Source organism: Scomber scombrus, chromosome 10 (genome assembly GCF_963691925.1).
Source record: "Scomber scombrus chromosome 10, fScoSco1.1, whole genome shotgun sequence".
Classification (NCBI taxonomy): domain Eukaryota; kingdom Metazoa; phylum Chordata; class Actinopteri; order Scombriformes; family Scombridae; genus Scomber; species Scomber scombrus.
In genome coordinates this window covers 7,289,237-7,577,594 of record NC_084979.1, presented here as the reverse complement: position 1 = coordinate 7,577,594, position 288,358 = coordinate 7,289,237, and the positions used below count along the sequence as shown (strand labels likewise).

Sequence of the window (288,358 nt, the reverse complement as noted above, 5' to 3'; positions counted from 1 at the left end):
CTCACTGTATGTACAGTATGCGGCTGGATGGAGCTATGCAGCAAGCACTGTGACGCATTAATGTCCACGGTAGCAGTCTTCCCCTGGTTAAAATTGATTTCATACCAGAAGTGAGTCCCTTAGTTCCTTTACAAGGCAACAATGACTGAGGTCAAAATCCAAATTGTTTGACAAGAGGAAGCGTCTCCATAACAAACATTCATTCAAATTTAAGAAATGTTTCAAATGAATTATTTACAAATGTTCAATTTCATATTTTAAATTGGGTTGCAGTGAAATATGGAATATATTGTAAGTACATGTCAAACTCCAGCTAGAATATATTGCTGCCTTTGTTTTATATAAATTGCAAATTCAGATTTCAGTTTGGTTTAGGCATTAATGAGGACAATAACATTTTAAATGGAAATGAATGTGACTATTATCTGAGGACATGATCAGAGAATTAGCCCCAAAGAATGGACATTGATGTATTTTATGATTCTCTGTAACAGAAAAGCACAACTGCACATCTCAAGATAGCTAGTGCAAGTGTTCATTTTAGGAAGGGTGGGACTGGACTGAAAGCTTTGACTTAGCTTCATACCTGGTGAATGAGATTCTTTCTGCTGAGAAACCGTTGTCTGTGTTTTTCTGTGGAATGCTGTCTGTTGTCTCAGTTATGCACACACACCTTTAATCTTATCATTGGGAAATCTATAATAATGCAGACAGCAAATGTGTAATGTCTTACCATAGAGTGAAGTTTGTGTAATGCAACACTGGTCTATATTACAGAATTTTGTATATAGCTTTATGCTTCAAAGATTTATGCAATTAAAAAAAGACTTGGAGGATTCTTCTGAAATAAAATACAAAACCAGCTCATGATTTTCATAAAACTTTAATTCAATTGTTTCATTCAATACCATTAACAAAAGTACATAAGAACCTCTGTATGTGGTTCAACTGAAACCCAGTGATCCAAAGTTGAAATTAATTTAGTCTGTAATGTAATGTGCAGAGGCATAACACCGACATGTCTCCAAAGCACAACAATTGATATCCTGATTCTTGCTTTTTTCTTTTTCCTTTTCTTTTTTTAAACTGAATTTATAATACTCTCACCCTTTTTTAAGTTAAATTTGTTTTGTTATATCTGAACTTTGAACTTTCACTAAGAAAAAAAAAGCACACATTACATACAGTATAGTTCAACCCACAGGTTTGGGATGCATATCAGTATTATTTCTACTAGAAAAGAAAGCCACCCTAAGATTGTTCTGAATATTTTGGCGGTTGGCTGGGAACAGAGGATACTTTTTTTTCCTTTTTTTTTTCTTTTTTTCTCCATTTCATTTTGCTTGTTGTTTTTAGGCACCTTATTCTTACTTAATTCAATATTAGCAGATTGAGTTTCAAGGGAAAAAAGCAAAAATGTGCAAGAAAAAGAAAAAAAACAGTATAAAAGAACTGCAGATATAAGATGCCACAAGGAATTCTGCACCTGGGAGACATTGCTTTAGTGGAGCATGTGAATACCAAAAAGGTATCTAAAGGCTCCAGATTGTTGAATTTAAATCCCATTAGATTAACTACTTCGACATTCACATACATCACACGCACATTCGCACCATGCTTTCACTTAAGCTCTTCAGTAAAGCATTTTAAAACTGCTCAAAAAACCGAGCAGAGAAGAATCCTCAGTTTAAGCTCGCACATATGAGAAATAGGATCCTCCTTATGGAGGGAACTTTGCTTTGCTTTATGTGTTTTGTAGGAAAGCATACAGTAGTGGAAACTTGACATTGAAGCCATTTTAAGTTTCCATGGGTAAGGAGCAAAAATATACGAAAAAAAAAAATGGAGCGGATGCTCAAAGACCATGCCAACAGTCACGTTCATTCATCCAGGCAAACTACTAGACAAAGAACAGGTGCAGAATTCCAGACAAAGCAAAAATAAAAAGATAGGGACATAGACAGTCACACAATCATCACTCTGATTTAGAGAGACAAGGCCCTCAGAAACAAATACCTCCATTACACACTATAATCACTTCTAGGATACATCACACACGCACACACTCTGATATCCCATGTACGCTGCAGTGTGGAACTCTGTATCAAGTACATCATACATGGGAGGCAGGGAACTATGGAATGAAGTTCCCTCGCAGGTATCGATGGGGACAAAGATTACACATGCCATTTGCTGTATGTGTGCGTATGTTTTGTGTATGAGTTGTGTGTACAAGCATGTGACAAATCAAATTCCCTTGTCCCCTGCTGTTGCCCTTTGAGACAGCGTCCCACCAACACCGAACAGGGCAGGCTCTATATTGCTCAGTCAATGACACCAGGCTGGCGAGTCTTGCGCTCCACATTGAAGCCCTGTAATAGACAGGATGTATTTAATTAAGGTTTAGGATGACATATCATGCTAATCTCAGTTCAACAGTATTTTAATAATGATAATTTTAAACTATCATTTTAATGGTGAAGTTTCAGGAACAGAAACTTTCATTATCTGTATTTAATTCACTGAATATACAAGATTTCCAGTATATCTACAAATATAAATTAATATATATAATTTCAATTCCAATTTACAATATTTAGAATTATCTAAATTGTTGTAATATTTGGCTCAACTGCCCACCTCAAAGTATTTGAATTCAAATATGTATTCAAGCGTTTTTTCATTAGCAAAATTAGCTACTTCCAAAGTACAGAATGTGAAAAAAAAAGCTTGTTTGTACCTTTGAATTGTCAGGACCACGGGGCTGTCTTACAATGACCAGGCGAGGAGCACTGGCATCGTCAAGGGTAATGCTCTTCAGTCTGTTCACTAGGCGGTCAGGACGCGGAGTCACCACTGGTTTTGGCCCCTCACTGTAAATTTAAATGCGCATTCAAAATCACCATTGGAGATTAAACTTGTTGGCTACATACGGTATGTTTAACTTTCTAAACCAGTTTAACTCAAATCTAAACCAGGCACTCAACCATGCATACAGTCTTCTGAGTGTTTACCTGACTCTGCGTACGTTGCAGGCACTACATTTTCCTGTGCGTTGATTGAGGACAACTGAGAACTCCACCTCATCCCCGGTCTGGAGCTCCAGGCCATCCTGTACTTCTTTTACATGGAAGAAAAGCTTCTTGCTCTCACCCACTTCATATGTGATGAAGCCAAACTGTGGACAACAAGAAAAAAAACTAATTCAGGACCCTCAATGAGCAGCACTTTATTCCAGTGTAAACCTGTGCTATAATAACCATACTTCAACACTCATACATGTGATTTAGAAAGGGGTGATTCAGATGAATAAACAATAAGAATAACTACTAAATCACTACCTGGTCTTTGACACACTCCACCATGGCTCTACGCTGGGGGACCACATTACACGCCATCTTCTGTCCAGTCTGAGTTACTGTGCAAATCTGGAACTTGACAAGCTCTCCTTTCTGAAGACAATCAGCCTTGTTTGCCATGCCCATGATTCCAAAGGGATAATTCTGGCCTTTAGTTCCACCTGAAACAACCAAGAAGGGAGGAGGAATGATTTCACGGGAAAATTAAGGTTATAAGAAACAGTTAGTGTACTAGTCCCATCATAGGTTGACACCAACCTTCCTCTGAGGTTTCAATAAGCCCTTGGTATTCTGTCTGGGACGGGTCCACACTGCGTAAGGGACGGATGACTTTCCCCATCATCACTGTTACACTAACATCATCACCGATGCCATTCACTGAAAAGAGGATTTCACACTTATTTGTAAGCATTCAAAGCAACACTTCCATGTCAACAAACATAACAAATATGAAACATGTCAGTGAAACAGCTGAAAATAAACTATCCCTACCTGCAGCCACTTTGGTAACCTTTTCAGCACTGACTTTGTTTCCTTTTCCCTTAGAGAGAGTGTACTCCACTGTGTCACCAAGCTCCAAGTTATCCAAGTCTCCACACATTTCACTGAGGAGTAAACAGAGACATAGTGAGACTGAGCTGTCAATCAGCTACTACTTTAATTAAAAAAAAAAAAAAAATATTGGAACCTAAACCTCTACCTGTAGTGAAAGAAAATCTCCTGGTCATGATTTGCTGTCTCGATGAAGCCAAAGTTGTCCTTCAGTGTGGCAACAAATCCGTGCAGTCTCTTGGCATTGGAAGCATTTCGGTTCAGGACCCTGATGGAGACTGCACTCTGCTGGCCTGTTCTCTTCACTTCATTGATGGAGAACTCCACCTAGAGGGCAAATATATTAAAAGAGTCACACACACAGACAAAACAAACTACAGGATGTCAAGTTTTGAAGTAACTATAAATCAAAGCTGCAAACAGATAAGATGGACTGTATAAGCAGCCTATATTTGTTCTTTTAATAAAGGGTTTACATATTGTTGACCCTCTGCAGCATCTTTATCAAATTCGCAAGCACAATTACTGAATGTTGAATCAGTCCGTAGATACCTTGTCTCCAGCCTGTGGGTGACATCCTCCCTCCAGATCCTTGGTATGGTATTGCACAGTGAGCTTCACTCCACAGTCTTCATATGCAATCACTCCTTCCTCAGATTCCTACAGAGAGTGGAACAAATCAAACACATTACCTTCCATTAATGAGCAACAGCACTTAATGCAGCTGACCCCAGACAAGGTATAAACCCTGCTGAAAGTTTCTCAGCTACAATCAGTCCCTACTTTGGCTGAAGGTCTCTTCAATGCTACACCCACTTTTCAATAAAACTGATGTAAGCTAACTATGCCTCACGTAAAAAAAAAAAAAAAAGTTTAAAAGATTCAATCAGATCAGATGATTTTAGAGTATGTAGTATATTAGAAGATGGTGTGCAGATAGACTACACAAGCGTATGCAAGACACCAGAGTGTGCAATGCATCATTCTGTAGCAGCCTAGTTGGTTAGCATTAGTAGTCTACTGCAACAGCTCTGAGTTACAGCCTACAATGCAGGGCTGCATAATTACCCACCACTATTGTAGTTTCAACTGGAACAATTCTACAATACTATGATTTAGTCAGAATTTCTTGAACCATCACAATTTACTGGTATCATGGCCACAGAAAATGGCATGGCTTGATCACAGAAGAGAGATTTCATACTTTGTTATAACTTTCAGCAATCCAGATGACATTGCTGGCACTTCATATAGTTTATCTCACATGCCAAAAAAGGCAATTCAGTAATGAGACCACAGGGAAACATTTACTAAATTACTAAACAAAAAAAAGGTGCTGTTTAACCATTTAAGGTAGGATGGAAATTATTGTAATATATTGCTCAAGACACTTATGCTGTTCCCAAAAACCATACAAGCATTCGGGACTACTGTTTCATCATTAATTGTGCAGCCCTACATATAGCTGAATCAGCGATACAATGTTCCGAGTCCATCTTCCTCAGAGTTAATTGGTGATCAAATACCATGCCGTTGACAATGGTAAAAAAGAGGCAGTTGGTGGGGTAAAGTGGGGTCAAGTGGGGTCAGGGGCCTGCAAAAGACTAACCTTTTCTACAACTTTCCCCTTGAAAGACAGGAGAAACAGACACCCATTAGACAAGTCTCATCAACATTACACTTATGAATACAGTATTCTTACTCTGTATCATTTGTTAGTTGCTGACTTTTAGATTCACGTCTAAAAGTTGTTAGGTCTAAGAATTAAATAATTACTTCTTAGACTGTATGTTAGTGAAATGTATAGACTATTGGTATGAATTTATGTAATCTAGAATAGGTGCTTCTTCATCATTTATTTGAGACTTTATTCGTGTTGCTTCATGCAGAAGGTCTCGGTCCTACCTTGTCTTTTTTCTAACCAACAAGGAGCATGAACAGGAAGGTCATTGGAGAAGAAAGCAAAGAGGAACATTAGAACTAAAACAAAAATTGGGTGGAGGGGTAGATAAAGTGGGCTGGGGGTTGACTATGAGACTGTTGGTTCTGAATGCACTGGGGGCAGAATTTATGTACCTGTGGTACCTTCTCCTTGTTCTTGTTGGGACTGGCATTTTTGGCGGTGGCTGACATAATTTCCTTCTCCACCGTACCAACAAAGCGCTGCTCAGACTGGGTATGGAAGGACACAGTGCCTTTGGGCAGCTTCTTGATGCGCACTGCGTGGTTCCTCTGAGCTGACAGCATATCCTGGCAAGAACAAGACATTTACTTTAGTTTGTTATTCCTAAATCGTAACAACGTGTAACAACTCAGAATACATAGTTTTTGTGAAAATCTTATAAACAGGATTTACAGGCACAACAGTGAACTCCACTTCATCTGAGATGTGCAGTTGGCTCTCCTCCAGGACTTCACTGAAGTGAAAGAACATCCTAGCATCCCGATCCACACATTTAATGAAGCCAAAGCCATCACGTATAGCTGCAATCACCCCCTAGAATAAGATTAGGCGGCACGAGATTACAGTCTGTGATTGGAGTGGGTGTCCACATTAATTAAACTTAAGTGAATTCCTATAGTCAGTCATCTCTCCCATGATGCATTACGTAACAAAACTGACCACGTCAATCGTGATTCCACACTGTTCTGTATTCCTCACCATTTCACGTGTCTCCTTGGTGAAGTTGAAGGTGTCTGGAAGGATGTCTATGTTGGTCGCCCTCTCCAGCTTGTCTCTACGGTCGGTGGAGATGTTGAACTGTATGTGGTCCCCTTCCAAAAGGGTCACCTTGGATTTGGTGTCCTTTTCCCCAAATGGCAGTTCCTTGTCAGTGAAACCGATCCTGGCACTGATGCGACCTGGAAGAGGGTCATTCTGTGGGGGCAGAAAGTTGGTGAGTAACAGATCCAAAGGCATCAAACGTGTGGGAATTCAACTTGCCAGACTAGTAATCTACTTGCCTGGTTTTTGGTGGAAACCTTGGGAATAACCTTGGCGACTGTGCCTTCAAACTGCTCAATGCTAATATCCTCAAAGATGACTGTTCCTTGGGGGAGCAGTCTCACATCTGTGGCTACTTCTTTACCCTGAGGCCACAAGAACACACAGTAAACAGTTTTGTTATGGGGGAGTTCAGTCAGCTAATTAAAGAGTTATACAAGTCAAGGATGATTGGTCCATATTTGCAATGCTTGAAGACACCTACATTTCTGTCTTTAATAGTGAACTCGACATCATCTCCAGCCTGCAGAGCCTCCAGATCACCCTTGAACTCACTGTAGTGAAAAAAGATCTCCTTCACCACGTCAGCCCTCTCAATGAATCCAAATGCCTCCTGAAAGACAACACCAGGTACAACAGAACAGGTACATCAACTAACCATCCAAAAATCAGAGACCTAAGTTGAGTCTTAAACAAATGAGATACAAGTTTAGACATGATGTAGCTTTATTACAAACACTTACCTTTGTAGCACACACCACACCCTGGCACCTCATTTGCTTTTTCTTCACCAGTTGAATATTACGAGCACTGACTGCTCCAGTACTGGAACACAGGAGAGATAAATGTAGAGCGCAACCTGGGAATTGTTTAAATAACAGTGGTGTGTGTAAAGTGTGTAAAGACTCACTGCTTGTTGGTATCCATATAAAAGCTGACTTTATCACCGGTGTCCAGGTGGATGTTACCCTCCACGTCGTCAGGAGTGTAGGTAAGGTAGAACACTTCCTGTGGAAAGTCACAGGACTGTCAAGCTTTATTTTAAAAAGTTGTAGGACAGAATTGTTAACCCTAAAAACTATTTCATTTTCAAGATTAACGAGAACATTAAAGAATGTATATAAATGAAGGACAGACAGTCATGTGATGTGGAAGATTAAGCTGTCAAATGTTGTAGCTGGATTGAACACATGCAAAGTTTGAGCTCTAGACTGCATGATTGTATACTATTGACATACATCATAAATCATAATGTGGAAAACAGATGTAAGTACACATTTGTCAAACCCAAGCTGAGGATGGAACAAATGAGTGTTGTCTGTACATTCTGGAGGAGCGGAGTGCAAAGATGTTGACATTTTGTATGTCATTGTTCAAGCATGTTGTAATTCAGCATTCGTCTCTTACCCCATTTCTTTCATAGCAAACACTGCCGGTGGGCACCTGGCCAGGAGCAGACTTTCCATCCAAGTGCACTGGAATTGCTGAGACAACCTGCAGAAAAGGAGGAAATGGCAAGGGAAAGAGGTTAACATGCTGCTTCACCAAACATAGCCAACTTACAACACAACTGGACATGTAATGGATGAAATGGCAGAATTTCGGAATGTCACAGTGACAAGTATATCAAGTTTTAAAGATATGGAGCAGGTGGGAAGCGGTCAGGTTTGCATGAGCATGATCATACTTCAGAGAAAATGTGTATACACAGTCAGGCTGCTTAACAGTCTCTAGTGTGTTCCCCAGATCAAGATCTTCAGGGAATGAATCTGCGGCTTCATGGAGCAAGTAACGTAAAAAGACAAGCGGCATCACTTGAATGTTATGAACTGCACGCCTTTCCCTGCTGAGCTCAGCTTAATAATGAAGCACTTCACTGACTCTTTACGCCAGTGTAGATCGGTAGATTTGTTTTAGTTTGCGAGAGTGACCATGTGAGCTATACTAGTTGCTGTGAGCATTTACAGATAAATTAAAAGGAATTACATTGACCGTATTTGTTCAGCAGACATTCAATACCTCCAGCAAACATGCATTTTAGCGACAAAAAGCCAATTTAGAATTTAAATGCATTGCGAAGCTTGATGGGGGAAAAAGAGCTGCTTTTTTTTTAACTTAAATACATGATTAGGGGGGGGAGGGTCAAATTTTGTGTGCTTTACATGATTTACATCCAATGCCCAAAAACACAATGGGCCATACAAATGTTACGTTGACAGACAATGACAGAACCAAAAATAAAATGGTGTTCCTTAACTGGATGAATATAACCATGCAGCACAGTAAAGGGATAGGCGTGCAGGTCTGGCCCCACCTGGCCCGAGATGCGCTCCTCTGGCAGCACCTCTGGCTTTATCTTAAGCAGCTTCACTGCTATGGGCTTGCCAGTGCGCCTGTCAGAGGATACCTCAAACTCTACATCATCTGAGGAGAGAGAAGCAGAGGGAGACCAAACATTTAGAAAACTTCAAAGTACACAGGGGGCATGTTAAGTTGAGATAATGAAGCTCAAGTATTTTCCTTTTCTGCAAAAAGAATTTACGTTACGTTAAGTATCTATGATTCATTCACTAGTTCAAGGGATCTCACCTCCTATTTTAAGCTCCTGCAGGTTACCATTGTACTGGGAGCAGTGGAAGAAGAGACGAGCCTGGCGTTCGGAGCACTGGATGAAACCGTAAGAAGTTAGAAGCTTCTCCACCACGCCTGTCTCTCTGATGCCAGGCCCTGTGCCGTTGGCGTACGCAGTGTGCCCATTGTTATGGAGCATGCCTGGGTCAAAACTCATCTGGGGGGGAGGGGGGAAGAGGACAAGCAATTGTTAAAAATACAATCAGTTAGTGGGTCAAAATGTTGCAGACAATTAATAAAACAACAACAAAAAGGCCACAGTTTAATGCAGTGTTTGATGCCAACCTTAACAAAAAAAAACACTTCATAACATGCAAATATAGCACACTTCAGAGGAAGTGGGGAGAAAAAGGCAAAAGTAAAGCTAGATTAGAGCTTTCTGGGGCTATCTGGCCATCGACAGCGGGGAAGCACATCATTGATAATGCCTTGACAGAATTTCAGGTTGATTCATACCGTTCACTGGAAAAAAAAACAAAAAACAACGACATTTCCTGGCTTCTTTCCAAGTATCATGCACTAAAAGCTACAATTCACTGTTTTAGTCCCAAATCATCAAACACTCGCAAAAAAACCTGCAGTCATTACATGCAATTCTGGTTTAAGAGATGTTAAACGTTCAAGAACTCTTCACCTGTCTTTACAAACCAACCAACCTGCACTTATACTGGAAAACCAATAAAAACGTTGACTTATCAAAATCTGCAACGACACCTAGGTTAAACTCATTTTCCACACAACTACACACCATGCTGTTAGCAACAACAACAAAAAGTCACATAACAGCAGCTCGTGGGGCTGCTAAGTCAGTGTGGGCACCACCAAACATGCCCTCTTACTGATCTCTGATATAAGGGAGTCCGCTTGTGTTTTTTACTTCCTGGGTGCGGATGGCAAGAGACGGAGGAGGAGCGGGGAATAGGCATGGGACCGGTAGAGGTAGAGGGGGCAGAGCCAGTGTTGCGAGGCACTGGCGGTTCAGAAGAGCCTCTTTCCATTTCTGACACTGAGGATAGGACTTGGATATGCTGTTGGGAGGAGGCAACAGCTTTGAAAAGGAGTACAGTCACATTCATTAAGCTTTAGTTTTGTCTTTTTAAATTGGTCGGTTATCCAGATTTTTGAATGGTTGCTACCAAAGCCTGCTGTGATCCAGCAATAGAGTATAAAAACTGTACCCTCTATTTGACTTTGCTAATCTGCCCATATTTCATATTGACACCCAGTGTTTACCCATGAACAAATGTTTCCGAGGCCTACCATACACACTTCACAATTTCAGAGCAGAATACTCCATAATGCTCCTGTGGACAAAGTTTCTAATTTTCTAGCTCAGCACAACCACCACCAATACTCAATCATTACAGAGATCCTGAAACCAACATACCAAGCAGAAAAAACCACAAGGCAACTCAGTAACAATGGGTATGGCTACTGTGATAATCTCACATTTACAGCATCAATCAATCGCACAGATAAGCGTTAAAAAAATACTAGTGCACAGAGGAGAAGGCAGACTAAAAACTAAAAAAAGATTAAAACGTCTTTGTGCAGCCAGTTCAGGTGAAGTGGGGTTTAAATGCAGTGTCACAAATGTTACTAAAGGTCAAGTAAAATAAAAACTACTACTAAAAAAAAAAGAAAAAAAAAAGATGGAGAATCAGAAAATGCGAATGATAGGTCAAACAGCGGCGCATCTACAGTGGACAGAGAGTTGGTGATGGGTTATGGGGTTATGAGGGGGAGGGGGGGTCCCAGAGCAGCCTCTTCTGTAAGGCCCTGCACTGCACTATATCAATGAGCTACTCTAACAAGACATTTAACGTGTAGGTCTTGGTTACATGTGCAGTAATTACTCTGAAACATTTGTGTTTTCATCATCAGTGAGCAACTAGTATGCAGTTTAGGTTGTATTTGTGTTGCCTTGACTTTAAGTTATGTACCAGCATTAATGTAGCCCAACATGATTTGCCCGTGTCATGGCCGACTAAGATACCACTGGATTATTGTTAAAAAAAATGGGAGGGGATATTTAAAAAAAAAAGGTACTTCAAGGAATTGTGTAAGTCCCAACTAATTTCTGCAGTTCCATTAGTAGAGCACCCCTCACCCTGCAACAATGTACCTGAGCAGAGGCTAGTCTCGGGAGCCCGAAAAGGGATGAAAGAGGTTAGGCCATTCACAGCAGAGAGATGCAGGGCAAGGTGGGTGGATGGGTGTTCGATGGGGGGTGGGGGTGGGGCACGTAGAAAAGAGGTGGGAAGGTGGAACTTACGGAACGGCCATATGGCGACAGGCTGAGTCCGACAGGGGATGTGCTGCTCAGGTCAGCGCTAACAAACGCGGTGGGTGGCGACGCAGGCAAGGTAAACTCAACAAAGCCTTTCCAGGGGCTGCCCATATTTTCCCATAAACTCGGACCAAACTTGCTTGAGCACTTGCTGAACTTGATTATTTGATTAAATTTTTTTTTTTTTTTTTTTTTTTGGACTGTTAAACTATTTTTTATGCAACCACCCAATGATACACCTCTGGATGTCTGCAAGGGTGAAGAGAGGAAAAAACATAACGGGTAAGGCAGATAGGTCAGCCAGTGTGCCAAGTGTCACAAACAAAGGAAAAGGGCTGTGGGCTTTATCCCCCAGGGAGGGAGCTGAAAAGGTTAAATAAAATAAATAAATAAAAAACTCAGGGAGAATATGACTTTAAAAAAAAACGATAAAGGTGTGGGCTTGGTGTGGGTATGCAATCAAATCTATCTCAAACTAAATTGAATGACCATTTTAACTGTTTGGAGTTGGTGGCGGTTCAGTTTGACGAATTCCAAGCTGATTTATGTGAAGTTTAAAAATTTAAAAAAAAAGGTATCTTTAACAAACGGCAATGTAAAGGTCACTGACATGACAAAATCAAATCTTAAACTTGGCATCAATTATCGCACTCATTCCACATTATTAAGTGGATAATCACGTGCTAAGAACAATGAACATACAAGATTCATATCTACCCGAGCATTGCAGCAGCTGATTTCAATAATATTCCTGATGTTTGAAGGCATGCTAATCAGTGAAATCAGCTGCCGCAAAACAACAATCACTGATTGATGAGGCCACAAAATCCAGACAATGTTTCAATACGAGCCATTTTAAAAATGGTAGAGCATGTTGGATGATTTTTTTAGAAATCAAAACGAGGAGGACACTGTTATTTGTTTTCAGTGATTAAAAGAAAACCTCTGCATCGCTGCCCAAAATCTGCTCAGCTGGCCAAACTGAATCAGAATTTAGTCCTCCATAATCTGTGTTTGTACATCTGGAAATTAGGGCCAAGTGAAACTGGCCAATAACAGATCTTCAATTGAATCTGAATTACAATATTTGATGGTGATATATGCGAATTCTTAAACTTTTTGCAGGGAGAAAAAAAACATTCAACATATTGGGGGACGTAAATCATTCAAAATAGGACAAAAATCATATGTGACTAAATTAAAAACTCCAAAAGACATTAATATGTTGACATTAACATGAAAGGTCTCATGTTATGAAGGGACGGACTGAGACCCACCTTTAATAGTCGTCTTGAATCTTGTGGTTCTCAGGATCTCGATCACTATGCAGTTCCTGCAGATCTCTTCACGCATACAGTTGAACACACACACACACACACACACGTTACAAGTTTCTGGCACAAGTTCTAGATGGTTGCATAAAGCAAAAAAGGGGGAGAAATCTAGCGCAAAAAGGCAAAGCAGGTGCAATAACACTGCTTAGAAAAAATACAATGAAAACAGTGGGAGAGTAGAAGGGGGATAAGATGGGGGTACTATGGGGGGGAAAAAAAACTAGCAGACAGCAGCCCACTCCACACCCCGGTGGTGAGACGGTGGTGTGGTGAGGATGAGGAGGGCTAGGAGCAGCGTTGGGACGTGTGCTTTGTCAAAGCTGTTGAGTAGGCACAAACTTCTGGTTTCAGATCAGCTATTGTCTTCTCAAAATATGCTTGGGCATTGGATTGCTTCTCTTCTGCGTGTTTCAATTGGGCTGATGTGTCTTCTTTGGCCGTTTCAGGATGAAGTGATCCTTTTTTTTTTCCCACGTGTCTTCGGTGTTGCAACTTTGCTTGTTTTGGGAGGTTTCTCTTCAGTTTCTTTGTTATGATCTGAACTTGAAGCAGTTGCGGATGGTACAAAAATTCAGTTCCGTTTCACTTCATACTGTTGAGAGAAAGTAGATTTGGTTAGCTAAGCAGAACTGATCACTTTGATTTCAACTTTTGAGGATCAACAACAACTTTACAGATTAAACCTTTAGATTTAACACAAAACTCAAGAAGCCCAAAGTGAGTGCAGTGAGGCAGAGAAATTGAATTACACCATCAACTGATGAGAATTTCACATTCTCTGTCACATGAAAAACAGAAACACCACTGAGGACCAATGACCTTAAGTCTTTCTGAGAACATTAGATTCTTTGCCCCCAGACTCACAAGTATAAAAATAGGGTTTCCTCAGATGCCTCTGGATACAGCCCACAATGCCAGGCAGCTGACTAGATGCAGCAGGCAAGAGCTGTGGATCAACAAGTCCTTGTGCATACCTTCACTTCAGGCCATGATATTTATGGCACCGTTTCTGACTAGGGCCCTCTGTTTTGTCATTCATCTGTTTTACACATTTACTGTAGACATGTAGTGTGCGGGTGAGGCCTAACTAGTAAACAAAACTCAAACTCTCCATCAGTAGGTTAGAGCAGAGTGTTGTTGACCAAAATACAATGCTTTGAAAACAAGTACAGTGAGCCAAACAGGGACACATGATATCTATTCTGCTGTAGCTGTGTTGCAATGACTTCCAGTATGTGTGCTTCCAGGAAGATTAAAATATAATGTTGTGAAAATGCTCAAATGGGGTTCCTTGAAACAGAGAGGGGGTGCTGTTCTAGAATGGGCCTTCTTGGTATTAATATCCGAATGGCAAATCCAGATTAACCAACAAACACAGTTGCGTTTTGTTTTCATTTGATAACACTGGGATAAATAGTAGACCCGCAGGAACTAAAGCTGTACATCCCAGTGGTAGTAGAAACAAAGAGGTCAGTTGTCGCCAGATGGATTGTGGGTTAAAGGTTATGAGCAGTGAAAAGACACGACTCCTCTGTGAAAACAACCTGGGAGGCCATGGGTTTTTCTGCTCCCCTTTTTTAGCTGTTGGTGACGCAGAAAAGTGGAGGAAAAAAGCCGTCCACCCACTAAAACACCAGCGCCGATTGGTCGTTTCAACACTTCCTGATGAGTATTTAACTACAGTTTATCCCGGTAATCATTAAACAACAAACCATAGACGCTAAAACACGTTGCCCCAGTTACGACCAAATGGCTAAAAAAACGCAGGAAAAGGGTCTTCTCCACGACGGTGCCACTCCTCGTCTGGGCCCGAACAACAACCACTCTGACAGGAGTCACCATGTGACTTCCCAGCAGTCCGCCATCCTCAGCTGGAGCTGCTAACACGGCCTGATCCACATCCAACACGTTGCGGCATGCCCCGCTATCGAAAACGTCACATCTAAGCTAGCCAGCTCATTTCTAAAAACACGTCCAACTCTTCAAATCAGTAACGCAACAATTTAAGGTGGTTAACATGTCGCTTTTAACGGGTCTCACGATCACAACAGCCCAGTTGAGCATGAATTTAAGCATAAAACGGGTTGTCTTGATGACCTTGTGTGAGCAAACAGAAGCACACAGATTAGCATCTCGCTAACGCTGTTGGTCGTAAACAGCCACGGTACCTGCGGGCGTTACCGACGGGTCTATGGAAATGAATTCACTGCGACAATGTCATTACGACACGGGTTAGCTCAGATTAGCACACAGTACGCTTTTAAATATTTGGTCGTTATGGTTAATGACAGATATGAGGGTTTTGAGTGATCAGAAACTTCACAGAAAGTACTCCGATCGCCATCTACGGCGACACACAAAGATCCATCCACTGCACGTTACATGGTTCATCCTTTAATATGTACACGTTAGCGAGTATGTCTGCCCCCCTCCACGCAATGGAAGAGTAATGATGTTTAGTTAAAGTGTGTAGGGCCGATTATTAGACATGCATGTTTGACACAGCAGCGGAGTTTGGAAAACGTGGATATGAAAGTGGCTAGCCGACGGTACGACCACACCTTAAAAACACACTTTATTACACGAAGTGTGTACACGTGCAGACAACCAAGGTCTTAATAAAACTTTCAGCCATCCTCTAGTCTGTCCTCTTTGTACACAGATAACGGGAAAATATCGTTACCGGTGCTAACGGCACGAGGACGGGACAACAAAGAAGCTGCCACAACACAAGCTGGAGTTCAATTCTACCTAATTACTGCATGTCTCACTAAACATTTTAACACGACAATGTTGTACAAGTGCCGACTCTTGAGGTACATTTTGGGGTACTGGAATTAATACGTGTTTAATTCTACCGTTCTCGATGCTAAGCGGCTAACTTCCAGTGTGCTATGATTTACGGTGAGGAGAAACACGGCTGCCCGCACTAAGGCCCGAGCTCTGCGTACGACTAAAACGCTCAATAACGTTTATTTTTCAAATCCAACTGTACAAGGAAGAGAAAATGTCTATGCACATCCCAAAAATAGTTTAAATGATTCAATAAATGGGTATATTTATGAAAAAACTCACCCCAACAGCTTTCAGCACTGTCACCAGCGCCGCTAGAAGCAGCACGGCACATTACGTAGTGATTAACAGGCGGCTATCGCGATATTTGGCAACGTTAGGATGACCAGAGAGCCTAAGAGCAGAGAGTGACCCCGCCGCACAGGTGAAGATGAGTAGTCTCAATCATCAATTGGTGTACAGTGTGAGTACACAATAATGGTAATAGTTTCATCTATCTCCTGGGCTCGAAAGGAGACATATAAAAGTCACACAGTCGTGTCACTGATAATATAGCAGTGTGCATTTGTATTTAAGCAGTTTCAGACTACTGGACGTTTATCTCAAGATTCAGTTTCAATTCAATTCAACACGCTGCATTGGCATGGCATTTGAGACGTGTACGCCAAATATATGATCAGGTTAGTATTGATCCTCCTACTGATAATAACACAGAGATGTTAAAATTAAATAAAGAAATGTTAATAAATACAAGGCAGCCGCTGGTCTATAATTCAGTGGTTCAATCTTCATAGATAGATAGATAGATAGATAGATAGATAGATAGATAGATAGATAGATAGATAGATAGATAGATAGATAGATAGATAGATAGATAGATAGGTAGATAGATACTTATTACTCATTATTATTACTCAAAAGTTGAATAAAACATAGCCTATGTATAGCTATAAATAATGAAAAACTACTCGATGTTTTCTTTTTGTTTGGTCGGGCTCCACTTATATAGACACACTCTCTTGATATTGATCATTACTGTCGCTGTCATGCAAAACCTAGTTTGTTCAAAATGTAATTTGAGGTTTCCAAGAAAATCAAATGTCATGATTGACAGTTTCATCTGTGTAAGTGCAAGTGACTATTCAGCAGGCCACAATGCACTGAGGTTAGTTTGTTTCATCTGGTGTGCGGGCAAATTGATCACTAACCAAAAGCCCTGTGGGGAAACCAAAAGAAAGAAGGTTAAAAAGGAAGAAAAAGAGCCGGCTGCTATAAAAATGTTCCACGAATAAAGTCGTATTTGCAGTAAGGAGGCTTTCAGCGCTCTCTTTGATGTATCGAGTCTGAGTTTGTGAAGAAGCTGGACTCTGAGCACCTGATCTTGCAAAATAAAAGGCAAGGAGGAAGAACCTCTAATAGTAAGAACTATTATTCTGTCTGTGTATGTAGTAGTATTATCTGTTGTGATTGGGTGATCGGAAAAAAAGTATGGGGATACTAATCCAGCCTTTAACTAAAAGATATAACACCAAAAAAAGAAGAAGAACCGGTTTTATTGTCAATGCTGGTAAATGGAAAAGTCACTTTGTATTAGCCTATTTACTTATTCTCTGCATCCTGCTGTGTGTGTTTTTATCATAAGATATCCACTGCTGCAGGACGCATTGCTGACAGTCTATAATACAGTAAGTGGAAGATCACTCTGCACATCTTTGCTCTCTCCTTGTTTTGTAGATACGTCTACTACAGTATACTGCTGAATCAGGCTGTATTGTGAGGAAGAAATACCACAATTGATGAGTAGGCCTACATTAATGCAAAACCACTGCAATGAAAGAAAAACTAATTGAAAAAAACTAATATGAATTCAATTTATGTAAAATTTAATTAAACACTCTCACACGCTGCTTGCGTCATTGATGATCAAACCGAGGCTATATAGGTCAGCAGAACATTCTGATTGCTCTCTTTGCATCTGAACTTGGACACGAGTTGACCTTGTTGCAAAGCTTGGAAAACGCTGGAAAGTGATCTCTTGGAGGACTTAAGCGCTGAAAGGAGTTCAAAAGCTGAAAAGCTGATCTCTTTGGACACAACTTGGACAAACTACTTGGATCTCTGAACTTGACTGAACAAGTTGGAAATGGCCTTAGTTGGAGTCTCCATCCGTGGTCCATCTCGTGGGGACGCCCACGAGATGGACCACGGCCTGGCAGGTAAGATCAATTTAAAATTCATATTTTACTCTTTGATTTATTCATTATTTATCTCCAAAAATGCTTTGGAGGCAATCTTAAAGTAACAATGAATGTGAGTTTTGTAGTTTAAAGGAGGATAGTTCACATTATGTAATTGGGCCTATATTGGAAAAACACACATTTAGTGAAAACAGACAGTTATTCGACGATTTCTCCGTGTAAAATAATTATTTGTTGGAAAAAATGCATGAAATTTCCCGGGAAAGGTGTGGAATGTGTTAACAATCCATGTAGTGATTTGAAACACTGTTATTTTGGTTTCAATGCATCAATTTGTCCAAAATGTGCATTGAAATTATGGAAAAAAGATGGCGACCGGGCCAAATTTCATAAAATGCCAAAAATAAGTTTTTCTTGCTCACCATGGAGACGATGGAACTGTGAGCTCGTGACGCCAGAACGCCAGGCCGTACAGGTGTAAACACACCTGGACCCAGTTCTTCTAATGATAAACTCTGAGCTGATAGTTTTGTTTGTTGAAGCTTAGTTGGCTTAACATGTATCCACAGCTAAAGAATTGAGTCCTTTAAATTTCAAAGTTGAGGGGTTTATGTTGTTATTTTATTTCTTTGCTGGTTCTCCTGGTTCGGCATGCGCAGTGATGTAGTTGAATACACATGAAATGAATTCACGCATCTTATTGCGTATTTATACTTATTACAATATGATATTTATTGCGAGTGTTATGTCACTGATGTCCCTTAAATGTTCTGCTGGGGCAAAATAAGTAGTTTTATCCAATGCACGTGCATAAGAGTCAGTTATTGGCCTATATTGATCCGTTTTTCTCTTGATCCGTGTCTGAAGCAGTAGTTCATTCTCCACCTTGATCGCGTACCTCTCCGTTTTCTCATTAATCCCGCTATCCCATGTTCCCTTTGCTTCAAAAAAAAGATGGATAGACCCGCACGTAAAAGCGCAAGGCGCACAGGGAGCTCCTAGTGCCCTCATTAGCTAGCTATAGAGCATTGTTCATGTGCGCCTTATAATTACAATAACAGTGAGAAACAGTGTTGCTACATGATTACATTCATGGGTGTTTTTTTTACTGTGGCTTTATGAAGAGTATTTAACATCTGCCTTGATTTTTGTCGAGTCATCACATACTGCAGTATTATCTCTTACATTAAATATTGTATCATTGTTACAAACTTTGGATTGACTGAAATGTTTACCAAAGTTCCTCATCACAGAGCTTAGTCAGAATGGTGCAAACCTTCATTCACTTTGCAGTCAACAATTTGATAATTAGTGATTGATCCGTAATACCATGATAATTAAAATGATAATTACATGAGTCAAGAAGTCAATGGGATATACTTCAATTCAGAGTTTAATTTACTTATGAAACCATGTGGCCCAACTTTCAGTGTCTTTTTACATCCAGAACATATTCACATGAGGTTTGATGATATGTCCAGTGAAGTAATACTTGCTTTATGTTTGTATTTTTTCTGATTTAACTTTATTTTTTTGTTATTTTGTCCCAAACATTTTATGTTATGTTTCATTGATAGACATGCCTCAGACTTTAAATCAGGTTCTCATGTGATGTATCTCTTTTCCACTCAGGCACCCCTATTCGACTGTTCATCATTGAGCGTCCTGCAGAAGACGGCCTCCCAGAAGTCATCAGGATCGTGGACCATGATGACGACATCGTGCTCCCGGACTACGTCTCTTCTGATGAGGAGGACGGGGAGGTTGAGGTAGGTATTGCTATTCCTCTTCTTTCCTCTGACGAAGAAGAAGACATGGAAGTGGACGACCGTCTGAGTGTGGCCAGTGAGGAAGAGGAGGATGAAGACGACATTGACATCGAGAACTGGACCAGCGAGGATTCCGGATATGAGAGTCTCCTCGAGGACGAAGAGGATTCAGAGGATGAGGACTTCAGACCTCGCTCTCCTCTCGTCCAGCAGCTCCCACCTGAGGAGTTTTGGCAGGGTTGGAGAGAAGACTACCCTCCTCTTCTTGCTGGTCCCCCAGTCGTTGGTCCTCCGATTGCTGGTCCTCCGGTTGCTGGTCCTCCAGTTGCTGGTCCTCTGGAGCCTGACGAGTGTGCTCCTTCCACCTCCGGCCTCAGCTCGTCCACCAAGAGGAGCAGAGAAGACACCCACTTGGAGGAGGTGACTGCTAAGCGGCCGAGGTGGAACTCTGAGGAAGTCCCTGATGACTCAGCTCCCTCAACCAGCACCTCTTACAGCAGTGGCAGGGATGAGAGCTACCTGGACTCAGAACCTTCGACCTCCTCTGGCCTGAGAAACCGAGGATTCTGGGACAGTCCTTTTGGGATCCCGTGGAGGGCTGATGACAGCGACTTTGATTAGGACTGCCAGCCCTGAACACAGGAAACAGGACCAGAAACCAGAAATACTTTGCATCTGGCAGAGCCGTCGATGCCCAGTCTTAGTGTCTGGAGAGGCTGGAAACATCATCCTGTACCAGGATGCTTTTAATTTACTTATACAATTTTTTATTCCTTTAATAATAATTAATATGACACTTAAGTATACTGCACTTATACAGCACTTTCATCCAAAGCACTTTACAATGCTGCTAACTCTCAGTACCTCATTCATACACACACGCTGATGGCAGCAAGCTACCATGTGAGGCACTGGAATAACATCTGACTCAGTGTCTTTCCCAAAGACGTCCACATTTGGACAGGAGGAGTCGGGGATCGAACCAACAACCTTGCAGTTTGCAGATGATCACTCAAAACTCTTGAGCCACCGATGGAGCCAACAGCTGATCGGTATCTTTTCCTCTTTAGCAAGAGGACAAACAGACTGTCCCGGGTATGTCGTGTCTTTGCTGATGTTGCTGATGTTCCTCTGTGGCACACAGAGCATCCAGGTCCAAGAGCACAGCTCCCACGATCCTCTGTGCTCTCTTTACCACCCGGGCCAAGTCTTTGCTTTTCTGTGCCGTGCAGCTGGCATAGCACACTGTTGACAGAGGATTTCTGTTGTGCCTCTTTAAAAGTTGAATAGCAGCTGAGAGAGGAGACCAGCTCGTTTAGGTTTACTGAGGAAGAAAAGTCTTTGTTGTGTTTTCTTTACGAGGTGGGAGGTGTTTTTGGACTATGTGAATTCTGGATTCCCAGATGCCCTTGATGTGAGCGAGTATAATCCTCTCAAAGCACTTTATAATAACCTGGGTCATGGTACAATGGTGGTGAATTTAAGGCAAGTAGGGACTACAGTTTATTGTAAGGAAAGGTTGAAGATGTTGGTGAACACCCCCGTTAGTTGGTAACGCATGACTTCAGTGTGCGGCTCGACATCATGTCTGGTCCTGCTGCTTTGGAGATACTGATTCTCCTCAGAGTGGATTTCACCTGATGGGGCTGTCAGAAAAGTGCATCTTCCTTCTTGTGCAGGATCATTTGGGCCTTCACTGTTCTAAGTGCAAAAATCTGGTTAAGGGTTTCGGGAAGTGTGATGTCACGACAGACGTGTGGGGTGCTGCACTTGTAATCCGTTATGGTTTTAATACCTCTCCACACGCTCTGGGGGTTGTCGTTGTGTATAAAGTGCCTCTAATGTCCTCCTTCAAGTCCATCCGGGCATTTTTGTTGGCCAGTATGTCACCTGACCTGAACGCAGCAGACTGCATGTTCCTGTCCAGCCACAGCTTCTGGTTCAGAAATACCTTGATGGTCTCTTTGGTGCTTGGACTCTGCGGGAGATTTTGAATCGAAGGACTTCAGCACTAAAGCAGAGAGGGAGAAGATATTTAAAAAGACAGCTGCAATATGATCGATGACCAGTTACTGTGAACAACTGAACCTTAATTGATCCCCCAGAAATGACAGCAAGGAAATTATGAATGAGCCGTGAGAGAGATCAGAATGACCGAGGGATGAGAAATAAAACTGTAGACGTGAACCTGCAAAAAGATCCTGACTGAACTTTTTGCTGAGCTTCATAAGTGAATGTAGACCAGGACGGCTGAAGTGGATCTCTCTAAGTCTGCTCCCTATGCAAACTCTTCACTGTGTGCTTCCAGAGCAGTCCTGCAGTAGTGAGGCGGCTTCCTCACTCCAGACTTGGACACATTTGACGGCTGGTCTTGTTCTGCAGATTAGAAGTTTGTAGGATGGAGTCATTACCAGTGAGATATGGTTTGATGTGGAGATGGAGCAGATTTACATTCTCCCAGGATGTTGATGTAAATTCTGTGATTCACGAGCAAGGACCACACCATCAACAAGATGCGTTTTAATGAGTTTTTTTAACAAGATGACAAGGGATGTTCTTCTTCTTGCTTGGATGCGATGTGGAGGATCCTCTGCAGCGCCTGGGCAGTGACAAACCCCCTTTGCAGTGATGACTAACTACTGTAGATTATTAAATTAATACACAGAAACTCTGTAAACATTTTTAAAATGTCTGTTTCGTATCGCCTATTTAATAATTCAAAGATCATTTAATTTTTATTCAAGTTATTTTTTCAAACTGAGCTTTAGGTTTCTACAAAAGAGGTAAGTTAATAATTAATGTCAATATTAACAACATTAAATGTCCTGCAGGTTTTAATATCACTTACTGGTTATCCAAAGATGATTTATTTCATGTTTATAGATTTGATTTTAGTGATTACTCACACTTGTATTTTGATTTCTTTTTAAAGAAGAGGACGAGGACCGTCCCGACCTGACCTGCACAGAGGAAGTTTTCATTCTTTTCTTCTTCTGTGCTGGTGGGATTGGGAAGCTCCTTACACGCACGCACGCAAACACACAGACACGCAGGTATTTTTCTCTAGCTGGATGGTTACACAAGTCAAACGTAAGTTAAAACTGACAACATGTCCTGCAGGATTCATTTTTACTTATTTGAAAATTCAGCGAGTATACAGTACCAGTCAAAAGTTTGGACACACTTTCCCATTCACATCAATGAGAAAATGTGTCCAAACTTTTGACTGGTACTGTTTATCTTATTGACTCTCGTACTTCTAATTTTTTCCTAAAAATCCCTCTGTGTACAATAACACTCAGGAGGACAGGGACCATCCCAACCCAACCTGCACAGAGGAAACTGTCACCATTTGCTTCTTCTGTGTTAGTGGATTTAGGAAGCTCCTCACTCACACAGTTTAAAGTATTAAGTTTAAATTGAAAGTATTTAAAGTTTAACTATGTCAAATGCAATACAGCATGTTAATGTATTTTTATCTCCTGAGTCGTACCATCAATGTAAAACATTTAAAACAAACTTTCTAAATATTTCTTTATAATCTATTTTTTTATGTCATTTTGAATACTTTGGTAAAAATACAGTAAGTATAATGTGTAATTTGAATAATACTACATGTTGATATTACAAATGTTGTAATACTGATCAGGGTATGAACTTTGTCCATATTACCAACACATATTTCTACCCTTAATACATATATTTGGGGCTGTGTCAATTTTACTGTATTTTTACCATTATTTTTTTTTTGTTATTTCACCATTTTTATTTATTAATTAAATTATTTATTTATTTTAATTTTGATTTATTTTTCCTTTTAGTGAAATTTGAAATTTGTATTATTGCAATATTTGTACATTTTCTATATATATCTGTTTTGTAAGTGTATATTATTTTCAATAAAGTAAACATGTGATCAGAAAAATGGTTATTACTGTTAATAAATCAAACATTCACTCCCATTGTTCATATATGTCACTGTTTTATAATTTGACTGGTTTGTTGTTGAATTAAATAATCACATCTGAAATGGTAATGTATTGTGTCACATTCTCTACCCTCATTGATGTTAAAGTTACAAAAAGCTTCTTAAATACTGAATCAACTGCAGGTGTCATCATATTTGTTTGGGTCTGTTTCAACAAGCAGGTTTATGACCACAGGCCACCATTTGATGATATTGCTGTTGTCATTGTGTTAATTATGGATGGAATTATACTAGTGAAAACAAACAATTCCCCTTTTTGCTGTGGAGCCCCGGGAACCCCCTCAAGAAACCCTGGGTGTCCCCAGACCCATACAAAACATATACAAGACATAATTCTATGCCCCACTAGGTGTCACTGTTGTTGTGGGAAGACATATTTAAAAGCCAACACTGCACTGTCACTGAACCATTGACAGTGACTGTTCTCCTCCTACAGTAAAGTCTCTGAGGCCACACGTTGCAGTCTGAGGGTGTTTCAAGAATGGAGTCCATCGGAGGGGAAATGTCATTTGAGGCCATAATGCCTCTCAAGTCGTATTCTTCAAGACTTTACGCATTTACCCTGTAAAAGAAGTGTCGGGAATGTTGAGGCTGAATAAAAACCATGCCTTTGTTTTCTATTCCTATAGTAAACCAATATTTCATTTGTTTTTTTCACAGTGTTCATTCAATTTTATTTTGGTTAGATATGCAAAACATTATAGGAAAATGGGTACTAATGAATAGATTGATGCTATATTTTGTGTTCAGTGGGTTGGATAGCAATATATCACCTATGTAATTCACCTTCACACACATACATACATATATGACGTTTATTTGTATAGGACCTTTCACAGATACAACATCACAAAGTGCTTTACATAATGAAAAATACATTATTAAAGTCAATATTAGTTAAAAGTTAAAATCACAACAACAACAAACAAATGAGGACAGAGACATAAACAAATATGAAAATGTACAGAAGAGGACGTGCAAAAGTAAAAATGCAATAAATAAAGTGGAGCTACTATTTAGACAGGCTAACCAAAAGCCTGTCTGAATAAAAATGTTTTCAACTGCTTCATAAAAGTGTCACAGGAGTCTAGGGATATGGGGAGAGCATCCTATAACTTGGGTGCAACAGCTTGAAAAGCACAGTCACCTCGAGTTTTGTTGTGGGTGTGAGGGACAGCCAGTATAGGGAGTTCAGGAGGGAGAGGTCAGCAATATACTGGGGTGTTTGACTGTGCAAGGCGCTATAAGTTAGCACCAGTATTTTAAAGACCAAGTTTAATTAGGAAGGAACGGATAAAATTGGCATGTGATCGCTTGTTATTTCTAGTTAAAAGCAAAGCTGCTGCATTTAGGATGTTTTGGAGGCATTTCAGAGACCTTTGATTTATACAGGTAGAAAGAGCATTACAATCATTTACATAAGAAAAAATAATCCATCCCAGCCTTAGTCACCACATATTTTAATTTTGTAATGCTACTCAATTGTAAAATACATGAGTGCATAAACTGGCTGACAGGATTATCCAAAGACATTGACTGGTCAAAGGAGGCACATAAATTTCGAAGGTTATGCTGAATACAAACATTTAATAACCTCATATACTGCTTATTTGCATTTAACTAGAGGCAGTTGTCAGCCATCCAAATATTGATGGATACCAAACATTAATTTAAAATGGACTTTTGGTTACTTTCACAAGGTTTAAAAAGCAATACAATTGAGTATCATCGGTATAAAAATGATAAGAGATGCAGCTAAAATGGTTAAAAATCTATCCAAGAGGTACGAAGAGAACAATGTAACTCCCAGGACAGAGGCCTGTGGTAGACTACACTCCATGACAGAGACGCTGTGTCTGACATGAACTGACCAACAGACACCGAAAAGCTCTTATCAGTAAGATAAGATGAGAACCAATCAAAGGCAGACCCAGAAATACCCAGCTGGTTTAGCCTGTTTAGTAGAATACCATGATCAATGGCATCAATAGCAGAGCTGAGATCAAGTAACACCAGTAATGATCATCTGCAGCCATCATAATGTCAGAAAGTTTAATGTTGTGCAACAATTTAGTAATGTCCTCCAAGGAACTAGGAAAAACAAGGGGGAAATAGAAAGAAAGGAGTTTATTGTTTGTGGAGCAGGATACACCAATGGTATGTTAGTTTGATGATGGGAGAATATTTGGTCAGATGTCACTAACTTTATCCATAAAAAGGTAAGAAAGTTAGTGCAATCAGTGTTAGAGAAGAAATTAAATAAAGGAAGATTGAAGGGCAGAGCACCAAAGGTCTGACAAACAATTACAGGTTCAAATGTTCTTATTTAAATATTTAAACGAATCAGGTTTAATATCCAGAGTGTAACTTCTTTAACAAGTTATATTGTCGTTTGAAGCTTGATGTTACAAACCCGATCCAGTAGGTGGCAGCATGCACCCTTAAAGTTGTTTTTTATTCCGCCAGTAAACCAAAGAAGACGGAGAGATAAAGGAAGTGACGTTATCTTTCTCCCTAGTACGGAAACGGCTGACTTGACAACAAAACATAGTGGTTAGTTTTTCATTCGTATTTATATATACTATATTCATACTGTCCACCGAAAGCTATTTCCACATACCCGTAACGTTAACAGTTTGCACTCGTTTCTGTAAATGCATTGGAGCTGTTGCGGCTAACTAACACTAAGTTAGCCTGCGGGGTCATTTTTTACCCCATTGGTAGTGTGAAGTACCTTGTTTAAGTCTCGTCCAGTTGTCAGCTCTCTAGTAAATGGCCTGCACTTTAGAAAAAGTGTTGGGCGATGCTCGGACTCTTCTCGAGAGGTTGAAAGAGCACGACACGGCCGCCGAGGGACTGATAGAGCAGTCCGGGGCCCTCAGCCAGAGAGTTCAGGGCATGAAAGAGGTTGGAAATGCCCTTCCAGACAAGGTAAGGACAACAACGTCAACAACACGTCAAACCAGTCCTGTGACAGTGTTTCTCCACATTAATTCACTCTCAGGGGCCGAGTGAATCAAAGTAGAGAGTGTATTGAAATAAAAGTGCTACCTGCAGCAGGGTCAGTTTAGTTCCCAGTTTACCTGCAGATTTTGTTTTTATCATGTTCAAAATGACTCCTGCAGGTGTTTTGTAGATCTGTATATTTGAGGTAACTGCAACAATGTTAAATTCACTGATTTTTTTAATGGAGTTTGGCATGACGTTCTTTCACTAATAGTCATGGAGCGAAAATGTATTGTGTGTTTATTATTATTATCATTATTATTATATATCGCTTTATAATGATTAGAGCCAGACTATTTTAGTCGGCCGATATTGGCCTATCACAGATATATCAGTATCAGTATATATATTGTCCAATATGTACCAATATTTTTTAAAGCTATAAAGGCAGCATTTAATGTATGTTTGATTCATTTTCTTACGTCATGTTAAATATATATGTACACGTTTTTTTCTGTTATTTAGTTAGTTATAGTTATTTATAATTATTAAATACCCAGTGTAATTTACTGTTCTCAGTGTCTGATAACTACATTTAAGGGATCAATGCAAAAAAAGTAAATATGTATGTATTCTTTATGTATAAAATTATCTGCTGACATATTAATATCTGAATTTTTTCTACCTCTTAATATCGGTATCGGATTAGATGTTCTGAATATCATGGAAACATTCCCATGTAGTTAATAGGTTTTTGCAGTTGACCGTTCGATGCTGAGATTTTACATCAAAAAGTACTTTTAAAACTAACATAATATCTTTTTAAAATTGATTCTTTTTCAAATCAATCAATGGCTCTGTACCATCACACTCATTGCATCATAGTATCATTATTCTGCATTTGATGTAGGGTTTGAAATGCATATTCTCATACACTTGATTCTTTATCCTTTATTTCATCTGCCTGTACTTCTTTCAGCACATAGAAGATGCTTCAGAGCTTCAGGAGCTGACCAAATACAAGCCTCATGTCCTTCTGACTCAGGAAAACACTCAAATAAAGGAACTACAGCGGGAAAATAAAGGTTAAAAAAAACCCTCTATTCACACTATTCTTTATGTAATATAATGGTAGTGTTTTATATGTGTGGCAATCCTCTGATGTGTCTTCATGACTTTTTCTACAGAACTATGGTTGTCTCTTGAAGAACACCAGTACGCTCTAGAGTTGATTATGGGTCGGTACCGCAAGCAGATGCTCCAGCTGATGATGGCGAAAAAAGAGCTCGACACCAAACCTGTGCTCAGCCTCCACGAGGACCACGCCAAAGTACGGCGGCTTTCTTTTCATGTGTACAATAAGATTTCACAGTGATAGCTTTAGAGCTGAAAAATCCATTCATTTTGGGATTTTGAGAATTTTTTTTGTCTAACTTTTATCCAGGAAGTGCAGAGCCAGGTGGAGCGGATATGTGAGATGGGCCAGGTGATGAGAAGAGCCGTGCAGGTGGATGATCAGCACTACTGCTCTGTTAGAGAGAGGCTCGCTCAACTGGAGGTGAGCAAGAACATACCGTCTGTTCAAATTAAATACTGTGTGTGTAGTTAGGGTATCTATATGTGGTAATATATGTATAGAGGGTGATATACTGTAATTGAATAGTACATGTGTTACAAAACAAACATATATTCTAACTGACCTCTGGTGATATCTAGAAAATAAAGATAGTTTTAGTTTCATTCGCCCAGGTATGTTGATATACAATACAATCACAGTGAATGGAATTTCATTTGTGGATGTTGCAGCATTGGAAAAAAATTCTTTGGTACAGAGCCCCCCCTTGGGTCACATAGGAGAAAAAAACCTTGATGCGTAAATCTGTGTGGACTAATTTCTATACCATACCCTTGGGTTCACAATCCGTGTGCATGGATTACATCTTTAGTGAATGGACCTGCCTTACATGGACTGTGGGGACCAGATAGATACCTCTAAAGGTACAGTAAGTGACAAAATGATAAATTAATTTTTTTTTAAATTCAATCTGCTGTCCTGTTCAGATTGAGAACAAGGAGCTGCGAGACCTCCTGACCATCAGCAAAAGCTCTGTGAAGACAGCAAGAGAGGAAACCAACCAGCTAACAGAAGCAGCAGCAGCAGCAGCAGCAGCAGCACAAGAACAGAGCCCTCAGTCAGAGTCGGAGTGAACAGCAGCCTCAGTGTGAACTGTGGTTCAGGGCAACAAAACGTCTTTCAAGACCAGCAGACAGGGTTGAGGGTGTCTTCACATGGGTTCACCATGTAATTTTTTTTTTTTTTAAACATAAGCTGGAATTCAGTCAAACCACAGCATATTTTTTGGTAGTGAAGGTCACTTAAACACAATAACAGAAGCGTTAACCAGCAGGTATATTTGGATGGTAGCTGTTGTATATTTTCATATGTACAGTATGTGTATTGTCACTGCAGTCATGTTTGTGTGAATTTCAAATAAATGTAATAAGATATTTCATTGGGAGCAAAGACATGCCAATACTGCGGTAAAGGCAGTAAAAGCAAAGGGGCTTTTATTTGTTTTTGGCCAAAGATACATTTACTCTTCAAGGACACAGTTTCTACCTCTTTGGTGCCCCTTTGCTGTTCACAAACACACACACACAAACACACACACACACACTTACAGTATGTTAAAACTGCTCATAACCACCCCTGCTATGAGTTCACTTGAAGTCTATTAAGCAGCTAGCTCGTAGGTTGCATCATTTTAAGCGTTTGTGCTTGATAATCACTCTGCCAACAAGACGACTCTTGGCTGTTTCACACAGTTTGCCTGCTGAAGAGTGGTGGTGGATCATTTGTATGTGATTATCTATCATTATATCAATTTGATACGTTTGTCTGTCTGTTCGTAGAATTCATATATGACACGATTTCCATGTTTAGTACTTTGTGTGTAATGGACACCAGTTTTCTAGTTTCAGATTTATGTGCAGAGTAATTGAGTGTCCCAGTTGATGGCACATGTTTATTTTATGGTAACAGTTTCAGAATTTGCCAAGTTTTTGTGTGATGGATATCAAAATGTTTGGGCACTGTATGTTGTCAGAAATTGTACATTGTCATCTCAGGAAATCAGTGTTATTAAGGTGAACATGCTGTAATGACTTCATATAAGTGTAATGATTTGTGTCAAACGAAAATTTCATTCAGAAAGTTTAAAATAAATTTGCAATAAACAGTTGTGCATCTGTGTATGTTTTTTTTCTTCCTGTGGTAACATACAGTATATATGACGAATTACATATCGGGCTATTCTATTCTTGAACGCACGATGGCGACATTGAGTGGTTTAGGATTGAATTCATCGCGAGGTTTGTGAGACTGATAATCAATGCTGCGTTCAAGTGAAAAGGCCCGCACAGAATTTCAACTAATTAAGCGCTTTTACGGATATAGATACCTTTATCCATATAATTTGGTTACAAATTTTCATTTTTCAAACTGTGGGCTTTAGCAAACCTCCTGCTCTCTGTCATTTTGTACTTCTTCTGCGTTTTAGACGAAACCACTCTATTCTTTCCGACAGTCCATGAAGGCATCAGCAGAGCTGAATTTGACACTTCTAGCTGTGCTTCAAGCTAATGTTCAGCATGTCTGAGAAGGAACTGGGGAAAAAGTGGGACCGATGCCTGGCAGACGGTGCCATTAAATTCGGTAAATATCCCAAAGTCTTCTGCGTGTAGTGACATTATAATATCCAAGAACAAGGGCAACAAAAGCACAATATTATACTGTAGTGAAGAGCTGTCATTGACTGGGTGAGAGGCTAACTAGCTAGCCATAAAGGGCTCGTAAAGGACAACTCAGTGACCAGACAGATATCCATGACTTAATCATTTTGAATTGGTATAATTAGGGTTCATTCTGCAGTGTCATTAAGAAAAAGGGGAATGTTGATACATTTGCCGTAAAGATGCGCATTTTTAACGCTATTTGCGTACCCCTTAGATTTCTGTATTGGAAAGAGGCTAAGGGGGAATCGAATCACCATTATGAAAATGTTAATATAGATATTTTCTTTGTTTATCGATAAATACAAAATTAATGGACACTAAGTAAGACTTATTACGAGACAGCAATGCCCACTCCTTAATTCGGCATACTAAAATTACCGATAAGCATCTACTTTAAAACCATGTAAGCTTTATATTGTCTCGGCTGAAACACCCAGATAGAAGTGATATAGGAAGGGTAAAGTTGAGTTAATTTATTAAAATAAAGAATTACTTAATGAATCACTGGTATTATAGAACCATGTATTCTGTTATACCTAAAAAAAAATCCAGTCATGTACGTACTGCCGATAAATTGAGAACTGTAAAATTGACAGATATTTGAATGGAGTTTGGTGTGGTGTCATTGAGTGGAAAGAGTGACTGGCAGATGTTATATTAAGGGAGTTAGTGTATTAATATAACAGATATTCTTTGGAACAGTTAAAGGAAAAAACTACTGTGCTTTCCACCACATTCATACCACCTTATGTAGGGCCCGACCGATACTGGATTTTTGGTGCCGATGCTGATACCGATAATAGGGAGTAAAAAAACCCAATATCAATATTTTTGGCAGATAATCTTGTATACAGAACATATATGTAAATGCATTTTTGTAATGATACTTCACATGTGGTTATCAAACATTTGCGGCAAATGGAGGCTATGTAAAGGATGCATACTTTACAGTTTAATAATAACTATTGTATAAAATGACAGCAGTGCATTCAAATAGAAAACATATCTGGGAATTTAATAATTATAAAGAATTACAAATAAATAAACACAACAAAAAATGTATGTATATATTGAACATGAATTAAGAAAAATAATCAAATATACATACAATTCTGCCTATATAACTTTAAAAATATACATATGTACATATATGTATATGTACATATACATCAATACTGATATATCTGTGATAGGCCAATAATATCGGCTGACTGATATACCAGTTTGGCTCTAACTGTATGAGTGAGTGTACAAGTTAAAGTTAGTGTGAAAGTTTAATGTTGTGTATTAGACAGTTATGAGTTCCTATTCCTAAGCAACAAAAAAAGGTTAATCTCTGTTTAGCTATCTCCCAATTACATATAACATGAAAAATGTATAAAACATGATATAAATGTACATTATATGAGTCACTGAAAGAACGAGACTGACAATTATCAATGTTATGCACATACACATTGTATAAATAGAAATAAAGCAACAGCTGGATACCAGTACATTGTCGTTTATGTCTTTCTAAATGTTTTTTCTCTTTTTTTCTTCTTTTTTTTTTCAGGCACTGGACTCGGGTTAGGAATCGTTTTTTCTGTTCTGTTCTTCAAAAGTAAGTAGTTTCTTTGGATTTGCTTCTTTACTGCATCTTGAATCTTTAATTTAGCTCCTTGAGCAGAGCAAGGAGTGATGTGCCACCCCATCATGTACAAGTAATTGTCTGTCAGTTACTCCTAGCAGCTAAAAAGCATTTTCTACAATGCAACAGTAGCTGTATTTTCCAACATACATTATTGTATGTGAAATTTGAATTTGGGTCTGTTTGGTGGTTTTGTTGTGGAGAAGACCAAAAAGTGAGAAAAAAAGAAGTAAAAGACTAGAGTGTGATATGTTGTTAACCACACTGTGATGTTGTGCATGAGAAGAGATAAAGTATCTGTTCCATTTGTAGGGCACACATGGCCGATTTCCTTCGGCTCAGGAGCAGGACTTGGCATGGCATATGCCAACTGTCAGAATGACCTGAAGTCACATTATTTTCTGCACAGAGGCGAAAAGGTTAGAACTGAAATCATTCCTTATTCTCAAAACATAAGTCAAAACAACAATCCTGTGTCACTGTCAATGTAAATCTGGAGTTATGTAACTGATTTTCACTTTCTTCTACAGGAACAATAGCTACAAGTCATCGAGGGACTGTCTTATTCATTTTTGGGATATTTTTGTTTTGTTTTGTCTGTGGAAGAGTCACCATTTGCACTGTTCTGCAGTTAGATTTTTGTCTCCCTGTTGGACGATCCTTCCCTAGAATGACTCTGTATAAGTTGTATGTGCCTAATCAGGACAGTCTGTGTTTATTTAATAAAATTATCATTACAAAAATATGAAACTGATTTCATATGTTTGATTATTTTTTAGCTCAGGTGCCTTTTTAAAGGATGAAAACCATGTAAAACCATTTTTAAACGTTTAGTAAAAAACAACAACCCTAGAGTAATGTAATAAATCATAACAGCTACTGTTGATTATGCTTCATATAATTAACACTCCAAATGTAATGGTGGTAATTTGAGTCAAGTGTTAATGTAGCTTTGAATAGGTGGGTCTTCAGTTTATTTCTGAATGTGAGTGGGAGTGATTTTTCTGAAACGTGTCGGGGAGGTGGTGGCTGCAATCAAAACGCTGTCCCATAAGGCAGTGGGCTGGGTGTGGGTGAAAGGGGGTCAGAGGTTTGGCAGCCAGTCTGATGTGGCAGATGACAGGGGAACAGTAGTGATGGATGAGATTAGTCATCTCTGAGGCGGCATGAAAAATAAGAGCTTTGCATATTATGTTTGGCATTTGTCACGGCTGTTGACATGCTGAAGTGTAAAGGATTTAACACACAAAAGCTATTGTCTTTTATGCCATTTGGTATTCGACTGCTCTGGTAGGGAAGTAATATCATCACGCCTTCTTGTTATTTGGGCTGAATAATTTAGGAGTGCCTTTGGTCATTAATGGTAAATGTATGAGTCACTGAAAAATATTTCATGAACTTTAATTCTAATCTATTATTGACCAAGCATTTACACCTATTCAAATCTCAAATCATACCTTTAGTATCATCATCATTTTTCATGTTTTACTGTTTTAAAACAACACACATTGATCGCAGCAAAAAAGATTGATATCTAAATGTCCACAGTTGGTATAAAAAAAAGAAAGAAAGAAAGAAAAAGGAGCTTCTAACATTCTTATATTTAATCTCTACTGCAGTCAGTTCTCCCCAAAAACACATCTTACATTTCCAATACTGCCTGTCTCTTTTTTTAATCATAGGGAAATTTTCACAAAGCAACAGAAGACAGTATTCAACTGGTTTTACAGGCAGAGTACTGTCGTTGTACCCATGACGAGTGAACTGGACTTCATGTATAATGTTGTTGGAGTGCTCCTTTAATATTCCCTTAACAACAACACACCTAAATCCATTGGTGCAGCCAAGTGTTTCTGAAGTCACAGGTGTGACACCAATTAGAGCTTAAATACATCTGTCGAATTCAACAAATAAAAACAAAAAAACAGATATGCAAATGTATTGAATCGGGAAGGAATTCAAGAATATTTCCAAGGACCTGTCATAATTAAAGCTTAATTAATTCCAGCGTAATTCAACCTTTGAAATCATTAGAACATGAAAAAAAAACCTAAGCTGATATATTCTTTTAATAGCTACTGAATCTGGTGACTACTGCTTTTAAAATATATGAAATATGTCTAAATATAAGTTCTTATATTATTATTGCACATTATACAAATGTGCAATTTCAGAGAAATCTCTTCCACTTCAAAAGTTTGGACATAGTTTGTCTTTATTCACAGGTACTGTAGATCTAACAATCACATAAAATCCTTATAATTATTCATTAAAAAAATGCCATAAAAGTTGCACCTAAGTAGTTAAAAACACCATGACCAAACATGGAAAAAGACCACCCACACCAGTGCCTATGATGTTGAATTAGCATTTCTTGGCTGTGATTGTGCATGGTTATGCATTAAGAGCTCAATGCTTTGACACGCTCCTTCTCAGAAGCTGTGCGCTCTGGCTGGGAGGCGCGCTGGAGTGGCCGACACAGGGATTAACAGGAGCGGGGGATATAAAGGCAGCATCACAAGGACCATAGTACCTGTACACCACTCTTGAATAGAGCCTTGCTTACAAATGACAGCTGCACGATTTTTCTGCTCCCCTTCGCTATTTCCCAGAATAAAAGGATTTGTGAAAGGCAGCCGAGCACCAGCACAGCAAAGGACGTGTGGAAGCTGTGCAATTATACTTCTGTGAGGTGAGATATAATTCTGAGAATTGGTCCTTGTTGTGTTCAACTTCAGTATTTCTTCTCACCAACACTGCTCTTATATGACTAGTCGAGGCTTATCTGTCTGTGTGCCCTCCTACAGTGATCATCATTGTGACATGCAGCTTCAAAACCCTCTGGCAGGCATCGAATGGCTCACTCTGGCTCTTAGCTGTGGATGAGGCAGGGACGTGCCAGCCGGGATGGAGAGATGAACTGCAACTGTTGGCAATTTTGATCAGTGTACTGGTGGCAGCGGGATTAATCACAGAGCACCAGGATGAATTCTTGCCAAAGGAAGATGGAGATATTTACCAGTGGAGCACAGTCCAGTCAGCCCTAACAGGGATACCTCGGTGGCTTGTCCTTGAAGTGAGAACGTTGGCGGCACAGGCGAACTGGTCAAGGTCTGTAATATTAACTGGTGTCTGAAGAGGAACCTCAGGAGCTGCTATATTGATTGTTGCCAACCACCGCCATGGCTGATTCTCACTTGTCTGGCTACGTGGGAAGCTACAACAGCAGCTCTCCCACCACCAGCGCTTGGAACATTACTGGCAGTGGTCCGTGGTTGCTGGCCTTTATGCTGACTGTCATCATCCTCATGACAGTCTGTGGCAACATGTTACTCATTGCTTTGGTGTTCGCCCATCGCTCTTTGCGGTGCACCTCCAACTGCTTCTTGGTGTCTCTGTTCCTGTCTGACCTAATGGTGGCACTGGTGGTCATGCCCCCAGCCATGCTCAATGTGCTGTGTGGTGCCTGGGTGCTGTGGCCAGCCTTTTGCCCGGTCTGGCTATGCTTTGATGTCATGTGCTGTAGTGCATCCATTCTCAACCTCTGTGTGATCAGCCTGGACCGTTACCTCTTCATCATCTCACCACTGCGCTACAAGCAGAGGATGACTCCACCTCGGGCATTGCTCCTGGTTGGAGCTGCTTGGGGGTTGGCAGCACTGGCCTCTTTCCTGCCCATTGAGATGAATTGGCACAGCCTAGGTCTAGGGAGTGGACACTCATCGGTTCCTGGGGTCAGCAGTTCCAATATCAGCTCCTACTCTGACACACTGTACCCAGCATCCTACTTTCAGCTTTCACCATCTGGAGGTCTTTCCTTCCAGTGTCGCCTGCGGGTCACCCTGCCCTTTGCTCTAGTGGCATCTGTACTCACATTCTTTTTGCCCTCCAGCGCCATTTGCTTCACTTACTGTCGGATTCTTCTGGCAGCACATAGACAGGCGAAGAGGGTCGCAGCACTGAGCCACCCACCACACCCACATCCTTCTCTTGGGGAACCTTCCCGGCCTCCTTCAACTGGGGGTGCAGCAGGGCAAGCTCACCAGGACGGAGATGACTGCAGTCACCAGGAGCCTCCCGTTTCACAAAATGTACCGGTAAGGCAGAGAGACCAAACAATAAATAATAAAAGTGTATGAGTGCCAGTCATATAGGTTTCCTACCCGAGACACTGAATGAACTAGTGGACAATGTCTACATAAAATGCCTGAATCAGTGATTCTAAAATAGTAGACTGCCCTTTAAGCATAGCACTAATTCACGAGAGTAGGAGTTTAAAAGGTTAATTATGTGAGTGGAAAAGATGGCACAGAGCACAAAATAATAACCAAATTATAGTTACTCATCTATTGTAAGAGTTGTCAAGCTTGACTTTTTCTGGACATATTAAAATTTTGACATTATACTGCTCATACCTGCTACTCCTAAATTCATCATCATCATCATCATCATCTAAGTGCTGCAATTATGAACCTTGAGGTGGTTACTGTTAGTATTAATGGCCACTGTTTGCCTCACACATGAACAGCTGCAAAAATGCTGTTAGAAAGCATTTTAGAAAGATCAATTTGCATTTTTTAAAAGTTAATTCCTGTAAAATGATCATGTTTTTCCTGTCAAGCTTGGAGGAAAATCAGACAGCCATTTTCTGCAATTAGAAAGATACACAAACTATATACAGCTTCTTGACCAACCCATGAGTTAAGCAATGAACATTACCAGAGTGGAGGCTTATGGCTTTTCCACTGACACTTTAGGGCAAAGAGCTCGTGATGATGTCAAAGGCTGATGTTATAATACAGTAGATGCCATTGAACATGAACCCATAGAGAGCAAAGGAAAGAGGTGTAAAACCTGTCAAGAAATAATGGTGAGAAAAGCAGAGAGAGTCAGATGTGCTGCACGCATGCACACACACACACACACACACACACACACACACATCCCCACACACACACACACACACACACACACACACACACACACACACACACACACACACACACACACACACACACACACACACACACACACACACACACACACACACAACAATCGGCTTAAAACAACATAAAATCTGGTGAATTGAATAACCTTTTCTATTTTCCCTAACCCTAACCCTAACCCTAAGTAGCTTTGAATTTAAAAAAAATCTATCTCATAGCATATAGCATAGCAACATTTACCATAAAAATGAAACAGGGTTTCTTTTTTACTATGAATATTTGAAATGGAAAAGAAAAAATAATTAAAATATTGTTTTATTCATATTTAAAGGAATGTTTGACATTTTGCGGTATATACTTATTGACTTATTTGCCTAATTAAATCAGAAGATAACACTCTGATGCATGTTTGTACGCTAAAATATGGAGCTAAAGCCAGCTGGCGATATAAGCTTAGCGTAGTTTAGCATACAAACTGGACACAGGTGAGCCAAATTCGCCTACTAGCACCTCTAACACTCACTAATGAACACATGAATACACATTAACACATCTAATTTTTACCAACAGAAAGTGTAAATGCTAAAAGTTTGGTTTCACAGCCAAGAAATTGTTCCAGGATGTAAAACCATACATACTTTTTTGTTTTTACATCAATTGTACAGAATAAACCAGATATAATTAGTGAGCTTTAGAGGTGCTTACAAATAGGTATAAAAAACAACAACTTTCAAGACATCCAGGCTAGTTATTTCCCCCCGTTTCCAGTATTTATGCCAAGCTACGCTAAACGCTAGCTGGCTCCAGCTCTGTATTTAGTGTACAAGCATCAGAGTGCTATCTTCTGATTGAACTCTCAATTAGCAATGAAATGTATCCCCCAAAATGTCAAACTAATGGCTTTGAGATTTTGTGCTAAACTAAGCTAATCAACTGCTAGCTCTAATTTGACATTTAGCAGCGATGGTATTGATCTTCTCATCGAACTTGTATACTAATATGAAGCTTCAGACATCCAAATAAGCCAAATAAATAGATGTTAGTCTTTTTTAAGTGCCAAAGTCAAATTTGACAAAAATGTGATACTAAAAGACTGTAAATGTTGCAGATATCCACTTGATATGACTAACTCACAGACAGGTTAGAGTGATTTATATTGTATCTATAATTCTGGGTTTTACTCTTTCACTCTGTTGTCCACAGCCGTCAGTGAACAGTGAGCGTCGTCTGGCTCACAGGCAGGGTCGGAGGGCACTGAAGGCCAGTCTGACCCTAGGAGTCCTCTTGGGACTCTTCTTCAGTGCTTGGCTGCCCTTTTTCATCACCAACATGGCTCAGGTCAGTAAAGGTACTGTAGATATGGTGTAACACATAAGTGTAGTGAAGAGGAATTATGCTTATATCATGGTCACATGAGCTGCAAGGGGCTTTATCCAGGTTGCCTTCACCTTTAGAAGACACTCATGTCAGTGTGCTTTCTTTCTTGCATCAACCACTTTACTTACCATTTTAAAAGTCTGATATTGATTGTCTTTTGTTTGTTTTTGAAACACTTCTTATTTAATTTATTCCAGTGATTCAGAAGTCAGCCCAGTTTTCTCACAAATTTATACGGGTGGTGGGCACTGAAAGAGTGTGAAATAAATGCAAAAGAAAGAGGGAAAAAAACACTTGGATACTGATCTATTTTTGTATTGGCCAGCTTTGGCGTCACAGACTTGCCAAGCTATCAAACAAGGAAATAGACTGGCATTTCAGTGTAGTGCAACTGACTCATTCCAAAACTAAGAAAACAACACACCGAAGTGCCATTAATAATTGGTGTTCTTTTTGAATTGTTGTTTTTGATTCAATTAGACTGAATGCACACACTCATTACCCAGCAAACAAACAGTGGAGGCAATGAAAAACCTCGGCCAGAGTAAATTAATGTAAAAAAAACTGCTTAATCTAAATTGGTAATGACACTTGTCCTGTTTTTCAAGGTTTCAATGATCCAGTCATTTTGATTTCCCATCTGTGCCCTCTCGCTTCTCCCCTGCATGACATAGCAGAGAGCAGCACAGAGACTCGACTGTGTCTGTGTTCTCCTTTCTTTTAACACTCAATGTGGTGTGTGAAACGCACCCCTCCTTTCTGTCCTATTCCCACCGCCTCCCTGTCTCATCTTCATAGTATTGGAAGCTCTCCTCTAACAGCTGTCTCCTCCTTCACTGTTTCTCTCTAGCCTTAATGGTTATGTTCCAGATCACTGTTTTTACAAGTCTAATTTTCCCTATTCAGAGATAATTAGATGTTTTATGTTAAAAACAAGTTGTCAGCTTATGTGATTAGTGAGAAAGTTCATGTTTTTTAAATAAAATTATTTCACAACTCTCTAGTACTGTACTTCAGATCTATAGGATCCCAGAAGGCACAGGGAAGCTAAATAAGTAAATACATGCAGAGAGGAATACATAAATTGATGAACAATAAGAAATAAATAAGGCATAATGTCCGTATTTATTTCCCCAACTGTGCCAAAAAGGGACCTGGCAAGTAAATATATGAAAATATGTGCACTATAAATTTAAAATAAATGAATAGAAATATTGCCAAAAAAGGATGGGGAAAAAATGATTGGGTAATAAAATATATGAATATATGAATGTATTTATTTATTTATGAGTTGTACCGTCCGTAAATCTAAATGTGAATGAACACTATCAATTTAAACCAAATGAATAATTTTCCAAAAAGGACAATAAATGTAGGCTATAAATAAAGTTATGTCGAGGTCAAAACATGGTGTTTCCGTCACAAGGCTGCAAGCCATTTGGTCTCCTAATTCAGTTGTTCTTTGTACCTCAAGTGTTGCTGGAGCTGATTTTTGCATATTTCAAATAGCACATTATTTTATTCAATGCTTACTAATTTGCAGTTTTCTTCCTTCTTGCCTTTTTTTATTTATTGCATTGCTACATTTCATGGCATGTTACCACCACTGCCAATTAGTGGAATAGTGTGAAATATGCACATGCAGGAAATGTAGGGGCGAAGTGGCACTTGTAAAAACTCAGGTGCGCTACTGGTGGTCGAAAACTCCACAGGGTGCCTTTAAGATGACATTTCTTCCAAATTTGACCCTTTATATACATTTGATGTCTTATTGCTTGTCATTTTTTCCACCGTCTTCATTCAGGCAGTGTGCGAGTGCGTCCCCCCTGCTCTCTTCGACGCCATCACCTGGCTGGGCTACTGCAACAGCACAATGAACCCCATCATTTACCCGTTGTTCATGAGAGACTTCAAGCAAGCTTTCGGAAAGCTGTTGCCCTGCTGTTCCTCACGGTCGCCCAGACGACCCTCACCGGCGCTTTCCCTCTCTCTCCGCAACTCAGGAGATCCGAACCTATCCAGCGACCCCACCTCCCCTCTGGCCTCCGACCCCACCCACCCCCCAGCTACCGCCACTGATGCTGTCAACCTGTTGGATGCAGAGCATGCTGGGATCGAGTTGCCTCTGCTTCTGCCCAATCAGGTGGACACACTGGATTGATTTTGCGGGCTGGAGCAGTCAGCTTGTGTGTTGTAATTGTGTCTGAATTTAAAGGTAAGGCTTTAAAGGTAAGGATTTAAAGACTGAAAATGAAAAGATGAGATAAGAGGTGCAGTCTTAAGAAAAATAAAATGAGACAAATACCAATGTTAAGAAATATTTAAAATCAATTGTTTATAGTCACTGCAAAATGTCTTTGAGAAGACACATTCAGATGCAAGTTCAGCAATCGCATTCTGGTTCTATGTCGACTTTTGGGTGTCTCCTTCAGATTATGAAATGTGACTGGAAAAATGACATAGGCGCAATACTGATAGTCAGACTATTTCCAATTACCAGTGCCCTTATACATGAACTGTATAAAAAGCAGTGCTTCACATTGGTATGAATGGAAAAGAGCAAAGAAAGGCCTTGAAGAAGACTGTCACATTCACTGAATTGCCCTCGGCCTTATGGAAATCGAATTACTGTGATAATATCCATAGCAACCAGGCCAACGGATGAAAATTAGAAGGAAATGAACATGAGATACTGCAGTTTTTACTGCACCCTCTAAAACTTGAAAATACCAGTAATATTCACAGTTACTTGATCTGACGGAGTTTAGAAAATAAATTATGACAGTATTTACAGTATGTAAAAAAAAAAAAAATCTACTTCATTCACAAAACTAAATTGTTATGACATTAACAATTAGTCTAAAACACTGAATGGTTAAACAGAGCAGTTCATTTAGGGGCATCTTACATTGACTCTTCAGCAGTTTCTGGCATGTCAGTATGTTGAGAATGAGATTCATATTTTCTCCAACAAAGCTTGGACGCTAAAAAAAAAAAAAAAAAAAACTTGAGATGAGTTTACAGAGAAGCAGCTGGTCCTGTAAAATGCTCCTTACAAGTTTGGCCGCCTTTGTTCGTGTGTGTGCTCTGTAGTCCAGTGTGTGTCTTCCCAGCTCCATGATATGTGTTCATTATCTGGATCTGCCTCCTCAGCATTGTCACACTGGGCATTAAAAGCAGATGCTGTGTCATGATTACAGGCATTCTCCTCTGAAGTAAGTGGTAAATTGTTCCTGGCTCTGATCTGACACTCTGACTCTGGATCATTCAGCGAATCCAGCAGATCAGAAATATCAGGGATGTCCCAACCATCTCCCGTCTCTGCTTTCTCTACTGCCTCTTCCACGTCTCCACCTTCAGCTGTACAAGCATCAGCCTCCTCAGCTGGGTTTTGTGTCTCATTCACTTGTTGCTCATCGGGCGTTTGGTCGGGGATGTCCGCTGTCCCCTCTGTAACTGCCACAGAGTTAGGAAGAGCAGAGGAGCCTCCTGGGACTTCTTTGGTGGGAACTCCTACTGCCACCAGAATGGTGTCCATCTGACGCATGTAGTCCAAGTGACCTTTCACCTGAGAAGCAGAAACATTGTTTTAATGTCCCTGACTTAAAAAAAGAATACATATCTCTTTGTAAATGACAGTGTATAATTTTCACTTTTTTAAAGAAAGGTTTATTACTTTGTAAAAATGTGTTCTGTTACTATGTTTTTGTACAAAGAGTTTTCCTCTTCCCAGGTATGTACTGTAAGGAGCTTCAGACATGTCAAGTATCTTTTTATTTTTTAAATGTTCATTTGGGTGAAAGTTTAAACCTGTGATGATTTACTTGGTTCAACAAAACAGCCACAATGATAAGCACTGATGTTAAGTTTCTTGTGGGACCATCTTAATTTAAAGAGAGACACAAAGGCATTGCTGTGACCTGAAACTGAAACCAGCAGGGGCCTTATTTTTTTCTTCTTTCAATTTCATTTAAATAACACTACTGTCTCTTTTAATGTGATAATTACATACTGTATTTAATAATATTGCATTACACTAATTACATCTCATTGTAACATTCATTGTTACAGTTATCAACATTTGTATTTATTTTCAGTTGAAATTAATTCATTTGTATTAATCACTAAAAGTCTCTAGCAAGCTGTTGAAAGCTGCAATAATCAATATTTTTATATTAACAATGGATCAAATGACAATTTGTAATGTGAAAGGCGTTGTACATGGTGACAAAATCATGGCGAATCATCACATGCCTCTGAAGTTCCTCTCAGCTCTAAAGTGCGTTTTAGTGTCTTTCAGCCCATCGTTTAGGTTTTTACAGCCTGTGACTTTACTATTTTGATTCAGTATTGCTACTCTCATTAACCTTATTTTCAAAAGCAGTGGACAGTTGTTGAAAGAAACTGCTAAACCGACTTTACATTGCCTACCCAATACCAAACAGCAGATGCACAGTTAGCAATAAGTGAACATACTGGTAGAGCAGTTATGTAGCAGCTAAAGAGCCAGATACAGTATTTCACTCAGGAGTTGGTGGAGAATAAAACAGAGCTACACAGAGAATGATTACTGGACTTAATTCGACCAGATGGCCAGACACAATGCAAAGTGCAAATTAATGCTCATGTTGCTGCAAGTCTGCTGAATGTGTAAATATGCCTGTGTTTGCTAGCATGTTTCACATAACAACTTTATAGTATATCAGCAATGTGTTTACAGCCTATTTTGCAGCCCCAAGTGGCCAAAAAAGTATTTATTAGAGGCACAGTAAGCTCCATAAAGAAGATAGACATTGCAAACTGTAACGATCAAAACATAAGCCACTGATTTCACATAGATCATTTCAACTATGGACCGTAGCATGTTTCTAATTCTTAAAATCTAAAAAAGCATACAGCACCAGTCAAAGGTTTGGACACACTTTCCCAATCAAGGGGAGGGGAAAGTGTATACTGTACACTGACTTTAGTGGCTCTAATATAAACAAAAAGCTCTGACTCACCACGGATGAGAGATCCACATTGATTATGCGTCCATCCTGGTCGTTGATTGGCTGTAGCCCAGCAACAGACAGTTGTGCAGCTGAGCTTCGGTACAAGAACCCCAGGAGCCAGTCCCCCCTGATAGGTGGAGAGTTCAGAAAGTCATTTATTCGTGTAAAACCTAATTGAAATTCCTGCTGTCAAAGTCAGTGGTTCCAAATCCCCTAGAGCTGCAACAGTGGACCTCAAATATACAGTGACCAAACAATGAATAAATCAAAACTATAAAACATCTGTCAAATGTAAACATGGATTACCTGCAGTACCCGTTTACTATTTTTCCAGACACTACCCTGGATATTCTCTCCCAGGCCTTCTCAGAACCATCCACAGGGGCCCCCAAGAGGAACACGTCCTCCACTACTCCTTCACCACCTAAAGAATCACAACAACACAAATAAAATTATTATGTTATTTTATTACATTTTCAAATGTAGGATGTACAAAAATCTGCATAATGTTAGTTAAGAATGACTTCATAGAAAATGTTCTGTGGAATAAAAAAGTCTTAATTATTCAAAACTATTCCCTCATCCACAGCTACCAAGGGATGCCATATACAGAGCATTGTGAAAAATCTAAATATATTTAATACACAGGAATGTCATAATATTGTTCATACCTTGGTCATTGGCAAGCTCCTCTAGACAGTAGTAGATAACTCTGGCCCCAAGACTGAAACCTATAAGACTGACAGGCCGCTTCCCCTTCAAATACAGAAACAAACAGTAAAGTAAAATTCCACTTTAAAGCAGCAGTTCATTGTCACCCCACCCCACCCACCCCCCAATTATGTAGTAGGAATCAATACATTAGTATATTAAAGTGTATATTAACAGAGGTAAGAAGCAGCATGCTACCTGCTGTCTGCTTCGTAAAACCTGTGCCAGGTGTTTTCCCACCTCAGCTGAGCGGTTCAGACAAACACACCAGGGATGATCGATGACGCTGGCTGCTGCCAGCAGAGAGGCAGGCCACGTCAGAGCCGTCACAATGCCTGGACAGTGTGATGGTGTAAAATACATTAATGCACGACCAAGAAAAGGGCGATAAAACAAAAGCACAATGGCTGAATATGGTATTTGTTAAAAAAAACCTGTAATTTACATAACATGAACTATCTTAACAGGCAAGCACCAGTATGAGTTTTGGTTCCAGAGGTTTTGCTCAACAATAGCATCGACTTTTCCAAATACACAAATCCAAAACAAAAAATATGCTACGACAAGCACAACCACTCCTGAAGCTTATTACAAATATGCTTTGAGTATGCTTGGACCATCCCACTACCTGAGAGCACTGTGTACTTGAGGGCTTCCTGGGCAACCATGCTGACTAAGCCATCCAACAGAGAGGCCAAGGCTGAGCCCAGATCCCTGAGGAAACGGGACTCCCACACCAGGCAGTACTGCTCCCCGCACTCGCCCAGGCTGCACCACGGGGCCTGGAACGAACCTGGAAGACAGCAGTTGTTTTTTTATGTAGTAGGTAGTTCAGTGCGGTTGAGGAAACGACTAAGCACCACTTGTAAATGAAGTGCTTTTGGGTCATTGTATTTGAAGGGCGTACTAAGCCTGTAACTGAACATATGTTTTAGTGGAGAGAAAGAGCTACAGCCTTTTATGTACGAGCAAAACTGAAGTGGTGTGTTTGCATAATCTTCAGGGAACACAGAATAGATTTAGAACATTACGTCCAGAGCTTTGCTGGGTGTTAAATACATTTTAGTTGTTTTTATTCAATGTACAATCAAGTATGAGCAATCACAACACTTACACATAAGCAGGCAAGGATACTGAATAAAAAAGATCACAGCATATTTGTTGGGCTGGTTATATTTGGTGGATTTTTATCCACTTTGTTTAGGTGATGTTGTCATGCATGGTGCATGATGTTACGATGCACTGTCCTGTAATATGTCCTCAATATTCTGACTTCTTTTCCACCTGTAGTTTGTTTTAAAAAAGCACTGCCTGGATGTTACTCTTTTCTATGACTGATTGCTAAGTCTAACTGACTAACTGAGTTGTAATGTTACAAGAATTTATATTTTGCACATACGTATTTATGAAAGTTGGGGGGGCAAACTGGTTTTAGGATGTGGCTATGACTGTGTCCTGATAATTGTATTGTTGCAACTTTGCACACATTTGTGAATTATCATGATTAGGTGGGGTGGAATATTGGGATGAAAATGTTTATAAAATTTTACGAACTGGTGTTTTGTTCTCCATTTACATTGAATTCTGTCATTTATTTATTTATTGTTCCACCTACATGCCCAAGGACTATGGGCAGAAAATAGCAATTTTACTAAAAACCTGGTGTAATGCATCTCTCTCCTTGTTTTATATAGGCTTAATGTTTTATTGTGCTCTGTACCTGACTAAATAAAATCAAAATAACAAATTACAATAAAGTCTTCATTTTAAGAAAAAATATGTAATATGCAAATGTAATCTATTCAACCTACTCTAACATATATGTTTATATATGTGTTAAATATTACAGGATTCTGCTTATATTATGACTTAATTCTTGTCTCATCTCAGTTTCTCTCTAACAGCAGCCCCAGTAAATACCACTTTTTCAGTGGTCTGGCCCTAACCTTCCTCTCTTTCCCCACCTGGTGAATAAAACTGAAAAGGACTGTGTTTCATTCAGTGTTCAGTAAAGCTGAATGATGAAGGCTAAAGTATCATAATAAGGGCAGCTGCATTTCTTTGCTCTGATTTCCTCACACTATTATACTATTATCACTGCTAGTACTAATACTAAGATTAATACTCACTGTATTTACCGCTGCAGAGCCAACCTGTCACTGCTATGGTCAGGTGAAGATGCTTCCCAGAGTTCAGCGGCCGGAATTCAAATTCCTCTATCGCCCCAACGCACTTATTCATCTTATAACCTGGAGAGACAAAGTGTGAAAGGGAAAGAAAGTTAGTAAAGTAAAATACTTTAAAAAAGAAAAGTGAGAAAAGCTATTGAATGGATATGGAAATTACATAAGCACGCATTTATCAGGTTAAGTCAAAAGTCTACAAATGTTAATTTCTTTCTGCGCACATCCAATGTCATCCAGTGCTCTCACCAGTCAATCCAGCCCCTGCAGCTCCAAACAGGGAGGCAATGATTGCAATGCCAGTGGCTGAGCCCAGAGCAGCAGCCCCTCCGGCCCCAAGCACAGCCCCAGCCCCTGCTGCCACCAAGGGCGCTGCCAGCCCACCTGTCACACCTGGCAACGAGTCAGTACAGAAAAAACCAAGTCTGTCGATGCATTTTGAAGAAAAGTGATGCATATACAAGGAACAATTCAACTCTTTAAAATGGTGCACTATCCTGGTCTTAACACTCTGTGGTAATTTAACTATCAGTCTTATCATTTAAAGCCTATCTGTCCACTAAAGTAACTGGGTGTTTCATATGTGCATCTGAAGTTATCAAAAGCAGGAATAATCACCGATCACTGTTCCTCCACCCACAGTGGCTAGTCCAATGAGGAGGTAGCGGCGTAACTTTCGCCCTCTTTCTTTCCTCCGCCGCCGAGAGGACTCCTCCCTAATGCAAGCAGAGTCAGACAGATAAGAGAGTGAGCTGCAACAGTTGAAATATTCATTGGCTCCAAGAATATAAATGTGAAATGACTCCTTGTGAATCTAATGTGACATCTTGAAAATAATAATCTGGTTGTTTAAGCCACACAATTACAGTAACATTATCTTTTTTTAATAAGTGTGACTGTCATGGGCACTATTAGTGTTTTTTAAATAGTCTGACACACACAGGATTCAGCAAAAAAAGACGGAAAATATCATCTTAAAAAAAGCAAAACAATTGAAATGTCCAATTATTACTAATGTAAAGGCCTCTCTATAAATGAACCTACTGACTCACATCTACCATCCATCCTTCTATACCACCATCCTTTCATAACTTACTCGCTCTCCTCTCCTTTTTCCCTCAGCCGCTCTCCCAGCGTTTCCTCAAACTCCTCCAGCTGCTGTTGAGAGACTCGCAGCAGATAGCTGACATGACGGATGAGAACCCTCGCTCTGGCATCATATTGGCCTGACAGGACAAGAAAGGTTTAAAGTAACAGGTTTATGTGAATGTACACAGACACCTGACTTTTAAAGTAGCAGTCAATAAAGGATTCTTACCGTCTTTGACAGAAAAGGACACCAGATCCTGTAATATGAAACATGAGCAGGTCAGGAGAGGTGTGTTTGTAAAAATCCAGACACAAAACAAGAGCTTTATGATTTCATTTCTATTCTGTGACTTCCCACAAGATGATGTTTAACCTCATCTCGTGTTCTGTTAGAGAGACAAACACCTGCATGATGGGGATGGCTCCTCCAGCTAGCAGTGGTTCAGCCAGTAGGGTGGAGAGGAATGTGTCGGAGCCCTCGAAGCCCAGGCCTGACAGGAAAGCCCCCATGACAGGCATCACTGACTCATCCAGGTCCAGCCAGCGGACCAAGCCCTGCAGGTACTGATCCCTGAACGTACTGAGAAACACACAATCCCTCATCTTTTCAAGTCGAATAACAGTTCAGTTAAAACACTTCTATTTACAATTTAGCTAGTTCAATTTTATTAATCTAAATGTTTATTCTAAAATGGAAAGAGCAGCTTTTTGAAATGTGCATTTTTTTTACTTTAAAAAGGAGGCTAGTCCACACGCATACAGGTTCAAACTCAATACTGCTGCTCTTTTTTTTGTCCAGCAGTTCCTGCATACATACATCTCACCCACTTGATGTATTGTTTGTTGATGGTCACATTTACAAGTCCAAATAAGATTTGGTCGTGTTTACCAATACATAATAGGAACACCTGTGTAATATTATGCAATCCAAGTCAACAGCTCTGCCATAAATTCTACATTTATGGACATTTTCAGTTTTTGTTGAGATTGTCAGAAAGGTAATAATTCAACTTTATGTTTATTGTTGAGGTTGTAGTGGGTGCTGGCATTACATTGAATATTCATAACATTTTGCCACCCCCTCATGTATGTTAATGGTGTTGTATTGGACTGCATTACATTGCACAGGTGTTTCTTATTAAGCGATTGTTGAGTGAATAAGCACTTGTCGAAAGGGTGTATTCAGAAGCAGTTTTTTTTACTGTTTAACTGTTGAAATATCGTAGGTGTGATAATTAATTCACACCAAACAAATAATCATAACTTATGAGTCATCATCCGTCCCTTGGGTGATATGTTAGGTGGAGTTAGAGGAGGGTTTTTAGCTCACAATGATTGCATTGATATATCACACACACCAAATATCATGATGACATTATCTCCCCTTGACCCTGTTACCTGTTTTCAGGCCCTGTAAACAAATGGCTCAAAGAGACGCCACACAGTGCAGCATAAGCAAACCGCCCCTGTTCAGTCAGCTGTCTGCTGATAATTTCCTGTGGGTTTTGGTCACATGGTACATCTTGTGTTGTTTCTGTCCCCCCTGGGTCTGAAGTTGTAAATAGACAAAGGTTAATTATTAACCTAAAGCAGTTTCAAGAGCCACATGTAAGATAATATACATGTGACACATTTACACATAATAAAGACACATCATGATCATGCATAAAAACATTGTGCTTTTGTTTTTAATGCTATTTTGGTGGATTTGCCTACATGCCGAATTGACCAGAAAACCCTTATTATTAATGTTAGGTCCTGTGTCATGTCCCATAAAGTGTGTTAATGATACCTACACAGCTGTACACTGGTTTTTAACTGTAGTTTGGTGTTTGGCAATAGTCTATAACAGCAACAAGAAACTGGGTTAGAGTCTAACTTTGTCCTTCTCATCATCTCTCTGATGAACTGACCTGAATTCAACATTAAAAAAAGGCTGATAAAAATGTGAGACAAATGCTAAATGTTCCTTAAGCTATAATACAAACTTAAAAGTAGTTCATGTATATAACACAGTGTTTAGCTGCTTCGCTTGTTTGGGTGACGTGCTATCTTAGCCGTTTTCTAGCTAGCGGCTCAAGTCGTTATTTATAAATAACTTCGTTATTTTAATAAAATACTCTACTACTGCTTTAGGTAAATTAATAAATACATTATATGTGGTACCTGGGGTAAAGTCAGAGTCCGTACTTCTGTGTTTTTCCTCCATGTCCACAAATAGGCTATAGACGGAACTCTGTAGACTGAACTTTTGCTGCCTTCAAGTGTTCCTCCTGAGCTCTGACATCTGATAATTACACATGTTGCCTGTACGACATTCACACGTTCAAACGCCTTTGATGGCAAATATTTATACAAAAAAACAATGCAACGAAAACTTATTGTGGATGTGTAAATGTTAGATGTCAACCGGCACAGAGCTGCGTTGTACTGGATTCATAAAACGAAAAGGAAAGGGCACATTAAAACATGTTTAATGAGATGATTGATTTGTATTGCTTTGGAAAGATGTTGTATGTATCGCTGTTTCCATTACCAAATAAGTCTAAAAATCTGCTTTCCATGTAAGTGATAAAAATATTTTTGAGTAGTTTACGCGGTTGTTAAGATTATAACATTGAAATTTACGACTGTCCTGAAGTAATCATGTCTTTGCAACTTTTGAGTGACGTAACTTCCACGTATGTGACTCAGAGCTCTGTTCACGACTGCAAGGTTTGGGGAGTTTTTGTTAGAGAAAATGGTCATGAATGAGGCACAATTAAAAATGTAGCCTAGGAATGAGCAATTATGTGTCATGGGAGGTTGAAAGAACCGCTGATTAGCTTTTTTTTTCATACAGATTGGAGGAAATAACCAATGAAATCCCCTCAGTGACTCAAGATCTTAAATCAGAGCTAGTACAACTGCTGGCCAGTAGGTGTTAGTGTAACATTGATTTTTAATCCTTTTGCACAGTTGCAACCCTGATTATAACAATACATTAAATTACCTGGACAATGCAGTGATTAATCTTTTGGAAATCCATTACACTCTGAAAAGTATGGAAGATTACAAAGGCCTAAACCAAAAATGTCTTATTTTTATGCAGCCTATGCATTTAGTTTCATAATATACTCTTAAATGAATTAGTTGGACAATGCTGTGCTGACCCTTTTTAAAATCTAATTTATTCTGAAAAGTATGGATGATTTAAAAAGTTTAAATAAAAAAGGTTTTATTTTTATGTAGCCTATGCATTTAGTGTCATAATAAAATAGAAAAACATGTTTAAAGGACAATGTTTTGTCTTAAATTAATTGTTTTTCGTGGTGACAAGAATTTTCCATGCCACTTTTAAAATCAAATCACAACACAGAAAACAATGAGAGGATGATATTGCATTTCACTGGTGTCTAGCAGAGAACAGCTTTAGTCTGCCAATAAGCATTAGGAATTTAAAATCTTCCATGGTTATGTCTTAATACCCTGCCTAATTAAGTAATAAAGCAATAATGTATTGTTTTGTAATTTGTTTGCCTTCTGTTCACGCATATTTCAATTTGTTCTGACTCGTTGTTCCAGAGTCCATCGATGACTGTTGTTCTCTCTGTGTCTCTGCCACCAGTAAAATGCTTTCTCTCAGATGCTCGGATACATGAGAAGGAGGACAGTTGCCTGCCAACCCCTCAAGAAAACAGCTTCACTCAAGGGACACAGTCCAAGGAAGCACATTGGAATCATTTGATGAGGTGTGGCCTTTGGCTAAGGATGCAACAGAAAATACCATTGTTCAGTGGTGCGTGGATTTTAATTTTACCATTGCCACAGGCATAAAGATAGAAGAGCAAGAGATACTTACAATAGAGAACCAGTGAATATGAAATGACTGGTATTTAATGTGATTCTCTGTTTATCTTGTTTATGTGCAAGGGCATTATGAGCTATGAGATATCCAGTAGCATACTCTATTATATAGTATAGTATAGTAAGCTAAAGCACAATATGTGTAGTATAATTATTACAGTATAGTAAAGTTTTTACAGTGTATGTATTGTATACATTGTATCTAATGTTTGGACACACTTTCTCATTGGTATGTTCAAACTTTTGTATAGTATAGTATAGTATAGTATAGTATAGTATAGTATAGTATAGTATAGTATAGTTTGTGTGATTGATTAATTGTTTATTTAAGTTTACAAGACAATAAACAATAATAACCAGGAGAACAACTCATGACGTGCAGATCCATAGATTCAAAAAGGGAACATTTTGAAGCATTCAGTTATGATGGAGGAAATGTCCCGTCCAATCATCCCTTATAAATCTCTTCAAAACAAAGATCTCCATATTAAAAGCCAACAAATGAATAAGGATTTTTCAATTGGATCCTTCAAACAAACAAAAAAAATCCTTAGGTCACTGTAGAAAAGGAAATGAAATACAAAATGATATTCATCATGGACACCAAGATCACAAAACACACATAAATGTTGCTCTTCCGGAATACCTTCATATCTGTCTACTGCAACTGCCAACAGTAAAGTACCAGTTCTTAAGTGAGCACAGTATAGTATAGTATAGTATAGTATAGTATAGTATAGTATAGTATAGTATAGTATAGTATTGTATTGTATTGTATAGCACAGCATAGTACAGGATGGTCAAGTATAGGACAATACAATTTTACAGTAAAATTAAATGTCAGAATTAAAATAGAGTATGAGAATATGATTAAACATGAGTGGGGTTTCCTATTTGCATTTTTAATGAAGTTTGATTTGATGCATGTCAATGAGTCCAAGAGCCACTGTACCTCAGCTAGTATGTGACTATCATTTGATCATGCTCTGTCCTCGGGTCAATTTTGACAGGCGTTAACTCAAAAATCTCAAAAATGAAGTATAGTTTCATTTAAAAGAGGCCTGTTAACCATCATTTACAAATAATATGTGTAAAACCCTGGGGTAATAAGTTGGAATGAAGTAATAATAGTAGTAATAAAAGTAATAATTTATGCTTTATAAACAGTCAAACCATTGACCCGGGTGGACAAAAGTTGCACGGACGACGGGAAGACAACAGGAGGGTTTAAAATATTACTTTATTTACTAAAGCAGTGCACATCACGTCTTCATATTTTTTTAAATACACTTTGATCTCTGTACTGTTGATCTCTGACTCTCTCTTGGGTCTTTTCAGACTGTTGGCTGCTCTTTTCCCACTCCCTTCCCATCTGCTTTGTCAGCTCCCATTCACTGTATATACTTGGCTCAGCTCTCATATTTTCCAGTCTCAGTTCTGTGCAATGACAGGAGACAAGGGCAAACTCCGGAAAAATGTGTAAGTGAGGGCGGATTAAACGTCCATCAGGTCTTTGTCGCGGTTAATTTGGGAAAATAATATCCTGGCCTTGTAGGGGAAATCTCCAAACCTACGTGTGCTGCATTTGTTTTGAAGGCATCCTGTTTATACTGCTTACTGAAAAGCCTCTAGTGTGTCATAAACAAGTCTTTTAATGTGTTTTGATTTGGAATCTCCTTCTTCTTCTATTGTATAAAATATTATTTATACATTCAACACAAGTACATTTAACTAATCATTGATGATATAGCGATGACAGTCATTGAGAGAGGAAACAAGCTCTCCTTCTGTTCCTTGCATAAAATTCAGGCCATGTATTTGTTCATTTCTTCTGTTACCAGTGTGTTGGATTTAGCTTTTATAGCTCTGGGGAAACAGTTCAAATGAATAAATCCCTTGTCCTGCAAATTTTAAATGTCAAACCACCATGTGTAGAGGTGTGTTTTAAAAATCTGCACTTAACAGCTCCAAAGGAAATATCAAAAAAACGATTACATTTTTATGCCATCAGAATAATTTCACAGTTAGTCTGATCACATGGAATTCTACACATAGTGGATCATATTTTTTTAAATTCATACTTTGAACCCCCTTTTATTTTTTACCGCTTGTCATCATCGAGCCATAAGAGATGGATGATGGATGTGAAAACCGAATCATTTTCAAATCCTTAAGTTGCTCATGTGATTTACTTCTTCTATCTCTGTGTTATTTTGATCAGTCATGGTTTCAAACATTTCACTTTTTCAGTTGACTGCAAAAATACACACTGCTGATGTGAAAGGTGAAAAACATACATCTCCTACATGTCCAAACATGTCAGTAATTAGAGAAACAGATGAGTATTATCTATCCAGTTTGTAGTAGGAGTTTGGATGCTGTGGAACATGCCAACACACTAATTAGCACTAAACACAAAGTACAGCTGAGGTTGATCCACAAGTAATAAGCCACAAACCAAAATATTGGACAAATTAAAGCTCAGACATGGTGACGGCACAAGATGAAAAGTTACGGTTATCATAATTCTTCCTGAGGGACAGTTTTATGGCAATGCATCTAACAGTTATTGAAGCATTTCACTTAGAACCACAAATGTTGGCCTCAGGGTGGCATTCATAGAAAATGCATTGGATCATAATGTCATTAAGTCATGCATCGCCTTGGAACCATGAACCTTGTAGATGTTGAGATGAAACTTACCTGCTGGTGACACTAAAAGGAAAGTCAGGGTATCACTGAAGTTGTTGGCATTCATCCTCTGGGGACCAGGAAGGTCTGCATCAAATTTCATATCAATCCACTGAATGTTTGTTCAGATATCTAACTAAAACCCCAAAATGTCAACCTCATGGTAATGCTAGAGGAAAATTCAGGGGATTACTGAACTTGATTAGATCTATCCTCTGGGGACCATGAATGTCTGGACATAGTTTCTCAGAAACTCATCCAATAGTTGTTTACACATTTCTGTCCAGACTAAAATGCTGAACTGATCAACAGACTTGTTATTGCTATCCACAATGGCACTACAGTGGCAAATAAAAAAACAGGGGTTAGAGATTGTTAAACAGCTTATGTGAATCTTTGACAATTTTAAGTGCACACTACTGTCTCACAACCTGTTGGTACTGCGTTCAACTACAGAAGCTTTATCAATGTTTCCATAAGAAGAAGCTGAACTCTTTGACCCAACCATCAGCCTCCATGTCTCAACCATAACCTATCAATCTCCCCTGGGCTAAAACTCTTCTCTCTTGTACTTGAGCTATGTCATACAATCTGCCTGTGTGTGCGTGTGTGTGTGTGGTGTGTGCTCAGTCTTACAATGGATTACTCATTGAAAAACAGATAGGCAGACAGGCAGACAGGCAGAGCTCAAGCAGACAAGTTCAAACACAACACACCCCCAATCTCCCCCATACCATATCACTAACAGACAATGTCAGGCTTCTTCTCCTTTCCTTTCTGTCACCTTGACGGGACAGGCCCGACAGGAGGGGAACTGAGTGAAACCAAGACAGTGTGGACTGTATAACCTTGAGGGCGCTTTGGAGGTGTGTTTCTACATAAAGAAAGAGCAGGAAGTAGGGAACAGATAACAGAGAAACGCTGAAACTTTAAGCGTGTGTACAACACGCCTGGAAGTGAAAGGCGAGGACTTAAGTGGCGAGGCAGCGGATGAGGATGACAGGTGCTTGTGTTAACAGGCAGGATGGGCTGAACAGCACAGCAAGGTTGTCATCTTTCTGTCATTAAAGGACCAGGGGGATGTGCATCACACCTGGTGAGGTGTTTGAGTAAAGGTCTGCACCGCAGTGTTTCAACCTCAACGTTATTCCTGGTCTGATACGTCTGCAACCCAAGTATCAAAAGCATGATTTGACCAGGTGTAGAGATTGTGGCTTTTGAACAAGATATGAATCTTTGTGAACATTCTCTTTTTTATTTGTGCACTCTTTTAGAGTGAGCAGAGAGGGGGGGGGGGTGTTCCTACTGATAGCTTTGATAGGTTGCCAGGTCTTTCCCCAACACAACCTGTCCTGACAAATTCCACTGCAGATGCATTGGTAATTACACCACATCCCTGCTTCTTTAAACTTTCAGACATACCACAAAAGTGACTTCAGCTACTTTTTGTGTGTGTGTGCAATTGGCCTGTTTGTGCATTTATTCCATATATACTTGTGCACCTTTGTCAGCGTACATGTGAGGGCTTGTGTGTGCACTTGTGTCTGTGTGTTTGTTTAGCGTACAGGAGTGTTACTAAGGGTGGAAAGCAGCTGGGACTGCTGAGAAGGGAGTGTGCGTGTGTGTGTGTGTGTGTGTGTGTGTGTGTGTGTGTGTGTGTGTGTGTGTGTGTGTGTGTGTGTGTGTGTGTGTGTGTCTGTGTGTGAGGCAAAATGCAGTAAGAAGGCGAGGAATCACAAAGGGAGGAGAGAATGGAGAATCCAGCTGCTATCCACTTTGGCCAAAACACTTTGGAGAATGAACGAAAGATTTTGAAAATAAAAAAATACAGAAGATGGAGAGCAAATAAAGGATAGGAATAAGGAATATGAGGCAGGAAAGAGAAGAGTGGACTTAATAGAGTCCTTGTGATATGAATACAAACACAAACACACTTCAGCACAGTATTGGACTGTGGTTGTGTGTATGTGTGAGGAACGCCTGTTGCATCCAGCCAACTAGCCTACCATCCTCCCTCCCACAGGCAGCCAACGCTTGGAGAACTCTGACTTCGATGAGTCACCACAACTGACCTTTCTCATGTGGCTTCTGACTTTAGTATTTGTCGATTTTTAGTGAGCATTGAAAGTCCTTTATTTTATAAAGTACAAGAGAGCACTTGGGGGCATGCTGAGCCTGTGAATGGAATTTCCATTTTATATTGCTGACCTATGGTTAACAAGGCAGAATCCTCACAGATGGATCAGTTACTCTATTTAGATGTTTTGGAAACAACCAGAAGAGCCCATCCAGAGGACTTCAGACTCATTAGGAGTTAGGTCAAATGCAGCTAGAGTCAGACCCTACTGTGCTGTTAAAGTCTCCCATAAAATGTTGGTTCAGTGGGCCTGCTCATAAAACGTGGGACTCTTTACCTCAGGCGGTAGATGCAGTCCAATCAGTATCAACACAGACTGAATGGATAAAGTTTATCCAACTTTCCCCATTCAGTTTGTCTTGATACTGAACCAAAACGATGAGTAGATTTTATCTGCCAGCTATAAATGCACCTCCTCTGACACTCCTCCACACAGTAAGCCCATTGTCTGAGCAGGCTTCTCAAGAGGAGCCAAGCCAGCCATAGCAAGAACCTCCACTGACCCAACTTGGCAGAACCAAAGACTGTGACATTTTACTGTGGAAACTTGCAGTGGGTGTTGGCCTCACCAGTTTGGAGACTCGCTGTCGATTATTGCAAAACAGATGTTATAAGTCGCGAGATGGGTCTAGCCGAATAAAGTTTTACTCCAAGACAGTGAGAAGACGCAGGGGTGCCTCTGTGAAAATGCGATCCTACCTCTAACTAGATGGTTCCTTGTGTTTAATGGGCCCTGTCATATTTGTTTAGGAAAAGTAAAGATCGAGCTTTTTCCTGGATGCAGTTAGGTCTTGGATTCTTGGAGCACATGCAGTGTCCATAAACTCCATGATGGTTGGGGTTCTTCTGCCAGCTAAGGAAATACATTCATGCATACAGCTTAAAAGACAAGACCCACCGTAGAGATACACAGGATGCTGATCAGTTGAGGCAGGAAAGTACCAATGACGCAGGACCGGAGGGGTCAGTGCTTCTCAGGAAGGCAGTGGGCAATTGCTACATTTCTGGTCCTCTGCACATCCCATCCTCTGGGATGGGAAATCCTTCTGACTCCCCTGTATCTATTTTTGGTTTAATGTTTTTTATTTATGTCTTTTCAAAAGCTACCACACAGGAGGTGTGTTTTTGGCTCAACAGTACATTTGAGCTCTAAAGTAAATTCTCCAGAATATTTTATCTGTGTTTACTCTAATCCTCTAATTCTCCACTTGGATTTATCTGACATTGCCATCCCTCTCCTACCTGTACCAGCCTTTTTTCAGTGTCTAATCTAGCCTCTCCTCTGCAATCTTTTCTTTATCTTGATAATATGGTTTGGTTTACTTTTACTCAGAGAGAAGCAGCACTTCTGCACAAGAAAACATGGTTCACTATAAACCAAACCTCGAATACCATAGGTTGGCAAAAAGGAGGAAAAGACTGGCAAATATAGATCTGTGGAATTCACTGAACCACTGACAGGGGCATTCCAATATGTAGCCAAATACTCTGCAGCCAAGCTTTTAATGGGTAATTACAACTAAGCTGCTATTATGGGCCGAAGTTACAAGAAACTACATAAGAAGCAGTTACTCAGGCAGCTCGAACAGGGTTTCAGGCTTCAACCCCTCTCCCAGAGGATGTGCTGTTTTTCTCAAGATCCGTGATATCATACCCTAAAATGTTATGATGAGCACAATGTCATAAACTCTTCCACCGCTGCAATGTCATCTCACTTTTTTCGCCTCTCCACCGTTCCAACCCCTCCTCTGTCTTGCTCAAGACCTAAAAGGTCAAGTTTACGGTGTTGTTGCACTTTTTCCCTCTTAAAGAGCTTTCACGTGTCATCCCACCAGGACTATGATGGTATGTGAAAATGAGCAGAAACAGATCATTGTCCAGGTTGCATAATCGGAAATAGTGATTGAGACAGTGGTGACAGGGTGCTGAAATGAAGCTGTGCTGGGTGTAAACAGCTGGCAATGTCTGTGGATTTCAGCGCAATGCAACTGCGGTTCGTGTGCTTGACACAGGTCAGTCAACAGCATGTAATATGTCATTGCACAACTCACATAGTGCTTGACATGGCGAAATATGCGCAGATGTGTTCACGTATGAGCACAGGGTCATGCAAAGAGTATACAATACATGTTCAACTATTTACTGCTCCCATGTACACGTACACACACCAGTGCCAAGTTGTTCCAGGTGGGGGTATACTGCATGTAACTGATTTACAGCTCACTGACTAAACTATTAAATACAAGCACAGGAAGAGAACTCCCACATACAGTAACATCCAAACAGCACAGTGACGTTGACCATAGGCTTCAGGGGCCGCAAATGTGCATGTAAGAACACGCTCAACCCCCGAAGGGGAGGCACACAAAAACCACAAAGAAATTAATGTTGCATGTCTGTTGTGCAGTAGCAGCAGTGTGTAAATGGATCATGATGCAGCAGGGAACTTGGCTTTCTAGACATTTTGAGGTCAATTTTAGCAACAGAGCGTAAAACAAACATTTTTAGTAACCAGACACAGACTTAAATTGTCCTGGCTGCCAATGTAGTTACTGTAAATGTACGTAAAATGGAGTGATTCACCAGCCACAAGCATAATTAAGTGCGAGTAATCGTCACTTATATGGTGATCATTTTTCATTATCTTCTATATGTTTGATTACAATATCTCAGAAATCAACTATTAATTATCATAATGATTCCCAATCATTGACTGCACTGTGGTGGGAGTGGTTTGTTACTAGGTGTGTATTGGGAAGGGTGTGTTTATTGTAAATGTCACATTGGAACAATAGAAGTATTTGGACATGATGTGTCACAGAGGAATCTAGACCTTTGTCCAGTCCCACTTGAATTCCTACATCCTCTCCCATCCATTTATTTCCTCCTACTAGCCTTGTTTTCTTCTTTGTTTCTGTCTCACACACTCACTCACGCACGCACGCACGCACGCACGCACGCACGCACGCACGGACGCACGCACACACGCACGCACACAAACACACACAATAACAGTAAAGTAGGTGCGGTACAAATCCATGCAGGCCAGTGTTAAACTGTCCATTCACTTCACTTTCCACACGTAAATCTTACTTTATTTTAAAAGGCTGCGTGGTTGACCTCACAGAATAGCTTACATGCAAAGCTGTCGACCTAGAACTATGTGCTGTATAATTTCAAACATGCACTCCCAGTGGTTTAAATGCTGCAATATTTGTGGTCTCTGTTGGTGAACCAGAGGCTCCTTAATCTCTAGCTTTGCTAAAAACTCACTGTTGTCTTTACCAGGACAAGTATTCATAAATTAATCCTAAAGGTATCAATATTAGGATTCCCATGTAGAACATTTCAGCAAAAATATGTTTCTTTTTCTCTTGCAGTCAGTATAAACCCACAGGAGCTGAATTTCATGGTGTATATGACCTCCTATAGAAGACTTGCCAGCAAAAATGTAGAGTTTTTAGTGGGTTCCCCATTTATATCCCTGCCAACAGGGTAACTTGAAGACTGAAATCCAATTGTGGCTCACATCCAAGTAGTTGACGCCTGGATGGTGAACACAGCCCTATTTACTATTCTGAGTTACTGGGGAGACTGGAGGGAGGAGTGAGGTACACAAAACATACAGTGCGTCAAGCCTGACAGAAGGGAGGGAAGTTCAAGCAGCTTTACTTTCAAACTAAAGTACCATTTTTGTTTTTTAGATTTATTACTCTGATTGCTTTGTTATCAAGTAGGGACTTTGCCACAGCAGCACATACACTGTGTCAGGGCAAAGTCCCTGCATTTGATTTCATTTACAACTACAACTAAAAATCTGTGCTTAAGAAAATATCTAACGTACTATAATACAATGTATTATATTTATACTTTATACTTTTACTACATTCCAGAGGAAAATACAGTAATAGCATTTATCTGACAGCTGTAGATACTTTGCTGAATAATACCAAGTAAAACTAAAGATTAAACTGGTCAAAAGTGAGTAAAGCACGTAAAACTAACTCCACATCCACTATCCCACATTGATAATAATAATAATAATAATAATAATAATAATAATAATAATAATAATAATAATAATAATAATATGAGCAAAGATTTTTAGCGATACTTTAGGAACATTTTTGTTAATAATACTGGGGGGACAGAGCCTTCTCAGATACCGCCCCAGCTCTCTGGAACTCACTCCCTAAATCCCTCCATGACTGCACTGACCTCATAAAATTCAAATCACTTCTCCAGACCCACTTTTTCAAATACACTTTTAATGTTGGATTGTTTTGATGTTTTCTTTTCTTTTCTTTTCCGTTTCTTCTTCTCTGCATTGCTTTTATTGATTGTGTTTTCATTTATTCTGTATGGTTTTATTTTTTTAATTATGTTTTGATCTGTAAAGTGTCTTTGAGTATTGTTAAAAAAGTACTATAAATAGTACAAATAGTAAGTATTATAAATAAAATGTATTGTTATGATTATGATTATTATTATTATTACTTTATGTCTAATTTAGAAAGCAGGACTTTAATATCTGACATGTTTTGAGTAAAGACTGGTTTATTTACGTTAGCAGTCATTCATAAGTATGATATATAAAACACATACAGAGCTGATTGGCATAACTATTATTTCTTTAGCCTAAACTTCAAATTCACATCTTTCTTAAAATCTCAAATAAAAGGATCCCCCGGAGACCAAAGTGAGACCATTTTACAGCTTTGTTGAAGAAAAGGAAATGATCTAAGCAACGAGAGTTTACTTTGGAAGAAAGCTTGTGTTGATTCTCGCGTGCTTGACACACGTGTCTTGGAGCGCGAGCGAAGCGCATTTGCATTGACGAGGAGCGCCCAGACTTTGCGCGCACACACAGGCTGAAGTTTACAGTTTGGCTTAGTTTAAGTTTAACCTCCAGAGTCTCCAGTTGCCGAGAGTTTGATCATGCTCAGCAAAGAAGAAAGAGGAGAAGCAGAATAAAGAACCGGACTGAATGGGACTTTTATAAATTATGCTTTGACTGTGATTTACTGACTGGGAGTGCGCTCCTCCGGGCTGTGGTGGATATAAAGGGTCGACTGAAGACCTCTTAACATTTGTTTTCATTTGCGTCGGTGGAACTGAGTCATACACTTTGCTTGCAGTGATGGAGAGCCTCATGTTATTGACATGGATGCTGTTGTGTTCGCTCCTGCGGCCGTCGGCTACACAGAACCCCCCACCTGAAGGAGGTAAGCCCCCTCAGATGGATTCATCCAATGGTACCCAACTTTACCTTTCTTAGCGTTATGATACAGAAACGTGTTTCAATTAGGAATCAGATTAAAAAAACTGGAAAAATGATGGAACTTTCTTTTATTTTATTGTGGTGACCTAAATATCTTGTCTATTAGACGACTTTCTCCAAAGGGATTTAGTCAATATAAAGTCAATTAAAAAGCTCTAATGGCAAATAATATGAGCTCCAGGGAACTGATGCTGCTGCAGCAGGAGGTGGAGGGACAGTCTGGGCTCAGGGTGCGGTTGATATTACACCAGTGTTCTCTGTGAAATGGCAGGACTCCAGGTATTGAATTGTCAGTTGGTGAAATACCATCCAGGGACCACCCAGGTATCCAGTAGCTCTAGGGGCTCCCTATATAACATGAGAAAGAGCTGAATTTCCAGATTATTGTCTGTTGATGACATCTCTTAGCCTTGTCGCTGTGGTTTCCCAAGAGAGAACAATGCCCTCCCCAGATCAGAATGTATTCATATTTAGTTAATTAAAGTAATAACAGCAAGAATGACAGCTCTGACCTTCAGTTTCCCATATCAACAGTCCACTGTAAATGACTAACTAAACCATAAGTAATAATAAAAGTCTCATATTGGGGGTCACTGAGCTATAACTAAATGTTTTTAGGCTGTTTGTGAAGTTTCTTCATCCTACTCTGGTGTAGAGTTTACTGACACTGAGGCATTGTGTAACCTCTTCAATTTTTCAGCTGTTCTTACACAAATACACATGCCTTTAATTATTGATAAATTATACTGTATCACTAACCAAGTAAAACATATAAGATAACATATGCTGTTATCTCAGCGATACCTTTATGCAACTGTGGTAAAGCTCATGACCATGAAACGTCTTTCGAAGCCAGACTTAGTGGTGACACCATCAAGTCTGTCTGTTTCTTTATGACTGTGTCAAGCAGTGAGTAAGATGCTGTCACTTTGCTATTTCCATTAATAGGGACCCTGATGACTTTCAACCAACTTAGCTTACAGTAATTGGGCTTTTTATAGGCGTACTTGCTGTTAATACTTTCATCCTTGTGCAATAAAGATCTCTTTCCCACAAGTCACATACACAGAAAAAGAAAGTGTGTTTATCCCAGGTTAATAGTGATTATGAGTAATTAAGTTGATTATTAAGGATCAAGAATAGGCATTTAAGAGAAACTAAGGTTGTGATAGTTGCTTTTGTTATTTTGGTGTCTCTTATTCTGGTGTTGAAATCTTTTGGACACAAGAGGCTTATAAATCAGAATTCCTTTATTCTTCTGCAGCACACCACGTTTATATTGTCTTCTCATCTGCGCTTTATTTCAGCACATCCAGCATTGCAAATCCTATGTTGTGCAGGCTTGATTGTGCCTGTGTCAGTAATGGACTCATATTGTGCCCATGTGTTCAACAGGTTGCCCGCTCTGCTCCTGTAGTGTTTTACTGCGGGCCACGTGAGGTTTCACGCTTTGTTTTTCCACCATTACATCGCGCATGTGTTAATAGTCCACCAATAAATCTGATTTACAGCGTGTACGATAGCAGCAGACTGCATTTAAACCTGTCTTTTCTTTAGATAAACAGTGAAGCAGCTATCTCCAGACATCAACATAGGGTTTCAGATAAAGACATACCTGCACAAAGGTAGAGGAAAGCTGTGTGTGTGTGTGTGTGTGTGGGGGGGGGGGATTATGATACAGAGGGGCCCCCTTGCCGCAAAGTCCACACAACAAGGCAGATGCAAGGAATTCTTTAGGCTGATGGAGAGAAAGGCGGCAAGGGTGCATTGCTGCATGTTTGATTTGTGTGTGTATGCATACCTCTCTCCCCTCTTGGATTTCAACACCTCTGAGTCTTATCAACACCTCATCTCATGTTTTACACATCCAAATATTAAATAAAGAGGCATCCAAAGGTGTCAAGGTGTTTGAGCCGCTGCCTTTAATTGTATTCTTATTAAGCCAGAATGTTCCTGAGGCAACTGTCTCTCACTCTATCTGTCTTCTCACACATTTCTTTTTCTTCTCTCCTTAACCCTGGCTCGGCGAATTTAATAGTGGGTGTTTTTCTTTGGATGAGTGAACAATCTTAAGATCTGCAAATAAACAATTCTTTAAGATTCTGCCTGTAATGCTGCTGCCTCTTTTTCGCTCTCTCTGCTCTGTATATGGCCATCCAACATTCCTCCTCGTCTCTCGCATGGAACTGCCAGTACAGCACCCCCGCCCCCCCTCAACCCCGCTCGTCTCCTTTTAACGCCTTTTATTTCCCCTTGTCCCACCTCCTTTCTCCACTCCCTCTCCCTTTACCGCCTAATAACGAGCAGCTACTGGTCCCTCCCTCCTCAGCCTTCACTCCTGGCATTCCTTTTTATATTCTGTTATAAAATATTGAAAATGGGATAGGAAAAAAAAAGCAAATTTTGGCTCAGAATCCCTTTTATCCATCTGAAGTTATCACAGAATCCAGCATCATTTTGCATTTCCTCTGTTTCTTTTGATTTCTTCTTATCTTCACTGTAAATATTTGTTTCTGTCTTGCTCCTGACTCGGCTGCTTTTATGTTGACAACATCTCCATAAATGTTATAATGACTGTGTGACTGTGTTGTTCCTAGGAAACGGATAGAGCCGGGGAGGGAGATTCTAAGTGTGTGTGTGCAAGTGTTTGTGTCCTGCAGCGTGAGAGGAGACCTGTGGAAAAAGTTGTGGGAGTAAAAGGGAATCATAGGGGACGTATAAACAACTGTGCTGATCTTCTGTAATGTTTCTCCACAGTGCTGAACTGCTGCGAGGGTGACGTCCTCTTCTTATTGGATTCCTCGGGCAGCGTATCATCCTATGAGCACTCCCGCATGCTCAACTTCCTTTCTGAACTCCTCCTCCCCTTCTCACTGGGAGAGGATCAAGTGAGGGTAGGACTTCTGCAGGTGGGCACCCGACCACGCCTTGAGTTTGGCTTTAACACCTACAGCGACCAAAGTGGCCTCCAGGGGGCTTTGAGGGGTACCAAACCTCTCAGGGGAGACACTAACACAGTAGACGCGCTGAGAATGGCAAGGGACCGGGTGCTGAGACCAGGAGCAGCAGATGGGGCCCGACCGGGGCTCCCGAGAGTGCTGGTGTGGTTGACCGATGGAGTGAAACCGGGCGATGTGATTGGACCAATGGCTGAGCTGCGGGAACAGGGCGTGGCTGTGCTGGTGGTCTCCACTGGGCCTGGTAACTATCAGGTGTTTAGGCAAGTGGTGTCCCCGCCTATTGAAAACCACCTGCACTTTGTGGACATTGATGACATGAGTATCATCACAGAGGACCTTCGTAATGCCATCATTGGTAAGTATGGCACAGGGGATTCTTGAGGTTTAAGGAGGCTATGGAGTCTGAAGTGTGATTTAGGCAAACTGACCCTTTAAAAATCAAGGTTCAAGGAGCTATAGATAGCAGTAACACTACATCTGCATTACCCATGTCTTTTAATAGATTTGAGAAACTCCCTCTTTCAAACATCTACAATCACACTAGACGCCTGCCACTCATACAGTGGTGTTTTACATGTCTGTTTGCGTCTCCCTAATGCCACACATGCTCCTGAAGACAGTGAGGCCAAATAGGAACCATGGACACTGAGCATGTCTGTGTGCGTATGTAAGATTCTGTAATGTGATAGGGTGATCTATTAATGGATTAATGACTCAACTTGCTGCATCTTCCAACACTATGCCAGACATGATACATATATATTTATATATATAGACTGGGGAGATCACCCATTTCTCCTGATTAGGGAACTGCCATAACACTCACAAGGGACACCTCAGCAATTATACAATATATACTGCAGCCGTAAGACATGATGCATAGTATAAATAAGTGTTGTGTGCGACAAGGAGAAATGGATCCTATTGCAGATATCAATGCCCCAGTGAAGTTTGTTATTTTGTTGCAGGGCCTAACTGGGCAGGCTATTTCCAGTTGTCTTATTCCAAGGGTTATGAATGCTTTCAGAAACCCAAGTCTGCGTGTCTATGTGGGTGGCTGCCAAGGCATTTTTAGCACTCTGTCTTATTCTCTTCACTGTCACCATCATATTTCTCTCTTTGCAAAATGATAACTTCTTCCTCAATTCTGACAGAGCCACACAGTAACTTCATTCTTCTTCATCCCCCCTTCAACAGAGATCATCAGAGCCGAGCGAATCAATGTCAAAGACGTCTCCACCAACTCTGCCACACTCCAGTGGCGACCTGTTCTGTCCGGTTTGACGGGCTACTATGAGGTTCGCTTCGGTCCGCTTCCCTCTGGAGGAGTTGGGGGTGGTCCTGGAGGTGGAACTGGGACCAGTCCGAGCACTGGTGGTAGCCAATACCAGAGAATCACCCAATCTGCAGATTCCAGCGCTGCCAGGCTAACAGGCCTGAAGCCTGACACCACCTATACCGCCACACTAACCCCGGAGTCCAATGAACAAGCATTTAACACTCTCTCTGTCAACTTCAGAACAAAACCAGGTTGGGTTATATCCCATGTACACATTGTGTGATAAACCATAACTGTACACCTAGTTTGCTACTTACTCTTAATTTTTGATTGGGCTTGTTACAGTTACAGTTCAAAAGTTTACTCCTTCCAGCTTCTCAAATTGCCTTTATCTGTCGTATGTCAATGAATATTTTAAAGTTTTGACCTAATTTGGAGATGTCTCCTTGGGGATCGTGGTGTGATTAATCATTGCTGAAAATTATCATGGGTTGCAGCCCTAGTCTGTTATTTTTCTTCATATTATCTTTCAGTTCCTCAGTGTTTTTCCTTGTCTCCCTACTCTCCCAACAGAGGTGGTGAGTCCAGCTGTGGTGACTGTATCTGAGTCAGGGCAAACCAGTGTTCGGGTGAGTTGGGGTCCTCTTCAGCCAGAGACGGTCAAAAGTTACTACATTGAATACTCTGCCCTGCCCAGAGGCAAACTCCACGCTGTCACAGTGGGCCGAACACAAAACTCCACGCTCCTCAAGGGCCTCCAACCAGATACCACCTACCTGGTTACTGTCAGCGCTCGGCATGCCTCGGGCAAAGAGAAGGCAATGTCTGTCAAAGTGTGTACTCAGGAAGGTGAGCTATGTGAAGAAAATACAGTCAAACTCAGTGATCAAGGATCAGTTTGCTGCAAACTAATCCTAATACTACACGGCATAGTACTTTTGGCCTCTTAAATTTCAGATAATTACTATCCGTCTCATTCAGGTTTGACTACTCCAAGTGCAGTTTGGAGCTGCTAGCTGAGCCAGAGCCAAACAATACTGTACAAGTTCTACTGAAGCAATTCCTCTAGTCTACATTCATATCCTCTTCTTTGTAAAACTCTGACTAAATATGATACTCTGTGGTCTCTGTTTCCAGAAACTCCAGCCCTGGCAGACCTTCAGCTGACCACAGTGGGTAGTGACTCAGTGCAGGTTGACTGGAAGGGCAGCATGACTGGTTTGAGGGGCTACTGGCTCACCTGGGAAGGAGAGCAAAGCTCTGACCCTGACCAGCGTTCCTCCCTCTATTTGCCACCCAACTCTTTGTCAACGCACCTCACACACCTCCCCCCATCGGCTAGGGTGTGTGTGTCACCCATTTACAAGACAGCCCGGGGAGAGGGACTGTGTTGCACAGCACAGTTTGAGTCAGGTAAATTGTGACAGGTCATGAAGTGTATTTTTAGTCGAGTTGCTGTTTAAAGCAATAGTTAGACAGTTTTGGAAATACTGTATGGCTCGCTTTCTTTCTGAGGGTATATTCCATTTTTAGGTTTGTGCATTTAGTACACAGCTAGAGTCAGAAGGCAATCTGTCTAGACTAGCCTTTCCAATGTTAAAAGCTGTTTCCTCTCTTTAATCTAATCACTTCCTTCATCTTCTAATCTTCTAACTATTTCCTTAAATGTTTAACTATTCCTTTATAGGCTCAATTTCCTAAATTTATTAAAAGAAAGTCTCCTTTAACACATTTTCCATTGCCATGAGCACCACAAGTGAAATTCTACTCACTCCTTTGAAACCTGTGTGACTAGAAGTAAGTCAGATAATGTTATTGTAATTGTTATGTTATTGTAATGTGATTGAGCAAACACATTTAAATGAAACATGTTTATGTTGGACAGTGAATAGCGCCAGATTAATTCCATTTGTTTTGTAATGTTAGTGTTTCATTGATGCAAGAAATTGTTAACAAAAGAATCTGACTTTTGCACAAATGTTAAACTGTATAAATATCTCATCAGCTGTTTTCTCCTTCTGCCTTTTAGATGCATTAGCATATGGCTACCGATCATAGCACTCCTGAACTGCAAGTGCACCTTACCAAACATGGAGGCAGGGCTAGAAGAATGCTGACTTTCATCCATAATTCTTTTCAGTGCCTCTCCCCTCTGTGGATATAATCCAGGAGAGATATGTGGTTTGGCTTACTGAGCACTCACGTGGAAGCCATAGACACTTGAGAGTGGTCTGGGACAATATGGCTACATGTTGATTGCTCCAATCTGCAACACAGAGGACTATTTGCTTTTCCATCTCTATTTTTTCATCTGGTTTACACATTTAGTAAATGTATAATGTTTCAGTTTAAAGATGCAGGCGTAAGATAAAGATATTTCTGAGGTCTGTTTTGCAGACACAGAGCAGGAAATGCTGGGGTTGTTGGATGTTTTATGTGGTTTGTTTTGCAGAGTGCTTTACACCATATGTGGGCCTTATGCCCAAACCAGCATTTTTTTCAAATCCTGCTAAAGAGAACATTTGATTTACATTCATAATGAATACGTATGGCTTATACTTACATTACTTCCCTATCAACAGGTTTGATATCATTGGAAACTTGGTGTGTGCAAGAAGGGAAGGTTAACGTGTGGCCCTTTAATAACAGGAGATTCAGGGATTGCTTTAAACTTTTAAGGAATTATGAACAGACCAACCCAATGCCGTAAAAACCACAGAAATGCAGCATGTGTGACAGATGTGTGTAACTGAAAGAAGTCTTGTATTGGGGGTCTGCTCATAGATCCATCATTCATATTTATTAATCTAGAATCATGTAAGTATGAAAATTAATCGCTTACAGTATACAGACGTTTTTTTTTGCATTTTAAGACTGTTACCTTTTTATAAGCTGGTCTTTACTGCCCCCTACTGGAAGGATCCTCACAGACTTACAGCTGATCTTTTACTGTTATCCTCTCAGAGCAAATGTCTTATTTCATGTTTGGTGACCACTATTGAATTTTAACATGAGCTTGCAATAAAGTCCTTGAATAATTTTGTTAATACTGTCTTTTGCTCTTTGTTTTTTTTAAACTATAATACAAACTCACATCACCAACTGAGATTAAGACTAAGTATTCTAAATATTTGTGTATTTTATTTGCAGGGTTTTTACTCTGAGCTACAGTATGTTCTTTTAACATGTGTAGATTTGGGTGTGAATGTGGCTTAAAAACAGACCTTTTCCCTCCACAGATTATCTGATCAAATTTAATGAAAGTATACACTGAGTACACTGACTGTTTAATATGCTACTGATGGACTGAATCAGCAACTTTGTATCAAGACTTTTCCCTGTAAATGAGCACACGTTCAGATGTTAGCTGGTACCGTTTGTAAATTATAGTCAGTCTTTTCTGGTTAAATGTCAATTTAAAGATATTTAATCCATCATTTCTATATCAGTAATTTCAACCCACAGGTCTCACCTAATTGCCCAAATGGGTATGTATGTATGTGGATGATCCAAGGAACTAAATACCTGTCAAGGTACACCATCCCATTGATCCAGTCTTGTAAATCCAACATTGCCAGAAATTAGTCCTATTCATAGTTTTGCAGCATTGTCTGGCATGTCCTTATACAACCAGAGAAATTAATGGGACAGCTACCTAAACAGTACAGTAAAATCTCTGGAGGTAAACAGATCTTTATTGTATCATGGTATTTATTGTTTTATCACCCAACCCCAAAGCAATCCTTAACAAACACCCTGAAAGCTATGCATATATTACCTCAGGCCTAATCATCACCTCAACTCATCATGCTGCTAGTGAATTCCCTCAGCTCAGCACTGCAGCGTCAGCAGTTTAGGTTGACATTAGTTTCTCATATCACTATTTATTAATCACTATACTGTTTAGTATACTCGTATGCTGTTTGATTAGGTTTTTAACAATGATAGTATACAACTTTGACTATACAATACAGGCACTGGTGGGGGAAACTCCAATATACATTGACTGATTGGTTTAATGATGTAATTTTAAGGATTATGGGTTAGAATAGAATAGAATAGAATCAAATACAACTTTATTGTCCACGATGGTGGAAAAACCATTGTGAATTTATGTCCTGCTAATCACCAGAAAACATACATGGTTAGTGTTTAAAGATCCCCCCAGAAATATAAGATACTCTACTTTTAATAATAATTTGTGTCAGATATGTTTTTTAAACAAAAAGAATTGCCAGCAGTTGCATATCAGCACCACTAGATATCAGTAAAAGATCATATTTCGGTCTCCATCAAAGCCATGGACATATAGTAGTACCTAGGACCATATGTCTCGAAGGTGTTATTGTAACATTGGCTGTCACTCAAACCTTCAAACTCAGCATTCAATGCAGACTATAGACTGTTTTTGTTTCACGTAATGAACATTGAAAAAAGAAATTCCGATGGATCCCCTGCAATTATGCAAACTGACGATGTAATTCAACACAGTGCTGCTCACCGTAATTCTTCGGTTGGGAATAGGGCTGGTTCAGTGATGCTGGGGGGCAGGACTGCTGAGCCTGAAGCTGTGTCTGTTAAACCTGCAAAAAGTTTGCATTTGTATTGATTAAATGTCAGATAAAAGACGACTGTGACAACATTATAAGTAACTAATGTTAGGGGAGCAAAAGCAACCTATTTCACCATGGACTGAGCTAATGGGTTAATTTCCACCACTTATAGAATACACTCACCTTTGTTTGTGAAAAACTGAGTGAGAAAATAAAAAGAAACTTGTTTTACTTGTACATTATAATTAAAAAATCTATTAAATATGATAGTTTGATCATTTAATATTGAAAAAAAATCTAATGTTCTAATAATTTTTAGGGCTTCTGTTAGTCACAGGCCCTTAGATTTGTCCTAACTTTCCCCCTCATACAGCACTCCTTTGTCAATATGTCTTCTGTGAAAAGGGCCCATTTACAGGTGAGCTGTTTTACAACAGTGTCATCATCTCCATCACCCAAGCTACGCAGTGAAGTAAAGGTTGGAGTAACAGATGGCCTGAATGTGGTTATCATGTTAGAGAACACAGAAGTATATCTAAAGGAAAAAAAGGATACCACATTGAATTGAAGGCTTCTGGTTCAGATTCCTACAGGAGACCATGTTCACATAATATCAATTTGGAAGCTACTTCCATCTCATAATTTAATCTTAACTGGATCAGGTTACCATAATCCTGTTTAGTGTTTGTTTCATCTGTTGTTATTTTAGGATGAGTTAAAGTAATGTGGGACATTTTCTTCAATTGGCACATCGGCAATACATTTTAGTACAAGGCACATCTATTATATTGCACCCAATACCATTATGATACCCCAATGGTGTCTTCCAATCATATCAGAAAAGAGAATATAGATATCAGACTTGGAGAGGAAATGGCAAATATGAAAGTGTTCCCTGTGCCAAATTGTCCCAGTTTATGTGCATTTCCTAGTGTGAGACAGTTCAGGCTGAAATCTGGGACGCTCATATTTTTCATATTTCATATTTGTCTTTTTTCACTGAATTGTACAGCTAAACAAAACCCATCTTCCCATGCTGTACTTCGTGACATACCCCATGTTGTTGTTTCTGACTTGGAGCACCAGGATCAGGTCTGGTGCAGTTCCTGTAGCAGACATTTGGGGGCATCAATCCACAGAGCCTGTTTCCCGTTAGCTCGTCAGGCTGTAATATCCGAGCCTTGACATTGCGAAGATGGAGGATGTTATGGTCTAGCCCAGGATATACAGAAAAGCACAAACTGCAAGTTTCAGAGGTCTGTTATGACAACATTTCCAGTTGGTCCAGGTAAATGAAAAAACCTTCTCTGGTTCCTCAGCATGCGAGCAAACGTTAGCTTCTTTGCTAAGTTAGGTAGCTAACACCCAAATGACAGCCAGCTTTGCTAATGTCAACGAACAGGCTAGCGCAGCGAGCAGCAGCTAAGCTAAGCTAGCGGCGTAGTTTGAGATAACTGACACGTTAGCTCACCTAACCATAGTTTTTTCTTTGAGGACACTATCTTGTCTTATCCAGAGACAATTGCATAACAGAGAAGCCAGCAAGCAGCTAACTTCACCGAATGCCATCTGCAAAAGGAGGAAGATGTTTTGATGTCAGTGCTAGCTAACGTTAGCAAGCTAACCATTTGCAGATCCGTTTCCTGGTTGGAATCTTTCGTCTTGTTAAAATGTAAATTCTTGGTTTGCTCCATTCCCTGACTTGGTTTAAGCTTAAGGAGCATATAAACCAGCTAGTATTCATCGTATAATAACGTTTCCTGTGTGACTTTGTGCGCTCTGTTAGGAGAGGTCGCAGTGTTAGTGCCAACATATTACAAATCTGGTCCTTGTTTACTGTCAAACTACACATCAGCTAACACGACTTTACACTCGTTCAAAGGGTTTGATATATTATTTATTTTGCCATGCATTCAGTGCACCAAATGACAGTAGCTGTAATATGTTAGCGTTGATTTAATCTTTAGTCGTTGCTATGCGTTTTAGTCCTGCTTTCTCCTTCCCCTGAAAGTCACTGTGTAAGGAGAAAGTCAACCACATAAACAATTTCGAGTTTGAGTTATCATGGACCAAAAGAAGTTCTTACTTGTAAGAGGTGTGGCTCTGTTATCAGCAGGGTTCCCACGGTCATGAAATTCCTGGAAAAGTTATGAAATTAGAAAAACTTTTCCAGGCCTTGAAATGGTTTGGAATTAGGTGAATGTTTTGGAAAAGTTATGAATTAGGGATGACCTGCTCTGATATCAAAGATAATGGATATAAAATAGGCTGCATGAACATGGACCTCCCACTTTTAACATGTCAAAAATCAGTAGATTTATTTAATATGAATATACAAATCATCAATTTCTATATTTAGCTTTTTAATATCTTCTAATATGTGATCTGGGGCCAAACGCTTCCTCTGGATGTACTTGCAAAATCTTCCTGCCCACCTTTGTTAAACTACTTAAATAAAAAAATGGAAATGGGGTAAAATATTATGGAATAGTTATGGAAATGTTTTGAAAATTCATTGGTAAAAATGTGTGGGAAGCCTGTATCAGATTGGGCAGGAAGCATTCTTCTTAGGGACATAGCTGGGTTGGTGCTTGATGTTCTACCTTAGTAGCATTTCATTGCTTTCCTAATTTGTCATATTAAGTTGACTTTTGAATGTGTGTGTCTGCAGGTGGAGGCAGGAGGTGTGAGTAGAGTGCAGTACACATCAACAGCATGTACTCCGAGTGGCGCTCACTGCAGCTGGTCGTGCAGAGTGACCAGGGCCACCTCAGCGTTCTGCACACCTATCCCACCAGCGTGGGGACAGAGGTGGCAAATGCTGTGGTCAAACCTCTGGGCACAGCTGTGAGCCCTGTCGCCACAGAGAACATCCTCAAGACAGATAAGGAGGTGAGAAAGTGTTCTACGCTGGTGTTACACAGTCTCAAAGTTTAATAGCTTGGTAGTCTGCCAAGGTGCTAGCTCCATCTAAGGCTTTTGAGAGCCTGTCACCTTCAAAACCTGCTCACACATGAAGGGGCTTGGCACCAGTGATCCATTGTAAAGTATATTTCAGGCAACACCAGTCACAAGAGCTCAGTGTCAGTGTAAAGTGCACTATTAGGTGGCACGGCCATTGTGTTATGTGAACATACTTGACAAATTGCTCACCGTTTGATTGGAAAAATGTATATAAAAAAACAATGTCAACATATTCTTTGCATGTAGCCATCCTACTTAATTAAAATAAAAGGGAGGCAATACAACAGGGTTGCAAAAAATGATCATATCAGGTTAAGATATGAACATACTGTGTTTGAATGGAACAAGAATCTTTTTTTATTTTTCTCAATGATTTGCAGGGAGGCAAACTTGTCACCTTTCATTGAAAATTGAAGTTTTGAATCGAAAAATGGTAATTAGTGAGATTCATGTAGATCCGAGGGTTTGAGTGGGCTGAATAAACGTGGGAGACTCAGCAGCCACATATTTCTCTGTTCTTTGTTTAGGAGTGAGATTGAGATTGTCAAAAAACAACCGATTGAGGTCTCAGCCCATAGCCGATATATTCGTCCAATCACCCAAGCCTAATGTAGTCTGATATAAGTCATCAGAGGTAGACACAGTCAAATCACTACATTTGAAACATGTTTATGTTTTTTGAAAAAGTTTATGAAGTATCATTTTTACAAGATTTTAGTCTATTCCCACTCTGTGAGGCTTTAGCATGCTGTTACATAGTTTGCTATAAGCACCTCTCATTCTTTCCCAAAATGATTAGTAGTGTTGTGTGTTTCTGAAGGGGTGTTATATGTGGGAATATTTCTGCAGATTTAGGGTCATTTGTTTCCCTTATCTTTTCATATTTGGACATAAAAGAAGGAAGTGCATTGCAGTGTCTATTTCTAAGAGATCACAATGATGACACAGTCTCTGGTTAGCCAGGTTTTTCAATGACTTCCTTTTATCTATGTCAACACTATGGTCCGCAAGTCTGTATTTTGTTACAGATTTTCTTTGTTTGGTTTCAGGAGTGGTCAGATATTTGGCTAGTTCAGTCTCTCTGTTTAGTGTTTGATAACATTGAAACTTCTGGTTTCTTTCTTCTTCTTTTCAGTTTAAGGTTAATGCATTTTAGATTTGGCCCTTAGTGTGTAGTTATGTTGTTGGACTGTGGCATGAAGAATAGACTCAGGATGACTGATTTGAAACCCCCCCCTCTCTCTCTTTAAACAATAAGCTGCGTTTCCCTTTTAATTTGTCAGTTGTTGTGCATGTTGTGTTATTTTTTTGTGTGATGCATAGGCCTGGACCCCCCCTAGAGGGTTTGCATCTTAGTCATGTTTTTCACCCCGATGAGTTTGCATCCCTGGAAATGCTATGATGCAGTAATCAACTTAAATGAACAGCCTCCTACATCACTGGTGTTGTCCCAAGTGCCATATATATTTAAGGAATATTTGCAATTATCTATAAAAACCTTAAAATATCAAATTAAAAAACATTTTCAGATCATGTTTTTCAGTACTTTATTGATGCACAATTATAACTGCAACTATAAGTCTTCGTTGGTATGCCATTACTGGTTATGTGCCTAAAATAATTTTCTTCTCTTCTTCCTTGTAGATCAGCACATTAGCTTTTCTATAAATCATTTTTCAGCTAGGCCAGGAGCAAGATTTCTTAAAGGACCTCTGGCTTAGTTCATGATTTCCTTAATTGTGTCCAGTTTCTCAGGTCCTGCCATTAAAATTATGGCATTGAAGTTTTATCTTCGATGTCATGAGATAAGAGTTCTTTTTTCTCATGCTCTCCAAGTCCAATTAGGTGCCATTAGGAACAACCCATACAAGCTGTAATATGTCTTTTACTCACAATTATTTTTCATGTAGCCTCTCTGGCAAATAAATGCCTTACTGATGAAGTGCTACAGAGATAGCTCCTTCCATCTCTGTGGGAGTCATATGCCAGGGGCACAACACTTTTTGCAGGCCCCCCCTTCCCTTCTCTGGAACCATGTTAACAAAAATGAACATGGTTTACGTGCCTGTGTGTGTGTTTTTATTTTCTCCACACATTTTGCGTGGATTCAGCAAAAATTCAAGGAAAATACTTTGTAGGTGGCTATTTCATGCCTGAAAGCCTCTGAAGTACAAGCTATATATTCAATGATAAACAATTTTAGTGTGTTAAACAGGGATGTCCTGAGCTGTTTATAAGATCATGAATGAGTCTGATTCAATGTTTGCTCTGTACCAGCAGTAAAAAAGTCTCCCTTGCACTCTGATAAAATGCAGGAACATCTTCTCACCATACAGTCTAAGCTGCTAACACGCACACTGTTACGAGCAAGTGAACCGCAGAGCTCACAGCAAGCCAACAGTTTCAATTAATGATATGACAGCATGCATTAGCAAGTGATGTGTGAGGAGCAGTGTTGGGATTAAAATATTTCAGCAATATTTATCAGCTGCACCGAGCATCCGAAATGCTGCTGCTGATTTGATCTTCACTTCATAATGAGGATAAAACAAGATTAACCTCTCTGTCACTGCTGAGCCACACTTACTCTCCCCTCTTCAAGGATGACACACAAAATATAAAAGAATACCATCAAATTCAGAAAATATTGATTTAGGAAATTATTTAGTTTACCTTACAAAGCAGCTGAATTGAAGAGATCACATGATACCGTTATCTCTCCACTTCCTGAATCCAGCTGCCTTGCAAGGTAAGGCGGTGATAGACAGATGATTCATCCAATCACAAAGGGCCCGCCCTTTTCTAAACAGTTGCGAAGGATGACTTCTCAGGTGGTTCTGTGTAACAAACCATTTGGCACGTCAGGTTATTATTTAGGTCAAGTATTTTAATAACTTTACTAATCTTAATGTAGGCTTACTGTTGGTAAACTATGCAGCAGTTTATCTTACTATTAGGTCACCCCTGTCCCTTCCATTCCAAGCATGCAGGAGAATGTACAATGGCTGCGAAACTTGGGGGAAAAAATGTGACAGGCCCTCTTTAGAGCCAGTGTTTGGTTTGTCTGTTCTGGGCTACTGAAGAAATATGGCTGTGCGACATGTTGGGGTCTTTAGGAGGGGACCCCCATCTGCTCCCAGTGTAGACATAAAGGTCTCATTCTCATTGGATTATACACTAATAAAAACGTACATATGAATATTATATTCCATCTCTGCGAAGTCTGTTCAGCTAGATGCCACTAAATTCTACACAATAGACCTTTAAGCCTCAAAAGAATGGCAGCACTCACAGAATATGACTGTATTTGAAATATGTGTTGAGAGCTAGTATTCTTACTATGTGATGTGGCATACAGGACTCCTCAGCCGCAATATGCTCCATAGCTAAATGCTACAAGCCAAGTCAGTAACTCTTTCTAACATGATTTAATGAGAGTGATTTGCCCCCTAGGTGAAGTGGACCATGGAGGTGCTGTGTTATGGCCTTACCCTCCCCTTAGAGGGGGACACTGTTAAGCTGTGTGTAGATGTCTACACAGACTGGATGATGGCCCTGGTGTCGCCCAGGGACTCTATGCCTCAGCCTGTGGTCAAGGAGCCCAATATGTACGTCCAGACCATCCTCAAACATCTCTACAATGTCTTTGTACCAAGGTATGTCAGACATGTTGGCAGATCTCTCTTTATCTCTCAACTGTGGTTTTTAGAATGTTAATGTATCACTCGGTGCATGTTATACACGTTTGTTTTTACATTATATCTGCTACATAGATCTCTGACAATTGATGTCACTTAAAATGCCTTTTTCCTGTCATTCCTTTTTTCCTCATTTCAAACACCCTGTCTCTCCCTCTAGGCCTGAACAGCACAGTCTGAACCACATTAGGCTCTGCCAGCAGGTTCTGACTGCGGTCCAGAAACTGGCACGAGAGTCTGTTTCCATGGTGAGGGAAACCTGGGAGGTGCTGCTGCTCTTCCTGCTTCGCATCAATGACACATTACTTGCCGCGCCCACAGTTGGAGGTAAATCCCTACCTTGTCCTTTACAACTCCTTTTGATGTATTTCCATAATTATTATTAATACTTACAAACAGCCACAATCTCCCTTAACAGTCCCTCTTTTTCCAGTCGGGGTGGCAGAGAAACTGGCAGAGAAACTGATGGCAGTGCTGTTCGAGGTGTGGCTGCTGGCATGTGCCCGCTGCTTTCCCACGCCACCATACTGGAAGACAGCTAGAGAGATGCTGGCCAACTGGAGACATCACCCTCCTGTTGTGGAGCAGTGGAGCAGAGTGGCCTGTGCCCTGACCTCTAGGTTAGAAAGATATCAGCTCAGCTTCATGTGGTTTTGGATTTAGTGCAGTGACTATAGGACAAATAATAAGTGACTTTCTGGTTGTTTTTTTTTGGTTGAGGTTTTCAAGTCTTATCTATGTTATAATCTGCTCTTATGCCTGTCTGTCTCCTTCAATCCAGACTTTTGCGCTTTACCCACGGACCATCCTTCCCACCTTTTAAAGTTCCCGATGAGGATGCCACCCTGATACCTTTAGAGATGGACAATGACTGTGTGGCACAGACGTGGTACCGCTTTCTCCACATGCTCAGGTACATAAACCCTCATTATTATTGTACTAAATTGGAAAAGAGATGTTCTTTCCCTGTTAAACGAACCCTAACTGACACAGATGGTTCTTTTGTTCATGTGTTATAAGAAACAGAGAAGTTGAAGTAGTTCATGTCATCCACTTCCCTTCAAATATTTCCTTTAGCTTTGCATTCTATTTCCTGAATACAAATAAAATCCTCCCTAAAACTAATTAGGTGGCTGGTCCTGTAGAGCCAGCAGACATTAAAGATCTGTTATCATCTCAGTTCTGATAACATTTAATGTCAGAGAACTGTTTCCGTTTTAAGCCACGGCAGAATCATGACTGTTTCTCTTCGTTTTTATTCACTTAAGCTACAGTGGCATCTGTACTCTTTTTTTCCCTTAAAGCTGTCAATTATTGCTGTTTGTTTCCAGCAACCCAGTAGACCTGAGCAACCCAGCCATCGTGAGCACGACTCCAAAGTTTCAGGAACAGTTTCTCAACTCCAGCGGTATCCCTCACGAAATGGTGCTGCACCCTTGTTTAAAACAGCTACCCCAGATCTTCTTCAGGGCCATGAGGGGCGTCAGCTGCCTTGTGGATGCCTTCTTGGGTAAGACGATGCTGTAGTTAGTAATCAAGAGGTCAGTCTTTATTTCAGAATAAAGATGGTAGAACAAGGCAGGGTTTTGGCATTTTTAAGCAAATATACCATTGGCGTTCACTTGTGGCAAAGTTACCCAATTGTCTTAAAGCCTGCCTTACATAACATGCAACAGTGATGCGCAGACACTGTTAATTATGTTATATCTTAAGCAAATTGTACATTAATGTTGGTACTGTGGTAAATTCAGTGGATTCTAATCACTGCTGGAGGGTAGGAAAAAGAGCTCAACAGAAATATGGAGTATATGCAAGAAGGCCGATGTAGTCTTTTAAAGGATTCACAGCAATTCCAAGCAGTCACTCTTTATAATGGTTTTACTCTTTTTTCCAGTTGTTGTTCTGATGTAGGATGTCAGTCAGTTACACCTGTTCCAACATTTGAATAGAAACATGTCAGTGTGTATTTTTCTCTTTACACTGTAGGTGTCTCTGTTGAAAAGAGAGATGTACGGGAGAGGGTGTTCACATTTTCTCCAGTGCTGCTCTCTCATGGTACAGACATCAGCGGACGTATTGTATGATAAGATGGGCATATGATGAAGTGGTGGTGATGATATTAACAATTTGGGGGGGGGGGGGGGGTTTAGTCTTGCAATAGCAAGATATTACGTCACAGACTTGCATTCAGATGAAACTAAAAGATCGTCAACAGCGCGGGTGTCCTGTGTGGGGTGTTTAAAGCCAATCAAGATAAACGGATATCAATCATTGGTGATTTTTGTTTCTAACCATTGTCTTGCATGTCTACAAATGAATATTGCCTATAATCAACTCAGACTCAAGCCGTTCCGTCTCCTCTCTCTCGTGACATTAAACGTTTGTAAATGGCTTTGAATGATTGTATTTAACCAAAGCAGCTTCTTGTTTGTTGAAGCCAATCAGAAGTCTTTCCTCCCCATACCCCCGCCACTATGAGGGAAAATCACTTGCTTTAGTCTCTGGCTCATTTCACCTTTCTCTCAACAGGCATCTCACGTCCCAGAGCTGACAGCGCCCCGCCCACCCCAGTCAACAGAATGAGCATGTCCCCGCCCCCCTCCATCACCAACACCACGCCCCCTCACCACCGCAAGCAACGACATGCAGTGGTCACCAAAACCACAAGCAAGAGTTCAACTGTAAGTCCGAGCGTTGCATAAAAGTATGATGAACAATATGTTTTGAAAGTAGCTCTGTGATACATGTTTTGTTGTTTTTCATTATTTGTCTATATATCTCTTAGTCACTCTAGTCATGTTGTCAGCTTGCTTATCAGACATCATGCCTGTATCCCTCTCCACCCATGCAGGGCAGTGGTAGTCAACCAACCAAAGCATCCCAGCAGCAACAGCAGCAGCAAACTTCCTCTTCCCCGACCCTGTTGTCTAGCCCCAACCAGAGCAGTTGGGAGTCTCGGCCCCTGCCGGCCCCGGCGCGGCCAAAGGTCAACAGCATCCTCAACCTGTTTGGCCAGTGGCTTTTCGACGCCGCTCTCGTCCACTGTAAGCTCCACAGCGGCCTCAGCCGAGACCCCAGCATGACCGGTAAGAAGCGAGACGACAGCGATGAGCGGCCTTTCCATTTTATGCATGGGCAGGCGGGGTGTTTCGTTGCTGTTCATTAGTATGCGTTTTTGTGGAGTTATCTGTGTTTTTTTGGTGTCCGTTATTTTTTGACTGTATGTTGTTGGGGTATCCTTTCCTTTTTTTCACCATTTTCTCTGAAACTTCTTTGGCCTTTCTGTGTGTGTGGAGGGCTTGGTTAGAAGTGGCCTGGTATGAGATTTTCATCTGATTCTAATCCATTTTACATCTACCAACAACTATTTAAACCTGGATAAAACTGCATATAGACTACAACCATATGCTTAAGACTTCATACACTCATTTTATCGATACATACAGTACTCAGTATTTGAAAAGAAATTTGGCTCATCATTGGCTCTCCATTTATTTTTCTCTTTTTTGGTGTAGTGTCCTGCACGTGTCTACCATGTCTGATTAATGTTAAAGAGTTGTAGTGGGTCATCTATTGAGAACAAAAAAAAAACAACAACACACAATTCATGCCTGATATGAATTGATCCAAAAAATATTGGATCTGCTTTGATTTTGTGTCTCTCCACTATTTCTGTTATCTTGCAGCCTCTTTTATCCAAATTCTCCTTTCTTATAAATCTTGTAAGTAGGAACGGCAGCTTTTTTTCCTCACTTGATTTGCGTTTCTTGACCAATCTTCCTGCTTTTTTTTATTTTTTATTTTTTAATTTTGGTTGAGTTCCTCATGAATCATTGCCATTATTGCCATCGTTTTCTGTTCCCACTCCTTGTCATTTCAAAAGTTCACCACCAAGCGTTCTCTCAGCGTCCTCCAAAGGTGATGGAATGAGTTTCACCAACTGACCACTTGTCTCGACCATAACATTGCCAGTTCGTGACAACGCCACCCCCCCCCCCCCCCCCCCCTCGCCTGCTTTGAGTTCTCATTTTTCTTTTCCTTTGGGTTACACTAATCCTTATTATTTAGCTCCAGACTCCCCCCCCCCCCCCTTTAAGTTCAGCATTAATGTTTTTGTTTCTTGTAATTTCATTTGTATCGTCAGTTCACTTGAGTTTTGTTTTTTATTGGTTTGGTGCCTCAATGCATGAAGTGAATGTTCTGTACCTTGAGTGACAGTCATATAATTGCAGCAGCGAGAGGAGCTGACACAGGGATTTTGCTTTTTGGCCTTGCAGCAGAAAACGACCCATTTTATTACCAGCACACCACACCTGGTCATGCTTTTTGCCCGTGACAGGAAGAACTTTTTTATGGCAAACTCTTTGTGTCAGAATTCCTTTTTTTATTTATTGAATGCTTTTAAATGACGTGAGTGTGTGTTTGCAGTCATTAAAGTCTTTGTTCTATCTCCTTCTGACAGCGATTAAACGTTTGCTTTATGGTGCTTTTTGTTTTTCCAATTTATTTTTATTCTTTTACTACGTTTTACTTTTTTTGTTGTAGTGTGCATATTGTAGGTACATGTTTGCCTGTTTCTCATACATGCATGAATACTAATGACCGCATTACAATTCAGGGTCCTTTCATTCTCTTGTCTCTTTCCGTTGTCTACAGCAATAACCACTCAAGTAGGTTTGGAGCTGAAAAGGAAGGGCTCACAAATGTCCACCGACTCCATGGTGTCGAACCCCATGTTTGATGCCAACGAGTTCCCCGAGAGCTACGAGGCAGGGCGAGCGGAGGCCTGCGGACTCTCTGCCGTATCTTCTGTAGCAAGAAAACCGGAGAAGAGATTCTGCCTGTTTACCTGTCCAGGTAATGTAGTCAGGTCTTTTTTTTTTTTTAGATGAAAAGTTCTAATTGCCTGACAGTTCTGTGGGCATGCAGTTTTAGCTTTCTCAGCTAATATTCAGCTATTTCTCTTTCTCTGCAGGTTTTACATGGTCCTGATTCAGGGTCTCCAGATCTCCGATTTCATCTGTAGACCAGTCTTGGCTTATATCATTCTCAACTCTTCCTCTCTCTTCTGTACTGACCTGAAGGGCATCAATGTGGTGGTGCCCTACTTCATAGCTGCCTTGGAGACTATTGTACCAGACAGGTGAGGACTGGTACTTATCTTACACAAGTTGAAGATTAGTTACCATATAATTCAATCTTTTCTTTCTCTCAGAAGTCAATTTTGAGGATATTGCCGAAAGTTTCTTGGACGTCTATGAGATTTGCTTTTTCTCCGTCTTCTAGGGAGTTGTCCAAATTCAAGATGTATGTAAACCCCACCGACCTGAGGAGAGCCTCCATCAACATCCTGCTCGCCATGCTGCCATTGCCGCATCACTTTGGCAACATCAAATCAGAGGTAACAGCTTTGGCATTAGTACCATTTGATTTCTTCCTAATGTGCCGCATAAATTAAGGGTTTTGAAGGTCTCCGGGTTTGCTGTATGAACTCAATTGTCTCATAACCATATTGATGTTGTGCTTTAGGTTCTGTTGGAGGGGAAGTTCAATGAGGAGGACGGGTGGCCTCATGACCAGCCCGTGTCTTTCCTGTCCCTGAGGCTACGTCTCGTCAACGTCCTGATCGGAGCCCTGCAGACTGAGACCGACCCCACCAACACACAACTCATCCTGGGTATCTACATCACATCCTCTTTATTCATTTATTTTGCCTCCAAATATTACCTTTGTCCTTTTTAAATAATTAATTTTGTTAATCTTTTCCCTCTCTCAGGTGCAATGCTAAATATTGTTCAAGACTCTGCACTGTTGGAGTCCATAGGTGCACAAACTGAAACAGTAAGGCTCAAGTCACAGCTTTTCCTACTGATTAAAAAAAAAAAGTGATGATGCCAAAAGCAGTGAGACGGACCGGACATTAAGATTGCTGTGTTTTGTGGTGATAGGGGAGTATAGACGGGAGCCACATGACAGTGAGGAGTCAGAGTCACAGCCGTACAAACAGCGGCATTAGTTTCAGCAGCGGGGGCAGCATGGAGGCCACCAGCCCGGACTCTGAGCGTCCTGCCCAGGCTCTGCTTCGAGACTACGGTAAGACACCCCAGCTGCTCCACGTACACTAATATCTTTGTGTTTGGTAAATCAACACAGCACTGCCGGCTTTGGACATGTTGTTGCTGCAAGATTAACTTCATGTGATAAGTAGCTGCTTGCTCATCAAAATAAAACATGTAACTCATTTGCTCTTCGTAGCTAACGTGGTTAAAGTGGTATGCAGAGTTAAGAAGCGTTGGGTAAAAATGTCTCTGTAGGTGATATCAGTTATTTGCTGTGATGCTGTGCTGTTTGTCTTTTTCCTCTCCAGGGCTGAGCGATGTTTTGCGATGTGATTTTTTTTAAAAAAGTACTTACATAAATTGATATAATTGCTGTCATTTGCCCACAAGTTTAAATCTTCACTGAACACTGCTGCTGGCTCATAGGCGACTTTGTTCAGCAGGAAATGGGGAGGGGGGTTTGTTCTGTTTGGTTCCTGTGGGACAAGATGGTAGCTCTGTTACATTGTGTTGTGAGACTACGAGCTCGGGACAGGAAACACAATACTTGAGAGCAGACGGGAAACTGGAAACTGTTGTTTTATACACTGCAGCCATTTCAACATGATTTAGAGCTTCTTTTTTTTAAATTCAGGAAATCAAATGCCTGATTTCTCAAATTAAACGCTTAGAAAGCCTCAATATTATTACTGAAAACATTTTAAAGTATCACCTTGTGTATTGTCTGGTAAGACTTCCTCAGGTTCTTTAGGTAGAAAAATCTGAAAGATAGTCAGCATTAGGATTAATTACTAAACAAGAACAGTTATGGGACCGAAGAAGAAAGAAGAAGGAATAAATTGGGACCACAACAGGAAGAAGAAAATCTACACACGTCATGATGTAGTCCAGACATTCTTTACCTCAGCCTCTGTTACTTCCACTGGGCAATACTTTCCTCTGGAACAAATCTGAACTGTCCAAACAGGCCACTTTGACTGAAACTTGGCAGTTACTTTACTTTTTCTTTGCTGTAATTTAAACAAACAAGAAAAAAAGAGTCATGAAGTAGTAACTTACTTTCAGAGATATTTTATCTATGTACATCATGGAAAACCCGCAAGATATTAATCACAGTAAGGTTTGTGTTACTGTGTATTAAGTGATAGGTTTTTATCAGAAAGACTTGTACATTGATTTTGGAGTCACTTTTGGACAATTATATACAAGTTTGTTTGTAGAAATGATGAGAAAAGAATCGCTCAGCCTTATCTATTCTTCAATGTATTTTGCTCAACATTGTGTGCCGTGCTGATTTCAATATCTCTTCTAATGCATGTTTTTTTAATACTAAGAAATCTCTTCAGCCGCTTTGACGCCTTTATCCTGCTTTGCTCTATTCTTTGCGGTGTTTGGTATTTCGGGGTGTTATATGGTCTAGCTCTTCCAGATACGGCGGCAGGACTGCTGGTGCGCAGCATCCACCTGGTCACCCAGAGGCTCAACTCCCAGTGGAGGCAAGACATGAGCATCTCACTGGCTGCCCTGGAGCTGCTGGCGGGGCTCGCCAAGGTAAAGCAACAATGTTCAAATGCGACAGAAATTCAGTGTAACGATGAGTAATCATTGCTAACTGGCCTCACAATTGTATTGTAGTTTACTCATGTTACCCACCTAAGTCTCAACCATCAGTAGTAGATTTTATGCTCCAAAGCTGTGCCTTAGTTAAATGTGTGGATCCTCAAAAAGGTCTCAGGTGCTGAGACTGTGTTCTTCAGATGACCTGAAGACCAAATTGAACCTGTGCCTCCTTCCCAAATGAGACAGTTTAGCCTCAGAGAGGACAAAAGCAGTTATGCATTCAGCTGGGTTTTGTTAAAGTTTAAGCCATTTTCTAGAGTTTTCTTCCTGGTTTGAACAACACACTGCCATAAGATGTGTCAGCTTCCAAATAAAGTCACCTCAGTAAAACAGACAGTAATTAGCTATATTATGTAAATGTATGGCACTTGATTATCACACATAATGCCGAAGAGTAGGGCAACAAGAGGTCCAAAGACTTTCAACTGCATGACATGAAGAATTTTATAGTAGCTTATACACTGTTTTTTTGCATATGTCTCAACCAGGTGAAAGTGGGGGTCGACTCTGCAGACCGCAAACGTGCTGTCAGCTCTATATGTGGGTACATTGTGTACCAGTGTAGCCGTCCAGCTCCACTTCAATCCAGAGACCTTCACTCCATGATTGTAGCTGCCTTCCAGTTTCTATGTGTGTGGCTCACAGAGCACCCGGACATGCTGGATGAGAAGGTGAGTTTAAAGTTTGAATTTAAGATTCTTGGATATGCTGTTAGATTAGAAGGTGGGGGTTAGTATTTCATTCTCTGAGATTCTGTCCCCTGTTCCATTTTTTTGTATCAGGATTGTTTGGTGGAGGTGTTGGAGATTGTAGAGCTGGGAATCTCCGGCAGCAAGTCCAGACAGGAACAAGAAGTCCGACATAAAGCGGAGAAGGAGCACAACCCGGCTTCAATGAGGGTGAAGGACGCTGCTGAGGCGACTTTGTCCTGGTGAGACACTTCAAAGTTTATAGAGTATAAACTCTAACAGCTATGCAGTTAGTTGATATAGTTAATATGTAACATAGAAAACAACATGCAAAGCAGTATTCCTCAAACTGCTCTTTTCCTTTGTCTTGAACCACTTCTAAAGAAAAAACTAACTAATAGGAAATCGCTATATTTTTGTCAGACCCCTGACTTTTTATACACAAAGCATGCTGTTGGTATGCATTTGTGTATGTTGAAGGCGAGCTCCTTTGCATATAGACAATCAAAAAAGTTTGTAATACAAACAGTAACCATCATCATTGTCCTATCTGTGTCATGGTGGCAGGGTGACATCCAAGCAGCAAAACCAAACGGCAAAACCCAATTGACAAAATTCAATTAAAATGTAATTATATAGCACCATTTCATACAGAAGCAGTTGAAAGTGCTTTACATAAAAAAACAGCAGAAATGTGCAAATAATACAAACATACTGTACAAATACAGTGAGTGCATTTAAGTAAATGCTTGAGTCTTTAGTTTGGTTTTTAATGAACTGTGTCAGAGCATAATCTAAGTTCAATTCTTTAGCTATATGAATACTGAATACCATCTGACCACACTTTGAAAGTTGAAAGGAAAAACACAATCCTGTCAAATCACCACATTAACACGAAACTGTCTGCTTGTTAGCTACTGTTACAGCGCCCTCCAGAGGCGTGAAAGCCAAAGGCATTCTGTATAGCTCCAAAAATCTTTTTTTTCTTCTTTTCAACAATAAAGTAGTTCAAATAATACATTTGAAATTCAAAAGTATTTTTTTAAATTTTAGTTAGACTAAATCTAAATTATGTATGTGTTCTGTTTTTCTGCTACAGTGACCTAGTTTCCCCAGTTTTTCTGCTGAACCCACAAACAGCACGCAGGCGACTACTAGAGAGTAAAATGTTCTGTACACCTTGACCCAGTTTCTTAATGTTTATGTTCTTACATGTGCCGCTGTGGTGTTCCCCAGTATCATGCAGGTGTTGGGGGCCTTCCCTTCGCCCAGCGGACCCGCCTCCACCTGCAGCCTGCTGAATGAAGACACCCTGATTCGATATGCCAGACTCAGTGCCACAGGAGCCAGCAACTTCCGCTACTTTGTCTTGGACAATTCAGTCATCCTCGCCATGCTGGAGCAACCGCTTGGCAATGAGCAGAGTGAGTAGCTCATTATCTGTTGTTTGACTTAACACAGGTTTCAGGAGGGAGATTAAGGTGTTACCTGGTTCATTTTTGATGTACAACTATAGAATGTATCACCTGCCAAGAACCAAGCACTGGTAAATTAAAATTAATAACCAACATGCCATTCAATTTCTGCATAAATGAGATCATCTCTGTCCTCACAGACCCCAGTCCATCAGTGACAGTTTTGATCAGAGGGACGGCTGGAAGACATGCCTGGACCATGCAGCTCTTCCACCAACCCAGAGGAGCTCGGGCCAATCAGAGGGTGAGATCACACTGTAGATTACTTCAGCTTGATAGGCATTAAACCAAAATCACTGCGCTATAGTCGTGCCTCTTTAAAACTTTACTTACTGATAAACACATTTCAACATCTGTCTGCTTTTCTCCTCCCACAGCAGGTGTTTGTTCCTGAGGGCCGTCCAGCACCCAACAATGATGTAGGGATCAAGTACAACGTCAAGCAGAGGCCCTTCCCCGAAGAGGTGGACAAGATCCCACTTGTCAAAGCTGACGTCAGCATTCCTGACCTGGATGACATTGTCAGTAAAGAGGTGAGAGAAATACTTGTGTTTGAACCCTGTCATTGATATTTTATCCACATTATGGCTTAATTACATTTAGTTTAAGTTACTGAAACACAGACATCAGCTACAACAAGATTATCCATTATCATGGCTGAAATAGAGCCACGTGGTAAATGAATAACTCATATCATTTGTTATTATACAAACTCAGGTGTGTTGTTTGGGCTGGCAGGATGATTCGAGAGCTACAAATACACTGATGAGTAATTTCCCACAAGTGAGTTGTTGCAGAGATGAAATGCCACTTGGGCTGTGTGTTGGAGAAAAGGGTCAAATCATCTGGTTTGGTGGCAAATACACTCATAGTTTTGTGGGGTTTCACAATCCAATCCAGTAGCCTTGCAAACAATTACAGCCTCTGTGGTAAAAATTGCAACACATTGTGTAACCAAGTGAGTATTGAAACCTTCAAAAAGACTGGATCTGTTGATCTGGGCTTTTGTACTGGATTGGATTAGAGTGCTCAGGTTTAGCTAATAACTTGGTAACTAGTCTTCACATCCCCTTAATACACCAACTTTGGGAGTTAATACCTCAGTACTGGGACTGTGGGAGTGAATGTATACAGTCGTGTGCCATTCATCATAAAATTGGCTTATAATCGTCTTAAACATGTCATTTCCCCTTCCTTTTCAGCTGGAAGTTCAACACGACAAGCTTCGAATACTGATGACGAAGCAGATCGATTATGAGGGCACCTTAGAGCGCCACAGCGAGGAGATCTGGAAGTCCAAGTCTTTCCCTGACCCCCAGACAGACTGTAAACCCCCTCCACCCTCGCAAGAGTTCCAAACAGCCCGTCTCTTCCTCTCCCACTTTGGTTTTCTGTCTCTGGAGGCGCTCAAGGTTGGTTAACATAATTTGTGTGATGGCCAGTAAGAAGATGTTGTGGTTGGCTAAAATTTAACTTAACTTTTTAAATTACTGTTATTGTTAATACAGTTAATTCAGAATATATGTTGATGCATTTATTATCTATAGGAGCCCAATAACAGCCGTCTACCTCCTCATCTGATTGGCTTGGAGTCGTCCTTGCCAGGGTTTTTTGACGACATGAGCTACCTGGACCTGCTTCCCTGCCGACCATTTGACACTGTCTTTATTTTCTACGTGAGGGCTGGACAGAAAACCAGCCACGAGGTGAGGGAACTCAGGCTGATTGGTTGCAGCAGAACCCCATAGAGTCTGTATAATATAATAATGTATACAGTAAAATGATTATTTGGGCTTGAATTTAACTGGGGAATGCACACGTGTTGATCTTTTCTTTCTTTTTGTCAAAATATGCCCATAAGAATATCTGATTATGAATGGATCTGTTCTTGTGTGTGTGTGTGGTAATCAGATCCTGAGGAATGTGGAGTCATCATCCAGTGTCCAGCCCCACTTTTTGGAGTTCCTGCTGTCCTTGGGCTGGCCTGTGGACGTAGGACGCCACCCAGGGTGGACGGGGCACCTAGACACCAGCTGGTCCCTCAACTCCTGCTCTGACAACGACATACAACAGACTGGTGAGCTACGGAGTTATCTACTGCATTACAATGAGGAAGACTGGACACATCACTTCAACATCAACTCTAGTTTATTCAAATGTTAACTATTCATGGCATGTATATTGAATATTTGATTATTTGCTTCTGTAGAGGAAGCTTCTACTCCCGAGGACACAGGCGGTTCAGTGTTCAACGGGGAGAAGAAAGTTTTGTACTACGCTGATGCTCTGACAGAGATTGCCTTCGTTGTTCCGTCTTTGACAGAAAATTCTGGTCAGTATTAACTTCTACTGTGAATTGATGATTAGTGTCTATGATAAAAACTAAGGGAGGGATTAAGTGTTTACAGAGCTGCCATATGCTCTTTGTTATTTCACAGAGGAGTCATCAGTGCACAGTGACTCCACAGTGGAAGCAGACACAAACACAGAGCCCGTGCCTGCTTCACTCAAACAACCCAATCTCACACTGGAGCTATTCCCCAACCATTCAGAAAACCTGGAGTCTGCCAAAAAGGTAAAGTCTGGCTTATGTGAGCTTATCTGAACAGCTTGACAGCGCTGACTAAGATTTCTAATTTGGTTTTGTAGTGTTTGTTTACACTCACTGAATATTGTGCTATTTACTGCAGCTGAGTCCTTTGGTGAAGACAAAGAGGTCATCGACTGGAAAGTCTTTCCCAGCACTGGGACCTGAGACGAAAGTGTTTGTAGTCTGGGTGGAGCGCTTTGATGATATTGGTAGGCATGCTCCTTATTCTGCCTAATATCCTCTGAGGTAATATCTCTGCTGGTTTTATGTAGTTTAAGACCACTTGCGGTGAAGCATTCAGCAACTTCATTCAATAAGTTACTCCACACAAAATCTTAGTGCCAAATACTCAACCTCTGTGGCATTTAAAAGGTGGATGTTTATGAAGTGTGTGACCAAATTGTCATTGTGTGTGTTTTCAGAGAACTTCCCGTTGTCTGATCTGTTGGCGGAAACCAGCACAGGTTTGGAAGCGAGCATGAGCAACAGCACTTCCTGCAGGTACTAAAGCAGTTGACACCCAAAACAGTTTGCTACGATTATAGAACATATTGTTCACAAGTTTGGTTTTGGTCTAATGCAAAAATGCAAAACAAAAAAACATTCGATGAAGGCGTACAGCTGCAAAACAACATGTGCTCTGGCATGTAGGACAACAACCACTGCAAGAATAACACAGTGCAAAACAGGAAGTACAACATGCAATGTGTGCAAAAGCAGAAAAAGAACTGTGGCAAAGCTATGACGAGGGCAAGGGTGTGAAATGACAAGAATATGCAGTTTTTTTTGTGAAAGGTGGTTTAAATGTACAGTAACAGTCTAGAAAAAAACATTATCATTGAAGTGAATGGGAAGATGTGTCCAGATGTTTGACTGATACTGTATGTTGGTCCTCTTCACCAGCAGCTTCATTGTAAAGATTATGGATAAAGTGACACTCACTGAGGCCACAGACCACAACCCCTCAAATTGATTTAAATGGGTTGCAGTCAACCAAAATAACAATGCTACCATTGAGAGCTCTTTGTAGTCTGATCCTGTTGTGACAACTGTTGGTTTCACAAGTTGCAACTGTTCATTTGTTGAGTGTCCAGGTCCTTTGAAAGATAATGGGTAGGTGATGTGTGAAGACTGCTAAATGGACTTCTCCTTTACTGCTAAACATCAGGCATAGACACGTTTTCTCTGCATACATAATTGTTTCATGTGAAGTGAAAACCTACTGGTATTTACACTAAACACCAGTGGGGTCACAAGGTGTCCCTGAACAGGGCTTTCCACAAGGATATAGAGTATCTAGCCAGTGGAAAAAAATAGCCAGGTAGGGGGACTTGCCCCCTCCTGAGACAAAAAAATGTGTCAGTTAAAGCCGGAATTTGGTAGCCTCTGTAACATTCACATGCCTCTATTCCATCATATATACTCATCTTAATTATTGCATAGTTTAGTTTAGTTTGCCTACGTGATTGTAAACATGAGGTGAATTATTGTAAAGGAGAATTAGGCTTCAGTCTCTAAACAGCTGTTAATATTTAAAACCATGCCCATTCCTGACTGATAAGAACTTTTGTTATTAGTAATCATTAGACCCGTTTTAATTATTTATCTATTTATTGATACCGTCACTGTAAGGTTTTTTAAGACGTCCTGTCCATTGATAGTGGTATTATTTTACCAGAAACATAAATGCACTGTAATGTAATCAAAATAAACAAGTTTATTTTAAGAGGGGGGGGCATGTATTTAATCCCATGTCTAATCAAGCCTATGTATGGGGTTTAAATTAAATTATTTTTTTAAATAAACCTCAAAATAAACCATCAAGATAACTCTAAAATAACATAACACTTGATTCAAGTCACGTGAACTAAATGAATCAACTCGACTTGTCTTCTTTGTATTCATTTTCATTTTCACTATCAGAAATCAGCATTGTACGCTTAGCAACATCAGCTGCTGACATTGCAGAAACTCAAAAACATAATAACAAGCCGCGTTGTACAGCTGTCTACTTTTGTTTTATTGTACGACATGTGTAAAGCACCAGTATCAAGTCCTTTGTCCACATTTTTCCTGAGAAAAATATAAACAACTGAACATATCTTTTTAGTATTTACTACAAACATACCATGGTACATGTACACTCTGTTGTTCTTGCTGCAGGTCAGGGTTACTAGAGAAGGACGTTCCTCTGATCTTCATCCACCCTCTGAAGACGGGTCTCTTCAGGATCCGGCTGCATGGAGCTGTGGGAAAATTTGGCATGGTGATTCCCCTGGTGGACGGCATGGTGGTCAGCCGCAGAGCACTTGGTAATAGCTCATATGGATCTCTATGTCTTTGTTTAACCCTCCTTACCGCACTTTTCCTTTTCTCCTCATCAGAAAGAAGTGAGGCATCAAGTCCTAATGTATCCCAGGGTCTCCATGGGAAATCTGTTGGGTTCATTGATGAGCTTCCTGGAATAATATACACAAAGCATATTATTTTTATGATTGGCATTTTGTTTAAAGACACAGGAAACATGACAGAAATAATTACTTTATCTCATCAGATCATTTAGCTAGTAAGGTTTATGCTCATACATAAAATTACTTTAAAAAACAAACATACTGAGTTCAGTGACAGTTCTTAGTCAGCAGATGACATAGTTGGAAACTATCTTAGACAGTTGCTGTGGTTTAATGAAAGTTAATGTTGGAATCTCCTCACCTTCCTAATTTTCACTCTCACTACCTTTATCTTGTTAGAATGTGCTGTGCTGTTATGCTGAGAGCAAGCCCTGATCACATTCACATAGTTATATATTCATATCTGGAAGCTGCCCAGTACAACCACAGTGTGATCTGTCTACCACTGAGCAGTTGGGGTCAAGGGCCTTAATCAAGGGCACCTCAGTCGTGGTAATGAGGCAGGGGCAGGCGCTGTTTTTTCACTTTCCCCACCCAGATTTATCCTGCTGGTCTGGGGTTTGACCTGGCAAATTTGTGGTCACAAGCTCGCTTCTTAATCCTTTTGCCACAGTATTATTGTATTAATATTGATTGCTATTGCCGCAGTATTATCAGCGGCAGTAGAATTCAGTCATTTCATGAAACTCATTTACACACAGTCTTATAAAACTGTCACTGTTTGACTACTTTTGCCTGACGAGCTCATGTGTTTGCCTCCTCCTCCCAGGGTTTCTCGTGCGTCAAACAGTCATCAACGTGTGCCGACGGAAGCGCCTGGAAAGTGACTTGTACAACCCGCCTCACGTGAGGCGGAAGCAGAAAATAACTGAGATTGTCCAGCGTTACCGCAACAAGCAACTGGAGCCCGAGTTTTACACCTCGCTCTTCCACGAGGTGGGGGAAGGAAAGCCTCACCTCTAACCTCCCTGGTTCTGTCCTAACACTGGCTCACAAGCGCACACAACAACACACAAACACACACACACACACACACACACACACACACACACACACACACACACACTCTTATGCTATACTCTCATACACCATTTTCAACTGTGCGTGCATACACACACACACAAACACACACACACACACACAGAATCTTTATATTTATACTGTACTATTTTGTTATTTATATGAATACATATATCAACACTGTCTGCCTTTGACTCCGAGAGCAAAGCGTCAAAAAACCATGCCAAGGTGGAAGAAGCTAAATTTCTATGTCGCAGCCGCTCACTGAAGAATCAAATGGCTGAAGTTCAACAGTGACTGTCTCTCCTCATTTAGGTTCACGCTTTGTGGCAAAAGACTTTCTGCTTGTCTTTAACTGCAATACAATAGTTACACTGTTGGCCTTTTTGAAATTATAAACAGTTTGTCCTTTTAAAAAACCCTGTGACATGAGTGCATTTCATGATGGTTTGGTAATACAAAGTTGTGTCCAAAATCCAGATCTGCATATCTGTTTTTGTTTTAATCTAACAGATCCACGGTTGGATTTTTGCCAAGGGGATAAAACATGCAAGCATCATTAAAAAAATGTTTTGTAACATACGTCACTGCTGCTTTTAAGGCAGGCGGCTTCAAGAGTACAGAGAAATGATCGACGGCATTAACCCATAATCTAACTTTACAACAAATTGTCATCTACACCCAAACACCTGCTAAAGTCTTCCTAGTGCACACACACATTTTGTCCATCGCAGCAGCTGACTGAGCACACAAATAGTGCTGTTTCTATTTTTTTGATTTTTCAGATGATTTATAGGACTCCTGTGTTGTTTTACTATACATGGATGTCATTTGTGACACCTGAGCAGTCATCCCATCTCATAAAAGCTACACTGTGTGTTTGTGCGTGCGTGTGTGTGTGTGTATGCGACCACATGTATGCTTGTTCAGTCAGTCAAATTATTGACACCACAAGAAGTCACAGTGACTCCTGAGCAGCCCATACGTGGCATATGAAGATGAATTCTGTCACTTTAAACAAATAGGAATCTCAAGATAAAAAACATTAAGAACATTTTCTATTTTCACTGTCAAGTAACACTAGAACTGGTTCACTCTTTAGGGCTTTGTAACATTGGAGTTCACTGATCATGAAAGCATTTACAGAGCTCCTGCAATTTGCACTTGATGTTTGCAGGGCTATTATGAAATGATCAAAAAGACATTGTAGGTTTTGAATCTGCCAATACCAAACAGATACCATAGCACAGTTTAAAGTGTCTTGCTTCTCCAAACAAATCTATGGTGATGAATTCAAAGGCCAAAATACTCCAATGTAGCTAACTTCCATTTTGGCTGAGTATATCTGTATATTTTTTTTAAATTCTAAACCCAGAAAGAGAATATTTCACTTTTCTGTTATATTCAGTTTGGATAATAGAAATGTGCAGTTTTGCCTTCACAAATCTTTTAGTAACTTTCACAATTTTCTTTCACTTTTGTTTATTCACTGTACTTTGGTTTTGGATTCAAGCCCTCTCACTGTCTGCCTGTAACAATGTGAATTTATTTATCACAGAGATGGAACAGGGCAAACACCTCTAGTTTCTTTTGTTATATTTGGAAAGTCTTAATGCACTGAGCACATTTTATGTTTATTTTCTATTCCCTTTGGTTACCTTACTTGTCTTTTTGTACTTTTGTGCATTTTGAAAGAAAACCCTGCTGAAGGAAGAGTTTTATCTTGTGAAAATATGAATGAAGAAGAGGCATTGTGGCGTTTTTAACCTATCATGTCTAATCGTGTGACTCACTTTTTATGATGGTGCTTTATGCACATGCCTTTTTTTGGAAGGAAAAAGTACATTAAATATGCTTCAAAGAAACTACATACAATCAGTCATACAGTGTATCCTATGTTACTCCTTTGATGTTTGATCATATTTAAGGATTTGCCATGTACAGAAGCGGAGGATGATATGTAAATATATGATAGTGTAAGGCATTTACAAGTTGTCTGTTGCATTCCTCATCATGAGATGGCGCGAAAAGTTCTGTGTGTATGCAATTTTGTGTGGGAGGCTCACAATGGGTATTGAATGTAACATGCATCAATTAAAACTATTATTGACATTTTAATTTCTCCCATTCCTAATATTTGACTTTTTGTTCACAGGTTTATGTTGATGAAGAATAAAATGAACTTCCACTTTTTCTCTTTTAATATTTAATTGATGAGACCTTTTCTCTCCAGACGCAACCTAGGCTCTAGATTTCAATTAGCCCTATTAGTTAGAGCCAAAATGATATTAGAATAAAATATAGACACCTCAGCTATTTTTTAAAGAATAATTGCATCACAAACATAAGTGTGGCTTAAGCCTTTTAACAGTGGTATGGTTGTATGATGAAGTAGCTCACAGCTTGGGGCAATGTGAAAGTAGTTCTCTACACTGAGGCTGATGACACAAACATTACTGTAACTGAGAATATAGTATGTATATGTCTATCATTACTGCCAGTGTAAAGCAAACAAAGCTGTATGTCCTTTACACAAATTGTACAATGAATTAAGACTGAAAGCTGAGGTTGATAAAAGGTTTAACAGGTAGGTTACGTCATGTACTGTAATTACGCACGAGACCTAAATTAGCCCGCTTAAATATAGTCAAACCGGGGTTTGAATAGACACGAAACGATTCGGTATTACAATATATTAAATTGCTCTTTGGCCTTGACTTGTACCGCAGTTTTTTTGTTGTTAATTTCTTAACGTTGACAGTGCCTGAGCTGGAGCCGCTGTCTGCCGCTGGGAGCTGCATCTTTGTGTGAGTCCAGCAGGGGGCGCCTTCATCTCAGCTAGCTGGCTAACCTGGACGTGAATACAACAGGTAAACATTTAGCTATAGCTACTTGACACATTTCAAGTTGATTTATACATGTCTTAAGTGTTAACAGAATTGTAGAAGGTGACAATTCATTTGAAAACTTTGCGGGCAACTTTTTCATGAAACCTCTGGGCATTCTGACATCTGTTTATGTCTTAAAGTTGTTGCTTTTGACTAATTTAGGAAAGAAGAATGCCTCTGTTTTTTTGTTTTGTTTAATTAGCAGCATGTAGTGCCGAAATGTCCATGAAAGATAGCCTTATTATGTTAGTTTATTCTAAACTAGGCTAACGAGATCCCGATTTCATCACCGATAATAGATGTGTAACTGAAATCTTCCTTTTAATTAGGAAATGTGAGTGTAAAACGACAGTTCATGGTGACATTGTGTGTCCATTTAGTTTTGTCCCCGTATTTGTTTCTCGTGTTCCGTTTTGGTAAAATAGCAATTAATTAATTAATTAATTAATCAAGCGACAGTTTACAGTTTCAGATATATGCCCATTAATGCTCATCCAACGTTTTGTACATTGACAGTGTGTGTTCAGTGAGCTGTCAGCAGAGGTGAGCTGTGGCCCCTGAGCGTGGCTCTGGCTCTGGGTGCCTCCTCCTCCTCCTCTCTGTCGTCTCACTCTACCCCTGAACTGATCTACTGTTGCCGTGCTTGCTCTCAGCTGGTGTTGCGACCACACAGCCGGGCACTCCGCCTGTTGTTTGGCACTTTTGGTGAGCTTTTATTTCTAGTGTTGTGGTGCATTGCGCATCACTTCCTAGGGAGATTTTTTTTGGGAAAAACCTACTGTTCCAAAATGGACTGAAACAACAACTCAGCAAAGTGTGGATATTTAGGAAAAAGCATTGTACTTCTTTAAAGAGCAACCTTTTGTGAGGGTTGAATTACCAGCATGGAAGAGGAAGACGGGCATCATGAGAATGGGATCCACGCCGTCAAGGACTCGGACCGACAACAGCGGCTCAGACTGTGTGTTTTAAATGAAATGTTGAACACCGAGAGGGATTATGTTCGGACATTGCTTTTCATTCAGTCGGTAAGTTCTACATTATCTTTCACGGTGCTTATGTGGACGCTCCGCTCTCTCCTACCCGGGGCAGAACATCACGCCAAATTACAGTCAGAAATCCTTCAATTTAAGAAAATCGTTCCTATTGGCAAACATACAATAATTATTAAGTTGCTGATGGAGACATTTTTTGAAAAGACAGACTACACACTTTAGCTCGGCATGTATTCAGCATATCAACCGGCACATGTTGCAATAAAGATTTTACTTTAATATGTTGACTTGCTGTAGCCTTTCCGACTGATCAGGAGACAAATCAGCTGAAATTCGTATTGAGTTTGGCCTGACACTGTCTTGAAGAGCTCAGCCTCTCTGGGAGTTGCTTGTTCTCTTTTATGTTGTTGTTGTTGTTGTTATATTTAAACATGCTGCAAAAGTTGGACACACCTCGCAGCTCTGGTTTACAGCTGCTGCACAACGTGGCTCTCTTCAGATGCTTGCTGACAGCTTTGTGCTTGGCTTTTTAAAAGGCAGCCTGCCTCTTGGAAATGATGTGAGCAGAGACTCACCTGTGTTTTAACCTCCTGCACCTTAACCACATATCAGTAATAAAATAATTAAGACCATGTCAAAAAAAAATATTCCCAGGCAGACTCGTTGAGATTCATGGCCTGAGGTTTTTACACAGGGGCATGATGGCTGGAGACATAATTCACACCTTACCATTGTGTGTTAAAGCCCAGGTTCAAAACAATGAAGGAAGAGCTCAGTTCACAACGGCTTAGCAAACAAATAGATATTCATGAGCAGTCAACAGCACCACTCTACCTTTTTCCAGACAGAGATAAGAAACCACTTCAGCACAGTTACTTATTGACTCATTATACATCTGCTGCCTTTGATTAAATTAACATCATTACACAGCTTTCAGCCACCAACAGGGTGCCTCCCACCTGAAAGGAGACAATTCAGTTGGTCATGTCTCCTTGTGATTTTTCGTTGTCTTTCTACCTTCCCTTTTCCCAGTCATCTCTGGTACTTGCACTGTGCAGGTGGTTTCTGTTTCTAGCTGATACTAAGTCATTGTGTGGTTGACTGCATTTAACGTGACTGAAATAGTGTAACTTCATTATAAAGCTTTTTTTCCCACTTGCTATAGGGAAATCTTTCTTTTGTTGGCCCCTTCAACAAGGTCAAAGGTCAGGGTCCGCTACAAAGCATCACCCTTAGGTTTGTAGTGATTCAGACTATCCTTTTACTTTTCCACCCTGCTGACCACAGATTGTTTTAATTTTTACTTGCTGATTTTATGAACATGCTAACGATTCTGTAAATTCTCCGATTTCAACATCTGGCAAGCGTTTGTCAAACAGCAATGGTTCCCTCTTTCTCTTGTTTTGTCACATGTTTAGGAACTTCCTCAAAGTGCTTGAAATAGTTCTGTTCATCTGTACAGGCTGTAGAGAGTGTCACGTATATACAAAATGATCTTAGAATCCTCGAGTCAGCGATGCACTTCAGTCAGACCCCGGACTAGTCTGCTGTATTCATTTAAATTCTACTCATGTTTTAAAAAAAGCAGCTTCTTAACATTCGGGACACCAATCTCTGCGGCGCCGCTTCCTTTCTCAGTTACACAAGAGTCAGTCAATGCTTATCTTCTGTTACAAGACAGACCAGGCAGCAGAGGGACAAGCTTTGACCTCCCTCCCTGGAAACCTAGTTCCGGCATTATGATAAAGACACAGCCCCAAAGATTTAACAGAGAAGTCTGGGTTCTCTTTGCTGTGAACATCTGAGAGCTGTCAGTGCCTGCACCCTCCACCATGCTCCTCCCTATCATCACATCAGTTGCCATCTCTTGATTTAAGCCATACGGTGGACAGCCAGAGTGGAGTCATACAGTCAAGCGGGAGGGGAGTTCTGTTATCACCTGTGTCTTTGAATAGAGTGATCTTTTATAAAGCCAGGGCTGCAGTCAAATGTGTCAAGATTTAGTCCATATTTTCCCTTGTCCTGATAAGCCTTTGGGATTTTTGTTGAGATTCAAGCCGAGTTGTGGATTGCAACTAATTCAACTCTTTCACATGTGCAGTTTGTTAATAAACACTGCTTTCTGTTAACCAGTTGTGTACAGTTGAAAAGTAACAGATTGATTTTTTTTTTTGTAGGCTGGGAGAGATGGCTGCCCTCATTACTAGTCATCACATATGGGCGCTTACTGTGTAAACAAGCCTTGATGCCAAAGCGTGCTGTTCTGTACCATATTGTGTATGTTGTGTGTACATGTGACACCATCCCAAATCCACTGAATCTTCATCTCGGCAGGGTTGCGGCATCGGGAGCTCAGTAGTTTAGATTGATAATGGAGAACATGGACACTGTGAAATAACAAAAGGAGGAAAAGAAACATCAGTCCTCTCCACCAGCGCCAATCCTCTGCTAATCCCTCCCAAACTCTCTGCCCGGGGTCCAGCCGAGCCTGCTCCCCTTCCCTCGGTGGTAGCTGAGGCTTTGTCACCATTCAGCTCACAGTGGTGTTGATAAGGGTAGTCTGGCTGTGGGAGCTCAGAACATATGGTTTCAGTAAAGATACAGAGTGAAGTGGTGTGGGGGGGGGGTCAAGGGGAACGTAATCCCTCAGTCTGAAGAGGCAGTGATGAGGAATGAAAAGTGTCCTTTAAGCATTTGATTGAGGTATTTTGTGATGATGAGTTATATTTGTCCACTTGTCCTGAAACGGCCCCATGTAGTTCACTGAGAATGTGTGGTATGTTAATGCCAGAGCAGCGGATCGTTGGTGCGCATGGAGATAATGTACGATCCAGACAATGAGAGGTGTTTTCCCCTAGTCAATAAAAGTGAACTGCACTTCTGACTGTAAACACAACATGGTTTTAGGTGGCAATACGTCCTGTCCCGTCTGTTGAGCATTAGCACAGGTGGTTGACCCTTTAGAGTTTTCGATTTGGAGGAAGTGAAACCACAATGTGACATTTACACTGATGTTTACAATTGCTGGAATGGTTTTTCCGCTGTCAGATTCCATTGTGGCCATACTGGAGATGTTTAGTCATGATGTCATGCCCATATTGAAATATTCAAGTCAAAAATACATCATCGCAGCCAAGAGTTTTTTCATTAAAAAAAAAAAAAAAGTAAACTTCTCTTTTATCTATAGACACCTCAGTCTCATAGGGATCTGATAGATATCCATCATACCCATGGTGGAAAGTGGAACAGTAGCAGACTGAATGGCAGCTCGCTGTTGACCGCCCACATCACCATCTATTGCCTTATCACTGATTTATTTTCCACCCCCCCCCCTTTGTGCTCTTCCAAAACCTCCCGGATCTTTGGCCCTCGTGCAACGTCGTTTCTCAATCGCAATGATTGCGATGACACACAAAAGAGATGGTTATCCGGCTTTGGCATCTCAGCCATTTTGCATGTCATTCATCCCCTGGCAATTACCAGCGCCAACGAGCTCATCCAACGTGCTGCAGGGAACCATGTAGGGATGGTGGGAGAAGAGGTGATAAGGGGGTTGGGGGGTGTCTGTGTGAAAAGAGGGATTAGAGGATTCATTTTGCTCAGTATTATCGTTTGCGAATCTCTAAATCTGCTGCATCCTTAGAGTAGAGTGAAATCAGTCTCATTTAAACAAGACAGCTCATATTCAACTCCCGAGTTTATTTTGATAGATGCTCTTTTCAAGCTTTTGTTGTGGCAAATTCCCTTGTTTGTGTCTGAATCGATCACTTCTTAGTGCCATAGATTAAGTGGGGATTTTCTGTAGGGCAGCGCTTTGTTGATTTAATCCAGACAACTGGATTTTCCCTGCATGATCCACCAAAATGTAGGCTATCTATGACAGGCGTATGGTCAGTGGTGTCATACCCGGTTAGATGTGGGGGGATTTTCCTTCAAAACCATAAAATTGAGGGTTTGTCATTTAAAAAAACTGCTGGATTTTTTTTTTGTGGAAACACACTGAGTTTGTGTCCAGTGACACAACAGTGGAATAATGTGGCCTATAAGTTACTCAGCGTTTGACCGTCCTTGTTGATTCTGCGAATTGAGAGACAGAGAGGAGGTTGACCAGGAAGGTCTTGTCAGTGCTGCGAGGTAATGGGAAACATCTGGAAATCCTGCCCTCTGTGACCTTTTGCTTTGGGCCACACACACAAGTGAGATCACACATGTCCACTGCTGGTATGTGTTTGTATAGATACATGATATTGTGTTTTTTTTGTTGCAACTGCATGAACTCTATATAGCCATAGTTTTTTTTCACACCTCTCTTTTTCTACACTTTCACCTGCAGTTACTGCCGACACGGCTCGCCGAGCAAACAGGATGACGCATGCATGCAAACACAAACACACACATCATCCGATCAGTGCCCAGGAAGACAGACATTCAGGAAGCCAGCCTTGAGCTTCCTCTTCAAACTTGAGCCCGTGTCTACCTCTTTCCCTTTTCTTTTCTTTTTTTTTTGCGTGTTTGTTCTCCGCTCCATCTCACCAGCAGCCCTCCCCACTCGGTGGGAAAGACCAGCATCAAGTTTCTCTGGGCTAGTGAGGTGGAGGGCGGGGGGTATAAATAGCATCAAATTCAAACTCTCATCTTTGGCCACAACGCTGGTGGTTTCAGCTCAGTGCAAGCTCAGCCCCGCTGAAGTCATGCAAGCACAGGCACTCATCACGTAATAGCAGCAGTGAAAGAGGAAAAAACAGCCCGTGGAGTCCTCGCAGCAGGTAGAAGTGTTACTATGGCAGACTGCTGGGGTTTTGTGAGCGTTTTATTACTGGGCTTTAAACTCTCACTGCTGCTTTTATAAGACTTGAGAGACGGGACACACATTCTCATCACAGAGCTCGTAACTCCCAAATTAAGCACAAATTCAAACGCTGAAGGTGGCTAAGTTGAGACAGATATGCTGGTGTTCAAATGAAGCAAGAAGTGGGGAACTAAATATTCTGGTTTATAAGTATTGTTCCCTTCCGTGAAATTTTTCATATCCTACAGGCTTTGGATTTTTCTGTAAACCAGAGTGCAAAACAACTTGTCTGACTGTTTTTAAAGGCCTTCAGTTTGCTAATCGCTGTCCTTTGTGAGAGACGTCTGCATGACCGACAGCACAGCGGTTTATGCAGGTCAGCGCATTAACCACTGGCTTTGATGCAGACACATGACATAATGTTACTCTTTTTAAAGTTGCCCTACTGTGCACCCTCCCATCACTGCTCTGGACAAGTGGTACCTTGCTGCGCAGCTTTTTGCCAACAGTGCTAGACTTGCCCATTATAGTGCAGCGTGTTGTATAAAATGGGGCGTAAATGCCAGTTTCCAACTTAATCTTTTGCGGGGGTTTTTTTTCTTCTTTTTTTAAAGTCATGTGTGTCGATAAGCCATTTCTTTGAAGCATAAGACTGCAGCAGGAATTTTAGGAATTCAAGTTAACAAGTCTAAACCACTGTAACACCCGGAGGTATGATGCCAAAAAACACCCCCTCCCTCCCCTCCTCCCTTCTTCCACAAGAGATATTTGGGGATTCTTCCAGCTGTGAATTTGCATAGGAAGAAAAGTCATCTTAGACGATCAGTGTGGAAGGATGTCTTGTAGTGAATGTTGCCATCCTTTTTAGGTATGAAGTGGATTAGATTTTCTGGGTTGCTTGTGGTTACACAGATGAAGCAGTGTGTGCTGTGGAAATATGAGATTTGTGTAGGTAAGAAAGTCATGAACCAGAAGTCAGTAGCATCATGTTAGAAATGTCTCTGTGTCAGATATCAGACCACGCAAGATTGCAAAGACTTAACAGATACACTGCAGAAAGCACCAAATAAATACCGCCAATAACAGACCACGAGTACCGCTGTGTGTTGAAGTGCTTTTCAACAGGCTGATATACGATACAGTGGGTGACCTGGCCTGAGTTGTAAAAGCGCAGCAACATGAGATATCTAATGTCCCCATGGAGATCATGACCTGGACAAAGTTGGGACAAGCACTTTCTCAGAGAGGATACGGGTTACAGTAACTGTGCAGCATGGTTGTGAGCTCACTCTATAATGCCGGGATATGTAGACTGACTTTGGCACAGACTCTCAGGAATTACCTTCACCGTCCCCTGGGAATTTCTATTTGGCTTAAGAACCGAGGCGGCAGGCTTACAATGTTTGTTGGCTTTCCTGAGCACAACCAGATGTGTGGCTTCTTTTCGGGGTCAAAGGTCGCTTTGCCGATAGAAAAATGCCGGACAACCAAACAATCACAGAACAACTTTATGCAACGCTTCTTACATTTAAAGAATATGGCAAAGATGTTTGATATAAAGCCTGGGTTGGCTTACGGGCCAGAGTAAATGCCTGGCCTGTATTTTGTCCTGCCAGGAAGCCGTTCACATGACACAATGGGACAAAGACGGAGTGTCACACACACCACACACTGCTCAACACATTAGTTAGTCTATTGTTTCTTGTTCTATAGCCCCAAAGCAGTTTCACAAACGTAAACATTTAATTATTGGCAAAACCTTTTACTTCTATTATCTTAGACTGATTCAAACCATCTTATTCGAAATGTATTCATCCAAATGAATTTCAGCACTTATCCAGAATGGAGCAAGTGGACTATAGAATCTCGCTCATGTCAGATATGTGGGTGGGCGATGTTGATGGGAAACATGCTCCCTTCCCAGTTCATTCTCGTCTATTACTTTAGACTTAGTGAGGTGGAGGAACGGTGTGAGGGTGGTCAGGTAAAGCACAGAAAACCAAAACCTTATTGCTGGATTAACTTTTCTGGCCCGTGAACAAGGAAAGTTTACATAGCTAAAAACAAGGAAGGCTTACGCTGTAATGTTTTTGTTTTTATTAAGTTGATGCTCTGGGAAAAGTTACAGAAACAAAGCTTTGCATAAATCGGGTCAAGTACAAGGGAGAAAAAAAAAAGGATTTCAAAACAAAATAACAAGACAGTTAAGTATCCATGTCCTGATATAAACACTGATCTCAGGTTACAGATGCATCACACTTGTCATATAGTAATGGACCATGTTATGCTGTAATGTTTTTTATGATTGCCACTTTGTTAAATATTATCTCTAATAACGTAATTAGTAAATAAAAGATCTTTGCCTGTTTACGTTATTTAACCCCTCGAGTCAAAGGGGCTGCTGACTATGTTGTCACTACTGTTCATGACAGCTGCTGGCAAATTCTCGGCCGTGGCGGCTGAAGGGTTTTTATTGCAGCATTTGTTCAATGTGATGACATTTTGCCAGCTAACGTTGCATTATTAAAGGCTTGAGTCACAGGCGCTCATGATCTTATTGTGATGATCTGACAGGAAACCTTTTCGGAAACGACGCTACGTTTTGACACCGCAGCTGGTTCTTGAGGATTTCTTTGACCTCCAGCTGTGATTGATGTGACCCTTTACAGGAGAGATATGTTGTTTTTTTTCCTCATATGATTACATGTGATTTATAGCTTCATAATTTCAGGTCCCCACTGATTAATATCTCTGCTCTACTTTTAGTTATACCTGCGCTGAGATGGACTATTATGAAACAAAATGATCCTGGAAGCGTCTCTTTGGGTAGTGAGGACCAACATGAATGTTAGTAGCATTTGCTGCCAAATATGGGAAGTTGAGATAAAATGTAGGTCAGTTGCATTAGTAATTTTTGGGGCGTGAAAAAGACTTTAACAGAAAGGACTTTATCCAGTTGCTATCTAGCCCATTACATGGTGTTCTCTGTCAGGTTGGTAAATAAAGTTTGAGTTAGAATCAGTGGGCGTTATCTATGATCTGTCCTCAGTGTAGTTGGACACAAATTAGTTTCTTTGCCACCAGTTTCTTTGTGTCTGTGCCCATGACACTGTGGCACCGTTTGCTTGGTTGTATCAGTCATTATGGAAAATGCAGGAAATGCTACTAACTTAATTTTGCCTCTTGAATGATCAACTGTGCTGCATCTTCCTTTCTGTCGCTCCTCTTTGATCTGTTGGAAGCTTCGCAGGTCTCTGATGGCTCACTCGACAACACACTCACCACGCTCTGATCCAGTCTGTGATCCCTACGTCTGTCAGCACCAAAAAACACACGTCCAAATGTCCAGATGGCCTCCACAATCTGGTCCATGATGTTATCTGCAGATCACCACATGTCACCCATTAACAGGGAAGCCAGTTAGAAAAAGGCCTCGTAGACAAACCTGCACGGAGTGTCAGAACCTGCAGAGATGAAATTAAATGAATATAAATATCGGATGATATCGGAACATTCCCTGTGCGGAAATTATGTAATTTCAGCATTGTAGACTTGAATGTAAATCATCTTAGAACATCTGAACAGATTTAAACAGTAAAGCAGATTACTCTCTGTTAACATTCAGTGCACAAATGAGGAAACAAATAAAAAGACATGTCTGCCAGCACACTAATATGCATCACAAGCTATTTCCACCATGACAAGAGGAGTATGTGAGACATGTAGATGAGTGACAGCAGTGTGTGTGTGTGTATCTAATTGAGAGGCAGAAGCTGTCTATTAACCTGAAAGAGTGGAGATAACATTAAGAATATTTTTAACTTGTTAATACACGTGCAGCTGCTGTGAAAGTGGGAGTATCTGGCAAAATAAGAAGGTGAAAATGCCCTTCCACAGTTTTACATGCCTCCTGTCAGCTGGGTCAGTAAAAACAAGGCGTGCTCAGAAATGATAATGATTAAATTATTGCAGCAGTGAAACCTTTTGAAAGCAGAATTTGACGGTCTGATGAGGCTTATTGAGCCAGATCCAGGCGGAGAGAATTTTTTTTACAACAAGTGTCACTAAAAATTTGTGTTTCTCAAATTCATCGTGTGCATCATCCATTCATCAATGCAAGAGTTGATGATTAGGTAGTCTTAAACAGGAAGACTCTGAACCAGGGTCTGTCTGTCTGTCTGTCTGTCTGTCTGTCTTCTGTCCACTTGTCTCATCCCCCTGCAGTGTTTAGTTTCCGCCCATGTGAGCTACTGAAAGGGCACTGAAGTTTAAAGTCCTTCAAAGCGGAAGTGAGTAAGAGAGAGAGGAAAAAACTGGACAAAACTCAAAGAAGACTTTGTGTTTTGGCGATTGGCTCTGCCAAAAAGGGTTTCTCTTGGAAGACAGCGAGGGACTGGTTGGAGGGGGAGGGGAGGGGAGGGGAGGGGAGGGAGTATGGAGGGTTGGGGAGAGATGTGAATCACAGCTTCAGAGAAAAAGAAGTCCACTAAGGTTTGCTGGGGTCCCTTATTGTGGCAGCGCCACGGGCCATTCTCTGGCTCCGCTGCACTCAGGCCACAAAGAGGGGATTTCTTCATTTATTTTTTCAATTTCATGCCATGTCGACCCCAAAATGGCCTTCACTCCCTCTCTAAAACTGCCCTGTCCCCATTTGTGGCTGGCCACCCCAATCCTTTCCCCCCAAAAAGAGGCTGTTAATGGTTGCATTGTTTTTAACTTGTTGTTGTTTTCTCTTGGATGAGGAGGGGTAGAGAGTTTGAGTCTGGGGACCTGAGAACTCGCATAGAAAAGTCCTGAATCTGTGGATCTGTGATTCTGCTTGAGAGTTGTTTGAGTAGGTGTGGGAACTAAAGCGAATTGAAAAGGGGTTCTCAGGGCCCGCTGGAAAAACCCTGACAAGTGTTAGAGCTGTTCTTGATATACGGGGTCTCTTGTGAGGTATCTGAATTGAATGAGATGGCCCAGCATTGTTGCTGAATGCTGATGTGGCGATGGGCAAACAGAAAAATAGCCCAGTCTTGTCCCCATTTACACAATTTTTAGTCTCATGGAAAACGACGTGCCTTAGATGGCGTAGCCTGATTGGTCCACTAATGAACAGACTTATCTAGATATACGGCTATTTGATCAAATGGCTTCTTTCATCAAAGAAATGGTCCATGGACATATTTGACATGTGTCATTGTTTACACCATTTTGCTGTTGACTACCCACATATTACATGTAAAGTTGCACTTGCTGTTATGACCAACAGGAAGTACAGGGCAGTTTCACATCTCAGTAATTCTCCAGTGTACACAAAGGCATGTTTATCGAATGGAGGTAAATGAGCATGAGTGAACTAACGTGAAGTAAGAGGCAGTGACACATGTCTGTTGCCGTCAGTTTTTCTTCTGGATCCTTTTGTAATATTGATCTCTGTCCAGTAGTTCAGTGAGCAATATATAGAAATCAGCTATACAAAAATATTTTTGTGTTCATATGCTGATTATCAAATAGGAGACGTGCCTTCCCTTTTTCTAAACCCTCATTGTGTCTTTAGTGTGCTTTGTTTATCAGGGCACTAACAAAGCAACTGGTATTGAACTGCATTATAACACTGCAACCATGTCAACTTTCACTCGATTCATGCAATGTTGTGGAAATTTCCAGCTTGTTTCACTTTACCAAATATTAAAAACACCTTCAGTATAATGCAATCTAGTAAAACACCGCAGCTGCTTTGAAAATGACAGTCAGGGTGCCATGAGACCATGTTCTCATATTCTTCTTGCCTTTAATCCCAGTTTAATATGGGTAACCTTTAAAGAAAGTAAACATATACTAATAAAAATGCCCTTATTCTGCGTGACCCTTGTGGCAACATCCTGTGCCAGCAATGTGACAGCAGCTCCAACAACAGCTACGTCCCTGTGTGACTTACTCTACGTCTGACTTACTCCCATGTCGCAACTTGACCCAGTTTGACAATAATGACTTTTCCTTACTTCTCTCTTGTTAATTTCCTGCCATTGTTTTACCATTGTAATAATGATCATACAGACCTTCCTGTGTTAAGAAATCATTTTTAATCATTCAAATTTGAACCTTAAAAATCACAGATGAATATTGCGTGTTTGCATCGCATTCAATCTGATGAACTCTGTCCCAGCTGATTAAAAGGGTGCTGGAACGAAACTGAAGCTCTCACCTCAAAGAAAGTGAATCTAATGTTAGACAGTGTTATGAAGCTGGCTTAGCTGTTCAGATGCAGACGAGGCAGACGTGGGGGCAGCAGGCTTCTTACTCACTGTCCACTGGAGCGAACACTTAGCTCACACCAGCATATGGTCTGTCTGTGTCTTCACACCTTACTGTCTGGCCCCTCTTCGCTCTGATAAACCTCAACAGTTAGCAGACCCCCCAATCCACATCTGACCCTTTGGCTGTTAGTCATGTGAGATGATGCCTCATATGACATTAGACCTGTTATTGGTGTTAAACAGTGATCGCACTGCCTGTGGTGGCAGGTGATGATGGATGTTAGCGTCAACATGGCATGTTTTACAAGCCCACCGTGTACTATGAAACATTGAAACTGAATGTGTGAATGATGAAGACGTCCTTTCAGTCCATAGCTATAAATAGCATGATCATCCACTGTCATTTTGTCATCTTCGGTGCTTTAAACCAAAGCATTTAAAGCAGGGCTGCAACTAATGTGTATTTTCATCATTGATTAATCTGCTGATTATGTTCTGACTAATCGATTAATCGTTTGGTTTACAACATGTCAAAAAATTGTCAAAAACATGTCCATAACAATTAACAGCTTACAAGGATTTAAGTGAAACAATAATTAAAATAGTTTTAATAGCTTATTGATTTTCTTCTGCTCGACCAATTAAGTCATTATTTTATCTCTAATTTAAAGTGTATAAAGCATTAATGATTTGTTTGTTACAGTTTGCACGAAACTGTCCGACGTTACTTAAAACACAGTTGAGTGAGTGGTCAATCATCAACATATCCTATACTTCCCTTTCACAAAAATCACACTTCCTACTCAGTCTGCTCTTTTTTTTGTGTGTGTCAAGAGGCACCGCTTCATTCTGCAGACTGTTTGTTTTCCTTCCCCGCTGTGCTGGACCTCCGCTTATCTGCTCGAAAAAGAGAAAAAAATCTTTTCAATGATCTCAGTGGTTAAAAAAAACGCTGGCTTTTGTTCAGTGCGATTGCCCTGTTTTCACTTCCTGTTTGCGTGCCACACACACACAAACACACCAACAGAGGCATGTATGCGCGCTTCTCTGTGTTGCAGTTTGGGTTTTTTTCACGTGTCTTCATTCTTTTCTCGCACATAAATTGTTGCAATAAAGTGGACAGTGACTCAGCTTGAAGTGGCATGTTTTGCAACATTTTGTAACTTTATGTGTGTTTTATGTCACTGTTGAGTTTCTTCAGCCATTCAGGAAGGGGGGGCAATAGCTGTTTTGGATGCTGCTTATGTCACATCTGTATCTTATGTGCCACTATTTTAAGCACATGAGATGCATATCATAGGTACTTGTCATTGCTTGTTTGCATAGTATCTGGACCAGCTTTGCCATAATGCAACAGCAGCACTTTCAAATGAGCTGTTAATGCTGAAAAAAGTGTGAAAACACCCTTGCACAAAAATAAAAGGGCAGAGAAAGGGGTGGTTGGTTGCAAACCTATAGCTAATATAGTATACAAAACTTACGAGCTTGTTTCATGGAACTGGGGCGATTGAGAAGCTGTGCTTACAGTCTGCCTGTTGAATGCCTCACCCTTTTTTAGAAAAACTGGAATAAAACTGTCGAAATGCCTTCTTTAGGCCAAGACACTCATCTGTTTGGCTACAGTAGTAAATAGCTTGTTAAAACATTTTTAGCTTTAGTCTAGACCATTTAAATCATGAAATGGACATATAATTTTCTCCAGCCTTTCATACTTCACTTAAGTTGCTCTGTCAGGTCCCTGCACTCGACAAGAAAAGAGACCCAGCTAAGACATAAAAGGTGACATTTTGCTAATACGTGCTTATTGCTGCCAGGCTACTGCAGGTACTTCCGTTATGAATGGATTTAAAGTGCACAGACATTCAAGGGTGAGTAAGGAGGAAGTCATTTAGGACAATTATTGAGCAGTAGGAAGAACTTGAGGATAATCCTGAGAATGTGTGGATGATTAAAGGCCTGACTATTCACGGCTGGTAGAACATTCTGTTACATTTCTTCGGCTGATAAATGCAAGCTCACTGGGTGTTTTGAAGCATGTAAAGCTGAATGTTTAACATTTAACAGTCATTTATTATGACTTTAATTCTGTGTATTTTTCATGGCCTGGATAACTTCCTCAGTTGGTGAACTTTTCTGGCTCTACCATACTGATATATCAGTGGTATAAATCTGCATTAGTGTTGTACTTGGCAGCTATTTTGTGGTCAAAGAGCGTCATGGTTTTGTTACTTGTCTCCAATGGGATTGCATCATGAGCAGTTTCCCCCTAACAGTCCATCACCCCTGTGGCAAGAGACCGTCACGTGCAAGATCTGTTGTGCTCTGCGCAGCAGCTGAGCCCCCTTTGTGCAGCCACTCTGACTCATAAGTATGTGTCCGAGGGTATCGAAAAATGAATTTGTGTCCCATCTGACCAGTTATTATTAACACGTTGATTAATATCACCGCCATTTTTAGGAGAATAACTATGCATCGTTTGAACACAACCTAATGTGAGCAGCGGAGGGCAAACTATGCAGAAAAAGAAGATATATGGACTAAGGACTACAATTAGCTTGTGGGAGGAGGTTTTCAAAACATAATCATCTCCCGTTTCATCTCCATCACATTCATAACCATTGTGGGTCAAGGGGTGAATCAGGTTTCAGACAATAACTGAAAGACAAATCTAAGGTATTGTTATTCATCATTCGTGGAAATATCATTCCTCAATACCTGAGCCTCCTCCAAACATAATCACGCACCATCAGTTCACCGATGACGATGTGCTGCTGTCAGAAAAGAGGCAGAAAGGTCACCCGTGATGGAGATATGAAAGTAAACAAGGACCGCCGGCCACATCCAGCTGCCTCTCAGCGTGTTAATTAAGAAGTAATGAGCTTGACAACTGTGTCTACTGGGTAGAGTTACAGTGTTTGTTGTGACTGCTGTGGGTTTGCTTTTCATGATTGATTTCTTTCTCCCCAATAACAACCGGCTTAACTACGTACTGTGGAAAGGAGGGCTTTTACAATATTCATCTCACAGCTTAATGTCAGCACGTGTCCTCTGAGGTATTGTCCTCCCCGTGCAAATGATGCATGAGGTGTAATATGCAGAGGGTTATCTGAGGGTGCAATCACATCTGCTTCTTTTCCGTTATCCAAAACCAGAGTGGGAAACATTGACTGTTGTATTTTTGCTCACGCTGCCAAATTACAAAGAAAATCAGGACTCGTTAGCGAAGGTCAAATGGATTTACACAAAGCTGTTCTGAGAGTATTGGTAACCCGTCAACCTGCAAAGTTACAAATTTGGGGTATGGAGGAAGTCGGATCAGATTCCCTTCTCTTTATGACAGACTTGTCAGTTCTCTTGGCAGGAAGTCACCTTGTTCGGTGATCATTCCTGTAAAGCTCCCAAGAAATAGCTGACTATGAAAATCAGTCCAGACTTGGTTTGCCCAATTATAATGCTTGTCTTTCCAAGCACAGTGAAACGCTATCCATCAGATGTCAACATCCTTCCAATTATACCCATAATACCCTCTTTGGAGCCCATTTCCTGTTGTTGATTCCAATCATGTTCTCAAAACATCACAGACTATAAAAATCCTGAGTTTTAATAAAGACGGACATGCTTGGTGTGCATGCCCAGTTTGAGCTGTTATGTCGTCTGTCTCGGTCATGATGGTGGACAGAGAAGGCTTCCAATTCTTCTGTCCAAATAAACCTGTGTGCTTTTGTGATGGAACAATGAAGACAGCCAATACAACCCTGTGTGAGAATGGCCAGTGTTGGGGCGAGACCTGGACTGAAAGGATCTCTTTGTTGTTCCTTCCCACCATCCTCCCTGCTGATCCCCCCCTGTCACCACATCTGTGTGGCACATTTTGTGTAAGAGTGAATGATCCTTCCTGGATGGTAGCTGTCTACGATGTCAGGAAAGAAGGAATCTGAAGTCAGGATTCTTTTTAGTTTTTTTACCTCACCCTGTGTTCCAACTCTGTGCCTTCCGCCTTTTTTTGTTTTTCTCCTGTGCATCCTTCGCTTCTCTCCTGCACCCACCACAGCCTCGCCCTGCTCCCTTCATCTGAAAGCAACAGAGGAAAAGCCTTGTTTCCTGCCTCCCTTCTCATCTTCTCTGCCAGGGAGCAATCTCTCACATGAGTAACTCCTCCAGTGTGGACACGGTACAAGTTGCCATATGGGAGATTTAATTAGTATACGCCTCAAGCACAATCAACTCCCTCCCAAAACCAGTCAAGAACAGGAGAACTACTGCTTCCCTTTTAATGCTGGTCTTAATTAGCGAGGTCGCAGCTCACTGTTGGGACCTTTGCTTTCTATTTTTGAACAACCTACGCAAAAGCAAGTAGAGAGGTAAAAAAAGATAGAGACAAAGTGTTTGGTCTCTTAGGAAATTATATGATTGCTGCATGGCTGCCTGGTTGGCTGGTTTCTATCTTTAGAACAAATGTGTGATTACAAGTGTCAAGTCTTTCATTATAGGCAGTAACTTACTGTAAGTAACACATGTAGTAGGCTGATGTGATTGTGTAGAGCATGCAAAGGTTTCCTATAAATGGGTGGTTCATGCAAATATAAAAAACATATTTTCTTACAATACAAACCCACATTGTCAACAGTTTTCATAGAGAATGTTTTTTGGTAGATTGTAGTCGAATCTTAGGGTGTATTAACACATGGGTTGTTTGGAGTAGTTGTTTCAACACTGGTAGCGTGTCCACCTAAAGATCAGTTCATTTGGGCATATGTGAACATAGCAATCATGCTCGGATGTGGGACAAAACAAGTGGGCCGAGGTCACCAAGAAAGGTTAGGCTAGCACATAAGCTAACCAAGCTTATGTGATGCACCATATGTGGTGTTGTGCATCCACCAGAGCCCATCTTTGTGGCCAATTCCTTGAGCATCAGGACATTGTTTTCTAGTCATAGATTCGCTGGAGATTTTGTTCATTTTAAGAAGACTAGTATATTAACCACTGAAACACAATGAATGTGGCTAGACTCATCGAAAGAGTATCTTTTGTGAAACTAGCCACATTCTCTGTCAAGCCACGCACACTGGTGACGCTCTGTTTTTTCTGGTAAGATTTCTGACCAATGAGAGAACAGTTTGCATGCACTATTTGTTTTTAACTTGCTGTTGACAGGGCTCTGTGAAAACAAACCAACTGAGGAACAAATGCGACAGTTGTATAATTTTAGCATCAGAAACGGAACAAAGCAAACAAGCTGCATGCTATGTGTGAAAAAATATGTGGTCATTTGTCCTCAGTTGTTCTATGATCAGATATTTCCTGATCTAAACTTATATAACTTTAGACTCTATTCTATTGTATTCTTTTGCATATAAGTCCTTTTATTTAACACCAATATTTAACAATTCTGATTCATATTTGGCACATTCTTGTGAAAAACATGGGTTGTTTATGCTCCCCAAACGAAGTATAGAAAAAAAATTTGCTTGGCACTGAAGATCAGATATTGTATTGGCACAGATGTAAACATTTTGATGATTGTGCCGCTGGTTTCATCATTGTGGTTTTGAAGCAGCAGGTGACAAGCTGCACAGAGGTTAGAACAACAACCGTAACCTTCAGTAATGCTTAGATTTTCAGAATCATTGTGCAGACAGTCTTCAACTCAATATGCATTTCCTTTGTAGCACCCTTTATCCAAGAGGCAAGCTATCAATTTTCAGACTGGAGGCACCGAAATGCAAGGTAGACATATCAGCAGGAGCCTGCCACATAAAGGAGGCTCCAGGAGAAGAGTTTTATTCGGCAGTTCGGGGGTACACACTGTATCTTCTCTCCTTTTATCCAGTTCTTTTATAAAGACACTATTGGCATCTGGAGATGAGGGAGGCAGACAGACTGAGGCAGGTTAAGTCTGTCAGGCACAGGGTGATAGACAGAGAAATGGGGAAGAGAGAGTAAAAGAAACTGTTTGCAGATTCACTTCCCCTCTCTTCACCATTATTCACAATTCTGATTGGCAAGCACACACAGAAAAAACTGCACACGCAGCCAAAGCTCAACTTGACATTAGCCTATTATGGTGAAGTGGTGTGTGTAGACTCTGCAACACCGAAGCAGTTATTCTTGCTGATGTCTTACAGTTGAACGCTCAGGTGCATTAGCTTCCATTACAGAAGATCCATACAGTAAAGTGTCACAAGACAGTGAAAAAAAACATCTCGTCATATAGTGGGAAGTTTTGTGATACCTAAGGGACAGTGGATCAACTGTGACACATTTACGTTTAGCACCATGAAAGGCAATTTTCCATGAAGTATGTGAGCTGTACTCAACATGTGACCTGCTCTTGCTCTCAGGCCTGTATGTTTATGCTCATGCATGGTGATGCGATGTACTCTGTGTGTACTGAACGTATCAGTTTTCTCAGAGCAGAGATGGCACGTGCATACACATTTGATAATAATCAGTAGAGGGAACCTGGCTCTCCACTTCCAGGCCACATTTGTGTAAATATGAGATAGGTCAGGATTCCCAAAACCTGTCTTGTTGATTGCTAATCTGACTGCGTCAAAATGTTCAAATCTCTATGTCTTTATGTCTATCGATTCAACCCACTGTCTTGTCAACAAGGAAGTACATGAAATGCATATGTTTAACAACTTCTTTGTTTTTGTTCTCCTCAGGCATTCTTGCAGAGAATCAGACAAACTTCGGAGGACCAACAGTGTCTCTCACCTGAACAAGTCAAGGTACAGCTGGCTGTCAGCTCTTCTAGAATTAAATACTTGTTTGGGTTGCCAAAAGTTCACATGTCAAAATATCTAAAATAATTGATTTCCTATACTGAGATTCTCAGATAAAGTGTTTATTCCCAGTTTTGCCTCTATTTGCTGTTCACTTCCTCCCTCTTCACCTTATTTTCCTTCCACCCTCCCTCTTTATCTCTTCCTTCCTCTGTGCCCCCTCCCTTTACATCATCCCTCTGTTTATAGATTCTGTTTTCAAATATTGAGGACATCCTGGAGTTGCACAAAGAGGTGTTGTCTGCCGTGGAGACCAGTCTGCAGCCCGAACCCCATCCTCAGCATGCACTGGGACACGTGTTCCTCCAGTTCGTAAGTACACGACACGCAAGAAAACAAACAGAAAAACATCAGACCGGTCACACGTGTACACAAGCACATGAACGCGCACATGGGAGCCCATGCGAGCCCATGCGCGAATCCCTACTCCATGCAAAAACACAAACTCTTTTCATGAGCTACCCGTAACCGCAGATGCAGGGAAAGCGTGCAAAGCCTGCTGTGAAAATACCCCTTAATTCTCTCTTTCTCACATGCACACCCTTCCCTTCCCCTGGACTCTCCACACACACACACACACACACACACACCACACACACACACACACACACACACACACACACACACACACACACACACACACACACACACACACACACACACACACACACACACACACACACACACACACACACACACACACTCTCTCCCACAAACTACCTCCACCCCTTTGCCATTCCTCCTTTTCCAAACAGGCCTGCATCCTGTCAGGCAAAGGAGTCTCTCTTCTCCCTCTATCTCTCTTCTTCTGCAAGTCGCCGTCTCTGCCATCCCCTTCTTTTGCCGCTCCATCCTCCCATCCAAAGATTCCTCTCCGCTACCCACCCCCTCCGCTCCCCTCTGTTTGAACTCATTTGGCCCCAGGGAACAAACAAAGAAGGGTCTGTGTCCGGGGAGGAAGAGATGGCGTGTCACTCCGCGAGGGGACAATGCTTCTGCTGGTAGCACTCAATCTCAAGCCCTCTCTCTCTTTCTCTGTTTGTCTGTCTTTGATAAACTATCTTCAATTTACTTTCACTGCTGCACAAAACACCTCAACTAGGTATTCTACCATCAGCCTGCTCCATCAGTTTATAGGACAGTTCTGCAGCAGGACAACAACCCCACAAGTTTGTGCCCCTCGCTTTCTTTCCACCCGGCTTCAATCTAATATCTGTGGCAAAAATCTGTCGATATTTGGCCTTATTAAGATTTAACTCAACCTCTTAGATAATTTCAGCTTCCAGAGCAGATTTTTGCCTTTTGAGAAAAGTTTATAAAAGTGCATTCCACTTTTTGAACTACACCACACCTCTGTAGTGACTTGACACAATCAATACTAATCTATCCACAACCAACTTGTTTTGTAAATGACCTTTCATCAGTATCTTCGAAAAGCTGTTGAATTGGCTCATCAGAATGTACCTTCACACATATGCGAGACGTCACGGTCATTCAGTCTGTCTGGCCGAGTGTCAGGGCGGAGAATTGATTAAGGGGGCTCAACAGGATTTTTCCATTGCTCTGTGGTCAGGCTGGGAGATATAGAGGTCAGACTGGATGGGGTATATATTGAAGCTGCAGGTGCTTGGATTTCTAACTGAACTGATGCGTTTAAAAGAAAGAGCCTGGTCTCCGTAATTCACTTTTCCTCAAGCCTGCCTCAGTATCATGACAGGAAGGAAACCTTAGTGACTCAGGCCAGTATTGGATTTCAATTTCAGGTATGATGATGAGTCATAATAATGAAACAAAACTCAATAAATGTCTCTGTTGCAATAATATAATAGAATTAAGTGACATTTCAACACTCTTCTATTCAGTCGATTATGACGTAATGTAGAATTTGAAATAAAAACAGGTGCTACATGTAGTTTTGTAAATAATATAATATAATGAATGTTTTAGGCGTATAGTTTACATTGCATCAGTCCCACATTATGTTCTGCTGGGGTTAATACTCACCGATGCACCAAATGTGTATTAATCCACAGCTGGAAAGTGTTCCTAATGAATGCACTATTTACTCTTGTTTGAGTAACATTTACTTAAGACAGCAGTGCTCAGCTGTGTGTTTTTTAGAAGGAATTTTAGTAGGAATGAATATATGGTTTAGGCAGTTTAGGCAAATCAGAAAGTATTGATAGACAGATGAACACATTGTTAATTTGTTGACAAAAAAGAAGCCATATCCTTTAAACAGTTTGATTTTCTGTCAATCAACTAATCTTTTCAGCACTAATATGCTTCATGCACAATTATGTATACTGTCTAATTACATTCATTTACGGTTGTGTTTTCTTTGCGTCTTTCCGTCTGATAATGTGTGCCACTGTGTTTGTGCTTCTTTCTGCTGAGGTATCGCTCTTCCCACACACACCACCTTTGTTACTGCGTATCCATTACACTTCCCTTTCCAGCGCATGACCTTTGTCTCCTTCAACGCTGACACCTCTCAGCCAATTGGTTGGCCCTGTCTGGCGCCCTCCAGCCATGGCCCTTGACCTCGACCAGAGGTCAACACCATGACTGGGATTTGATTAACCTCCCGCATTGTTCTTTAAGACTGTCTGCCACTCACAGTTAGGGAAGAAAAATGGGAAAATTCATTGCTATTCAAAGTCAGATGTTGCCAAGATGGCTTAGGAGGCTGCAGATATAAAATGTAACGAGCACCAGTCTTTGATTTAAAAATAATTATAACTCTTCTTCTTGTTTTTCAATGATATTACAACTTTACTTCTTCATCAGTATTAATGAATATAGTACATTTAGCACTTTTAACCAAGATTTATCATAGGCAAAAAATCTGAAAGTTGTTCAAACTCTGCAATGGTAAAAAAAAAAAGTAATCGCATGTTAGAGGAGAAATCAGAGCCGTCAATGTTTGCTCTATTTCGGGGAGTGTATTTGAGCGCTGTGCAAGAGGCAACAGTCATGTCATTATGCACTCTCTGAACTACACCCATTCTGCTTTGACTCGATTCCTCGATGTGTGATACTACCCTCTCATCCACCCTCCGGAATAACATTCCAATGACGAAGAATTCAAATAAAGGCTTATGTTTATCAAAGCTACAGCCCAAGTCTTTGAGCTATTCGGGGTACAACTGATGTCTTTCAGAGTAGTCCTGATGAATGAAATTGACTCTGTGGAAATTAAAAGTTCACATTTTTGCCCTGGTAAGACATTCAAAGTGCTTTAAGTGTCCCTGAATTGACTATATAGTCGTTGTCACTTGAGGAAAGGAAAGACCTCAGAGTTGGGCTTTGATTGTAAACATAGCAGCAGAGGCATGCTGTTTATTTGTGCAAGAAGGGTTCAATTGCAGACGGTGATTGAGAGCTAAAACAGTTATTTCAGGTTCAGCCACTGAAGTTGCCAAGATTTCCAGGAGCATGTAAGTATAAACGGATACACAGCGGCTACATTTACATGTCCCAAATGACTCCTGTAATATTCAGCCTGCTGAAGTATTCTATTTGTGAGTTGGCCCATGTTTTATACTCTTTTTTTCCCCTTCTACAATAGCCTGGAACAGCTTTGTATCAGAATATCCCTAACAACTTATTGAGGTTTCTTGTACCTGAATGAAACCAATGCTGGATGGAAACATGTCCTCCTGTTTTTTTGCTGGATCTCACAGTCTTGGCTGAATGATTAGGGAGAACATATAGCCAGAAGACATGTTTACTTACTTGAAGTATAGTACTGTAAGTATTGCACGAAGCGTTTGAAATTCAAATATACACATTACAAGGTTTGCACCCATTTATTTAATATTTGTCAAGCCAACACAGTTAAATGTTGCATTGTGCTGTGGGCAAAACAGAGCAACCTCCTTTATTGTCACACTACCCTGTGTTTTGGGGACTTGTTTACTGCTATACTAACAGAGCAGTCTCATTGGGATGAATGACGAAGCCTACATTTTATGACAAAGTGCTACTGTGAGTGGTAAAGCCCCCTTACTTTGTAAATACCACCTGACCGTACAAATGGACAGCAATGTCACAATGGCAGTCTGTAAGATAGGAAAAATGAATCATGTTGAATGTACATGATTTCAGTAGATGTGAAGAAACGCACAAAAACAACAGCACAGTACTTTATCTGTATTACGGTTAGGAATTCAGATTCTGTTGCCATTGCCAGACCATCCCAAATAGAAATAAATAACCATTAAATGTACAGATGCATATGAGTAAATTGGCTTAAATGGAACATGTACATTCACAAATTTTGATCCTCCTGCACTTCTTAACTCTAACCGTGCAATGTCTTAACTCGGTTAGACAGTATCTGGGGTTTCACGCCATATGCTTGCCCAGCTGTTGCTCCCAGTGGTCCTTTTAGACTGGAATCCCCTGCCAAATGTGGCTTTGGGTGTGTTTGTATTCCTGCCTGCCTGTGTGGTAAAAGCTGCCCACCATTTACACTGTGCTGCTCATTTGTGTTACACATCTACAAAAGATTTTCGGCTCCTTCTGGTTAAGGCAGGGGGATGGAGCAGAGACAGGTTCTATAAAAAGAGAGTTGTTAGCTTTGCTTGGCCTCTTCTGTCACAACTTCTGGGTTACCATGTAAAACAAGACACATGAAACACACATACTCAGTCGTGATAGGTGTGTGTAGGTAAGTGTTTCTGTGTGTAGGAGTGAAAACCACACGCAGTTTGTCTGCACATCCGTTCCTGTGCAGGATGCTGGCTTGGTAACCATTTGTATTTTTAAAGGTGTTGTTGTAGATGATCCTTTAACCGAAACTTTTTCAAAGCTGTTTCCTTTATAACATTTGGCCCATCTAGCTTTAAATGCAGAGCCTTCGGGGAGTAGTATTTCAGTTTAGGTTAAAGCGTCTGTCCACCTGCAGTTTTGGATTTCACTTACTAGGCTGTTTCAGATGACAGTTTCAGTTTCTAGACCTTAAGGTTAGGACCCATTGTACACATTGTTTCACATCCCAATTACGGGAGCATAGTCAAGAACACACAATTGGATTAAATAAGCTACAGGGTGTAAATTCAGCTGCAGCTGTGATACCGTATATTGTTCTCTACAGTACGCTGCATGAATAATGTATTTCAAGCTACACTCACCGGCCCAGGTGTCTTATTGCGTATTGTTAAGAAAAATAAATGGTAGCTCCACAAAAGGTGCTGTATTTGTAGTTGGTCTGTTTTGTCTTGTTTCAAAATGTGACTCTATCACCTAGGGAAAAGGGGAAGTGTCGTATGATGGCTTGCTATTTGTTTTTTCCACTATGATGTAGGATACTTTGTAAAACAGAAGTGTGACAAATGTTGTCAATGAATGCCAGTACATAACGACGGATGTTAAGTTAGAATATGCTAGGTGGGGGTGGGGCTTTTGTGGTTTAAAGGTTGCCATGGGGACACGTGTGCGTACAGACTACAACATCTGATTGATATCATTTGACAAACTGTAAAAAAACCCCAAAAAAACCCAAAGTGAGATAACTATCTAATTAGAACATTAAAATGCAATTCATTGATCAAAGTCATTCTAGATATTTTTTTGAGAATGTATTGAACCTCCTTCATTTTTAAAGCCAGTATACTTTGCATAGTTTTGTCCAATTGTTGAATGTACACCCTTAATCTCTTGGTAGCATGGCATAGCAAATGCTGCTGTTGCTACGACTACTACTACTAATAATAATAAGTAATGACAGCAGTGCAGTTATGCACTACTTTCCTTGCTACAGTACAGCTGCCTCCCATTAGACTGCAGTAACTGGAGCCTTTCACCTCCATTTTCTGCTTTGCACTGTCAATCTTCCTCCTGTCTGTCATCTCAGTGGGTTCTTCAAGACTGCCAACAAGCCAGTAAAATATGGTATCAAGTCCATGGTCCTGACCTTTGTTTTTCTTCTATTTTGCAGAGGGAGAGTTTCTCAGTATATGGCGAGTACTGCAGTAACCATGAGAAGGCTTTGAGACTCCTCATGGAGCTAAACAAGATCTCCCACATCAGGACCTTCCTACTGGTAAGACACCACACCTCCTCTGCCGTCCTCATCTTCCCTTTTCTTGCTTCTCTTCGCAAGTCATCGAATCTATCCGTTCTTCTGCATTTATATGAGGTTCCTTCCTCTTCCCACTCTGACTCTGACTTCTCTCCTGTTTAAAAAAAATCTCCATGTTTCCATTATTTCATGTCACACTTATCCTTTCTCTTTAGCTGTGGTTGGACTAGTGTTTGTCCACCTACCCTTTGACCCTATATTCTTCCTGGCTGCTATACTCCTGTCTTCCTTTGCCCTACATTTCTTTCCTCCTCTGAGTCTCCTCTCGCTTATTTCTTCTTCTGTCATCTATCCGTACCATCCCCTTCCTCCTCTTTTCCTTCCATCATGTCACCTCCATTTCCATGTTAACACTTTGAATAAAAGAGCAGAGACCATAACAAGGTCAGAGGGCTCTTCCTGCCTGGACAGGACGCAACCACCATCAAGGTCACTTTTGTGTCGCTCTTGTTATGTTTCCGCTGCCAGCTGCTTCCGTGTTTTGACACCCAAACCTTTAGGCTCTGGACAATGAACTTACAATGGCGACAGGGCCTTTGAGCAGGGGCCTAACCAATGAAATCATCTGCGGGATCTCTGCCAGCCAGCTGTGGAGTGTTGGCACCCTTTTTGGGATTGGCCGAGAGATCTGAGGCCCGGCATTTTTCACTGCCTGATGGTTTGCTTCCATGGTATTATTCTGATCCACAGGACTGGAAACAGTGGAATCAGAGTATAGCTGTGTGCTTTGGCTTTTTTGCTACTCCTGGCCCAGCCATGCAGCAGTTATTTAGTTAAACCTTCAGCGACATTTATGCTTTCCAAAATAAAATCACCACACAACATCTGGTTATGTGTCAAAGCAGGTGTCACACTTCCTCACAATAATCTCAATTATTGGATGAGCCCTTGTGTTTTGTGTAGCAACCATCAAAATAGAAACCCAAGAATTTGACTTGATAAAGAAAATCTGTGATTCTCCTTCAAAGAGCAGAGGACACAGAATGAAGCAAAATGTTTTAATTACATAAAGTGATGACCGTTGCGAATCAATGTCATAGTAATTATTAACAGCGGTGTTATATGTATTGCCATTGGCTTCTTTTCAACTGCGTTAAATTCCAGTGTTATTTTCTTTCTGGATGAAACCATTTCCATGTTAATAGAATCACACAATGGGGAGGGAGCTTCTGAAATTGTACAGAGAAATGAAGTGTTAGTTTCATTGGATGAGAAGAGAGAAGTGAGAGCAAAAAGGAGGTCAGAGTGAATAACAGAGAGAATTCTGGCTTTAGGCCAGCAGATTACAAATGAGCAGAAGATGACAAAGAAAAGAAGTCAGGAATAATTCAGATAGAAATGAGAGTGTGAGCGAGAAATAGAGAGAGATTTGAGATTAATACATCAGGAATCTGTGGAACCCCAAAGTTCTGCAGTCATGATCAGCTGCATTTTTTGCTTCTCATTTTTCCATCAGAAATGCTGCACAACCCCCACCTTCCTCTCCTGCTCTATGTAGAATTGAAAGGAATTGCCATATGATTATAATGCTCCAAACTGATCTCCTGCCTTCTTTCCCACTGGAGAACACTCAAGTGGTTTATCTGCATGGCTGCTTTTGATCTTTCATCCCATCCCATGAGCTCATAGCCTACTGACAGGCTGCGTTCCTACAAAATAAAAGGCGTAGAGAAACCATGACTGTAACTGTACCCCCCCACTTCTGAAAAAAAAAACCCTCCTTTCAACTGGTTCTGGAGGGCAGTTTATTAAAGCCCAAAATCGTCTAGGGAATGAGGAGACATTTTAGAGGTTTCACAGTAATCCTTTTGTCGAAAAGCATGGATATTTTGAGGGTTTTCCAGTGACACAATAGGAGATATATAGCCCTTTTTGTTTTAGACTGAAGGCTGTTGCTTCCTGTAAGAATCAGAAAGAGAAGAATGTTATGGTGAAGAAAAACCAACACACATGTGCAGTCATATATAAAAATATAAATATTAAAACTAAAAACATGACACATCCACTTGTATCAACCTTAATTCCAGTGTGGCTGAAACAGACCTGAATGTTCTATTTTCCAATAATAAAATGCCCCAGAATTACACAAATAAAACTTTTGGGGACAGGATGTGGTTATTGGCAGAAAAAGCTTTTTGGGTAACTACAGCTGGTGTGGTTTAGATTCAACGGAAATCAAGGTTGTTGAAGTCAAGTAACAATTAAATTAAATTAATAGATAATTGAATAAACTGTATAATATAAATGGTTTCAAAATAAGTAGAATAGTCCAACAAATAAATAATAATGCACTTCTGAAACAAAAGTCATGGCAATGACAATTCATGACACTATATTGATGTGAATATACATGAGTAAATGCCCAAATGCCTGCAAAAAAAAAGCCTTTGTACATTTTAATATCAAAGGCATGTCTTAATTTGCATACAAATGTAATAACTTGTTTATAAAAGTGGGAGACACATGGAAAATGTGCCACACCTAAGGATTTGCTCCCAGAAGAACAAACAGGTTATTCTATTGCACCTGGACCTAATATAGATCTTCTGTCAGTGTAACAGGCTGTGACAGAACTGAAATGACAACACCAGCCAATTCAAGTCTGTTTATTGAAAAGCATTGAAAACAGCTGCAAATGCTCTAAAATAGTTTTTCAGACAGGTGCTGTCTCAATTAATAAAATATTTTAAACATGTTATAGCTTTGGACAAGTTAAATGGACTCTTACTCCGTGACTGGATTTTGAAGGAACAAGACCTTAGTAAATGTGTGTTCACTGAAATATGTGCGTTTTCTGTGCATTTACTGATATAATTTCTTGGTATTCAGGACCTTTTATTTCTAGCATTTCAGGCAAAATATCTCTCTGTCTGTTCTTTTAATATTTAATGTTTCTTGGTGTATAGTGGTGTGTAATTTTGTATGTCTTGGTTTCTTCTTCAGCACTGTATGCTGCTTGGTGGGAAGAAAAGCACAGATATTCCCTTGGAGGGCTACCTTCTCAATCCCATTCAGAGGATCTGCAAGTACCCTCTGCTGCTCAAGGTACTGTACAACTGCTGCACTAATGTCATGGTGCATCATTAGAAACCACTTTACACAGATACTGTGTACACCTTAATAATGCTTTGCTCATCAGTACCAGTGACTCATTTATTATTTGGCCAGACATTTTAAGCAAAATCTTAATATCCTCCAGAAAAAGTGTTTAATTGGATTTCTGTAGTTTATGTTTTAAAACTCAGCCCACTTCCTCTTTTCCCAACATAGGAACTACTGAAGCGGACCCCTAAGAAGCACACTGACTATCCAGCAGTGGAGGAGGCTCTGCAAGCTATGAAGGCTGTCTGCTCCAACATCAATGAGACCAAGAGGCAGATGGAGAAAATGGAGGCTCTGGAACAGCTGCAGTCACACATTGAGGGCTGGGAGGTGAGAGCAAGAACAACGGAGTCAGGAGGAATGAGAAAGGGTCAGAGAGAAGAGGGGGAGTAGTCATTTGGAGGCGTGTCACAAGGCATCAAGATAAAGGTTGATTAAAGAGGAAAATAACTATTCCTTGCTTGAGAGCTAAAAAACTTCAAAGCTGAAAGATAATGACGTAATGCTTAGGGTCACCGCTGTGACATTTAAAAGGTAACAATTTGAAGAAGAAAAGAAAATCCTCTAACATACTCAGCAACAAAACAGACAACCAGGCTTATTTTAGAAAGACCTCAACCATCACTTTCTCCATCTATCTTAAGAGTTAAGCACTATCGCAGCCAAATCACTGCTGCAGGGGCCACAGACAGGGCTTGGGAGCCGAGCGAAGGGTCCACTGCATTTTTCACGCCTCCCTCACTCACCACAACAGAGGCCTTGTCTTAGCTGGCACCAATGGGACAATCCACCCACACAGGGTGCCAAGGGGGATGCCAGCGGGCATATTGCCCAATCAGAAGAGACCTAGGAAGCAGAGCTCTAGTCTCACATGCACTCGGAGAGTTATATGAGGGGACCTTTAGAGGGGGGAAAGGAAGAAAATTGAAAAATGGAACCAGAGAGTAGGCCTCACTAGGACATCCCACTATCTGCTTGCCAAAACAGACCCCTTCTTTCCATTTCCTATACAAAAATGTCACCATTTGACCCTGACAGTAGTCCACCAAATCAACTTGAACACAAGAAATGGTCAGTTGGCGTATATCAACAGTAAAAAACTATAGAAAGTGAGTATTTTTTGCTCCCTCTTTCGATACATAATCAATAATTTGTCCATGGTCTATGCTTTAGCCACCATGATGTAACCCCTTTATGTCTCAAGACCACAGCAAGCAGTGCTGAAACAACTGGCAACAAAAAATTGCTCAATTTGGAGAAATCATTCAACAATTAATGTAATCGATTAGCAACTGTGGTCATTTATCAAGAAAAACTACCAAACATTCACTAGTTCCAGCTTCTCAAATGTGATGATTTGCTGCCTTTTTTGTTGTTGTATACATACATAATTTATTACACCAAAAAATGATATCATCCATTAAATAGATCATATCCATTAGGTGACATGCAAAATCAAATACATTTGGGAGAAAACCTCAAACAGACATCAAGTAATTATTTTGCCTAGGACTGGCAATTTCTCTGTTGTGTTCCTCTCAACAGCTCAGTAGAAGCTCAGAAAAGGCACTTCTCCACGACCCTGCCCCCCTATAGAGCCTTCAACCTAACAGCATTAGTCTCGCTCTTCTTTCCTCTCTCCAGCCACTCTCCAGGCTAATCACCTCCAGCCCTAATGGAAGAGGCTGGAGTAGTGCAGAATCAGGCCCAGACGCATTACTGCTGCTTAGATACAGTGTACGCAAGCACGCAAACACACGCACACACTTATACCGCCATCATGTATTCATAGACTTGCACACTTACACATACATTAAAAATGCAGGAAAACATAGACATGCCTGGAGATGAATGTTACAAACACTCAGACATGCTTGTACGTGTGCACATGGGTACAAACATACTCCCCGCTCGTGTCCACCCCCCCAACTCAACTCAGCGCAGTAACATGAGGTTGAATCGATCGTCTGAAAAACAATCCCCTCCCCAGACCCAGTCGGCAAGCACCTTAAGAAAAGCCCCGAGAATCATTTTTCTGGCTATGAACTCTCGAGCAATGAAGATCCATCATAAAAATATACTCATGGGAATCAATTATGGACGCTTGAGAGTGGGTGTGGCCAGCGGGGGGTTTCCACAGGTCTCTGGTGGACCCATGTAAGAAACATCAAAGACAACAGTGTAGTCCAAATCTGGTGTATATGGGGATGTGGGGGTACAGCGGTGAGGGGGATGGTGAAAGTCAATGGGGTAGGTTGTCTCACGTTCACACATGGGTGTATTTAGTTCCAGAAGATTTGGAGTGGAATGATCCGTTTAACAATGAGTAATGAGATGTCTTTTAACTTTATTATTTGATTTTAGGTTTTGGTAGCCCAGTTTAGACAGCTTTGGTGCATAGCCTGTGCGTATTCTCCCTTCTGCACATTCTGGAAAGTCTACAAATGCGCATTCAATTAAAACTTTAAATATTTCCTTCGCGGTTTGAATTCTGATATAAAAATACAGTTTCGGGTCATTCACAACTTCGGCAGGAACATGTGAGCGCATGGTTGCTCATTCATGTGTCTGTGAAAGTGGTTTCTGTTCCCTTGGCGAAAATGTGAAAAGACCGAAAATGATTTTCTAAAAATAATGAAGCCTAAATAATTTTAGTTCAGCCATTCTGTGGAAAGGTTAATTAGACAGCACCTTCTTCTTTATTGGTTTCAGAATGACGTCAAGAAAAAGGATTCTAAAAGGTTCATGAGTCACCTTTCCAAATATCTACTTTCTAAATTGCAGTAGTAGGTTTCAGATAATGAAGAAACTGTTGAGACCTTTTTTTGAACATTTATGATTGATATAATTCAGTAGTGAAAATGTGGCTTGATGGCATTTGTTGCAGGATTTATTTTGCAGTGCTTCATAAAGAGAAATGGTTGTTGCGGTCTCAACAGGTTGCGGTGTATTTGACAAGAAGAAGATAGATCACATCCTATGTAGGTGGTGTGCTACAGAGCAACATACTGTAATACAGTTTCCTTAACAAGTACACTGGTCCTGAAGTGGACTTGACAAGGATTTTATGTTGTAATTTTTAAATTTCCCCTTTTGCATGACAGAAGTACAGACCATTTGGTTAGATTTGACTGCAGCGATCAGACCACTTCCACTTACAGTCTGTACTATGTCATGAGGTATGTATTTCCTTCCTCTATGCATATACAGCTGTACTTTTATGTGTGTGGATGCAGGGATGTATTTGTAACAAGTATTTACATCCTGAGAGGAGAATAAAAGCCTTTGTTTTGTTCCTACTGGGGGGGTTCCACAGGAAACTATGTCTAGGCCAAGGTAGGAGTTTTGCATGGCTGCCCTGCCACTGTTAGCATTTAATGCTTCCCATTAACTAAAGCTCCAGTTTGAGACGACAGCCCTACAGTTGTGTTGGGAAGCTCTTCAGCCATGTGATGACAACTTTCAGGAAGCGCAGGAAGTTTAAGTATTGTTCCTACTTCTCACAAGTTCAGTGATTGACCATCGAGTGGCTAACTGTCCTGACAGAGACTAGTGTGCAGTTGATATTTTGGCAGTTTTGCATTGCGTATAAATTGAAGTTGGGTGGGGACGGCTGTTTACTCTTTCCTATCATTGACGATGGAATGAAAACAAATTGTTCACAATGTCAAAGTTGAATTTCATATTGTTTCACTGAGGTTGTGAACTCCAAGTTTTGACACAAACAACAGTGTTTTCTCCTCAATGTAGACTGCGAGTTTCCATGCTCTGCTCTAATAAAATAAACTCTGGCTGCAGTACATGACCAGCATTATCTCCCTGTCAGTCTTTTTTTCTTCTTCTGGGAACCAACTTTGACAGATATTTGCACACATGACCAGTAGATAACCTCTCTTTTAATCTTTTTTTTTTTTTTGTCTTTAGGGAACCAACCTGACAGATATCTGCACAGAGTTGCTACTTCATGGAAATCTCCTTAAAATCTCAGCAGGCAATATTCAGGAACGTGTCTTCTTCCTGTTTGACAACCTTTTGGTTTACTGTAAGAGGAAGTCCAGGTGAGAAATGCAGCATCAGGAAAACTACACAGTACCTACCACAATATTGTGTCAAAGGAGCAGGAACAAGAAAACACTCAAACACATGTTTATTGGCTGAGAACTAGAAAGACGCCAGATATGGAAAACTGGAGCAAATGTCCACGTTCCTGTTTGTGTAGACAAGTTATTAGTATGCAAGCAAAGCCAAAACACCTACATGTGTCTGCTGCTCACATACCTGTTTCTGTATGAATGTGCATGTGTTACAGACACAAGTTCTTTTTTTACTGGCGCATTGGCATCAACGCATTTCCCAACTGACTGTAACCACAGTGTTGTCTCATTTCCTAGGGTTTCTGGGAAGAAGTCCACCAAGAGGACCAAGTCTATCAACGGGCCCCTCTATGTGTTCAGAGGCCGAATCAACACTGAGGTGATGGAGGTGGAAAATGTGGAAGATGGAACAGGTTTGTATTTGCCCAGCAGCTTTACCTTTGGAAACTGTTTATATATCCATTCATACATTTGTTTAACGATTTCTCTTGATCCTGTGGTCATTCTTAAATTATTCACTTTGATATAGCAGATAATATAGACAATTAGATTTGCAATTTAAAAAAAAAAAGACTACTTTTAATTTGCTTACACTGCTCCTTTTTATATATCACGTCTTTTGTTCATGAAACTGTGCCATTTAGAAACTGTTAGCTGGATACGAATCTTGTATTGTACAGTTTGGGTGGAGTATGTTGCACCTAGTCTCAAACAGGATGTAACTCGCGACCTCATGTGTACCACTTTTTTGATGTCAGCTATTCAGTAATCGGTAAAGGTGTTGATACAAATCTGAAGTGCAAAAGCAACCCAGAGCTAGGTGGTAAACTTGCTAGGCTGTCATGTTGTCTGAGATATTGTGATAAACGTCTCATCTGTGGTACTGGCTGTGATAAGGTCGTAACCCTGTTCATTTTGGTAATGCGGTATTTCTGCAAGGCTTCGGTATGCGCTGTCCGCTGGTGTAGAAACACTTGGTCTTCCTCTCTCTCTCTCACGTTTCCTCTTTTCTTCTGTTCTCTGCCGCTAGAATGTTTTGCAAGCTCACATGACCTTTTTTTCTGCATGTTGGCTGCTGGCTATTACGTTCTTAGACTGCTTAGGGGGAAACCACAAAGAAAAACATGCCTTATTCGCAGAACTCAGGGTTCCCACATTGAAAATATGTACATTTGTGAATACCCAGAACACAGATTTTCAGATTAGTGAGTGTAGAAGATGTGAAAATGTGGTGGGTATTTGGGGTTATCTGCTGAAAGCTTTAATAGAAACATATACTTTCTATTGCATGTAATAATAACAGATTGCACATAATCTTCAGTTCATAAATTCTACGCTATATGCTACAGCCTTGCTTCATACAGTGAAAGAAGCTGACTTAAATAGCAACCGGCTCATCTTTTGAAAAAAGGAAAACTGTCCTCACCTTCACTGACTCACACACTCTCTGTCTTGAATAATGCCACCTTATCAGATCTCAGCATGTACTTACATAAGATTTTACTAGAATCCATCTTCTGCAGAGGCTTAAAAAAGACACCAGACTGTAGTATGTGTGTTCCAACCCAGTTCCCCTCTCTCAAAACAGCATGAGCTGCTCCCTGTGGGGTCTGAAGTATCAGATCTATTTATATGACCTTTGAGTGTGAGACTAATGCCCCCCATTACCAGTGGGCATTCATTATTCAGTGGCCACTCACCTGCAGCTAAATGGATGATAAAATTAGAAAGGGCTGAGAGGTACGAGGCGAGATTTTGTCAAGTCAGTGGAAAGACGATCTCTTACTTCTCTCACCGTGCATCATATTTATCTTTTTAATTGGGTTGTAAATCTTTGGTCAAATGGTAAATCCTTTTACCAGATAACTTTGATGTTATTTGATTTGACTATACTCAATGGTACTTCCTTTGCTTATCGCTAATGTCAGTCAATATAGTGTGTGTGTCTGTGGTTTTTGGCTTTATTTACTGAAACAAAAATGCTTGAAGAGAACATGAAGAGAAGAGGAAGAGACAGAAAAAACAAGGCTGATACTTTACAGTCTTATATTTTATTTTGAACAGATGACATATATCCCTAACCCCAAAATAGGCCTGATACACACACACACACACACACACACACACACACACACACACACACACACACACACACACACACACACACACACACACACACACACACACACACACACACACACACACACACACACACACACACAAAAAAATAATTAATTAACACATTTTTGCCTTGCAGCGGACTATCACAGCAACAACTACACAGTGACAAACGGCTGGAAGATCCACAACACGGCTAAAAACAAGTGGTTTGTCTGCATGGCCAAACACGCAGAGGACAAGCAGAAGTGGCTGGATGCCATCTTGAGGGAACGAGAGCAGAGAGAGAGTGAGTAACACTGTTTTTATGAGATCATTTTTATATAGTACTTGTGTTTTATGGGACTGACATTGAAAAACAATAAACATCAGATTACACAATCAATTGTTTTGTGTAATTTAGCTTAGAAAGATGTGCCACCACCAAGCATGTTTTACAAGGAACCCCACATGTGTGAACAGTTATTTATTTCAAAAATGAGTGTTTCACAAGACCACCATGTTAATATAAAAGTGCCTCATTCTCCTCTCCATCCTCATATTTGATTTTGTCTCCATTCTTTGTGCTGAGCTTTCAAGGGATCATTTGTCGCAATAGTGTGACAAATACTGTGTTGTCTCTGTTCTTGGAGACGCCCTTTCTCTGTGTCACTTTTGACCTTTGCATTCCTGATTTGTTGTTGTTGTTGTGCAGTTTTTAAGCTTTTTCTGCTGTTGCACCCACTGTATGTTCCCCGACGTGTTGGGGACACCTCTGATGTGCAAACCATCGATGCTCCCTTAGGTGGCAAACAGTAATGACTGTTGATGTGACTATGACCTGGATACAGGGTTTGTGTCCTGTGGTCATGACCCACCTTGAACAAGCTGCCTGCTTTTGTTTCCTAAATAGAGGCTTAGGTGACATGATGTTTACAGTTGGCCTGGTTGACCTTTGTGCAGAGCAGAGGCTGCTACAGCAATCTAGTCTTTACATCCAAAAAGCCAATTTGTACTTGCAATGCAGCAGAAGTATTTGATTTAACAGTCACTTCCCACGCAGGGCTTTGATTAGCCAAACATCTCATTCACAAATAACAGATGGGCTAAAAACAGCATCTTGGTTAGTTGCTTAAAATAGCAAATGTGTTTACTTGTCAAAGGAAGTGAATTATATAATCCACAACAACTTAAATTAATTTGGATCTATTTTTAGTGTAATGAAAGTGTCTTGAATAGATTTTTAAGACAGATTTTCCAGTATCTATTTCAGCAGTTGGCTTTGCAGTCATACAGCAAATTGACATGTGGAAATGCTTGTGGAAGAAGATTTGGATCCGTGTGCGAAGAATCAAAACTATAGTTGGTCTCATTCAAAGAAAAATCCTCTGAGGCATGGTTCATGGTAAAACAGAAAACCCACCACAGCACCACCTCTACTGATTTTAGTGATGTAAACTGATATTCTTGTTGCTCCTTATGTTTTCCTTTCATCGTGTGACTTCCCTCTTTTGCCTTAAAATGTGTTCCCACCTGTTCAGCACTGGCCATCTGTCATTGTTATGTTGTGGGCATTAGACAGTGTGCAAGGCTTTAACCAGATTTGGGGCAATACACAACAGGTCACCTGATAGCATTGATGGCTAAGAATCAAAATTTGAGCCCTAAAGCTATTTAAACATGATTTTGGTTGAAAATGCCAGAATGCACTGTACTTTCACTCGGTACACCCGTCGATATAAATGTTTTCATTGGTCGTAAATTGGACCTACATTAAACAAGCATCCACTGCAGAGTTTGACGTCATCAGAATCTGATCTTGTGATGAGAGGGTTTCAGAGTAGGTAACGAAGGAGTGTGCTGCAGCTCGCGGTGTTAAGTTACGACCTGGCGGAAACCGTCCTGAAGCTAACAGATGCCAGATCAGTCACAGTGCCCAATTTCAACACACTCTCCATTTCTATTACCCAATCTAAAGTATACTCTTCTCTCAGTGTATTTACCTTTCTCTCAACTTCTTCACTCCAGTCTAGACAACTACAAGATAAAGTTTTACTGCAATAAATCCTGGCAACGATTTTTTCCACCTCCCTTTTCACGCATCATTGCTTTTCCCGACACGCCTTATTTAATAAGACCTTTCCTACCTATTACTGTGCTCTCTCCCTGTGCTGAACATGTGGGACTTCCATTGATCACCAAACTGCCAGCTGGAGGTGGCTGCGTTTTTATCTTATCGTTATTGTCAAGGAAGTTGAGGGAAAACACACGGGTAAGATAATGCGATAGGGTGTTACCCAGTGAGCGCAGGAAGACGAGGAGCAGCACAAGACAAACTCTGACAGCTGGACCAGAAGCACAGGGGCCTCTGCGCTGGACAGGCCCCGTCTGTTGTTCAATGACACTCATTGTTTAAGTCTACTCCAGCTGCTGTCAAACGTAATATAACCCCACCTCCATCACAGGCTGCAAGCACAGAACCCCCAAAGACTCAATGGGAAAATTGGATTCAAGAGTTAGCCGTGTAACTTCTTACATTCTTTGTCCCACCCATGTCCCTTTTAGCTGGTCGGACTCCCACCCCAACTTTCTACCTTCAAATTGCACAAGTTGCACGAGTTACATAATGCAGTTTTTTTTCCTACTGTATTGCATTGTTTGAATTCAGAGAAGCAGAAAATATTAAGCACTCTGGCACAGCAAGTAGAACCCAAACTAGTGCCAAAGCTGACTGAAAGACGACAGTCAAACTGAGACTATAAAAAAAACCCCCAAAGCTTGCAACTGACATTTACCATGGCCCTAGAATGGCAGAGGTAAACGATAAGGAGAAACAGAACTGAAAGGGGCAAATGACTAATTCAACAGGCTGAGTCAGCAAAGCTCACAATGGCACAATCAGTGGCAACTTTATGTGTCAGTGCCCCGAACTGACAGCCATGAGGTTGACAGATGAAAGATCCCAAGCTGAATTGTTTTTCAATGAGTCACAAATACATGAAATGTACTTTTATTAAGCATATTGTGATTCTTAAATCTGAATACTTTTGAGTCCATTTTTTTTAAGCTTAATGTGCCTCTCAGTAGAGTTAAGCAGCTTAGGGTGTCTCAAGAGTGGCACACAGTTGAGTTACCAGAGTCAGGAAGTCTCACAGTGCAGTTCAGAAGTTCATCAAACCCCACCATGAGGTTAAGCAGCTCAAACAGTGAACTCACTGGGGACATTTTAGTGGGGCAGGAGGCCTTACAATGGGCCCTCACATGTTCTGCTTTACAATAGACGAATAATAGTTAACAAACCAACACAGAAACAAGATCAAGATCACGCTGCCCTCCTGAACTTTCTTACTTATTCTGAAGAAACAACTTGTCTAACAGAGATTAACATCTAGGGTTGTTTCTGGAGGTTGTGGCAAAGCCCAGCCGCCGTGCTCTGCTCCTGGCTACAGTCCATCTGCACAATACCAGAACACGTCCAGGCAAAAGACTGTTTGTCTCTTCTAAAAGCACCATGACAGCCTTTGCCTTTTGGCTTTGATATACATGTAGATAGCTGTGGAAAGCAAGTTGAAAATTGTGTACTGTAATGGTTCTGCTGTATTTTGTTTGGCATTGTGATACAGCTGCTATGTTCATCTGAGATAATTTATTTGTTCATTTATTTCCCTTTCCCCCACGTCTCCTGCTGTCAACTCACTTACAAAGATAATCGTCAGTTTAATTTATGGAACGTGGCAAATCCTCTTGGATCTGACTTGTTTTTCTCTAATGTTTGTAGGTCTCAAACTGGGAATGGAGCGGGACGCCTACGTGATGATTGCAGAGAAAGGGGAGAAGCTCTACCACATGATGATGTCCAAGAGTCGGCACCTTATTAAGGATAGACGCAGGAAGCTCAGCATTGTGCCCAAGTGTTTCATGGGAAAGTGAGTTTTTTTGCTTCTTCAGTGCTTGGTTTCTTCAGTTTCCAAAAAACGAGTGCAGTGCCCATTCAAAATGTGCCTGAGACATCCTGCACTGTCGACAAATTCGTTGTTTTCAATTAATTCTCTATGGTAGTTATGAGTCCGTATTTCTGCTCGTTGACGCCACAGGCATAAAAAGAAGCAAATCAACGTCGTTTATGAGGTATTTTTATATATCTCTAGAGAACTGCTCATCCAAACAACTTCACACTCGACGCTGCACTTCCTCGTAACCCCAGCAATACGCCTGCAAAGTGTGAAGTTGATCAAAACAATGGTTGTCAAGATATGTGAAGGACACACCTACATACATACAGACAATCAGAGAGACAGACAAACAGACAGGCAGAGATTGCTTCCTTTGGTAGGGGGATGTGACTGCAATGCTATGCTGATCACAAGGGGAACCTTACAAATCGTTGTTACATAAGATCAGCAGGCTTTCAAAAGAGCTGGTATCCAGTCTCCCCAAACCCTGGCATAGTGCCTAAACTGTTTTATCCCTACATCCTCTCGTCTGTAATGAGCCCCCCCATCGCCTCCTCTCACGAGTTGCAAAAAGCCAAGTTGGTTCAGTCCCCACACACTCACATCTTCGAGCACACACACACACACCCAGGCACCCAGACTTTCATTATTAGAGGACGTTAAACTGAAGCTCTGCAACAGTCATTCCCCTCTCTGTCCCCTTGATGTTTTGACACAATGAATTGACAGTGAGAGACTTGCTTAGGATTTCCCCAGTAGCTCCACATACTGTACAGCATCACAAACAAGCATTTGTGAGGTCTTGAGCAGCAATCAAAATTCTATCTGGCACCTTCTTGGTGAAACAAGAAAACAAAACAAGGCAAGACCGGTGTTTTATAAAGAAAAACTAGGGAGCAACTATTATGTGTCTGCAACACTGCCAACATGGCCTCTCAGTACTTTACATATTATCAACCCCACCCATGTTTTAAACGTGTAGCTATAAGAGTGCATTGACTACTGTCACATAAGCCACTGCCAAGAAATGGAACTAATGAGTAAATCAGATATCTAACAGTGTTTCTGGGAGACGTGTCCCATCTCGGTGGCGTCGTATGAGGTCCTTGGCTGTATGTTTTCCTCTTTGATCCATGTAAATTGCTAGACTGTCTGGATCCAGAGACCTTCCAGGAACTTAATTCTGCTTTACTGTGTGTTTGTCTGCATTAAGCACTTATTTTCCCGGTCAGAGCCTCCTCTATTAAGAACAGTTTAATGCTCCCCCTTATCCACTTTCAGGTCAGAGTTCACTTGCTCATTCAAATTCCAATGTTTGCCAAGATGGTTATTTCTTTTCTCTCACAATCTTTTTCACTCCCTCCTTAGCCTCACCCATTTGCCTCGCCCTTTATCCTTTCCCTCACTCTGTTTTCACTCTATACTATCTCCCACTTTGCTCACTTTATCGCTCAGTCGTTTCCTGCCAATGAGTGCAACCTGCATTACCTCTGCATTTGTCTTTCTGATGAAATTAGCAGCAGGCACAGTTTAAATGCTCATTGCATTAAACTGAGATGCTGACTCCCGGTTTGATAGCACCCTGTTGTCTTGATAGCGTAATTCCATCAGCTGTCTGCTGTGGACACAGGAAGGTAGTCGGTTTTAACATGCTTTGCATTTTCTTACTGGATGATCATTGCTACTTTTTTTTGGTAATGGTAGTGATTGCATAAAGTGGTGATTTATTATATCATATCATCTCTTTATTGTTTCGCCCTTAACTTTTGATTGTAAGAGAGCTCAAACCATGAAGAGATGCAATTAGATCTCAACTATTGACTCCCTTTTTTCTTTGACAAATGTTCCAGCTCCCCCTGGGTTCGCTTCAGTTCCACTAGCTTTTGGATGGTTCTCCCACAGAAGAAATTATACGAGCTGTGTCCCAATTTCATACTATAAGTTAATTTTAAACAGCTTTTGAGTATGTAGTGTATTGAAACTGGAAACATTGCAAAATTATGTAAAAAAACAAAATTCTATTCATACTTGTGTGCAGTTGATGTACACGATGCAATGCACAAAAGAAATGAGTGACGGTGAGATGACTCCAGAAAAGTACTGGAAAAACAAACAAAAAATATGAATTTGGAAAGTGTGTGATGTTTAATTGGAAGTGACATTCTAAATTTGCAGTTTAGCTTAAATTGCAGTTATTTTATCATTTCCTGTTCATATAAAACAGTACATTATGTTGATTTCTTGTATACTTGCTTCAGAAACAGTGTACTATAAAGCACTGTACTGTATACAGAAACACATTTCATATACTGAAATATGAAGAGGCTCGAACCATCCATTAGCAGATATTCCCACAAATCCATTATCCTTGTCTTCTATCTTTCACTATGTGTCTGAAGACTCACCCTATATCGATATGTCTCTCTCACACACATGCGCACACTCACACAATTCCTGCTCATCATATTAATTTCCGTTTCAGCTGTGTATCCAAAATTAACTTGACTCTTACATAACATCCACACACACACACACACACACACACACACACACACACACACACACACACACAACACCCCTCACATTCACTTAAGCCCCCGTCAATGTCAATTAACAGCCACTGGTTTTGACTTGAGCATTCACATACGGAGAGACAATGAACACCCTCACTCTAATTATGCAGGCATGAAAACGTGTCCTCTCCCAAGAAAAAAAATGAAAAGGCCTATTTGGACTGACCTCCCTTTACACACACACACACACACATGCAGAGACATAGGTTATAGCATGCACCTGGCAGGTCACAAGAAAAGCTCTTATTAATTATGATAAAATATTCCTTTTGTGCTGCAGGCAGACAAAAAGGACTAATGGCAGATGGCTGAAGGTGTCCACAGTTCTACATGATCATACACACAGGCGTGCACACACTTGCACACCTCGTATGCTTGACATTTATGCATGCTAAGTGATCAGACAAATACACTGCATACATCTGTTACATGTCTGCCTTAAAGCAAATCCACACCTAAGCACAATTTTTTTCACACGCACACATGCTTCAAAATGATTCCCATGCTGGCATGGACACACACCCATTAGCTCCCTCCAATTCACTGTTCATCAGTATCTTGGAAAGTGGTTTCGCTCAGCAGCATGAAAGACGAAGAAAGGGAGAATGTAATTTTCTCCCTCAAACATTTGTTCAGTGCACACCGGGTGTGAAAAGACGTGAACACAGCTGAAGTGCGAACATTTGGATGGCTAATGCAAATAAAGTATCAAAGTATGTCTTAGGGGATATTTGTAGCAAAAGAAAAAAAGGATAAACTTAAAAGAAACACTTCTACAAATACATAGATGTGTGTGGGTATGGTCTAAGTAGTTCTTCAAAGTGGAACCTTTTCTTTTTTTTCACCTTTCATAGTGACAGAATAAGCAGCTTTCTGCTCTAACAGTCTTGCCACAGTGTCAGCACGTTGCATTGCACAATGCTTTCAGAAGTGATCATCAAGGCCAACTCTGCTTCAGAATGGACATATTTCACAGGCTGTATTGCGTGGGCTCAGTGAAAGCAATATTCTCTGCTTGCAAGACATCTACGTAAACACTTTGCGGTTTGCATGCACCATTAAAAAGTAGTAAACAAACAACTGATAGCTACTTCTATTGCAGTTGAGAATATTCTAGTGGGAAAATATGCATTTTTCGTATTAACTCTTCTAACCCCCCCCCCCCCCCCCCCCCCCCCCCCACCCTCCCACCCCCTTAGGACAGCACCATTTAACAATCAATACCACTGTCAGTAATGCATTGCAGTGCTTGTTATACACAAACAAAGCATTGGGCAAAACATTTAAACCATCACCTTCCTTTCTCCTTTACATCAGCTGCTTCTTACAGTTAATGGTGTGAGAGTTTTTCAATACCAGTTTCAGTCACACACCCAAGCTCTTTTTCTGCTTTGGCTTTTGGGCAACAGATTCCAACAAAAACTAATAGAAAACAGTTAAGCTCTGTACATCGACTTATTTTCTGTTGACGCTGGAGGGAAACTGCAGCACTAATGCTGTTGAGACTTTACCACCCTGGCTAGTGGTTTTGCTGCCTTGCTAAAGCAACATCATGAACCTTGCGTGGTTGTATGTCTTTAGTGGTGGATTCTGGACCATGCCTGTTTACTTTGACCATTTATACAAATTGAAGTCATGATGACTTCTGCACCTGCTGCATATTAAGAAATCATAAAGTATAATGTATGTATTTATTTATTTTTTGTTATGTGATATATTATACATGTTGTGTTTAAGAGCGGACACCTCAGAACCAGGAAAGTGTTGCATGGTTTTAAAAGTTTGATATGGTCTGAGTATTTAGCATTAGAATGAAAGGCTCCATGACTGAACATCAAAGAAAATAGTGGTACTTTTAGAAATACCAGCTTTATCAACAGAACTCAAAGGAAAAAGATGATGGCATAGTGGCACCCGCACTCTCTGTGAACTTTTATGCTTAAAGCACCACAGCAAGAACTTCTACAGGAAAGATTGAAAACCCAAGACAAATCAGTTTTAAGGAACTAGGCCTCATCATATGCTTGTCTGTCTTTTGTCCTCAGTGAGTTTGTGTCGTGGCTGATAGAGAACGGAGAGATCAGTAAACCTGATGAAGGGGTCAACTTGGGACAAGCATTGCTGGAAAATGGCATCATTCATCATGGTGAGACAAAACAAAATTCTTTTATTTCTGTGTCTTGCTCTCCTAATGCGATTCTCTTGAATTTTTCTGTTTCTGAAACTCGCGTCACCGTCTCTTGCTTTTTTACTTTTTACTCACATATTAACTGCTCTCACTGCTGTTTTTCACTTTTAGTCATCTCATGCTTCTTTTTTCTAGACTTGTTATCCTGCTTGATTTCTCATTAACATTTTCCTTCTGTAATCGTTTGACTCAGTCATGTTATAAATAAATCCGTGACATGGTAATGGACTGCACATTTTACGGTAGAAACTACCACGATTGAAAGGCACTGTTAATAACAATTCTGGTAATGTATCTCATGTTATTTCCCCCTCCTTAATTTAGTCTAAAGTGTGACATTCACAGGTCCACTAACCTGAATTATGCAGCAAGATATAAAACACACACACACACACACACACACACACACACACACACACACACACACACACACACACACACACACACACACACACACACACACACACACACAATGTACACAAACAGCTATAAATTATGTATGAACACAGTTGTCCAGAGTTTTGCTGAAGGGGCTCTTGTAAACCACTGTTACGATTTATGCACACCACCCTTTCAGGGAAATTTGCTGAGACCCATTGCTCATATTCTTTAATACTTGTGGAAAATCCCCTGAAATCCTCCCTCGCAGTTGCCCACAACCACAGAGAAATACAATAATGACATGCAGGGCTCTGTGAGATAGCAATCAGGATTTGTGGGCAAACTGGAGAGGCACGGGCCCCGCAGGCACAGTGTAGGTGACACCAGTCAGTCAGTGAAAGGAACTCCAACACAGAGATGTATTTTGACAAGACTGGCAAATTGGTGCTATCCATGAGTTGTTGTGAAGAGACTAAGAGACTAAAAAGAGAGATTGTCAAGCTTACAAACTTTATCCAGTGCAATCAGCTACATAATCTAAGCAAATTTGACATCTCCTTTGCTCCCACAATAATTCAGTAATTTTATGTTCTTTTAATACCACATTTGACACATTACAATGGCTGATTTTGTGGTGCATTCCTTTGGTTTTATGAGGGCATTTTAAGTCTAGACTGAGAAAACCAGCAGTTTGTTTGAGCCCATGCCAACTTGTTGTGGTGGAACCAAACTGCCTCTGTTTGGCAGATTCAACTTCTTCAACAGGCATCTGTTTGTGTACATATTAGTCATGTTCCATTTTCTGTGTTGGATTAATTATAAAAAAGAACTTATTTTGGATGTTGCTGTGGTTTTTAATGCTGTTTGGAAGAATTTTAGGAGAATTCACAGCTGTCTGCTGTGTTAAATTTTTGAATGTCATGGCTTAACCAACACAGACATGAATTTACAACTGCTTTTCCTCAAGTATTTGTTTCTTGCTTCTCATCTTTCTTCTGTCTTTACCTTATTGTGTGAATGTCCGAGTTAGTAGCCTGCAGTTAAATACAAAAAAAACAATCATTTGCATGTTCAAAAAAGCCTGAGCTCCAGCCATGGTGACATTTTCTGTTTCTGGTGACATTTCAGTGTCAGACAAGCACCAGTTCAAGAATGAGCAGGTGTTGTACCGCTTCCGCTACGACGATGGCACCTACAAGGCCCGCAGTGAGTTAGAGGACATCATGTCAAAGGTAACTAACTCTGCTACTGAATATATCTACTGGAGTTTCATAACAAATAGTAAGTAGGAACTAAAGATAGTGGGAAAAGAGGCCAATTGTCATCAATCTTAAGTCTGCATATGTAGCACATTGACAGTAAAATGTAAAAGATACATCATGCATCTGCACAAATTGCATTGACAATTGAATTATGACTCAATATGAGACACATGTTCAGAATGCAGAATAATTTGAAAATATAGTTTTCAAATCTCATTTCTGAACTTTCACAACAGTAACACATTAAACATTTACTTGCATTTGTAGTTTTAACTTTAAAAAAAAAAAATCTAAATACTCGCAAGTTGCATTTTAAATACATTTATTGAAAATATAGAATAAATAAATTCATAACAACATAAACCCCAGTGCCTGGTCACTAACCCTGGAGGCACTAATGTTTTCCAATAAAAAACTGAATCAGAAACTGTATTTGAAAAGCAAAACCAAACAAACAACTTGATTTAAAGTTGTTATGTTTGCCTTCATCTGTTCTCCAACCCCGTTGAGAGACTGTGTATTTGAAAGCTATATCCTAAAATGATGTCTTGAGGGTAACTGTTTTCACAACCTGAATCTCCTATCCTGAAGCCATGCTTGTACTTGTTTACCTAAGGTGTGTGTGCGCTATGACTCAGCCGCTCCGTTTTTCTTCTCTTTCAGGGCGTCAGGCTGTACTGCCGCCTTCACAGCCTGCACACGCCTGTCATCAAGTAAGTACCTGCCCTTTCCTCCACCACCACCCCCACCAACCCCATATGCTAATGTTTCCCCTTTCCAGGTGCATGAATGCATATTCATGAAGCGTTCACATTCGGCCCACGTCACCCTTTCTGTAATGCCTGAACAAACAGTAGCAGTGCCAGGAATGACATCCCTCAAACCTCTCACCCCTCACACTTGGACTCCGAGGCAGACTTGAGCTGCTGTAGATTCATGTGTTGAAAATTCAGTTCAGGTTGAAGACACCAGGTTTTCGTGACTGGAGGTTTATATGAGGCAGCTCTTAAAGGATTAAAAGAGAGCCACTTATTATGAGCATTTGTCTTTTAATCTTCACAGTGATGGGGGTTAGTTGAATTTATTTTAGTAACTTTTTATATGCATGACTTACGCTTTCTCACCATTTCACACTGTCTTACACATATAAACACATGTACTTCCTCACTTTCCTGCTCACATATGCAGTAAACATATCATTAATCTTAATTCTGGACAGAAGACCTAAAACTAGAAGTTAAATCAGGGTGACTTTCCTTATTAATATTATATATTGTAATCCTGAACTTGAAAGTTGCCCCATGAAGTGGAAAAATTCATTCACTTCATGATTATTTTTGATTTGAATGTCTTTGAGTCAGAACAGAAGTACAAATTTATACAAAAGCAGAAGGAACATATCGCATCTTTTTTACACACACACACAAACACACACACACACGCACACACACACACACACACACACACACACACACACACACACACACACACACACACATACATACATTCTCTGTGTTCGCTGCAGCCCTTTCTTTCATACTGTTTCCCTTCATCTCTCTATCTCTCCCTCCATCACTCACCCGCTGATTGAAGGGCCTGGGGTTGCCATCGGTGCAAACAAAGAGCTTTTGGTCTGGGGACAAATCCTATTAACATACAAAGGCAATCCCTCTGCCTGCCAGCCAGATATTATGTAATATGGCCTGGCTTTTTAAAATCCGTCACTAAATTGGCATTGTAAGCTGCAACTATTAATTATAATGTTTGAGTGATGGATGTGTTGCAGTTTATGAATCATAAATAATCATAAACTGTGCATCTATTATATTAAAATTTGTTGAATGACAATGCGCCTGTTGTTTTCATATCATTAAAATGGATTAAATAACAATAATATTATGTGATAAAATAGATGGATATGGATATAATAAGAGAGAAATATGAAATAGATATAAACCAAACAAAATCAATTTTAGGAATATATATCTTGTAGAGGATGATGACCTCCCTGCTTTAGACGGTGTCTCAAAGCATCGTCTGCATTATCGGTCAGTGCACTTTGAGTCCTTCTATGCTTAAAGCACACCGTCTTGTTTTTCATTTTGAATGGCAGTTAAGATGTTAAAGCAAATAGAATACACAAGCCATTTTGTAGGCTCTCAGTCAACCACACATCATCCCCAGCTTTTCCTGTTTGAGATGTTGAGGTGCAAAGAGGTGGTCCTCAGTGGTTGTTGGTGTGTTCTCAAAAAAAAACAGAGGTTATCAGAAATGAAAAGAGCAATGAATGTAAATTGTAAACTTGCAGACTGTTTTACCTGCAAATACATCAAATCTTTTAATATGAGTGTCGTCATGACAATATCAGAAAAAATATATGTTTTATGATCACGAAAAAGGACCTTTTTGGAGTTCAGAGAGCTCACTCAGGAAATGCAGCATAACAGCTGACACTGTTTTGAGTCGATGCAGTAAACCACAAAGAGTTTTTGTTATGTGAAACATTTGCATTTGTTACCACTGAGAGTGGTTCATGCTACCTGCATTGTGCTGCAATAATACATTTTGTAAAACCTTTTGTTCTACCTATAGGGACAGAGATCATCATCTGAAAACCTTTAAATCTGTGGTGCCTGCTTGCAAACTTGTGGACTGGCTACTGTTACAGGTAAAATCATTTTCATTATACCTTCACTTAATCCAAACACATAAAATATAGGTTTAGCAGATGATGACACATAAACTCATTGCTGTAGTTGGGAAATTGCCCTGTTTGAATCTTTTCTTTATGTTATGTAATTCACTTTTGCCAAGTATTATGACTGAGATTGCATTATATTTATGGTTTGCAGTCAACTATAAATGAAAGTAGCCACTGAAAAAATAGTTCAGTCAAATTTGGCCTTGAATGTTATGGGCATTTGTTACAAAGCCAATGACTGTAACAGCTACAATATCAAGCACAATATAACACAATGTTCAGAATACTGGAAAGTGGAAGCTGCTGTTTTCTAGCGAAAGTAGTGACAGTGCACTACGTCATTAAGTAGTGAATTATTAGAGATAAAAAATATTTTACTTTTTAAATTTTACTTAATCACTTATCATAGTTGCATTGTAGCCCATTAAAATCTATACTCTCCTCCTTTTTTAAGGAGCAATTAATCATCAGCTGTTCATTAAAGTAACTCAGTAGTTCCCATTTGAATGTACTAAATGTCTGTTATGTCTCGGAATGCGTCATTGTCTTCCTTACACATTTCTTACACATCAGCATCTTCAATCCATGGAACACAGAGATCAGTCAGGCCAGCGGTGCTGCAGTTTGCTGTGTGTGTAAAGGTGTAAACAAGCATTGTAACCGACCGACTGTGTGTCACTGATTTGGTTTCCCAGGGAGACTGCACGAACCGGGAGGACGCTGTGATGCTGGGTATTGGGCTCTGCAACAATGGCTTCATGCATCACGGTCAGTTAAATTGTCGCCCACACTTGCACTCATGAAGCGCGGATAAACACACATACACAAACTGATTTTTACTTCAATTCAGTTTAGATTTCACTTTTATTCAGCACAAGATAAAAGGAGCTCAGTGACACTTAGACATGAAATGCATGTTGGGGTGTTTCTTGTTTATCTGTGATGATTTACAATGTTTTTTTGAAACAGCTCTGATGTAAATGTAATTAATGATGTTACTGTGTTCCCTCCCTCTCTATTACCCTGGCCCTCTATTCTCTGTGCCCCCAATTACCTCATCATACATTTTCCCCTCAGACATTCCTAGTTTATACCCGTAAAAATGTAATACTAGCCTCTCCTGTGTCATGCCTCTGTCATAGGTTGAAAAAGGGGCATCTTATATTTGAATATACAGTCTAGCCAAGTCTCAGTTACCTCATTGACCAAATTGTATTGGAGCAGCTTTGTTTCCAGCCCAGCATGTATGTAATGTAAACAGCATTAGCAATGTACCCTAACCAGAGCTGTTTGGCTTAGATACATGGCTGTCTGGGACAGTTTACTGAACCATGACTGCTGGTTGAGGCCTAAATGAGAAGAGATCATCTTCATCAGCTAAGTGCATTATGTGTAAAGTGAGAGCCACTTTTAAGGAGTATTGAAGAAATAATATGATGACAGTGCTTCCTGATGCATAGTGAGGTATGTGAGAATAATGAATGGTCATTGTTACATATTCTCTAAATGGTCACAAGCTCACAAGTACTATTTGACTGCAATTGTGTCATGCAGCCGTTAGTGATAAATCAAAATGTATTTAGTATTCAGGTTTTAAATGTACACATGATTGAAAGCTTATAAATATGTTCTGAAATATGTCTAGTGTTTGTATTTCACTCTCTTTTAACCAAATCAGTCATATAGTGGCTTCAATTTCAGTTTGTCTAAATGGCACACACACCCACAGACACACATGCACACCTTCTGTACCTCCTGCTACCACCTGTTTTGACGAGTCACGTGTTTGCTTTTAGCCCTCCCTCTTCTCTGCCTTGCTTCAGGGTCATGAACTCTTTCTTCTCAGCCTGTCTGCCCTCCTCACCCCTCCCCTACTCTCTCCAGTCCTTAGTCAGCACACCTGCTGCTCATCACCTGGTTCCTCTTGAACTCTCCCTCCTTGTCTGTCTTTTTTCTTTTATTGTCCTTGTGTTCCTCAACTCTGCCACATTTTGTCCATCTGTCTGGTTTTATCTGTTATGAGGTGGATAACAGATAGCACAGTAAAGCTAATATGCCTTTCATCTCTCCTTACTTGCTTACGTCCATCATCTACGCGTCTGTCCTGGACACCTGTTATATTATGCCCTTCCTCTGGGACATAATGCGCCCTGTTAGTGTGTGTCTATGTGGTTGTCACTGACATAAAAAATGACAAAAACCTGCAAGGTGCCACTGCACTTAGACAAGTCATAAATATATATATATATATATATATATATTTATTTTACATATATGCTTTCAATTGTTATTTAAAAATGTGTTTTGCTCTTAGTAGAAATTAAGTATGTATTTAATTTTTGCCCATATTGTTGCATCTTTGCATCATATTTTAATCATACATTTATAATTTAAAATAGATCCTTTACTAATTATTAAATAACCTGTCAAGAGCAACACTGTTCCTGTGAATAAATGTCCAACAGAAGGGATATTGACACTGTTTTCTTGACCCTTTGGACATTGTCAGCATGCTGGATGAGTATGTGAGTGATGTGTAATTTGACTATATGCGTGTTAGACTCTGTGTTATTAGGGTATGACAGTTTCCGGAGTAGCACTCCCTCCAGTCAATGGGTGTTAAGATATTACATGGCCACAGTCTCCGTGACTCAGAGGAAATAACTCACGTTCGTTTGAGTTGGCATGAGGCCAGTGTGAGTGGGTGTGGTGTGCGTGTGTAATCAGTTTGTGAAGGCTTTTGTTCATCTGACAGTGCCAGATGCTCTCAGAATCTGTGAACAGCTGGGCACCTTCAGCCCTCAGTGTTGCCCATACAAGCCCCATTTTACGACGGATTTACAGATTCATACACCTACGCACATGCATATGTAAGAAAAGGAGAAGTTCTTGATCGGATGTCTTGTATCTGTGAATGTGTTTGAGTTCAAATGTGTTCATCAATAGCCTGAGGCCAGTGCCAGCTGTTAAACTGTACTCAGTACAGTGGTGCATGTTGAGGTTCATATTTCCTGTCATTATAGGCATACTTAGGTATTTGCACCTGTTGCAGATGTGTCCAAAATCCATGTGCATGAAGTCGATGGAAAGAAAACTGACATTCATCAGGAATGCAAAAATATTATGAAATAGTAGTATATTTACCACTTTCTTTAATTAAGTATAAAGTGGCAAATTACAGTGACAATGGCAGCATCGTTCATTGATGCTGTGTTTGTGGTGAGTTGAGTTGTCATAGTAATTGCCCACATACTGTAAATGACGGCCTGATTTCAGCGGCCAAGCTCTTTATCAGAGACACACGAAAAAATCTACAGTAGTGTCTTTGCAATGTGTTTCGGTGCAGGGTCAGAAATGCTGTGACTGGAGAAGCATCCATAATGTGCTCCTCACCTGTTTGAAGCGCCCCATGTGTTTGAGCAAGGCTCAGCCCAACAGTGGGATTTCCAAGCACACACAACAGACTGTTTCTTGTGTCCTCCGGAGAATCTTCTTAGCCTCGGCCAGCGATGGCTGTGACCCAGATGTGGTTAGGCTCCAGATGTTCTTGCTGGCATCATTAGCTAATGAGCTAATTAAGTATTAGCTTGTTTGTGTGAAGATGTCCACACATTAAGGGGCAGCTTCTTTTGATTCTGCTTGGGTAAACAGTCTGTACTTTGAAGTTGACAAGCAGGGCATGTGCCATCTTGGAACATGCTTGACATTTAAAAGGTCCAAATTTCTAACAAGACCATCAATTTTTCCACTATTAGCACAAACACATATTGGATTATTAATGGGGAAGGTCCCATATGTGGTCAAAGCTAATGGAAAAAGCCTTTCTTTAGCGTGACATCCCCTCTTCTCAGCAAGTGGAGATTTAACCCAGTGCTGTTTGTCTCTTTGTTGCTTTGTCAAAATAGTATTTCAGTTCACGCAAACAGCTTTGTCTATTTGATACATCAAAATGTGATTAAATGTTCTTTAATATAAACCCAACTGCTTTCTCATCACATGTTGTGTGTTTTTCCCCTTCAGTCTTGGAGAAGAGTGAGTTCAAAGATGAATCCCAGTTCTTCCGTTTCTATGCGGACGAGGAGATAGAAGGAACCAGTACCAAGAGCAAGCAGCTCCAACGCAGCGACTTCAAACTTATGGAGAATATCTTGGCCAAGTCTCTGGTGGTAAGCTGGAACATGCACTCGTTCACACATGCACATACATACACATTAACACATCCACATTATCTCACGCGTGTATGCATAGATACTAACTGTCCATCCAAAATGCCTGTCCCACTATAACTTTTGTTTCCTCTTGACAAAAACACAATGGATGATAATAATAACAGAGAGAACGTCAATGCGTTTCCCTGAAGTAAACAAACTAAATATGGCACAAAGATCTTTTAATGCACTACATTGTGAAACCAACACTATCCACTCTTGAGAGTGTGTTCCAAATAAATCACTATTCAGGTGAGAAACAATGGTTTAATTTGGACAGATGCCAAATGGAGAAAAAAAGCTGCTTATTCACATGTCATTCTTTCATGCAAATACCTACATACATGTGTGCAGAATAATATACTGTATTCATGTGTGTGTGCACAGTATAATTGTATTGCATATGATTCAAAGACCTATTTGGGAGCTAATTGAACTATTGACATACTGACATCTACTATTTCTTTCACTCCTGTTTGTGTGTGTGTGTGTGTGTGTGTGTGTGTGTGTGTGTGTGTGTGTGTGTGTGTGTGTGTGTGTGTGTGTGTGTGTGTGTGTGTGTGTGTGTGTGTGTGTGTGTGTGTGTGTGTGTGTTTTCTGTCTGATCTCCACAGCTAAATGTAATTAACATGACTATACACACAGAAACCCTCCTCCTCCTCCTCCTGGGAGTGGGGGATGCTTTGATGACAATAAGCACCTTTGAATTTGCTCTGATCAGTATGCATCTTAATGAGCATTGTTTTGTGGAATATAATCAGCTGTATTGCCTGAGATGAAGTCCCTGTTGTGCTGCTGCTGCTGAGACAACAGATAAACCTGTGAAAGATGACAGCAGATTAGCAGACGACTGTCGCTGTCAGATACACACTCGTCCTCATTTGATGATAGTTGGAAACATTTCATATTAGAGCACAGACATGAAACAAAGAGTATTAAGATGAGCTTGGATCCCCCTTCTTGTTCTGCTTTAATATGAAGCATTTAAAAAGGCTTGTCAATTAAGATTTCACTCTAGTCTTTTTCTATTAAAATGCTGCCTAGGTGCCTTATCTAAAAACACAGAGCCTAATTAAATGAAAAGGTAGCAGTATCTCAATTTTTAACTCCTCTTAAATGCTCTTCTGACTCCATGCATATTTACATTCCCTCTTTGATGATACATTGGAACACTGCAAATCCTCATTCATGCCATGACACAACAGGTGCTGCAAGAACTGAGTGAAGAGGAGAAACTCCCTTAAAGGGAAAAAATAGGAGTGAGATGTTTACCACTGCATGCTATGTTTCCAATCAAATTGCATCTGCTGTCATTAGGCCTTTTTTGTAAGCACAACTGCATAATTGTGGGAACATTCCTGAAGCTTTTAAAAGGTCAAGATTTTTTTTATTGAGAAAGTTCCAAGAATTATGAGACACATCAAACACCACCAAATCACAGATGCATGTAACACACCTGCACAAATGTAGTTGTGTGCACATCCCATCCTGTATTTAGGTCGGGTGTAGGATACTAAAATATGGAGCGTACCAACACTTTATTGGGCTGAAAAAAGGCTTTGTTTTGACCTTACTAGTAGCCTAGGCTGAATGTGTTTTTGTTACTATACATTGAGCTGGTCCAGATTGCGTTATGTAACATAAAGTCTGTTCATTAGTAAAATTGAAAATGATTCATGTACGTACTGATGTGGCACATAAAATAAGTTCAGGGTACACTGTTCTGGGTCTAGGGGTCTGTGGTTTCCAGAGGCTAAAACAGAAAGTCAACTGTTTAGTTAAGTCTGTTATCTTTGGGGAAACCTAGCCGCATCACTAGCATCCCTTTTAATATCAGTGGGAAGTACGCACGCTATCTGGCTTTCCACAAGAAGTGGAGAAGGCTTTTTTTCCTTCATTAGCGGAACAAATCCTCCCTCACGGCTATTATTGAAGTGAAGTGCAGGAACTCTTTATTTACCGCGGCCATCTCCTCTGATGTAACAGCAGAGATCCGCATCTTATCAGGGCCGTGCAGCAGGAAGATGGCCCCGGCAGCTTACCTAATGGAAGCCAGCTAATGTGTTTGTGATGACAGCGTTTAACTAAGCCCCCTGCCACAGGGGAATACAATATGAGAAGCAGAGAACATCGTCAGAAGCAGGACACCTGACACGCGATGAAAATCACAAATTGCAAACCAGCAGAATTTAGACTGTAATAATGTGTGGATAGTTTGCATTTGAGACCACCCAGAAAGAGCCACAAATAATCTGAAAAAATGGGTCATTTTAGCAAATACAACCAAATCGCTTTTTAAAGCAAGAGAATGGAGTTAACCTCCAATTAGTTGTATGACATGTACACATTACAAGATATTTTGCAGTGTTTGTGAAATAGCAGCAGAGAATAGAGGGTCAAATAAAATGAATAGAATATATACATATATTGAATATATACTATCGTACTACTCTGTTACTCTGTTAAATCACTGAAAGATCAATGCGTGAGCAATCGGGTGTTTTTTTTTTCTGTACTAGATTCACCCTGAGGAGGAAGACTATGGATTTGAAATTGAGGAGAAAAACAAGGCCATTGTGGTGAAATCTGTCACCAGAGGCTCACATGCTGAGGTAACTGTCAAAACACACACACACACACACACACACACACACACACACACACACACACACACACACACACACACACACACACACACACACACACACACACACACACACACACACACACACACACACACACAGTATTTCCTTCCCGCCCCAGGGCATTAGTTCCAGTGGGTAATGGCTGTCTACTCTTTGGACGGCTGCTGTCAGTCTGCCTCTGTTTCTCTGGAAGGACTTTGCTCTGATTGGCTGTCATTAGACAGCCATTAGACATGCTTACTCAAATCACCTCACCATAGTGATTTAAAACGTCATTTAGGCCCTGACAAAACGTTTAACATGTGTATCACTGGTAATGAGTTTCTTTTTAATAACACATCTTGAATAGCCTCTAAAATCACACATGCCACAGCTGTTGTGTTTTTTTAACCTGACAAAAAGTCACAGTTTCACCTTAATGATAGGGCTAATGCAAAATGGACTGTGCAACTATTTTCCTTTGGTGTAATTTCACCTTACGTAAGCCCACTTTGGTTAGACAGGTGACATAGTTCTGGCTAGTGCCTCCTCAACATCTTGGGTTTAACTGTCTTGCTCCCCATCATTTAAATTTGCCCTCATTTCTCTTGTGTCTTGGTTCAAGTTTCATCATCGATTTCTGTTATTTCACTCATTGCAGTTCTTTCCCACATTGCTCTTCTCCTCAGTCATTCTCTGGATAATCTTTCTTTTTCTTCTCTGCCTGCTTTCCACCACAGTAAACACTCACTCCTCTGCTCCTTTTTCTCTATTTCTCTCTCTCTCGGCCCCTCTTACTCTGTTATTCATCCCCCCATGTTCCCCATTCTCCACAATAACAGGATTGCTAGTTGTGACACAACCCGTGTGCCAGCACAGTGAATGCAGCTCAGCTGATTCCCATGGGGCTCTGAAAAGGGCTGAGAGACACACACTCACACACACACAGAGCTCTTTCACTATATGATACTATTATAGAGGGTCACATGCATACAGGCACCCATGCAGTATAACACACACACACACACACACACACACACACACACACACACACACACACACACACACACACACACACACACACACACACACACACACACAGACACACATCCCTGCATGCACATTCAGATGGCTGTGGCTCCTCCCAGCCGTTCCTACATCTATCCTGGGCTGTTATCCAGTGTCGGGGCCCAGCTCAGCCAAGGCCACCCCACCGGATCTGTACCCTGGACACTGGGCTCACACAGGGGAACACACAGAGGCAGCATTCTTCTCACAACGTGACTGAAGATGTGCAAGATGACTGCATTTAATGACGTGCAACAGGCCGTGGTGCCGTGTGTCCCTATTGTAAAAGCATTCTAGATGCTGATACGTGACTGTGCAAAGTTAAGGGGTGTTTGATACTTTGCAATACTTTGTCTGATACCATTACTCTATGTTGAAATGCAGTTTTAGGGATCTCATTGTATTTATTTGAATGAAAACAGCCAGATCTGTGAACTCAAATCTCACACAGAAACATGCTGCCACAGTAATAGAAAAATATAAATAAAATGCAGCGGTTTATTCAAGTGCATAACTGGAAATGGAAATAAAATCCTTCAATCTAGTAATGCGTGCAGATGCAACAGACAGCATGCAGGAGACTCAGGTGTATACAATATCACGCAGCTCAATCATGTATGTCCAGTAGCCAATCTTGATACACACTCCTACGTAACAATTCTTTTCATATGCTGGAAAATACATGACAAGATTGAACAGGCTATGAAAATATTGAGTGGTGCTCACTGATTTTCTTTCTCTTGTTTTGGTTTGTTTCTCTTTGGGAAGCACACATGCACACATATCTGTTAAACATATCCAGATGAATGCAGTTTTCGGTTAAGCTCAGCGTTACCCCTTTTAAAATGCAGTTCAGCCACAGAAGTCAGGAGGTAATTCATGAATGGAATAAGTCCCCTCCTGAAACTCTTACTGTGCAAATGGGGGCTTTACGGGGAGCTAAAACCTAAAAATAACAGCAACCTATCTCCTACCTGTCCGTCTGTCCATCCAGATGGCCGGTCTACAGGTGGGCAGGAAGATCTACACCATCAATGAGGACCTGCTGCTGGTCAGATCCTTCGCTGAGGTGGAGACCATGATCAACCAGGCCTTCTGCATACGGCGCTCCCTGCGGCTGGTGGTCAACACGAAGGCCAAGGAGTGAGGGAGCACGCACAAATACACACAGTCACACAGCCACAGACACATGTAGGGTACATTGGTCTGACTGGTCTTTTCTCATCCAGGATTGTGAAGATCCCTGACAACCCAGACAGCCTCTCCTTTAGACTCCTTGGTTCTAACCCTCCTCATGTCCACGCTGTGAGGAAAGGTGAGTGACAAAATCAATTGACAGCCAGTTTCATCACAGCAAAACTTGACTTTTTCAGGGTTAGTGAATGAATTTCATTATTACACATGGGGAATAACAAGCAGGATGAGAACTTCCTACTTAAATTCCAGTAATAATAAAATTGCCAAAAAAGTATTTTTGTTATCACTCAAATTAAACTTTTTGTTGAAATGTAATGATATTAATATTTGTTCATAATTAGTTGTGGTCCTCTTTTCTAGTAAGAGAGGTAAGAAGTTGTAAAAAAGATATAATAATATTTTCAGTGTTTTCAAAGGTAAAAGGGTGTTTGTACATGTTATGGAAAAGTAATCTGAGTGGTTTAACAGTTCACAGCTCCCCGGGAGATTTAATTTAATTGACATTTCTTGAATTCAGTTACAAATGTCATATATTTTCCTTGTGACTCCAACACTAGAAAGTCTTTCCGTATTATTTCAGCTTCAGTGCCAGTAAATGCTTTGAAAGTGTTTATGGTGTCAGAAAGACAATTAATTCTGGGTGAAATCAAGGGAAAGATGAGGTAACTCTAGCCTAACCACCTGTTACATTCTGCTTTTAGTGAGCCTCTATTAGGTTTTTATGGCCACCTGTCAGCCAGACAGCCTGCGGTCAGGGTTCAAACCCCTAATATACCTAACTCTACTTTTAAAACACACACACACACACACACACACACACACACACACACACATATTTACCAAAATCACTTTTGGGGTATTTACATAAACTTGCATTCATTTCCTGGGGACTTACCATAACCACTACTTGGTTAAACATAAACCTCACCTTAACCACTGACCCAAAAATCAGGGTTTTACCTATTGTCAGCACAAATTTTGCCTCCAATTCCACTTGCAGTCCCCAATCAACTGGTCTTATTTCTGGTTTGTGTTCATGAAAGTGACTTATATCATACACATATATAATGGTTTGTGATCAGAGCTAAGGGTTAAGTGTCATAGGCAACTACAAAAAAAAAAAACACAGTTTTTTTTCTCTACATCCTCATTCCTCCTCTTGTCCCCTTACAACCCTCTAACCAGATGTTTGTACCTTGAAATAGAAAGATGAGAGATTTATGACAAGTTGAATAAAGGATAAATCCAAATGTGTAAACCAGACGGTAGCAGGAGAGGACACACACGAAAACAGAAAGGAGAGGAGCCATCGGTTGGTGCAACCAAGGAATGTGATCCCATGGTTTAACTTTTCTTTATTATGGCAGGAAGGCTTCTCTGCTTTCTCCCCCTCTCCTCCTTTTCCCTCCCTTTTTAGTCTCCTGTATCACTCCTGGCTCATAGCTCTCACATGGAGAAGTGCTTTTTCCAGCTGAAATTCAGACTCTTCAATTGTTTTTTTCTGTTCCTAAATCAGTCCCCTTGTGTGTGCTACTCATGCTTGGGTCAAGTAGTCTTGGAGTTAGGTAATTTCTGGCACCCTGGTTGGAAATGATGCCAGTACTGGTATTTTTAGATCAGAGAGGAAGATGATGGAGGTGTTGATTGGACTTCTAGGCTGTAAAGCCATTAGTAGCTTGGGGCAGCGTGTTGCGGCATTGAACTGAGTAATTTTCTATTTTCCTGGAGGAGCAAAAGGGGCAATGTTATGTTTAGATATGAGAATTGGGTCTAAAAGGAGAAAACAATTATATTTACTTTGATGTAAGTATTTTGGAGATTTTTCCTTGTGTAAGAGTGGCACATGTTTTTGGTTGTTTCCAAAGTGTTATAGTATACAGTTCCAGTGTATTTCTGATGCTCTGTGACGCCTCACATTTGACCTCTGATCCCGTGTTGACACTCTACAGGCCGGGAGGCGGCAGGGGCGGGTCTTCAGCCAGGCCAGGTCATCCTGAAGGTCAACGGCAACAACGTCATACAAAGTGCCTACCCAGTGGTCCTGGAGCACTTTACTGCGCATCACACACACCAGGAGCCTCCCCAAGCGGTGAGAGGACTCATAAAAACAAACACAATCCTTCATTCATAAAGGCAGGGTTTGTAGAATGAGTTGGGTTATTGATTAAGAATGTTTTAAGAGAAACGCAATCCGTTAATTGAAAAGCCAAATCATCTCACTCTATACAGGGTATTCAGTGTGGTTTTATAGTCCTGAGGTTTTATGTCATGTCTCTCACTGTAATAGAACACTTTATTTATGATTCGAATGATTAGTATCGGTATTAGCTTAGGAAGTTATTTTGACCAGATTGTTCAACAATGTGGCTTACAGAATTCACATTTGACAAGCCAACAGTCAAGAGAGCCACAGTGACCCAGACATTCCTACTCTGACACGGTACATAAAACAGCATTAGCATTAGTTAGAGCTACAAGTAGCTACAGCAACTGAGTTACTTATAAAAAAAAAAATAGATAAAAAACTTCACTGACCTTTGTGGTGCAACACTTCTTCATTTCATCAGCGTTCAATTGCTACACCAGTGGGTGGCCCAGAAATCTCCAACATAAATTACTGGCTGTCACGTTGTCGCTGCAGGCGCCTTGTAGTGCGAGTTGAACATTTTTCAGCTCTAGATACAAAGCTGCGCTGAGCAAAAAAAGTAGCCCGAAGCAACAAATAAACAACTGTCAACTTTCCGTAGAATTTTCATCCATTCCTGTCGCCAAGAAGAGTTTTTCCTTATAGTCAGAACTGGCTACTAGTATTTACTCTCCATTCTGCATTGCCACCTTCAAATAAAAAAAACTGGTTGTTTTGATATTCCTATAACAGCAGTTTTTGGCTCCAGGCAGTATTTTGCAGGGCTGCAGACAGAGTGGGATGTCCCTCTTACTATATTAAAAAGCACAGTGTTTTGTTTTGTATTCAACCTGGCCTTCTGTTCTGGTGAATCCCCTTTACTTAAACCCAGTGAAAAGGCCCAGCCTGGCAGCCTTACGTTGGACTTGTTCCACTAAATGTTTGCTGGTTCATTTAACAGCAAGATAAATGACCAGGATGTTGTTGATGTGGCTGACTGCGCCGCCGAGGTCGGGTCAGTGCAGTCAGCCCTGACGACCCTGTCAGGTGAAAAGTGTCCACGTCCACATGGCACGATGAGATAGTTTGGTTTCATCCCCTTAAATTTTGCACATAGAGTGCAACATATTTACAGGCATGTAAAAAGAAAGCACATATAACAAATTCCTCATTTTTTCTCTTGCTCTCTCATATACCTCTTACTGTGTTTTCTTTTTTTCTTCAGTTCCTCATGTGAATTCTAATTATGAGTTTTTGTACATGACAGTCAAACTCAATATAACTGTGCCGCTCTAATCGGTTTCCTCCAGTGTCACTGGGTGTATCGAGCTTTTGAGGATGTGGAAAAGCTACAAAAAGAAAGAGGTGCAGGTGAGAAGGAGGAGATCGCTTTCAGGCCTTATCACGTGAAGAACGGCTCCGACCACGAGGAGGAGAATGGCACCAATGGAACAGGTGAAACATGTTACATCCCCTGAAGTTGTTTATCGTAGTTACTGTCTCTTAATGCACACTCCCTTCAATTAATATATTGCATATATACTACATTTTTAAGAGAGAATCACAATACTTCTTTTCTAGATGTAATGCCAGTTTCATTTGAGAAAAACTTACTGGAACATTAGTTTTACACGGTAATGTCCTGTCATATATGTCCTGTCAAGCTTGATGTTAAAAGAAAATCAGTTGCTGACCAACCATTACATCAGAACGTTATGTTCCACATAGATTACTATTTTCAGATGACCTCTGAATTGGGTCCTTGTCACTGTGTCAGTAATAAGTGGGTTCAGCTGTAGGTAATTTACTCTGGGTATGGAACATTCTCGGTTTGAAAATTACACAAGCATGTGTGATATACAGGCAGCACTTACAGGCGTAGAGTGTCATTGAGTAACATTCAGTGTACCTTTTTATACAGTAAGTGTCTCATTTTCCTACTGTACAGTGCTGGTACATGTTACCGTTGTGCAGTACACTGTGTACTTTAAGTGTCAGTACTGAAGGGATTTATAATGTTTTTATAAGTCTATCCCAGGCTTTGGAGTTTTTGTTATACAAGCACATTTTGGATCTGCTAAGAACATTTGAGCTCTGGCCAAAGTTATTTCAGTTTTTGTTGTTTGTATTCATTTGTTTTTCCTTCCCCTTTCATGATGCTAAACTAAAACAGAATTATGCCTGAATGCATGTAAAGTGACTGTACTGATGTATGAATATTTCGCTTCACAGACATCAAACTGGGAAGACTTTCCCTCTCCAATGAGCTGCCTCTGGTCAGTCTGACGGTAGATAACGTCCACCTGGAGCATGGTGTGGTCTACGAATACGTCAGCACTGCCGGCATCAAGAGCCACGTCCTGGAGAAGATGGTGGAGCCCAAAGGCTGCTTCAGCCTTACTGCTAAGGTAGTTATGGGAAGATGAGGTGATGTGTGACTCTTTTAAGTATGATGCGGAGGAGAGAATTTACCACGGGGGTGTGCATCATATTTTCCTTCATTTATCAGCTAAATGTTGGACTATGCCACTTTTTATTTTTTATAGTAGTTGTTGACATGGCTTTTATGTTCTCAGCCTCTGAAATATAACATTTCATGTATCACAGAACATCTCAACTTGGCCGTTCACCAGTATGTGGGTCACTGATATTTGTTCAACTTGTACTATTATGCCATGATCTGAAAACAGGCTTTTTGGCCCTGATGATGGCTTCAGTTGTTAGTATTGGAAAACCGATTGTTTAGTTAGAAAAAAAACACAGCTGCTTAAGTTGCTGCTGCCACAAATGCTATTTTTACTCTGATCTTAATCAACTAAATCAGCTTTCTGAACTTTTATTATAGGAGTGATCCATCCTTACCCGTGTTTCTTGTCTGTACAGATCCTTGAGGCATTTTCTGGTGATGACAGCCTCTTTGTTCATAACTGCAGCCAGCTCATCTCCCAGAGCGACCGAGTAGTTTCCATGCCTCAGTACGAGTTCAGACATATCTGTGACACCAAGCTGGAGAGCATCCAACGGCGTATCAACAGCTATAAGCAGGTACTGAGACACACTTATACACTCTGTTGAACACACAGATGAATTGTCCCCTGCTCATTTATATTCAGTTTAAAACACAATTAGAAAAGTCTTCACTGAGATACAAATAGGGTAGCTTAAAATCATTAGTCACCATTATTCATACTATATATCCATATTCATATCCTCACATTCATTCAAAAAAGATTTATCATCACTCTTGTGTTTAATTCTTACTTGTCCTTATAGTGCCTGTCTGGTGTTATTGATGTCAAAATAATGACTTTTCAATTTTCAATACATTTATATTTGCCCTTTAAGCCATATGTCAGTATCTATTAAGTACATTAAAGTATCAAACCAACCACCTTATAGTGAATATAGCTCATCTGTATTGTGTAAAGCTTGACATTGAATAAAAGACACAGTTGGACACGTCTTGACAAGTTCTTGTCCTCAACATTAAATGTGTATTTTTCCATCACTCAACACAACAAGAACTCTGTAATAAAGTTTATGTTAGATTATTAATAACGATTGTATCTCATTATCGCTACATCATATTTTCTGCCACGGTGGCCGTGTTCACTGAAAACAATCAAGGTTGTCAGTCATGCAGCGTGTGCTTTCAATAAATGGTGTCTGTTTCTGTGTCTATTCTCTCCCTTTTCTCCCAGTTTGCCCTGGAACTGAGAAACAAGGCGTGGCCCTCCTTCAGGCAGGCCAACACAGACCCTCACACACTAGGTTGCATGGACTTTGTTCCTACCAACTGCCACGTCAACCTGATGCAGGTCTCCTACCCCAAGATCATTACCTCTGCTGGCAGGACTTTCAGCATCCGCTTTGGGCGCAAGAACTCCCTGTTTGGTCTGGATCCTGACCAAGGTAGAGGACACACACACACACACACACACACACACACACACACACACACACACACACACACACACACACACACACACACACACACACACACACACACACGCACACACACTCCTCTATCTGAGAAGATGTACAATCTTTGTCACATACCCACCACTTAAGCTTAAGCTTCACTGAGATCCATCCCCTTCATGATAATACAGCTTAACCCACTTAACACCAGCTCAGTGATCATTTTGACTAATTACCCTCTATGACCATTTAAATCCCACAGTGCAGAGAAGGGAATGCCAAGCCCAGCCTCCCACAGTAGCCATAAGGTCTCAACAAGGATTCCCATAATAAATTAGATGAGTGGTTTGCCATTAAGACTCCATTAGCTCTAGGCCACGCTCATATTATTGACATGAGAAGTGAATGAATGATGTCAGCAAAGATGGCGCCTCAAGGCAGCCCAGGAATGTGTGCCGTTCAAGCGATGCTGCTACTGCAGGAGTCAAAGGGGAGAAGAAGGGAAACCAAATTGAGTGGAAGTGGAATGCAAAGCCAACAAGGAATCATTTCAAGAAGAGGGCAAAACATTCTTTATTCATAGATATAGAAAAAAATATCTTACTTTCTGTCTACTGATTCCTATAAATGAAGAGTCTCTGGGCCTGTCTGATGAACTCCCTTTACTCTCAGCAAAGATGAAAATGCAATGCAGCTGTCTAGACAGCAGACAGTTAGCATCGCTTGCATTGTTCCGGGATGCCTCGTACTCAGCTTTGCTCTCTGCACCAGCTGCCAGTCAGACATCTGCGCAGCAGTTGTAGTGACGAGATGTTCAGCTCTGATGCTTTTCAGCAAGCGCTCTGCCGGCTCAGTCAGCCAACAACTAACGAAGATGATCTTTAGTACTTAGGTTTTAGTGTCGTACACAATCTTTATGAAAGGTCTGAAGGACATTACATTACGTTGTTCAAAAATGCCCTTTTTCAGTAGTTTTCAGTTTTAAAAGGAATGTGTGGAATGTACATAAAAAGCATAAAGGCTTTTCTATTTAATGCTCATGTTTGCAAGAACTTAATCTGTCTGCTGTTCTGGGATGTCTTAGGTTATTGCAGCTTAGTTTGGCTTTTAACCCAAGTAAACAGTTTTGCATCCTGCTCTCGCTGAGCATATCAGTTGCATAAGTGCCCTTTAAGAAGTTGTTTTTCATCAAGTCCAAATGGTGAACAGACAAGAGTGTTACTTTATGGAGTTGAACATCTGGGATAGATAAAATTGTCAGAAAGTGAAGTCTGTGTCACTCATCCAGTGCTAACTTATTGTTTCCTCTTCTCTCCTCTCCTCTTCTCTTCTCTCCTCTCCTCTCCTCTCCTCTCCTCTCCTCTCCTCTCCTCTCCTCTCCTCTCCTCTCCTCTCCTCTCCTTTAGCACAACTAAACCCCATGTCCCACACCCAGCATTGTGTGACCAGCATGGGATCTCCTTCCTGGAAGTGTTCTGGCCTGGAGGGCGAAGAGCCAGATGGCAGTGGGGAGGAGACCACGGATGGAGGCGAGGGGTTGATGGACGGTCGACGGAGTGGCCATGGAGAAGGGGGTTTGAGCTTCCTGCTCAAACAGGAAGACACAGAGACCCAGGACTCTTACATTCAGTTGTACAGCCGCCTGGATGTCGCTGTTAGAGAGATGAAGCAGTATGTGGCTCAAATTGACGTGTAAGTGTAACAGTTCATATTAATCCTGCGTAACTGAATACCTTTGAGCCTCATTTTAATGTAAATATGTATGTTATTGTTCCATCTTTGAATGGCATTTATTTGTGCCTGTTCCACTTCATTCTCTTATCTCTACCCCCATGCCAAGTGTCATCTGTCAAATAAAAAGTGTTTACTCATATCCATTCAGACAATATTTTCAGCTCATACAGCTGCCTCTATGATCAAATATTGGCATTCCACTGGTGTTTATATGTGAGTAGACTATTTTCGTAGCCTTCATGGTGACATTTAGAGATCTTTGCATAAAAAGCTAGAAGCCGTTATCCCCACAACAGCCTCCCGAGGCTGTTCGTCAGCCTCTCTTTGTCTGTCTGCCCTTTGCCTTGTTTAAAGCTGGGGATTTACAAAAGGAACATTCTTCAGGCCCAAAATATTTATGGGTCGGGCCCAGTTCAGGAACAGGGAGTGAGGCCAGAATAACATCAAGAGAAAAAGACACATATTGTGTGTGTGTGTGTGTGTGTGTGTGTGTGTGTGTGTGTGTGTGTGTGTGTGTGTGTGTGTGTGTGTGTGTGTGTGTGTGTGTGTGTGTGTGTGTGTGTGTGTGTGTGTGTGTGTGTGTGTGTGTGTGTGTGTGTTCTGAGGAAGGGGTGTGACAATGAATGAACTGATGTGTATGTTTGATTGTAAAGGCGTCTATGCAGGGTGTATTGTAATATAAATATATGGTAAGTATGATAGTGTCTTGACAGTATTTAAAGGATTTAATGTCTATACCCCAAAGCTACGGTATTTTAAAATATTTCAAAATCACAAATCCCTGTATGCCAAAAGTTTTGTTTTAACATTTCTACAGTGACTCGTAACTTGGACACCATCACTCATATTTAGTTGGAAATGACATTTTTGTTTTCAGATCACATTTTTTAAAATTACACTCCTTTTTTTCATTCAGCCTGTTGTCGTCTATAACGGAGCCCACGCAGCCACAGGGGGAGGGTGGGGAGCCTCCTGTCTATGAGCCAAGTCAGCCACCCTCTCTGGCCCCATGCGAGGATGGCAGCGACCAGGACAAAGCGGAGCAATGTGGCATTAAAAAGGTTTGCTTCAAGGTGAACGACGAGGACCAGGAGGACTCAGGTCATGACACCATGAGCTACAGGGACTCCTACAGGTAATTGGTTAAAGAGTGTCACTAACAAATCACACAATTTCTGAGGTAGCTCAAGTTGAAATCAAACTTTAACCTGGTCATGAAAGACCAGAGTTACTTAAAACTTAGAAAAGACCAGCGGCAATCAATTTGAATGAATTAAAATCAGATTGTCATGCTTCTTTTCTCAATAAAGCTGCCTACTAAAAAGCACAATTAATTGTTTGTATTGGAGGACAGTCTTATATATCTTCTGACATAAAAGTAGCATCTTTACAAAAAACTAAAAGGGAGATGTGGGGACACCCTTGTCTCACACCTGGATTTCTCACTGCGGACTCTATAAAACATGAACAACATTCAAACTCCCTCCTTTCTTCACTAACCCTTAATGCTACTCATTTCCCCTCTTCGGAGGCTACAATTCATTCCAGATGTTGGCATTTTAACTTGAGATCGAGGGCTAAAAATGACTTCAAAATGTTTTGGTCAGATCTGGTTATGTCATTTGCTTGTTGTGAGTTCATTCAGATGTTAGTGTGTGTGTGTGTGTGTGTGTGTGTGTGTGTGTGTGTGTGTGTGTGTGTGTGTGTGTGTGTGTGTGTGTGTGTGTGTGTGTGTGTGTGTGTGTGTGTGTGTGTGTGTGTGTGTGTGTGTGTGTGTGTGTGTGTGTGTGCTAGAGAGAGAGAGAGAGAGAGAGAAAGTGTGTATGCACGGTCCACAGGGCAGTGCTCCACTGAGCCCCACCCTCCACCACCCACTAAGATGTAGTTATTGGTTGTTGGTGTGGTGGGCTGGTGTGTAATAGAGCCAAATGTTTGGGGCGCGGCCTCCTCAACAACTCTGTCATTAAGGCCTGGCCACGCCATGTGAAACGCAACTACCTCATCACAATAAAATGTAAAGGAAAATGTACGTGGTTGTATGTATGTGTGTACGCGCACACACACACACACACACACATACATGGTGAAGTGTTTAGTCCAGAATTTGAAGCCTATGAGGGAAAAAAAAACCTCTGTTCAAGGTAGTCGTAAAAGGCTACAGAGTGAATGTGGATGAATCATCCCACTTGTGAAATTTTGGATGTGATTAGAAGTGCTACTGTGTTTCAGGGGTGGGTGGTGGATCCGTTTTCTTTGAGTACTGCTGAGAGATTCAGACATTAAAGCCCGAGGTGGTGACAGACCACAACAGAGCTCAACAGTTGGAGGTCACTGGCTGAGTACAGCCTGTTAGGAACATAATGTGAGAAATACGCACAGTAGAGACTAGCTTCTACACACACACACACACACACACACACACTCACACACACACACACACACACACACACACACACACACACATACACACACACACATGCACACAGAGACAGGGGGTCAAAGACAGAACATACAGAAATAATGAAGGAGAGAATAGTGTGTGAAGAAATCATAGTCGAGTAGTTTCTGTTCCAAGCTTCAGTACATCGTGTCTGTCGTAAATCTTTGGTTGTCAAGTGTGAATCATGTGTGTGTGACCTTTTGTCTTGTATCTAGACATATTTAGAGTGCGTCCAGGTCCAGCTGAGACAGATTACAGTTCACTCCAGACATCAGGGTGCATCTCAAGTGACAACCTAGGATTGATCTTCCTTTCTCGGTTAACATGCCAAATGGTCCAATGCATATCTCCTGTTTCCTCAAACAAGAGGACACACAAAATCAAAATAATATACACTGACATCATTTCTTGGCTTCCTGAGACAAACAAAATTGCTCAAGATATAAAAAGATATGACACTTACTGACAGTACATGCACTGATTTATAGACATATGGGTTTCTACAGCTTACACATACAGTGCAGCAGCAACAAAGACTATTCTAATGCACCAACATCCCCTTTTTTAAAAACAATTTTAATTAGCTGAGTAGGTCCTCAGATTTTCACTGTGCACTTGGTCAATAATATCCATTAACACCACACTCAGAATTGAAGTGATTTTAGTCTTTTTTTATATTTCACAATTTTCCACTGTGAGTACTACATATAGTAATGGACAGTATGCAAATTAGACCCAGCTACAGTTTAAAAAGGAGCTTCAGAGGAAGGTGTAAATGAATTGTTAGCTGGGAATCCAAAGTGTTCTCATTGTGTTTATAAGTGCATTCTCATCTGTTTTAGAGCTTTGAATACATTACTCAGTATATATTATAATGTAAGTGTGAACAAGACCTGTGTGTGTGTGTGTGTGTGTGTGTGTGTGTGTGTGTGTGTGTGTGTGTGTGTGTGTGTGTGTGTGTGTGTGTGTGTGTGTGTGTGTGTGTGTGTGTGTGTGTGTGTGTGTGTGTGTGTGTGTGTGTGTGTGTGTGTGTGTGGTTTAGGCCAGATTCACTACTAGATGCAGGATAATTGTCACAATGGTGCTCACACTTTTGGCAGGAGGTATGTGAGGCTAAATTTGGAAATAATCTTGTGTGTGTTTGTGTGACAGGGAATGTGTTAGTCTCTGAATTCAGCCGGAAAACACAAGGGAAATAAAACAGGATAAATATGGGGCAAAAATTGTGTGTTTATTAGGCAGCAAATAAAAAGAAAAACAATGAGAGGACTGAAGTATGATAAGAGAAAGTAAAGGAGGCACAAAGTCAAAAACGTGTCTAGGTTTACACATGCATACACACATATTACTATGAGATAATCATGGTGTGTTTGTGTGTGTGTGTGTGAATAAAACCCAACGGATAATCCAAGAAAGTGTTTGTTATATTAACTCTCTTCCCACAATTGTAATTACCAGTCTCTCCCCCCGTACCAGCACATACACACACACACACACACACACACACACACACACACACACACACACACACACACACACACACACATTAAGGACCGCAGAATAGCTCGGCAGGTGACATCCACCCCCAAACTCCACCGCTTTGTCATCCAGCAAAGCCGGGTAATAGCAAAAGACGACAAAGGCAGTGTTGTCATTTTGGAGCTCGTAGTCCCTCGTAGGCCATTTGTCATGGTAATTCAGCATGTGAATCATTCAGAGCTCCTCTGAGGGGATCGGGAGCGTGCTCACTTGAAGCAATGTATAATTTGAGCCACATAAATCTTCCACATGCTCCCGGTAATAATGTTGAATCACAGACATACGACTATAAATACCAAACTAAGTCATTTTTATAAAACTGTCTCAGAAAGGCAGAAATATTGTGCACTCATCAACATGGGAGAATACTCTCACAACTGAGCTACAACACACTAGTAGCTTGTAAAAGAACATGTATCAATAAAAGTGTCTGTTTCAATAGATGAGCTCCATTTCACCCTTTAAGTCTAATGCATCTTATCATTTAAATGTTCTGGACTCTAATGCAGCTCTCTGTGTAAACCAGCAGTAGTTGTTGCTGTGAGAAACTATTTAATTACCTTTGGCCTCTCAAACTGTAAATCAGAAAAGACATTTACAATCAGAAGGATTATTTGGCAGCATAATTACAAGACGCAGCCTTCCAAATTCTCTCTGTGGTTTAAGAACGGAATGAAGCCATCGCTTTATGTAGCGTTTTAACTGTGTGTGTGTTTTTCTGTATGTATTTTATTCCAGTGAATGCAACAGCAACAGAGATTCAGTCCTGTCCTACACCAGTGTGCGAAGTAACAGCTCTTACCTGGGGAGTGATGAGATGGGATCAGGTAAAGAAATGAAAGCAAATGTAGTTTTTTCTTTAATTGCAGTTTCTCTCTGCACGATATCGTTTTTTCTCCAAAAATGCTCTTCATGCATTTGTTGTTCATCCAGAAGACCTCTTACTGCAATATCTTCCTTTCATCTACAGTGACACACTTTCTATTGCTTTGGCTCTGTTCTCAAGCTCATTGTATCTTAAGTGAAACAATGATCATTTCAGAGCCAACACAAGAAGAAAAATGTGTCATTGTCCAAACAGAATGCACCATAACTAAGTGAATTCAGCACAAACAACATAAGCTAGAAAGAAAAGAAATAATGGGTGTTTGCATAAGAATCAGAAAGTGCTCGCCAACCGCTTTAATCTGTGACAATGTTCATATGTCTTGCTTTCCGAATGCCAAAACAAAAAATAAATTCACATATCTTTTGGAGGTGACTGTGGTCAGATATTTTAGACACAACATTTCATAACTCCCACAACCACATTTTTGTGCATTGAGCCAAATATTTGTTCATTGCTGTTTATCATGTGGTTTGTTATCGCTGTTAAGTCTCACACAGCTTCGTAAAGAGAGATCTAAGAAGTTAACTTGATTCATCAGAATTTACACAAAAAACTTAGTTAATAAACTTGAAATATGTTATCTGGTCTGAAATAAAGATTGAAATATTATCAATCTAACACTTTTTTTTCTCCTGCCAGGGGATGAGTTGCCTTGTGACATGAGGATTTCTTCAGATAAACAGGACAAGCTGCACGGCTGCCTTGAGCATCTTTACAACCAGGTAAGTTCTGGGGTTCAGTTTGGAGCAAGCTGCTAGATTTAGGTTTGCAGAAGGGGTTCCCCAAACCTTATCCTTGCATATACTTTGTGCTTGATTTAAACTTGTATGCTAATTCCAGTCTACTAATTTTAAATTTAGCGATACATTAAAACCTTAATTCTAAACTACACAAAGACATGTGGACCAACTAAGATAAGCCAACTCTAAACTCAGCCAAAATGTTCAAAACTACAAAATAGTGAAGAAAGTAAATAGCAAGAAAAACACACAGAAACACACGTCAGTGTTAGAACCATTCGGAACAGATGATTGTGATAGTAATCAGTCAACATCTGGGCTGAGTTACCTCATGGAGCTCTCTGTCCTCTGGTCAGATCCTAGTTTTCTCTCTCATCTTTCATCTGACCTCCTTTCCTTCTTCTTTCTCCCTCTTTCTTTCTACGACATACACACACACACACACACACACACACACACACACACACATAGACTTGTACTGATACGTGGACATCCATCCGTCTTTTCCGCTCCTCTTACCAGCATTTGATGTCCTTTGACTCTCCATGGGGTGCTCCCACATTGGCTGCTGTAGTTCTTTCCACATGTAAACAGCAGCTCAGGGGGCCTGCAACACAAGCTTTGTTGTTGGTAAAGACTGAGGCCAGAAGCAATCACAGAGTTATGTGTTAGTGGGCATGTGTATATGTTTGAACTACACAAAAAGAAAGGGAAAGGAGTAAGGGTAGCTGGAAGACAAAAGGAAGAAATATTTGTAGAATATGAGGGGTGGCACACAGAGCAATCCTGATTGTGTGTGTGTGTGTGTTTGTCTTTCTATCTTTGAGAGAACCAGTTTAGATGAAAAACAGCATTGTGAGGTACATGTTTGTCTTGTGAGGGCATTTTAGCTACAAAGGGCAATTTGAGGGTTAAGACTTGTTTTTGAGGTTAAGGTTAGAGTTGGGTTTAAATTCAGTTTAGGTTAGGCATTTAGTTGTGATGGTTAAGGTTAGGGTAAGGGGCTAGGGAATTCATTATGTCAATGAGTGTCCTCATAAGGATGCAGAGACAAACATCTGTGTGTGTTTATTTATGCACACAGGTTGAATCCATCAACAATCTACTCAAAGGACTTGTCATGACCAAGGCTTGTGAGGAGACCAAGTACTTTAACTCTGGCCACAACCAACCAGGTACATGTTTTTATCTTGTGTGTGCATGTGTCTGTGCTTTTTCTGCTGAAAAGGTGAGAGAGTGCTGTCTTGCTTCTGTTAAAACAGCCATTACACACGCACTCACGCATTCCTGTTTTTTCTCTTTTTTTTTTGTAAACAGAGTTTCGTCAAGCAGAAGACTGGACTACGAGTTGTCGTGATATGATCAAGAAGAACATCCAGGAGGACCCTTGGAACCTACCCAGCTCCATCAAAACCCTGGTGGATACCCTGCAGAGACGTGCGGATGGTTAGTGGAACACACACACACACACACACACACACACACACACACACACACACACACACACACACACACACACGTACTTGTGATCATATACAGTTACAATCAGTCTCTAAATCTTGCTTTCCTTGCACCTCCACAGATGGAAAGAACCAGCTTCTCCTGGCTCTGCTCAAGTGCACAGGTAGGGTAACAGAAACTAAACACACAAATAGAAACCAGCTCATATTTTGAAGAAACCTGCGTTGTATAATCAAACCAGATAGAACCCAGTTGTAATTTTCCATAAAATGTCCAGAAGAGATGTTAAAACCGGCTGTGCAATCACTCAGCAGAACTGAGTCCTCAAGCAGCAGGATAGGTCTCATAACTGCAGTCTTTTAAATGATTCCACCAGTTTTGGGCTCTGTGCAAATGAGATCATCCATCATATGAAAATACAGCCAGTTCTACATCAGGACATCTGCAGGTCCTTAAAACATCTTTTAGAATGATTGAATTAGAAAAAAGTGATTTATCTAAAGTGTCAAGAATATATTCTCTTTGGAATTTTACAACGTTTAATGAGGTTATGATTTTATTATCTTTAGTTTGTCACATGGCTGTGAAACAATGTGTGCCCACTTTTGCAGCCTGATATAAAAACCAAATACTGAGCAAGTTTTAATTTCTTTCCCATAAAATTATATAGTCGTAAAAACTCTTTCAGCAATGTTTTCCATGTTGAGGCCAGTTGCTGTATATTTGTACAGGAATGATGGTTGGTGTTGAAGCATGTGATGCTCCAGTCCCTTTGAACTGTGCTCAGTGGCATATGGTGCTAGTTAATGTGAGTTATCCTCTCAGGGGATCTGGGATAATGGGGTACAGTTTATGTACTGGAGCCAACTCCAGGACATGTGTAATGAGGAAGGTCAGAGTGGCAGGTTGGGAGGCTGGGACACATCACCCTCTCTGCCCACTGACCTTCTAAATTTTTTCTCCTACACCTGTCTTCCTTTGCATCCCTTTCATTTGGACTCCCTTCTTCCTTCCGTAACCCTGCCTCCTTTTATAACCCCTGAACTCCCTCTCTTCATAAAAATGTCCCTCTCCCACACCAGACACATCTTTACAACTGCGGAGGGATGTGATCTTCTGCCAGGCGGCGACGGGCGCCCTGTGCACGCTGGCCGAACAGCTGCTGGCGGCGTTGCGATCGCGATTTAACAACGCTGGCGAGTACCAGGAGGATGGCAAGGAGACCAGCCGCAAGTGGCTAGAGCAGATATCAGCCATCGGTGTGCTGCTGCACTTCCAGTCCACGCTAGCACCACACCTGGTGAGGACATATTTACTGCTTTCATTTGACAAGTAGGGCAAATCCACTGTATGAGATAGCTGCATCATTTAGATGTATTTTTTGCACAGGATGTTCCTAAATTAAGTCCTTTGGGTCTCCATGGTTTTCTAGCCATGCAGCTGTCTTCACACAACTATTAAAAACTGTCTTCCTGGTGCAACTTCTGAGCTCTCTTTCTCTCCCCTGGCAGAAAGGAGAGCGGACCATGCTGGAAGACACCAAGGCGGCCCTGTTGGACTTGGACAAAGTCACAGTGTTCTTCAAGCCACTGGAGGATGAGTGTCTAGTCGCAAGTAAGAAACTCCATCAACAAAGACTGACATGGCCCATTCAAACCAGACTGCTGGTAATGAGCAGCTGTATGGTTTGACCAACTCTGAATAAAGTTCCATTATGTGTATGTATGGTAGCTATTGAGGGGGAAATTGCCATTTTGCCGTTACAGATTTCATTTTCTTTTCAGCGGAGAGCTGTTAAATGAGGAGCTAAAACAACACTATAATGGTGCTATAAATCATCTTAAACAAGGGCAGGGCATGCAGTCTCTTAAAGTCCTTGTTGTCCTTGTATCACAGATAAGATGGTCCCTTCCTGACATTCTGTGTGGGGCTTTATGTCAACTTTAGTGCTACTTTGAGACAAATAAAATACTCACATATATTTCACTAGTATACACAAACACTACGTTTAAATATCCATGCACATATATATTAGTCCTGAAACAAAATGCAGTATGTGCTGTTCTGAAGAAATACTCTTTTGGAACATGAAGATGGTAAATTGACATTGCTGCCTCCGCTTAAGGTCAGAACATTTATTTCATAGGAAGCATTTCAAATACAATGGTGTACAGCAGTTGTTTCGCACGAGGCAACACCCAGGTTGCTCATACTGAGCATTATTAGCATCTTGACATGACTTTGAATACAAAGTTCAGCTCACAACAATTTGTTCCATTAATAACCTCAGTATCTGTATTCACTGAAAGCCACCAGAGGTCTTAGCTGATACAAAGGACGACTGCATCCTGAATCAGTTCTCTTTTCAGCACCTTCAATATGGTCAGCAGAGATTGTAGCTCAAAGGAAAACACCAACATGCACTTCCCATTCTAGGAGGTTAAGTTATGGACGAGGCAGGGATTTGCTATTCTGGGTTAGCACTCAGCAGCATATATTGTGCAAAAACAGCATGCAAACGAATGCAGGCAGAAGCACACTTTGACTCAAGCACACTGTATATTTGTCTTATTCATGACATAAAAGTAAGACAGGCATGTAGAGTATATACAGAGATTTCAGACTCAAGGCTACCTTCATTTACCCATTCATCTCCTATACTTGGATATGACTTAAAAATATTTTTTACACTTTGCTGACATACCACTTTCAGCTGTAGTCTGCTGCAGTGCAGGGAGATGGTTTTTGGCGGCAGCGTCCATCGGACAGTATTGATTTCTTAATAGCGTGCACAGTGAGCTGGGAACCATAGGTAGAATCATGTAAGCACCACAAAGTCTGAGGCCCCAGAGTTCAGCCTGAAGCATCACAGCCAATTCCACAGGATTATGGCTTGATGGGTTCTCCAGGAAAGAGTGCTGACCCTAGAGGTCGCTCAGTAAAGGTCATCTTTTCTATTTCAACTTCTAGAGTGCCACATTCAGAAAATGTTAGACGAGAGTCAGCTTAAGACATATGAATTATTACTTGCCATGTATTATTTGTAGAATTAGAAGAAGGTTCCGATCTGCTAATAAATGACCCAGTAATAACAAAATACTTAAAAAGTATTTTATTAGGTTGGCCAGCTGCTGCTGCTGCTGCTGCTGCTACATTAAAAACATCTTGTAGACATAACATCATGTGTATTGCAGATTTTCCTAATATGACTAACACAGAAAAGTACCAGAGTTAAATTTAATACTATTGACATTTTTTCCGTTACTGTGACACAACTGAGGAAAATCCTGAGACACTCTGGTTTCTCCTCTTTCTTTTTTTGGCAGGACGGAGCGTCCGATATACCTGCAGTGATTGTGGTTTTAAAAAGAACAGTTATGTAAAAATTTGAAATGGTGGATGGTGGTCTCTAATGCAGCATTGCTTCTCTTTAATTGCTTCGGGAAATCTGTATAACAAACATAAACAAAGAGTTGAGCTTCTGACTGTGGCAAATATATTAGCAGATGTACACATTCATGCACATCGTCTATTATCTATGTATGAAATGGTCTGCATATGTAACAGTAACAGATGTAGCACATTTCACTTTGTAGATGTCTATTTGGAGTTATCAAAGGTACCTTCACAGCACTTTACAATACAGTATTGTTAACTTCTGTCCTGTCTGTGTATGTCCATTACAGACACACCAGTGTGCTACCAGGTGGAGGGCAGTCGACAGGCCCTGAGGGTCACCCTGTACCTGGACAGCTGTCACTTCAGTGAGCTTCCCACCCGGCTGCAGAACGGAGGCAGCCTCAAGCTTCAGACTGTCCTCTTCACCAGAGGTAAGCAACTGGGCAGACTGGGACTGATAAACTGGAGCAACTGCAAGGGGTTTAAGATCAGTGGTTAGAGCGTAACACAACAGTGGCAAGTAGAGCCGGCCATTGTGTCCTAAAAGTGCTGTCACCGAGTTCCACGAACAAAGCAATCTATTTTTGTCTCAATATCTTACTTAGCATGACATAATTTCCTTTTGAACCTTTTTAACAAAATAGGCCTTATTGTCTTGACACAAACAGCTGCACAAGAATATAAAATCAAATTCTGTTTATAATAATGCTTTAAAATACAGGAGATACACAACTGATGAAGAGTCCGACCACACATGCTTGTCATATGAATACGTATCTCACCGTTTTAGTCAATTGAGTCAAATTCAGAGAGTCATTTTGGACAGGAATCACATGAAAATCACTTTATATACTGTGTGCATGTAGGATTATCATTTAAAAACACTCTTAGTGCTTCATGGAGCCTCTTAGCCGCTCGCACATGTTCATTTCCTGATAGCTTTATGTGTTTTTATTAAGTTAGACTGAGGCCTTTTATAATCCATTTCCACCGCCTTTAAGTTCTCTTCTGCTGCCATGCTCTTTGTAGTTCTCCATCAGTCTCAGTTGGCTTAGTATGAATAGTTAGCATCATGCCTGTCTGCCAAATGGCCATTAATTTTTCACAGACGAGTGCCAGTTGGAACACTTATCAACTGAGAGAGCTCATATTGTTCTCATGTACTTCAGTGTGGAAGAAAGTGCTGCAACACTGCTTCAGTCATGCAGATATGTGGATGTACATCACCACCTACTGGAAAATAGTCTTTACTGCAGGTTGAGGAGCAGTATGAGGCACCATGTGATATTGCAGATGCTTAAGTTTGTGTATGTGTGTGTCCATATCTATTAGCACCATATGTCGTCTCATGGATGAAAAAAAACATATAGAGTGAGGATATTTTCAGCAGTTTACTGTTTGAAAATATTATTTTAAAGTTATGATTAAATTTAAAGCTGGTTGGATTTGATGGACTTAAGGATTCAGAATTAAAATAAGGACAGTGTTTATATTAGCGAAAGGGTATAATGATTATGTTTAAAGTGGTGAGGGTTAATGTAGAGGATCAGAGAATAATCTGATCCTAGATGTGTGTGCCCGTGTGTTTGGCTCTAAATGCTCCCTCCCTGTTTTAATCCAGCACTGGAGCGTCCAGAGGGAGCGTCCCAGCAGGAGTACAGCGCCACAGAAGAATTCCAGCAGCGCATCAACGCTGTCTCACTTGAGAAGGTCAAGGCCTACTACCGCAGACTCAGGTACGCTATGCTACACAGCATCACAGCCCTCCAGTGGCTTACTCACTAGCGCTCAGGATATTTTTCACCTTAAAGGGAGAGTTCACCCTGTGGTGGTGTTGCATAAGCAAGCAGAAACTGTGCTTCGATTGCTGTTTTACTTTTTTACTTTTTTTTAAAACTATTGTCAAGGTCTAAAATCTTTAAAGGTGAGAGCTGCATCATTTATCCTGTATCGTTTGTCTTTAACAAAGCTCCACACAGTCTTACAAGGTAGCATTCATAGGATTTTTGTATATGAAGTTTGGAGTATTAACTCTTAAATCATGTTTAAAAACTCAGCTTCAACATAGATGGATGACTAAGAATCTTTACAGACATTTTATGTAATATTTTGCAACAAAGAAAGATTTGCTAAACCAGCTTGGATAAGAACTTGTTTTTAAAAAGAGTCAAAGTTTGAGTGGAGGATGATGATTATTTATGAAAAAAAAGATCATATTTGTAACTATCATATGTGTTCCAAGATGTTACCAAAATCTAAATGTTTACAGTAACAACTCATATATATTTATTGTATCATTTATTTATATTTTTTATATATTTGTTATTATTATTATTTATGTCTGATTTACAGAGCTGCATATATGATTGCATGTTTCAGATTTTCATCTATTTCTACTTCCGTTGTTATTGTTATTGCACTGTAACATTTTCATTTTTAATAGCCTGTTAATAATATGATTGTGATTTCTTATATGTGCGTGTTAATTCTCAGGAAGGCTTATGCAGCATCAATAAATTATGAAATAATGTACTGTAGCTGATGCATATTCTATATAGTGAAGCACTCTGCGACTGTAGATGACTCAGCTCTCACACAAAGTGATTCAGAGGAGTCGAATCTGTAGATTTTCAAACCAGATGAAGAGTTTTTTTAAAACTGAAATAGAACTGTTTTTGTCCCAACAGAGCTTTCTATTTGGAGAAGTCCAATCTTCCTACAGACTCAAACTCCACAGCTATGAAGATTGACCAGGTAAATATACACTTATTCATATATGTTTACTGCGGTCACAGATTGTGTATATTACAGTGTGCCATGTTACTTATATCCTGTTATTGTAACTTAAGTACATCTGTATATAATGTTGTGACTGAATATAAATGCAAGCACAGATACTGGGCCTTGAAGTTAGAGATCTTCAACCAAGCATTTCAAAAGTAAGATGAACTGCTATCCTGTTTCCTCCACTGGAAATCCCCACTAGCTCGTCAAGACCCCCCCACCCCCCATTAACTCAAACTAACCACAACACTTCAACATTATCAACTGCTTCCATTTGAACCTCTGCAATAATTAGAATAGAAAGAATATTTTAGTGTCCCAAACTGACTGTAGCGTAAATAGATTCCAGTGATTATAACTGAATAGAGCATAGTATCAGTATCTAGAACCTTATTCTCAGGTTTAAGTTGTCTTTAAAATGGGAGAGTGCAAAGTCAAACCTCTTTGTGTGGCTTTTAATGGATTCACTCTGTTTATGCTGGTGTACCATCCTAACAAGTCAGTTACTCTGTTTAGTCTAGTGTTGAGTATTAAAATCTATGTGCTATCACTTGTTTTATATACAAACAAACGTATTCAAATAAAAAAAGTGGTAAGTGCCAAGTGATTTTGGAAAATACTGCCTTAATTCCATATACAATCCTGAAACTGACCAGAACTGGTGAAATTTTAGAGAAAATTAATTTTTGAAAATTTGAAGATTTTAGCACTCAATACTAGTCTACATGACTTGATAAGATGGCCACTTTAGTGATATTGCACTGTATCTTCTTGTTAGAAGTCCATTTAAGCCTTCACTCTCTCCTCCTCACAGCTGCTGCGACCCCTCAACACATTGGACGACCTTTGCCGACTAATGCAGTCCTACGTCAACGTGCGCTCCAGCACCCAATGCCACCCGTCAGGTGTCAGCGTGCTGTGTGTGTCCTCTGAGCTGTGCAACCGCCTGGGAGCTTGCCACATCACCATGTGTGACACAGGCATGCAGAGGTCAGTCTGGCACCATGCCAACACTGTAATACTGCTAGTGTAGTATCACTTGTCAGCTGGAATAAAGATTAACACACTGCAGAGTGGATGAAATGCACCACTGAACCTCAAAAGTGCAGCCTTATCTAACTGTCTGAATTCATTTCAAGCTGTCCAGCAAGTGCGCATATGGACAACCCCATTAATGTGTGTTTGTTACACAAAGCGCTGACCTTTTGGCTTTTTTGTTCTTTGCAGATCTACCTTAAGTGTGACACTGGAGCAGGCAATGATCCTAGCCAGGAACCACGGGCTCATGCCGCGCTGCATCATGCAGACCATGGACATAATGCGCAAACAAGTAAACTATGCTCCAAGGACCACTAGAGTCCTTTAGGAGGTTGTAATGTCATAACATACTGTAACCATAACCATAGCATGATAAGATTATATCAACACAATACAGTTTTAACAAAAATCAGTAAATGATAATTGAATAGCCCTCCACAAATTAGAGAACATATATAGAAGAGTTTTGTGATCATAGGTTTCTCTCTCTACATCTTTACCACAATGTCTTACCGCATGAATATCTTTGTGGCTTAATCTGTCAAGTTGTGGTTGTGTTAGATCTCCTGACTTGCTGTAAATGTTTAGCCTGTCAGGCCAATTGAGCAAACTGCAATGTGGTTATTGTGGGTATAATATGTTTATAGCTTTTGTTTTCTCTTCTACCAGGGCGCAAGAGTGGAGCTGTCTGCTAAAAATCGCATGGTAATGCACCAGATGCCACCGTCAGCCCCAAGGTACTGTATAAAACCACTTCTAGCCCCCTTTGCCATTCGCAGATTGCACCATTTATGGTCGCAGATAAAGTGGATTTCCCTCATTTAAATTTTTCTTTTTCAGGCTCTTCAAGCTGTGTTTGCCACCCTCAGACGGAGAGCTTTAAGAAAGCCGTCCCTTCAGAGAACTCATCAGAGAGAGGGTGAATGTGGAAAAGGAAGATGTGATGAAAGATGACAGTAACAACACCGCTTTCCTTCCGAGAGACACTGCAGGTGGAAGGAACCTTGTTCCCCTTCAATGCCCCAGTGACACAGGGATCATTCCAGCATGGATACCACTCGAGTCTTCAGTGCACTGTACAGGCTAACTCCCCCAGCTCCACAACACTGTACAGACTGCTATTGTCAGTTATCTGGGAGAACCTGAAGCTCAAGACTGATCATGTAGTGTTATTCTGGGAAGCCTCAAGGATTAGTATTACTGCTTGCGCTGTTTGTCCATATAGACACATACAGACACATACAGACAGCTGACATTAACAACTCAATAACCGATGCAAAATATTCACAAGGTAAATGAAAAGGACATGCTTTTGTGAAGACATCCACAATGATGATGCTCATAGCCGAGCTATTATTATTAACTGGATTAACCAAACTACCTGTAGCTGACTGTCATCATAAATGCAGATGTTATCCATTTTTGCCTTGGACTGCAACTCCGGAGAGCTGTCTCTTTCTCTGTTTGGCCTGGTGTCCCCCAGGGCTCAACGTTTGGACCCCATGTGAAGTAGAATACTTGAATGCCCTTGTATTCTTGTATGATAGCTGGCTGAGTAGAAGCAGAAAGTCAAAGAATAGACAGAGGGATGGAAGTAGGGATGGGAGGGACAGATGTAAAGATTGATGGTAGGGGGCTGCTTTTTCTTTAGCCCATTGCATGTGGTCACTGTGCAATTACTGTAGGTTTAGTGTGAGTACTATATTACTGCACTATATGAAGGATAGTTATTTATTGTATCTGGAAGGAGTGTTTTTATCCCTTACTCATGATATTATCAGGTATTAAAGAATCTAAAATCATTCCAGCCAACATATTGAACAGTATTTAAAGGACCAATGGCATGCCATTTTTTAAACGTAACTGCTTGTGTATTTCATTTTATTTATGTGTATGAAATTTGATTACGTCAAGAAGTGTTACATTAATTTTCAGGGAACGCAACGGAGGGAGGTCGAGCAGAAGCTAGCTAATCAGAATCTGGGAAGGGGAAGCTAAAGCATACAATACACAGCTGTTTGTCAATAAGCAGCCGAGTCAACAGGTTGAGAATATTAAAACATTGTTAAATAATTAATATATTAATGAATGAAAAAAGTGTACTAGTTGAAAGATTTCCTTCTGTTAACTTGGACATTATGTTTATTTTTAAATTGGCTTTTAAGTTTCTCGGGACTGTCGTAGTTACTGTAGGTATTAAAATGAGCACAATGATTGGTCCATTCAAGTTGCAGTGTTAGCAAACAAGTACTGTAAGGAGTTTTTAATGGATGATGTAAACAAAGGGATCATTTCAGGACTGAAAAACAGTAACCTTATATTACTGAGCATTTCAATTGTTTTGTAAATACAAACTGTAATGATATCTGAGGAAAAAGATAGCAGCAGCAGAGTAATGTTATAAATTAAGTTGGATTATTTTTATGGAGATAATATAGTATATAAAATTTAAATCTTTTTTTTATTTTTATTCATGACTGTGTTTGAAGAGATGCTGTTTCTCTTTGCTGAGTGTAACCTCACTTACAACTTGTCTTTGACTGTTAAAAAGGCTTGACATGTACAGTATTTCAAGAATCTGACATTCTGCATTCATTAGGCTGATCACTTAGTCCTTTTTTATTTATTTAAAAGCAGTCTGGACTCGAATGAGCATGTTGGAATTGTCTCTACAAATCTCTCCACACTATCATGGCCACTCAGTTGACATACTGTAAGACTCAGTTATTCTCATTTCCCACATCAGATTATAATCAGAACTCTGAATGCAGCATTAGTTACCATAACCTGGTTTTAAGTGTGTGTTACAAATTTAAATTAGCTAATGACTGCAGCATGTTGGTGTAGCTGGACAAACAAACATGTCACTGATTACACTTTTATTTACATTATTCTAATGTTTCATTATTGTATATACTTTATTTGCAAATTTATGTTGCTTGAAAATAACTGTACAAAGGATTTCTGTTCAATCTTTCTAAAATGATCATTGTGAATGCAATCTTAACAATCTAGTAAATAAAATGTTGACAGTATGACAATGACTTTCAGTGAAGCAGTTGCTGTTGCCCAGTGATGATCCCGCAGACGACGTGATGTTCTAATGTTTATCTTGTGATTTTCACGTGTTTATTTAGCCTTGCTTAGTCTACGATTTCACATGAATGACTCAAAAGGAGGGGACACTGGAAATGATCACAGCTCCTTGCCTACACACATCATATTAAGAGGCTGTGACTAAGTGCTACTGAGAGTAAACATCAGGACGTCTGATTGAACTGGTTTATTTCTTTCCAGTCCATTTACTCATACTTTTGCATCAGTGCATATGGTCTTCGATCACATCCTGCTTCCCAGCTAACCTGATGCTTATCATGGGGCAATTGAATTCTCTCCTCATACATCATACATTAGTCCTTATCTTTCACTTTTTCTTTGTAAAATGATCTATATCACATTATTTTGCATTAGAATTTCCAGTGAAGTGTTTGCATACAGATTGAGATTTCCCCTTTGTTTTATATCTTAACTGACATATAGTGATATTTTCAGCACTGTATGTATCCTTTGTTTTATCAGAAACATGACAAGAAAGCAAACCTTAAAAATATAGCTTTGCATAGTCTCAGGTGTCCATTACCCGACTAAGGAAGGCTGCACGTATGAATATTGCATGAACATGCATCATCAGTGAAAGCCATCCTTGCAGCTTTTCTCTAGGGCCACACTGGAGAGGATGGGAGGTTATCTCGGGATAGATTTTTAGAAACAAGACACGTTAAGTAATGATCCTCTCATCCTCATGGAAGTTGAAATGGCTTTGATAGCATACTCTACACTGACAAACTAGACCAGGCGTTGTTGCAGTAGAAGAAGGATGATTGCATTTTCACTTCAACTTTGCAGCATGAAATATCTCTGAGCTATTAAATGATTGCAACGTGATTAGACTGGAGCGACAATCATGTGCATTTCCCTCTATTGCTGTGTCTGACAAACGGCCGGAAGGGGCGAAGGGAAAAAGCATACACTGTGCAGTTTCGCGTGGTTATTGCAATTGGTTTTCAAAGGGGGGGACCGACACCGACTGCATTCAGCACCAGCACACACCCCTCAGCGCCGGTGATGCATCCCCGCGGCAAGGGCACGGACAACTCCTCGTTAGAGTCGTCTCGACTTTAGAATGGTGAAGAAATCTCTCAACGGCGGGGTTTACCCAGCTCAAGCCGGAGAGAAGAAGCACAAAGTCGGGTTCGTTGGTTTGGACCCCGGGGCTCCCGAATCCAGCAGGGATGGAGCGCTGCTGATTGCGGGTTCGGAAAGCACCAAGCGGGGCAGCATCCTCTGCAGACCAAGATCCAGCATCTCCGCCGGGAGACCCAGACCATCGAAGAAAAATGCCAGCTATAGGAAACTACAGAATTTCCTCTATAATGCGCTGGAAAGACCACGGGGATGGGCGTTCATCTACCACGCTTATGTGTAAGTCATGTTTCGGCATGTCGTTGTTGAAGCATGTTGATTCTGTCTGTGGCCTTTTACTTTGAGGGGTACACCAACGTTACTGTGCCATGGTATTTGGGGCAGGGGGACTGTTATGGAGTTTTTCGGGTTGTGTTTCTTTCTTCATTGATGGTAACGTTGATGGCGCAGTAAGGGGTTAAACGTTGTCATGCTGCCAAGCATAGCCTGATCATAGGCGAGGTGTCAGTTCACCTGCATAACTCCTGCTGTAACTCTTCATAATAATGCAACTCATGCTTATTTCATAGTGATGGCTTCATTATGAAAGCTGTTCATGGTTTCGATCGTGTCTGAACGGGGGCCGCCCAAATTTCGCGTGTGTCCACGCATGACACACTATTGTTTGAGTTACCATATGTTGCGGCAGCATTATGTTTCAGCACCGCAGGCTGTGGACAGCTCCGCGCCACGTCAGTACTTTCACTAATTAACGTCGCAGTCTAGCTCTGCACAGGGATGTGGACTCTACATACAGCCTACTGTGCGTCTGTGCAGGCTGAGGGAGTTTTCTGGATACTACAGACAGTATGTGAGCTTCTTGTAGCTACAACGTAACGCTTTGATGTTTGTGTTTTGGGTTAGTGAGACCTGGCATTGAGACATTGCCTGCAAAAGGATTAATGTCGAGTGGTGCCATCCCAGGTCATAAAGGTTGGTGATCTGTGACCTGTGATGAGTAGTCAGCACTGTGGCAAATGACGGCAACAACCTTTTGGGAAAAGCCTTCCTTATTTTCTTATACATTAAAGGGACAATCCACAAATGTAGTAGTGTATAGTCACAGAAATGGGTGCTCACATGAAACACATGACAAAAAAAAGAAAAGACTGGTCAGAGTCTGTGCAGCAGAGGTACAGATACTTGCATCCCACATTTCCCATAATTCAACCAGTAGTATTTTTTAGTTAAACCCTTCCAGCTTCATAATCACCCACTCTTTCAAACTTCATTCATCCAGTAAAGGAAAGTAATCCATTACTATTATTCCTCAGAGTTGATGAACCACAGAAGACATCTTGTAACTGTTTGCACGAGCTAAGCCATGCTCCTCATGACTTGTAAACTGATCTGTGTGTGTAAAATCAATGATGTTCTCTCATACATTTATTTCACAGCAGTTTTATACACCCTATTAAGATGAAAGATACAATATGTGTGCCTACAAATGTATGATCTATTCTCCAATTGAAAACAGTGGTAAATTGTGGTTGGCACGTCCCCCTCCAGTCATGCCTGAATCCTTCAGATTCAAGGATACTGCATGCCTGGTAGTGAGGAGTTGAAATCGCCATGGCATTAAGGAATTCACTGTGCACAGCATATCGACTCCCCTGAGACGGCTGGATGCCCAGAAGTAGGCCTGTGCTATAATGTGAAACCGCACACAACACACACACACACACACACACACACACACACACACACACACACACACACACACACACACACACACACACACACACACACACACACACACACACACACACACACACACACACAGGGCCTCTGGGTGCTTTTTAAATATTAACTGAATACTATAGCAGCCAGTTTAAACCTCAGTTTTCTCAATTTACTTAGCTTTCTTTCTTTCTTGACCACTGTCACTCTTAGGAGGTCATGCTAGTGTCATGGCTAAATCTACTACAGGAAGCAGGGATGTTTTATGCAGGATAATACAGTATTTGTAGCCAAACTACACTATAAGCAACCTAGTTAGAACAGGGTCAGTAGCATGTGTGCTGCCAAAAACCAGAATCCTCTCAGATGCAAGTTGTAAATTAGTCAACCCCAACCCAATACAAAGATATCTGTTTGGAGAAAGGAGCCATGAAAGCCACCTACAGTTCCAAATTCATACAAAAGAGCATCTGCACCGAGTAACCCACAACTGTATGCTGTGCTCTATACATTATTCATGCTCTTCACACTTCATTTAATCTCCCAACTCTTTTTACTTCCAGCCAGCTGATTTATAAAACTATCATATGCTGACTTCAGTTAAAATTTTTCCCTCTTTGATTTTTTCCTCATCTATGCTCCAAAAGACAGCATTTGGCGAACAAAACGACACAGAGAAGAACACAGCATCGCAGAATTTGCTTTGATATTTTATTCTTGACGGCTATGTTCATGAAATGTTAGGCAGGCGTTTTGTTCCTTGGTCTCGTTTGTAATGCATGTGTGAATGATCGATATGTGGAACATGAGTACCTATATCCAGAGTGCTCTTCATCCACGCCTCTCTCACACTGTTTTTCTCCCTCTATCTATCCAGCTGTCTGAGACCAAGGCCAATCTCTGTCAGTGGTCCAACATCAGTTAAAGGGGAGAGAGACACAGTGATCCACAGTCAAGGCTACTCCTGTAAATCTTCGGCATCTTGATTTAAAAAGCAGAATTTTTATAAGAGAGAGAAATATCAGTGAAAATTTGAGGGAAAAAAGGACTTTCGACCTGGCATCAGATGTCTGTTTCAAAACATTCACAGGATCTATCCAAGCCATGACATTTTCCTGCCCTGATACAATGCTCCAGGCGCTGATATCTTTAGTGATTTGGCTCCAACAGGAGCTTCATTACTGTGTGTTCTCTTGCAGGAAGCACCAGCTGTGCAGGAAACTTGAAAGACCTCTGCAGTTGTAAAAGAATGACAAAATGTGTCAGTTCCGCACCTAAAGTGGAACAAAACACTACACTGAATAAGACTGCACGGAGAGGAGGGCAAAACAAAGCATTCGGCAAGTGATCAATCAAGGGAAACAAACTAAATTTTCTGTTAAACTTTCTTAAAGTGATTCAGAGAGATTGAGGACGTGTTCTAGTTATTCATTATTCTGCTGAGCTGGCCACCTGAAGACAAACTGGGGAAGAAATAAGGCGAAGTACAGTAGCAGACAGATGCTGGCTGCCAAGCTGCTGAGATGTGATGGAGTGCTCTGTTTTTGGAGGGGATGGGTGTGCTCTGAGGTGGCAGTGGAAGACTTGAGTGTGGTACTGAGTCCTGCACTTGTGAGATGATTAGGGATGGATCGGGTCACATTGCTGGATGATAAGAGGCCACAGCTGTTAGGATTATTTAAAATTTATGGGGCACTCCAGCAATGTTGCACATGAAGGTCCGTTTACTCATCATGAACAGTACTTCAGCCTGTGAAAACAGTTGTATGATGTCGTCTGTGGTGCTGAATGAGCTTTCGAAAGTCTGGGAAAATGGTGAATGAAAGTCACCATTTTTGATTTAGAGATTTATAACTTTTGACTGAAAGCAAAAGTGCAAAACTGGTAGTGCAGAGTTTGAAAGACCTGGGCATTTACCAGACAGGGCAGATCTAATGCAAAATGTACTAGGATCCAGTGTTTTTGGAATTTGACCCATATTAGGGATTAGAAACTCACAATATCTCACTCTCTGCTGTTCGATTATGTTATTATTTTTATTAATCTGCCTCTTGAGAGTTCCCCATCTTTATGAAAACATTGGTGTAAGACCACTTTAAGAATGGTTTGCCGTGTGCTGTTGACACAAGTGCTCTTACATACCTCCTTGACTGAATTAGTGTCAGCATGCTGTGAATTCATTTCAGGGCCAAATGTACACAGTAAAACTACTTTTTACACCGTCATTTAAAAGATCATAGCGCACACTGTTTTTCTACAAAAATGGCTATAATCAATATCCTAATATAATAATGTATGTGTATATTTTAGACAATTATTATATTTTAGTTCCCTTTAGCTTTGAGCTTTATATTATGTTCATTGATTTGATTTTACAGCACACAATTAGACAGTTTTGTTTCACTTTCAAATTTGTGTTTACAGCTTGTTTACTGAGCCTCTGAGTGGCCAACAGGTCAGAGTTTATAGGTTTATAAAAGACCAGTGTACTTAATGAACTTCTCTGCTGTGTGTTGGCCATCTATAGTGACGTATCTTTTAAAAAGACATTCCTTTATTTTATATTGGCCCAGTTTGAATTTGTCTTAGTTGTGACTCTCTTGTAATTTTGATGTGACAACTTTGTTGTGCAACTTTTTATACTGTCCTCTTTAGAGTTATACTTTGCATTGTATACAACTTTATTCACTTTAAAACAGTTTTCACTTAGCAGATTCCCCCAAATCTACAATAACCATTATTTTACAGTGCAGACTTGTCATGTTTTTATTGTTCTTCTTGCTGGTTATTTATTTGCAGAATACTCTTTATTGTTCACGTTCATTGTGAAATACACAATGGCTGCTTTTGCATCCACAGCAAAGCAACTCTGTGGCTCATAAGGGGCACAATGACAGCAGGTAGCTACTCACGCTGCATCACCAATTTTTTATTTTTTTATTTACACAAGATTAGATCTCCATCATCACTGAGTGGACGCTGCAGTGTTGGCACATGATCTTCACAGGCTCAGTTAGCTTAGTGAAAATCCTTTCCTCCTGATTTGTTCTCCTCGAGTTCGTCGCAGTCTAAATTTAGCTTGATGAGTACGTCTGGGTAGGCAATGTTGTGCTGAGCGGGGCGAATCAATGTCTCTTTATCTGCAGCTCTGGAGGAAATGCAGGCTTCTCTTCTTCCAACAACGGCCCCCTCAAACTGATTGATCAATAGTCACGTTCCCACTGATGTCGTCTGGACCTTACTGGCAACAAGTGTATGTGTGTGTGTCTGCCTGTGGCTGTTTATCAACTGCAAAAGCAAGTGTGATTTCTACTAAAGGTGGGGTTTTATTGAGGACATTAGTGGCAATTCAGATTCAGAAATAGAGCTTTATTGTCACTGGTAATTGTGTGTGTAGGATGGTGTATCTTATATGTAGTAAATACCAGATGCATCAGAACATTAGTTGAAAGGTCTACAAACTAGTGGGTCAGTGAACTACTACTTCTGCTGTGTCAGTTCACTCTCACTGCTCTCTTTAGTGTTGTTTTCAGCAGTAGCAGGCAACTGTTTCATCTGCCAAAAAAGTAGCCGAAAAGTGTTGAGACCATGCAGGTTTATTAACTGAAATGTTGCATCAGTTGTTTAAAAAAATCGACACCTTAGCACAATTTTAAAGTTTGTGTAGACTAATACTTCCATCCAAAAATGTGTTTTGCTTATTTGTTACTTCAGTTGGATGTTTGGCCTTCACTGTACAGAATGATGTTAAGTTTGACATTAAAAGGCTGTTTTCACACTCATCTGCTGAGGAGGAAAGTTCCTCTGTGCTCAATGAGAGTGTGAGTTAAAGGCTTGGATCTGTGAGCAGGATTTATGACATAACTAGTTTGGAGCTAATCCTGGTCCATTTGTCAACTTATACAAGTGCAATGTGGAAACTTGAAGCCTCTGGTGCACAAACGCTGATAATGGACTTTACAGTGAGGTAGAAGACATGTTGTGTCCAGCAGCTAAACATTTAAAATGAAAAATATTCCCTTATTAATTGATTCTGGGCATATTACTGAAGATAAAATAAGATATAAATACGTTATATGTCATTTTAAGAATTTGAATGAGACAATTGAACCTTTTTTTGTAGGAAAACTATATAAGACACAAATTATTATTCTATGTAAAGGATTTTATATACATCCTAAAACATGCCTGGCTCTTTAATTTGCTGCTATAGCCACATGCTACATGCACATGGTCTTGTGGCCAACATGTTTGAGAGCTTGACATGTAATCATCCTTGCATGTCTCTTGTATGTATGTATCTACCCAGACTTTCTCATAACCATAAACTAGTGTGTGTGTCCACAGACAGTACTTTATGATGGAAAGGTATACATCTTATCTTCACCATGCTGATAGTATAAGGATGGATGGGCAAGAAGCTGCGGAACCTAATTGTCCGACTGCTTTAGGAGGCAGGTTCTGTCCACCTCTTTTATCAGTAAGCATCTTCATTAGTAGGCACTGATGAGCTTGGCAAGGTCGAGTCAGGAAAGTTGCATAAACTGATCTCCAATTAGACTTGCAGCCAGTCTGCTTCCTTCCTCCAAAACATTTAATTCAATTGGTTACGTTAATTTAACTAATAAATGAGACGACTGTTGCTGTAATTTCAGAAGAAATCTGGAGTCTGGTATTATGTTGGTGTTACATGAAGATATTCCCTCATCAGTACATCATCATGTACATCTAGTTTTGTGCTGTCTCTGTATATATATTTTTTTAAATTTTGCAAGTGAAATGTGATATCAGTCAATTTTTAAAAGTATCAACATGATTATGGTTGTGAATTCTGACCAGAAATCCTACTTCTAACTGAGTTTCCAGGGTACAAACATTTTTTGTATCTTTACATTGTAAAATGACAAGTCAATGTGACAAGTCAAAGTGATGACAAAGATGTGAAGAGTCTGACTCAGTGACTGACTGACCTGAAAGGACGGGTTCACAATTTTTCCAAGTCTGTCTCATAACAACAGTCAGGTACCCAAATAATCACTGAAACTAACTAGAAATTGGATATCTGACATATTTGCAGTCTTTTTAGCATTAAATTCCCTCTTTGTGTTTCCCTGTTGAGCTGTGGTGGAAGTATAGTAACAAAAAGAGGGACTTTGGCCCTAAAAAGACTGTAACATTGAAAGATATCTACTTGATTTGACTCATTTGGATGACTGAAGCTTCATATTAGCTTCACATCAACTTTTAAATACAATTTTGCACAGAAGCAGGACTGTATGGAGTTTGTCCCTCATCACTTATACTGAAAGCACATTTGAAGGGGATCTTTTAATAGCCAGTATGAACAGGAAGAATGATTACAGTGAAGAACAACTCTTTCAGTGTTTATATCAACACCTGACTGAGGACTGAGGGAAAAAACTGTGAACATATTCTAAAATAAAAAGACAGGAATATAACACTTCTCAGGATGGTGAGGACATAAAAAGAGGGACCAACTGCAAATTCAATCAGATAAAAAAGAGAAAGAACATCTCCTTGTTGTGCTTCTGGATTTGGGAGAAGCAGGTGTCTAAATGGGTATAATTTCATTCCCTTAGAGCATAAGAAATCTGCTCAAAGCCTGTTTCATATATAAATTAAATTTACCACAATGATAAAGTCTGCAAACATCATTTGCACCTTTCCTCTTGCAGGACTCAGGGCATCAAATGGATGCTAAAAGGAGGAAGGATGGAGTTCACCCTTTTGCCATTGCTGGTATATATAGATGATGTACAGGAGCTAGCTATAAAAAAGAAAAAAGGAAAAGAAAACCATGGTAAGAATAATATTTACTGTATAAAACTACAAAAGAACTGTGTGACTATAACTTAACTTATCATAGAACATACATACATAGAGCTAACCTAAATCTCACTCACAAGTTGCAGACTAAAGGCAGAATGTAATAAAAGCTTTATTCAATGCATGAAGAACTCACTTTTACCAAACAAGCCTTGACTGCTGTAGCCATCAATGATGTATGAGATGCCAAAAACACACATACAGTATACTTCAGAAGTTACAGAAAATGACCTCTATGCAACCTAACAATGTTACAAAGGGCTTTTTCTAAAGCACTTATGTATACACTATATATATTATATATACTTATATATATATAAACTGTACATGTGCCATATCAATAAAGTGTATTATAATAATACTAATAATAATACTAATAATACTACTACTACTACTACTAATAATAATAATAATAAATAAATAAATAAAAATAAAAAACAGCAAAGAGACAGGGTTTATTAATGAGGAAATATAGTCAACTCTGAAGTCACATTATTATGGGAGGATGCAGAAGATGAAGCCTATCGAAATAAAAAGCTTAAGCACTAAGGTCAGCTCATATCATGTAAAATATTTAATGCTGCACAGCTAAATCTGCTCTACATTAACTCAGGGAGTGAGGAATTCAGCCTTTTGTTTCTACTTTCTAAACTGATCATTGTCAGGACAATTTCATATCGAACCAGGAAGGTCACCCGCTAGACTAAATCACAGACTAGATTTTGAAGCTTTTGCCAAGAGATATGACAACTAAGGCAGCATATGGAAAGATAGTTAGAGCTTTTAATAAGGTGAAGCAACTGTTTCGACATAAAGTGTATCCTCATCAAAGTCTGAGGAGCCAGTGGTGGCGTAGATGCTTGAAATGCCTGCGCTCAGGTATTAGCTATCAGTCATAGGATGGACAGGTTCTGAATGCTGCTTATCTAGTATTTCATTATATATAAGTTGATATGTAGATATGATATAAAAGGTAAAGTAACACAATACATGCACAATATATACATCTTTATTTTAGCGTGAGCTTTCAAGTGTAACATCTGATCTTGTGCTCAGGAGATGCTCAGGTATCTCTACTACAGTATGATTAATGTCCGTCATGTCTATCTTTTTAAAATCATGCATTATCCCAGTATTGGGTTTCACTTGGTATTCTCCATTAGCTCTGCTTTGGATTCCTTCCAGAAGATCTTTTCTAGAGAAAGTCCCTGAGGTCGAGCCCTGCCGTGCCTCTTCCTCTTCAAATCGCGTGCTATCCTGCATCCAACGAAGTGCTCGCCTGATGGTCTCAGTCTGTTTTCTGGAGGTGTGGCTGCAGATTTGATTTACTTCCAAACCTCTTCAGTTTCAAAATCATATTAGTGCATCATCATATCTAATTCATCCAAATGAGTAATTTGGGAGGGATCAGATCAGATTTTCTCGTGTATAAGGAGATGTTTGATCAGTTGCACCCCTTGTCATAATCACGTCTTACGCTAACTTTCATCCCATGTTGAAAAAATAAATAGATCTAACATCCCTTGTTACTTCTGTAGTAGGCAGGTAATGTGGCTCAGGCTGTAAAGAGGAGGTTGAGAGTATTTTTTTTTCTAGTGAAGAACCACTTAGTGACACAGTAAATACACTCTGTATAATCAGCTCTGGCACACAGAAGTAGGTTGATGTCAGCTGATGTTACCCCACATTCCTCGCTCATAAGTTATTCAATTTCCCTCACACTTGTGTGCAAACACATTTGCAGAAGGTCACTTGTGGTTTTGTTGTGTGAAATATTAACATGACCGAATTAGATTTACTTTCCCCATTTTAACGTACTTGCCTGTTCAGTTCTCCTCCCATGCTATTTATTTCTCATTTTCTCACCAATTTACCCATTTACATTTACTACTAACTGAGCTGCTGCTGCTGTTCTTGCAGTTTGGCTAGATTCCACTAATAAAGGCACCGTCCACAGTCTGCAGCTCTAATTATACATTCGGTCCCCAACTGGACCCGCTTAAGCTTTAGAAATTGATTAGCAGATTGGTCTTTATGGTGGAATATAATATAGCAGCCATCAACACATCTGAATGTTGAATCTATTTTCTTTGGGGCTACTTCCTACTGAAGAAACAGCACTAATAATACCTTTTGACAGCTAGTTTGCAGTTTATCCAGATTGATTAGCACAAACAAAATGTCCATTTACCTTCATTATACTGGGGTGACAGCACCTGTTTCAGAGGGGAAGGTCTTGAAGCTTCAGCTCGTGCAAACATGCATGGCTAGACACCACTAGGCATACGTCAGAAAATATGTTTTCTTTCTTAATTAGGTGAACTGACCCTTTAAGATAAAGTTCTAATCAGTGCTTTTTCTAATAGAAGTTACTGTCTCATGAGCATATCAAGGCGTCAGTTTGGTGTTTGGTGTTTGGTGGACTGATTGGTGTATACTTGATTCACCTTATGTTACAAATGTGAATATTATGTCTTATATTAATTGACAAATGTAGATGCAAGCAGGCCTTGATGCCACAGACATCACAGATGCTATATGTTCATGTATTTCAATAATCTGGGTTTATAAAAGAAGCAAACTGTTTCAATAAATATGTTGTTCGCTCTACCTAACACAGGATTTGACAAGTTTAACAGTGACAAACAATGTCAATAACTGGTTTTGTACCCTCTCCTCCAGATTCCTGTTGGTCTTCTCCTGTCTCATACTCTCGGTCTTCGCCACCATTAGAGAGTTTAGAAATAGCTCAGAGAGTGCCTTGTACATCCTGGTAGGTATCATATTATTTTGCTGTAACCCTTCACTCCATGTACAGTACATTCATGTCACTGGGTTAAGTCAAGCATTTCGTTTGGTCCCCCAGGAAATTGTGACCATCGTGGTGTTTGGAGTGGAGTACATTGTAAGGATATGGGCTGCCGGCTGCTGCTGTCGATACCGAGGATGGAGAGGGAGGCTGAAATTTGCCAGAAAGCCTTTCTGTATCATAGGTGAGAAAACAAAGTCGGCTGGCTGTCATTTCTCTCCTCTGCTCTGTTAGAACAACATAACACCGACATCTTACAGTGTCACCCTATTTTCCAGGATTTCTCCATTCCTGCACCTCTCAAGGATATGATTGCCGTCTTTGTTATGCTTTCATGTGATTCTCAGAATATTCTTTGGCTTGAGGTTAAGCTCAAGAGAAGGTGAAACTTAATTTGCAAGACTGGAAACAAAAGTGAAAATTTGACACCTCACAGTAAAGTGTTGTTGATTCAGTGTGACATATTACCTCTGGCTTTCATCTGCTACTTCCATGATTGTGTTTTCTTCCTCTCTCCAGACATCATGGTGCTGATTGCCTCAGTATCCGTACTGGCGGCTGGCTCTCAGGGCAATGTTTTTGCCACCTCGGCCATCAGGAGTCTGAGGTTCCTGCAGATCCTCCGCATGCTGCGTATGGACCGCCGTGGAGGCACCTGGAAGCTGCTCGGATCTGTAGTTTATGCCCATAGCAAGGTGAACGTTTGTGATAAGATGTTGGGTATGTTGTTTAAAACCATATTTGATGCGCACCAGAGTCCTATTAACCATGCTAACTTTGTTTTTATCTAGTGTAAAAACATTTTTAACATGGCTTCATGAAAATAAGTCTTCACAAGCCGCCTACCTAACAGGACTCATGATATTGAACCTTAATCTAATAAGATAAGACCATTTTTCTATCATATCTGTGTAATTCAACTATAGTATGCCTAATTTATGGTTGTGATCAGGCAACTAGAGCATTTGGTTAAGCTTATAAAATATGGCTGTCATAGTTAAATAAAAGAACAGCATAACTTTCTGGCCCTGAACCCCCCATACCTAGAGTCAAAGGCTTTTCCATAATTTATTATAACTTCCTGCACTGGCACTTAATGTTGGCACCGGACATAAACTGTGTGCTGCAGAATCATCCAATAGAAATGTCATATGGAGAGTTGGCTGGTTCTGAAAAAGCAATAATGAGTTAAATTGTGTATTTGTGCAGCAAAATCACTTATTTTAGGCCCTGTTGTCTGAATAGATAAACCAAATTTGAATAATGCTGTCACCTGCATCTGTGCTAATTTTAATAGTGTTTATCCACATGAAGAACTGCATTGTTTGCCAATAAGATGATCAGGTACACAAATAGAGTATCCAGTTTTATATAAAACCTTAAATAAAAGACTTGGATTAAAAAAATGTCAAAATGAAAAATGTTTATGGAAGGAAACATCTTCACGTGGGTCAGAGTTTAAGCTAAAACCGAAGCTGCCCTTTAAATTCCACTGTGCTGCTTCAGTGAAGTGTTTCCACTTGTGTCTCTTCCAAACTCTTCTGTCAGATTGAGGAAACATATTTCTCTCTGTTTTATTTTAATACGTTTTGTAATAGAATTACTTCCTTGCGCTAATAAGCTGTGGAAAATGTGTGTCAGTGTTTCTATGTGTGATGTGGTGAGGGGAGAGAGGGCGGGTGGGTAGCATGTGTAGAGCCGAGGGAAATAAAGACGTTTATGAAATGCTTTGTTTGCCACAGAGGGCACGCGACTCACATAAGCATGTCCAATATTATTACAGAATGGCCATTTTTGCCAATTCATAAAGGTTACATCACCACTTTGCGAGGCCTCCGTGATGATACGTTATTACTTTAGACTCCCTGATGCTTATTGCATTGGTTTTCGCTGTAGGAGCTCATCACAGCGTGGTACATAGGCTTCCTGTGCCTCATCCTGGCGTCATTCCTGGTCTACTCTGTGGAAAAGGAGTCAAATGATGAGTTTGAGACCTATGCTGATGCTCTTTGGTGGGGACTGGTAAGACTAAACTAGCCTTTTTAAGTCACTTTAATGTCATTACTGCTTTAAGAATTTGACTGTCACACTGTGTTGTACAACATTTATATCCAATTTTCCTGCTTTTTACTTCACAACATATATGTGTACCACATCGCTTAACTCAGGTCATGAATTTAGTTTATCCTTTCACCAGATCACACTCACTACCATCGGCTATGGTGATAAGGTTCCCAAGACCTGGAATGGACGCTTGCTGGCTGCCACATTCAGTATGATCGGGGTGGCCTTCTTTGCACTTCCTGCTGTAAGTGTTAGTAGTCATCAGTGTTGTTGCCACAGCAGAGAGTAAAGTGCTGTTCTGCAAGATCCTCATTTGTGTTAATTTAGTCTCTATCCATCATGGTGTTCAGTGCTCAATGCTTCTGCCTTGCAACTCTAAGAAACGGTGCATCCAATTCTGTGACAATCTTCCTTAGAAGCTTGAATTTTAGGTGCTGTTCTGTTATTCTGTTCTTATATCACCTCTCATGCTGCCTTCACAGTCCTTCTTTCATTTATTCCATGAGACCCTTTAGTCTTTGTATATTTAGAGGAACTCATGAAAAAGCTTTTATGAACTGCACATACCTTGTTTGATCATTCTTACTGTCATTAGTCTGCCCATGGGAGAAGTACATTCATGCTAATTTACAGCGTTTTAGCATCTCAACTCATGGTTGTGGTTTTACAGCCTGCAACCTTTCTTTTTTGGTTCAGTCTCACTGCTCTCTTCAACCCTGCTTCCAGCCAAAGCATGAATTAGTTTTCAGCAAATAAGCTCTGATAAACCAAATGTACAGTCAGCCCAACACCAAATGGCAGACAGGCAAAGTTAGCCACTAGCTGGTGAACATACAGTAGTGGAACATTTAGGCGCTAAAGAGCAAGATGTTCCCCTCAAGAGTTGGTGTAGTCCAAACCAGAAGCATATTAAACATGACTCCAAATGAATAATAATGTTGTTCCACGTTGATGAATATGTGAATCTGTTGGATAACGTATCACAATTTAAACTTTATAGGGTGGTGATATGTCAGAGTTGTGTTTACAACTTGTTCTGCTGCCCCAAGTGGCCAAAAAAAAATCTGCTAACATTCCTTTAAAATTTATGACAGTGATATTGTTTTAAAATAAATTAATCAGTGAAGAATCAAAATGAAGTTATTACATGTAACACATTATTTAGTCCCTGTATAGATGATAGAAAGCCGCTCAGTGAAAGAGTAGAGCTGTAATGGTACTTTTCCACAACAGACATTTTCAGTTGTCAATAAATAAAACGCATACAATGGCTGCTATGAAAAATGTTGATTTTGGAAAACATTTTGTTTTACTTTATGTAATATTGTACGCATCAGCCACCCAATATGTTTTCGGTTTTTCACTCAGAAAAGCAAGTGCTCTAAGTGAGCCATTCTGTTACATTACATTTATCCTCTCTGGTACTTAGAATGTTGCAGTAAGTTAAAAGCCTTCTCTGAATCCTCAAAAACTCTGCTCTTTGTTCCCTTTACATTCATTCAGAAAGCTTTCATCCTGTGATGCTGTAATTCCAGTCAGTCACTGATGTATTTGTCACTTGCTGCTAAATGTTCAGCTTTTCACCTGAGATTTGAAAGAGCCAGACTCAGCTTTGAGTAAGCAGCTATCACACACATAAAGCTGTGGACTGCTGTATCAGCGCTCAGTAAACAGAATACAGTCACTACTTTTGCCACATTGATTTCTAATATGTGTGGAGGAAATCAGCATTTTCTCTCATATTTCTGTTACCTTGAGGCTTTGCAGATGTGAAAATCTGTGATATTGCTTTGCTGGATTTTCTTCTGTGTTCGAGGAGACTGCTTGCAAGCTTGCTATTTTTGCAAGCCCGTCTTCTGGCCAGTAGAGGTCATTAAAGGTTACTAATCACTGTGTGGCCTCTCTCTGTCACTCCGAACCTGCACAGGGAATCCTGGGTTCTGGCTTTGCTCTGAAAGTCCAAGAGCAGCACAGGCAGAAACATTTTGAAAAGAGACGTAATCCTGCAGCAAGCCTCATCCAGGTACCTTACTGAGGAGCCTTGTATGATAACAACACTGTGTCCATATATTTATAAAATGGAGATAATCTCCTGACAGAAAGCTAAAATGACTTTTTTTTATTTCTCCATCCAGGTTGCTTGGAGGTTTTATGCTACCAACCTTTCCCGTACAGATCTGGTGGCTACTTGGGATTTTTATGAGCAGACTGTGGCCATTCCAATGTACAGGTAAGACATCAACCGGGATGAATAATGCTGTACTTTATGCAGCAGTTTCAGTAAATACAGCTGTTATCCCATATCACATTCTGCCATCTTCCTTGAAACTGGGTGACTGTGTGGAAAACTGAGGCTACAGAATATCCTCATCTAATTGTTGTACCTTTGCTGTATCAGATCTGTTGTGAGGAATCACACACTGCTGTGACTTATCCCCTTTCTTGCTTTAATATGGTTAATTTTGCAGTAGATCAGGCTGGTCTCTTGGCAATGACACCCGAACCCTATTCAAATGCTGCCAGTTGCTACTTTGTAAAATTAACCTCTTATTTCACTGTCCAGCTGTGTGATTCAGCAAATAAACTACCTTGCTTGACTTTTTCTACGCACAATTCTGCCATTTTCTCCTCTGAGAGAAGGAGATTGCTGCTTGTCTGTTCTATTGGGTAATTACGTCATATTCAGTTTGATTCCAGTAGTAATTCAACTTGAAAAGGTGATGACCAGCAGAAAAGACAACTGCCAAACTAAATACAATTAACATTAAAGTGCCCAAAGGCGAGTACCAACCTTTGAGCATTGAGATGCTGGAACCATCTTGACAGAATGACAACATGCTCTTTGTCTTTTCCTAGACTCATTCCACCTCTGAATCAGCTGGACCTTCTGAGGAATCTGAAGGGCAAGTCATTCAGGTATAAACATGACACCAAGAGTGACAAAGCATGATCTCACGATGATGATGATGACGATGCAGATAAGGATGATTGTTATAGTGGTGATGGTAATGATGATGAAAGAGTGAAGCAATCATCTCAAAATAGAACATTAAAAAAAAAGAACTAAAAAACAAGAAAAATAATTATACCTTGTTGTGGGCATTTATCTAGCATGTTTTATTACAGGTACATCATTTCTTACTTTAAATTGCATGTGCACACACCCACCACCCCAATGCCAGTAAAAATCTCACATCTACACCACAGACAGTAACCAATCATAATCCTGAGAAGTTTTCAGTTTCAGTTTTTAAGTTCAATCTTAAATTTCTAATTTATTCACTATATACCAGAGACTTTAAGTGTGAATAAGATTGAGAATAGCCTTGTAAAGCAATAATTACAATTACACAAATTCAACTTTATTGGCTTCAGTGCCACTGTTGGTTTCATTTTAAAGAGTATTTAACAGTAAATCCACCCTTTAAAATTCTATAGCTCTAATGTTAGAAGTTAATTTCATTTTTCAAGAGTTGAGTTGCATTGTGGGAAATGTAGGCATCAGGTTTTGACAAGAAAGAAAAGCAGACGGGTCTCTCTTCTGATGCAGTGATTTCGATACTGTTTTACAAAAGTTGCAACAATGTTCTAATTCTTCTAAATCTATGGAGTACTCTTTCAACACCACACTGAAAACTAGTCTGGTTGAAAGTTTACTGCCTGTTTCAAGTTTGCTTTTTTGCACAAACCCAGCTGTGATGTCACTGTGTACTGACACACCCTGGAGTACACCTCTACATCACTGCAGCAAGGTGAAAAGTTAAACCACACTGGAGGTCAGCCACAATAAGATTTTCAGGGGTTGCTAAGTAACTCTTAACATAATTTTTTCTCTACTTTTGTGTAAGTTTTGACTCTTTACTCAATACTAGAGCATGTACCATCCAGCAGCTTGACTAGATTTTTCTCTCGACTCTTTAGCCCCCTTTTGTTTGACAAGTTGTCCTCATTGCAAACCATCTCAATCTTGCATGCGTGACACGATATTGATGATGAGAGGTAGTGAATTTCTGTCTTTTTTTCTTCTCATAGGAAGGAGTCGCAAACAGAAACCTCTCCCAGGTCTGTGATCTGATTGGTTTTTGTCTCTCTTCACCTCCCTTTGGCTTCTATTCAACTCTGCTCTTAGCTGCTGCTGAGGCACTCTTCTTGGGGGAGTGTGTGCACAGTATATCTTTGTGTGTATGTGTATGTGTGTGTGTGTGTGTGTGTGTGTGTGTGTGTGTGTGTGTGTGTGTGTGTGTGTGTGCGTGTTTTGGGTTACTGTAAGTCCTTGTGTGTGTCAGACATGGATGTTTAAGTGCCTCCTTCAAGAACGGTCATGCTGCATTTGCATACTTGGTGCTCAAAGATCAGCTCACTTTGGCCTCACTCCCAACTGGCAGCTTTATTAAATATTCACCAATAAGCTGTTCTTTGACACTCTGCCCAGCATCACCTCAGGAAAAAAGTGATTTTGAACACTTTCTAAGCCTTGCTTGACTTCTATCACACTGTTTTTGACAAAAGAAACAAATGCAATTATTGATAATGTTGTGACACTTTATCATGACTTTGTCCTTTATAAGCCATTTGCATATTATCTGCACATATGTTGAAAAATCAAGAATTAAAAATAAATAATGAAATAAAATGACGAAGACACAGCTATTGAAGTGTTTATAGCTGATTGACTAACAGGTCGCAAATGATTTATAAATTATAGTTGCAATAAAGTGTTACTTGCATCACAGGAGGGCACACACTGCTGATTCTGTCACTTTATCCACTGCTATTTTATCTTTTTTGTGTCTCCTCTACTGCCCACCACTCCAGTAATGAAAATGCACACAAAGACAGACTTTGCGGGTGCTGTCCAAGAAATATTAGGTACAGTTGTTGCACAGATACTAACAACTGCACTGCAAGTCTGTGTGTCACCTTTCATTCCTACTTCTGTTCCTCTCCCTTTTGAAACAAAAGTAAAGCTAGAGGAATCATGGAATAAGGACATTTTTGATAATATTTGACTAAGTGAGTGATGAAATCTGACTTTGATTATTTTAGTTCACTTTTTATATTGTAGTGCCGCATTGTCAGTGATGTCTACAGGAAAAAGCTGCTTAAAATACACACGGGAGCTAATCTGCCCACACCTTCTATCCTTTTCACTGAGAAAACACAGATATACATCCTTGTTTACCGACCTGTCACAGTTGATTTATGGTTTCTTTTAGTAATGTCTTTATGCAGTTGATTTGCTTGCTGCCTTTTTTTTTTGCCTAATCTGCGCATATGAACTTCTGTTCAGCAGGCAAGGTGCATATTGCTGATTATCTAAGTGCGTTTCCTTTGACCAATTTCCATGTATCAGGTGGAGCATAAAGTATGACGGTGAATTTTATTTGCATGATTTGTGTTCACTTTTTGCATAGCGTGAGAGCACAGATCTTCCATTTGAGACATGCAGTGTCACTTTGCTTCCCATGCATGATTGCTTGTAGCTTCCTGCTGCTTGCCTGACCCACTGAATGCTCTACTATGTTCGTATGTGGACATGGCTCCTTCTGCTGTAGGACATTGCCCATTTTGAGTTTCTGCTGAGGTAAGATTTATTATCACACCAGTGCTGAATTCTACAATTTCCCAAGATTACATCTAAAACAACAAAGCAGTAGGATAAAGACCTGAAGTAACAGATAGTTCATTACTTATACTTTGACTGATGCCATAAAAACAGTTTTACTTGTTAAAATTCTCTTCTTATGGCTTGCTCTCTCTAGTCGGAAGGCCAGTCTGAAGGACAAAGTGTTCCCCAGTCCTTCCAAGGCTCCCATGGCCAAAGGGAGGGTCCAGTCTCCTGGGGCAGAGGACGGGGCCGAGGGGAGCCCCAGCAAGACCTGGAGCTTTACTGAGAAGAACAGAGGACCAAAGCACACCTTCAAAGTCCGGGGCGCCGCCTCACGCCAAAACTCAGAAGGTGAAGGAACTTCACACAGTACAGAACATCTGTCCAGATTCACAATGAGTGTTAAAATACACACAAACACACACTTTTAAGGGACAGTGCTATTTAATGCTAAAATCCTTTTTCTATATTAATGTATTCTTGTTAAAGTGGACAGTCTCTGAGAAAGACACTCTGCAGTAAAATATTAGAATTTGAAGGAAGTTAGCAGTTGATTAATCTAATATTATCTGCTGCTGTTTGGTAACTCTGGGCTCATTTACAGTATTTAATGGATTAGTTCAGTATCTTTGGATAAAAGCTTATTTGCTTTTTGGTTGTGAGCTAGATGAGATGATTGATACAATATACAGTAACATAAGGTTACAGCCAGCAGTCAGTTAGCTTATCTTAGCATAAAGCCTGGAAACATAGGGAAACAGCTAGCCTGGCTGGTCAAAGGCCAAAAATAGATCCATCAGCATCTGTAAAGCTGCTATAATTAAGATGTTTCATCTAGTCATTATCATTGTGACAGCACTAACATGCTGAAATGTAGTGTGTGTTTAGCTTGACATGTTAGCATTTCCTAATTACAACTAAACACAAGCTACTGCTGAATCTGAGGAGGGTGCCACAGATATGCAGGTATTTGGTCATAAAATATATTAAACAAATTACATTTTTGACCTGATGATGGCACTAAATGAAACGTCACTAAAGTGATCACAGTTACTTTTATACCTAGAGAATAGTTGCCCTCAGTTTCCAGTCTTTACACTAAGCAAAGCAAAAGGGCGGCTGGCTGTAGCTTCATATTTAGCATACAGACATGAGTGTGGTATCATCTAACTTTTGCAAGAAAGCAAATAAGTGTATTAACCAAAAAGTCAAACTGTTCCTTTAGGCTAATATGACCTTAATATGAATTCAGTTGTTGAGATTGTTGCTCTTTTACAGTATTTCAGATCAAAGATCAAATTTGGAAAAAACAAGAAATTGCACAACAAAATGAAAACAATGAATGAAAATGAAATGTCATCAATGGGCTAATGTCAGTTGTCATATAACTGTGACATTGAGATTTTATAAAAGGCAAATATGTAGTTTTTAGCAAGCCAATATACTGATCTAATCTCGACTCAGTGGTAACATTAAGTCAAACAATCTAACAATTAGTTGGCATTCAGATTATAAATCATTCACATATATTAATAAAACTGTGTACAGTAGCTTAATTGACTAATAAACTAATTGATGACACTGGATCTTTCCTCAGTTAGGAATTCAGTTGATGTGAAAGGGTGTAGCCTACAGTAGAGCTCTGTGTGGCTTTGTGCCACCACAAGGTCAACAACCCGTCAGCTGTGTGTTTTAAGAAGGACGGTGCTGATGCCACTTAATAAATTGGAATCAAGCCCTTTATACGATGCAGTCATTGTGCAGGTGCAGTAATTGCCATGCAGGTAATGTGAATATATACGTAGTTTCTCATGCATGTATTCAAACAGTTGAGGAAGACATCTCAACATACTTAAAGCCAACATTTCAACATTCTGCTGGGGAGACAGAGGACGGTTGGTTCGGATTTTGGTGTCCAGCCATCATTGATTGCTGGACAGTCCAACTGCATCCATATATCATCCAGGCCACTGTATCATTATCTAGAAATATACTTCTCTCCTTCACCATTTCTTTTTGTTAAACAATTTAAACCAATCTCTCATTAGTTGTTTTTCTTCTTCCGCTTCATGGCATGTTAAAGTGCAGATTGAAATGCAGGACGAAGACTTTGGACTGAAGAGTTCTCCAGGTTAGACAAGTCATCATGACATGTCTTTAGTTTAGATTGTAATATACTCTGTAATGTCTAGCTGTATATTTGACCATATATTTTTATATAAAGCTTATGAATATATGCTGTTGGTAAGTGTAAACGTAAGAGAAGAGAGACCAGACCTTTCAAACATGAACCAGAAACCATTCAGTGGACTCCACAAGTTCCCATGTTTGGAATTGATTTGTCTGCCATTGTCACCCTTCTAGGATCCATAACAAATCTTTTTCCATGTCTCTCCTCTCTCTTTTTGCAGCAATTGAAGGTTTAATAAGTAAGACATTGGGATATTTTGTTGGTTGGCTTCTATGGGGGATTTGAAAGAAAGACAAGTCAGCTTCACCGGTCTGGAAAACATGCATGCTGAAATCTGCTGAGATTTGTTCACTTGACATGAACCCCTATTTATTTTGATTTTTTTCTCATACAAGTTTTTCCCTAATACTGACAGAAGGCACTGAAGCATGGTTATAACTGACAACAAGCATGTGACAATTTAACTATTCCTTAGGATTGTATGAACTCCACACAATGATAAGCACTAGTTTATATGAGTGGTAGGCAGTTAACAGTGGGTTCAAGTCAAGTGGTGCCAAGATGATACAAAATTGACCCAGAGACAAAATGCCCAAAAACCCTGCTTTATGTTGCATGAAGAGACCTCACTTTCCCTACCAGATTCTCACTTCATTTCTGATCAACAGTGATTAGGCCTAGACACCTTTGCCTGTATGCTTCAAAATCCTTAGATCAGCCTTTTGGCGAACTAAACATGTTAGTTAAGATACTAATCTAGACTGCAATTGGTGGTGGGAAGAGAGTACTTGTCATTAAAGGTTTCAATAAAGCTTTATCCCATCAGCACTATCCTTCAATTCTGCACCAAGTCTATTTTTCTGTTGTTCCACTAAGCCCGCTCACTACGCTCACAAACTGGCTAACTGGCTTGAAACCAATTTTTGGTAATTGAATTTTGCACCTTCAAAGTTAAAAGCAACAGGTCTGCTTTGCTTCTGCTGTTGACGCTGGTTGTGTGGAGGCCAATGAAATATGCTTAAAGAGTGTCCTTGTCTTTGCTCTGTAGAAGCGAGCCTACCAGGAGAAGAAATTGGCGATGATAAGAGTTGCCACTGTGAGTTTCTCACTCAAGAATTACCACCAGGCTTGAAGGTTGCAATAAGGGCAATTTGGTAAGGGTTCCCTTTCATGTGCAACTTTTGGTTCTGAAATGATTATTTCACCCATGGAGACTATAGGAACTATAACAGGAAACTATATGTTTATGTTTATAACTTTTTCTTTACCCTGTGATGGTAAAAGCTCTGATAGCGTTTAAACGATCATTTCAGTTAATTATACTTCTATCAGTTTTGGCCATCATTCCTATTATGAAAAATAACACTGTACTCACAAGTCAAATGCAAAAATATGATAATGTGGTGACCTGATGGGGTCAGGATTTCCTATCTTTATGCACATGGAGCATGATAGCCTAGCCGCAGTTTGTGCCTCTCATGTATTAGGTTAGCTAAATTAGACAGTATTAATTATATTTGAGTCAGAGTTAAGCATCCATGTCTCTAAAAGATGGATAAAAAGATAGTACTATTGAGAGGCACAAGAACATGAGAGGCATAAACTAGGGCTAACTTAACCAAACTTATTAAAGGAAAAATTAAAATATTGTTACAGTTATTAACCAAACTTTACATTGTGTATATGTTTACAAACTGAATAGCTGATTCAACTCACCCATTGTTCTTAACTCTTTTGTGTATACAGTCTTCCTATGCAATGAAAGATTAGTAGAAGAAAATTGGGGGCGCTTACCTTTCCCTTAACTTTTTCATTTTTCTCACAATTTGACGTGATCATGACAAACAGAAAAAATGGCCAAAACTACAAAAACAAGCTTGCATGAAGATCCACTTACTAGCCTATCTAACAGCCATCAGCAGGTGGAGTTTCCTCAGTTGTCATGGAGCTATATATGACCAGCTGTTATCACATATTATTTAGGTCACATGACGACAACTGAGAAACTCAATTTGCTGATGCATGACCAAGAAATGTGGTGGAAAGCCTTCAGATAGCCTTCAGTATTCTTCAAACTGGACCCAATTTCCCATCTTTTTGTGTCTAAATGGGACAGCAATTTTTGCAGCTGCCACCTATAGCTTTCTCGCTCGATACTGGATGGGTTTCAAAAATTGTTGTCCCCATTAGTCACTTGGACACTAAATGATGGGAAAATAGGGTTCAGGTTGAAAAAAACAGAAGTTTCCCTTTAAGAAAAGTTTGTCAAGCTATGAAAGTAACACCCAAGTTAATGAATTACCCTTTAAGAAGGACATCTGTTTTTGCATCTACAGTTACATTGCTATATTAAGCCTTTTTCACAGAAGATATTTTGACATGTCACAGTAAGAAAAGCACAGGTGTAAAAAAAATGAAATTAATGATGGCTTAACTCCTTTTATGCACTTCGGTTTCAAGGTCTTGCCACTGTTACCGCTGACTCACTGTCATACTGTCATTACTTACTGGGACATTTGAATAAAATGTTAATGTACTACCTGTGCTTGTCAAAGTCCAAATATCTGCTGTGAGTAAGGCCTGTTCATTCTACTGTGTTCCATATGTGAAAATGATGTGTCTTCCCTCAGCATCATGAAGTTTATGGTGTCTAAGAGGAGGTTCAAAGAGAGCTTGCGGCCTTATGATGTCATGGATGTGATCGAGCAGTACTCTGCAGGTCACCTGGACATGCTGTCTCGAATTAAGAACCTGCAATCCAGGCAAGTGCACATTCACCATGCTATTTATTTAAACTAGTTCAAATATGAGCCAAACTCACTTCCAGGTTGTTTCAGATTGAATAACCTGTCCAGCTGCTGCAGTACTTTCACCAACGGCAGCTGATCTCTGACCCTAAATGTCACCATGAAGGATACATGGAAGCATTGTCAGGGTTATTTCCATGACTGAAATTCAGATTTACCAGTCCAGTTAATTCAATAGTATGTTAAAATTTAATATAGTATCAGGGATGTGAGGTAATATAGTATTAAGGGTGTTACTGGATACACACATGTTGTGATAAGTCATTAATTTGCCTGTTTCATTTTCCAGCAACATACATGTGTTGTATCTTCGATCTATTTCATACATGTGACCTTTATCAAATGACAGTTCACTCCCTTTGCTTCTGAATCCGCCACAAATTCATTTTAGATATCACACATATTGTATAATTGACATTGTTCTCTTTATCAGCTTTACCTCCTGCAAATTAGCTCTTAACATTTCAATCCCTTAATGGACTAACATGTAGAATAAATATATTCCAACGGTGAGATACATACACTTCCATCCACGACGCAAGTCAGACTCACTGTATGTCTGGTGTGTGTGGAATATATTGACATTTTTCTCCATAGCTAATGTGATTCCCACGTTGCTTCATTTTGCATTGCACTCATATCGTCTCTGTGTACCTTGCCAGGATAGATATGATTGTGGGGCCCCCTCCCCCATCAACACCTCGTCATAAGAAGTCCACTGAAGGTCCTAGGTTAGGTTAATAGACTGCACCTGTAGAATGACCATTTTACCAGCATTATGTTCCATGTACCATAGTCCAAATATTGAAGAAGTTACATGCAACCTTATTATTTTGATTGATGGAACCCCTTTTGAGCTCAAGCCGCTTGACCTGTCTCATTCAGCTAGATAATACATGGAGAAACGCAGCAATGTTAAAGATTTAATATCAAAATGGTCTGGCGAAGAGCATTATGTGCAACATTTTCAGGGTGTTGTGCACTTAATTTAGCTCTTATGTCACATTATATCAGCTGCTGTCAACAAAAGGACCAGCAGCTTGTTCGCTGAATGTTAATGAGCGTTGTCATACGGCCTCCCTCAACAGGGGTTTGACAGTGCTAGATGCTTGCTCTTATACAGGAGAGACAGAGGGAGAGCTCCCCCAGTAGGATGCAATGGAAATGAAGCATGAAGCATAACAAAAGCATGCCATGTGATGCATTTTGGCCCGAAACAAAAGGTCCCTTCTCCTAACACATTGTTTCGGTAAATACATATTGCATGTGTCCACACCATCTACCTGTACATCCGCAATCAAGATTTTCTCAAGAAATGCTCACTTTCATATTGGATAGTGATAGGCCATCATTCAGTCATTCATCCATTTGTAGCTTGAGAGGTATCATCAACATAAATGCTTTTGCTATGTTATTCCCATGTAAATGTAATGGCCTCATTCGTTTTTAAAGGTGCCCTGCGGAGTTTTCTAGTAAATAAAAAAGTTATATTGATATTCAATAGTACTGACTAAATTGCCCTGTGTGCATCCTTATTGTCACACAGTTGTGTATAAAGCATTTTCTTCTTCATAAAACATTGTTAAAGCCAACTTTTATTGAAAGTTTGACCTGCATTGTTTATACATGTTTACTTTCTTTGTCTTCTTCTTTGCCTTTTGGTGCATTGCTGCATATCTTGGCAGGTTACATGTGGAGTAGTGTGAAACATTTGGTAGGACTTGGTATCAGATCACATAAGTGCATGTGGACAAGACAAAAAAAAGGGTGAACCACTCATTGAAAAGCTGCTTCATAGCGCTGCTAGAGGTTAAAAACTCCACAGGTTACCTTTAAGTTTAAGAAACCTTTGTGGCAGAGCAGAGTGTTTTTTTTAATCTCAGATGTTACCTTTCTCAAATGTTAGAGTTGACCAGATAGTTGGTAAAGGTCCTAAAGCTGAGGGAGAGGCTGTGGAGGACCAGAGCATGATGGGACGTCTGGTCAAAGTAGAAAAACAGGTAGGAATGTTTCCCCCACTCAATTATGATTTGTAAAGGTCCTACAAGTTGGTTTCTACTGAAACCAAAACGATTTCCTGATGTATTTTCACACAGTCCTCACTTGTGTGTGTTTTTTCTCCCTGCAGGTGGTCTGTATGGACAGGAAACTTGATTTCCTGGTAAATGTGTATGTGCAGCGTATGGGCATCCCTCGCTCTGAAACCGAGGCCTTTTTCAACTCCAAAGAACCGTATCCAGCCCCGCCTTACCACAGCCCAGAGGAGAGCAAGGAGGAGAAGGAGGGAAAAGAGGACGTGAAGGAAGAAAAGGAGGTGAAGACATGCTCAGCTGCAGATGTCCTGTGCTCTGATGCGTCTGTGGAAAAGAAGGATCCTTTATTGGGTCGGTCTGTGGCGAGATCAGTGGGTACTCCCTCTGGCAGCAACAGTCGCCCCTCTACCTCCTGGCAGCACCAGCTGCAGCACCCCCTCAGCCAACCTGCCTGGAACAGCAGCGTGGCAAACACCCCTTCACCTGTCGGTGGCAGCGGCGACCATTCGCCCACCCTGTTCCGCCTTCCGCCTCCGCCTGCTCCGGTTCACGACAGATCCTCCTCTGGTCCGGGCTGCAGCGGCCGAGAGAGCGGTTCCCACAGCAGGAGGCGCCAGAGGAGGCAGAGGTGTCAGCAGGATGCCACCGCCGTGGAGAGCGACACGTCTCTGTCCATCCCCTCTGTTGACCATGAAGAGCTGGAGCGCTCCTTCAGCGGCTTTAGCATCTCCCAGGCCAAGGAGGACTTCTTTGGGCCTACTTTCTTTACAGGCTCAGGAGGAGGAGGTGGAGCAGGGACTGAAGCTAGAGATGGACATTCACTCTGTGCCAGGGTTAGACCCTTCATAGCAGAGGGCGAATCAGACACAGACTCTGACCTTTATGCTCCCTCACCTCTGTCCTTCACTGGAGAGGTCTCATGTGGAGAGAGGGGATGGCCAGGACTGAAGTAGGTCAGGAAGGACTAGTCTGCCTGGTAAAGAGGCTCATGGTGAAAGAGATTGGTGCCTCAGTTGCCAATAGGAACTTACCATGAGACCTTGTTGGCAACTTGACTGACTGTTATTGCTGATGATGCTATGACAGTCTATTTTTGGTTAAGTGAATGATTAGGATTAGTTGTTTGTTACTAAAGATGGTAAAAATATGCCCTTATGAAAACAAACGGGTCATCCGTTATCACCTTTTTTTGTTTGTTATGTAACACTTTACAAGCAATGCTTTATTACAGTTGCATTGTATCCATCAAGATCTTGTTTAAATAGAAACATACACTATAATAACTTATTAGGGGACATTTTTTTGTTGCATTCATTTGTGATATTTATTTGTATTTATTAGTGAAAGGTACATAATAGTATAGATGTGTGATTTACAACACTTCATTTTGCATTGAACTTATACTTGAAATTGATTTGTATGGGATATAAAAGAGACCATCACCTTGATTTCTATTATTATGTAGTGAGTGCATTTTAGCACTTCTGTTAAACACTGACCACTGTTATTTTGAAAACATAGTGGGAAAGTTAGTAATGCAAGATTGTTCGAGTCCTATCACGTGGTTAGCATAGTGTCTTGATAAATTCTATACCTTTGAATGACTTGAGGTGTTATGATGCCAAAACCTTAGCTATGATAATCAATTAGATTCTCGCAGAGTAAAAAAAAAAAGAAAAGTGCTTGCTTTTACAGCATCATTAATTCAGCCTGGTGTTAACTGAATACTACAGAACCCCCCATCCTCCCCCCTCCAAAGTATTGCAGATACTTCCCCATCAATAAACCAGTAAACCTCCTGCATGGCATGTTAAATGGTTGGTTTATGGACTGTGTTTAGCAGGCTACAAAACCACACAAAAATTCAGCAGAAAAACTCCATGTGTGTTTTTCTTCTATACAGACAAACAGAGCAGTGAATAAAAAGCGAAAATGTGTGTGCATGACTGGTTTCAAGCTACAATGTGTTGATTTTTTTTAAATTATGGGGCTTTGCTTGAATTCCAATCATGTAAATGCAGCCTAGGCTTGATCATTTTAATGGCTCTTCTTTTCTAGACAAATATGTCCTAAAATGATGTACACATCAAATAAAAAGGCAGATCTTTAATTCCACATATCTAAACAACATGGGCTAAAATGAACATGTGCTCATAGAATTTGTATCGTTATTACACAACATGCAGTCTTGAAGTTGGATTAAGTGAATCATATGGGACACTTGATCATTTTGACACATGTTACTCAGACATTATTTAGCCTGCAAATGCATAGGTCAATCATTTACATTTTCTGATCTGCTATGTCAGCTCTGCACTAAGTGAGGAAATGATGCAATAAAAGGCATGCAAGGCAATCAAGAACCATCATTCTTTATAAACATTAACATGGTCTTACTTTTTCAAAATCCATTGTTTTATAATTTCCTAAATCAACTATTTGAATTCTTGACATCATCAAATGTTATGTAGGATGTATTGGGATTCAAAAGGACATCTGAAGCATGAACAGTTCTTGTGGCTGTAAAACTAACCCATAGCAAACCAACTCCAACATTTTAACATTAGCACCCAAACATAGATATAATAACAGAGGAACTACCATTTAATAGAGACTATTCACTCAAAATACATGATCCATATTTTTCAGAAAACAAACCTGCTGGCATGTTTTCTACATCCCAAAGAAAGGACCTGTAAGGTTTTACATGATACAGTAGCTCTACAGTAGTTTAACACCATCATGTAACTGCACCTTCTTCTTCTTCAATAATAAAACTTTGTACATCACTAAAAGATCTTTGGCCTCGTTTTTTATGCTCCATGTCCATGTTGTGTTCAGCGGCATGGAAACAAGACTAGGAAATATCTGAGCAGTATGGTGCAATAATGCCTATGGAGCACTAGATGGCAATCAAGAACCTTTTTTCAGTGGGACCTCTTAGATCAGCAGATATGTAAGGGAGTTTGAATAGATACATATATAGATAAAATATTGCACCCATGTATGATCTCATCTCATTTCAAAATTATATGCACATTTTTGGAACCTGGCTGCAGGGATTTTCCCCAATTCAGCCAGAAGAGCATTAATGAGGTCTGAAAAATGATGTTGGGTGGTGCAGTCTGTTTTCCAGTTCATCCCAAAGGTGTGAATGGGGTTGAGGTCAGGGCTCTGTGCAGGCCAGTTACATTCTTTCACATCAAATATGGGGAGGTATTTCTTTGCTGACCTTGCTTTGTACACAGGGGCACTGTTAAATTGAAACAACAAAGATGGAAGCATTTTATTGTTTAAATTATTTTTGTATGCTTATCAAAAAATTCTGCCAATTGGAATTTAGTGGCCTAAGTCCAAACTATGAAAAACATATAAAGCACAAAGCATGAGACATGAACATACAGTCTGGACAGGTGTCCACAAACCTCTGGCCATAGTGCACGATGTACATTAAACCACTGCAAATCTCTGATCATGTGTGTACATCAGCAAAAAGTCGATTTATTTATTGCTTTCACCTGACAGATTTTATTTAACAACCTATTTAACAACCATTGGCTATTATCAGTGTAACAACGAAGGAGCGTTTCCATGCCACATACTCAGCCCTAGGTCAACCAATTTGTTAAGTGTTGTGAGGCCAGGATTTTAGTTTGAAAGGGTGATACAAATAGGAATTGATTGGCTCATTAATAAAAGTCAGATGACGGAGACACAGCACCTAAAGCTTATTTACTTCCAGCTGCACCTGGGGAATTGCAGACATCTTGACCATCCAAAGCACAGACCAAAGGACAAACCAACTGCACAGTTTTAAATTGCATTGATTCTGCAGTGAATGTGTTCATTTTATCATACATTTCAATAACTGGAATGGAACATGAAGTTTTTGACCACAATGGATCAAGAACAGACCCAGAATTTAGCTGTTTATGTAACATAGCATTGCCATTTTTCAGTATGAGTGTAGTGATAATGCCATTCAGTTCCCATCTGCGCTGGACATTTATTCAAACATGAGAGATTTGTGTTTAAACAGTGCTATTAGATAGAGGCAAGACATTGACCCTTTGGTGATGAATGATAAGACCTAACAATCAATGAAACCATTAGTGATCCCACCCTTACGAGGGACCTGTCAAGAGACGGGCCAAAAACAGATGGGCTGTATGAATTTTGGTAATGGTATGTGTGTTGAGATGTTTCACCATTGAGAGCACTGGTAAGAATGCAATAAAAATGTAGATCGTCCTCTAACCTTATGGTACACTTAAAGTCATTTTAACCTTTCTTTTTCAACTTCTCATTAGAAAAAAAATGACTGTGATGCCCTCTGAATTGATCGTATGTCGTATACGTATGTATATGAGATCAGATCAAATATGAAGCTTTAATTTGCCATTTATAGCTGAGAGGAATAATTGTCTCTGTGTCCTTGATACTAGCTGTGTTTGTGTAAAGGTCTGGTCGGATGGTCTCCATGTAAACATTTTATTTATGTATAGTGTTGGTTAACATCAGCAAAATGCCATCAATGTCCACCAAGGGCAGACACAAGTGACCTTCCTTTCTCCCTTTGTAACACACACACAAATACGCACACAGGTCCATAATGATTATGAGGGTGGAGATGAACAGTTCTGTAAATAACATTGGTGAACATATATCAGAATTTAGATTCATTACACATTGGCTGCATTTCAGACAAAGGCTTTGTTTAGTGACAAGGACAATCAGTATTGCTTTTCTGCTTCATGTCTGCAGTTGGTTGTTGTTCTCAAAGCCCAATGGAAAACTGTGAATCTTATATTAAGATATAAATGTATGAAAACATAAATGTATTATTATAAGTATGTTATGTAAGAAAGATGAACAATGTCTTGACATTTGTCACATATTGTAATTTATTATTCTATGTGAAGAGCTGTATATGTAATTGTGGTGAGCGGTTCTTCCGAAACGACAACATTCCTGCTCTGGATAAGCAATATGAAAATATGGAAGGAATCCAGATATTAGTTCCTGTAGGAGAATAATATCTTGGACTCAACCTAAATGAGTGTGCACAGCTTATCATTAATCATGAGACAATCACTGACTTGGATTGATCTTAATTCCCTGTAGGCTTTTGCCAGAAGCAAGTCTGGTCATCTATTTATCAGATGGGAGGATGGATATAGTGACTTTATTGATGTATAACCTGACTTGATTAATTATCTATATATACTAGTTAGTAGACAGCAAGTCCCAACTATGCAAATGCGATTTCATGTGAGCATGTTTAGAAAGGATGGTCAGAAAACTGTGTACGTGTGTAATATATATTATCTTTTGAATTATGATAGTAAGATAATTTATTGTATTGCACTATTGTTATAGAGTTTAACTGGTGCCAGAACAATCATCAGCAGACAATATAGGCCTACTTGTAAAATCATGAGCTAATATGAATTGTTTAAAACATTTTTGACAAAATATTCTGACCTGTGCAATATATGCAATATATGTTTGAAAGATTTACCTTTGATGTGAAGCTTCAGAAACACAGCAGCCACTTTAGCAGATTTGTGAGGTTGTCGCCAGCTGTACTGGGCATAGTAAGCATAAAAATCACAATTGCAATGCTAAAATGCCGATATTTAATAGGTGTTTACCAAGTTAACATGTCAATGATGTCATTACATGTTGGACAACACTGGATAATATTGACCTGATGATGCTAGACATTAAAGTCCGTACAAATTTAATGGTAATCAATCTACCAGTTGTTGAGACATTTCACTCAAAACCACAGATGTCAACCTGCTTATAGCATAAGAAGATCCCCAAATTCAGGAGGTTTCATTCTTTGCGGACATGAATATCTGTACTAAATTTCAGGGTGATCCATTAATAATTGTTGAGGTGACAGACCCACATTGAGCCATAGCCGTAGTGTAGCTAAATAATTGTGTATCCAAAATAGAATAATTAAGTATAGTTTAAGGATTGTGTAAAGCATTTCAAATGCTTGTGCTACACACCTGCAAACATGGGTTCATACATCTAAAGGTGTAGTATAGTCCATGCAGAGCAACACTGCAGAAAAGGTTTCAGTTCCTGGGAGCAGGGCCTCCGGTCTAACCTGTTACCAACACAACTAGCACTATCGGTGGGAGAAGCCATTGAGAGATGATGTTCTGGTATGTACAGTAGTAACTCTAAGTTGTTTGCACAGCATGGTTCCTGGTACAAAAACTATTTTTAGGACACACATATGACATATGACATTACACATGAAGTTATTAGGGGGCAAGATAACTTGCTGTAAACACAACATTGACATATTATCACCTTATTAAGTTTACTTGGCAAACAGTTTACCATACAATTCCCTATTTACACATCCAGCAGACACAGCAACATTAGTTGTATTACTTTGGAGATTGTTTCGGTAAGTCACTTGTTTTATCTCAGTTTTGGTCTCCACCAACTCCTCAGGGAAGTATCTGACTATTTAGCTACTGAATGTTCCACTATGTTCAGCATGTAGTCACAAACTTTGTCTGCGCTTTGGTGCTGAAGCAGAATACAGTGCATTTTAAAGCCTTTTTACACAGCCTGCTGCTGCTAGGAACTATGGGAGTGAAAGCAGTGAGAGAGAATTAAAATTGCAAGCAGTCAAATCCAAACATTGAGTTAAGATGTTTTACAAAGCTTTGTACAGCTCAGGTAAACTTTTCACGTTATACATGCTCACCTTCTCATATCAAAGTCTTAACACACACACACACACACACACACACACACACACACACACACACACACACACACACACACACACACACACACACACACACACACACAAAGGGAATGCAAAATATTACTGCAGTAGTAACCTTGCTCCTTGCTATTACAATTCCAGTGCTAAGAAGGAAAAAAGGGAATGAAAATTCATGAAGGCTTTGAAAGAATGATACCTGAGTGATAACTGAGCCTGTGTTTGGATTTTTATTATTCCTTTTTTAAGAGGTAATGCACACACAGTTTGTTTAAAGTGTGCATCACAGTTAAAAAACTGAAGAAAGAAAGTTTTGCTCATTTCCATCACGCACTAATGCATTTCAGGTTTATTTACCAGCGTCACTTAACTGTAATGTTTTTCACATGGGGAAAGTTTCAGTGAGATCAAGCTTTACTGGAGGGACACAAAGAAGAGGAAGGTTGAAATTGAAAGAGACTGTATACTTTGTTGAATGAATAGTCCTTGACATTTGCCTGGAAGATTTCTTTTCAATTCTGGAAATAAATCGTTCAGCAGAGAACTGACGTGGGTTCACAGGAAGTAAAATCCGTCATCTGTGGGGAGTTGCAGTTACAATTTGGCTTGAACTTCAACGAGAAACAAATGTTTGCTTATGGCCAAAATCTTCATCCAAATTGAAGTTGACAGATCCTATTTCATACTTTAAGAGTGTTGGTGTCTGATGCCAGTCATGATTATCTTGTGATTTCTAGAACGCTCCACATAAATAATAGATTAATCAGAGATATTGAATTGGATAATGTGACGCACTGTGGCTGAATGAGATCTTCAGGTCGACCCCAGTTTTCTTACTGCTCTATTTTACAAGTAGTTCTGGTAACGTTTAACTAACTAACAGCTGGTTTATGCTCTGAAGGTGTTTGTAGGCCACAGAGAAAACCAATTATTTAAAAAAGATAACATACATTACAACAAATTATAAATACATTTGGGTACATTCGGTATTTTGGTATTTATGTGTATACATCACACTACCAATATCTAACTACTTCTAGAAATATTACAACTAATACCACCATTGCAAATGCTGCTACTGTATAAGAATCACACTCACTTGTCTTAGGAAAGCTTTTGAATAAATGGAGATATAACAGAAATCAGCTGAACAATGGGGAGAGTAGCTGAAACCATTAAGGTCGCTGAGTCAATAAATCCTTCTCAGCAAAATGAACAAAACAAAGTGAACAAATGAACTCCAAGCAGACAAATGAACACTAAAGTACAAAATAAGTGAAAAGTTTTCAGCTAATTATTTGTTTCTAAGAGGAACTTCAATTAACATTGATAGATTCTACATCGTCACACTGCAGCTGCAGGAAAGAAGCCAAAGCCTGTACTGAGAATGTGCTGCATACTGGAGCTAAAATGACTGCAGAAATGGATTTATGGAAATTATGACAAACAGATTTTATCGTGTTCACCAGATTGCCAACAACACAGACATCCCATATTGTAAAAGGTTTTCTGTGATTCCTTCTTTGGCTGACTTCCCATATATTATACACATATTATACCTGCTTGAGCAAATTATCAGTATGTAAATATATGCAGTCTGAACACCATGTCAAATGTATATATAATGGTAATAACCTAAGGATTAAGTGATACTTTATTTCAAATCTTCGTTTCCCCCCTCCATGTGAAGGTTAGAGCACAGAGCAGCACTCTGGAGCATATGAAGATGTAGCTGTCAGTAAGTCTGCTTTCATATCTATTAGTATTCAGTATGAGTACACAGAGCCTTGGGAGAAACCTTACTGACGATCTGAGACTCAGATAAACCCAGGTTCACCTGGACCTGCCCAGTGTTTTTGTGTAGGAATGAGTGGTACAACCTGATGCTAACACCTGAAGGTAGCTGTTGGGATTTATCTCTGAGTTTAAATCTCAGAGATTGGTTTGACTTTCTTACAGACAAGAAGGAAAAAACATTTCCTGTTATTCATACAAAGCTTGACTGCTGAATCTTCCTCACTACCTCTTCTCTCATTTAAATCTAGTAACTACTGCACACGAACCACTAACTAATTAACCTTAGATATTCCTCATGTCGATCTTAATCGAAATGTGATTCCCTGATAAAATAAAGAATTTGTATGAACTATCTGATACCTCAGTTGGGAAATGCACTTAACGCTTAAAATCACTGATTCATGAATTCAGAAGGCAGAATGTGAGGGGCTTGTCAATTGTACAGAAGTCGGGCAGCGGGGATGCCAGGAAAGCAGGACCCTTAGAGACATCGCTCACTGTGAGTACATTGTCTAACCTCAGATGTTTTAAGGCTCTTGATCTTTTTGAAGAGGACAGAAAAAAAGCATGAGAAGAGGAGAAAGGACAGGGAAACACGGAGTGAAAGACTAAGCAGAATAAATCTGGCAGTCTGATGCCTGCATGGTGAAGGCATGGTCTTTTTTCTTTCTATGATTCAAATAGCAAATAATTCAACTACTTATTATTGGCTTGATTCTTGCTCTGGAGATATGCCAACTGTAATTAAAAACTTGGCAGAAGCTGAAGTGTGTGTGGTGACCGGTCCTGATTCTGTGATTAAGAAGGGATCCTGGAAAGAAGCATGATTGGCATATGTTGAGCTGATGTAGTTTCATAGAGGTTCAAATGAGCTGCCGCCAGTGAGGTCTGAAGGGAAGAAATATAAGCTGGAGGGTGGAATGAAGGGTTCTTTTTCATTCCTTGGTAAGCACATGGATGTGGAAATGGGAAGTTGAAGGTCAGAGAAAATCAGTGAGCAGTTTTAAAGAAGAAATTTGTGCCACTGAGATAAACCTGAATGGATGAAGCTTGAAGGGCGAATAGTTCTGGGTGTATGAGATGAACCTCATGACTGAAACCACGTAAAAAGATTCTTTTTAAAAGGGCAAACAGAAGGTCTTGAAACAATTCAATCCTGTCGAGCAGTAGGAAAATATGTGAAGAATGAAGCTGAAGAGGACTGCACCCTGGAAGGTTACAGAGAGACTGCTGTTAGAACCACAATGACTGGCACCAAGAGTGTGAGTTTCTAAAAAAGCAGGAAGAATTGTTAGCTCCTGAACTATGGTATGGTTTTGAGTGATATGACACAGAACTCATGACAGCTTTGCTATATATCATATTGGCTGCTGTCATGTTGCCTGAGTGTATGAGAAAAGACTAAAACAGAAGGCAGTGATGATAGAAGATTAGAGTTGTGTACTGATGGGTATTTACTCAGCGTGACAGGGCAATGTGTTGTCAAGAAAAGGAACAGAGGCTACTATCATGAGCGAGGAAATTGTTAATGATTTGAGCTGAGAGTTTGCAGCTTGCACTTATAGTTTCAGCTGATTGGATGGGAGGCAAAGGTGCAAACTAGTTACCTGTTATATAACCTGCAGACCTTAACTTGTGCAGGTGGGTTGTATTTGCATGAAAAAGGGTAAGTAAGTAAAATGTGCAAGTTGTGTATTGTGCAATATGTACATTTAAAAAAATAGAATTCACTCTACAATATGGTATAAAATGGTACCTTTTGTACTCTTTGTATTTTAATGTACCATTATTATTATTAATGATGCAGTTAGTTTAAAAATTATTTTTATACTATTCAACACCTGATTTGATTTTAATGTGGCATGAGAAATAATTCATTCAGTTTTGAAAGACAATGAAACATTTGTCTTATTGAAATTGTATGTTTTCATTAAATTTTTAATTGAAGTGCACACATAAAAAGGAAATACATTTAACAATATGCATCGTATTTGCCTATATTTTACTATTTGATTTGTTTTAATTTACTGAAACAACAGACTGACAGATCAGTAACAGGAAGGCCAAACCAGTCAATCAAGTCCAAAAGGACAAGACAGGCAGGTAACATACAGGCAGAGGGCAAAAACCACAGATAACAGTAGGAATAGGATGCAGATAACTAACAGGATACATGGTGGTTGGAGCAATAGTCTACAACAAAGCAACACAGACAAACTAGAAGGCATCAGTCATTTCCACCTCTTGCATTAGACTGATGTCGAGAGCTGAAGGGATGAGTTATTGTTGGTTTCTTTGTTTTTTATTCCTTCTGTAAAGTGTGCTTGGGTGTATTTAAAAGTGCTTCTAAATAAAAAGGTATTATTATCATTATTAAGTTGTAAGGTGAGTTTAGTTTACCAGGATGTTGCATATGACTACTTCCAATTGTCTCAGTAACATTAAAAAAACTGACCCAAGTAAAAAAATACTAATCATCAAACACAAGTCAAAGTTGTTTTAGAAGACTGGCTCTTTGTCAACAATATTGGACAATACATTCATTGTACACTGGTTGAATAAATTAAATGTGAATGTGAATAATTCTGCAGAGATTATAACACTAGCAGGAAATAAAGCTTGAAGCTTAGGAGTTCATCACTTCTCAACTCCATTGTTCCTTCACCCTCTATAAATGTGCGCACTATTACATAAAAAATATTGAACTTCTCTGAATAAAAATCCAGTTGGATCTTGAATTACTTTGTTGTTGTTGATTTACACAATGAACTTTATTTATTGTTTTAATGACTAGCCACTTTGAGTCCCTCCCATCACCTCAATCAACACATAAATCTCATGTTTGCAGTATTGTAGAATCTAACTCTTGTAAATATCCACATCAAAAGTAACCTTTTGTGTTTAGCTGCAGTCACTGTGTGCTGGTTACAGGAAGTTAGAGTTTTCATGACAGCTCAGATCTGGATCAACAAACACAGAACCTGAACATCAGCATTCCTCACTGTGCCAACAGATGCACATTGAGAGTGTCAAAGTCAAAGTTGCTTGAACAGTCTCTAACTTACCATCCAGCAAATCAGATATCACAAAGCTTTTTCAACAGCCATGAAGGGGGGGTTGGGGAAGGGCGGTGATTTTCATATTTGTTCTTAATGTTTAAAAATCTCATGTGCAGAGCCAAACCAACAATAAACTGATCTACTTACAAGTATTATGTGTGTATCTAAAACCTGATATTTCTTATTCGTCTGTATCATACACCTGTAGCCTACAACACTTGTAAATAACTTTATTATAAACTCAAATGGTTGTGATATGCAGCACAACAAGCTAGCAAAGCACTGTAAACAGAAGCACGTTCCTGCACATGCTCAGTGGTGTCTGATTTACAAGAAAGTACTCTCCACGGACTAAAAAGCACTGGTATTAGTATTTGGAGAAGTTTCTAAACAAACTTGTGAGCCCAAACTCTTCATGGTGAAGGAACATGTTGCACAGTGCACCAGTGTGGCTCATTGATGTGTTGTAACTCTTATAACATCCAGATACAGATGTGATTCATTAATATTTAATGATTAATTAATTAAAGCTGATCTAGCTGATCTTCATTGTATTTATGTGCCTTCTGATGGTTCTGATGGTGCATCATTGTAAACAACTTGACTCAGTTTATAGAGATTTGTTGTAACTTTTGTTTCATGAGCTGTGTGTCAGAAAATAACCGTGATCCAATAAAACCCCAAAAAACAATATCCTATTAGACTGAATAATTCATAATGAACATGACTCTGGACTTACAGTATACGCTGTCATTTCTTCTTCTTCTTTTTCAAACCTGAAGCCTATTTCAGAGGCATTAGTTAGGAGGAGGTGGTATTCTCATAATTTAGTAGTTTCATAATAAATCAAACAATCAGATTTTCATTTTTTACTTTATTATATTACTATGTATTATCTTTCATTATGTTCCACACTTCATATAAAAGACAGTCTTCTCCCACAGTTAATGGCTATCTACTAAGCAGTGAATACAGAAAGGATTTTGTCCCTAAACACTACAACTGTCCAGAAAAGCAGTAATAAAAGTACCTGACAGCATATATTGTTTTTCACACAGTGATATAATTCATAGCAGAATGTTATGAATGTACGATAATGTACTAAAGAGATCATAGCTGCACATAAACCTATAAAAACACCTGGCAGCTCACTGTGGAAGCAGGAGGCAGCAAACCCCCCCACAGCTGCCCCCACTGCTACCCCCAACCTTCCTCTACACCCATAGCAGTCAGCTGCTGCCCCAGCTGCAGCAAGAGATACCCCTACTGCCCCTGCCACCCCCATCAGAGCTCCTATCAAGGGAGCCGGACCCATCACAGTTAGAGCCACAATGATGGCACCCCAAACTGCTGCACCAGAAGCTGCTGCAGCAACACAGATTTGAATTGCACCACCCATTTGCCTCGACTCAAACAATGACATCCCAATGTGAACCATTAACAGCTGATAGATAAACACTGGAATTAACTTTGCTATGATAGTGACTGTTGATGGAGGGGTTTTAACGGCTGTCTCTGGGTTAACAGCAAGTAATATTTCAGTGATAAAAAACATGATGGATACAGGTACAATTACAAAATGTCGTCTTGGATGAACTCTTAAATACATGAAAACAGGGTGAAAAAAAATACTCAATATTATTGTTACTGTTAGACTATTGGACAAAAGATGTACAAATGATGCTATCATGAAGCCAAATGGAGCAAATACAGCTACATCCATGATTGAAATAAAATTAATGTTATATATCCGTAAGACTGGTAATAATGGATTGCCAATCGGAAAGTAGCGAAAGACAGTATACACAAATAATGCTACCAACTGTGCCACTGCGTACCCACATACTTGGCCTATATAATAATTTAATGTATCTCTTTGAAAATGAATTGCTCCAAGTGTTGCACCAGTTACAGTGACTACCACCAGACAAACTGGCCCAGCTAGAGCCAAAGCCTCATCAGCAGCTCCTTCTCCTTCCATTTTGATCACTACTGAGTATGAAACAAGTCCTGCGATGATCCCAACAGCTGATGACAGTATCACTATATAGTTGTACAATGGTCCGGCTAGTACAAACATAAAAGTCTCTTGAGGTAGGTGTTCCAGGCAGATGAGTGTGGCTACTTCCAGTAATCCCAGTAGAAGTCCCCCTGGTACTCCCAGTAACATTCCAATTAAAGCTCCAATGACAGATGTCCAAACTGAAGAGAAATAAAAATTATTGGACACAAGACCAAGTTCTTTTGGAACTGAGGTTGAACACTTTAAAAAAAATGTTCTTTTCTCTTTTTTTTTTGGCAGTAATCGATGAAACTACTACTACTACCAATACTACTACTACTACTACTACTACTACTACTACTACTTTTACTATAATATATATATATATATATATATATATATATATATATATATATATATATATATATATATATATATATATATATATATATATATATATATATATATATATATTATTATATTATTATATAATATATAATAATATAATAATACTAATACTATATAATAATAATAATAATAATAATAATAATAATAATAATAATAATAATAATAATAATAATAATAATAATAATAATAATAATAACTGCCCTGTTTACCTAGATGAAACACTTTAATTAGGTCTACACTTAAGCAATCTTAGAAAAGGAAGTTTCAAATATTAAGAGTTAAAGTGTAGCACAGTGCTTCTAAACTTGTTTAAACCACAAAGAAATATTTAGTCATGGCACACCCAAAACACCCAACCCTCAAAAATCTTCCGCTTACACTTTATGTACACAGAAGCGTATTATTTTAAAATGTAATATAATCTGCTAAACAGTGAATACAATGATTTTCACTCAAATATTATAATATGTATTTAATATTTATTTAATGATAATGTAATTATTATATGACCACAACAGGAACAGTGTGTAAAGTGTGATAATTATAATGATAATGATAATCGTCTGAAACAGCATATATTGTTCAGCATACCAATATAATATTCACAGCAGAAGGTCAGTAATTAACAATACTTTAGAAAAGAGATGACAGATGTGGAGAGAGAAGAACCTGCAGGTCTGATCTAGTGTCAGGACATCTCTCATCTTGTTTTCATGTTTGTCAGCAATCAGATTAGAGAGCCACATGATACAAATATGAATTTGGGAAGGTTACCACAATAAATGTGCTCAAAAAATGGTGTATAACCATCTTCTACAAGCAGCCAAAACCTGTCTGTGAAGCTGTCAGCAGAGTAGTTTTATCAGTCAGCTCAGTCAAATCTGTGTTGGGATGTTTCAATTTACCATCTCAAATCTTTCCACTGACTTCCACTTTTTTCCTGGCTGCTCCTTTAAAATGACAGTATGTGTGTTGTGTTACTGCAGCCTGCAACAGTGAGTTCTCATGTCAACTGTGACAACAGTTTTTAATGAAGTGATTGTTTAATATGTATTTCTTATTTATTCTGTTGTTTGAAAATGTAACATAAAACATAGTAGTAAATGTTGTTAACGTGGTTAAATGTTATTGAAAATGCACAATTGATGGACAATGATGAACTTTAAGCTGCTCTTTAAGCTTCTTTGTGCCTTTATGGTCCATAAATGAGGTATTTAGTGCCATTGGAGTAAAAATAACCAACTTACCTGAAGTAAGCAATCGTGGTAGTCTGGAATGAACAAATGAAGGATGAGTAAAATTTGTTTACATGAGTTATACAAATTTAAACTAAAACTGAGGACATTGTTCCTAATAACATAAATCCACTAATATTTGGTGCATATACTGTCTGTATGATAAATGTGATGTTTTTGGGCTAAATTATATAAAGATTCTTGATATTACCTGTTCAAACATTGATTAAGTAAGTCCTCTTCCATGGCAGACTGATGAAGCTCTGATGTCTCTGTAGCTGTAATGAGGTGAAGATGTTGGTGAATCTTTCTTCTTAATTCTTTTTAAGCATAATCAATGTTGGTTAAAGCTATATGTCACTCTGTAAATCATGTTCTTGTTTTTTTAATGACTTATCACTCTGAGTCTATGCCATCACTGATTCTAATGGCCTGTGACTGATAGGGGCTCGAAAAAATATATAAGAACGTTAGCTAATATTTTTATGAACCTATCATCATCCATCATTCATAGACATTAAAATAATATTTTATTTACATTGTGCTCATTAAACAAACGGTTTACTTTTCTTGTTTTTGGCAAACAATTAACCATCCAAACCCTCTGTATTCACCAAATATCCCCCTCTGTGTACATGAAATGGTACAGTCCTGAAGCCAAACCAGGTGCAGCACAGGTGCGACACCAGCAGTGAAGTGGGAGTGAGTGCATAATTTCAACAGTTTCAGGTATACTTAGTTTGTATGTATACTTAGTTCAAAAATCTACTGCTGATTTTGGTCATAATGGAGAGAGTGGAGCAGGTGGACCCAAATGCACAGACCAAAGGCAGGGCTGTAGAAGGTTTTTATTCCAGAACTGATGAAAAACTGACAAAGGATCCAACAAAGACTGAACAGAAAACCAATACCTAAATACAATTCAAACTAATCAAACATATTCATTCATATAAAGAAAATGTCCATGTAAGAATGTTATCATTAAGATTACATTTAGAACCAGACAGTCTAAAGCACATTATTTATACAGGGCATCAGTCTTACATCTACTAGTGAGTTCCACTGCATGCAGAATGCTGCATGCATTTCTACACAGTGTTATACCTTCACAGCTCATTATCAGTAAATATTGTACAGTTAGTTTTCGACTATAAGAGAGTTACAAGCCTGCACAGGTAGAGTATTTTAAAGCTTTGAATGGCTTGGTTGGGTTCTGGAGGTGTGGTTACAGTAAGTGTGCATGGCTGGCGTGGCCTGTGCCTGGTGGTAGGGCCCAATGTAATATCTCTTCATGGGACCCAAAATCCCTTGCTGCACCCCTGCCAGAACCATTTGCCTTGCGTTTGGGGGAATTAATTTTTATTTTTTTCACAGTACAGGACTTCTGTGGGAGTCGACAGTCCTCTGAGATAATGAGGCCCAAAGTGGTGTGAGATCCTGTGCACATCATCATCAGGGTGTTCAAAACCTTGACCCTTCCCTGTTGCATTTATATTATGATAGATTTAAAGGTTCCAGTAAGTCTTTTACCATTCTTCATAACAGTCTTTTATTGTTAAGTCTTTACTATAAAGTTCTAATTAATGAGTGACCTCTGAAACCTGCTTTGGTGTCTTTTTCTAACCTGCTATCAGTGATTCTAACAGTGAAAGCTTTAAATGCATTACGCATTCCTGTCACAAACCCAGCCAGCAGTGTAGCTCTAGTAATGTGGGAACTAAATTCCAATAGTCCATGGATGCCTTTAGAGCAGGCTATAGGCTACAGTATATGCTGGCACACATCAACCTCAACTGATTGATTTTAGGGTTGATTTGTGTCCTTAGGAATCCTACAGTACAGGATGTACCGATAAAATAGACATATTTTATAAACAAGGTAAAACAGTTTTTGAATACTTTATCAATGTGAGACTAATAGAAATACAGAATAATGTTCATTTGCATGATCTGTAAAGGAATAATCAACATAGCATCCCTCATCTTTTCAAGGTCTGGACTGATTCCAGTAGAGCTCTTCGAAGCATTTGGCTTAAAATCAAAAGGGAAAGCAAGGGACACAATACTTGTTGGCCAAGTATGGTTATAAATTGTGTAGCCTTGAAAAGTAGTTATACATGGAGGAAGGATAATTTTAAAGTTAAACTTTCAGATGTCATGGAGGACGTGTGGAATTGTTGGAAATGGAAATATTTAACTCAGCAATTTTTTCTTTTGCCTCTGAAATTTCTTGGAGATGTTAGTCATCACTTTTAGATTGAAAATGATTTATGACACTTTCTTGGAGAAAACTAGCGAGATGTACTCTGACCTCTGATGCATTAGAGTTATTTGGGAGGGCTGTGAGTTATTGTGCAATATAAAAAATCTTGAGGTTTAAGGTGGGGTGAGATACACATATAATAATGGCAGTTCGTCTTCCTGGAAAGGTTATATACTTAAAAATGCATTAATATGCTCTAAAGACTCTTCAGTAATTGCTGCGTAGCTGAAACGTTTCCTCAATTCTCACTAGCCTGTTGGGATATTCTCAAATGGACTGCTGGGCCCCAATCATTAAGAGACTGTGTGAAGGCAAAAGCCACTGACATTCTTTTTTACTGTTGCTAACTTGTATACATCCATGGTTCAAATAGCAGACACATCCCATTATATCTGTTCAATATAATCTAAAACAAATAATACACAACTTTATAAACTTGACCACATTTTACCAAGCAAACTGGCAGCGCTGTGAAGTGAGCCTCAAACCACAGTAGGTGGTAAGGGACAACGCAATGAGGAGCCCCGGGAAGTCTTTTCAAGCTCTGCGACACAATTATCACTCATCCATCTTTAATGTCTCATCCATCTTCTCCATCTCCAATGACAGAGAGGTACCCACCTCACAATTATTATCACAGCTGGCGTCCAAATTGGAGGAATCAGATCTTCTGTCCTCTGAAAAATGACTGATGAGGACAAAAAAAAAAAAAAAACGGAAAGAGACAACAAAAATGCATTTTGATCATTTATTATATCCCAAAGGTGTTGGATAGTTAACAACTGAAGTGAGACCTGCTGCATTGCAATATTTCTGAAACAAACCATCAGACGTCTAACAATAATATACTGTTTAAGATCATTTGTAACGAATTATTGTAACTTACTTTCTTGGTGAGCCAGCATTTTCTCAACCTGTGCCGTTTAGGCAACATGTGCTTCACTGAATGATTTCCTACATTTCCCAAAATGCATCCAACAACCCCAGTTCAGTGATATTGTTGATAGTGAAGACAACATGGAACATATTTGAAGCTAAAGTTATCTTCTTCTCTTTAGTATGGACAGATACTTGTATATTTTTTTTGCTTTAACAAATACATTTCCATTGCAAACTTGCTTTCTGTCACAAAGCGAAAGAAAGAAGCTAAAAAGGTTTGCAGACTCTGATAATGTATAACACATCTTTTGTGGCATTGGCACTAAATGACAATCAATCAAGTGAAATTCTACGTTGAACTATAAATGAAATCGTAAAATAGAAATGGCATCTAGATGGAGAACACCTTGAAAAAGAAGCATAAATCCAATTGTAGTTACATTTACGAGAAGGCACTTGTCATCAGTGCAGTGACAAGAACATGAATCCTCACAGGCTTCCCACCTGTAAACACATCCACGTGTGTCAGCAGTGGAGAATTACTTGATCACTCAATAAACACACAAAGCATTGTCAGGTTTTAGAGTAAGGTAATCAAATAATACAATCAGAATTACAATGCATCATATTTCTAAGAGAGAAAGAGAGAGTGTACCAACTACAATTATCTTTTCTCTCTCTCTGGTGATTTGGCGCTCTGCCAGTCCTTAAGTGATCCTGTACAAAAATAGAAATATCCATATCCATCCCGAAGGTTAATGAACAACCCTCAGATAGAAACAAGGGTCAAGAGTTCAACTAGTCTAGAAGTAAGATTTCTACACAGTCACAGTAAGCCAGAATGACAGCACATGAGTTTGGACCAAACAAAGTGACATTGCTATCACATTGAATCAAAGAACAAACAACACTGTCCTGTCCTCTAAAGGCTTGTCAGATCAACACATTGAAGAGACATAAATCTACACAACAATGATTTGTCTTACCACTGGCACAGAGAAGAGTACAGCAAGGAGAGAAGTTTAAAAGAGATCCAGGATGAAGAACGGACGTTGAATAAGAAAGTAACATTTAGTTTGAACACATCTGTCAAATATATGTGAGAAATACATCAAATGATATCCACTATTTAACAGTTACAATTTAACAGGAGACACCTGATGTTTTTGGTGCATCCTGTGTTCCAGTTTGCCCAATAACTCCTTAAAAATGGTTTGAAGTTTTTAACGTGTTGATCCCCTGTTGTTCATACGACTACTAGGCCCGAAATGGAGGTCATTGTATGTTTAATATTTGTAAAGTTTTCTCTCAGCATTCTGTTTGTCTTATCCAGTACTTCAAAACTAAATCTATTTCTTCACATACAGCTTTTACCATGAGCTTTTGAACCAGAATATACAGGTTGACTATATAAGGTTGACTAGTCACTGCCCATTACACAGTCGGGCCTTCAATTTGGGACACCGCTGATACAACTTCCATTAAATTAAAAGTGCCACTGGATAAAAGCCTGAAGAGCATGAGTGCCCAAGACTCATCAAATGAATTAAGAGGTGTATATAAAGACCAAGGACTTTGGTTGAACAGCACTCTGAATTAACTGCATTGCAAAGTAACTTTGAGTGACTGAAAGTAGACTGATTAGCCAAAGCTAATTGTCATTTGCATTCATTGTTTATCTTTTCAGCACAAAGGAGCTGTGATCAGTAGAAAATGATTGAATGCAGTACGTGTCTGTGTTTGGCACTTTTCTATTGAGAATATTTTAAAGTATCGATGAGAGCCCAACCTCACTGGACCTCACTTAGGTTGCATTTAAGTATTCTCCATTTAATTAAAGCTATCACAATGGGGTGCTCTAACATCTTTGGGCATTGAAGAATAAAATGAATGATTGACTCATAACAATAGGCTAATAACAAATGGAGCATTAAAAAGTCTGGGTACCAATTTTGTTCAGGTAATATGTTATTTTAATAATTAGTTTTATGCAGAAAATAATATCAATGCAGTATTTTATCTCAGAGCAATATTACTTTTTTTTTAACGATATATACGTAAATACAACACTGCAGTGTAATAACCGTGATGCCAATTACAGGGAAAACAATTTTCTCTTCCATTTTCATCTGTCTGAGCCAATCTAAAGATCTGCAGGAAATCACCAAAGCAAATGAATTATTCAAGCTGCGTTGTGAAAAGTAATTTATCTATAGTCAGAAAGATGTTGATTTCAAAATGATGTCTTGAGATAGTATTTCATGTATCCTCACTCTCCTAACTACAGCCAACCTTACTGTGATAATATATATATACCAGATAAAGTTATTATAATACACATATGCATTATTGAGTTGCTTTAAACCATCAGAATAATAAGTGCTGGTTTCCAATTCATGAACTGAACTTTTCTTTCAGAGTAACTTGTGTCTCCTGCAGAATCACCTTCGTAAATTAAATGAACTGTAAGAGTTTCTTTGGGTCAGCTGGATTCAGTGATATGTTGATTTTCTGAACAGTGAGCAAAAAATACAAAAACAAATAGTATAAAATAAGCCTTAAACACTACACTAAATTGTCTCTGAAAATAAATGACACATAGATTTACGCAATAAGGCTTTCATTCCAGATGTCAGTTGTCCACAAATTTGCTGAGTGCTGCAAGAATGACAACACTAGCAGCATCTAAATGTACCTTGGCTTGGTACCACACAGGGGATTTACAGTACCGAGGTCCTCTTCAGAGATAGAGCACATCACCATTTTTTTTATTTATATATTTTTTTTAGCCAATTGTTTCACATTGAATGAACCGGCACAATGACATTCCGGAGGGATTTATTCTTATAAATAAAAGATGACCATGAAACCTACAAACTAAACACAAAAAAACACCTTGCACAACGATACAGTATCTCCAACATTTCATGCCAAAGACTATTGAAAGGAATACGCAAGACACAAGAGAGTGGACAGCTCAGAATTCATGTAAAGTAGACCAATATACCTCATACAAATGTATCTGTAATATGCAATCACCAGTCAGTAGTGAAACGTGATGCTGACACCCATAGAAATGCATGTTTGAAGCAGACAAAGCTTTTTTTGCAACTTCACAATTTTGTTAAACATGAATAACTGTTTAATTACGGTCAAGATCAAATGAATTTGGGCAGAACTTGTAGGGTTTTAGACATGCAAGAGGCCTCCTCAGTTCTGCTGACTAGTTGAAAGTCTCACCTTACATGAAGGCATGTCTAAAATGAACTCTAAACTGCAAGTCAACGCATCAGCTGGCACTGACTTTGAATAAAAGAACAAAAAACAAAGCTATAACCAACCACAAACCCTCTCCTTTGCCAGGAGGAGGCTATATGTTTTCAATTGTGGCCATTTGGAAAGAAGTATAGGTTCAATTGTCTTTAGATGTGGTCAGATGGCATCAAATATCAGCTTCACTGAAGTGTAATAGAAGTTTGACCATTTACTTTACAATACACACTAATTACAGATGTTCACAAGTGGTGATGATGTCAGCAGTTGTTGACATAGTTTAAAACATTGTTAAAAACACATAAACACACATATCAGATCATGGCCACTTTTGAGTACATTACACACTTAAATGCATTTCCTGGAGACTTACCCTTACCCTAACCATCATCACTACTTGCCTAACCCTAACCCTAACCCTAACCTAACCATTACTGTAACCACTGACCCAAAAAATCAGCATTTTTCTATTTGGGGACACGATTTTTGTCCTCAATTGGACAAGCTGTCCTCATTTAACTGATTCTCTGAAATTTGTCCCCAGAAGTAGCTTATGACAGACCATATGTATACACACATTCCCCTGACCCTCCTTACGCTGAAGAGACAGCAGGTGGGAGACAGATTGAGATGGATAGTGACCCAAAGAGGGAGACATTTTGAAAGGAAGAGAAAGAGAGGGAACGAAGAAAAGGGGGAAAAAAGTTAGAGCAAACGTAGGAAGTGAAAGGCACAGAAAGATAGGCAACAGCGAGACACAGCATTCAATGTTCAAGGCCCCAAAATTGGAATTGTTTTAATCCAGAGAAACTATTCAAACAATTCACTTTGATGGATGACTTACTTACTTTTAGGTGCTTAAGGAGAAATAAACTTTATTTCTCCTCTTTGAAATACAGAACCCCAAGAGAACAAAGATTCTTCAAATGATGATGGGTATGTACGTGCTTTGCTGAACTTCCAACACTGTCTCCAACCATTGAATAAAGTGGATATGGAAAGTGCAGACAACGAGCCCTTGGGCTGTTGACACCCCAAAAAGCTGAGCAGCACAAATGACTTCCTTGTCAATCTTTAAGGAGCTGCCTGGAGTCAGAGTCCTGTTCCATTATTACGGAGGATGAGAAAATGAGATAGCCTCCATTATGTTTATTGTTGCTCCAGCTGGTGGGCAACTACTTGAGCTACATGTCTGGTAATGAGAGCAGTGCTGAATATTATTATTTTTCATGTTTCAGTAGAGCAGGATGTGGAGTTGTGATGGGCCAACAATGTAATATAACCATTGCCCCCTACCATTACCTCCATGTGATACATACAGTGAGTCACACTGCAGTTTGAAGTTTATTCAAGTTATCAAGGCTTGACACAAATCAACAGCAGACACACAACACAACACATCTTAAACTACACTAAAGCATGGGGTAAAAATGAACTATTTCCAGTGCAATCTACAGTATTTATTCAATGTATTTCTAACAGTTTTGTTTAAAAAAACAAACAAATTTCACGGCAGACCTGTTGAACTGTTATAGTTTTAGATTAAAGTAAAATGTTATTAATTTAGGGGATGTCACTGAGAAGAAGCCTCTCTTTTGTAGGAACGCCCTGATCATGTTCACACAGTTACACACATTCACACCTGATTGCTGCCCAATACAACCACAGCCTGATCTGCCTGCCACTGAGGGGGTCCGCTGGAGCAGTTAGAGTTGGGGGCCTTGCTCAGTGGTGATGGTGAGGGAGGGGCTGCAGGTACTGCTTTTTCAATTTTTCTAGTCTGGGAATTGAGCTGATGATTCTTTCTGGTCACAAGCTTGTGCTTCTAACCTTTAGGCCACCACTGCCCCAGTGGCAGGAGTAGCACAGATGTAACTAATATTTATGATGACTATCATGGTTTACAGGGATGCAAATACAACATATTTATGTCCCTGTAAACCATGATAATATGACAGTGAACCAGCAACAGGGGATTGTGTATTCCTGGGCAATGTGAATTTATTGTCATACTTCTTGTCATGAACTGATTGATTGCCCAATAAAATCAATCAACACTGAATTACAAAAAAGTAGTGCATACTGTACCATTGTTTACAGCAGCAGCAATTTAAATAATAATAATAATAATATATGACAACACATAAGGGGTTAGCACAAATGTGGCTATGGTGCATGATTGACAGCAACCTTCTTTTAGAGAGGGCACTACAATAGCATAGAGAGATATTACCTGTGCTAATAATGTCATTGATGGATTGCCATATGGAAATAACCCATACATTCCATGCTGGGAAACAAAGCAGGATGAGCCAAGGGGGATCAGAGGCTAACAGTCATAGAAGTCATCCAGACACACTGTGTGCTGTCAAGATGACTCATGATGGATGAAGGAACCTATTGCAACATGCTAGAGACAACCAAGGCTGTTCAGGATCCCGTCACTATGTGGACTGTTCACTGCGGCAGAGAGACAAATGACTCTTAATATGCATTGGAGATTTCCCCTAATTCACTTGACATTTTAGAGACGTCTCGTTAATTCCACCCTGTCTGCTATGAATTACATTCATATGCAACAAGCCTGCAGTATCAATTTATGCTCAGAAAATTCAGACCAAATGCAGTAAGTACTGTGTTTTTTCTCAAGATAAGCATGCATACTGATTTGAAAATAAAAACTCAATGGTGTGTAATTCTCACCAGCATAATCAAGCAGAATGTGTTGCCTTGTTTATTACTGTATATTAGCACATATTTCAATAATATTTTGAGGATTGTGGCTGTTTTCGTCATCATGACATCATAATTTGCAGTCCCTGGGCAAAAGACAAGCCCATTTTCATTTCATGTTTGCTTTTTTACCATCAGCTTGGGTTTATGCCTGAAGATATGGTAACAACCTCTCTGTGTTGTTCTGTATCATGGGTAGCTTTGTTAGATGATTGTTGACATCTTGCAAAGCAACTGGTGAAATGATAAGAATTATTAGGAATTCAAAATGTATGAGACTGCATGCAATATTGATGGGAATCTGATCCAAACTGACTCATGATCCAAACTTTCCCCAAAGTCTGAGAAACTGTGTGTTACTTCCCTGTCTCACAGTGGTAGTCATTATTTTTTTAAAACAACAATATACAAAAATACTGCGGGCAAAATATTGTTGAATGTTTTATTCAACAATTCTCTTGAATTTAAACCTTGAAAATATATTATAACAAGAATGTCTTCATTATTTAAAGACATTTCTACTGTTTACATAGGTGCCAAATCAAATTATATAAATATTGAATTCCCCCCTCAGAAAAGGGTGTCTTGTTCCCAGAGGAGCCTCCTCAGCTATTTTTACTGATATGTTGCTGACACACCAGGGACTTAACACCATACTCCCCCACATACAACGCTATCCACTAAACACATCCACTACATATATAATATTCTGCGGCAATATCTTTGAGATGATGCATGGAGGAAATATTTATCCTAGCAATTTAGTATGTGAAGATCATTGGAAGTTGATTTATGGCTATGTTGTTGGCTAGCGTTAGTCTTTATTCGATTATAAGGCAATAAAGAGACATGAGAGAAAAAATGTGACGTATCTCCACATATAAAAACATGTACGAAAGTATCTTTTTTTTTCACTTTGCAATCACTTCATCCGGTTTCCTCTGTGAATCACAGTGGAGCTGGAGGAGGATTTTTATATCAGCGCCTCTCTATTTGTGAGTCTTTTGAATGAGACTCGCATGAGTAAATTACACTTTTTTGGGTCCAGGTCATGTTTTTAACCTTTATGATGGAACATACAGATTCTTAACAATGACAATGAATGCGCTTACATGAACCAATATTTTTTATATTGGTGTGAAGGATGGACCTTCACACCATTATTACTGTTGTACTATTCACTGAAATATCAGATTTGTGTAAGTATATGTCATGTGAACTAAATAAGTAGGTGTATACACATGTATCCATAGCTCCTAGTAAACATCATGTGGCATGAATGTACACAAAGGATATAATGTAGATAGAAATCACATGGGACAAAACCTACTCAACAGAGCATTGTAGCTATGTTATATATTTACTTATTCTTTCTTCCTTTGGTTAATACTATATCCCCCTTATGCCCTCTCTCCTCTCTATATCTTTAGAAAACCCACATACCAACACAAACACACACACCCAGCAAAACACATACATACAATTTTTTTGTTTGCTTGTTTTAAAAAAAAAATCATTCTTGTTATGTTTGCTGCTGTATTGCTCTCTTTTTGTTTCGGATTTTTTTGAGTGTAGTTTTCCATATATTCTTGTATTCTTTCGCATTTTCATATTGGTCACTTGAATTGTACTACAAACAAACAAAGAATAAAATTGTCTCAACATTGTAGTGGATGGTCCTGTTCCAAGACAGATGAACATGTACCTTTGAGATAGCACAATTACAGTTGCCCCATGCTTCCTGTTTGTAATTATGCTGTGCCCTAAGTGTTCACATACTTAGGGAAAGTGCGTCACATGATGCAAATTGTGTTTTTGACAGATTGTCCTCACTGCAGGACCATGTTGATACCTTAAACCTCAAAGAGCAAGATACAGCGTGTGAACAGAAGTGGGATGGGTATGACGATGATGATGATGATGATGATGATGATGATGATGATGATGATGATGATGCTTGGATGTGAATTAGTCGGTCTCCAAATTTAAATTGTAGCTTGTCATTGAGGCCCCTCTGTCTAGTTCAACAGATATTAATAGCATATACATGCCCTTGCATGGAAAACACTGAGTCAGCAGTGGCAGCAGAGGATTTGATGGCTCAAATCTTTTGTGTATTGTAATTAAATGGTAATTAAATTCTTGCTGCACCCACAGTGTACCAACTGATTTTACTGTATTAGCTTAAATCTCATGTGGCTGTTGAGTTAATCAAGGTTACTGTGGATATTCTCAACAAAACCTCTTAAAGCCTATACTTTCAATTACAATGTTCTAAGGCAACACAACTTTGTCAATAATTACGGTTAACATGATGATCCTTCCTTATACATGACTTTCAATAAGCCCACTAATGTATACGCTTGCAGTACATGGGCTCCATCGATTTGTGTAATTGTTTAAATTATTATTGTCACCATTATACTGTATGTATGCATGTGTGTAGATATAGAGGAATATATCATATTTAGCACTGAAATGAAATGTACTGTTTGTAAACATGCGTTTACCATTTCCTGGAATGATAAGTTGGAGATGGAAAAATTAGATTAACAATGTAGTAATAGAACATTTGTCTATTTGGGTTGATAAAGAGATTTACTGATTGTGTGACATTGAAGCCACAGAGATCTATAAACTGCTTATCAATTGGTAGCTAATTATACATTTGAGGCATCATTTTATTTTTTTTTGTTTATTATCTTTTCATTCATTCCAGTCTTGAAACTTCCTAATTAGCATCTATGGAGTTTGTTTTGATATAAGTGCTGTAAATAAAATCATTGATTGCTTTTCTCGCATTTAAGAATTGTGATTGAAATATCAATGGTACTTGTAGCGAATGAATGATAGGGGGGATATAAATAACCAGAGCTGTGCATAATGAAATTTGCTCCAGGATTTACAATAGGAGAAATTGAGCTTCTTCAGTGCCCTTTTTTAAATGAACAAGTCTGAAGACTGGTGGAACAGACACATGGATCAATATGCAAATGAGGGATTAAAGGATAGGTTCACAATTGTATGATCAATGTGCAAAAGTTTAGCCAATTTGTTCCAGAGATAGTCAGTGGTAGTGTCTGTAATGTGAATTCCTGGACATTAAATTTTGATTTGCAATTTTCTGTGATGGTCTCAGTAATATTGGTTGTTAAAGTTTACTGAAGTAGCATATCACATGATATGCAAGAACAATGCTTTGATTTGAATGCACAATTATTTAAGTTATTATAACTATTCTAATTATTAGTTAACTCCCCCTGCTCTTTCATCTGTTTCAGTTTGCAATGTCTGTAAACATATGGTATCATCCATGCTCCCACTTTCACAAAGAACAGTTTAAAATCATTGTATGTATATGTCTGTATTTGGTGTACACCCAGTTTTAGTTGTGAATCTGCTCAGAGTTTTATGTACCTGATCCCAGGTCACTGAGAGTGCTGCTATATAACATGTATACAGTGCCAATAAGCAATGTGCAACAGCAGGTCTACTCTAGAAAACATTTAAAGGAATACCAGTACCCAGTTTTTTAAAGCTGTATAATAGGGCCAGTAGGAGTGGGGTGACGGGGTGACTTAAGGATGTTTTCATGTGTACTGGATGTTATTTCAAACAGACTGAAAACACTGGATATGTTTGAGGTGGTTTGGCTCTATTTAGTAGATAGTGATAGAGGTGACACCAAAAAGTCACATTCACATGTAGCAATAGGCTTGATTTTAACCACATTTTGATCTTAACCCCTAACTAATGTTAGAATCAAGATGAAGTTTTCAGGGTTGTGTCACCAGAATAATGATCAATGTTTTGCCTTTTAGACAATTGGAAGGATTTTCTTGATTGGCTGTCTGAGCAGATTGAGCAGTTCTGGGATACGATTTCTTTCATTACTGTTGTTAAAAGATATGAACTGTGGTAATATTATTGGAGTGATATTTTACATGCTGTGGCCAACAGCAGCCATGATTGAGACTGCACTGTGATCGAAATAAAACTGAACTGCTCTGCAGAGCAGACCATGCTATCCGCATAATCCCAGCCATCTGCTGCCTTTTTTTCTCTTCCATGTTTAGTTCAGTGTGAGCACCCATACTTTGAGCAGTCGATCAATCTGTACAGTGTGAGCACAGAAGTTACATGCGAGATTGATAAAAATACACAGTGTATTCCCAGATTAAGTCTGCCTTCAGCGGGGAAAGACAAGAGACTTTAAAACAATATCATCATGATTCATGAGTCCCTGAATTCATGAAAGTTATCCAAAGCAGGAGGAGGGGGATGGTGGAGGCTGTTAGGCATGTCTTAATATGTATGTAGAGAATAACTAAGTCTGTTGATTGGAAGAGCAAGGCCATTTAATATTTTACAGGTACTTCATATTAGTAGGATTTCTGCTATTATTTGGTGATATTGGGGAAAAAATGTATCTCAGCATTCATGGTAAAAATAAATAAATAAATAAAATAAATATAATAATCAACAGAAAATCGTGATGATTGAATTCATATGATGGAAGTAAAATGTGGTATTTTGTAGTCTGCTGAAGGAATGTTTCATTTTCTCATGTATTGCGGCAAGTGGTGTTTTCAAAATGAATCCTTTGATTAAAGCTTTGCAGGAGGGCCATTATGAATTGAAAGCATTACTCACTAGATTTGAAAAGAATCCTTTCATTTTTTTCATCAATGTGCAATGTACAAGATTCAGGCTTGAATTCTTGCGGCATGCAGTAATTGAGAAAGTAAATCCTACAGTAAATACCTTTCCAAAAATGTCAAACGTACAAGGCAAAGATAAATGAGATAGTAAGTGGATCTTCAACCTTAACCAATACCAATGCAATATGATTATTGTATATGTTTTAATGGAAAGGCATTTTTTTATGGTGTCACAAAAGGCATAGTTGTGATGTGTGGGGAATGCAACAGTGTTAAAAAAGCAGTCTTCTCCCTACAAATGGTAAATTCTTGCTGTATTATTCTATGCAAGTAATGAATGAGGAACAATTATTTACTATTTACCCATCATTGATATTGCAGTATTCTACTATAGCTGTCATTACTTTCACTAACTTGCAACATCAAAGTATTTTTTAATGTGATTCTAATGGATTTGTAATATCATGTTGAGGATCAATCTATTAATGACTAACAGTCAATGGAATGGAACACATAAATACATAACTATGTTGTCCCTGGACATAGTGTCATTTAGTTTAATGGTGTTTGTGCCTATTGATTTTCACTGTAATCAAGATAATATTGATCTCAAACAGCACTGTCTAAAGCCTCATAGTGCCAGAAGTGTTCAGAATGGGAGGCAGGGACTTCAGCTACCAGGCTCCTCTCCTGTGGAACCATCGTCCAGTTTGAGTCCAGAGAGGCAGATACCTTCTCTACATTTAAGAGTAGGCTTAAAACTTCACTTTTTGATGAAACTTTAAGTTAGGATTGACCCAGGCTTGCCTTGGACCAGCCCCAAGTTATGCTGCTATAGGCCTAGACTGCTGCGGGACTTCCCATGATGCACTTCACTCCCCTCTCCTCCTCCCCCTCTCAATCTGTATGCTTTCATGACTAACTAATAGTGCAGTGCAGAGATGCGCCAAATAAATCAAATTAAATTGAATTGAGAAAAAAAAGAGTTTAATCCAGCTTCAAAGCAGTTTTGGCTTGTGATTTGCATGTGACATTTCAGGTTTTGCTCCTTTTCAAATGCAGTTGCAGTGTAAGTGAAGGAAAAATGTATTTAAAAGTTTATCTGAAGGTAATATTAAAGCCATCTGAGTTTGTCAAATAAAGTGGATATCTTCCACAGTTACAGTCTTTATAGTAAAGAATTCCCTTTGGGTCTTGTGTCTGACAGTGTTTTCCTGTTTAGCTACAGTGGAGGAACCATAACAAAAGAGAGAATTTGGCACCAGAAAGACAGTAATGGTGAAAGGTATTGACTTGATTTGACTAATTTGGATGGCTTCAAGTAAAGCTTTTGAAAACATTTCTGCACAGAAGGAGAGCTATAATTTGTGTCCTCCATCACTAACACTGAAAGTGCATTATGACCGAATCTTTTAATGGCCAGTTTGCACAAAAAAATTATTACAGCAGGAAACAAAGTGTCAGTCTTTGTTTGGGCACCTGATTATTGTTTTAGGACAGACTTGAAAAATCATGAACCCATCCTTCTAATTATCATTACTTTGTCTTAAAAGACTTTTCATGTGTCCCTTTTCAAAGAAATCAACAAAGATGGTGCTCTAAGTGATATTTTATTAAGGTTTTGTTTATGTGGCTAACAGATGTCATTTACCCTGCAGATGCAGCAGGTGCCCCATCTTTGTTGGTACCTGTCCATTGACTATCTCAGCTCACCCCTGGGCTGTTGCAGGTGGGTTCATGGTTGGCATCAGGCCCTGTCAATATTTGCCTTTGCCCACAGCATTCATGATGACTTTGACATCCATCCTCTCCTTCAGGGAGCTGGTTCAATCCAATCTGACTCCATTCTAAAAGCAAACCTTACAAAAAGAATACTGTTTGACAGCAAAGGCAACAACGCTATTATCATTTAATGATGAAATATCTATCCTTTCATCCATAGTCCTTTAAGGCACTTGCAGAAGAGTAGATGTGAAACCCCTTTATTTTAAACAGCTAATCCAGCAAAAGTACAGAGGGGGTTTTGACTAGTCTCACGATACCAGATAACTGTAGATTTTTGCCTACCAAAGTCTGGGGATTTCTAAATGCACTATTGTTGCCTAAAGACTTTGGATTTGTTCTGCAATACAGGGATTTTTAAAAACTCTCTAATTGTTTCCACTGAGTTTTAACAATGAAACCTGGGGGATAATCCTCAATCTCTATGAGTGAGGCATTAGAGACTGACCTCTGAGTCTATGATTGACAGGCGATCTAAGCCACCCCTAGCAGGCAGGGTGTTTATACATGCATGGTTTGAATCCCTGTGTCTGTGTGGGTTTGTGTGTCTGACGGTGGATGCATGTCAGTGTGAGCGCAACAAAGAAAGCTTCATGAATCACTAAGGCAAAACCAGCTCTGTTGAGTGCTAGCTGAACCGGTGATCTCAGATCCTGGGGCTGTTCCAGGGAGCTATCCTCACACAAGCCGGCTTCAGTGGGAACACACGCTGTGATCTGATCAATACTACAGATGCTTCACTGGGAGCCCATCAATAATTCTCCTATTCTTATGTATGATTCAATCCCCTCATGGCTACTGCCAGTGGTCTGATAAACATGAAATCTATATTCACCCTCTCCTATTGTTGTTGTCATATACATGTTTGTATCGCTGTTAACAGGGCTACACATTGTATGTCGATGTGGGACATTCAATCTTAGACCACTGCTAATGTCCATTGACTTTATATAAACAGCTCCCCAAAAGTGAAGTCAAAATATCTTGATTGCCCCCTGGTGGCTGGCTTCTGTATAGGTCATAAATCCCGCCCCCTCCATGTTAGCAGATTGGACATGAGCCAAACTAAAAAAATCAAAAAAATACACGTCAAATGAATTTTTCCCAAAGATGGTTTATGTTAATTTAAGTAGTTCTTTTCACGTTGATGCTTGTTCAAGTTCAAGCTGGTTATTTGACAATATAAAAAGGGGGTGCGGCATTATGATTTACAGCTGTGACAGCCACACTCAAACTTCCTGCAGCCCAACTCTACTGTGGAGACCGTGGCTCCAAATGATGCCACACAAGCAAGATGGCAACTCCCAGAAAGGCAATATTTTGGCTTCCCTTCGGAGGGCCTGTCATCAGACTCCCATCCCTTTCAGCAGCCTGGTGCTTGACATCCCCTGCAGCCAATCTCCACCGGGAGCACCTGTGTTCTCCAGCCCTTTTGTTCTGCTTCAGTTGCTGGATTGGAGTACTTCAGCTTTTTGCATTTGTACGCTTCACCAACTGCATCCTCCCATGGCACCGTCAGTTCTATGATGAACAGGGCCTTTTGTGAGGCTGACCACAAGATCATCAGACGCCTCATCAGACAGGGGAGCAATCTGTCCTGCACATTCTCCTCATGAGTGCAGAGAGAATGACAAGCAGAAGCAAATGATCAGGATTATTAATCTGGGCACCAACCATATCAAGCCCCAAAGATAAAGCCAAATTCCAGTGTTGAGTTGAGTTGTTGGTGCTTTTAGTGAAAGTAGAGTTTGTCGTTACATTAACCTCTTGCATATTACTTCAATGAGGAAAGAGACAACTCTCGATACAGTATTGCCATTAGGGCTGCAGCTATTGATTTAGTAATTGAGTATTCTACCCATTACTCCACTGGTTAATTGAGTAATCGAAAAATAAATGCTTTTGTTTTATTAAATGGGACCGATAATGCTTTTCCTTATTTTCAGTCATATACTGTATTTCATGTTACAATGTCAGATGGTCATATTAAATGTGGCCAAAGTATCAAATAATCTCTCAAACTGGTATGCTGTGTTTTTCTATTTCTAATCTGCTAAACAAAGAGCTCCAAAAATGCCCATATGTTGCATCGCCCTGTTTTTAGCAGTGCTAACAAAGCTCTGCTAATTTGTTGAAAAACACGATACATTTCCTGTAAATTTTTAACAATAAAAGTCTCACATTATTTAGTAAATTAAAAGCTTTTAATATGTAGCAGTAAAGCAGGAAATGTTGAGTTTGCATCAACAGTAATTTAGCATGACCCATGAAACAGCTACCCCTAATTGTTACCCTACGTTGGGTCTGTCTCATGGACTGGATGCTTTCTGCTGAGATGCTGAAGCATTGACGTCACGCTTATGTGGTAGACTAGTTCCATTTTGCAACAGACACACTGTACAGAGTTTTCATTTTGTCCCAGCTTGAAATGATCCTGAACTTTGGACACCCTCTGTCGTTTCCTTCTCTAGCCCATCTCTTCTCTTCGCCCCTGTTATTTTTCTCTGTCCCTTCATTTTGCAATCCACGCCATCAAATCATGTCTTCTTCATGTCATCTTGCCCCAGTGTCACAGTGTTGTGCCACTGTAATAATCATCTCTGCACAGTACGCTGTATATAGTTATATGGATTAAACAATATAAGTACATTGTACTATGATTTTTAATAATTTAGTTAATAAAGTTTCTCAAGGAATCATTTCAGCTCTAATTGTCACACTTTCTTTCATGCATACTCACACACGATGCAGACATATGAGCTGCTGTAGAGGAGTGAGCCCCAAACAGTGGGGCGTATATTACTTATTCTGTTTCACACCAATCTCTAAGAGCTGTTGTGACTACTATACTACTACTATGCATGACAGACATGGCAGGATCTCTTTCAGAATAAACATGTTTTTTTCCTCCCTCTTTCACACAGGAACACACTGACGCACTAATATGATTTCTTTATTGGAAAGTCAAATCTTAAGTCTTCAGTGACTCGAGTCTAAATAAAGGTTGAGACTCAAGACTGAAATGTACAGCTATGTTATTGACACAACAACATTGCTACAACAAATTAATAATAGAGGGCAGCCTATTCTGCATATTAGTGTGTAGAAGTGGTAAAAAACATTTAAAACCACTATTTGTACAGTTTGAAAACTTACAAAACCCCTAGAATCATATTGAAAAGTTGACTAAGAGTCAGCATTTTGACTTTGTGAACACTTTGACCTGCTGAAGATGCTAGTTGAAAGGTCAGGGGATTGCCAGAGTCCTTCATATTCATCTTGTGCACCATGGATACCTGAACCAAATTCAGTGTTAATCCATCTAGCAGTTGGAATGTTTCATTGAAAACCAAAGATGTCAATCTCTTGGTGGTGCAAGTGGAACATTCTGGACCAAAGTGGCAGAGCGACTGATAAACAGGCATTGCTGTCCCTAAATCTTGTACACATAATAGCTTTAATACAAGACCTCTGAAATTAAAGGATTATCAAATGTCAATAGTATGCTTTTTTGGTTAAACTCTGGTATTAGAACTTTGATAACTATTGATAACCAAGTTACATTGCAGTACACTGCATTTAAATAGCAGCCACCCTCCTTAACTTCTTACAAACATGGCCATAAAAGGGTCAGCAAGTGTGTTTGGGTTGTAGAGGTCACAGTGCCTGCTTGGGGATCACTAAAGCATTTCCAATATCAGGACAGGTTGAATTATTAAGGATGCTGCTCGCAAGATATGAATACTGCCACTCTTTATACTCCCTCACTATTAAAAAAAAAAGCAAGGACACAGATGGTCAGCTTCATCAGCTGATGTGGTGAGGGAGATTAAGTTTCTATATGTGGGTGTGAGTTAAACAAATATATGTAATTGGCTTATATGTGCACCCTGCCTGTTACTGGAAGTGAAATTTCCTCTTACAGTGGCCCCCCTGCTGCTGCCTTGTCCCACTTACAAATTCCTGCTGGACTCCTGTCAGCCATCCAACTAAATAATCGGCTATCAAATCTCTGATGGTAAGAGTGTAACATCTGTGCTGTGTCAGCACACCGGTGAGAGAAATCTGTTCATCTGTCATGTCATTGTTAGTCATCACCGGATCAAGAGAGCCATGTCTTTGATTAGAAAAAAATCAATGTGTACACTGCGGAGGCTTTTCTCTGTGGGCTCATAGTGCATTGAAAAGAAGCATATCAGACAAAGACATCTACAGCAGCAAAATATATCTCCGCCTGGACCTCTTTTGTTGCACTCTATCACATAACACAGTCAGAAAAAACTGTCGAAAAGTCAAAAGCTGGCTTCTGCGTCAGCCGGTCTCAAGTAAACAGGACTCTTAGTCAAGTTTTTTTTAAGTGTCTCCTGTTATTCTCTCTTTCTTTCTGTAATCAAAGCATGACAAGTTGGCAATTCTGGGAAAAAATAAAGTACACGCTCAACAACAGTAAACACACCCCAAGCAAATGCACCTGTCTCAATAGATGACTAGCCTTGGCACTGAGATCTGTTGGCGTGTAAAAGCTCTAAAGAAGACTGTCAGTGAAGTGCAGAGACATTGCAGAGGAAGAGAAATGTCTGTCTGTGTGCAAGACATTACGTCGAAAAAGATTTGACAGCAGGTGAGGTCAGGGGTGTTTGAAAGAGAGAGGAAGGGGTAAGATAAAGGGTGGATGATGTGCTCCTGGGAAACACGGCAGAGAGGAGATTGAATAGTATCCAGAGGTCCTATGACTCACTGGTACTTCTGCATTTTGACAGGCATCCACGCACACATGCTGCATGCACACTGCAACACAGCTCACATACTAAGAAACGGTCTGCCAAAACACATACTCACAAACACACACAACACTGTTAATATATACAGTGTATACAGGTAAGAAATTCTCTACAGAGGCATGCTCACTTTCCCCTCACATGCACACAGACTGACAAAAAAGTTCACTGTTTTCCCATGAAAAAAAGTGAAGGACAGACAACTGGTAAACTGGAGCGGGGAAAAAAAAAAAGAAAATAAGTGGGAGGGAAAGACAGAATGCAAAGAGAGAAATGAAGTGTGTATGTGCGAAAGAGATCGGGAGGGAGATGAGTTGAGGAGGCGGAGAGACGAGAGGCGAGGGAGGGAGTAATGTAGACAGGGAGGGTGGAGAAGAGAGGGATAAGCCACACTTGGATGAAGGATTCTAGTGGAGCAGGGAGGGACTTTCAAGTGTTGGATCAGGGAAACTAAACTACAGGTCTGTGGTCATTTCCTCCTGACACTCAGACTGGACAGTGAGGCAACTGAAGACATGGACAGATGGAACCAGGAGCAGCATCAGGCCGTGGACTGACACCGACCGGCATGACCTCTCCATCTGGCTGCTTAACCTATTCTGAACTTTTCTAAAGAGTTGCAGTTTCAAGAGAGAATTCCCAGGTTGGAAGACCTCTAGGGATGACTGACCACCTGCGCTGAAGTCAGGCACATGTTGGGGGGAGTTCACTCATAGAGTTGAATACTTGTGGAGGCACTATGGATATATACAAGTGTTTGAGCGTACTTTTCTTCACTCTTCCTCCACAAGGTAAATCATTTCTCTTATAGTTTTCAATACCAACATATGGGACTGTAGGAGCATTATAAGATGGAGACAGGGGATCAAAAATGTATGTGTAATTAAGACTAGTTTATAGTTTTCATGACAGCAGGGGATAGGCTTTAACCTTTGAACACTTCTTTTTCTCAGAGTACCACTGTTTAGTTATGTTTGCCAAAAAAAACATTGTTTTGAGATATGGGGAGGAAGGTATTGCATTTTTTCTTCTAAATCAGGGGATAGGTGCAAAGCAAATGTTACAAAGGTGCTTACATTTTTATAGTATAAAATATAAAATTCTTTACCTCTCCCCACCTCAAGGATTTCCCAATAATCCCGGACAAAGCTCCAGTTATGTTATTCAGAAAGGCAAGGATTTTCTTATTGAGATGAGTAACACAATCAGTAACAAAAACATAACCTTCAAGACAAGATTTTTTTTTCCTATATATTTGATAAGGATGTAAAAACAAGCTCTGTTGCTTAGTGACCTGGAGTTTTCTCTGCCTATAAGAGCAGTTGTCACTTGTATGGAAAAATAAAAATTGCTGCTCATGCATTATTGGCCAATGAGAGTGCATTGATCAAATGAGGACAGAACTGGGTCCAGTAGATCTTCTACAGGAGAAAACTAACCAGGATGAAACTGTTTGGCTTGTTCTTTGCAAAGCTAAAAATATTGATGAATATATATATATATTAATAGCATTAATATTTGGTTTAATGTTGGCACCAGATGTTATGAACTTTTCTGGATGATTCACATATTATGTACCTTACTAACTGCTCATTGCTTGCATGAATAAATACTGATAACACTCAAATTGGTTTTTAAAAATTGCATCATTGAAAGGAAGAAGATAATTCAACTGGAATGAAAGGTTTAAGAAAGAAAAGTGAATTGTGGCCATTCATTAGTGTCCTATAAAGCACATCGCACAAAAGTACAGTCCAACAGTTACCTGGTTTCTCCTGCACACAATACTGCTCTGACCCACAAATTGTCAAAGTCAGGACAGCCTACAAGCTCTCCTATCTAAACCCATTAGTTGCAAGGCTTCTTTAAGATCTACTGGAGCATCCCTTTATTTAATATACCTGCATTCAATAGATACCGCACTGAACTGATGTGATGGAACAAAGGTTCCTGTGTCAGTTTGTGTCATCTGAAAACACAGAGACGTTTCAAGGTTGTTGGATGTCTGGACATGTCAAACAAATTTGGGGGTAAATAGGAAGAGAAGACGTGGGGGAAAAAAAGAAACTATATCCATTTAATAAGATATTGATCCCCAGCCTTTAAAAATTGAGGATGCCAGTTTTCAGGGAACTGAAGGACAGCCCATCAGCTTTGATTGAGTGGGTTGGGAGACATGAGAGGAAAGCCAGCAGCATAATCATAACACCTGTGTCCCTATAATTTAAGAAAACAAGTTAGAACAGCAGCATCTTTGTCTAACATAAATATCAGCAACACTGATACATGAAAAACTACTAACTACTTTAAAGCTTATAGAAATAACTTATTACTGCTATGTTCATCTCCTTGTGCATGACTCCAATCGTTGTGAGGTAATAACCCCCCACCCCCCAACTCCCGTACCACTTAACATTTTGCACAATAAGAAGTGGGCATAATATATGCAATATAATGCCCCACACACAAGAAAGAAATTGAAATATGCAGAAGTGCTGGGCCATAATGAAATATCAGTGAGGCCTGTTAAATAAATCAACCAATGATTTATTGCTGTGCCAGTGAATTACCTGCACAGATGCACAATGTCCAGGACAGAAGAAAGCCTAATTAAATATGAAAAAATGCCTGGAATACAAAGGACATTGTACTGTACAAGCCTTGGGACGATCCCCGTCCCTTTAATTGTCCTCGGACCTCGTTAGGTCATCCTCAGAGCTATGTGAGCTGGTTCTAAAAGTGGGCAGGGATGTGACTGAGCAGCTCCATCAGAGCGGCAGTAGAATAGAGACACTGAAGCAGGGATGGCGAGAAGGGGAAAGGGAGGGATGAGACGTCTCGACAGAATGCTCCATCAGCACGTCTGTTTGGAGACACAACGGATGTCCTCAGATTCAGATTCATCCTTCCTCTTTTTCCTCCTCTCATCTTCCTCAGCCCCCCACCCCTCCCTCCCTGTTTGTCTCATCTCTCAGATACAGTCTCATGTAACCATATGCCACCTGTGTATAATAGAGGTCACCCTCCTTTTAGATTACACTCTGTATCTACAACAGTGGCTTCTTTACTGTGGTATCGCCTCATACTAAATCCAATTTAGATGAATGTACTTTAGGTGGTGGAAAATATCTGCAATATTAATGTTATGCTTTTGAAATCGTGCTTTGTATTTCATTTATTAATATGCTAAATGAGAAACAGTGACAGTGTTTTGGTCATTGGGAATTCTGTACAAGAGCAAAATAAATGAGCACAAAGGCTTAGCAGTATTATCTGATGCATGTGGTAATATGCAGTTATAAAAACAAATATGAATGTGTATTTGAAAAAAGACAAGAAATTATACAAAAGGACTAAAGGAGGCCAAGTCATTAGTCTAACACTTCTTAATATGTCTCATTTCTTCTTTTCTCCCCTCAGTTTGTTCCCAAACTGGACCCCGGGCCCATGCCGAGGAAAGGTTGCTCCAGGATCTGTTTGTACATTACAATAAGCTCTCCCGGCCAGTGGAAAACACTTCTGACACAGTCCTAGTACACTTTGGACTCTCTATCGCCCAGCTTATAGATGTGGTGAGGGAAACTTCATAACCTTGAAACACAGGATGTCTTTCGTAAATTTGATTTATCATAATGAATGTTATGTTATGATGGTATTGGCAAAATGTAATTGTGTAAATGACATATCATCAATTGCGCCCTCTCTGTCATATGTATTATATTCATGAAGATCACAATAGCAGCTCAATAGCAGCTCAAAGCTACACCAGGCAAGAGAGAAAAATCAGAGGTAACTTATCAGTGGAAATGAAATCACAAGAGATGAGTCTGCATTATTTTCGCTAATTAAATTCAGTTGCCATGTATGGACACCTGCAGTAAATATTCTGGTCTCTATTCAATACCATCTTTATTTTATCTTGCCCCAATGGTACCTTTGCATTATAGACCCTCTGGAGATTTAAACACAAGCATCAGTTCATTTTACACAAATTATGTTAGGGGATTTCTGTTGACTAAGGTAAAACTGTTTTAGATTTTGAATATGTGCAGCCTGCATTATTGTGGGGCTGATTTTCAAGGTTTTGACAGACAATTATGTGAAAGTGCTTGCTCCACATGCCCGGTAGTGAGAGTCAGCTCTGGGTGAAGTTGTCTTATCCGACAGTGTTTCAACGAGTGCTGTGCCTTAGATGTTGCTGGGGAAGAGCTAGAGCCAGCAGTGGCAGCAAAGCAGCAGAGTGTGCTACAGTGAGAGTGTTCTGGCATGAAGAATTATATATTAAAATATATTTTTTTCTGGTGTTTTAAACAAGTAATCTGTCCTCATGGAGAATGCTTGGAAAACATAAATAAGTAAAACAAAAAAAGAGATGTTCAAAGACATTGTACCTAAGAGATGCTGAAGTCTAAACTGTTATACAATTAATTTAAAAGAAGGTTAATGTCACATTGATTTCCTTTCTCTGTTAACATGAAATAAGGATGAGAAGAACCAGATGATGACCACAAACGTCTGGGTCAAGCAAGTATGTAATTATGAGAACACTTGCAAGATTCAGTCCAATATAAAGCTACAGAAACATTAATATGATTAATGTAATCCTACAGGAATGGAACGATTACAAACTCCGCTGGAACCCGGAGCAATATGAAAATGTCACCTCCATCCGTATTCCCTCAGAGATCATCTGGAGGCCCGACATTGTCCTCTACAACAAGTGAGGATCTATGTTTTAATGTGACGATATTGCAAGAGAATCTGTTCACACAGCTGCACAAACATTTAAGATCTCTGGGATCCTAAATGTTGCATTTCTTGAGGCAAAAATAATTATACAGCAACTAATGTTCAGCTTTTGATGATTTAATTCCAACAGATGGTATGACTGGAGGGAAAACATGGAGATTCTGCTGTTGTGCCAAACATCTCGTCCTGTGCCAATGTCATAAAGTGATTTAGCTAAAATAAATGTGAACAAGGTCAGCCTTAATGGATGTGGTTATAAACAAAACACAAAGCAATACATTACGCAGGGAATTAGAAGATGAAATGTAATTGGATGTGTTTCAAAGGGCCACACAGATGACATGCATCCAGCAACTGCCTTAGGTACTTAATTTCACTTTAAATGAGGGAAATCCTAATCTATAAGACAAACTGTGTCAAAATAAGGCATTTCAGAATTTGCTTAATACAAACATTTCATCACATGTCATTCAAAACATGATTGTGCTTTCTCACGATGAAATATCCTTGGCTAGGAGCTAATAAGGCAAGACACTGAGACTAAAACAAGAAAAAGTCATGGAACAAATAAAATAGCTTCCTGTACAAAGATAAGAACAAAGATCAGAGATGCTTTTTCATCCTTAATCCTCTTGTGATTTACAAGTGGGTAGCAGGATTTTAAAAACAATTTGTTGACAGACTTGAAGCCTGTGCAGAGATTTGAGTCGTGGAGTGATGTGCTTTTAAGCTGGAGATGTCTGAACATTTCAAGATAGCCCTAGAGATAAAGACAAGGATCTTGTTTGGACATAAATTCTCTAAATCATTTTATATTGTTAATATGGTAGCAGGCTGAATTTGTTATTGTCTTGATGTGGCTGTAAAACTTCTAAATATATGTATATATACTACACCAAGATTTCAGATTTAGGTTAACTTTATTGTAATGTTGAAACAAAGTAAAGAGCAACATGCAATGGCTGCGATGCAAAGTTTTATTTCAAAATCCAAACTCATTTGGTGATACAGACACGTAAATGTCAGTGTCATCGGCATATATGTATTCAGGAATATTCCTTTTTTTGCCATGCCAACTTTGAGCTAACAGAGGTATATGGAGGGTGAATAAAAAATGAAAGAAGACTGTAATCATAGTGAATTATTCTCCGATGATGTTCTCTCAAATGGCAGCACCTCATTAAAATAATTATGTTTTGAAAGAACATCAGCAGTGATGAAAAAGTTTACATTTTTATGCATGTTGTATGTGTGCTTTTGCACTCATCGTGTAATATAAAAAAGTTACATTTTTCCTAGTTGGTCAATCATTTTAATAAAAAGTAATTTTGTTTTTTGTGTGTACTCACTGGAAGTCATTGGTTGTAATCAGAACTATTTATGACATTTTATTGTATTAATGAATGCAGTGCTAACAGAGAAACTATTTCCAAAGTGTTCAGATTCTGTCAGAGGTACAAAATGTAGGGTACATTTCATTATATGTTTCCAATTTTATCCTTCTTCTGTATCCCATTCTCCATCTGCAGTGCTGATGGCGACTTTGCGGTAACTCATCTCACAAAGGCACACCTATTCTATGATGGTCGGATAAAATGGATGCCACCAGCCATTTACAAGTCTTCGTGCAGCATAGATGTCACATTTTTCCCTTTTGACCAGCAAAGCTGCAAGATGAAATTTGGTTCATGGACCTATGACCGTGCCAAGATCGATCTGATCAACATGGCCAGCGATGTGGACCAGATGGACTATTGGGAAAGTGGCGAGTGGGTCATAATGAATGCAGTGGGCAAGTACAATACTAAAAAGTATGAGTGCTGCACAGAGATATATGCGGACATCACTTACTACTTCATCATCCGGAGGCTTCCGTTATTCTACACCATAAACCTTATCATCCCCTGTCTACTTATCTCCTGCTTGACTGTACTGGTGTTTTATTTGCCATCACAGTGTGGAGAGAAGATCACTTTGTGCATATCAGTGTTACTGTCCCTAACAGTATTCCTCCTGCTGATCACAGAGATAATACCATCTACATCACTGGTCATTCCACTGATTGGCGAATACCTGCTTTTTACCATGGTCTTTGTCACACTCTCCATCATAATTACTGTCTTTGTTTTAAACGTACACCACCGATCTCCACAAACCCATGGCATGCCTCACTGGGTGCGGAGAGTATTCTTGGACTTGGTTCCTCGAGTCCTCTTCATGAAGCGTCCGCCAGGCACAGCCAAGCAGCACTGCAAAAAGCTTATTGAAATGATGCACGGTCCAACCACGATATCAGTAACGGACAACTCTCAGGCTTTTTGGTCAGGGTTAGAGACAGGGTTGAGACAATTAGGAGAGATTGACAATACATTTCCAAAGACCCCATCAGACAGTCCAAACATTGTGGTCTGCTCCCCTTCTCCACCCTCTTCTCCAATTGAGGACCTCAATGAAAAAGATCATCTACCGAAAGCCAGCATTTTCTGCCGGTCCGCAACTGGTCTGTATTCAGTTCTCTCAGAGAAGCAACTCCACCGGGGTCACAATTCGTCGGCCTCGTCTTCTTCCCAATTGTCCTTGCCCCCAACTTTGCCACTGGGCCCCCTTCACAGCCTATCCAGGGAAGAACCAAATGCACTGGCCCCAAATGGGCGCTCCCTCAGTGTAGAACAAATGTGTGACCAAAAGAGGGAACTTCCTCAGACAACTGGGCATCGGTGTCGCTCCCGCAGCTTCCAGTACTGCTGTTTTCACAATGAAGGCTCTGGGACCACTGGGATTGCAGGGCGAGTGAAACAAGCCTTTACAGATCACCTAGCAGAAACCCTCACAGCAGAGTCCAGTAAAGATGCGAGTACCCAGCAGGACCCCATACTTCCAACTATTTCCCCAGCTGTGAAACGAGCCATAGAGGGAGTACAATACATTGCTGATCATCTCAGGGCAGAGGATGCAGACTTTTCAGTGAGTTGACTGAGATTACTTTTATTTAAGTAACCAGTAATCCTTGGTCATGACATAACACTTTCTATATTTTTATGTTGTGCTCATATTTAAAAAGATATGAAAAAATCTCAAGTCACACAAGGCGTCATGTAACTCAGTGAAGCTCAAATGAGCTTGCCAGTTTTCATTCAGTGTTGTTGGAAGAGTACAATCCCTTCAGCACATGCAATAGGGCTGTCACTGTTTGAACATGGGAAAGTAATTAACTATTTGACAGGTAATGATCTGTTTGAATTCAAAATTCTCAGTGTAGGCATTGCATTTTATTTCCCTGATTGATCTCTGTGTGTAAAAACGCAATTGCCTTGTAGTGTTAGCTTGTCACTCAAGTGAGGAAGCATATGAATGAGCCGATTTCCCCCTTACTCACATGTCGATATCAAAAGCAGGCGGGATACAGGAAGAATAGGAAAAAAGCATGGGCAGAATTTTACAAATAAATAGCAAGAGCGAGCAAGAAAACAGTTTAAAACACAAATTGTAAATTAGATAGCTTTTTTATCAAACACTTAACTCTCTATTATATGTCATCTGAGGTCGAGAATAAGACATTTTGCTTGGTTCATTAGTGCTCCTAACTGTTGTAACGACAGTCATTAAGAATCGTTGGAGTCACCTGAAGCCAAGTGTAAATGACAGTTGTTATAGTTCATATACACATTCATAGACTGTTGGCACAGCCATTGGGATCAATTTGAGTTTAAGTATCTTGCAAGGACACATCAACATGCGGACTGGAGGAGCCAGGAATTGAACTGCTGATCTTATGATTAGTGGACAACCTGCTCTACTGCCTGAGAAAAAGCTGCCCTCGAATGTGAATGGTTGTTAGGCCGTATTTAGGCAAAATCAGGTAGTGCCGTGCACCACTGCAGGTTTTTGCAGAGGTGTGGGCATGTTTGTGCCGTTGAATGTAACCAGTAACCTTTGCTGACAGCAAAGCCTCCTCCAAGTAACATCTTTATACTGTTATGGCAGGACTTTACAGCTCTGATCAGTATGATCACCGGCTGTGATTAGCCACCCCAACATGATGTCAGATTATGTTTCCAAAACTTGAGTCTGAATCAACTTTCTTGCTGCAGCCTGGTGCAGTGCTTCTGCAGCCAAAACTGCCACAGGCTAAACACACAACCATTCAGATGAATTGGAGGGCCGATGTATTCGCTGCACAGCCTGATTTGGTCTTGGAAGGGATGAAAGGACAGAATTGTAGGTGGTAGATATCTGCATTCCTAACTGTATTGGACTGCATACACTTGCTTTTCTTGTGTTTGGGTGTGTGGTCTTTCGGGAGAACCAGTTTCTGTCTTAGTGTGTTGCAGGGTTTGAAAAACACAGGTATGCAGTGTTTGTTGAAAATAATCCTGAGCTTCTCAGATAGTCCAGGCACATAACAAATGATGATGTTGTTGTGTTTATCCTTCTTTTCTTCACCACCTGCAGGATAGTTATTCTTCCTGGATCTTCTGGCACTTTAAGTGCATCCTTCAAGTGCATCCTTCAAGTGTCTGGTGTTTGTGCTCCTTCTTTTGGGTCTGGCCACTTTTCGGTACATTATTAGCTCTATGGTTCAGGATTCTGATAGCTACTAGCTTATGCTCCAGTGGGTGGTGAAAGTCAAATAGTAGGTACTGGTCAGTGAGTCAGGGGGTTTTCTGTATTCTCCAAAGTTGAAGCTTCTGCACTTTTCATCGTGCTCAGCTGTTGTTCCTGACATCCTCTCATGTGAACTTGATGTTACTGGCCAACTGAGTGAATATGTTATAGGTGAAGGATTTCGCTTCCTGGGTTTTAATTTTGACCTATGTATTACCACATGGGTCCACACTGCAGCAGCATATCTCTTTCTCTGCTGCTTGTATTATTTCACCATGCCACCATATATTAACAATCAATATTTCCTACATGAGAGATCAATTCCCATTTCATGTTTTAAAGTTCAATAGGCTACATGGGTTGATCTGATCTCTCAAAAAAGTGACAGCCCTAACTTGCAACACTGTTTTTTGTTTTTCCTATAGTGTCCCCTGTTGCTTTTACCAACATAAATGTGCAGACAAACATCTGTGATGCAAGCAGCATTGTCCTTATACTTTCCTGGATATTTTCTGTGTACTTGGAAATTTAAAAATGATATCCACTAGGGGCAGATCAGGGTGGAATCAACCTTACTAACAATGGGATATCTTCCGTTAGAACTTTCAATATTGCACAAGTTACTCATGTAAATGCTTGCATAACTCTATAACAAATGACCATCAGACAATTAACTGAGTTCTCATTCTGTCTGTTCATGTATCATACTGCAAGTCTTCAGTTTTGACTATGTAAAAAAGTTTTCGATATCACTTTGAAATACCTCCATAAGTATGCATTCCAATTAGGAAACTACTACAGCAAATAACTTCTAAGTATACGGCAGAAATTCAGTGTTTATTGTAGAGTTACTGGGGAAAAATGAAAATGTATCTCTGAGGAATGGAATGAGAAGTTAGAAAGTGTTTACAATTATTCTAAAAACTTATTGTGTTCATTGATGCCAGCCATTGTCAATGACTACAATGTACTTTCTGTCTCTATCCAGTATTTGAAACAATTGGACCTCACTTATTTGACCTTGAATTTTTCATAAGAGAGAAAAGCAAAGATTGAATGACATTTAGGAGATAGCTGCCTCATAATGAAAAAATCAGCCATTCGAGAGAAATCAATCAAGGGTGAAAACTGACAGCTGGTAAAAAGAAAGGTGGTGCGGTGTGAAATTTGAAATGTCCCTCTCTGCTGTTTCTCTTCTCTGCTAGGTGAAGGAGGACTGGAAGTATGTGGCTATGGTCATTGACAGGATATTCCTCTGGATGTTTGTCCTGGTGTGCATACTGGGATCTGTTGGACTCTTTCTTCCTCCTTGGCTGGCTGGAATGATCTAAAAATCTCACCATCAAAAAAACCCTGACAAAAAGAGAGAACACTGAGCAGGAAAATGTGATCATGTCTCAAATTGTAAGAAAATATGGTTTATCATTTATCCTTGTATTTTCTATTTTTAAAGAAACCACAAGTCACACTCTTTGCTCTTGCCCTAGGTTATCAAAAGGTTATTCACAGAGAAAGCAGATGAAATATCTATCATTGATTCCTGTGGGCATATAAATACTTTATGAGGGCAAAAGGCCAACAGCGAAAATATCTCTCTGCACCACTCCATTTTGACATTGAGCTGAATAGCTCAAGCTGTCACCTTTGTCTTAAAACAGTGACGAATAGGCTTTGACCCATTCTCACCTATGAAAAAGAGCAGAGAAAATATTTATGGTCTATTCTGAGCAGGAATTTCAAGATATTGATATGACTGAATAAGGTTTGGTTTTAATCTCAATTTTAACATTCCTCAACAATGTCAGCGATATACAGCAGTATATTGATTATTCAGTATTGGGTTGTGGGAAGATTTTCTAGGAGGGAGTTGTGTGTGTGTGTGTTCAGGTGTATATAGTATAAGCACATACAGCTTTGTGTTTTTCGTAATTGTAGCAGCTAATAAACACATTTATTCAATAATTCCGTCAGCCATTCTCTTTGTTACTACCACAGCACTTTAGTGTTAAGAGGGTGGGTGGGGAGGGGGGGTATAAGTCACTCTCTCCAGTCATGCATAACCCTTCCTTTCCTCAACCCTGGCCAACTAAAAAAAGGCATGTAATTATTTTCTTTTTCGTGATAATGAGTAGAATACAAGTAGAGTGATTGGCCTGATTCAAATTTCTGTTGCCAAGCATGATTTTAATTGGCAATAATCATCTCATTTCCTTCATTTTAGACACTGAGACATTAAGGGGAATATCAAAACCTCCACATTCTTTTGAGACATTTGTATCATTATCGTAAATAAAGCAAACCAGCCTCAATTCCACATTTTACACTGCGGACTATCCAATCAGATCTGATGGTAAATCTAATGGATTTTTTTGCAGAAAAAAACTAAAAGAGAGCGCTGTTCTGGATGCACAAAATGAGATTTCCTGCGGTGGCAGATAGTGGAAGGAATGAAAGGCTGATGATGAAGTCACTTCCAAATGTTTTCCTCTTCAGCAAAACAAAAGAAAACACATCTAGAGCAAAAGCCAGCGAGCAAAGAAGTGACCAGGTTTATGTGAAATGTCAATTAATAGTAGAATTGGTGTAAGACACTAATTAATGTATTGTATTATTCATATTTTTATGTTTTAAAATGTGGGAAACCATTACCACAGAAAGAGAAAGATTATTATCATACTTGAGGTCAATTTTAAAATGGATTTTATAATTGAATGGCTTCCCGATTTTCTGTTAGCTTTAATACTAACCTGACCTTTGTGACTTTGCTTAATGGCTCTTTTCAATATCTGCAACATCTAAAACAGAACACCATTTAAAATCACTAATCATTAGAACAATCTAGTTCTGCACAAGAGTGTTACAACCATTAAGTGACTTGACAGATGATGAGTTGGATATTGTGTGATATACTGTATATGGGGTTTATGTTAGGATTTTCCCCCCAATACCTGTCTTGAAACTTATCTGACATGCTTTTTTAAAATTAGGGATGGAAATGTCAAAGTGGAAAAGTCCTCCAAATTAAATGACACAATACGTCATTGGTCTATTCCCTCCAGAAGGATACATATGTGTTTTCTGATCTGACACCACTATTGACAGGGTGACGTTGTTTGGTTTGGTTTAACTTGGGTTCAAATAAGTACTTTGTCAAGGTTAGGGGACAATCGTTGCCATGTTCATAATAATAACCACTTGACTAAGGTTAGGAATATTTGTCGTCATGGTTAAAAGAAATCAGTCCTGACTGTTGATAGGAAACAAGGTGCAGTCTTATTGTGTCATCCATCCATCATTCAACTTCCTCCTGTGCTCCTGAAAGACAACAGTCATAACTACTGTGACCAGTACAGGGCGTTCTCAGTTGAACATGTCATAACACTTTGACTCAGCCTAAAATATCTCAAGAACTATTGGATTGATTGCCATTAAATTGTACAGACAGTAATGGTCCCCAGAGGATGAATCCTGATGACAGCGGTTATCCCCTGAATTTTCTTCTAGCCCTACTATTAGCTTCAAATTTGTGGTTCAGATTAAGATGTATGGACTACTATCTGGATGGATTGTCTTGAAAATTTGTACAGATTCAAATTCGCAGGACTTTTTTCATTCCAGAAGGGCACGTCAATTCTACAACCCACCAAGTCCACACACAAAAGAAAAAGTCAACATGTCAGAGACCACAGATCAGCACATGGTACAAGGAACACGAGCAAACACACTCTGGCACCCTCGTGTCGCCCCGTATATGCAGGCTTACATGAAGCTTACATGAGGAACCAGACGAAAAGAAAAGAAAAGAAGATAATTCACATGAGTTCAAGGGAAGAGGCATTCACCAACACTCTGGCACCTACAGGTCGCCTAGTAAATATAGGCTTATGCAAGGAGCCAGGTGAAAAGCAAAGAAATATAAAAATACCCAATATAGTTCATATTAGTTTAAAAGAATGTGAAATTCATTTAAAATGACCGTCGGCATTAAACAGCCTGATAACAGAAGGAATTAAGGACTTATAGTAGTGGATTGTTTTCCTCAGGGGTGCATTATAATGCTGGCCTGAGGGCATTTACAGTGAATTCACTGGACAGAACATGCTCAGATTGGTTGATAATTCCTTTTGCTTTCTGGGCTGCACGTTTCACCCAGAGGGAGTACAAGTCTCTTTACTGGACTCCAATTATCTTCAGACATGCATGTCCCTCTCAGGGTTGAATTGTAATAACTTTGGCGATCCCCTGACTCTTTGACCTGATGTAGCCTAATGTCCAATACTTTGGTTTACGAGCAAATACCTGCAAAACCTATGACATTACCATCAGCCTCAGCTGTAAATTGTGTTTATTGCTAATTAGCAAATGTCAACATGTTAATATGTAATGCTAAGATAGTGAGCATGGTAAATATTTTACCTGCTAAACATCAGCATGCTAACGTTGTCATTGTATGTGAGCATGCTGACATTAGCAATTAGCTCAAAGCATTGCTATGCAGTAAATCACATCCATGACAAAATCAGGTAATGTTGATAATATTGTTTCCTGATATTGTAAGACCTCACAAAAACAGTCAACACTTACTATACACTGATTAAGTTACAATTATAAGTGTTTTAATGAACTGTTTTAAAGAAAGAGGTTGAAAACAGATCAAAAAGGGAAGTAATTGCTTCACTTTGTTATTGTTACAAAAGTTGAAACCTGTCAAGGTATTGAGGTATATCGTTAGAATAAATAAAGTGTCTTTATTTTTGGAATTTACATTACACTAATCCCCATAAAATCTGTTATTTCATGTTTTATATCCAAATATCCAACATATGCTGTACATAAATATGGACAATGTTTTTGTAATGTTTTTATGGTAGATACTGTAATTTGGAGCACATATGAAATATGACAGTATTTCACCATGAAATATTTATGCCACAGAACAAAACATGCAACAACCCAAAGAGCAGCTGACCGTGCTCTTGCTGACAGCAGAAGAGTCATGAGCTAAATTGAACTGTATCTATTTCTTGTTTAAATAATACTTTAATTTCTTACAAATTGCAGCAATGTGCATCCCATCCTACATTTAGTCAACCTGAATACACAGTATCAGTCATAAGTTTGTACAAACTAAACTGAGAAAGTTTGTTCAAAGTGTTGACTGGTAATGTACAAGAAAATATTGATGTTTTTTTTAATGATGTGTGTACATTAAATATCCATAGTAGTGGATTTAAAAAAAATCCTATACTTTTTTTAATGCCTTATTTGAATTGTATTAACTTTGTCACTGTTCCTTTATACCATTCACCCAATGTTGTCATTTTTCAGTTTTTATCAATTTTATGTGCAATAAAATAAATCTATACCTGAAAAAGCTGAATAAGGTATGACATGATTATATAAAATAACTAAATAGTGAGGTTTTTAAAAAAATATTTCAAAGTTGTGAACTATCTACATTTCTGGCCAACACTGCAAAGACAAGGCCTAATTAAATTTAAATTTTTTGAAAATATGAGAATATAGTTACTGATGTTTCAATTAATAAATGAAAAACAATGAAACTATAATGAACACCAAAAGATGAATGTTACACAGGGGTATACTTTCACAAAATCACGATGCCTCCACTGAATTCCAATGTGAATATAAAGATAGATGTTTTAAATGTTTTTATTTGAAGGTGCAATTTGTAGATGTGCATGTACTGTAGTCAACTCATGTTTGATTTTTCTTGATGCATTTTAGTTCATCCATGTGCAAAAAATAGTAACAACATCAGCAATGCAGTTCTACCGCTTTGCTACACCTGAGGAACAAAACACCCAAAACAACAATTACCATTCGATTAACCAGCAAGTCATCAACTCTTTTCTACTAATTCTATTCCCATGGATCTGCATCCTGCTTGTTCCACCTCAGTGAAACCTCAGATTAGATTAGATTTAAAAGCATGTAACGTTACACTTGAATGCCCAAAGTGATGACCTCAATTTTGACCTCAGCCAACAAACTATTGTATTTCCACTGGCTCAGCAAAAGACCAGCCATTGATCATTATGTAAAACACAGACAGGAGAAAATGGCAATTAAGCACAATATGGAGACACAGTGCTAAAAACAAGGTGAAATACCTTCATCGATTTCAGCACATATTCTGCAGAAGAAAGGCTCCATGACAGTCTGAAATAGAATGAAGTAGCACTTTGTTTTTGTTGCAACTCCAAAAAAGTCCAAAACCCTGTTTTCTATCAAAAACAAAAAGAAAGAAGGATTAAGTTAGTCTATTGTCTGTATGCAAGATTCAGTTTTCTCTGGAAACACAATACTTTGTTGTATCAGTTGAATTCCAAAATGAAATGAGGATGGAAGCTATAAACTAATTTCCATTAAATGATGAGACAATTCTTTTCAGCAGGAATTTCATATGCATAATTTCAGCATTAAATACTCGCACAATTGCAATCAGAATGAAAAAAGTCAAATGGTGCTGCTCAGTAAAGGTCCACTGCATTAGCCGCCTCAACAAAGCAATGTGAAATGCCAGGCAAGTACACAAAGTTATTAATTACAACTAAATGTCATGTTATTAAATTTACCTTGCTGAAAAATTGACCTTCAACGCTAATTTCAATTAACTGACCGTCTTTGCAGATACATTTCCCGGTGCTTTGATAATTCATTTAGACATGGAGAGGTGTTTTAATTTAATAACTCTGGGTAAGTCCAGTGATTAGATGCTTTGCACATGATGAATGTGATGGTAACGCTGCTAACTGCTTCCTGATAAACTGTTTAGATACTGTATATGAGGGGATGCAAGCAACATTTCATCCATTAATATTTTCTCTTATTAAAATATATTTTCCTTTTCAGATTTTCGTATTTTTAACATTTTGGACACAATATACTAATTTCATACATATTTTATGTATGTTATGAAAATGTATGCATGTATGATGAAGATATACACATTTATATTTAACATTAACATCAGTATATAGAGTATAATATTTACTACACCATTTGACTTGAAACTATACCCTATATACTGTACTATATACCCTATGTACTGTACTGTACTGTATTGTACTGTACTGTACTGTACTGTATATATTGACTGATCCATCTACCTGAACATGAAAGGCATTGTGGAGAGATTTTCACAGACATTAACTTTTAGCTAAAGCAAAAATAAGTATTATGTCAAGACAACATCTTCACACCATACAAACATTATGTTGCATCACAAAACATTATCTGGGATGTTGCTTGCAATAATATTAATTTTTTTAAATTACACAAGTACTGATGCCTTTACATTTTTTGGTTGATTTTTGCATTGATGCATTCCAAACTGTGGACCCGAATACTCCATTTGAATTCTTTATATTTACTTTTACGTACATGTAAGCCATGATTCCCTGTTTACACTCAAACAAACCTGCATATTTACATAAATACACAAATTGTTTTCAGCTATTAGTGAAAACAGAGAAGCCAGGAATAACATTTCAAGCTGGAGGGTTCGCTGTGTTTGGCACATAGGGCTTTATGGTCAGTTTTTGCAGGTGCAGGGGCCTGCAGCCCTTGGCGAGGTTCAACTGGCACTTTTCCACTCTCTGCTAGTTGGCAAACATCACTGTGGAGAAAGAGAGGAACACTAAGCGAATGATCATGACCTGAACAATCTGATATGTAAAATACATTAGGAGTCATGTTGATAACTGAATGTGACTCAAACTCAATCTGAAAATATCCAAAGTCTTGTGTGTTTCTCCTGTTTACAATTTAAAGGACAGGTTCACAATTTTTCAAGTCTGTCTTGGAAGAGGCCAGGTGCCAATATGAACATTGGAAGATGTTTTTCTTGCTGCAATCAATCCTCCTGTTCATACTGACCATTAACACATCCCCTTGTGATACATATTTAATGTAAGTGATGGGGGACAAAATCCATTGTCCTTGTTTTGAAACACAAACAAACAAAAGTTTTTTTTTAAGTTAGTCAAAACAAGTGGATATCTTCCAGGTAATCTTTTAGCAAAACATAATAGAACATTGTACTAAAAGGAATGTCACTTTGGAAAATTTCTAACTGATTAGACTAATTTAGACGGCTAGGCATTGTATATGTGATATGGTTGAAACGTCCAGCAAAAAATTGTAATGCATTACAATTTTCTTAGCAATGACAAAATACCATCTATATGTGTATGAGTTCCACTGTAAATTTGTAACATAACCAGGAGGAATAACATTTGAAAGCTCAACCTACTTTACACATTCAGAGGCCAACCTCTAAAGGCCGCCAACCCTTAGTTAAACAGCTTAGTGTGAATTCCCAAGTAAAACATCAGTCAAGGTGGCATTCCAATCAATTTCCCCATCACACCTCCTTAATCACATAATCCAGGCTCTGATAAGTGCAGATTAGCTACGAAAACTCCCCTAATAGGCCAGTCTGAATCCATACCTGAGACAGGTGTCTGTATATGTGTGCAGGGCATACAGACACCCAAGAATGTAGACAACACACTACACCTGAACACACACACACACACATAGAAAACGTGCTGCAGGCTCAGCAGTGATACCTTCAGAGACCCGAGGCTCTTAAATGGCGTAAACCGTGAAGCACAGACCCACCCCGAGGGATCCCATTAAATCAACACACACACTGCATTTTGCCACTTTCCTCAATGATCAGCAAATTCACCGAGATCCCTCCGGTCACCAGCAATCTAAAAGTGCTGCCACTCAACAGATGAGAGCCCGAGTGGGGCTTCCCTCAGGGTGCGTGCATGTGCAGCTGCCTTTCCGCCCAGAGACTTCATGGATGGCTGACACAGTGGCCTGTATCTTATTGCTTTAACATGAGGTATTTACTGTACTATCTCTTCACCCTTAGGGATAGCGCGATGGCTGTGACTTGCTGCTGGCCGCCGGCTTTTTCTAGCTTTCATGGATTCAGGCTCACATGGAAACTTCAGCATATCACAGCTGGCCTGTTTCTTTTGGAAAGCACTCATTAAAAAAAGTTGAACACAGGCAGCAAAAAATGCAGTTTGGTTTCCTTTTTAAAAATGTGCCCTTTTATTACACTGTGTCACATTCAGATTAGTAATTGATCCTAAAAGAAAGGGATGAAAACTCATCTGTTCCTCACGGACCTAAAGGAGGAAGATCTCATCTACAGCTACCCGATATATCACGACTTCAACCTTTACTTGAGTCTGAAAGGCAGCAAAGTAGATTCAGTCACAACCTGCCCACTACCTCCAATCTATGAGCAGACAAGCTGGTCTCCAAATTCATTATTTAATAGATAGGTTATGGTTGTAGCTTCAAAGGTGTCGTGAGATGAGCTGGTAAGAGGCGTGGGCTTCTCTTCAAAACTTGGAAAAGGTCTCCCAACTCCTGAGGACGTCATTTTAAAATCAGCCAGAAATCCAAGTGGAGGCATTCTGCTCTTACCATGGGAGCAGCCCGAGGCCAGAATGACTGAGACGCCTCCTAGAAAAATGTAAGAAAGTAGATGTTCTCTACAAGTATTACAAATTCTGTGGAGGAGAAACAGAATGTGTCTTTACACTGGGGTGTAGTTGTGTAAAGTTGTGTGAGTGGGAAGAAAGGAAAAAAGCACAGCATATTCTCCAAACGAAGGGGTTTTTTTTAGTGCTGAGAAATAAAAATGCACTGAGACAAAATGTTCATTACAAATAAAACTTAGTTCATAACATATTTGTGAACCGCACAATTTGAAACCAAAAATCTTGTTTGCAGACAATAAACTGCTCAGTCTTTAAAATTAAAAACACATGATCTTTAGCACATGAGCCTTTATGCAGAAAGTTGGCTTCACCGTCACCTCAAATCGGTGATGGCGGTGAGGAATAATGCTAAAAAATGTTTTTTAAAAAACAGTGTAGTAAATAACTGACAGCAGGTAAAGGACAAAAGTTCATTTCAGGGAGGCAGTGCTTCCCCTTATCCTCCGAGTCTTTGAGAGAAGTGACTTTTAAAACTCGGTCATCTTCTTGTGTGTGTCAGCCTTCCTGTTCTCTCCCTGGATGGACAGCTCCTGGGCTTTCTGCTGGGCCAGCAGCCGGCGGGCCGCTGACAGCTTCTCTTCCAGTTGGTTCACTCTGGATGCGTCCCTTTGCACACATAAAAACAACAAATTTTACATTTGCAAGTGCGAAAAGACGAGAAGACAAGCTGGCTCGGCTGCAGTTTTCCAGAATGAGCTGGCCGCAGAAACAAGTGTCTAACTTCGAATTTTCACACCTTTTTTACATATTCACACAACTCCCACAACCCTTGTTATTTGTGAATTCAAGTGAATAACACCTTAGCTTGACAAGAGTTTTATAAGCAGCTAGTGTGCTCATATTTTTGCAACAAAACATAGCTGTGTCAGTAATGCATTTATGAATGTATTTCCATGTTCTGCTTTTACATTTTGTATATATTCTCAATGGAAGAGATAACAGATGCTGAGCTGATCTATGGAGACAAAGTGTTTGATGTGATTATTAATAATGTCTTGCTTTCAAATCAGCTGCCAGCCCTCACTGCAGCCAGATTAGACATGTAGAAATGTACAATAAATGAACGACATTCACAGGTTCCAGTACTAACCTGCCCGTCTGTCTGCTGAGTGTTTGAGTCAGTTTCTGGATCTCTCTCTCGGTCTGGGACACTCGCTCAGCAGCCTGGAACACCCTCATATTCAGACTCCTCTTGGTGCTTTTCCCTCCCCTGTACGCCTCCACCCCCCTCGCTGCTGACGGCACAGCAGCACCCCCCTCAGCAGACTTGGTGCCTTTGCTACCTAGTTTGTGGTTGAGGAAGTCAAAAACATTTTGGCGCCCTCCGGAGGAGCCTCGAGGCTTTCGGCGCCGCTTTGGCCGGCCCTTCGTCGTGCCATCTTTTGCAGCCTTGCTCTGGGTGCGTCTCCCGGTTAACTCGGCACACTGGTCCAAAGACTTTCCTTTGGGTAGGACCACCGCCATCACTGGCTCTACTCGACCCTCCTGCATCTTTCCTAAACCTGAGAAAACAAAAGCCACTGAGTGAGGAAGAGAAACACACAACTATTACTATTACTAAATATCTGTATTAGTTTTTTTAAACTATGTTTTTTATTCATTCTTGAAAGACATAGAGAACATAATCCTTGAACATCTACACTGTTGATATCAACATCTTGTAATATGAGTACTGTACATGTGGATGAAGTAAATCAGTATAGAATCTGTATTATTAATGTTCATTATGTCCACATACAATCAGACAGTGTTTCCCCCTTGTTTTGTGTTCTTTTGCTCTGCAGAAATAACTTTAGGAAATTATTCTGGGGTCTCATGTTGCATTGAAAGCACAGCTGTTACAACAATAACAATGGCTCTGTTCTATTCTTAGCATCCCAGTTAGACATGACAGTGATATTCAGCCAGGCTTTTCTTGCTACTGTGACTTCAAAACCTAAAATGTGCTTGCACTTACCTTTCCCGTATTCATAGCCCATTTTAAGCATAAGCTTGGATCCGATGCCTCTTGTATGTGCCTCCCAGCCACCAAAATGAGAAGTATCAAACGTGACTATGGATTCAGCAGAGTCCATAACTGTTGGGTAACAGGTGAGGATTAAAGCAGAAAGAGTCAGTTATTTAGTGAGGGAGAAAGAGCGGACAACTAATACATTCTAATGTATGAATTTTCATAGGCTTGTAAAATAGAATACAAGGCCATCAAGTGGTGAAAGCTTATAACTTTTTTTTTGGTCCATTTTCATTTCTAGCTCAAATATTGATTGACCTGGGAATGGCAGCATACATTCATACACACCTTTTGCATAGGCTGCATCATCCTCATCGTCTAGGTCCGAGTCAGAGGAGAGCGGGTCGTCTTCTCTCAAAGGCGGGATAACACAGTCGGCCTCGACCACAGCGTCTTTCATCAGCTGTGAGTCAAACTTCACAGTGTAGAAGCCACTGTCAATTTCTACATGGAGAGAAAAAGTTTAAGTCAGCAAAACATACAAACTAACTGGAGCTACCTTACAAGCTTAGCAAATTGTAACATCTTTGTTAATGTGTAACAAATGAATCTGAATGGAAAAATGAACCACAATTCTTGTGTGTGACTGTGGAGTGATATTATTTGACATTAAAAAACACTTCTATTTGCAAAGATCAGTCTTATTTAGAATGGATTCACTTGCAAATTTGAACACTGTACAAAGCAGCATGGTAATATGTGTCGACTCCGTCAGTAGAATGAAACTTTAATAAGCAAAGTGACTGTAAAGTACACTCTCAAAGGAACACCTGTGATTTTGGCCGGGTACCAGATGCCGTCCTCGTGTCGTGCCAAGCAAGACGATCCTTCTTCAAGATTACTGAGGTCACACTCCAGGAATTCTCTGAGCTCTGACACATACACCACCTCACCATGGGAAAACCTTACAATAAACAATAACAAAAAGAAGCATTTTGAAACCTCTGCTAAACAGTATTTAGATGACTGTGACATCAAGTGACATCAGAGTTCTTCTGAGGTTAGAGGATCAATGGGGTGACCCATCCAGCTATAAGATACCATGTGTTTTCGTATTCTATATTTTTCCTCTCATAAGACTTTTCTTTAATTCATAATTTTAAAATACCCTTATAATCAGAAAGAATATAATCGATAAAGACTGAACAGAATGTTTTATGTAGCTACAGTATGGTCAGGGTTGTACCTGCGCCATGTGGACATCTGAGGACACTTGCTGGACAATATTTGCAATTACAAAGAAGAAAAAAAAGGCACCTTACCTGCAATTATCCAGGAAGCGACATTTGTCCTCTAAGTAGTAAGGACAAGGTTTCATAGACTTCTGGGTGGGATAGACGTACAACACTCTGACTTGTGCCTCTTCTCCATCTGGTGGCTCTGACCCCACCACCATGGCATTGTGATACTCCAGCGTCCCCCACGTTGTCCGATAGGGCGCTTTTACTTTGGTACCACTAAGTGCATCTTCCTCATCCTCCTCCTCTTCTTCCTCCTCTTCACCATCATCCACCCCACCTTCCCTCTCTCTGCTATTAGAGTTACTACCTGAGGGCTCCTCCAGCTCTGAGTAGAAAGCAGAAAACTCAGCATCAAGACCGACAGTATTTGTGTCAGCTGCTGCCTCTGACGTGTTTGCCTGCAGTCCATTGCTGTCCTCCAGGCTGGCCAGAAGTCGACTCTTTTTGACAGACACCAGGCTTGACTCTGTGAGCTCTATCAGCTGACTGAGGTCCTCTTTTAGTTTGAGCAGGTCAGACTGCTGGGAGGGGTCCAGCCCAGCTGACAGGGCCAACTCCACCTGCTGCAACTGGGCCACATAAGTAGAGATGGCTGCCTCCAGAGTTTCTTCATCCATGCTGACACCTGGGACCTGGGCTGGACAGTACAGGAGTGGGTGGCATCAAGCCCCTAGGAGACATGAAGAGTGAGATGAAGGAGGATTTAAAGTGGAATCAATTTAACAGACTACAGCACAAGTACAATTGATCAGGCTGAGGTATACTCCTGCATTTTTCAATCTTTCTCGTTGAAAATGTAATGAATCATTTTCTTGATCACTGTTTAACTTAAAGGCAACGATACTTAGATGTATATATTTATAATAGGAACTGAACGTATGCTGACTGCAATAGATTTTCGTAAAGATTCTTAAAGCTGCTATATCGTATTTATGTATCATCTTATTTGCTTCAGATTTAACACCACCTTTAGTATAACTCAGCTTCAGCTACTGTAAACAGTACATTGGAGCTAGTGTTAGCTAACTGTTAGCCATCTTTAAGATCACTTTCGGAGGTAATAATGACAAAAATAGCGGTACCTTTGTTATTGGGTTAGCTGTCTGACCTCCAGTGCATCGATGGTACCGGTGACAGCCACGAAAAGATTTTGCTATTTGAAGAAAAGACACAAAACAAATGGCTAAAGAGAGGCACTGGAGGAGCACTGTCGTGACAACATTGACCGGTTCTTTTTCAAGGTAGCAGCACAAGTAAACTTCCGTTCGGTCTTAACTTTCAAAATAAGATGAATTGAACCGTATATAAATAAACTAAAAATAATATATACATGATATATAATATATAGATAAATACACTTTATATAAACAGGTTAGAGATGTTGCAGACTTATGTTAGACCAGTGTCTGATGTTGTAGTTATACCAACAAAGGGCTATCAAAATTCACAGGTTCTCTCTCAGCACTGACTATTTCATATTTAATATAATAAAATAACTTATGATTTATGTCAAATAACTGTTCAGTATTTTTAATTTCTTGAACAGCTGTAACAACTACACTTCTGAATTCTCAGTTCACTTCAGTGATGTTTCATTGGTTTGAGAAAATCTGCATGGGTAAAGACTAATGATAACAACAACAACAACAACATCAACGACATTTTTTATAGATATTATTTTTATTATTATTGTGATTGTTATTATTATTATTGCTATTATGCAGTATATTATTAATTATAATTATATTAATTAAGTATATTATTAATAGATTTTCTTTTTCAGTCAAACCTACACTGTACCTTTATTGTGTAGACAAGACCAGAAGTTTATTTTTGCTCAGTTTCGACAATTTACTGCACTACGTCAAACATATACGCCCTGGACGCAGATTCATGACGTCACGTTGAGCTGGAGTTCAGTAACTTCATCATGTTATGTTTCTTTATGTACAATAAAACCTCTAACGTGGGTTCGTGGTTCGGCGCAGGGAGTCTCCTGAATTGAACTCATTTAAAGGTAAGTTACACCGTGTTTATTAACGCTTTAAACGCAGCACAGCTTCAGTAGCATGCTGCATGTTGTCAGCTAACTAACACACTGCATCGATGCTAGCTGGATGTCCATCTATTATTGTATAAACATGTTGTCATTGTCTGGTTCCTCATTTAAATAAAGTCTTACGCCTGTTTGTGAAAGTGGCCTATTGGTTCATAATAACAACAAACCCTGAAAAAAGCATTGCTTATTGCTAACCGTACTTAATACAAACCTAGAGATGTCAGATGTCAGTGCAGAGTTTAAGGCAATATGTAACATCATCATCATCATCATCACAACCACATATCTGATCACAACCATCATCAGCACCACACAATGGATTCAAATGTGCACATTTGAAAATGATCATGGACATTTAGAAGGCAGCAGGTAGAAATTGGCCAAGAAAGTTATTACTAACATTGTCAAATTTTAATACCGTGTATTCATTTTAAATGTGTATCACTCATCATACTGCATCAAATGTGTACGTTACAAAGTTTAAAAACAAGTCTTTCAAATGTCATCTTAGTAACTAATCATTGCAGATTGTAAATTATTTTCTACCTCTCAGGACACATTCATTTCACTCCATGAAAGTCATGTAATTACTGTCTTATTCTCACATCTCCCATTTCTCTCACTGCATTTAAGAAAGCCCCGCTGTGATGCCTCCAACCATGACTCAGATCAGCGATCCCAAGATCGCTTTTGCCTACCTGCGCCCGGCCTGTGTCCTGCTGACCCGTGAGCCCACTGTGAGCAACGTAGAGACACTGAGCGACCAGCTGAAAGAAGTCAACGATGCCACCTTGCAACAGCTCCAAGAGTACGTCCTCTTCCCACTTCGGTTTGTCCTTAAAGTTCCTGGACCCAAGAAGGACAAAGTGGTGCAGGCTGTGGCCGAAGCCATGAGCCACGTCCTGGAGAACACTTGTGTCCAGAGCTGGGAGACCCTCCGTGACCTCCTCTCAGAGCTCTGCCTCTGCATCTGCTCTCCAACCGATCCTGGGAAACCTGCAGATACATCAGAGGAGCTGAAATCGACTGTGCTGAGATGCATGGATGCCCTGCTTCATGCTGCTTATGGTGATATAGTCTTTAAACTCTATGAACCGATCATGCTGCCTGGGCTGGGAGCTGCCATATCACTACTGCTGACTTTAGGAGAGAAGGAGAAATCTCGTGAAATACAGGCAGCAGCCCTGAAGTGCCTCCAGGCTTTGACTCTGCAGTGTGACTGCACTCAGGAGCATGTAGCTCCATCCACAGAGGAGCGATGTGCTATAGGCAGAACCATGGCTTCATTCTTACCTGGCATAACTATGGCTGTAGCCAGGATCATTACAGGAGATCTGAGACAAGGCCATGCAGTCACTGTCAGGGCCATCAAGGTACAGTATCAACCTCAATCTCAGGCTCTTAATCTGTATCCAATGAATAGGAATATTTCATTGTTACATATTATTAATGCTGCAGCAAATGTTCAATAAATCTGTTAGTTATGGGTTATAAATCCTCAACTTCTACACACTTGAACAATGTTTTTTTACTTGATAAATTACATCAACAATTAATCAGTTTTCAATTGTTGTCATCAGTTTTTTCATTTCTTCTTTTTTTTTGTAAATTAGAGTAATGTTTTCAACACTATATGTCCTCAAGTGTATACTACAAATAATAATAATGAAACATCTGTGGTGAGAGAGTATTCTGTGGTAATCTGAATGGTGTTTTCAGGCTTTTCTACCATGACAAATATAGTGTGTTGAGCTGATTGTAATACTTGAGAATGAGAATGATACATTTGAACTCTGGTGGCTCAAATTAACTGCCAGGAAACCTCTCTGTGCTCTTCTATAAGACAAGGGGTCAGTTGTCCCATGGACTTGAAAGGCCAAACATAACAAAAACAGGAGGATCAGGAGAAGAAGAGAAAAAGAAAAGGGGCTTTAGATTTCACTAAAACTCTTAACTTTGTAGAATGATGGCAAACAAACCATGAATAAAAGAGCAATAAGCAGCAGAAATGTAGTAGTTTCTGTCACATCATCATCTCTTTTGCTTATTACTGTCATTCAGGTTTGGTCCACGACCGTAGTACTTGTCATGGGAGACGTCCAGCTCCAGTCTAGCAAGGCCTGCAAGACTCCCTCACCAGACCTGGGTAGAATCGGACAGCTGGTGGTCGTCCGCTCGCAAGACTGGGTGAAGAGCACATCGGAGAAACTGTGTGTGCTGCTGAAGAAGATCATCTCCTGCACCTCGGCCCACCCGCACTGGAGGGTCCGGCTGGAGATGGTGGAACTGGCTGACCTCCTGCTGGCCAGGTGTAGCCTGTCGTTGGAAGAGTGCGTCGGGCCGCTACTGGAAGCCCTGGTGGGAGCGGTCAATGATGAGGAGCCCAGAGTCAGAGAGAGGTTTGATTTGCTTTGTTTGACATTTTTTTGTGAGGAACCCCCCCTTGGAGATCAGTAAATAACTACCCCTCCCTTCTTTCCTCCTCTCCTCTAGGTGTGAGGTCGCTCTCAGAGAGGTGTCACAGAGAAATCAGAGCAGCAGTAATCTTCCGGATAAAAAAAGCAGCAGTCAGACCTTCACTGATGTGCTCTCAGAGAATCTGCACTCTTTAACCACCTCACTGCCCAGACTCATGAGGACCTCTGATGACCAGAAGAAGCTGTTTGTCCTCAATGTCTTTCTGGGTTATTTAAAAATCCTGGGGCCGTTGGTTTCTGTGGTGCTGAACTCAGCTGCACATCTGGAGAGGATTTCCAAAGCTTTGATGCAGGTAATGGCAAAAACCAGGCTATCGGGTCATACTTAATATTCTGCTAGTTTAGTGTCACACACTTACAATACATGTTCTGTGTACAGTACCAGCCAAACGTTTGGACACGTTTTCTCATTCAAGTGAATAGGGAGGTGTACCCAAGCTTTTGAATGGTACTGTATGTATGTTTTGTATTACGGATGCACCGCTTGTGAAATTCTGGGCCGATACCGATTTTTAAAATAAGAATGATATAAAAATGTTTTGATGATGATATGTTTATTGTAAAAAAAAAAACTGAATTGTTTTAAAGTAATTAAGCCCATCATTGCACTATTTTTGAATAAGCACAAGTTCATGAAATGATCTTTAATAACTTATACAATAAATAATTTTTTTCTTTTTGAAAAACAACTGCTTCAAATTCCCTTCAGCTTGCTATACAATTACCTACTTAATAAGAAGAATGTTCCATACTTATACTTCCATAGCTACTGCTACTGTTGCTACTACTGTCTGAGTCTGACTGTCTAACTTCTAAATAACCAGAACGAATTGTGTCTTATTCACTGATAGGCAGATGTTTGTCAACAAGGGGAATATCTGCCGATACTGATATTTGGCCAATATATCGGTACATCCCTATTTTGTATAATGACAAGTATTGCATTAAATGAACATTTCATACTCAATCAGCCCCCCAAACAATCTGGAATGCACAAATCACAGTTAACAAATGATGCATGTACTAACTAGTATAATAAGGTCTTTGCAGACTCGGCCATAAAAGACAAAATAATATTTTATCAATAAAATAATTATTGTATTTAAGCATTTAAAAAGATGGCAGTCAGAGTTAAACAAGTTAAACACAAATCAACATAAAGTTGTCTTATTAAAAGTGGAAATACAAGGCACGTTTTGGCGATTTCATACGAGACCCCTCTGGAGTCTGGTTTCTGGTCTTGTCCTCAGTCTGTCATGACTGTAAACTCAAACCACAGTCTAGAGGAGTTCATCTGTAAACAAACCTAAACATGCCTATACAGGTGCTGGAGCTGGATGTCATGGATGTTCGCATTGTAGAAGAAAGAAGTTACGGCGCGACCATAGAAACAAGCTCCGGCTCTTCTGATTCCTCTGCTGCTCACATACAGAGGAAGCATTTTCTCTACTTCACAGATGAGAAGATCTTATCTGTTCTCATGGAGATCTGTCGGACATTAGGTATGAGTGCTGTTCGATTCACATTTGTTTTCTGTATGCGTACAGTACATTATAGCTGTCTCAAATTTATTTAAAAGTTTATATAAAGTAGTTACAAATAGTGGTTGGGCTAATGTCTGTTGCAGATGTACGCATTCATTAATTTCCCTCTTTGTATCTATAGGTTACTATGGCAACATTTACCTGCTGACCGATCACTTCCTGGATCTGTACCGGCAGTCTTCAGCGTACAGAAAGCAGGCTGCCATGGTACTGAATGAGATTGTCAGGGGTGCCGCAGGCATCGCCGTGGCAACAGAGGGTCAGGATTTGGCAGGTGAAAGTCAGGGACGGTCCGCCACCATGGAAGACCTCAAGGCGGCAGTGGAGTCTGTCCTGGAGGAATACACCAGCCTGAACAACTGGCACCTGATCACTGTCAGTGAGGAGACTGACAGAGACAGACAGGACCAGCAGGTGAGGATAGTTTCAGCCCTGCAGGGTCAAGATTTTGCCCCAAATCAGGATTTTAATTTGTTACAGGTTCTTAAATTGTTCAAAAATTGATCTCTGGGAAAGATCATCACATGTTAGAGATGATCCCACTCATATCCCACACATATTCTGAATGAAGTCAAATACGGCTGTGCGGCTGTGGCTCAGGAGGTAGAGCGGTCGTCCACTAATTGGAAGATTGGCTGTTTGATTCCTGGGCTCCTCCAGTCCTAATGTCGATGTGTTCTTGGGCAAGACACTTCACCCCTAATTGCTAACGGTGTGTGAATGTGTATGAATGGTTAGTTTCCCTCTGATCAGTAGGTTGGCACCCTGCGTGGTAGCCCCTCCCATCAGTGTATGGATGTGTGTGAATGGGTGAATTGGTGAATGGGTAGTGTAAAGCGCTTTGAGTGGTCAAAAAGACTAGAAAAGCACTATATAAATACAGTCCATTTACCATGTACCATTTACTTTGATGTGTAATTTCACAATTTTGCATCTCATTTTGTATTCTGTAAACATTTTCTAATGAAGTGAGATATCCGACTCCCATTTTTCAGTCCGTAATGCGCAGCTCTCTTTTAGCCTTTACATGTACTCAAGGTGAGATTACTTGACTTCAAAAGAAGCACTCCAGGCTTTAATGAGAAACATGCTCACTTTACTGGCAAAATGGGTATTCGCTTTGTGCTTAACAGACTGAGCAGAGAGGGAAGCCGCTCCAGGGTTTCAAGTAACTGCTCTGAAAACATCGGTTAACTGTGTTAGTTTGTAGATATTGTTGCAGTCTGTCTTTGTCAGGTAAAATGTGTTTTCATTCTGGCACATCATAGCATGGAAATGCACAGAGATATAAACTAGTTAGAAGGAAGGTCTGGTTCTCTGCAGAAACTTTTCTCTTCCTCAAGTCAAATTAAGTAGAATAAACACAAAGATGGTGGAGACTTCTAGCAGCCAGTTTTACAAACTGAAGTCAGTCAGATCATCATCAGATCATTTAAGCGGAAAGATTAATGCACCTTCAGTCTTCACTCTAAATTCCCTATAGACAAGCGAATCAAACAAATCGTTTTTTTAAGAGCACAGTTCATTTTAATGTTGGAATATGGAGGGCTTCATTTTAAGGTATCAAAGCCATTCTTTTTCAGTTAAAGTAGTAGCTTTAAATGTTGAGGAGATACACTTATTTGGTTTCTTGGAGAGAGTTGGATTAGAAGATAGAAGCAGGTGGGTAGCTTAGTTTAGCATAAAGTTGGGAGCAGGGGGAAACTGGCTTATATATCTCGTTTATTTAACCCATAGAAAAGTTGATGTGTAAAATCTATATATTTTAGTTTTATGGGGGATTATGAACAGGTTTCTTTGCTCGAGGGCAGTGACTTCCTCTAGTGTTATTGTCACCTTGAGGTTGCCAGGTAACCAGCAGGGACTTGTTTTTCCTCATAAATCAATATGTACTCTCACAAATTCAGCTCATGAACACTGCTGTCTCTTAAATTGCAATAAAACATTGCAATTTAAAGGAACAGACAGAAAAGATGCATTAAAATGACATTTGTCTTGTCTCTTTCTGTAGTTGCTCAGTCCATCCAGAATCCTCTCCATATCCAACAGTGATATCGGCAGCGCTAACGCCAACTCCCTCCAAGTGATCCGTTCCTCATTTGCCTCCTCATCTGCTTCATCATCCACCTCCACAATCCACCAGCTCAACAGCAACATCTGGCAGCTGTGTATCCAACTCGAGGGCATCGCCTGCTTTGCTCAGGCAATGGGGCATGAATTCTGTCCTCTGCTGATGACATCACTGTACCCCGTGCTGGAGAAAGCCGGGGAGGAGACGCATCTGGTCAGCCAGGCAGCACTGGGCTCCATGTGGGACATCAGTAAGGCCTGTGGCTACCCCTCTCTGAAGGAGCTGATCAATGAAAACTCAGACTATCTGCTCAATGACATATCCCTCAACCTGCAGAGGCTCAGCCAGCATCCACAGGTAAAGAGGATGACATTTGATATGTTGTCAAAATGCAGAATGTAATTTTAATTTAAAAGAGGAAATAGTGTGAGTTTAAAGGTGAAGTATGTGAGAATGATCAACTTTTTAAACTAGAACTACAAAAATAAAGGAAAAACAATCATCGGTTTGCAAAAGTTTGTTATGCCCTCAACATATATTTCAACATATTCCTGCCCTGTTGCCCAGGCTCCACGGGTGTTGACAGTGATGTTGACTCACTCTGACTGCAGCCTGCTGCCTTTGGTCGGGGACATCGTTCAGGATGTGCTGATGGCTCTGGATCTCAGTTACGACAGCACAGCTGCTCTGTTCTGCTCTGTGCTGCACGCACTCATGAAGGCACTGGGTGAGATTTCAAAAGCGATGTAAACTCATTTATCATCATCTGCTGAGGGTGAAATAGGATGAGGGATAAAAAGAGTATCTTTTCTATGTGACTTTGCTATACCCATACCATACAGCACCATACTATCCTGCTCTCTAACACACTTTCCCTAACCGTTTTAGTCGGCTTTGATTAAAGCACTCATGTCATTATGCCTTACACAACAGTGAAATGTAAACACTGGTTTACAAACAAGAGTTAAGGTAGATTAACAAAGTCACTATTAAACTAAATGGCAAATTAAAAAAAAAAAACGAGATGTAGTTTGTGGTGCAAATATGACTTATGCATAGAATTCAACAGACACTCTACACTACATAATTCATCTTAATTTAAAGGCCTTGTGTATCACCGAAGTATAATGGGTTCAATTTAGGTGCTTGGGCTAGAAAATTCAACAAAAAAATGAAAAAAAAAGTCACCAAAGACCTGAGGCAAAGTTTGATGGACGTGTGACATTTTAAAACTTTCACGTTACACATGTCTAACATATGTTCTTGTTTTTTGTCTTCATTTAGTGAGGTGGTTTCCCTCCAGTCCTAATAAGACCAATGAGTCTGTCAGACCCATGCAGACCTCCTCTGACCAGGAAGTGTTCAACATTTGCCAATTCCTGCTGGATTACCGCAAACAGAAAGAGCTAGCAGAGGGTATTGGAATAGAGGAAGACGACACTGAGGACCTTGGTAATGTGGTTTCTGTTTAAGGACAAAGCATTTTTTTTTGTAGTACAGGTTGCATATTGCAGAGGTTATACTGCTATACTCATCAGTAGGAGAACTAGGTTATTTACTGGTCGGATCACTACATCATCCATCTGACCAGACATTCACTGTCTCTACAGAAATCCCTCCTCCCACAGAGTGTGAGGATGTTGAAGATATTGGTGGTCCTGACGTGAAAGCGGAACTTCCCTCCCACCTCAGCATCACTAAAGATGTTATGGAGCGCTGCACTCATCTACTGTCTGACCCCAGCCTCAGGGTCCGACTCAAGGTACTGTGTCTGTAGTGTGATGTCTGTACAGCATTTTTTAAGATACTGTAGAAAGAAATTAATATCATCTTTACACTGTGAAGGCTTTATGTTGGTTTGGTCCAATTTACCAGCAACACACTGTCAAGAAGATCCATTACAGAGTTGCCTGTTATATCAGCTGACACATCTATAAAGTAGTATATTCACAACCCATAACTAATTAGCTACCACAGCTTCATGGTAGTGTTTTCCAAAACTATATGCGGCTAAAAAAATATTCTAAAGAGTACTTAGTAAAGCACAAAGACATGGCAGGTCTATAGATTTATACCAGTCAGACTAGCAACTGCAAAACTATATCTGATTTTAGTCCTAACAGGTTAACCACCCCAAGTTGAGTTCTGATTAACATTACAATTAACAACCCGCTGACAACATACATAGCTCAATTCATTATTTGCTAATAAGGTTGTTGATCCAGCAATAAAAAAAGGAAAAGAGATGTTAAAGACCACAGTATCCTCATTATGAGCTATTACCAGTTAAATGTAACTGATGAATTTATCCACACAGCACAGGTTTTCTGCCAGACAGAGGTTAGCAGGATGGAGCTGTGCCTCAGTCAGCTGTGTTTTTTTTTGTTTGAAAAACAAATTGATAGGAAATGAGTGTAACCAATGAACTTGGATGCCTATCTCATGTTTGTTAGTTTGCTGGTTGTAAGATGTAAGCCATAGAAGCCACAGAGGAAAAGTCTCTTTAAGCAGCCAGTTCCAGGTTTGTTAACAAGACTGCAATGGTTAAATAACAAGATTTGGGCTGCACCCAATGATTATATGCATTATTGATTAGTCGGTTGATTGTATTCTCGATTGATCAATTAGTTGTTTGGTCTATAAAATATCAGTAAAGGGGGAAAAAAGTCTTCAAATATGCGATATCTAAAAATAAATGTATAAATAAAAATATATAGGTTACTGTCACAGAAGACTAAAGAAACCTAAAACAAATATTCACATTTGAGAAGCTGGAATCAGAGAATTAAGACTTTTTTGAGTTTGAGTCCACCATGAAAATAACATCCCCATCACATAGGAAGTGCTGATTGCAATCAGCGATAAAGATTAGAGTGAAAATGGTCTTTTCATTCATTCAGCAGTAATCATAATCACTTCTACTTGACAAGGACTGAAAATATGCAAGACTTGATTGGTGGTGATGTAGCAGCAATACATCAGTGCATATAGATTTAACACAGCTCTGTATCGTTGCTTTTGTTTTTTGAAATAAAAGTGTTGTATATGTTATTGTCACACTTAATATACAAAAGATTTTTATAATAATGGGTCCACTGTGTGTCTTTATCCTAAGGTATTGGATGTACTGGAGTTATGTGTGTGTTTACTGAGTGAGAGAGAAAATGAGCTGCTACCCATGGCCCATCGCTGCTGGCCCGCCCTCCTGCAGAGACTGACAGCTGATGACCCTCTAGCAGTCCTCAGAGCCTTTAGGGTATGTCAATCTGGGTTTCAGTGGGTCCTTAAAATGTCTTAAAAAAAGATCCTTTTTAGATTTGTAGTTTGATCATGTGGAAAAAGCACACATTGCCTTTAAAAAAACAAAAACTCAATTATAAATAAATCACAACATTGACTTTTTCCACTTTGTTTTCTTTTCTACTGCAGCAGAATTGTGATTTACAGTTTCCCCTGAGCACTGAGTGCTGTTGAATCAGTCTATAAAGGGGCTTATGTCCCGCCATTTCATTGTTTGTAATCCTGTTAATCCGGAATGTTTTTCATGACAAGTGACAAGTGATGAAGGTTGGAAAACAATGTCAGTGTGATTCTGTGGATTTTCTTCCCAGTGCTGTCAAATTACTACAGAGAATCACAAAGGGCTAAAATTACCTTGTTCCAAGATGAATGAAAATCACTCCTGTTTGTGATCTTTTCTCAAAGCAAAAGTGTCAATCTCTATCTAATGTCACTGTAGATTATCCTACCTAAGTTTTTCAAATACTGCGATTCATCCAGTTTTTTTTTAGACTTTTGAATGAAGGACATACTGCACGGATATTTTATAACACTTTTGGCGACGTCTTAAACAGTCGGTACGCTCTCAGTTGCTTCATGCGGTGTCTCTCTCCCAGGTGCTGTGTACACTGGGTGAAACATGTGGTGACTTCCTGAGGAGGAGGGTTTCCAAAGAAGTTCTGCCCAAGCTGAGCTCCTCTCTGGCAAGGCAGGCTCTAATAAGCGCCAAGGCCGGACCCGTCTACACACACACCCTGGCCTACAAGCTGCAGCTGGCTGTACTGCAGGGGCTGGGCGCACTGTGCCAGAGGCTGGACCTTGGTAAGGGAACAGACACACATAACATAGAAAGAGACACAGGATTCCAAAGACATAATGGAGTCAAAGAAACACTTAGCTATACAACACATTTATCTCTGTATGGTTGTTGACAATTGTGAAAATGTAAATATAGAGGCCTGATGTGGCAGGTTCGTTAATGGAGATTGGTGCATTTAAAAGAGAGAGCATACTGATGATAGATTACTTCTGTTACACTTTAATATTGTGTCTCTTTACATGCACAGTGGTAACAAACCTGTGACCATGTGTTGCACCCAGCTGTTTGTTTGGTAGAAAATAGTTCCAACACAAACCCAAAATTTGAAAAAAAGTTAAAGAATGAGATACAATGTGCAAATAAGTGAGCAAAGGTTGAGGGAAAAACAATGACTTTTTTCACCACCAGATGGCAAACTTGTATAACAGTGGACGCCAGGCTCTCTGAGTTTTGTCTTTAGTGCCACAGCAAGTGATACCTCTTAAAATTTGGATTTTGGAAGAAATGTCAGTGTATCAACTTCTCAACCTTTGCTTTTTATATATTTGCATGTGTATCTCCTGCATTAGAGACAAGCTGTAGGTTTTATCACATTCAACACCATTTCAGATGTTTCATTCAGTCTCTACATCAGTGCTATTTTCATCACCCTCTATTGTTGATAACACACCCTACATCCTAGAACATCAAATGCATTATGGTGCGCAACAATTATACAAGACTCTTCTACATAAAATCCCACAATACCCAATGGGATTTAACGACTAAAAGTCCCTATAGGCTGCAGCAGATCTTGAATTAACATATTTTAAAGATGACCCTGGAGATACAGACTGTAGTGGATGGAACTAACAGGATGCTACTGAAATACTTAGTTGCAATAACAGTAACTACAGCAAGTAGTTACTGTTATTGCTCCATTTCAACACAATCAAGTGAGAAACGCAGAGGACATTTAATTGATTAGCTCTTAAATGTCATGTTTTTTTTTTTAGAGTTGTGTATGTTCTGCTTGGCATAGCTTCCGTATCGTAACTAAAAATGTTTATCCAAAGTGGCCAGGGAGCTCAGTGCCAGTGTGTTACCCATAATATAATTATGAGCTCCTTGTCTAATTTTTCATCAATCACTATATTCATTAAGCAAAGATGTCCCTGTCACAGGCATACTGACCTCAAATTGCTCTAATTTTCCAACTCTGTTAAATACACAAGGGGAAATACAGTACTCGTAGTGGAACTAAAAGCCTCTTAATGCAGTGTGAGACTTCTGTTGGCTACTATTTTGATGTCTTTATTTTTGTGTGAAGTTTTGAGAGTGCCATAAAAAAACATCACATGCTCAGCTCAACTCATCACATAGGAAATGGTGGTTGCAATCAGCAATAAAGATTACAGTAAAAAAAAAAAAAAAAAGTATTTTCATTCATTCAGCAGTAATCATAATAATGTCTACTTGCCAAAGACAAAAAATATGCAAAAATTGGTTGGTGGGGATGTAGCAGCAATATATCAGTACAAAGAGATTTCAAACTGCTCTGGCTCATTATGTTTTTGAAAATAGATATAGATGGAAGATATTAAGAGTTTTAAGAAATCAATCATGTAAAAATCCTGGTTGGAAAATGATACAGATTTAAGGGAATAGGGAATTTAATTGATTCAGTCATTGATTTAGTCATGTGTGTAGTTTCTCTGTTATTTCACTTAATTTTATCACATGAAGCATATTCTTAGCTGTCCTTATCCCAAGAGACTTAATTTACTAGAAAGTGCAGTAATTGGCGTCTTTTTGCATCAGGAAAATATACATAGTTATATCAAATCTCAATCAAGTTTAAACAGTGCTGTTGATTTTTCTGGTGGAAATCAATAAAAAAAACAACATTGACCATTTTAAAAATAATGCCGACAAAATCCACAGGCACAATATTCACACAGTCTCTTAAACGTTAATACTATTCTAGAAGAAAAGACTTCATGAATTCATGTGCCACAGATACATACTGCACAGCAGTGTGTGAAAACAGTGATTGTTCCTGTGAAGTCAGTGTCAGTTTCAGTATAGTTGAGGATCTGTCGTTTGGGATCACAGTAAGTGTTAAAAGGGCTGGTTTAACAGGGACATGACGCAGCTGCTGTGATTGAGAGTTGGTGCTGGGTGGTAGCGGTACACACCGGGTAATGGTGTCGGGGGACAATGTCGGGAACAAATGTTCACCTGGGCGGACAGAATTGGTGGCAGTAAGCCACAGCATTGTAACCACTCACCACAAAGTGCTCATCAGTCAGTGTCAGTGCTTTCACTCTTTGAGCTCCTAAGTGAGGTGCAAAGAAAAGGTGAGAAAACCCATCAAATGCACAAGCAGAGAAGCCATCTGTACACGTCTCCAGTAAAAGGGAAAATACTGCATGTGACATCATCTGTTTGTTCAGAAGAAATCAGATCAACTGGCTGATTCGTCTTTAGGGTTGGTGCTGTGTTTGAAACATTTAAGAAAAGTAATGAACAAGGCCTCAAAAGATGTGTAAGCATAGCAACGCGCTAAACATATTTCAATTTAAGACACTCAAATCTTATTTTGAAAATATTGAACAAAAAAAGGAAATGTGATATTCTAAACACTGCACTAATCAATTTTTATATTTTTCATGTTGTTTTATATCAGTAATGGTTCAAATATGAAATGTGTTGTTGGCATTGACAACGTTGATGCTAATGTCAAAGTTGTGTTATCAGCTTGGTCCGCTGCCACCAAGTGGCCAAAAAGTATAAATTAATTCAGTTTTAGGTTTTTCAAGTGACATTATATGAGCTAATATTGATATAGTATAATGATCAATTATGTGCTATTTAAAAATAATAAATACTCACCCTTGGCTTTTGTTGTTTCACCTCTCTGATGCTGAATTTGTTAAATTTCGTACAAAATGATAACATCAAATTCTTTAATATCAAACAATGGAAAGAACATATTTGGAAGTATATATTTTGATGCTGCAGACCCTAGTTTATGTTCATTACAAAACAAAGAACAAAGGTTAAAATAACCCTCTTACAATACATCTTGCATTTGTAGTATTTTCCATCAGAAAAACTACATATACTCAGACCTCTAGCCATACACTTGCTAACATACCAGTAATCCAGTAGGTTGGCCTCTTTTCCATATTCCCTCCTCAGAACAATATTCCATCGGCTCATTCAGTAACTCTTTAGCCTCTGTCAGCCTGATAAAAGCAGCAGCTCTCGGGTTGGTGTTGAGAAATTCTTTATTTTTTTAACCCACAGATGCGCTACCCTTATTTGTCATCCTGCCACTTTTCTCTCTCCCAGGTTCCTAGAAGTGAAAAAAACACAAATAGCTCTACAGCCACAGTTACACCATTAAGGATATAATGATACATTCAGCTCACATTTGGTTTGATCTGCCATAGTGAGTTCCCGCTTTGATATTAACACAGAACAAACAAAATCAGAGTGAATACAGTCAAGACAGAGACACTGTTTGTGTCTTTCTGAGAGGGAAATGGATAGCTACTGATTTCTAATGCTTCAAAAAATGATTTGCAACAATTGTAATCTACGTCTAACTTAAGACATATTTTACCCAGAGTGTAAAAAAAAAAAAATCTGTGCAACAGATTGTCATAAAAAAGTGATTCAGTGCATAGCATATTTGCTTTTGAAAACCCTGAGTCTGAGACACCTTATGAGGAGCTTGTACTCTCTTCTTTCCACTCCTTCCAGCACAGTCATTGGCACTTCATAGACCTTCAGTAGCCTCATCAGTTTCAATAGCAGTCCGTGCTGGTGGAGCCAGGACTTTCCAGCCAGTCTTGTCAGTGCTGGTGATGTTGTTTCTGTCACCGAGGGAGTCATCATACCACTTTCCCAGGCACTTAATTGATGACCTGGACCTCGAGCTTAAACTTGTTGGTCACTTCCACTTTCCTGATCATCATGCTCCTTGACTTCTTGGGGTTGAATGTCATTCTCATCAACCCTCCCATCACCATTTACCTTAAAAAAGGAAAAATTGACTCTGTTGAATGGGTGAAATAGCTGTGTGGTAGAGTTCCTCTGTCTGTCCTTCATTATATTTGAGATTTGTAGTGTCTGGTTTATCAGACCATCACCATCCTACCCCTGTGTGCCCATTTGATTGCTTTCCATTAGACGAGCACACCTGTTTGCATGTTGTCATGTTATATATTGTCGTTGGACTCCTGGTGAGAGCACACCTGCGGAGGATCTTTATTATTAGTTTATTTAAGTTGAGAGCGTTGTTGCTCATTGCCTAGTTACACTGTATTCCTTCCTGACCAACACTTCCTAGTTTAAGTACTTTCAGCTTGTCAGTGGTTTTAGTTTCCTGCAACTTCTGTTTTGGATTGAAGGTAATATCTTTTGTACGGAAGTCATCGGGCAGTTCTGATGGAGCATGACACCAGAGAGTTTGTCACAGCTTGTCCAGTCTGCACACAGAGCAAGGGATCCAACAGAGCAAGCCCTGTCCTCCCACACCCCTGGTCAGTGGCCTTCTGGCCACGATCGCACATCGCCCTAGATTTTGTCACCGGCTTGCCGAAGTGAGATGGTAACACAGACATTCTTACAGTGATCAACCAGTTGTCCAAGGTTGCTCACTGTTCCTCTTCCCAAACTCCCCTCTGCTAAAGACATGGCGACGTCCTGGTCAAGGAGGTGTTCCGACTCCATGGTCTGCCCTCTAACATACTGTTGGACAGTGGGATGCAGTTTACGTCTTCGGTGTAGAGAGCCTTTTGCACCACCATCGGGGCCTCCACGAGATCCACCTCTGGTTTCCACCCACAGACTTACGACCATTCTTAGGGGGCAAACTAGGACCTGGAGGTTACTCTATGGTGCCTTGTCTCCCAGAACCCCTCTACATGGTCCACACATCTGCCATGAATGTAGTATGCCCACAATATTCTAGATTTTCTGTTATGGTTACCAGCCACCTCGGTTGCCTTCCTTCGAGCAGGAATTGGAGCTCTCTTCTGGCCAAGGACATATGAGGCGGTGCCATCACATGTGGTGCCATGCCAGGGGGCCCTCTGTTAAACAATGGGACAGTATGAGAGGCTTGCCAACTGCCATCATTCAGCTGCACTACTTTACACCCCAGGGCATAAGATATGGTTGTCCACAGGTGACCTTACCACTGTGAGTTGAGTCCGGCAAGCTGGGTCCATGGTTCGGTGGCCCATTCCCATTAACCCTGTGGTCGGCTGGTTCAAGCTCCTGAGGCCCATGAGGGTCCCTCCTACATTATATGTGTCTCATATTAAGCTGGTGATCACTAGTCCCCTGCAAAACTTGGTGGCCGAGGAGGATTATGGTCCAAAGCAGAGGGGTGCCAAATGGCAACATCTTTGACTCTGTCTTGGTGAGAGACTTTCATGATCAATATCCGGAGAAGGCTAGTGGAATGCCAGGAGGTGTCCATTAGAGGGGGAATACGGCCTTGATCTCATCCCCCGAGAGCCTGTGTTTGACTGCTTTTTTCACAGTAGGACTAGCACACCCGCATGCAATGTTGTTAGTGGACTCCTGATGAGAGCACACACGTGGAGGATCCTCATATGTAGTTTATTTAAGTTGAGAGCTGGTAGCATGCTGCAGACAGAATGTCATAGCTCATTGCCTAGTTATATTATTTCTACATAGTTTTGCAGTGCTTTTTGCACTAGTCCACATATGTTGTTCTATCTTAAACATTGAAGATAAGTTACTCCATAGTTTTGGCCACCATCAGTTACTATATGAAATTACACAGATTAATGTTCATGTTAGGGTAGATGTTGTCTTTGCATTGTGAGATGCTGCAGTGTGGCTTCAAGATTGGCAGTGTCTGTCTTTCTGTGGCCGGTCAGTCAGCCCATCCCTTTGGTGCGGAGTGAAATTCCTTGACAGCTGTTGAAAACTTTGCCATGACATTTGGTACAGACATTCATGTTCCCCCCCGAATTAATTGCCATATCATCTCTGTACCTAAGTACAGCCTCACAGAGTAGCTGGCATGGCTGTAGATTTATAGTCTTGTCATAATCTTTTCATGTTTTGTCCTATTGTATGCTTATTCTGTATAGCTCTCTTGTACTGTATATTATTGCTGTTTCCTTATAAGTTGTTTTTATATGTGAGAAAGCCCTGCTCTGTGCCCAAAGCAAGAATATCTGTTTCTAAAAGGACAGTAACTTAAATGTAACACAGGTCAGGACTTAAAGTGTCTAGGCTGGGTTCTGGTCTCAGTTTCATGCCTGTGCAGGTCTGTTATAAGTTGTAGGTCTCTGTATATCTATCTACATGCTCTCCTGTCAGCATATATACTTAATAACCAGGATTTAATTGGTGGCCTTAAAGGAAATCCGCCATGGCTCAGTAAGGGATTTTCTTCTTCTCTTGTAGCCCCATTTGTTGATTTAGGCAGGTGGACCTGGTGTATCACACATAAAGAGGGAGCCTAGTACAGTACAGCTTTAAATAGTTGAAAAGCAACCTCTGCCTATTGCACGGCCACTGCAGACTACAAAAAGGCAGCTGCAGCAACCTTATGTCCCTACCCAATGTTTTAGTTACAATCTTTTCCCACTCGTCACCTTAAAGGAAAGAGTGTACTCCAATCTTTTTAAGATCCGTGCGCTTGGTTTTTCTTATGGGCACTTTACTGTGTTGACGTTTTCTTCCTTCATATAAGAGGGAGAGAGATTTTGGAGTTGGAGATGGTGAGAATGAAAAAACAGGAGAGAAACAGTCAGCGGCTGCAGCCTTACTCATGTGAATACTGATTTGGCTTCAGCTTACCTCTGGGACGCCTACAGCAAGCCAATTACCAAGCCTCAGTCACACAGAGAGAGAGAAAGGCAGAAACAGAGATTGACTGAAGCAAATAATAAGTTTCGGCTCCGGTTCTGGCTTCAGTTCCAATTCCACTTTTTATTCATTTAACACAAAATCTAACAGCACCTGCCCTCTCCTCTTTAGTATTTCTCACTTCTCTGCTTCCCTCCAAGCACCTCGATTCCACAAAAGACTACGGGCTATGAGTGCAGCACCAGAAAGGGAGGAAGAAAGGGGATAAAAGCGGTTGCTAAATAATCCCATTTAACTCTGAAATGTGCACTGCTGCTTTTATTCTTGACACACAGCGAGCAGGCCTGGTTCAAGCCGAGTGGGTTGAATTGGCAAATAGAGTAAGCAGAGAGGGAGAGAGACATGTTTTGAAATGAGGCTTGAAAGGCAGCCCAGTTTGCAGCTTAGGGAATCGCTAAATGTCTGCCGGGAACGCAGAGGATGGAGAGAGCGCGCGAGAAATAGGAAAAGGAGATGAAAGAGTGGAAAGAGGGCAGCATGGGAGGGAAGTCAAGTGGATGGAGGGAGCTGGCAAGGTTATGAAAGGTACAATCAGGGAAGGGGGAGTGAAGAGACGGAGGCAGGTGGGGTCAGTGTACATAAAGCTGTGGAAAGTAAAGGGGGGGGAAAAAAGTAGGGAAGGATAGAGGAAAATACTTTTCATACACATCCACTCCTCTAAGGGAGGGAAGAGTGGATGTGCGAAATCCAGAGATGTGGAAACAGCCTGCTGTGAAATTCTTCCTCAGCTATCTCAGCAGTTTCTCTCAGCTCATTAAGAGTTAGAAAGGTAAAGTCCAGGCATGATCTATTTCTTTCCCCTCTACTTCTTTCATCTTCTTCTCTGCTTCTTTTATCTTCTTCCTGCTCTATTTTCAGTCTACCATCTTTAAAAGCTACTTGGTATGCTGGGAAGTCTGATTACATCTTGGATTTCTTTTATTTATTTATTTGATCAAATGTATTTGAGCAACTGCATTGTACATATAAATTGGGGGAAAAAAATCATACATACAGTTGATATTGTATTGGTATCTTCCATGGTGCTCTTCTGATCTTGGCATAAATACATTAGTTGTTTTTGCCACTTTAATGAACTAATGATCTATGAATTAATATTATGTAAAAAACACTTTTTTAGATATTTATGTATCTTGTAGCGCTGTTCTTTTAGAAAATATGGGGGATGAAATGCAGTAAAGGTCTTGAAGTCCTGTGTTTGGTTTTCTCAGGTGAAGAAGAGCTGGATGCTGTTTGTGAAGCCTGTCTGCCTTACCTAAGCTGTAGACAACCTGTCAGACTGCAAGAGGCCTGCCTAAGGTAAGCTTTTATAAAACCCCCATTGCAGCTGTTAAGGAACAATTGTGATTTATTCCATTTTATGCAAATATTGTACTTTTTATTTCAGTGCCAGTTACTTGTGATGTTAGTGATTTTACATACAAACCACATGACATAATGTATAAAATATGTTGTGCTATTGTAGATTAAACTACTTAATAACATACAAAGTGGTTGTTTAGGTAGTTTTTTTGCATTCAGATCAAAAGTCTAAGGACAGAGGATGTTGTATTGCTGTCCTGAAGCCAGTCTGTAATTTGTGATACTGGGCTGCGCAAATAAAATTGAGTAGTGGTCACAGTGTCCACAGGGTACCATTTTAAGGGAGTAGGATTAGGGTTAGGGTGAATAACTCATCTCCAGTCCATTCCTAATGCAGCTTTACTATAAAAGATGGGAAACAAACTACAATCCTCACTTTATGCCTAAATGCAATACAAATTTCAGCTGAAGAAGCCAATATGAATCTGAGTTAACCAAATCAAGTCAGTTTCTTTGTTCTGGCACTGGCATCGTCAGCAAACGTCCATGTGACTGCCAAGATGTATCCCACTGCTACTGCATGTACTAAAACATTTGATTTGGCAGTCTCTGGCTGCTGAATGCCAATATTAGCTTTGGCTGAACTTTTGATTGTATTTTAACAGAACAAAGAGTGTGGATTTTGTCCTCCATTTCTTACAGTGGAGTCACACTATTAAGGGATCTCACCACTACCAGGATTTACTCTTTTAATGTACATACCAGAAGTGAGGAGTATGTAAAATATCTGAACCTATTCTTTAAGTAAAACTTTGAATGAAGTTGGAAAGTAGTGGTTTTATATTGTAGCACATTTATATGTGAATACCACCACTACTGACTCTAGAAATATATTCACTGTACATAGGTTTATATAAGGCAAAGATATATATATATATATATATATAGGAGGCTTGAAATCTGGCAAAAATCAAATCAAACAGTAACATAGTTCTTAATATCCGTTACACAAATCTTTGCTCCTTAATTGAACTTTTTAAAGCTGCTTTATATAACTTGCAGTTCGTGCCGAATGCAAATGAAATCTTAGCCTGTTATGGTCACTTTAACGGCCACATGAAGTAATGAATCAAGACATAACAGCAAAATCCACTCTGGTTGAATCCTAACGTAATTCTTCCAGACTTTCAGACTGTACCCTCATGGGTGATATGTCTGAAATACTCACCATCACTGCAGGGGCGCTGGGCTGCAACAGAGTAAAATGCACAACTAGACACGACAGCAGACTTCACTTCTTTGCATGGATACGACAAACACTTAGACCTAACTCCCCCTGATATCTAGTTTTCTTAGCAGTTTTAAAAGGTATCCGCTTTGGCACTTCATGCACTGTCTGCTGTTTTACATATATATACGTTTCTTTCATATTTAATAATATATTTGATATGGACCAAATTCTCTACCACTTTGAATAGCTGAGCATAAAAATTCACTCGTATCTGAGAATCTCTGTCAGCTATATTCACCTGTGCAATATCAATTCATTTATACATTGAAAACAAAAGATAAATAGCTCTGTAGAGTACATTAAAAAGGTATGATATGAGTATATGTTATATTGGTAGACCAGTTGTTACTTTACCATAGTGTTGTGTTTATCCTCTCCTTTTTATTGTCATATATATGGTGCTTTGGGGTAGAATTTGGGATAATCCTTCATGCAAACTTAAATGAATCGGCTCCCTAAGTGGACTCTCTGGACGTCTTTGATGAGTTGTTGAATTGTACAACTGTCGCCTCTCCAGACTTTACAGGAACACGCTCATTAAGTCCAGCAGTCTGGAGGATGTCTGGACAGTTTGATTCAGCCACTGTCTCATAAATTGCAGCTACAGAGAAAGCTGGATTTCACATTAGATCTTCTTTCGTCATCATCTCTTTGCTTTCCTTTGGTGTAAAGCAACACACACTGGGTTAGCTGATAAAATGAAAGTACACTTTGTTAAGTATTCTTAAGTACTTTTAGAATTCCTGCTAATTAAGCAAACAGAACCAGAAACCTCCTGTTTTACATCCCCTTTGGAAGGTAAAAAACAACCTGAAGGGAAAAGGCAGTGTTGAGATAATGAGCTTATAGTCAAACTGTAGGACTGCGCACTGAAGTCAGCGAACCTGCTGTGTTCTCCTCAGTCTGTGACTTTGGATTACAGGAGGAATTGTTTTTCCGTATTATAGATGTTACGCACCTTTAGCAAAATACAGCTCAGAGCTAATCCTGCTGTATCTCTCGCTTCACTCCGCAGCGTTTTCCAACACTTAATCCAGGTGGATCCGGACGTCTTCTGGTTTACTCTGAATGAGCTGCACTGCCCGTCATCCTACATCCCGCCACACCCAGACCTTCAGCCTGTGCAGCTGAACGGGATGGGCCGACCCAGAGACGAGTACTCTGACAACGTGCTGAAACTGCTAAGGGAGGAGTTCGGCCCGGTCGCTGAGACAGCCGACCAGACAGTCAGCTAATGAGCCGGTGATAGACGTGACGGACGCCTCTCTCAAATGGACGGCCGATTGAACCGCTGACTTCAACAAGTCAGTTAACTGAGAGAAAATCAGACAATTGTGGCGAAAACCAGCCGTAAGATGCCGGTGTGATAACCTTCATGCTGTGTACGGCTCTGATCAGCAGTGAGATACAAAGAGAAATTGTCAATGAAGCATCTCTACTGCTGTTCGCTGTCAGGCTGCGGTGTAGAAACCAGGAACAAACCTGCTACGTCTCCTACAATAGGAGACATGCAGTGACAGTGCTGATGTATACTGTATGCAAATGTGTTTTTCCACTCTCATGCTATCTCTTTATTTCCAAAGAAATTCTTTATTTTTAACTACCTTTGTAGTTTGAATTATTCAGCCTCTAACTTCAGAGATTCAACCTTGGGGGTGGGCGGACATGAAAAAGAGATTTTTTGTGACCCTGAAACAGTCATAATCAAAATAATCACTAAAATACTTCCAAAATGTGGCTTTTCTCAACCATCCTGCTGTTAAACTATGTGAAGTACAGCACTTAGGTTTGAGTATCAAGCCTCAAAAGCTTTTGGTAATGACTAAAATGTCTCTTTAACAATGAGTATTGAAAAGCTGCATCAATTATCACAGTTCCTGTTTTAAATCTTTTTTTTTTTGGCCAATTTTTTTATTTAATGTAGGCAAGGTTCTCATACAGCTGCTTGTGTTTTGCAAAACTGCATTCAGAGTAAGGTATTGTAAATGCATTTTGGCAGGTATCAGCACTAAGTTGCCAAAGATTTCACATGATAGGCCTACGAGAGATTTCTTACAAATCAAGTGAGTTCTGCATTTTGAGAAGTGATTCTTCACAAGCTGGAGAGATGAATGATGCAGACTCAATTATCTAGTTGAACATATCTTGATCACATCTGGGTTCAGTATTTTACTTAAAGGATGGTAATATTCAATATTTTTGTTACTGTCATCAAATCCATTGAAAAGACTAAAAATCAACAATGAATTGATCTTATTGATTAAATATTGTCTGTGTAGACAGCCTGATACAGCTTATCCCTCCGTGCCATATAGTCCCTCATCAAATACACTAAACAAATCAATTTCCTGGTTATATGCCCTAAAAACTACAGTACCCAGCTGTTTAAGGGAATTAATTAGCCTTTTTTGAAAAGGAAATTCACTAGGATCGTGGTCTGAGTGCTTCGTTAGCAAAGTTATCCCTGCTTCCTCCTCATGATGATGTCAGATTGTCAGTGCATGCTCACAAACAGCTGTCCATTACATAGACTTATTATGAATTTCTTCATCAGGAGTAACCCCCTTGATATTGTTTTCAAGTAGGTCCTATATGACAGTTATGCAGAATAAATATACGTCAACAAAAAATTGAAAAGAAAACAATAACTATAAAATAACTAAACAGCCGGAAAAGACAAGAGAACAAAAAAGACATTCATTAATAAGACAAAAATTAAACTAAACAGAAAGGAGAAAAAAAACATAAACAAAAATAAAATAAATATCAGTTAAGCAATAAAAGGATCATACATTCATAGATTATACAAAAGTGTTAATGATCGTTGCTGAGGTTGTTCCACATCGTCCACTCACATTATTCAGATGGGATTCAGGCTTGAACATGTATGGATGTATTTAAGATGTTTCATTGCTTCCATCCTACTTCCACTGTTTGTTTATGTAGCCTCCTGAACCACTGCAAGTCTGCAAAGGGCAGCATCCCCTTTAAGACTTAGGGCCACATACGGGGAAGGTAAGTTAGAAAGTATTGAGAGCACTAATTAATTATTGGTTTTGGTCTTTTATGGAATTTTCTGACTGTAAGAAAAATATAAAATAAGACACAACCTTTAGGAGTACTGTGGCAGGTGTAGCTATACAAGGGATGGAGGAAACCTGTCAAATTAGGAGATTACTTCACTAACCTTTGAGCTATCCTGCCACCCACATCTTATGTACTATGGAACAGGATGCACCAGGTTGTGTAACAGTGGGAATTGAATGCCTCATGACGGGGACCCTGGCCAATCTATCATTGTACCTGTTATCACTCAAAGCCCTATGGGGGGTTCAAGAGATGTTTAAATGAAGGAAACAGAAAGCTCCCTCCATTATCACGTCACCTAACTGATAGGAGAAACAGAGCCTCCCCACCTCATTGCTCCACAATAAATGTACGTGTGAGGAAACGAGATCGGCACGTGTTTTGTATTTAGCCAGCGTTGCTTAACGCTAGCGAGCACGGCACAGCGCCTCTTTATCTCATCCTGCGCTGTTGCTATTTATCCTGCTGCCAGTGCTGACAATAGCACCATTAGTCATCATCAGCCATGAGAAGGGGAGCATGGGGGAGGGGGGGTAACCATTACATGCAGGCAAGTGCCTAATATCGTTTCCCGCACACAGACAGCCAGACGCACGCACGCACACATATAGAGCGAGGGCCAAAAGTTAGACCACTTTCAACGCAGCTCTCACTTTTTCACATCTCTAAATCAATGAGAAATTACCCCCGAGATTCACAGATGTTTCATAAACAATTTATTTCATTTGATAAAGGCATACACTTAGCGTGAGACCAAACATTCTAGAAGAATTGTACATTTTCCCTCTTTCTTTTAACAGTGATCTCTTATTTACAAAACATCAAATCAGAGTTACTGAGTGAAAACCAAAAAAAATCCCACCGATTCCCCCCTTCCCCTCCCACCTCCCCCCCATCCTCCTGCAACTAAAGCAGTCCCTGTACACTGGGAGGGCCCGGTCTACAGGGACGGCTCACAATAGCAGGAGCGCTGTTGTTCATCTAATGGATAATGTAGCACAGAAGTAAAGCCCCTCATGGCCTTGAGACATAGATTATATTTTGAGGCAATGTGGACCGCCAATGTCATTGTTTCACTAAGAACATTTTCCTCTTATTTCTCCCTCAGTGCCCAAGGCTATATCCAGTATGTATCCACGTTCACATTGTTCCATTTTATCCCTCCAGAGTGAAGTCCTGAATGCTTATACTGTTTGTTCTTTCCAATACCTTTACAGACTAAGGCCTGCACCTCTCACAGGCGTCTATGCAACAAGATTATCATCGAGTTACAAAAATGGCACAAGTGAGAAAACACAGTAACACTCATGTTTGCGGAGCCCGCACATACAGTACAGTAGTTTTAAGAAACACTGCTTTTAAATACTAAGATACATTAGGGAAACCCCTTTCTGAGCAGCTATGAAGAAAATGTGTCATTCATCTGTCTGTACAGCACTTTTGGAGAGCAGTAAAGCAACGGAAAACCGCTTTGAAAAGGAAAAATAAAAGACCTGACAGGACTTCAAAAGTAGAAAAAGAGATTGAGAACAGAAAGGACTGATATTTTTATGAACCAAAAAAAAAAAAGAAAAATCTTAACTAACACTTTCTTTGTATATGGTTGGTTGAAAAAGTCTTTAAGAAAATTACTGAACATGCACTCACTTTATTTCATATTATACAGTCATATATACAGAGTGGTTTAGAGGCTTTTAGTGGAGAGGATTGAGGCTTTTTTGTATGATTGATGAGCATTGGGCCAAGAGCATCAGAATAACTTTATAGTTGGGATACAAATACTGCTTTCCCCAAAAAGTATTGTGCACCAAGATCACATTTCTTCTACTGATTTAATATCACAGGGTGGATTCAGAGGCACTCTAAATCTGATATTTTAATTTAGTGGCACAGGTTTGATCTTTTCATGGCTTTCCAAACAGGAGGGGTCCACATGGAACAATTCGATTGATTTCTCTCTGGCTGAACAGCCATGAGTGAATCAAACCTGTAAGCACAAGGGTTGAACAAAAACATATTTTCTGTTGGGCTGCAAATTCATGAACTCAAAACTCAGTGGGGAAAAATACAGCCTGTGATGTGCTTGTGTTTGAACTGTGTACAAATGTGGTCACAGAAATCCCACATTTCCTGCACAGTCACTGTATGTACTACGAGTGAAATGGGTTGAGACCGTACCTTTTCCTTGATGATGATGATGATGATGATGATGAGCACTGTTGCTCTGAGACCTTGATGAATTCCTGCTGAAGAGAGCATGTTTCCTTCTGCCTGTGTGTTGGGAACCTATTTCAAACATCTTCAAGATTTTTGGATGTACACAGATTTCGCACCATTATATTGTCCATTATTTGAAAACACAAAAAGATGTAACGTAGCTAGTGTGGTTGGTAAAAAGCTAAGAAATCAGACTCGACAATATTTCCAGGAAAAGTTAAGCACACCCTCAGAATAAAAGCAACCTTCAGCTGAAAAAAATGTATAATATTATACTTCTGTTATATAGTTTACTTTTTTCTGGGTGTGTATGAAATGAAAGAGTAAGGCAGTGGAAGCAGAAT

General features: G+C 39.9%; 13 protein-coding genes across 23 annotated transcripts in view; 10 read left to right on the top strand and 3 right to left on the bottom strand.

Annotated features, from left to right (window-relative positions):
* Positions 1-283, top strand: part of rassf11 (Ras association domain family member 11) — a 1,963-nt gene extending 1,680 nt beyond the window's left edge. The window contains exon 2 of the mRNA XM_062427769.1: positions 1-283. This exon is cut by the window's left edge and continues 1,475 nt beyond it. The gene's annotated coding sequence lies outside the window, so the exon portion shown is untranslated.
* Positions 284-867: 584 nt separating this feature from the next.
* On the bottom strand, positions 868-16,026 carry csde1 (cold shock domain containing E1, RNA-binding). 6 transcript variants are annotated; one of them, XM_062426654.1, is made up of 21 exons: positions 15,967-16,026; positions 12,835-13,483; positions 11,543-11,806; positions 9,226-9,424; positions 8,894-9,060; positions 8,044-8,130; positions 7,547-7,644; positions 7,380-7,461; positions 7,121-7,249; positions 6,876-7,001; positions 6,574-6,789; positions 6,268-6,408; positions 5,988-6,161; positions 4,464-4,571; positions 4,060-4,238; positions 3,852-3,964; positions 3,618-3,737; positions 3,342-3,520; positions 3,015-3,178; positions 2,741-2,873; positions 868-2,372 (listed from the first exon to the last, which is right to left on the bottom strand). In XM_062426654.1, exons 3-21 carry the CDS (start codon positions 11,666-11,668, stop codon positions 2,325-2,327), a joined length of 2,589 nt encoding a protein of 862 aa, XP_062282638.1. In that variant the 5' UTR covers positions 11,669-11,806; positions 12,835-13,483; positions 15,967-16,026; the 3' UTR covers positions 868-2,324. The 6 variants fall into 6 exon arrangements, with proteins under 6 accessions (XP_062282638.1, XP_062282639.1, XP_062282640.1 ...); XM_062426655.1 differs by having other exon boundaries at positions 5,997-6,161; XM_062426656.1 differs by having other exon boundaries at positions 8,951-9,060.
* A 10,140-nt stretch (positions 16,027-26,166) lies between these two features.
* On the top strand, positions 26,167-29,830 carry sike1 (suppressor of IKBKE 1). Its single transcript, XM_062427256.1, has 5 exons — positions 26,167-26,570; positions 27,565-27,670; positions 27,773-27,915; positions 28,030-28,143; positions 28,647-29,830. Exons 1-5 carry the CDS (start codon positions 26,412-26,414, stop codon positions 28,791-28,793), a joined length of 669 nt encoding a protein of 222 aa, XP_062283240.1. The 5' UTR covers positions 26,167-26,411; the 3' UTR covers positions 28,794-29,830.
* Positions 29,831-30,162: 332 nt separating this feature from the next.
* micos10 (mitochondrial contact site and cristae organizing system subunit 10) lies at positions 30,163-32,754 on the top strand. The gene is made up of 4 exons (XM_062427658.1): positions 30,163-30,300; positions 31,936-31,983; positions 32,323-32,429; positions 32,541-32,754. Exons 1-4 carry the CDS (start codon positions 30,228-30,230, stop codon positions 32,547-32,549), a joined length of 237 nt encoding a protein of 78 aa, XP_062283642.1. The 5' UTR covers positions 30,163-30,227; the 3' UTR covers positions 32,550-32,754.
* Positions 32,755-35,192: 2,438 nt separating this feature from the next.
* htr6 (5-hydroxytryptamine (serotonin) receptor 6) lies at positions 35,193-40,494 on the top strand. The gene is made up of 3 exons (XM_062427378.1): positions 35,193-36,107; positions 38,160-38,294; positions 40,138-40,494. The coding sequence occupies exons 1-3, from the start codon at positions 35,193-35,195 to the stop codon at positions 40,492-40,494; spliced, it is 1,407 nt and encodes a 468-aa protein (XP_062283362.1).
* A 149-nt stretch (positions 40,495-40,643) lies between these two features.
* Positions 40,644-49,608, bottom strand: tmco4 (transmembrane and coiled-coil domains 4). Its single transcript, XM_062427377.1, has 14 exons — positions 49,477-49,608; positions 48,709-48,859; positions 47,716-47,890; positions 47,540-47,567; positions 47,318-47,447; positions 46,840-46,937; positions 46,471-46,614; positions 46,168-46,287; positions 44,667-44,831; positions 44,237-44,373; positions 43,999-44,083; positions 43,634-43,751; positions 43,337-43,454; positions 40,644-41,901 (listed from the first exon to the last, which is right to left on the bottom strand). Exons 1-14 carry the CDS (start codon positions 49,517-49,519, stop codon positions 41,386-41,388), a joined length of 2,028 nt encoding a protein of 675 aa, XP_062283361.1. The 5' UTR covers positions 49,520-49,608; the 3' UTR covers positions 40,644-41,385.
* An 11,194-nt stretch (positions 49,609-60,802) lies between these two features.
* vwa1 (von Willebrand factor A domain containing 1) lies at positions 60,803-68,551 on the top strand. The gene is made up of 6 exons (XM_062427268.1): positions 60,803-61,209; positions 64,023-64,580; positions 65,423-65,755; positions 66,078-66,353; positions 66,642-66,917; positions 67,534-68,551. Exons 1-6 carry the CDS (start codon positions 61,125-61,127, stop codon positions 67,560-67,562), a joined length of 1,557 nt encoding a protein of 518 aa, XP_062283252.1. The 5' UTR covers positions 60,803-61,124; the 3' UTR covers positions 67,563-68,551.
* Positions 68,552-71,206: 2,655 nt separating this feature from the next.
* On the top strand, positions 71,207-94,776 carry ralgapb (Ral GTPase activating protein non-catalytic subunit beta). The gene is given in 31 exon segments (XM_062427993.1): positions 71,207-71,345; positions 72,729-72,949; positions 76,475-76,677; positions 76,880-77,046; positions 77,153-77,339; positions 77,501-77,632; positions 78,051-78,229; positions 79,249-79,400; positions 79,571-79,805; positions 81,376-81,510; positions 81,513-81,576; positions 81,695-81,862; positions 82,006-82,120; positions 82,249-82,396; positions 82,496-82,560; positions 82,668-82,812; positions 84,208-84,329; positions 84,887-85,069; positions 85,181-85,329; positions 86,324-86,511; positions 86,703-86,806; positions 86,943-87,095; positions 87,765-87,974; positions 88,110-88,268; positions 88,474-88,639; positions 88,772-88,894; positions 89,001-89,137; positions 89,253-89,361; positions 89,575-89,653; positions 91,316-91,464; positions 92,333-94,776. Coding segments are annotated over 30 exon segments (4,497 nt in total). The 5' UTR covers positions 71,207-71,345; positions 72,729-72,772; the 3' UTR covers positions 92,527-94,776.
* A 1,362-nt stretch (positions 94,777-96,138) lies between these two features.
* On the top strand, positions 96,139-176,921 carry prex1 (phosphatidylinositol-3,4,5-trisphosphate-dependent Rac exchange factor 1). Its single transcript, XM_062427992.1, has 40 exons — positions 96,139-96,499; positions 114,169-114,234; positions 114,478-114,600; positions 120,233-120,337; positions 123,320-123,421; positions 123,647-123,808; positions 127,403-127,536; positions 127,870-127,985; positions 129,830-129,979; positions 133,448-133,595; positions 138,241-138,341; positions 139,893-139,996; positions 140,690-140,739; positions 142,619-142,694; positions 143,423-143,495; positions 146,748-146,893; positions 149,455-149,547; positions 151,622-151,770; positions 151,857-151,942; positions 153,774-153,913; positions 155,260-155,404; positions 156,182-156,357; positions 156,833-156,994; positions 157,651-157,861; positions 159,277-159,562; positions 160,521-160,739; positions 164,322-164,410; positions 165,112-165,194; positions 166,297-166,387; positions 166,530-166,658; positions 166,795-166,836; positions 167,756-167,973; positions 168,185-168,287; positions 170,360-170,503; positions 171,694-171,808; positions 172,760-172,826; positions 173,671-173,846; positions 174,084-174,186; positions 174,564-174,631; positions 174,735-176,921. Exons 1-40 carry the CDS (start codon positions 96,356-96,358, stop codon positions 174,775-174,777), a joined length of 4,938 nt encoding a protein of 1,645 aa, XP_062283976.1. The 5' UTR covers positions 96,139-96,355; the 3' UTR covers positions 174,778-176,921.
* A 1,156-nt stretch (positions 176,922-178,077) lies between these two features.
* LOC133987456 (potassium voltage-gated channel subfamily KQT member 2-like) lies at positions 178,078-204,128 on the top strand. 3 transcript variants are annotated; one of them, XM_062426835.1, is made up of 18 exons: positions 178,078-178,376; positions 188,346-188,436; positions 188,530-188,656; positions 188,992-189,167; positions 190,369-190,494; positions 190,670-190,780; positions 192,464-192,559; positions 192,672-192,766; positions 193,393-193,452; positions 194,569-194,598; positions 196,299-196,495; positions 198,228-198,275; positions 198,556-198,573; positions 199,384-199,489; positions 200,966-201,097; positions 201,805-201,873; positions 203,049-203,142; positions 203,271-204,128. In XM_062426835.1, the coding sequence occupies exons 1-18, from the start codon at positions 178,078-178,080 to the stop codon at positions 204,126-204,128; spliced, it is 2,733 nt and encodes a 910-aa protein (XP_062282819.1). The 3 variants fall into 3 exon arrangements, with proteins under 3 accessions (XP_062282819.1, XP_062282820.1, XP_062282818.1); XM_062426836.1 differs by lacking the exon at positions 201,805-201,873 and adding an exon at positions 195,352-195,405; XM_062426834.1 differs by lacking the exons at positions 198,228-198,275; positions 198,556-198,573 and adding an exon at positions 195,352-195,405.
* Positions 204,129-233,236: 29,108 nt separating this feature from the next.
* Positions 233,237-249,489, top strand: LOC133987271 (neuronal acetylcholine receptor subunit alpha-4-like). 4 transcript variants are annotated; one of them, XM_062426577.1, is made up of 6 exons: positions 233,237-233,267; positions 242,225-242,376; positions 243,288-243,332; positions 243,415-243,524; positions 245,083-246,517; positions 249,364-249,489. In XM_062426577.1, the coding sequence occupies exons 3-6, from the start codon at positions 243,303-243,305 to the stop codon at positions 249,487-249,489; spliced, it is 1,701 nt and encodes a 566-aa protein (XP_062282561.1). In that variant the 5' UTR covers positions 233,237-233,267; positions 242,225-242,376; positions 243,288-243,302. The 4 variants fall into 4 exon arrangements, with proteins under 4 accessions (XP_062282561.1, XP_062282562.1, XP_062282560.1 ...); XM_062426578.1 differs by lacking the exon at positions 233,237-233,267 and adding an exon at positions 235,165-235,207 and having other exon boundaries at positions 242,243-242,376; XM_062426576.1 differs by lacking the exon at positions 233,237-233,267 and adding an exon at positions 239,529-239,595.
* Positions 249,490-257,808: 8,319 nt separating this feature from the next.
* zgpat (zinc finger, CCCH-type with G patch domain) lies at positions 257,809-262,184 on the bottom strand. Its single transcript, XM_062427435.1, has 7 exons — positions 262,047-262,184; positions 260,986-261,634; positions 260,494-260,627; positions 260,012-260,167; positions 259,670-259,789; positions 258,803-259,214; positions 257,809-258,318 (listed from the first exon to the last, which is right to left on the bottom strand). The coding sequence occupies exons 2-7, from the start codon at positions 261,579-261,581 to the stop codon at positions 258,180-258,182; spliced, it is 1,557 nt and encodes a 518-aa protein (XP_062283419.1). The 5' UTR covers positions 261,582-261,634; positions 262,047-262,184; the 3' UTR covers positions 257,809-258,179.
* A 688-nt stretch (positions 262,185-262,872) lies between these two features.
* Positions 262,873-284,229, top strand: tti1 (TELO2 interacting protein 1). Its single transcript, XM_062427442.1, has 14 exons — positions 262,873-262,981; positions 263,657-264,396; positions 265,085-265,422; positions 265,517-265,793; positions 266,825-267,002; positions 267,166-267,458; positions 269,056-269,472; positions 269,683-269,842; positions 270,400-270,567; positions 270,726-270,877; positions 272,231-272,371; positions 273,012-273,216; positions 281,329-281,416; positions 283,726-284,229. The coding sequence occupies exons 2-14, from the start codon at positions 263,671-263,673 to the stop codon at positions 283,943-283,945; spliced, it is 3,363 nt and encodes a 1,120-aa protein (XP_062283426.1). The 5' UTR covers positions 262,873-262,981; positions 263,657-263,670; the 3' UTR covers positions 283,946-284,229.
* The last annotated feature ends 4,129 nt before the right edge of the window (positions 284,230-288,358 follow it).

Bases quoted from the DNA above. Each gene is read 5' to 3' on its own strand.
- csde1 (XM_062426654.1), bottom strand. From the start codon at position 11,668: ATGGGCAGCCCCTGGAAAGGCTTTGTTGAGTTTACCTTGCCTGCGTCG. The intron at 4,239-4,463 runs GTATCTACGGAC...TTTGCCCTCTAG, and splicing joins ACCCACAGGCTGGAGACAAG to GTGGAGTTCTCCATCAATGA. The intron at 2,373-2,740 runs GTACAAACAAGC...TGTCTATTACAG, and splicing joins GTGGTCCTGACAATTCAAAG to GGCTTCAATGTGGAGCGCAA.
- sike1 (XM_062427256.1), top strand. From the start codon at position 26,412: ATGGCCTGCACTTTAGAAAAAGTGTTGGGCGATGCTCGGACTCTTCTC. The intron at 27,671-27,772 runs GTTAAAAAAAAC...CTTTTTCTACAG, and splicing joins ACTACAGCGGGAAAATAAAG to AACTATGGTTGTCTCTTGAA. The intron at 27,916-28,029 runs GTACGGCGGCTT...ACTTTTATCCAG, and splicing joins TCCACGAGGACCACGCCAAA to GAAGTGCAGAGCCAGGTGGA.
- micos10 (XM_062427658.1), top strand. From the start codon at position 30,228: ATGTTCAGCATGTCTGAGAAGGAACTGGGGAAAAAGTGGGACCGATGC. The intron at 30,301-31,935 runs GTAAATATCCCA...TTTTTTTTTCAG, and splicing joins AGACGGTGCCATTAAATTCG to GCACTGGACTCGGGTTAGGA. The intron at 31,984-32,322 runs GTAAGTAGTTTC...TTCCATTTGTAG, and splicing joins TTCTGTTCTGTTCTTCAAAA to GGCACACATGGCCGATTTCC.
- htr6 (XM_062427378.1), top strand. From the start codon at position 35,193: ATGGCTGATTCTCACTTGTCTGGCTACGTGGGAAGCTACAACAGCAGC. The intron at 36,108-38,159 runs GTAAGGCAGAGA...TGTTGTCCACAG, and splicing joins CCGTTTCACAAAATGTACCG to CCGTCAGTGAACAGTGAGCG. The intron at 38,295-40,137 runs GTCAGTAAAGGT...GTCTTCATTCAG, and splicing joins TCATCACCAACATGGCTCAG to GCAGTGTGCGAGTGCGTCCC.
- tmco4 (XM_062427377.1), bottom strand. From the start codon at position 49,519: ATGGAGGAAAAACACAGAAGTACGGACTCTGACTTTACCCCAG. The intron at 47,448-47,539 runs GTAAGAATCCTT...TTGTCCTGTCAG, and splicing joins GTCCTTTTCTGTCAAAGACG to GCCAATATGATGCCAGAGCG. The intron at 46,288-46,470 runs GTGAGAGCACTG...TTGTCTCTCCAG, and splicing joins TGCAGGGGCTGGATTGACTG to GTTATAAGATGAATAAGTGC.
- vwa1 (XM_062427268.1), top strand. From the start codon at position 61,125: ATGGAGAGCCTCATGTTATTGACATGGATGCTGTTGTGTTCGCTCCTG. The intron at 61,210-64,022 runs GTAAGCCCCCTC...GTTTCTCCACAG, and splicing joins GAACCCCCCACCTGAAGGAG to TGCTGAACTGCTGCGAGGGT. The intron at 64,581-65,422 runs GTAAGTATGGCA...CCCCTTCAACAG, and splicing joins CCTTCGTAATGCCATCATTG to AGATCATCAGAGCCGAGCGA.
- prex1 (XM_062427992.1), top strand. From the start codon at position 96,356: ATGGAAGAGGAAGACGGGCATCATGAGAATGGGATCCACGCCGTCAAG. The intron at 138,342-139,892 runs GTGAGACAAAAC...GTGACATTTCAG, and splicing joins AAATGGCATCATTCATCATG to TGTCAGACAAGCACCAGTTC. The intron at 155,405-156,181 runs GTGAAACATGTT...TTCGCTTCACAG, and splicing joins GAATGGCACCAATGGAACAG to ACATCAAACTGGGAAGACTT.
- LOC133987456 (XM_062426835.1), top strand. From the start codon at position 178,078: ATGGTGAAGAAATCTCTCAACGGCGGGGTTTACCCAGCTCAAGCCGGA. The intron at 190,781-192,463 runs GTAAGTGTTAGT...GAACCTGCACAG, and splicing joins CCTTCTTTGCACTTCCTGCT to GGAATCCTGGGTTCTGGCTT. The intron at 194,599-196,298 runs GTCTGTGATCTG...TGCTCTCTCTAG, and splicing joins CAAACAGAAACCTCTCCCAG to TCGGAAGGCCAGTCTGAAGG.
- LOC133987271 (XM_062426576.1), top strand. From the start codon at position 239,544: ATGGATATATACAAGTGTTTGAGCGTACTTTTCTTCACTCTTCCTCCA. The intron at 242,377-243,287 runs GTGAGGGAAACT...ACATGAAATAAG, and splicing joins TCGCCCAGCTTATAGATGTG to GATGAGAAGAACCAGATGAT. The intron at 243,525-245,082 runs GTGAGGATCTAT...CTCCATCTGCAG, and splicing joins GACATTGTCCTCTACAACAA to TGCTGATGGCGACTTTGCGG.
- zgpat (XM_062427435.1), bottom strand. From the start codon at position 261,581: ATGGATGAAGAAACTCTGGAGGCAGCCATCTCTACTTATGTGGCCCAG. The intron at 260,168-260,493 runs GTGTTCCTTTGA...CTCTCCATGTAG, and splicing joins GTACCCGGCCAAAATCACAG to AAATTGACAGTGGCTTCTAC. The intron at 258,319-258,802 runs GTTAGTACTGGA...ATGTGTGCAAAG, and splicing joins CTCAGCAGACAGACGGGCAG to GGACGCATCCAGAGTGAACC.
- tti1 (XM_062427442.1), top strand. From the start codon at position 263,671: ATGCCTCCAACCATGACTCAGATCAGCGATCCCAAGATCGCTTTTGCC. The intron at 265,794-266,824 runs GTAATGGCAAAA...ATGCCTATACAG, and splicing joins TTTCCAAAGCTTTGATGCAG to GTGCTGGAGCTGGATGTCAT. The intron at 269,473-269,682 runs GTAAAGAGGATG...CCTGTTGCCCAG, and splicing joins GGCTCAGCCAGCATCCACAG to GCTCCACGGGTGTTGACAGT.